At 40.9% G+C, this 269,706-nt stretch overlaps 4 protein-coding genes and 1 long non-coding RNA gene across 11 annotated transcripts; 2 read left to right on the top strand and 3 right to left on the bottom strand.

The window, feature by feature from the left end:
* Positions 1-5,967: 5,967 nt before the first annotated feature.
* LOC114547241 (uncharacterized) lies at positions 5,968-20,723 on the bottom strand. The gene is made up of 3 exons (XR_003691126.1): positions 20,652-20,723; positions 18,587-18,701; positions 5,968-6,226 (listed from the first exon to the last, which is right to left on the bottom strand). It is a non-coding gene; the product is annotated as an uncharacterized LOC114547241 (long non-coding RNA).
* Positions 20,724-54,534: 33,811 nt separating this feature from the next.
* mxi1 (max interactor 1, dimerization protein) lies at positions 54,535-82,471 on the bottom strand. 2 transcript variants are annotated; one of them, XM_028602152.1, is made up of 6 exons: positions 82,064-82,471; positions 79,474-79,576; positions 73,521-73,550; positions 57,115-57,229; positions 55,738-55,936; positions 54,535-54,822 (listed from the first exon to the last, which is right to left on the bottom strand). In XM_028602152.1, exons 1-6 carry the CDS (start codon positions 82,290-82,292, stop codon positions 54,659-54,661), a joined length of 840 nt encoding a protein of 279 aa, XP_028457953.1. In that variant the 5' UTR covers positions 82,293-82,471; the 3' UTR covers positions 54,535-54,658. The 2 variants fall into 2 exon arrangements, with proteins under 2 accessions (XP_028457953.1, XP_028457962.1); XM_028602161.1 differs by lacking the exon at positions 82,064-82,471 and adding an exon at positions 79,816-80,325 and having other exon boundaries at positions 54,536-54,822.
* Positions 82,472-114,228: 31,757 nt separating this feature from the next.
* On the bottom strand, positions 114,229-229,009 carry add3a (adducin 3 (gamma) a). 6 transcript variants are annotated; one of them, XM_028594476.1, is made up of 17 exons: positions 228,787-229,009; positions 202,446-202,483; positions 149,401-149,645; positions 138,890-139,028; positions 137,345-137,496; positions 136,958-137,038; positions 132,347-132,496; positions 131,411-131,554; positions 130,368-130,466; positions 129,091-129,267; positions 126,803-127,054; positions 125,244-125,348; positions 124,964-125,050; positions 123,578-123,601; positions 122,670-122,778; positions 119,775-119,867; positions 114,229-117,178 (listed from the first exon to the last, which is right to left on the bottom strand). In XM_028594476.1, the coding sequence occupies exons 3-17, from the start codon at positions 149,593-149,595 to the stop codon at positions 116,928-116,930; spliced, it is 2,058 nt and encodes a 685-aa protein (XP_028450277.1). In that variant the 5' UTR covers positions 149,596-149,645; positions 202,446-202,483; positions 228,787-229,009; the 3' UTR covers positions 114,229-116,927. The 6 variants fall into 6 exon arrangements, with proteins under 6 accessions (XP_028450277.1, XP_028450287.1, XP_028450262.1 ...); XM_028594486.1 differs by lacking the exon at positions 202,446-202,483; XM_028594461.1 differs by lacking the exons at positions 202,446-202,483; positions 228,787-229,009 and adding an exon at positions 189,680-190,004.
* Positions 229,010-235,666: 6,657 nt separating this feature from the next.
* Positions 235,667-252,801, top strand: cusr (Copper-only SOD repeat protein). Its single transcript, XM_028603852.1, has 10 exons — positions 235,667-235,951; positions 238,321-240,391; positions 244,046-244,145; positions 247,700-247,777; positions 248,304-248,405; positions 249,110-249,242; positions 249,337-249,451; positions 250,320-250,444; positions 251,868-251,951; positions 252,314-252,801. The coding sequence occupies exons 1-10, from the start codon at positions 235,912-235,914 to the stop codon at positions 252,403-252,405; spliced, it is 2,940 nt and encodes a 979-aa protein (XP_028459653.1). The 5' UTR covers positions 235,667-235,911; the 3' UTR covers positions 252,406-252,801.
* A 390-nt stretch (positions 252,802-253,191) lies between these two features.
* xpnpep1 (X-prolyl aminopeptidase (aminopeptidase P) 1, soluble) lies at positions 253,192-265,925 on the top strand. The gene is made up of 20 exons (XM_028605536.1): positions 253,192-253,352; positions 256,413-256,537; positions 257,225-257,288; positions 257,933-258,037; positions 258,945-259,037; positions 259,617-259,760; positions 259,976-260,071; positions 261,469-261,550; positions 261,813-262,023; positions 262,139-262,228; positions 262,321-262,371; positions 262,455-262,513; positions 262,781-262,858; positions 262,961-263,032; positions 263,216-263,276; positions 263,457-263,526; positions 264,318-264,491; positions 264,694-264,770; positions 264,930-265,028; positions 265,649-265,925. Exons 2-20 carry the CDS (start codon positions 256,421-256,423, stop codon positions 265,766-265,768), a joined length of 1,863 nt encoding a protein of 620 aa, XP_028461337.1. The 5' UTR covers positions 253,192-253,352; positions 256,413-256,420; the 3' UTR covers positions 265,769-265,925.
* The last annotated feature ends 3,781 nt before the right edge of the window (positions 265,926-269,706 follow it).

Below are 269,706 nucleotides of genomic sequence, written 5' to 3'. Positions count from 1 at the left end.
TGGCAACAGTGACCTTTGTTTTTATTATTAATTCATCTGCTGATTCTCAGTTACAGTAACTGATGATTATTCATTTGGACTGCAAATGTCAGGAAATGAAAAATGCTTCAAATTTATTGTTTTGTCCAACCCCAAAACCCAAAGGTAACCAATTTTCAATTATATAAAAACAGAGAAAAGCTGCAAATCGTCCCAGTTAATAAGCTGGAAAGTAAGAAATGTTCAGCATTTAACAATTAATTAATTATTATGAATAGTTGCTGATGAATGTTCAGACAGTCAATCAATCGATTGTTTTAGCCCTGATGCAAAAAAAAAAAGGGGGGATAGTCACATACACATATAGTCATTATCATCCACAAAAGCACAATTTACACAAACACATAAACAAACACGTATGCTTGTATATGCACCTATGAGGGAACGTTAAAGAATAATATTAATGTTATATGACAGGAAATTACTGTAATAACACATAGAGCCTTCATGATACGCTGCAGGTCTTCAAAAAAATAACCGTTTTATTACTGTTATAGAATAAAAAAAAAAAAAAAATGCCATATCATATCACATAGCTCACATACTCTAAACTCAATAGTCAGTAAAACACACTGTACGGTAAATCCCCAAATTTCTTTTGTTTAGGCTACTTATAAATAATCTTCCATGTACTTGGTAATGTGGGGACTTTTAAGGAGAAGGAGGAGCTCAGTAGCTGGACAACAAGTAGCCGACAAAAGCAACTTCCGCTCAGTTCCGTGTTCAGCCCAGTGAACCTGCTTTATATCCCTCAGCATGTAAGCCTAATCCCCCAAAATGAATTAACACGTTTAAATGTCACACTGCATGCACTTACATGAGGTCATTACGCAATAACACACGGCTCTGGACTGTGTTTGGGTTCTGTTTGATGTTTGGATTTAAATATGTAACGTTAGCCCTTACAATCCAACTGAAACCATTTAGAATTTACTGTATGTCATACTGGGGGTATATTCTACCCAAAAGAGCAAGGAGAGTGGTATTAATCCATCAATCTTTTCATCTATTCATCTTTCAGCATAAAAGCGAATAAGTATATTTTCCTAAAATGTCAATACACTGTATATCGACAGTAATTGAACTCACTGAAGCAGCCAATAAAGTTGCTCCTGGAATTAGATAATAAATGTGAATCTCTGAGCTATTACATACTGTTTATATTTAAATCATTTTTGTTTTATGGGTAGAGTTTTCCAACCAGAGTGCGACAGAAGCTCAAGGTGCAAGGGCCAAGCCACGCTTAAAATGTAGCCTATACATAGCACAAACAAGAGGCCCTGAAAGCCTCTTTGGTGAAATTAATCCAACAAATGTGTTACATCATGTTGTGTCTGCTGCAGGAATGCGTGGGAACAATAAGTGCAAAACACACACAGAGAGAGAGAGAGAGAGAGAGAGAGAGAGAGAGAGAGAGAGAGAGAGAGAGAGAGAGAGAGAGAGAGACCATTCAATACTGTAATGGTGAAAAGACTCTACATGTGGTGCTGTGCCTGGCGAGCTCACTGTCTGTGATTGGCTGAAAAAAAGAGGCTGTTGAATAGACAGATAGATAGACAGATAGATAGATAGATAGATAGATAGATAGATAGATAGATAGATAGATAGATAGATAGATAGATAGATAGATAGATGTTGGATGAAGAGATGCCTGGATGGACGCTGAGGATAAGAGGGACAACAGGCAGTGTGCCATATGGTCCAGTCTAATCTGGGCTTGTGACATCATGGCTGATGAGTGGGGAGGCCCACCATCCGTTTTCGAGCCCTCATTTCATTACGGGGTTTGTTAGTGTCAGCTGTAGATAACAACCCTTGACCCAGACGAGCCAGATAAACAAGATGTGTATTCAACTGGCTTTTCACTCAAGTCTTTTATATTATATATATATATATATCCTTCTCTCTTGTTTGTCTCTCCTCTGGTTTCTTTCTTTCCGTCCTTCTACTCCCTCACTCTCACATCAGTTGTTTGAGCCCATACACATCTCTCTAACAGGATTGCCTCAGTATATCAGTGGCTCTGTAGTATCACTAATATATTTAGGAAGAAGGCAGGCCACTTTTCAGCCAGACACAATCCTGGTTGCACAGAGCCCTGTAGTCAGCTGGTCGGCTATTAGGACTGTTTTGTCGGCCGTGTCTAACGCAGTATTATAAAGTGTGTCGTCTGTGTGAGGATGTCATCGAGTCACAAGTGCAACAGGTAATTTGACTTTTTTTGTTTGGAGTTCGAGGTTCAATTGATCTGTAAAAGCATGGGAATTGCAGTGTCATGTGCCTGTTCTATTGTTTGTCAACCAATGCTGAACAAAAGACATTTAAATATGAATAAACACAACATGAAAGAGGAAAAACACACAAGACTAACCACAACAAATTAAAAAAATATCCTGTGGGAAGTCATGACCGAAAGAACGAGATCCAGGGTACAAGCGGCCGAAATGGGTTTCCTCAGGAGGGTGGCTGGTGTCTCCCTTAGAGATAGGGTGAGAAGCTCAGTCATCCGTGAGGAACTCGGAGTATGCCCCCTTGGCGCCTCCCTAGGGAGGTGTTCCAGGCACGTCCAACTGGGAGGAGGCCTCGGGGAAGACCCAGGACTAGGTGGAGGGATTAGATCTCCAACCTGGCCTGGGAACGCCTCGGGATCCCCCAGTCGGAGCTGGTTAATGTGGCTCGGGGAAGGGAAGTTTGGGGTCACCTGCTGGAGCTTCTGCCCCCGCGACCTGACCCCGGATATGCGGACGAAGGTGGATGGATGAATGGATGGATGGATGGATCCTGTGGGATGAAGCAGAGCCAGAGTAGAGCTGAACATAATGACTTCAACTAAATCACAACATCACTGCCAGTTGTTTTCACCTGCTATACTGTTCTCATCAACATACCATGAGATTAGTGCTATTACTCCCCAAGGGAAAAACATTAACAGCAGGTTGGATGGAGGCTTTGAGAATGTCCACAAAGGAGGATGAATGCATTGACATATATAAAATGGACCAATAGACCTTGTCGCTCTGGACGGAGACCAGTGAAGGCTATTAGAAGCACTTTTCCGGTGATCTCTTGCTTTACTGCGCAGCCTCCAACTGAGAGAGACAACGTAAATGTGACGTGAGCAACGTGTCTGAAAGTTGTAAGTCTTCTGGTAGCTGTGCCAAGAGAAATCTCAATTTTTTCCAATCTTACAGAGACGGAGAGTGTAGGTATATGTAAGGAGATAACATAAGCACAGGCTAATTATTGCTAACTAACATGCTAGTTAACTTTAGTAATTAAACCTAAACAGCTAACGTAAGTTGAAACTGCCTGTGAGCTTCTCCTGTACTATACCGTAATTCCTCTACTGTGCGACAGTAAGTCACTTGGTTATGACACAATCGTTAGCTTATTTTTACAAAAACGTCGGAGCTATAACGTGAGGTACAAGGTAATGGAGCGTTTTATACATTGTCGTGTTTCTTTAGAAATAAACAATGGACAAATAGAGTCTTTAAACACTTCAGATGTAAAGTTATTCGCAGTCAAGTGACGTAAAAAAAAAAATGGCGGTCAGTGTAATGCTAACAAGAGATGATCGCTTTGTAGCAACAAAATGGCACCATCGGAGGTTCGCGTTCTGAAGCGAAGCTTACCCCCTTGGATGAATGCAAGAAAATGTAACACTTTTAGATGTCAACGATATGTGTCAACAGTACGTTTATTCTTTCTAAGCGTTTTAATATGGTGAAATGTTGGGTTTAGTACATGCCATTAACCTGATTTGTCCACTTCCAAATAGCAAGTTGATCAATTTCCTCTTTTCTACTTTGTCAGAGATTTACAGAAACAGCACCTCAAGTCTTATGGCTTATAGTCTGGTCTACTGAGCCTCCTGCCAGCCTCTGCTTCATATATTTCATATGTTTCATTGTTGGACACATCCAAAATGGTGGATCTAGAGAGAACCACTCTTTTGTTTATTCTTAAGGGTAACTCCAACCATTAACTGTTGTAGTGCACTATTTACAAAATAGTTCCTGCTATTGAACTTCACTGGAATCTTCTTGTATTTTGATATCAAGTCACCGAGTATACATTTGCCCAGTTGTTTGCAAAAAAAGAAAAAGAAACAAGTGTTTGTTGAAGGTTTACCTTTATGTAAAAGATTTCTTCTGCATGTTTCTTGTTTACATTATTTGCTGACAGAGTAGTTTATGCTGCAGCCATCTTTATGTGTTGGTGTTTGTGCTGCATGTAACTCCTGTCACAAGGCTTTTTATTCAAACCAGACAATTACTGTTGGCCAAACTGCATTAGTACGGTATGCAAGTGCGTCAAGTCACTTCCTGTCCAGAATGTCCCTTTTTCCACATAACTTATAAAAAGCACCAAAACACAATAGGTCGCCTTCGCTGGGACATGTACCCCCCTTCCCTCCCTCCCCCTCAGCTGCACAGGTGCTTCCTGATTTGCTGACTGAGACGCCAGATGATGATACGGTTTCCTAATAAAGCCCACATTACTCATCTTGCCTCAGCTGACCACTGAGTAAAGCAGGTTGGAATTCCACTCGGGTACCAAAAATGACTCAAAGAAAGAGTTTCAGTGCAGAGCTATAATTCACAACTCCTAGTACATTTACTGTAATAACAGAAGTAATTTCTGGTAACGTCCCCCACAGACTTAAACAGAAAATCATCACAAGAAACTAATACACCAAGTATAGCATGGGAAATGTGTTAACACAGTGTCAGTGAAGGTTAAAGAATATAAAGTACAATGTGAATTTACGGTCAAGCCCATTTCATTTATACCGTCCAAAATCACTAATCAATCAAATCACTGTTTAGTTTCAGACGGTGCAATCTCTCATTTCCTCAATTTGGATAAGAATACACTTTCCAAAAAAATCTTTTAATAGAAATAAAAATGGAGAAACCTCAGATATAGCAATAGGTGACACACACAGTGTTGCCAGATTCTACTGAGAAAAAACAGCCCAAACAGATAATGTATCAACCTTATTTTTACCATCTATTTACAGTCTATGATATATGATATGATATACTTGAGTGTGTGTGTGTGTGTGTGTGTGTGTGTGTGTGTGTGTGTGGCTAAACACATCGCCTCAGTCTTTTGTTTTATTGTATAAATAGCCAAACTAATCATAATGATAAATAATAGTCATAAAATAAAATAAGTCTTTCAGATAATATAACATGAAACATCAAAAAATGTCGCTCATATGAACAGATGAGCTTTAAGTGTTTTAATGCAGAACTATGAATATTTGGGATAAGAAAAAGATGTTTTAACTTAGTACTAATAGAGTAAAACGAGATGAGCCTACTGGATTCAGTGCATTGTCAATCTGAGTCATACTGTTCGGATGAGAGGAGGGGCCGATTTATTGGAATCCACTTTTTGTTTGTGGAAACCACACAAAAATTACAAGTACAAAAGTAGTCCAAATTATCACAACATGCCCCAAACACTTTTTTTACTGGAAAACAACCCAGTCTGGCAACAGGGTAGATAAAAATAGCAGTCAAAGAATTACAATATGGAGAAAAACAAGTATTGTTAAGTAAATGAAGCACATAACATAAGTATAAGTAAGTATAAGTACATAAGTATATCAGGGAATTCTGATAGCAAGTAGTCACATGCTGTTTTTTTTATGAGCAGAGACAGCAATAACAAATGTTAGCATTGTGAGTAACAACACAATCACATCCAATGCAGCCGTCAACCTGTGGCTGCCAAATTCAATGTGAAACAGGAATGTTTGGTATTCCTGAGTTCAAGCCATGATAGGATGGCCCAGATGACACATGCAGAACACACACACACACACACACACAACGATTTCCACCCACTGCTCATCGTCATGTCAAGACTCTTTGAGGCAAGTCAATCTCTTAGGTAAGACAAGGAGAGCAAGAGAGAGACAGAGAGAGAGACAGAGAGAGAGACAGAGAGAGAAAGAGTGTGTTTGGTGTTTGGTAAATCACCCATTAACTGACCCTTTGTTGGAAAGAAAAGTCACTCTGGGTCTCCGGGTGAAATTTCCATTGCATAAAAATAGATGAGGCCTCAGGTGATGATAAATGTGGCTTGCCCTGTTTATGTCGCGGAAGTGAGAGCGTCGTGGGAATTCACCGTAGAGCTCAAGGCGTTGCCGTGCTGCTCCGTGACGTGTAAACTATGAAGAAAAATGTACACACCTGGTTATTTCTTTGACCCATGCTGTTAATGTGTGTCCAGATGTTCCACAACACAGACAGCATTTCCAGTTGACAAGATGCTGTAACTCTATGGAAAACCAAATTACATTGTGTACTGTATTGTGCTGTGCTGTGAATCACAGCATGGCTTGGTTACTGTAGAAGTGTTTTAAGAGCCCATGTGTATTACATCTCTTAAAATAACATAAGTATGCATGTAGAGCTGTGAAAGCTATCGTGACAGATGACAATCCAATGGAAAGCCAACTACATGCTCTTCACATTTACACTTTTACACATCCATATCTGGAAGCTGCTCAGTGTACTGTTTCCCACCAGAGCTGCTCATAAACCCAATATATCACTGCATTTAGTACTCTGTGTTCCTTATGCTCCTTACCCAGAAATTAGACAGTTATTTACAGCAAAGATTTAACAGAAATGTGGTGATAAAGTAATACATCACCACACAAAATAGATCAGTAGTAAAGTAATTTCCTCTTTTGGCTTATCAACAAGGCTATTGGCTTTTTGCCACTAAAATGTGTTGCAATACTGATACTTTGTTGGCAGCACTGAGCTCTTTTCCCGTTGAGAGCAGAGTTACAGAATGTGTCTTGAAATGCCAGTCGATGGGTAGTTTTTGTTCCAAGACAATACAAGCAGTCAAGGGGGTTAAAGGATAAGACTGTTGATATGCTCTATTTTTTTTTTTTATTGTTATGAAATAGAATGAAAAGACCAAAACCAACAATTAATTGATTATTCTAACAAGTATTGTCTGTTTATCCAAAGCCTGATATCATGCATTCGTCTGTGCCATAGACTTCACTGACACATTCCTTCATTACTATGAACATGGGAACTGTGGTTTAATTCAAGTCAGTCCTATTCCCGATGCCATAAATATTCACCAGAGCACAAAATATCTATTATTCCTCTGCTGAAAATAATCCCTAACAAATGCACCATTTACTCTTATTGGGGCAAGATTTACTGAAAACTACAGTGCCCAGCTATTTTAGGAATCCAACTGGAATCTTTAAAACTATATATTTGTGACCTGTTTATAACATTCACAAAATGCTGGTGCAAATGGGCTTGTCTCTGAGGATGAAGTCAGAAAGTAGTGAGAGCTGGATTAACACATTTTTGGTTTTACAGTAGCTTTTTTTATAGGATTTGCTGACAGTAAGAAAAGTACATTATGGCGCTACAGTCTTTTTTTGTGCTACATTGGTTCACATGACCTCTTTCAGCAGGAAGTGGAAGAAGTGGAAGATCTGGGCAGAAATGTAACTTGAAAACAGTCTCTGTAATTTATTAGTTGAAAAAGTTGAGAGTATAAACATGTTTAGAGCGTTCACATTCGGTCACCCTTCTGTCTGCCTACCCTGCATTATTTTACTACATCGTAGAGCCTTGCCTCCCTCTTTGCTCTCTAACAAATTTCAGTGTCTATAAATATACTGTACATATATGTCACTATATTGTAATCTGTCTTTACTTCTGCTTGAGTACAGTGGGTCACAGAGGAGAACGAGGAAGGAAGCCAGAAGACAAATAAACGTTGGGCCGGCACTGAAAATGTAGTTGGTTTTTGCCTTTCTGAGGGTGTTAATGTTACTTTGAGGAGGCAATAAATATCACTTTAAACCTTTGGCGGGGAGTCAGACAATGGATCATCAACTTCAGAGCCCCTGCAGAATAAATCCCAACATGCACTTAGCATGATTGTGTACATCAAGCTTTTCTGCATAAAGAACAAAATAATCTGGGTTGTATGAGTGCAGGAGGGCGGGGGGAGACTAAAGGCTTTTAATATCGTGTGCATTTCAGAGGACTCCAGCCACAATGGCTGTGAATTTGTCTCAGTTCCCCTTTGTTTGTGGATATGATTATGAGATACACAGTTGTTAAAATTCAATATGGAATACAGGAAACAATGTAAAAAACTAAAAGGTGGAACAGGTTACAAGTGCAAAAGTCCCAGGAGTTTTACTAAGACACAGGGTTAGAGATATATGGTTTCAAGAAGCTTTGTAAAGCTTCCAGAAAGAGTGCCAGTTTCCTTATTCCATACCTTTGCTTTGTCACTTGACAAAAAAAATCTAACTGATTTATAGGCAAAACAGCCTTCAGCTTCTATTGAGCATTTGCCGATGCCTGGGAAACCGGCTTTTGTTGTTCAAGGAAGTACGCTCTCTCACAAGCTCAAAAACATTCCTGTAGACAATTGAATACTTGTAACTGCAGCTGTGTATGTTTTTCAAAGGTGAAAGTTTGCAAGCAGTGATATGATTGTAGCCTTCAGATGAAACAACATCATACATTTAGTTGTACAGTTTAAATGATAAATTATTTGGCACGGGATCACCTGAGATTACACAGCATGTTGCATTTTTTACAATGAAACACTTGACTGAGCAAGTACAGTACAATTCAAGCCATATCAGCGCCACAAGTTCCTGACAGTTTACAGTAAACAAGACTGATGAGTTTGTATTTCAGACATTAATGTGGCCCACCACCCAAACAGTCCAGTACAGGATGAATATTACCGAGGGGGATAGTAGTGCAGAATTGCACAGTGAATAAAAAAATAAAAAAAATATATAATACAGCAAATACAACACTTTGAATATAAATGAAATAGAAAAAATATGTAATATCTTGAAAACAAAAAAGTGTCTGCAGACATGTCATAATGTATTGATCATATTTACACTAATAATCCTGATATGTGCTCAACACCTATTTCTGTGACAGTTGGCTTTAGTGATCACAACTGTATTGCTGTCTCCAGGAGAACTAAGCTACCTAGAGCCTGTCCTAAAATTATTATGAAAAGATCTTATAGGGTATTTAATGAGGAGTGTTTTTTAAATGAATTGGATAATATTAAATGGAATTTGATAAGTGATATTGATGATGTGGATATATCATATTGTTTTATGAGAGTTGTTAACAATCATGCCCCATTAAAGAAATTTAAAGTTAAAGCCAAAAGTGCTCCTTGGGTTGATACTGAGTTAAAGAGCATAATGGCTCAAAGGGAAGAGGCTAAAAAGGTTGCGGTTCTTTCTAACTCTCTGGAGGACAGAAAATGTTATTGTATTTTAAGGAATCAGGTGACTAAGGAGAACAGAGTGAAAAAGAAAAAATATTTTCAGAAGAGAATTGAAGACAGTGGTACAGATAGTAAGAGAATGTGGAATGTACTTAATGAAATCATGGGGAAAAAATCTACTTGTACTTCTTTTGTTGAATTGAATGGACACTACTACTACTACTGGACTTTAGTGCTGCCTTCGATGTGATTGACCATGACATTTTGATTTCTAAACTTATTAGTTATGGTTTTACTTCCTCAGCAATCAAGTGGTTTAAGAGCTATTTGTCGGAGAGGTCGCAAAGAGTTTATTTTAATGGTGCATTATCTTGTAGCAAGTCCCTGGATTGTGGTGTTCCTCAAGGAAGTTGCCTCGGACCTTTGTTATTTTCAATTTTCACAAATGGTATGCCGTATATACTCAGTAAGGCTACATTGACTATGTTTGCTGATGATTCTACTCTTTATTATGCAGCCCCTACATGTTCAGAGCTTAATCAGGTTCTGTCTTGTGAGATTGTATTGTATAATTGGATCAAAACAAATAAGCTTGTACTAAATATTTCAAAAACTATGAGTATAATATTTGGTTCTAAGTATAGATTATCAATCCTAAAATGTATATACAAGTTAATGGTCAAAATGTACAGCAAGTAAAAAAGGTGAAGCTTCTTGGACTTTGGCTCGATTCTACATTGTCATGGTCTGATCACATCAACAACGTTGTTGCTAAAATGGGCAGAGCTGTTGCAGTAATGCGTAAATGTGCACAATTTTTAAATTCACGGTTGTTTAGTCGTGTTGTTTGTACATTGGTTTTGTGTCATTTGGATTACTGTTCTGTTGTATGGTCTGCTGCATCATGCAGTCATTTAAAACAATTACAAGTGGCTCAAAATAAGGCTGCAAGACAAGCTTGTTCTTCGAGAACTAGTGTTGCAGAGATGCATGAACGTCTTGCTTGGCTGGTGGTCAAGCATAGACTATCTGCTAATATGATAGGATATTTTCATAGAATTATTAACACTCAGATTCCAAAATTTCTTTATGACAATATAATTTACTATTCAGATATGCATTCACATTACACAAGAGGGGCGAATAGTCGACAGATTTCTTTACCCCTACCTAAATCTGACTCTATGAAGAGGACCGTGTTTTATAGGTCAATTGTGTTTTGGAACGATCTTCCAGTTGGGGTTCGTGAAATCAAGGGAAAAACTGGTTTTAAAAAAAGACTAAGACTATTTGTTTTCAACATCATAATATCGTCTGGATTGGCTGAGAGAGGTTGTATCATGTGCTATGTTGTTTTGTATTATTTTACTATTATTCTAATCAGTACTTTTTGTATTGTTATTTTTTCTGGTTCTTTTATGTGTATTAATATATGATATTTTTGTGAGTAATTGTGATTGTAATTACTCACATACACGTTTTGTATGTATTGTTTGGACCCCAGGAAAACTAGCTGTCGTCTCGGCGGCAGCTAATGGGGATCCTTTTAAATAAACAAATAAACAAATGTGATTAAAATTTTTATTTTGTTTGTGGCTGCAGACCAGCCGGGGTTTTTACCTTACAATGGGGTTTTCCTCCACAATCTATACACAATAGATTTGGCAATATGACTGTGGCTTATCATTAAAACAAATAGTATGTGACCTTCATGAGAAGGCATGCCAGAAATCCTCCCCTGTGTAGATGCAGTGATATATGGGATTTTCTTTTTTGTTTTTTATGTAAGACCGGCTGTCTGTCGGTCCCCCACTCACCCTCTGTCTCTCTTTCTCTGTTTTACTTCCACCCTCTTCTCTCATCCCATTTTGTCCAGCTGCATCCCCCCCCCCCCCCCCCCACACACACACACACACACTTCCCCATCCTCCCCTCTCATCACCTGTGTGGGAGGTACAAAGCCAAATCCACTCAGCTGGAATTAAACACACTGGGACCTTGCAGATTGCACTGCTCCACTTTAGTCATGCACGCACTCACGCACGCACTCACGCACGCACGCACGCACGCGTTAGGGTGGATTTTCCCTTTAAGGTGAATGTTTCTATAAGGTTAAAGCCGTTTTTTTATTTGGCTATACACAGCAAGACCTACTGTACACAATGAACATGCATGCATATACATGACCAAAGTAACACCATGACAACAGTTACAATCTGCAAGAAAATGCTACCTATTGGACTTTATGTAATTACAATAAAATTGTCAACCGTATTAATACACCATCAGCGATTTTTAATCCGACAAAAAATATTAGTGTCTGCCTTAAAAAAAAGTGTATGAGTTGTTTACATCTCATGCAACCTATTCCGGTTTAAAATTTCATTGAGTAAAACCATTCACAGAGTGTTTTTGTGAACAGAATGTATATATTTATTACGCAGACAATTGTTGTAGTGTTTGTTGTCATGTGGTTTAAGCTGATGTGATGCAGTACACTGAAGCTGGTGGGGGGTTTAGCAGGCACGCTGACATTCAGCTGGGCTTTGACATTTCCTCTTTCTGTACCATTCTTTACAAATCACCCAGAGGAGCGGAGGTAGGGGCTGGGCCGGTGACTCATATTGTCTGTCTTCATCTAACCTCCTACAATCAGTGAAAGAGGGAGAGAAGGATGTGGAGGTTTGACTTTCAATTTCTTGTTTTTCTTCTTCCTCATATTGACTGTAAGTCCCCAAGCTGCCACCTCAACCAACTGACTCAGGGAAGAGTGTGGTTGTTTGAGAGACGCAAAGGTTACGCATCCCTTATTGCTGGCGCCATATCCCCCCCCCCCCCCCCACACACACTTCTCCCTTCCTTCCCACACAGCTATCAGTTAGAATGAGGGACTCATTTTATCTTGATAACACACTGCCTTGATTACGAGGAACCACTGTTTCTTGATAAGGCTGCTCTGTGGGAGGGATGAAGTGGTGTATAGAGAAGCGGAGGAGGAAAGACATGAGAACAGAAAATAAACAACACTAGAATCCCAGCTGTGATTAAGTGGCCGCATCCAGCTCGTCAGTTCTGGATAGGTCTGATGACAAAGTGAGAAACACGACATGTTAAGACTTCACTGACAAAACCAAAATTAAAAGGAGGGTTTGACATTCTGATCGGTGTTCTTCTGCAAATTCATTTTAGAGTTTAGAATGTCCATTTGGCAATAAATATCCAGCCATCACAGCAAGGTGGCATATAGTACTGATGCTTTACTGGAAATAAATTACACTGATGTAGGATACACAAAATCATCATCAACATTTGGTGAAAATTAGATGAAAAGAAAGATGGTTCATTTCAGTTTCATTGCCAATAACCAGCATTTATCAGCACTTTGATATCAGATACACTCTCAATCTGAGTATTAAAAGGAGGTCCAAACTGCCGGTCCTCATTTTCAGGAGCATCGAATAAAAAAAACAGCAACACAAATGTTGTACTTAAGTATATGAAGGGAAATGGTCTGGAAAACCATGACAGCATATGTCAAACACAGACAAACTGCATGGAGAAAGCCAAGATTATGGATGATGGATGCAAGGGGTTAACAGCTTTCCTACTGTAGATAGACGTAGGTTTTGATTTATAATACAGCGTCAAATTTCACCCCGAACGGATGTATCATAGATGATAAGGCGGTGTCATCTGTGTCTAATTATTGATTGGACTCCACTGCTGTTCATTCGACATATTTATGTCGTTTCTTTCACTGGGATACAGAACATTGATTGTGGTAAGCAGAAGCTTTGCAGCAGAGATGTGTGTTACTGAAAAAGAGACTTTCTTCAGCTTCCTTAATGTTGTCTTTACCATCAACTATCGCTACTGGTCAAATAGAAACACGAGCAGACCATTTACAGTTCTTGTGGCCTCCATGTTGTATCTCCATAGCCCCCCCACCCATCACACACCAGCCACTGTGTAGCCTTTGCCATAGGTACAGTGGCTCCTGCATAGGCTCCGTAGCTACAGCGGAAATCCAGCTTTAAGAGGAAAGGTGGTAACATGATCGATGCACAGTACAATCTGTAATCAGGTGGTAACCCAAATTCGGTAATGTATTCTAGTTGCTGATATAAAGGACAAAGCAAAGAGCAGGACAGCTCTGCAGCATTTCAGTTTGGAATACAAATGGAAACTTTATTTAACAGCAGGCTAGTTCAATAATGAGTAAGTCAATGAACACCTGCCACAGTTTGAACAGCCGTCTACTCTCACAGACATTTTCTCACACATATTGTATGTTTCCACAAGCATTTTCTGAGATAACCCCCAAACAATTACCAGCTATCTTTAAACTCTAAAAAATACTTATTAATAATTACTTTTTGTGTTTAAAAATACTAATATGCAACCTTATACTGTATAATCCTTACGGAAAATGTATCATCCACAGTGTACAAACTATAGCCTCTTTCATTAAACAGTGTTTACAAGTCTGCTAATAGGGGTAATTTGGCCATTCACATGGGAGTCTTACAGTAATTTCTCGTTTAGATTTCACAAAGGGACAAGAGCTAACATGGCATAGTCTGAAATGATGCATTCTTCAGTAATTCTCATTAACTGAGTCACAGCCGGTGATGGAGCGGACTATGTGGGCAGTGGACAAACCTGGGCCGATCTCTCTCGCAACCTTGATACTAAGCCAATACTGTGTGCCCCAACAGATTGTGCTCAAGTGTTGGCCTAATATGATGGAACTTTGGTGAGAGGTTTGTGCTTGCTTATCTCAATGACACACTATGTCACTATGTTCAGTGAAAACATCAGTTTTGGGAGTGTCTTGAAAAGTCAGTGGGAGGTGAGTTTTATTGTTCCAGGATGTTCCTGAAAGTAAGTTTTGAAACAAGGAGATCTTGGCTCGTGGCAAAAGAAAATGTTGAGTGTGTGTGTGTGTGTATGTGTGTGTGAGAGAGAAACATTAATCCTCCAGAATCCTGCAGGAGCAGAAGAGTGTGGGTCAGAGATGCTGGAGCTGAAGACAGATGTTGGTCAATCTATTGTTTAAAAAAAGTTTTCAGTGCAGCTCATCATATATATCCTATTATGTATATAACCTATTACTGTATTAGAGACTATATACAATATGGGCACTACTTTACTTTTTTAAAGTGTACCGTATACAAATAATGACAATTTTCTATAATTAGTTTACAAGCAGAGTCACGCTCATATTAGCTTATTGGCATTAATTGCTTCACAATAACTGGCTTGTCCATCAGCTGCTTGGCCACCAGCTGACTAATAACATCCAATAAATGCATGCAGGTGTACGAGATGACAAATATAACGTGACACTTCTTGCTATTATGGAGTTTTTCCATTACGTGGTACTTGCTCGACTCTCCTCGCCTTTTTTGGTTTTCCATTGTGAAAAAAAGTCCCTGGTACCTGCTAACAGGTACTTTTTTAGTATCACCTCAGTTGAGGTTCCAAGCGAGCTGAGGCGATACCAAAAGGTGACGTGAAAACCTGCAGACTACTGATTGGTCAGAGAGAATCGTCACTAATCACTGCGTCATCATTGCTAGCGACAGACGGGGGTATCCTGAACAAACCCGTGTACTTTATATCTATTTTCTATAAATGGTTAATTTGTTGATGCAAATGTATCTGACTGAACATTACTGTTATTCTGACAGCAAATACAAACAAACAAAGATTTTAAAACACAAATTTCAACTTTGAAAACCCAAACACTAGAAAAAACGCTTTTCTTGTTCTTGTGCACAATATTTTCACTTTGGCTCTGCTCTGAGCAGCTCTTCAATTTGTTTTTTGTGTTGCATTGTGAGAAATAGTGTCTAATGTAGCTCAGTTTTCCTTAACCCTTTTGAAATATATTAACATTTTATACGATGGAGTTTAATCTCCAAAGACTTACATATTTTGCTTATGTAACTTACAAATACTGCATATCTGCAACAAAGTCTCTCCTGATTGAATTAACAACACACTCAAAAATGGGTGATATTAGTGCATGCTAACAGTCTTACGGATGCTTGGTTCTGTCATTTTTTCCAGGGTGACCGCACTTAATAATTTAAAAGGCAATTTGAAATAGTAACAGACAGGAGTTCTCCATCAACATCAAATAAACAATTGATCAATCCATCGATGTACCACAATGGATCTGTTCACACTTATCAATAGGTTGGTTATCTTCTTTGTCTACTACAAGATTATCTCCTCGGACTAACCATTACTGACGAAGCAGTGTCATTCGACAAATCACTACAGATTGGAATATGCGGGTGTGAGTTACATTATGATGTACAGACTGTTGAGCCCTTAGAGGCACATTTTTGATTCTGGGATGTATAAATCAAATACAATTAAAAAAAAATTGACAAGACGTCTATGATAATATAAAATGTCACAATAAATACTGACTTTTCAATCCCTTGTGTGCAATAATGTTGCTTCCAAACTCACAATTCTTCATCGTCTCGTTAATGAGAAGATTATTGTCAAATTTTAATGGGAGGCTGTTAAAATGATCAATAAGAGATAATACAAGAGAGAAAAGGCAAAAACATAAAAAGTGTGAATCTCAGGATGAACAACCTTTTGTTTCAACCAATAGTTGAATGTATATTGAATATGAATGTTATTAAGATGGTGATTTAACGCGCTGGGTGAGTCAGGTGAAAAAATAAATCTCATTCCTGAGTCACAGACAGAGAGACAGAAATGATGAGCAACAAAAGGAAAGATAGGACACAGACATACATAAAACATATACAAAGCAGTAGAGAATCAAACAGAAATATCTACAGGGAATATCCTCACACAGTCATTTCTGTTTCCAAAGAAGGACAGCAGGCAAACTATGGAGCAAACAGCTTATTTTGGTATTGAAGCAGACAGAAAGCACTGGCAGCACAATGAGTTCTGACATGAAAGTAAAAGTCCATCTTAATGCACAAAGACACTATTAAAGAGCTGCTCTTGGTAATCAGGGTTGGGGGTTCCGATTTTCATGAAACTGTGAAAGGTTGTAACATGGGCCAAGGAAGAAGCCATTGCATTTCGGAGCGGACCCAAATCACAGGGGGGTTGCTTTTGTTAACATTTAGGCTGGGACGATCGGTTACGTAAATGAATCGACACAAATAATTTGCGTCGACGCGTCACTAAATAAAATAAATAAATAAAACTTGCGTGCAAATTAACGAATGTAATATGGAAATAATGTAATGCGGAACTACTGTTAGATACGCAGGTTCTAGGGACACTTAATCTGTAGCCCCGCCTTAGCTCTGAAGCTAGCCGAGCTCCGGGGTAAGCTTCTCCTCGGAACGCGTACCTCCTATGGCAACATTTTGATGCTAACTCCCGTTAGCATCCCATTAACTGCCATTCATTTTGGCACCACTTTGACAGCGAATAACTTTACATCTGAAGCGTTTAAAGAATTGATTTGTCTATTGTTTATTTCTAAAGAAACATGACAATGTATAAAAGGCTCCATTACCTTGTACCAGACATTTTCGTAAAAGTAGACTAACGATTGTGTCATAACCACGCGACTCACAGTAGAGAAATTACCGTATAGTACAGGATAAGCTTGCAGACAGTTTCAATTCACGTGAGCTGTTTAAGTTTAATTACTAATGTTAACTAGCATTTTAGTTAGCAATAATTAGCCTGTGCCTATGTTATCTCTTTACATATACCTACGCTCTCAGTCTGCAAGATTGGAATGATTGAGATTTCTCTTGGCACAGCTACCAGAAGACTTACAACTTTCAGACAGCTTGCTCATGTCACATCTACGTCTTCAAGCTCAGTTAGAGGCTGCACAGTAACGCTCAGCTATCACAGTAAAAGTGCTTCTAATATCCTTCACTGGTCTCCGTCCAGAGCAACGGGATCTGTTGGTCCAGTTTATATATGTCAATGGTTTTTTGTCAGGTCAACGGTCCAGTGAGCGAAAAAAGCAAATACAGGTTAATCTCTCATACACTACTCTTTTTACACTTACTCTGTTTACGTTAAGTTTTTATTTTTGTATTCCTCCTGAAAGTGACTTTATTTTGTGGTTGGATTGATAGCCTACATCTGGCTTCAGGTTGCACTACAAATTCATTTTACTTGAACAGTGCAGCGTTAAACATAATTTAATAAATAGAGAGTTGAACCTTATTGAAATTTGTTTTGTGTAAATTGTTAATAATTGAGCAATGGGAACATAATCGCTAATTGAAAATGAAACATTAGATTAATCGAAAAATTAATCGTTAAATTAATCGAAAAATGTATCGTTAGATTAGTCAACTAATTGAAAAAATTATCGCTAGATTAATCGTTTAAAAAATAATCGTTTGGGACAACTCTAGTTAACATTGCGAGAAAGGGCATGGTCTTGTAGGATGTCTGCTCTTCTAGTTTGTTTTAGTTTTACTTGCTCTAAAATTCATATGAGGCATGCATTTCCAATGAAAAACGGATTTTGTTTTGTTTGGCATCGGGGCTGCAAAATAAAAAATAACGCTTTGCCAAAGATGATGATGACTAATCACAACAGGCATTTTCCCTTTAATTATTACTAGGAACATTGCTTCCTTTTCCAAGTAACATCCAATTGTGTTAGTTCACCTCCTTTTCTCTTATTCCATTTCCCTCTGACATACATTATTAGGACATCATATAAAAGGTCTAAATGAGAAATGCACATAAGTGTCTCATTCTGTGTCACGTATTGTCACGAGCATTTAAATGGCAACTGCAGCACCAACAGAGTAGTGACAGGGTCAGCTATGATCCATAAATTGCTGGTAAATTGTTGCTTGGGATAATTTGTTATTCTGCTCTAGCAACTCAGGCTGCCAGCAAATCATCCTCATCTTGTGTTTGTTTTCATGTTGTAAAAAATCAATTTGCCTGGGAAAAAAAATGTCAAAGGAAAGATCAAAAGGTAATTTCCCGTCTCCTGAAAGTCAAGCCACTGACGCACGCTAATGGCCATTTAATCTACCGCTGCAACTGATGGAGCGCTTTGCTACGATTCCTTTCTTGATATAAGTGAAGGCAGACATATGATAAACCAGGTTATCTCTGTTCTTTGTTTGTCTGAGTTTTAAATGTAAAGCTAGGAGTCTTGATAGGAAAGGCTCCGGAGTGTCTGTTCATAAGGAAGCAATCAATGCTGGAAATGAGCCCTTCTACCTGAATTCAATCAGTGACGAAGCTAAAGCCCGTTATCATGAAGTACCTCTGGCACTGATGAAAGGGGACGAGGCAGGCAGACGTCTCCCAGCAGACAGGAGCCGGGCGGGGCTGGATGCTAGCGAGGCATTTCCCCTCTGAGTAGAATTTCTACAGAGGATCTGGGAGCAGGAAGCAAAAAGATGGTCAACGGTGTCCCACAATTCTGTGGTTATGTTTAAGGTTTTCTGAACCTAAGACCAGTGATGCAGAAAGTCACGCAAAGTCAAATCCGACTCCATTGTATACATTTTTCCTCAAAAATGTAATCTGTAATCAGGTGGTAACCCAAATTCGGTAATGTATTGCTGATATAGAGGACAAAGCAAAGAGCAGGACAGCTCTGCAGCATTTCAGTTTGGAATACAAATGGAAACTTTATTTAACAGCAGGCTGTAAGTCAATGAACACCTGCCACAGTTTGAACAGCCGTCTACTCTCACAGACATTTTCTCACACATATTGTATGTTTCCACAAGTATTTTCTGAGATAACCCCCAAACAATTACCAGCTATCTTTAAACTCTAAAAAATACTTATTAATAATTACTTTTTGTGTTTAAATTACATAATACTACTACAACATATCACTGGCTGCATGTAATACTGTAATGTAAGCAAGTTCACTCAAAATGAATCCCCAGTATTCAGCCGGTGTTCGTATAACGACGTGACAAAAAAACAAAAATCAACAGCCACTTTGACATTCTATTTGCTAGCTACAGATCTAAATTCCCTGTGGTGGTCTGGTAATCTCCCTCACTTCCCAGTGATCATGCTTCAGCCCTTGATTGTACTGCTCCTGGGGGAGGTGAGCTTTAAATTGGGTCTTCCTGAGAACTATAAAGCAGGACCATAGTCATAAAGTATAAAGATAGTGGGAGACATGGGATGGGAATCATGTGAGGCTCGCTGGAAGATATGTATGGCCCAGTTATGGAATCGTCTATTAGATATGGACGCAAATAGGTTGACAAGGAAAATATTTCTCTGGGATAAACACATTCTTGGTCTTTGATCTAACGACATATGCAAATTGTTTTGTAATTATGGTTTTGGGGATTTGTTTCTTAATAATGAAAAGCTGAATATCGGTTTGTTTAAAGAATCTGTGTTTGCTAAAGACAAAAAGCAGTGGGCTGATGATATATGGGCTTAGCCAAAATTGCGTATTTTTGTAATGATAAAACCAGAATATGGCACTGAGAATTATGTTGTATATAATTTGTCAAAAAGGCAACGATCCTTATGTGCTCAAGTGAGATCTGGTGTTTTGCCTTTGACTATTGAAACAGGACGATATGTTAATGTAGAAGCGGAAAAACGTATTTGTCCTATGTGCTGTTTGAATGATGTAGAAAATGAGTTCCATTTTGTTTTCTATTGTCCTTTTTATCGTGAGCAGCGTGATTTTTTGTTTTGTAGGATAAAAGCAGAGATTGATTTGGTAAATATGGATGATGCTCAAAGATTGAGATGGCTGTTCACATATGAAACATATAAATTGGTTAATTATTTAGATAAAGCCTGGGAGAAGAGGAAAAAAGCTCTTTATCGAGTGTAGATGAGAACTAGTTGTTTGTGTGTGGTATGTGTGTATGTGTATATACACATGTATGTATGTGTATGTCTATATATTTGTATTCATGTATTTGTTCGAAGGATTTGTATATGCAACGGGAAGATGTTTGTTGAATAAGTGAATTTGTGGTGTCTTGTAATCCCATGTGGGATGGGCCAAGATGTTTGGCATGACACAGAAATAAAATATAACTAACTAACTAACATAAACATGCCAACTCGACGCACACACCAATGCACAAGTATAAACCTCAGGCCACTTGCATAGGATACGGCGAAAGCTCTGCATGGAGCCTCTGCAGAACCATAAATCAAACTTAATAAGTGAAGGAGGTGATTAGAAGAAAGACATATACACACTACAGTAGCATGGATAATAAAGGACCTTTATCAACAAAATGAATGAGTCAGAGGAGGGACCACCCCCACTCTCTCGCTCAGTGACAGCTGATGCCTTGAAAGCTTATTTTATCCCATTTGAGGGCAATTACCTTGCCTCTTGACTCATCCTCCCAACTTGCACTTTGTTTCACCCATCGCTACTGCTGCACACCTGATAAATGTCAACTCAAATAGCCTTCACTCTTCTCGCTACCCCCTCTTATCTTCCAAAGTCAACTTCACCTGCTGTGCGCTCGTTTTCAGATTGCCAATTCCACCTGACGTCAAAATTCTCAAGTTAATTGGATATCTCTCTCAGCTGTGATTGCACCCAAGCAATCCTGCACACACACACACAGCTTTCCTTCTTTTGCCTGTGGGGCCCGGGCATCACCCGATGAGTCACCGCCTGCATTCACACTCTTATTAGCAGCTGCCATCGTCAGCGTGGTAACGATGCTGCTGACCTCAGTAGCGATGACTGAGGTCACATTGAAACTCCACTGAGCTGATTGCTTTTTTAGTGTGATTTCCTCGATGTCGAGGAGCGGCTGTGTGAGAATGTGGTGTCAGCGTGCAAATATATGAGATAAAGTGGTTCATCTTTGATATGACGCTTTAAACATCTGTAACCAAGACCACGGTTACGATCACCAACTAAAATTAAACCTGAAATGAGAAATTTGCTGTGACGCAAAATGTCTTCCCCACATCCCTTCCCTTCCTAAGTCGAACAACTTTGGTTGTGGCTCTGTTGACAATTTGCATGGCCTTGCAATGTGTGAAAGGTTTGAGTATCTGGGTTTTCTTGTAGTGACCCTATTTATGTTCTCTTTTTCATTTATCATGCTTACATTTTCTAAATGTTCTGTCATTTTACTAAATATACACATCCAGTTTTCTTGTTAGGTTTTGTAAAAATTGTATGAACATTATGACTTAGCTTTGATCATTACATTACATGTCATTTAGCTGACACTTTTATCCAAAGCAACTTACAATTGCTATATATAAGAGGTTGCACGCCTCTGGAGCAACTAGGGGTTAAGTGTCTTACTCAGGGACACATTGGTTGATATATGGTAAGTGGGAATTGAACCCAGATCTGCCACACCAAAGGCATGTGTCATATCCACTGCGCCACGAGCTTTAGGTCATGTGACTGTTGGGTTATTAAACACATTTTAAAGGGGTACTTCATCAATTTAGTATTGCACTTCCAGACTCAAGTCTTCTTAACTCCACACCCCCAGTTTGTAACGCAAGCCTTTTGTTTGAATTTTGAAGTCTCTGAGCCCAAACTGAGATAACCCCTGATGACATCACTGTGATATAATCAGGGTTAACATAGTAGTACCCCATTTGATGAATAAACTTACCTTAATGTGTAAAATAAGCAAGGTTTGCCTTTGATTTAGTTCAGGATGTATTGGAAAATCTACGTCATTCAAATTTAAAAGGAATTTTACGATTTGTTGTTCAGATTACATAACATTGTTACAATATTCAACAATGAAACATTGTTTGAAATGTCCTCTCTTTCAAAAAGCTTGACTTGAAATGGACTAAAACCCAAAACTACATGTCTGTGATATGAGATACATGAATTAATTGATAACATTAAAAAATACACAGATAGATGAAAAAAAAGAAAACTTTAATGATTTAACTGGCTTAAATTCTCCACGGACATGAATTGTGATTGAATCATTTTTACTGAACAAATATGTAATTAACTATGATTTAATTCAATTTCAATTCAATTCAATTTTATTTATAGTTTCAAATCATAACGAGTTATCTCGAGACACTTTACAGATAGAGTAGGTCTAGACCACACTCTATAATTTACAAAGCCCCAACAATTCCAACAATTACAGTAATTCCCTCAAGAGCAAGCAGTGGGACAGTGGCGAGGAAAAACTCCCTCTTGGGAAGAAACCTCGGACAGACCCAGGCTCTTGGTAGGCGGTGTCTGACGGGCTGGCTGGGGATATGATGAACAGTGGTGATAAAAGTCAAATTAATAATGGAACAGTGACTTCAAATGGTAATGTGATACATTGTTTTACTTGGTTATGGAATGCACCGTGACAGAAAAATAAAAAACTTCTCAGTTTCTGTGCGTGAACTATGCGGTTTACTGTACTTCCCTTGTAAAACAAGGTGCTAGTTTTTGTTTTAAAGGTGACTTCCCCTGAAGAGAAAACAGATGCAACATGTGCCATCTTTTAAAGAAGGAACCAAATGAATGGTGATGAGGTTTATTAGGTCAAGAGAAGCTCTGAACTCATCACAATATATTATTAACAAGAAACTTTTGAATAGAGACTATATAGCTACAAGTAGCATGTTAAGGCCTTTTCGGGTCAGGTCAACCCGGGCTTATGTGGCGGTGACCCAGCCACGGATAAGCGGTTGAAGATGGATGGATGGATGGATGCTTTGCTTTAGCCTGACTATTTGATCTGTTTGTACAATATCGAGGCAACAGAAAGTCCTGCTGTAAATTATGAACTAAAACTATTACACCCAAGAATTCATTCTTATGGAATTTCTAACCAGTAAATTACTATAATTGACCTCCTGTGTTGCTCTTCTTTCATAAATGATACTTCACAAAACAACCACAGAAGCAATACAGCCTCATGCTTTGTTGTGGAATGAGCATGAACTCTGAAAAAAAGTGGATTACAAGATATGGACACAAACTACACCACGAGACCATGAGAGGCCGGTGTAACAAAAGCACATGTGACAAGAATAGATTGGGCACAGCGTTATGTGATAGAGGTAGAGAAAGCTTTTTGCCATGCTTTCTTACCAATCAATTTAAAAGTATAAGGAAGATAAATTAGACCTCTTTTAGAATTTTCTTTCTAAATAAACATGATTAACATACTTTCAAGCAATCACTGGGGGCTAAACTTTCCTGAAAGCGTATTCTGCTTTAGCATGAAGAAAAACATATTTTATGGAAACTTGGTGTGTGTCTTCTTACACATGTTAAGATATGTCTTCTTCATAATGATAAGTGTTTCTTCCAAAAACATTTACACAAAAAGACCCATTAAGACAGTAAGTGGAGCGACTACATGTGTACCACCCCTGTCTTGCATAAGCAACAGGATTGACAATTTCAGGAATTACCATGTGTAAAACAAAACTGTGGATTCAGCACTTACATCTCTGATTAGAAAGGTTGTCCAAACATTGCTATGCACATTGTTTGGAAAGCCGAGAGGAACAGTTTCCTGTTAGCCAGTGTACTTCCTGTCCCCACTTTGGCAAGTGACACAGAACCAGCCATGTTCATCCTCTATAACAGGAAATGGACCAGCTCTTATCAGGAGGACTGAGGCTGGCTAGTAAACCTTGCAGCCAGATGCATGGATGATTGAAGTATTATAGAAATCTTTATTTATCTAGACATTTCGCTGTTTTAACTTCATACTGACACAAATTGTTACTTTGGAGACACCAAGATCATGGCTGTACGGTAAATATATAACATCCTTCTGCTTTCAGTCTGATCGGCTTCTCTGTAGTAACTGGAGGCTAAAAGTCTGGCTCAGTGGCAAATGTTGATGTTGAAGGTGCAATGCTACATAGTCATCCTTCCCATTTACGTTTCCCAAGCCTATCTTGGAAGTCCAACCTTGATCATTCACTTTCTTACTTTCCAGCCTCTCCTACATTTCAGCTCTACTGCTCATTAAGGCTAAAATTGTTTTATTTTTCAAGGCTAACAATTTCACAAATAATCAGATGCACTTTGAACACTAACACCTAAATTAACAGGAAATCAAGTCAAAAGTCATGAAGTCAAAGTGCAGGAGATACAGAAGATGCAGTAGCCTACTTTGAGTGGATGTAGTCAGTGGCAACTGAACTGCAATCAGCAGATGAATCTCGCCACCACAGAAATCGTGTCAAGTTCTCAGGGCCTGTCAGCATGAATGGTGTTAAAGTGGACGGCTTCGTTCATAACAAAACTGAAACTGTAAAACTGAAAACTCCGTCCTATCAATGAGTTTTGCATGCATCTGAGTGTGTATGTGTGTGTGTGTGTGTGTGTGTGTGTGTGTGTGTGTGCACAATGTGATTAGGAAATGAGTAAGATAGCCTTTGCACATTTATGTATGCATTTTTGCCAGTACGTGTTAGTCTGTGTTTGTGGAATTTCACCCATATTTAGTTCTCTTGCGGTGAAAGACAAACATGTAATTGTTTATCTATGATCAGAAAGGACTGCAGTTTCCTGAGGCAGATCCTGTTTCTTTGGAAAAAGTGTCACTTCCTATTGTACACTTGCTTAGTCAAAGTAGTCTGTTGAAATTCTAGTATGCAAATTCTAACAGTGTGGATAAAGAAAGTCAAAGAGTGGTCACATGAGTCTGTGTGAAAGTTTCTGAATGCTTTGAACAAACATTACACATCATATGATCTGCGCTTGGTAACAGTTGTTATTTTGTGTCAACAACTAAGCATGTTATTTTTTTCATCTCATTTTATGGCAAATAGTCTTACATAATGTACATTTAGCTCAATTAAAGTTAATCACTGTGTTAAATTCACTCAGGCCACAGTGTGTATTTAACCTGTGCAACCATGGCAATGTGCTAAAACAGTACAAGCACAGCTAACTTTAACTTCATAATTGTTAAATTCTGATTCCAAACTTGTGTTTGAATTAAATAATAATTGCAAAAATAAGAGATACACTCTTGTACCTCACAAAAGTTGTAAGGAAGTGAGCGGTCTGGGTGGATGGTGGGCGTACAGAGCGCAAGACACTAGAGACCGTGGTTTGAAGCCTCCGTGGGAAATACACTGATTCACTTTTTTACAGAACGTTAGCATATTTCCCAAAAGGTCAAACTATTCCTTTGGGAAGTTTGGGAAAAATCATGGTTAAATATAGAGAAAGTAAACACATCCATCTTCTCTTGCCGTCTTTTTCAATATTTGACTAAGGCTACAATCTTTCTCTAGCTTTAATACTGTGAGTGCCTAAACATCAAAATGCTAATCATGCTTTAGTTTCTATGAGTGGGTATTGGAGAGAAAATAAATGAATTGCATTGTAAGTGAAACATTTTTTTAACAATGTTTTTATTAATTTTTCGTTGCAATTACAATTTTTATAAGTGAACATTTTGCCGATACATTCAATATGAACCTTTTACAACTTTACAGATAGTGTATGTCCATTAAAATTTTTAGGAGAGAGTTTGTTTTGAACTTTTATGTCTTTAAGTGCCTAAATATATTTTTTATCTAGATTGAAAAAAGAAGAAATGTTTTACAACAAAACAATATTGATAATTAAGGCAAAACGTTTATAATAAATCTATTTTAAAGTCCTTTGGTTGCTTTTAGGCATGAACAAAGATCCATAGATTTTCAGATTGATAGCATCAGTCCACTCCCTGTCAAACTGTCTGTGTCCTGGGGGGTAGAAACAGACTGTCTGTAGGGGGGTATCTGGGCCCAACACTCTACGACCCTTATTCTCCCTGTTTACCCACCAACATCCTGCACAAACAGGCCTGCCTCTGAGACATCAGTGAGTAATCTTGCTCAATCTGCTCCTCCACCTTTCTGGCTTGTGCTTCCTCCCAGCAGGCCACAGCCCAGAGCCAAGAGCTCAACCCTCGTCACGCTGCTGACCTGGCTTATAGGTGTGATCTGAGAGGATGATGATAACGGGGACTAGTGTCAAGATGTTGATGATGACGAGGCTGATATACTGTAGGCTACAGTAGCAAATGGGATCCCATCTGGTAGAGAAGTGCTGATTAGAGTTAGAGCTGGCCGCCTGGCTGATGCTCCAGGGGAGATCCAGTTTATCAGGAAACAGGTTTTTATGTATCACATAAGCTGTTTGTGATTACAGTTGGAACGTGTGTACTGAACATGTGGTTATACTGTGGCAGCTAACAGGTGTGATCAGAGTGTAATTTTCTCTGGAAAAAAGCTTGGTATTAAAATGTAGAACATGAACTTGCTGAGGAAAGTGAGAGACACGCATGAAGGAAACAGAAGTTTAAAAGTGAAACACCCAGTGGAAAGCACCTATTCCTCCATTTATTTTCTCCCACTTTTCCGGGTGTGGTTTGCTGTCGCAGAAGAAACTTTCCAACCCAACCTTCAAGTTCGGCAAGTTCAAATGATGCAAAGAAACTTTATTCTTTAACTGAGGTTTCCATGTGGAATGTTTTTCTTTTTCAAGCACGGGCATAAACTCTCACTCAAACTATAAAGGAACTGAAACATTTTGTGTAATATGCTTATTTGATTTCGTGGTATGGGTTAGACAAGAAGATCGATACCACTCTCATGTCTACCCATTAAATATAAAGCTACAGCCAGCAGCCGGTTAGCTAAGCTTAGCATTTCTACCCAAGTAATAGTCCCACACATGACCTTCCGTAAAACAGCAAACTGTAGTTTTTACACTTTGGTTTTTGCACAGATTAAACAACCAAGATACAACATATTAATAGTAAGCTTAAGGTTCTGGTAGGCACATTTTGTAACCATAGGACAGAGTCAAGTTAGCTGTTTCTCTCTGTTTCCAGACTTTATACTAAGCTAAGCTAACTGGCTGCTGGCTCCAGCTTCATATTTAGCGTACAGACATGAGAATGGTATCAATCCTCTCATCTAGCTCTCTGTAAAAAAGTGAATGAATGTATTTCCCAAAATATCAAACTATTCCTTTAACTCTTCTTTTTTTATATATATTGCTCATTTTGTTATTGTATTTTAGTCCACATTTTACCTGCTCATTTCACAAAACTTTGTGAGACTTAGTTCAGTTGGTTAGTGCCGGGAGAGAGAGGGTGTGCTCAGCCAACATCCACAGTTAAATAAAGATTAAGTATGTGCTTAGTTTAGTTACACATCAGGCATCGGTAAATTAGGGAAGGTATGTAAAGTAAAGTAAAGTTCAGCGAAAAGAGGAGGCGTGTTCAGGTGCAAACGTTCCCTGATGCTATTTTGCAGTTTCAGAAAACAATTCTGCCACTGACCAGGAAAAACCTGGTCTAAAGTCAGTGGCGCGTTATTCAGATGCAATTTTAGGGGCTTGGCCATAATGGCGCATACACTTTGCTTCCCTCATCTACACGGACGCAGCAGTTCCCATTTTTGCAAACCATACATAATTACAAGGAAAAATATTACTGAAAATGCGCTTCAGGTGTTTGGATAGATCAGGAGGCACTTTACAGTACAATCCTCAAAAAGTTGCAGCATTCTTTGTGGCTTTTTGTGTTTTACACAACATTTCCATGAATCATGGATGTGTTTATGACATAAATGAGGAAATATTAGAGGACTTAAGGAGACGTGATGTTGAACTACGGCAGGATTGAACACCTGAGGATCGATGGAGTGGGGGGGAAGAGGAAGGGGCACAACAGGAGCAGGTGGTGCGTTTGGAGGCCCACGCTCCATGGCTGCAGCAATCCTCTCCAGACTTGAGGAGATGCGCCCGAGAGGCCGCAGCAACATCGCCACCCGGACAAGACGGGCATTTATTACTTTGCCGCATCCCGGACAGCTCCCCCAGGCAAATCCGCCGTCATAATAGCAATCCGCAATGGAACAAGCACGCCTGCTCTTAAAGGGAATGTGAGATGACGCTCTGATTGGTTTATTGCACGTTACGCCCAAACCACACCTAGCTACTTCAGATTTGCGTCGGGCGCAAGACTCGTTTATCCCGCAATATAATAGCAACAGCTACTGACTTTAGACTAGCGCCCCTGACTTTAGACCAGGTTTTTCCTGGTCTGTGGCGGAATTGTTTTCTGAAACTGCAAAATAGCACCAGGAAACGTTTGCGCCTGAACATTCCTCCTCTTTTCGCTGAACCGCCCCCGGGGGCGCAAATACATTCCCTAATTTACCGACGTGCGTCTGTGGAGGGAAAAGTCCGCTGTGCGTCGGTTGCAAATTAGGAACGATACGTGCGTCGGTGTACAAAGGCAATTGCGCTGGGTGCAAGATAGAGCCCTTAGAGTATCTTTAGAGTGTTACTGTACATAGCAGAAACCAAAAGACAATGATTAAAAAAAAAAAAAAAATTAATCATATATCCTGTTAATGGCACAGAACTGTCACCCCATGAGTCACAGATCTAAGCCTTGCCTCTCAGCAGCACTCCCTGAGTTGTTAATGAAGGTGTCATCGCTCCTGCCTGCAGGGTATGAAAGTAAATGCTCTATGTGTAACTAAACTAAGCACATACTTAATCTTTATTTAACTGTGGATGTTGGCTGAGCACACCCTCTCTCTCCCGGCACTATCCAACTGAACTAAGTCTCACAAAGTTTTGTGAAATGAGCAGGTAAAATGTGTTATATTTATATATATATAAAAGTCTTATAACGTTGTTGTTATGTTATAACATGTATTATTGTTAGATGTACATTAAAAGATGTTTTGTGTATCAATCATGTGGCATTCCTTAGATCAGTCTGAGTAAACATCTCTTTTACGTGGATTTGGGATTTATGGTATTTATTTGTTGGGCAACATGCAAAAAGGTAATTTGTTACCCAAACAACCTTAGCAAAAGCATCTGGGGACGTCATGGTGGTCTATGGGTCTAAGACACATACCTTGTAACCACAACATCCATGCTTGCATTTATGTGTGAGTGTGAGTAAGTGCATGTGTGTACATGAGCATAAGAGAGAGGGAGCATCTGCACGTGTGTGCATACGCATCAAAATATGTGTGAAAGAGATAATGAGGAATGACAGCGGGAGGGTGTGTCTCCTTGTGTGTGTCTGTGACATGAGTGATGTGATTCCTGCCTCCCTGTCAATACATGAAATACTAAGTCTTTAAAAGGTTCTTGAATGACGCACATCACAACAGGCGCCGCTTCATTTATGAGGTGCCTCGATGGCCTTTCCAGATATGATAATTCACAAACTGTGAAACCAATGTAGTGTGTTCTTTTGCTTGTGATGCTGAAGAAATGTGAGTGGACGCAAATACTGAAACTAATGTTGTGCATGAAATTGCCAAAAGCAAGTTTTAAAAGTGTCTTCTTTTTCTCAGCGATTTTCTGCCAAAGCATGGGGTAATTATTGTCTTATTCTTCTTTGCTTAAAGCTATAGTTTCTGTCACCCCCATGAGCAATTTTTAAGAAATGACAGCAACACTGTCGGCACATCCACATGACGCAAGCCTTTGGTGATCGCGCCCCCATCCCTCCTCCACACTTGCTAACACGAAGGATTAAAAAGACATGATGGACTCTTCAGAAGAGCTAATTATCTCGTCATTTTTGTGTCCTCTTTGTCTCCATAGCTGAACGCTGCTGTTGTCCTTTCTCACCAGTGATGTAAAACACATCACTCGAGCTTCTGCGCGTCAGTCTCTGGACTACAACATTTTGTAAACACAGCCATACTGAGAAAACAGAGAGAGTTTTGTGGAGTTGATAGGCTTAATTAGCCTTGTATCAACTCATTTGGCAATGGCTTGAATGTAACAGATGATTATTAATATAAAATAGATGTGCACTATAGCTTCAAACAATGTAAGTGTTTGGCTGCATTGTAACAGATACACCAGTAGCTCCTCCGTTGCTTTTCTGACAAAGAAGCTCAAGGAGTGTTTGCTATAGTATTAAACTGCGGAGTTGCCAGGTTGAGAATGCTAAACCCAACGTCACACAATGTCAATGTTAGCTTGATGCTTGTCTCGCAATTCCAGACATTATTCCACAGTGCAGTTGCTAGATGCTGCTATGTTGATGGTTATAAAAGCCTGTGCTCTCGCTGAGCTCTGTACCCGGCTGACAGTCACCTTTTATCGACTAACCGTAACAACGACTGGTAAAAAGACCGCGACCTTGCAGAGCTTTGTGAGCGGCTGACAGCCACCTTTTACTTAACTGTACAGTCAGTGTATTGTATACTGTAGAGAACACTGTGTCCCAATCCAACAATTCAGGCTACAGGCTGTTTTGCCGAAATTAAATTGCATGTTTCCATTATGAGGAAGTAAATCTTGCGGTTTCTGTCATATGTCATGGATCCTACATTAGCAGTTAGCATCTATTAGCATGTATTAGCATTACAAGCACTAGTCAGGATCACTTCCCCAGCTGTGTCTAAAAATTGTTTCAAACAAAATTGTTGTTGACCAAAATCAGCTTCATCCTTTGTCCCATAGATTTTGAAATAGCGTTAACTCAATGTTTAAATCACGGAACGGAAATTACAAAAGGAGTAAATACTGGCTTTAGCATTGTTGTCAGAAAACATAGTATTTCAACTTAGCATGTTTCTTTGCTATCTGATGACACATTGTGGTCATTTTTTAATTAAATATAGTAAATATATTACATATGGCACATTTAAGTACTTCTGTTATGTAACATGCATGGCATTTATTCATTGCACAATATATGTCACACACACAAACAATAACACACTAGTTGTGCAATGTCATACCATAGTAAATGGCTTGTAAAGTAATGTGCCCCAAACAAACAGAAACGATACTGTGTTGAAACATCAGGGAGGCTGAAAACATCTCAGCACATGGCACACTTACCAGATACCTTAAAGCTTTAGTGCTTAACTTTTTGACATTAATGAACATCTGTTACATTCAAGCTATTGCCAAATGAGTTGCTACAAAACTAGCTAGCTAAAGACTATCAGCTCCACACAACTCTCTCTGTATTTCTCAGTCTGGCTATGTTTAGAAGATTGTGGCGTCAGGTGACTTTCCCGCGCAGAAGCTCAAGTGAAGATAATTACCTCTTCTGAAGAATCCAACATGTTTTTTAATCCTCTGTGTCCTCCTTGGCTACTAGCAACTGTGTGGAGGGGGCGAGTGCGCGATCACGTAAGGCTTGTATCATGTGGACACGCCAACAGTTTTGTTGTCATTACTTAGGATTCTTCATGGGGGTGGCAGAAACTACTCACTACAGCTTTAAACCCAGTGACAAAAGTCAAAAGCAATTTCTGTCCCACAAACGTCATCTTCAGCTGGCACAGAAACTGCGGTGGCAATTGCTAGGAGAAGTTTTTTCACAATGATTGAAGAAGTTGAGCTACAAACACCTGCGTCAATCTCATACATACTTTGTCTCTATTGTTGAGGCCATTTCCCTATTACCATTTTTCAAGGAGCTTGGTAGCTACTGTAGCTAGTTGAGTAGGAAGATGGTGTCCCCATTATTAATCCTAGAAAAATGTTATTGGTTGTTTTTGCGACCTGGAAAACCACCATTAGACAGCACAACCTCCTCTTTTGGTTCCTTTACTTTGCTTGACACAAAGTCATCAGTGACATAATCATACGACCACTGCCCGCTGGTGTCAAGGTTTATATTAAAAAGTGTAATGACAAGTCCAGTAAGGCATCAAAACCCTGCCTCATAATTTCATTCCAGAAGCATTTTGTCTGCAACTGGTTGACTGGTTGCCTCAAAACACTTGACTTGACTTGGCTGAATATCAACGTCAGGCAGCATAACTATTATACATTTAAGTACATTTAATATATATATATACAATTCTGGAGTATAATACTTGGTATTTTAACAGAATATAACAGACCTTGTTTAAAGTTCTGTCTGGTGACATGAAATACAGTATCATATGGGTTGTGCTGCATTGAAAAATAAACTGTATACACTATCACACATTAAAAGAGAGAGAGAAGAGAGAGAGAGAGAGAGAGAGAGAGAGAGAGAGAGAGAGAAAGAGAGAGAAGTCTTCAGGCAAAAGCACAGAGCCAAGGAAGAAAAAAGAAAGAAAGAAGCATCACACACCAAGAAGATGCTTTAATATATGATCAGTGGTGACTCACATTCTTTTGTCAAAACCCTCGTGCATGTACACACGCTCTCAGCTCACCCTCCAAAATCACAACCTGCTTCTGAGCATCACCCCACCTCACTCCAGCACGTCTTCCATTCCCCTCACAAAAACCGCATATTGAGTCAGGCTTGACTCTGCTTAGTGTGCCAGGTATTATGTTGTTGTTTTTGGGGGGCAGCGCACCATCTGATCAGCTTCCTGGGTAGGAACAGATAGTCACTGACTATCTAATCTGAATTCTTTCTGTACTTAGCATGCAATTACTTGTTTTAACCAAAGCAAAAGGTGTTTGTAAAACCCTCATGGAAATTGTAAGTTGTGCAATGAATATGGTGATTCTGGTATGCACACTGTATTTATTTTCAGTCTGAAACATGATTAAAAAAAATATGTGACTAGAGCGACATGTTTTGGTTTCAATCAGGTTTCATCGTGGATGTAGTACAGTAAACAATGAAAGTGACTAAACAAGTGAGCCCATTCATTCCAGTGAAACACATCACTCACTATCTATGCAAAAATGTTTCACACACTAATACATTTGCCTCAGTGTTTGTATCTTTGCTCATGAATTATATGACAATTTGATCTAGAAATAACCCTTGGTGGTTTTCATTTTGATAATTGAAAGAGGTTTTTTGAATGTGTGTTATCAGACACAACATAAATGGGAAAAGGCTAAGCTCCGCACAAGCATCTCCTGAAATGTTTCTTTGTAAATTTAAATAATTGTGTTTTCTGGCAATAAAGGTTGTTGTGTTCAAACAGAGCAGAGTAATACCAGGAGGAAGCCTATGTGTTTTGCTAATGTTAGCATACAAGCTAGTTCAATTCAGCCGAAGAACCTAATGCATCTTTCTATGTTGTGTGCGTAGTGTGCGGTCTGTGATGAAATTTGTGAAATTAAGAGAATCATAACATAATACTGGTAGATGTGATTCTTTATGAGACTAATTAACCTTCAATGTATGGTAAGCATTTACTGTAATTATAATACAACTAACAGATGCATTGTCAGACTCTTATCTTCTCGTCTTGACAACCCATGAAAGTGCTCCAGCAGGCAAAGTTATAGAAGAACACAAGACACAAAGAAGACTGATGAGAATTCACTTCTTCATTCATAGCGATTAATATGAAGTAGTGGAGACTTCTTAAAAAACGCATCAAGTCTTGTCACAAAGGCTTCATTAAGATATGTGGTGAGGACACTGCAGTGTTCCCAGTGTGATTCACCCCTCCTCATTTCCTGTTGACCATAGTCAAGGAGCCACAAAGCACCAGGCGGACGAAAAGCAGACTGCTGCAGATCTGAGACAGATAGAGCAGGCAAAAACGTAACGCCCTCATCATCATGCATACGTCACCCCGGCGCGTTGTCATTAATGGCCGTGTGTGATATGATGAAGGTGTAAGTCTCATGTCTGATTGGACTGTAGGCTTGTTGTTGTTGTTGATGAGTGAGGCCCGACTGGTTGAAGGATGCTTGGCTAGAAGGAAGCATGAAATAACAAAGGAATGTCTGTGATACTCTTTCACACAAATGCAAACCCACACAGCCTCAAACACACACACACACACACACACACACTTTACAAGCTCACTCGCACACATGTACACACTTTAATTACACAAGCGTAGGCACAAAAAGCTCTAATTTCACAAAACAGCTACACACTAGCTAATATACAGACATGGACACACACACAAGTATTGTACATATTAGTCTTGCATTGCCAGACCTCCAGATCTCCACAGTGCCGTGTAGGAAGGTCTGGCGAGTCCACACAGCATTCCTGGATAGGAGGCTAGGCGCAGGTACGGGGGCCTCTGCAAAATAGCTTCGAGAAGGAAGTTGTTTTGGTGGAACATGTGCTTGTAGGGAGGCGAGCTCTGGAATTAAGCTGGCCGTCGAGTGTGTGATGAGAATTTTACTCAAAAAAAGATAAATATAATTTGATTTGTCAGTTCTAGCTCTGAAGATGTTTCCCGAATTGACCAGAGTTTAGAATGGCAACACATGAGAGGGGAAGCTATGGAAATTTTCCAGCCGAAAATGAGGGACATCCAGCGGAACCCTCCGGCGGCACCGGAACAATCCCGTAAATGAAACGTCGTAGATATAGACTATGTACATAACAAACACAACTCATGCACACAGCCACACACTCTTACTCAAGCTCTGTACCTGCCGAACACACAGCAGACACACTAAATTTGAATTCCACTCACACTGTCCTCTACTGTAAGAGGGGGAGATGTGCTGCTGGTGGTGCGTAGCAATTATCATTCTCACGCTCCAGTATTATAGCCAATACTAGAGGATTAAAGGCGCAGAGGAAGAAGAGTTAGTCATTATCCTCGTATGAGCGTCATCTCTATCATCATACCAGTCATCTGCTGTGCAGATATGTTAATTGAGGGGTTGGAGCTGCGATAAAGCTGAGAAAGGCAGACACCTTCACTAACAGGGACTGTGGGAGACGAAAGTGGATGAAAACTAAAGTGCCTTCACAGCGGATTAATTCCTTCCTCTGTCCTCTGTGAAGCAAGCTGACAAGGTGGTTAGGCTCAGAATAAGACCTGCAACAACAGCAGCTCGATCTAATGATGTATGAGGATCCATGTAGGCCAGAATTAAAGTCCTATTTCCCCCAAATTACAAAAACATTATTCAAATCTCCTCATAAGTCATGTCTCATACCTCACTTCAGTTCAAAAGCAAGACATAGCTCAAAAACAAATAATAGCTCATAGTTCCAACACACAATAGATGATTGTATATAATATATAATAATTTTTCAGTTGTGTCAAAAAAGTGAGATAATGCTTATTAGTGGCCCATAAAGTTAAAACAAACCGGTCCACTTGTTTAAAATAGTAGTTGTTTACTTACTTAATGTGGCCCTGGCTGAAAATATTTGTGATTTTATTGCACATTGTATTTTATTGCAAGTCTGAGACTTACTTCTCTGGTTTCTGGCTTTGAGAGAGAGAGAGAGAGAGAGAGAGAGAGTAGCTTATGTATTCTCAATATCACAAATACTGATTGAACTTTCCTAGGCCATGGAAATAATAACATATTGTAATTCTTAATGTAGGTGGTGTTTCTCTTTAATGAGGCATACATTGTGGATTTCGAATTAATTGAATTTCAGTCAGGAACACTCTCGTCATAGATTTAACCATTTATTGCAACAAATAGAAATATAGTTATATTTGGCGGTGAAGGCTCTGTTCTGATGATGTTCCCTGGATCAGCCAAGTTGCATGCTAAGATGACACAGGGAGCATGCTGCTGTGACGGCCCCATACACAAGAGTAGGCCCAATTCAAGACATCAAAGCAATTTCAGATGTAGTTACGATGACACCCAAAACGGGGAGGTGGAGGCTGGGGTGGTGGAGGCAAGCTTTGCCAGCAGTAGCGGTGTGAGCCAGCATTGGAGTAGCAGGAAGCAGAGAGGAATAGGGAGACATTTAAATGGACCGCCTGATGTGAAAATGGCTGTGATTGGTTGTGACTGGTTGAAATGATAATTCAATTAGTGGGCCTTTGACTTCTGTGTCCTGCATGAACTAACGCAATGCTTAAAGGAATACGCCACTGTTTGTTGAAATAGGGCTTATCACGGTCTACCCTGGCTGTAAGTAGGTGGGCCAATGCATTTTTTGTCTCAGTGCAAGTAATTAGGTTGTTTTTTGTCTTTTGTTGGCTCACGTTTACTTATCTACAGCTAGGGGAGACCGTGATAAGCCCTATTTCAAAAAACAGTGGCGTATTCCTTTAATGAAGACATCCAATCACTTGAAAACTCTCACATGAATTACCGTTTAAAGGACAGACCTTGGTTGGGAAAAAAGCACAATTTTAACAAAATTGTGCAAAAAAAAAGCTTTTTTAGTAATAAAAAATGCAACTCACAACAATACACAATTCAACAACAATTCAGAACAATAAATATATAAATAACATACATGCAAAAACATAAATAATAATGTATTTATTTATAATGCATACTACATTATGGACACTGCGTAGGATTTGTTCGTGACTACTTGGTTCTGCTATGGAAACGACGCAGACAAATAGATCCTACCTTACTCCCTCACATGGCCTGGGGCTCGGCGCTCCACCCGGTCATGTGGTGGTCATGGTAGCCCAGATCATGCCTGGGAGAAAGAAATACTGAGAGAGAGAGAGAGAGAGAGAGAGAGAGAGAGAGAGAGAGAGAGAGAGAGGCTTGTGGGCATGGCTGTGTCTTGTCATACATACCAACAACATGGTGACTCATCAGCCCCGTCTTTCTCTTTTATTAATCAGACAGTACCAAATTTTCTCAGCTGTATGCTTTATTCCCCTCTATTTTATCCGTGTAATATGGCTCTTTCTATTTATTGCTCTTTCACCCCCTCTCACACACACACACACACACACACACACACACACACACAGAGTCAGATGCCTATAGATGATGTGCCGCTGACGTTCGCCATGATGCGTTCCTGTCTCAGCGCTGACATATTTGCTGTTGTAATGAGACTCCCTGTACCACGAACACAGAGCTACATTCATTAATCTGCTTTCATAAAAAACAAACCAGGTGCAGTACCGGTGAATCAGCCTCAGCGTAACCAGGTGAGAGGCGGCAGGGCTGTTGCTGGCCTAGAAAAAAATATTTGCATGTTCAATAAACTTTTTGGCATTTGAATGAACATCAGGTCATTCAAAAAACTCTCCTCGGTTGAGAATGAACAGGAACAATCAGGTAATGAGCATTAGCAGAAATTAGCCATCGTGTCTGACCCACCGCAGTTAGATTTGTACTTCTATATACTCACTATGTTCTTTCATCAGGGAATAGAAACTATGTGAGATGATGTATATGACAGAGTGCTGTTCACTCTCCAAACAGGCTTGTGGTTGCACACATCACCTGCCAAGCCCCGAAAGTCTGAGTCAACAACATGAGTGGGGATGATTATCATCTGAGACATCTCCGGGCAGCTGCTGCAACTGGCTCAGTCCCACTCTGTCTGAAATGCCCTTTCAAACTACAGCACTTTCCTCCGCCTCAGCAGTCCCACTTCTACACGCTAAAAGTACGCACACACATACAGAGAAAGACACAAAGATAGGAAGTCAGATTTCTGTCATCGTAAAAACCATGAACTGTGTGTTCTAGGATATCCCTACACCAAGGAGATGGACAGACACACACATTTTGGCAAGGTCTCTCGTGTTAAAGCGAGAATGACTAGTAAAATCTACTTAAATAAAGTAAACAATAAAATAAAGAAAACGATAGACAAAAAAAATAAATAAGCAGAGCTGTATAGTAACTAAGTAGAACTACTTCACTACTGTACTTAAGTACTAAAAGGCTGTATCTGTACTCTACTGGAGTATTATTTTTTTCTCCTACTTCTACTTTTACTTGAGTACATATTTTCGATGAGTTTAATACTTTTACTCAGATACATTTTTTATGTGCTGCATAGTTACTATTGTGAATTCCTCACGCTACGGAGACTGTGTAGGTTACGTTACAGTGTGTTTAGTTATGGCTACGTTAGTTACGTACGATAATTTTACGGTCGCCCGTTCAGAAGTCAGTGACTATTTAGCCATTGTTGCAGCAGATGAAGTTATTCCTGAGTTGTTTCAGTCTGCAGTGAGTACTGAATGTTAACCGTTTGACCCTGTGATGTGAAGCTGCTAGTTTATCGGTATTTTGCTAGCTTGCTAACTTTCCACTACACACATTTTATTTCAGTATTTGTTAATAAGTGATTAATAACCCATTGTTATATCAGATAGTAGTTATAACAGTGACATTATTGTACCTTTTTGGGTTCACAAAAATACTTAGGGTTAGTAAAACATCAAGGATTGGCTTAAAATGAGTCATGTAAAACTACTAAAATGAGGATGTAACGGGACGTCACGGATGTCATTGTGTCAAGGACTAATGTCCGGTTAATTTCAAAATGAGTCTTGTGTTTGTTTTGACCCATCCACTTTTTCACCCAGGAACTGAAATGCCTGAATGGAATACATCCATAACTAATTAATTAGTTACAACGATTACCAGTGTTTTGGTCCGTACATGCATTTGCCAGTCTGTTAATAATGTCTTCACTTGATTTTCATTAAATATGTTCAAGGTACATTCAATATATTCAGACTTTCATTCAATATATTCAAACTTTATATAATATGTGTGTGTCTGTGTGTGTTCCCTCTCCCCAAATTCAAAATAAGCCCACTATCATGCTTGATGAAGAGTGATGGAGCAATGAGAAGCGAGGAGACACATTCAAGGATAAGTGAAGCAAGGAGAGTGGATCCCTGCGGCCGTCTTCTAAAAGCTGTGCAGTCGTGACCTCTCCAGAGGCTACCAACAGTGACAAGTCACACTGCGTGACGCAGAGATGGAGACAGAGAGACATGGGAAAGAGACATGGAGTAAGGAGAAACAGAGGAGGGGAGGATATCGTGCCAAAGAGAGATGGCGGGGGAAAAGAGGGGAGAAAAAAGAGAGGAGAGTCAAAGAGAATAGATACTGAAAAATGACAATAAAGTTGACGGTCCTATGTAACAACAGCTTGAAAAAAATACTCACAGCTAACCTTGAGAGTTCAACAAGAGGAGTCTGTCAGCGCAATGGAAGTGTGTGTGTCACCTACATGTGTCAGTGGCTGTAATCTATTTAGATGTGTGTGTGTGTGTGTGTGTGTGTGTGTGTGTGTGTGTGTGTGTGTGTGTGTGTGTGTGTGTGTGTGTGTAGAGCAGGACAGCGGAAATAACACATCACCCCATCAGCAAAGTGCTACTTCCCATTTTTGCAACAATCACATCTAAAGAGACGGTGCTCAGCAAAACCAGCAGACAAAGACCTTCCTACTTAACCACGCAGGGATGAGATTCGTCATGGCCGCCCAACTGTCACGCTTCGAGGACAGACAGGAAGGTAGTCAGCGCTGCTTATTAGTCATGTATGGACCTCTTGGTTGTGTCTGACTGTAACCTGAATGACCCTGGCACACTGCAGTTTTTTTTTAGCATTTTTTTGCTTTATAAGTCACACACACAGGTGGAAATCTCACCAGAAGAAGAAGCTGGTCAAAGATGGGCTTTGACATATAATAAACAAAATATATACTGTGCAGTATATAAGAGATACACACCAAGATACTTTTAAAGCTGCAATGTGCACCTTTTCACCTCGAGTCAGGGGTGTCGGACTGGGGGGAACCCAGGGCCCTCATGTGAGGATGGCCCAAAAAGATGCTAGAATGAATAGCTGTGGATGTGGGGAGGGGCCCATAGATGATGCCTTCCTACAGGGCCCAGAAGGTTGTGCTACGCCCCTGCCTCGAATCGCTTTCCTCACACTGTCAATCACTCGATGTGTCACGTAAGCCGCCACTATACCTCATCAGAAGTGCTTGTTGTACGGTTTGAATAGCTCCTGAAACCCCCTCCGTCCACACCTTTCTCACTTTGGAATAGGGCGGTCTCTCTCTCCGACCATTTCTGTAACTTTCCGAAACCGTCAATCCCACTTTCCCACCGACCGCACGTTGTAAGGGAGCCAGGGATTAAACTGATCTCTCTGTCTTTTTTTTTTATTTGTTACACAACTATTTGGGGCACTTTTTGTCTGTACAACCGAGTGCAACGCTAGATATGTCTTCCAGAAGAGGTGGTTGGAAAATGTGCACCGTTTCTTTTATATTTAAATTATTTCATTTATGAAGGCCAGCTTTGCACTCTGCCTTGGATTGTGGCCATTCGAAACTAAACACTTTTGATTTGTGATGTGGTCGGACAACAAACTTATTCTGATCGAGTATAAATTTACTCTTACCTTGATAAGGTTTGTTCCCTAACCTTTAGTTTATATCTTTGACGTTCCACTTCCGTGATTGCTCCAGTGCCGCAGGAAATTCCGCCGGATGTATATTTTCTGTTTCCTTCCGCTTTTTCCGAATTTTAAACTCCGGTGGATATATGAGGACTATTGTTGACTGCTCCTCATATCTCTGCATGGTAATTTGAGACAGCTAGCTGGACTATGTGTCCAATCTTAATTTTCTCTCGCGCGACTACTTTACTGCGGCTCCGTGCGGAGTTTAGCACCTAATTGTGATTGGTTTAAAGAAATACCAATTAACCAGAGCACGTTTTTCTCCCATTCCGGAATGCTGGGGACTAGCCAGGCCATCCTCCGCTCCGCAGCGTGTGGATGGTCTGGCAAACAAGACTACCTAACCTTAACCACATGTGAGATCAGAAAACACTATGTGTCGTTCTGGTGGACACGGACAAGCTATCGTACATTTTGTTGTTTAATTGGGAGAACTTCGGGTCCCTTAAGGACAGTTGCCCAGTTTGCCCAGTTGGCAATCCAGCTCTGCCTCCAACAGCATCACTTCTTCTACAGCAAATTGAGAAACATCTCTAAAACACAATGTAGCTACAGATACAGGCCCAGTTACAGACATAGGGTCAACGTACTCCTGACTCATTATTGTTATTTAATGTCGAATAGCTTCCTACTGTAGCTTGAATTTTCTTGTTGAAATTCAACATCACAAAAAGGGTGAACCCAGATAACATCAAACAGACAACTTCTAACATGAAAGGCTACAAATTGTACAAAGATAATTATTTGATTTTCTTTATGTTTTTCACTTAGCATAAACATCCATCCTTTCCTTTCCATTCCTCCTCTCAGAATCAGAACATATACTGTAAAAACTTTAAACAGAGAGAGTGTTGGGTTGTCCCTGTGATGCACAGTGCAGTAATCTATTATGCCATATCATGTCTTATAGATGTCGTGAGACCTTGTTGCATGTCATCCCCCTGCTCTCCACCCATGTTTCCTGTCACCCTACACTGTAATTCGTCAAACGCAGGCGTAAAAAAAAAATATTTCCCGGTGCTTTAGCAGAGCTAACGTAATTAAAGTATCTTCACAATGTTTGTAGGTGAAAACCTTCTGAGTGGAAATTCAGTGAAGGCCAATCTCTATTAAAATGTCAAAATAAGAAGGATACAAGCATTCACTTGGAGCTGATAAAGACAGACTCAATGTCAGAAAGTGATGTATGATAATTTCTGCTGGGATATTAAATTGGTGACTGATTGAATTATCTCCACCAGCCACAAACCCCGGTTAAATAAGGTTCAGATGGGTTTCCACTGATAACATGGAAGCAGCTGTCACTTCTAGTTTTCCATGTATGTTTGCAAGGCTTGCCTGCCAGTGTTTTGAATCACCGAAAAAAAGGGGCATCAAAATACCACGATTGTGATGTTTGACACAAAGCAACACAGAAGATGAAGTGAAAAACAATGCAGAAATGTTCATTTTTGTCCCCTCAATTGAATTTGTCTCGATTTAGCAGGCATGAAAATAATGAAGCACTTGCAGAACTAACATTCCTGGGACTGGTGATTCTGTGGTCATAATAAAGAAGAATACTCATCTACTGTTTCTTTATTGAAAGTGCAAATATACTTGATATTCTAGCTTCCTGAATGAGACAGGAAACACAATTTGCATGTGTTTGATTTATGTGCTCCAGCATATTCTACATCCTTCCTTCAAAATGTAACAACGGTCCCACCTGTCTCCTCAGGCTTGCCCACATGCTGCTAAACAGGTAATGTATTTATGGGAGTGTAAATGGGATACAGAGACCAGTTGTTGTGTTATTATGCTGCTCCACACTTCCTCAAACACTTCCTCAAACACTTCAATGGACGCTCAAATTACTGTAATCACATTTATTTAAAGTTACTATATGTAACTTTTAAATCTGAAACTGTGTAATTTTTCATCTGATGATCATAAATGACCGGTAACAGGAAACGAGACTAACAACGAATAGAACACTATTTTTATATAATTTTTATTAGTGCCTTTGCCAGGGTCCGATTTTTTTCCACAACATGATTTACGGCAGGTTATCTGTTGTAGTTATGGCTGATACTGGGGCAGGGCCATCACAGAAAAGAAGGAAATTAAACAAAGAACAACTAAAAGCTAAAAGGGAAAGTGCCCATTTTTTATTTATTTTCAGTCCGTGTTTGTGTTGGCCTACTATTTTCTTTTCTCTTGTCCCCCTGTAGGCTACTTGTGTAAAGCGGCCTTGGGTTTCATGAAATGCGCCATATAAGTTGTTACTACGTTCGTTGCTACATCAATCTCTTAATGCTTTGGCTCGTGACACAGGGACAGTGATAACGTTACCCGGTTTAGCATACGTACCGTATGCAACACTTAAAAATGCAACGATGAATCTGTAACTTATTCTCTTATTTTAAAGGAATGATTTTCTGTCTGAGCAAAATACTCATCGCAACTACATGACCTCCGGGTAATGCTAACTTAGTGATACACAGTGTGAAATAAAGCACTGTAAAAAAAAAAAGACCTTTACGACAGCAAGTATGGTAAAAACACTACCACTTCTGTCCAAAGTGACCGCTAGAAACAACACAACCTGAAAGTTACATATAGCGACTTTAAGAAATACATTGAACACATTTCTGTACAAGATGTTTGTCCAAGGAACACAAAACAGAAAAACAGAATCTCAAAATGGATTTCTGGGATACCAAATGACCCCAAAGCCTACAGCAACTACACATTCATACAATTTTAGTCCCTGGCGGAAAATGGCATAATTGACCTTATTGACTTCTGAGCCACTGTGGAGAAACCTATTCAAAGACCCTTCTTCGTGTCAAAGCTTTTTCTCATCCTGCAGGATGTGCTACTTGAATGCAACTGGCAAAGAAGCTGCTAACGAGAAACCTCGCCGGAAACCTTTGTCTGGGTGACTCACAAGTCACAACGAGTCCAATTTCCATCCAGGCTTTTGATTTTGTGTTCAAGGACTGAACCGGCTGGACTACGTGAGGCGAGGGGAGGGACCTAAGTGCCTGCTGGGTCTCCAAATCCTGACAGCATGACTAACCCCACAGCAGAGAGACAGAGAGAGAGAGAGAGAGAGAGAGAGAGAGAGAGAGAGAGAGAGAGAGAGAGAGAGTTGTTATGATTGTATGCCCTGGTCAGGTTATGACGTCAACCGGCCTCCAAACCAGCCCTTCTCTCAGCAACTAAAATTACTTTCAGTGTCGGTCACACTGATAAACACAGACACACTGCTGCACACACACCTGCCTCCTCATTTCAGAATTACAACACAGCTCAGGTCTTGACTACGTGCCGCCTGTCACCTCAGAGATGTGAAATGTGTTGTGCCCCCCCATCCCTCCATCTCCCTTGTCCATCAGCAGTCAAGGACAATTGTGGGGAATTGCTTTCCTCCTCTGATAAGGGCACTGTGATGTCAGAAGCCCAGTCGCCGTGGGGACGATGACTCATGCGCATCACTGGAGGAAAGCCCCACTGGCTCGGCTTCATTTTACCCCTTCATATTCCCTCATGGACTCCCACTGTTGCACAGTAATTGGATGCATGGGGTGGCTTCTCTTAACAGTGAAATGGAGGGGGTTGAAAAACAACAACAACAACTAAAATGTGGAGATGAATTCCTGAGTATGAGTCATATCCAAGGAGTGAATGTCTGTGACATTCCTCACAAGAGCCAGCCAACAGTCACTCTGTCTCATTACAATCCAGGAAACCAAAAGCATGCCAGAAACATTTTAATTAGGCAGCATGGCAATTCAGTTGTTAATGAAGAGCAGCGACTAAGGATCTTCATGCGCCAGTGGATTTGGGTGCTCTAATTCAAGCGCAGCCAATCCAAAGGACTTTGTGCGAAAAAAAAAAAAAAGCTACCTCAGTATTTTTCCATCCAAAGTGGCCAAAAAACAAATTTTCAGGCCATCCAAAGGACGAGGACTACGGGTGTTGATGGAGCAAGAGGTGACCTTGATTGAAGTGCAACCCACTGGGAAATATAAGCTTTCCAAAAAACACCCTTCTATTTTATCTTACAAACTAATGCATGGTGCAAAAATAATGTTCATTCATGTTCACATGGACGGTTTAACCATAACTCCCAGCCCAGTTTCTGACTGGTTCTCAGGGCCTATCTGACCTATCGTCAACAGCAGCTTATTGCTTTCACCTGGTGTCTTGGGTGTAATACGTCTCTGATTGGCTAGCTAGGTTCCACTACAAAGTGTCACTGAAACACCCCTATGGAGTCGGTAATATCTGACTGAAGTGCAGAACGAACTGACTGAATTGTAACGGTGTTTTTGTCCTGGCTGAGAGCCCTATGTGTGAAAAACAAGACCATTCATACAACAAAGCCATACTGCACATGAAAACATTTAAAACAAAACTTGAGTCGCTAATGCAGTGCTCAGATCAGTGAAAAGACAGCAGGGAAACAGCAATTAGAAATGACATTTCTAGGAGCTGATGGCAAGATAAGCAAACCAATTAAAGCATAATTAGTTATTGATTGTCAGCCTGGAAGGGGTGTTTAGAAAAAAGTTGCCTTCTTTTTCACATTTCTCCAATTTACTGACAACCCCTGGACACAAAAAAGTTGCGTTATGACGTAGCTGCTTTTTTTTCTTACAGTTTGTAATTAGGAGTGGGCTCTTTTGCCATAAAAAAGGTGTTACTTAACTTTCTGAGGAAACAAGCATCAAGCGTGACAGTAGTGATCAGTGTTTCCTTAGAATGGTTTGTGTGGGTTTTCTTCCTCTGATGAATGATAAAATTCAGTAGGGGCTCACTGGTATTCCATTCAGAGCAGTTGCATAACACAAAACTATTCTCTTTTGGCAATGAAGAAACCAATGCTATTGTGTACATTTAACTCAAATAGATGAAAAGACGTATGGAATGAATGGATTAAAGTCTCAGATTATGGTTTTTCTGTTCAAGCAGACAAAGAAGATTCGGTAACACTTTACTTGAAGGTATCTACATAAGAGTGACATGACACTGTCATGAACACATGACAGTGTCATGACACAGTCATGACACATGAACCCTAACCCTAACCATCACTTGTCATGACAAAAACCGAATGACACTTACTAAAAGAAGCGTTATGTCATAAACGTTTATGACTTGTTTATAATATTTTATTTTATTTATAGCTCACCTGGTAGAGCAGGCGCGCACACATAGAGGTTTACTCCTCGACGCAGCGCTGCAGCCCTTTGCTGCATGTCATTCCCCCTCTTTCTCCACTTTCATGTCTTTAGCTGTCCTACGTAAACAAAGGCCTAAAAAATGCCCAACAAATAATCTTTAACAATCCTCTGATGTCTGATTTTCTTTGCATCTCTGATTGGAAAACACGAAAGGACATTGTTTCTCATCAAAGTATTTGCACCTTGCTGTTTTATCATACTGCGATATCTCTCAAACACGCTCTTTGACGTGGGAGTCACAGTTCACTCAGGATGTTCAGCCACGAGATTCACAGTGCTTTTGTGCAGCCTAGTGGTGCAATAACATGTAGCCAACTCTTCATAATGTTCAGATAGTCAGAATCAGTCCTGCAGAGGCTGCATGCATCTTATTTTGATTCATTTATTGCAGAGCAGTGTTAAGCATCAAGTGGGTAAAACTTGCAGTTACATTAACACTTTTTTTTAGAATCTACATTTTTAATGCCACAAATGTAAAACTCTGGATGCAAATATAGCATCCACAGTGTTCAAATGTCACTGTAATGTACATTTTGCTTTTTGCTCATGTTTTTTTTTTTTTTTAATTATTTGTGAAATGTTTCTAATTTGTAATTTATACTTCTTTTTGATCCCCAGTGAAATTACAATTTTTAGACTCTGTTGTTATGACACACTACACACAGGCCTGAAATTACTTGCTGAAGAGCACCTTGGCAGCGCCCTGGAGGTGAACTGGCACCTCTCCAGCTATCAGTCCACACTCTGTACTTTGGTCCGTACGGGGACTTGAATCAGCGACCCTTCGGTTCCCAACCCAACGCTTTACCCCTTTTATTTAAAAAGAAAAAAAAAAAAAAAAATATATATATATATATATATATATATATATATATATATATATATATATATATATATATATATTTTAGTAGTATGTTTATTCATGTTCTGCAGCATTGGGTGCAATGCAAGGCAAGTTCCTAACTTCAGGTAACTCAGCTCAACCTAATTCAAATATACAGTAAATCACATCTGAGATGCATGAGACCATTATGAATGAAATCTAATGCCAGGTTCAAAGTGATTTGTTTCTGTTCAACACTGCCATTGGAAACATTATTTTAGTGCCATATGAGAAGAAAATCTGCAGTGTGAACAGCGTGTTAGGTTCCTTCCTTTCAGCTTGTGCTAAAAGATAGCAAACACTCAGTGAACTCCTAGTTGCAATGAAACAACACAGATGGTGGTCTTTCTAAAACATTGATGTGACCGAGGGTTGATTGAAATCTTTGGGACCACCTGCTAGGCTTGGTAGAATTACTGTGACAGGAAACATCATTGACGAGGTGGCTCAATGCAGCACTGCCAGAGTGTACACACAAGCCTAGATGATTTCTGTCAGTGTGCTGATATGAAACAAACACAGTCAGGTAGTGGAGAAATAACAAGCCAGTGTGGTATTGATCATTTCCAGGCCTCTTGTGCCCCCTAGTGGCTCGTACTGTATTGTGTTCTAGTAATGTGGTTTGGAATAGTGATGTCATCCTAAAAAGCAGGGGTGTCAAACTCATTTTCACTAAGGGCCACACTGGAAAAAGAGAATCACACCAAGGGCCAGACATGTACAGTTTATTTGTTTTTGTTCAGACTTTGTTGTGGCTTTCTCAGACATTTGCCACCTTTTTGCTTATTTCCGACATTTTTTTACGCATTTTTGTCGCATTTTTGTTGACCTGAAGCCCTACAAAAGTCATCAAAAGAGTTCCTTAGCCATGATAGAATTTAGCAAATCAAGCAAAACAATGATAGTTTTTAACAACAACCTGTTTCACAGCCTGAATATGAAAACTCTCTGCTGCTTCTGGGGAAATTTCTGAGTCTCAGAGTCGGCAAATCTGCCAAATTCTGCTTTGAATGACACGGAATTGCATTTTAAAAAACACTTTCCTGTGTTTTTGGTTTGGCGCACAACTAGGCGGGCCGAAATGTATTGTGAACCCAAATGGATATACGGGCCGGATCTAAATCTGCAAGGGGCCGGATTTCGGCCCGCGGGCCTTGAGTTTGACACGTGCTAAAGAGAGAGAAATATATTTTGCAATAGCATTGGAAATTATTAGAAATTGCTGCAGCTGACGAGTTATATATTCTGGGTTTATTCATTACATTATTTCATTATTAGATATGGCTTTATTCCTATCTCTAACTGTGTGTTCTGATCAACCTTCTTTTTTTTTGTTCTAATTTTTTTGTAATAAAAGTTGAATAGTTCAGCTGTCAGTTGATGGCAGGCTAAGCCTCTGGGTGGCAGCATCTCCCACAACGTGACACTGAGGTAACCCAGCCAGGATGTAGCCTGTTGTCACTGCCCCCCACAGTCACTGCTCTGTCCACAAAATGGCTTTATCATAATGGTCTCTCTGAAAATAAGAGTGCAACAGCTTTGGAGAGGGCAGAAAAGACACGCTGTCTGTCCAAAAACTCCCGCATGAACATTACATTTCATACTCTACAACTCCTCACTCGGGGGGAGGAGGAAATAGGGTAAAGAGGACAGAACAGAACACTGTGCAATAAATTATTAATAATCTACTCACACACATACCTGGACACTCTAACTGCTCTTAACTGCTAATTTATGCTAAATGTCATTTATTTATTAACTGTATAATAACACAATACCATACACAGTCCTATATATCTATATATCTATCTTTATTTATCTGTAGTTTATTGTTGTTTACTGTTTGTTTATTTTTTGTAAAAATATTTAGCTAAAAGTTTATTGTTATTCTTATACTGTATTTTTGTCTATCTTTTTTCTATTTAAAGAGTGTTTTGTAAGATGCTAAAATCTGCTGCTGGAAATCTAATTTCCTTGCGGGAGTCATCCCAAAAGGATCAATAAAGAGAAGTCTAAGTCTAAGTCTATAGTTTGATGCAAAATATTTCCCTTTATATTTAAACCCATGGAGTCTGTGTGCAATGTGAAATCCCCGAACTAAACACACACATAAATATGACATAATAACTGCTATAAAATAACATTTATCTTGATAATGATACTCTAATGTATTTCAGCATTCAATTTATAAAACCATACAACATTTTAGTGGGACCTTGCGCAAAAAGAGACTGTATTTTTCTGCTTTTTATAATGAGACATGCACTTCTACTTTCATGTTTCTCACACACACACACACACACACACACACACACACACACACACACACACACACACACACACACACACACACACACACACACACACACACACACACACACACAGGTTTGTGGCACTATCTTTGTGGGGACCAGTCATTGACATAATGCATTCCCTAGCCCCTTACCCTAACCTTAACCATCACAACTAAATGCCTAACCTTAACCCTTACCCTCACCCTGACCTGATAACCGAATTCTATCCCTAATCCTAAAACCAAGTCTTAATCCTCAAACAGCCCTTTAAAGTTGCATTTTGGCCCCACAAAGCTGTTGGAACCCCACAAGTATACTGGACTCCTGGTTTTTGGACCCAACAAATATAGTTAAACAAGAACACACACACACACACACACACACAGGAGACAGAAATGAACAGAAACTGAACACACAAACACCCTGAAACAATGTGTCAACATATCCTTGTTTCCAGTTTGTGACATTTTTTTCTCTCCCATTATAGTCAACACAGACAGACGCAGCCAGTGTTCGTCAGTGTTGATTTATCGGTGACAGTTGATGTGGAACTGTAATCTACCCCAGATTATTTGTAGTTACAGTGAGTTCATAATGACACTGAGGGAGCAACATCTTCATTATCACTGCGTCTCTCACCGCAGTGTAACACAGTGGTTTGGTACAACTTGGGAGGTCGAACCTCTTAACCATTTTTCACAAGCTGTGATCACTTGAGAGGAATACTACATGTGGTGGATGCTCATGTGGTCAGTTAAAGAGAGAAAAAAAAAAAAAAAAAAAACTGTAAGTCTCCCCACAAGACCGATCACACACACACACGTGATCTTCGACGGATTTATGGCATGTGCGAACTGCTGGAGGTAGTCAACACTATTTCAACTCACGTGATACCTGAAAACAGAAGTGTAAAATCCTTTAAAGCAGGATTGAGATCTTTGACAAACTCAATGTCCACTAACTAGCTTTTTTCATCTCACTGTCTACATTAACGGGTGGAATTTGGTCAGGAAAAAAGCAAGTAAGTGGAACTTGATTTAGGAGTCTTTTTTTTTCCGTCAAACTACTAATTTCAAGGCCAAGAGTGAGCTTTAATGCTAAGAGTTTGGATCATTATAAAACAAACATTTTCCAGTTAAACTAAATGCTTTCAGGGTTGGCAATAGTTCATGTTCTGGGACTGTGGTTTCTAACTTTTTTTCCTTCGGTTCATGACCCCTTGAAATGCAGCAGTATCTAGTTGTGACCCTTCCTCACAGATTGTAGTTGTCCATAAGCTGTGAGCAGTTTAACCAAAGACATTATTGCTTCTCATGTTGTTTGATTTGAATATTTACAGCACAACGAAGGGAAAACTATGTCGAATTTAATGAGAAAAATGCAATTATCAGAAAAAAAACTGAGTAGAAAACATTTGTTTCTTCCCCATAATCATCTTGTGACCCATTGAAGGGGTCCTAACCTCAATGTTGGGTATGGTAAGTTTTTGACGGATAGATTCTTGCACATTATAGGGAATAAAAAAAAGTGACAACATGACAGCTGATTGATGAAGTGCTTTTTGAATAAAGGATGTTTTGCAGTGTGAGGCATAATTTCCCCCCTGGGGATAAATAAAGTATCTCTTCTTCTTCTTTCGTCATTGCTTTACAGTATATTCAACATTGACACATTGCATGGTTTAAAGAGGCCAGTTCAGTCATTCAGGTTTGAAAATCTTGGTGTTTTTATTGTAAGTATTGCATCTTCAACGTACACGGCTAGAATCATCATCAGACTGCATGTTTTACAAAGGATGGCCACAGGTTCAGAACAACAGGACGACCCCCTACGTGGGACTGCTCGTTTGGGTGAGCTAACCTGCCCTCAAGGGCCTGCTTGCTCAAAGCTCAAATACCAGCTTATGAAGATATGCTATTGTTTTGAATCTGCAGCATAGCCAGAAACTCTTTGTCAGACCTCCCAACTAATCTGGGTTGATCCAGGTCCAGTCTGCACTGAACTGACAGTTGAGCTCAGTAAACTTTCCGTGCACAATTATAACTGCAAATTATGTGACAGAGCCTTCACTAGTTATTATATCTGACACTGGATATATATATATATATATATATATATATATATATACACACATATATACATACACATATATATATACATACATACATATATATATATATATATATATATATACATATATATATATATATACATATACACATATACATATATAAATATATATAAAAAAAGATTTATAAATATAAACAAATATATATATATATCTTTTTTTTTACGACAAATATTTTCCAAAAGTCTGATATTTACTGAGTAGCAGGTGGCAATCAGCCCAACTGAGATCAGTGCAGACTAGTCATGGACCAGCTGCCTCTCTAAAGCTTAGCCTTAGTAAGAACATGGAGCACACACACTCACACTCTCTCCCTCTCTCTAACACACACACAAACACACACGCATGCACACACATATGAGAGGACAGACCTGTCTTCAGTAAAATCTGTTCTTATAGTTTGTTTTATCCCATCTGGGAATACAAGATCAGAGTAGTTTGCCACATGAGACAATACAATGAGTGTCAGACAGTTTTCACACATTTCAGCGATATACAACAAAACCCAACACTATCAGAATCGTCCCAATGTAGTAAAAATATATTGTACTCCGAGCAGGTTAAAACACCACTAGGATGCGATCCAGATCTGCAGACATAGTGGAATTCATTTGTCATCAAACATGGAACCTTTTTTTCTGTCAGCAGTGTAGGTTCATAAAACCAACATATGAAGACGAAAACAAAACGAAAAAACAAAGAGTTGAAGTTAATAACTTAAACAGGGGAAGAATAAATGTAAACTGTCCCTCAGAGAGAGAGACATTAAGAGAGAGGACACTGAGGTGTTCTGAGGTGGTTTTGGCATTTTTTTTTTTATTATAATCAAGCACCAGAAGTGGTGACTTTCTGATTCAGTGCCAAGTCCAACAACCTCAACATAGCTCCACAAAAAGCTTACATGTCAAACTCTACACCTTAAAGATGTCCTTCAGAGAAACCAAAGGATTTTGTTCCTTTTTTTTGTTGAAATCCTCAGTCAGAGGCATTGAATTGTAAATGTAAGACACATTTTGTCAACTAAAACACATGTCTAATAGAGACTACAATCCTCCTAATAAGAGGAAAGTGGAGTTTTAGACCCCTTTTATTGTGTAGTAGCCGGCACAATATTTGCCAGTAAAGTCTTGGCTATCGATACAAGCCTTGAGCAGAGATGACCCCCCCCCTCCCTCAGCACAGACCCAAAAACAACAAGACAGTAGAATGTATAAACAGCATGGCGAATGTCTCCCCTTGTATCAGAGGGCTGGGTATGGAGAGAAGCCATTTTGTCTGATGTATCAGGTTGTTTTAGGTCTGCATTTCTGGTCACAGGCATAGCGCTGTGTTGTTGGGGGGGGGGGCAGTCAGCTCTGGACAAGGCTGGTGACTCTAAACAGGCGAGGCTCAGCACTAGGAGCAGCTTAGGGGCCAATTACATTTCAAGTGTCCATTTAATAAAACATCAGAAAAAAAGAAAACAAAATAGCTACATTTCGTATACCCTCCCACCCCCCCACTCCCAAAAAAAGATTAACAATAAACCATAAAATACACAGTTCTTAAAATAAGGAATGAGAAATAAGCATCAAAAAGAGGAGTAAAATAAGACAGAACCAAAATAAGTTAACTTTTTTTCCCCCCATTGCTTGTGTTCTTTCAGGGATAAAGAAATAAATATTTAAAAAAGGGAGGTGCTTTTTTTTTTTTCTTCTTCTTTCACATACAAAATGATTCATGTCAGCTCCATGAAAGAGAAAGACAGTGGGGGTGGGGGTGGGGGGGGATACAGAGAACTGTGGTTGAAGTGCAATTCTTAATGCCAGTGGAGTTGGGATGGTGAACATTGACATCATACAACCCGTTTTTCGTCTCCCTACACTTGAGGCTTTCCCTCCACAGATCACCCGCCCACCAGTGGAATGCCATATACAGGTTTTCACCCCTCCAATTCATGAACATTAAAAACAAGAGAAAAAAGAAAAATATAATAAATACAAAAAAAAGAGTGCCACACAAACTCAGCATTCTCCAAAAGAAGTCATGCTGGGTCACTTTTCCGCAACTGGATGGGAAGTTGTTCTGTCGTCGTCGTCTTTTTTTTTTTTTTTTTTATCACTTCGAAGAGTAACTTTTCTTTCCCTTCTCATGGCAGCAACAGAATGAGTAACTTTTAAAAGTTTCCATCAGCAAATTGAACACAGTAATAGTGTCCGTGCCACATCCACTGCCACTCTGAAGAGAATAAAATCTTTCAAAAATATGGAATTTAAAATGCACAATAAACAGGTCAAACAGCAACAGATGCAATAGTTCTATCCATGAGCTCTAACTTATTTATTTTTTTAGCTCCTTTTTTAAGGTTTAATTTATTAAGCCATTTGTATGTACAAACAAATAAAAATAAATTTGCTTTTTGGACGGTCACACAGTCTTTAGGGGAGATGAGAAAAGAAAACGGGAAGGAGTTCAAACTGACGAGACAAAAAGGACTACAAGAGTTATTGCTTGTTACTGCTGGAAAGAGGATGCACATCTATTCCAAAGTTTGTCGTTGTCTGGACTTTTTTTTTTTTTTCTTCTACTTCTTGGTTTGTGCCGTTTCTATGGACAGCTCTAAAGTAGGCAAGTGCAGGATAGCTTGTCGTAGCTGCTTGTTGAGGGGACAGAAATCAAATCAAAACACACACACACACACACACACACACACACACACACACACACACACACACACACACACACACACACACACACACACACACACACACACACACACACACACACACACACACACACACACACACACACACACAAGTTGCAATTGTCACTCTTTGAAAATGCACTGAGCTCCCACATTCGACAGGAATGTTGTTGTTTTTCCTCCATTTTTTTTGGTTGTTTTTCCTCCGTGCTTGGTTGGAAACAATTACTGCAGACACACTTTTTGTTTTGCTTTAAAAGCTTAGTGGTGGTGGATCTGATCTGCTTCCCCGTTTGTTTGTTTCACAATAGCACCAGTTTGAGCGTCCGAGCTTCTGCGGTGTTGAGCAGAGGTAACGAAAAAAAAATAAAACATAAGACAAGGATTAAATTCAGAGCTGAAGGGACATCATTTATCAGGGCCAAGAGGTGTTGATATGGCAAAGTTCATCCACAGTTAAGGATGCACAGGACCAACTCAACACACACACACACACACACACACACACACACACACACACACACACACACACACACACACACACACACACACACACACACACACACACACACACACACACGCACAGGAGACAGAAATGAACAGAAACTGAATCATTTCAATATCATACAAATCGGAGTGCATTTGGGATCAAGTTAGGGGGTTACGTTTCTCATTCATTTCAATTGCGTGGGTTTAAAAATCAAGCTGATGTGTATTTTTAATATCATCCAATTCTCTGATCTCCCTTTAAAAGAAGATAAAAATCACATCACTGTGTTCGGGTCCCTGGGGTCCGTGTGGCTCAAAGTTCAGAAGTGAGGGGGGGGAAAAAAAAAAAAAAAAGGCTCTCGGTGGATTTCCTCCAACAGCGGCTTCAGCAGCGCAGGATGAGGACGGGCAACTAAAGGCTAAGAGCCTGCGGCGGCGCTGCTGAGAGGCATGAGGAACGGGAACGCCGTTCGCTGGGGGGGGGGGGCGTGGCCGTCGTCGGAGGCGACTGGGTGTACGTACGTAGGCATGGCTGGTTGGATAGACGCATGGGAGGGCAGGCGGGTTTGGCTGGGAGGTGGTGGTGGCGGTAGTGGTGTGGGGCTCTAGGAGGAGAAGGCAAGTTTGACACTGCAGGAGGAGTAGCCCTCGTCGCTGGCCATGCTCTGCAAGCTGCTGTGGTCGTCCAGGTCGCTGGTGCTGGCTGTGCTCACACTGTCCAGCTCTCCATGGGAGAACTCCGTGCTTTCCACGTCCACCTCGATCTCCTCTGCAGCCGAGGATGGAGAGAAACGGAAAAAAAAAAAAAAGTACATTAGCGGCAGGATAACGGGGTTGCTTTAAGGATAAAGGCTGGCCGTATTTTGTATTTTTCGAGAGTCAACAAATACAATAAGACCAAAACCAACAATGAATGGAACGTGCTTACACAATGTGTTATCTTATCATCAAACGCTTTATATCACTATATGGCAGTGGTCCATGTGAGTAAATATGGATCCAATGAAAAGTGGTTTCACTTGGCTGAACCAGGATGGAACGACAAAAACTAATGAAGGATTTCCTTTGGATGTCGGTTACTTCAACTAATCAAGGTTTACTTTTAAACATACCTGCAAACTCAGAAGGGCTGAAAAAGGGGACACATTTTATATATATATATATATATATATATATATATATATATATATAAAATGTATGTAAAATGTGTCCCCTATATATATATATATATTTCTGACTGGTAGGTAACGGTAGGCTAACGTTACCTGCTGCCAACTGTAGTGTTTACTAGCGTGACATGCGGCGATGTTTAGGTTGAGCATCAGAGGGAAGCGCAGGCATTATTAGATTATAACGGTCGTTAAGGCACCGGTGCCATATTAGCACTGGGTCTCGGACCCCCCCCATTTTCCCATTAAAAACGGCGATTTTCAGCCGAAAGAGCGACTAGTTTGCAGGTATGTTTAAACCTTTCAGGAAGTGTTTGCATTTTAAACCACTACCCAGGAAATTTGTGTTGATTCTTTTCAGCAACGCCTCACTTCACATACAGTCCCAGAGGGACTCAAAAGGGTACAACCTCAGTGTGGTAACATTAGGCCGAGAGCAGCTTGGTGGCTTTGTAGTCGCTGAATTAAAATCCTGGGTTTTTTTTTCTTTTTAAAAAGAGTGCGGCCTCACTAACCTTGGTCAGAGTCAGAACGGTTGGAGCAGAGGGTGGAGCCCACGCTGTCCATGCGTATCCTCTCCCCCTCCCCTGGACTGCTCTGGGCTGCAGCGCCGCTGCCTCCCCTCAGCAGCTCCAGCTGACGCTGGAGGTGCCTCTGCTCTCGCTCCAGAGACTCCAGCTGGTACTGGCTCTTCCTGTCTGCCTCTTCAAGTTTCTGGTCAGGAGAAAGAGAAGGGGGGGACACAGAGAAGGTTAACTATGTGTACCAGGGACCAGGGCGAGACGAGAATGTATAGATAAAAGCGTGCGTGTTGAAGAGGAGATGATAGCCGGATAAAAATGACGTTGAGGAAAAAAAGGTGAGACACAATAGTAAGGCGGGCTGCAGGGATTGATTGAGAGACTGAGAGCAACACGGCGAAGAAATACAGAGGAGAAAAGAGTGAGAGATGGAAAGCTGGAAGATCAACTTAAGCTGCAGCAGTGCTGAGACACTGAAGAGATACGTCGATGTTGTTAGTCGGTAAGGAAACTCCTTTCATGCTAAAAGTCTGTCAGAATCAAACGCAGCACAAAGCAAACAAACAGCACCTGTTTTAGCATTCAGCCACTAAACTTGTCGCGTTTCCTCCCGCCTGCTCTCAACCTCCTACATGATTTCCCTCACCTGCCTTGTTTACACCGCGTCACCTCTTTTACTCTCTGCCTCCGTTTACGCCCTGTGCCATTACAATATAAGCGAGGGCCGTGGCAGGGACTGATACAGCCGTGTTTGCGCTTCTAACCATGTAGCCTTGTGTCACGGTCGCCAACGGTGACGAGCGCGACTCCCGGCGACGGACCAAAACAATAGGCCATCAATAAGCGATGGAGAGACTCAAGTTGACAGCAGCAGAAGTGCAGAGTGGTGACGGCAGTGTAGTGTGTGTGTGTGTGTGTGTGTGTGTGTGTGTGTGTGTGGGAGGGAGCCCACAGCAACAATACGGGCTTTATGTTTCGCCTCTCTGTTACGTGAATGCACGCAATGCCAGGCTTTTTCCCATGCAGACTGCTCAATCTCAGGCAGTCACATGCCTCTTTTTTTAAGTGGATGGAAAAGCGTGAAGCAGGATGTCTTAACGTGTTATATGCTCAGGCAGGGAAATTATCACTAGTGACCAGCTGAATACTGGTTACATTTCGGCTGAAGTTTGTATGCATGAGTCAATTTTTTTTATCTGGTTTTCTCTTAGCTCAGTTTTGTAGCAGCATACTTCCATGTGTGCGTCATCATCATATTTTTATTGCCACCTCTGATCTTTCTATTTTGCTGACTTAAAATTCTACTTTTTCTTTTTATATATATATATATATATACATATGTAGGTTTCTTTAGCTCTGGTTATCCTATACCTTTATGTGTGCTTTGGCTTTGTTGAGCAGGCCCAGGGTGGTGTGGCGGTTGCAGTCGGGTCCCAGGGGTATGAGGGCCTTCAACCTCTCGAGACACAGCCGCAGGTGAGCTCGTCTGCAAAGGAGAGACAGAAACAGAGAGAGGAACAGAATGATTAGATACATGCTGGTAGTTAAAGGTCTTGCTCAATAGAACCTGGGAATTGCAACCTTGTATCAAAAGTCAGAAGGGAAAGTTCACACAAAACACTGTTTGGACCAGCTGTCCTGTATGTTATTCTGGGGTATTTTCTATTTTCTCATGTACAGACAACTTGTTAAACACAGATGTCAAGCTATTCACATTACTTTACACCCACGCCTTATAAACGCATCTCATTGTTAGCTGGTACTGAGCATCTGAGGGTGGATTTTTCCCTTTTAAAAGATCAGCACTTCAGCACCAAAATGCAAGCAGTATTCTGTCGTCTTGGGATACAGGCAGGCTCATTAAGACACAATGTATTCTTATTTTGTGAGAATCCACCAGCTGCAGACCTGGCGCACGCATTGTAAATCCCCAGCTTATAGTTCAACAACACAGCAGGTTTCATAGGATTCACGTCTCCTGTAAGCCTCGAGACAATATATTATCCTCTTGCAGGTACTTCTTGCACCCAGCTTTAGTTACCCCTTCTCGCTTACATTACAAACAAGAAGTTTTAGCTGAGAGGAAGGAGGGAGGGGGGGTGTAATGGCATTTCCTGGACACTGCTCGGCCCGTACGCTCCATCATCCGGACAGTCCCTTATTCCGTGACTGCAGACAGGCCAGGGTTACTATCTATCCTGCTAATGGGTCCGGGTTGAGAGGTAAAGGAGTGATAATTGTGGCTGTAACACAATCAGCGCTCCATTAGCAGGAGCTACCCTTTTACCTAGCCTGAAGGAGAAAAGTGGAGAGACATTAAGGAGTCAGTGGACTCAGTGGAGCTACCCAGGACCTCAGGAACAATCTCTGGGGGAGCCCAAAAGAAGAAAAGCCCAGGGAACCAGAGCAGAAATTCACTGCACTGATGACACTGGGCTAGACTACTCTCTGCTGTGCTCTACTGCTTTAGGACTGGTGGAAAAATGTGTGCTGGCTGACAGTATATCTGTCTGTGTGCATATTGGGGTGTGTGTGTGTGTGTGTGTGTGTGTGTGTGTGTGTGTGTGTGTGTGTGAGAGAAAATGGGAGGTTCAGCTATGCATGGATGGTGCTGATAAAAACACGAGAGGAGAGCTAGCCATTGCACCAGTACAGTATGCGTGAGCGTGTGCTTAAACTATGTGAACAAGTGCTGCATGTCTGGGGAGTGAAAGAGGAGGTGCCCTGATTCCGTCTGTAGCGCTGAAAGTTTGGAAGTCACAAGACATGTACACACAAGTTTTCAGCCTGGGAGGCTCAGGTCATCTGTCGGTGTAATCAGTTCTATACATAGGAGAGAGCAGAGACAACCTTTGCTCCTTATCTGTAGATGTCTATCTGTGTTTACACACACACGCGCGCACACACACACACACACACACACACACACACACACACACACACACACACACACACACACACACACACACACACACACACACACACACACACACACACACACACACACACACACACACACACACAAGCTGGCAATTAATCACTTTCTACTCTTTCACGGTAGCCTGGGGGGGATACACACAGCTCCGGACAACACAGCAGAATACCTGTCTCACTAATTCCAATTCTGACCATTTTGTTTAACACTGTAATCACGATTTTTACGTGATCGTTTGAAAACAAGGCATTTCACTGCAATTTGCTGTTTGCTATATAACCATTTCTAAATTAAGTAGGCCATGTACATGGAATGTTTCAACACTGCTGATAGGCCAATAAATCATTTATTGTGCAGCTGTAGCTGAAGAGCTGTCACAAATATAATTTCACGTTACATGGGAAAACAAACACGTTTGCTCGTGAACGTCCCATTTGTAACCCTAAAAAGTACACTGTGTCCACTGTTGGGACATCGATTACGTTCTTACTTTTTCCTTAGTCACAAATACAAACATCTGCCCACGCACAAGGGCTCGATAAAGAAAGGTTTTGAGGGCAACGCGGGACACACTGGTCATGTGTGGGCCTGTCTGTCTGACCTGTCGGGTGTCGAGTTAGCAAACTCCAGACACCAGAGACCACAATCTTCTCCTCCACTACCATCGAGATTAAAACAACAATCTTAGCAGACAACCTCAGATAACCCCCACTTACAACCACTCCTGTCCTTCCACCCTCCCCTCTCCCTGACCCAACTGACATGATAAATGTACAGAGGAAGCAGGAGGTAAGCCGACCGCACAGGCACCGCAGAGGATCACCACACATCTAGCCCTGGCTATGACCGAAATATCACATCATGGTTTTTAGTGCTAAGACTTCTATTAGTGAGTGTGGTGTGAGGCATCACTTCTTGGGCTGCTGAATCACCACTTTTTGCTGAGTCTTAAACTACAAACACCCATTCGCACCCATACGAGGAGGAGGAGGAGGAGGAGGAGGAGGAGGAGGAGGAGGAGGAGGAGTCTGCCACGCTGTCCTCTCTTTCAGCACTTTTGAGTCTTGGTTCTGTCCTTTTCACAGCTACCTCATGTGCCGTGTGATCGCCTCTCACAGCGATGCATGCTACTGGTTGGCAGCATTCAAACACCCTCCCTGTGCCTCATATTGAAAGACAGACATGTGAGACGTCTGCGTGACATTTGTCCTAATCTCTGGGCGCATGATGTGCTCTGCTGTGAAGGTCTCTGATAACGACAGGAGGCAAAGAAGCCCCAAAAAGCATAAGAGGGAGTGACGGAGGAACAGTGTGTGACTGTGTACTAATGTGTGTAATGCATTGCCATCACACTGCGCCGCTTGGTAATGGGAAGTCAAACTACTGGAACTTTTAGATATCATTCTGGGAGAAAAATGGCTATGTCCTCAGAGTGACAGGCAACTAAAGATAATGGCAGAGACCGGTTTATCACGGTAGTCTGCACCACCAGCACTATCTCTAACTGTCTCACTAAGGGGTTAAAGGTCATAAGCTACTAGCTATTGGTGGTGCCCCCAAGACAGCTCCCTAATCCCTGAAAAGGGTTGTTTTTATCGTGTAGACCCACAGCCAAAGAGTTTAAGCCATTTGTGGCTTACGATATGAGTGGCGGCTTGTGACCATAAATACCTGCGTGCTGCAGCCAGAATCTCTCCTTCCTCTGCCCTCTTGTAGCCACGTAACACGGGCAACCAGCAACATGGCCTACTGTTTCCCGGAGTTCTTAGAAAAGACTGGTGCTAGTTACATAAACAGTGATGGGTTTACTGTGCAGCCCCATAACTTCATGTCCTCAGCTGGGGATTGGGGAAACTAAATTAAAGGATGTGACATCACAGGATGACAGTGTCAGTAGGTTGCTGTTAATGTGGCATGGCTTTTATTAGGGTTTAAACTGCTCTCCTGACAGCATTGCTCCCTGGCAATAGCATGTTAAGGAGAGTAAAAAGCATGCCTGATGGCAATTGTGCTGTGCTATTAGTTAGCTATGTTACGCTCCATTATAAAATTATTTGGATAACAAAAATCATAGATGCAATTATTATGAAGTGTCAAGTTGACATACAAAGATACTGAATGGGAAATATCCCACCTTCAACGACTCAAAATAAGCAACCAACGCAAAACAACAAAAAATCAAAAGCCATAACTACTGCACAATAAATGACAGGATCTGTATGGCAACAGACATGGTGGAAAAGATCAACAAAGTGACAAAGGAGAACATAAATAGAACATAAACTAAAATATATGTAATGCAGAGTAGTAGTGAAGACTAATGCTCTGCTGTTGTATTTCCAGTGTCTAATGAATGGCACAGTGAGCTGTAAGTTGCCTGAATGGGGAACTCTTCATCTGTGGCAGATTATATAACACGTGGCCAGTTGCTACCAGGACCTGTGTTCCAAACTGTCACGCACAGCAGGGATATCAAATCCCTCGCTGACAATAAGACAACACAGGCAGAAAGACCTCCTTTTTCCTTGTATTCAGCCGTGTGTGATTCCTGGGAATCTAAGCGAATAAAATAGCATGTTACATTTTTTATTTTGTTTAGTTTTTTGCTGCCTTGCAGGTATACCTTAGCAAACAGCTGCTTCTGAAATCCCACGCTCTCTCTGGTAGTGAGGTGAGCTTCTGTGGACTCGAGTCGAGTTCACGAGAGTTACCTGGAACTCACAGCAGCTTGTAAGAGCGTTTATAAAAGAGCTGTATCGATGGGAGCGTTTAGTTTTCACTTGCTATTTTCATACTTCTCCTACGCAATGAATTCTCAATTAATAGTGGCTTGGTTCAGAAACATTAAATTATTTCGCAATAAGGGCTAAACATGCATTTTAACAGGTACACTGCAAGTATTTTTAAAGCATTCAATACAATTGGAGCAAGAAGAGATCAAGTCAAAAGATGTCTTTTAAAAAATAAAAAATAAATAAAAAAATACCCTACTACACACCCATCAAAATTGGGAGAATTAAAATGTGCAAAATCCTACAGGCACGACCTGCGGGCTCACCACAGACACAGCCGGCCTTCCCTACCAGTATCGTGTGTGTGTGTGTGTGTGTGTGTGTGTGTGTGTGTGTGTCTCTTTTATGCTTGTGTGTGTGTTCCTGTGGCTAGTGTTCCTGATGGGCCCCAGATGGGTACGCAGGCAGGCAGCTCTGCCTTCTGGCTTTGACATGTGAGCGAGCAGCCAGCCGGCCCCGGGTCATTGCACCACACCTTTCCTCCTCATCCCAGCTCGCCATGAATCACGTGCAGGACCTGCCCTTTTCGTCCAAATGCAACTACGTTCAGTCTTCGTCCCTTGCTTCAGCTCAGTCGCCAAGGTAAAGTAACACTGGGAAACATTTACATTTAAATCTACTGTACAGTCATTTCTGTACCGCTCTCCCTCTTGCTGTAGCTGTTTCACTTGAAATGCGTCCAAACTGCCTCTAATGTGATTTTTAAAGAAGCACTTTGAAGCTCTCCCTGTTGGTATGGGAGAGCTGCCCACCACAGCTTTTACACAGCCTACGCACATCATATGTACATCACTCGTCAGTACAGCGAACAACAGCTCCACACTCAACCTCACTCGCCCTTGTATCATCTCGTGCACACAGAGTGCATGTGCGCACACACACACACACACACACACACACACACACACACACACACACACACACACACACACACACACACACACACACACACACACACACACACACCTCTGTTTAAACGAATACACACACATTCTGATATCTGATATCTCTGTAGTCAAAAACTAGTACCAGACAAATGGCCCTTTATATGTGTGTCAGTGTGACGTGAAACACGTGTAATGGCAGCAACAAGGCGTAATTCCATCAAGATGACAAGAGCAATCAGCGCAGTAGTGTCTTGAACATATTCCAATAACTCTGGAGGGATAATGCAAGAGAGAAGTGTGAGGGTATTGTAAACAGTTGCAAATGTCTTGTTAAAATACCAAAGCATAGACGGTCTTGTCTTTTGCAGAGTTAAACCATGTATTAGGGCTTTATGAAACTCAGGATCTTCACCTGTATTTCGACTGCAGGAGCCTCATTCCAAAAGTTTGGTCTGCTGACTGTTCAAACACAAGCCTCCAGACTGTAACACCTTGTGTATAGAATTCATTCAGTATGTAAGCAAGCACTGCTAGTCTCTGATATAAATATTAGGGACACAGGATGGGAATTGTTTTTAGCTTTATTAAAGTAACTATATGTAACTGACCTGTAACAGCAAATAAGACTAACAGTGAAAAGAACGCTATTTTTATATAGTTTTTTTGTAAAGCCTTAGCCCGGGTCTGATTTTCCCCCGCAAAGTCACAAAATGATTTACGGCAGGTTGACGGCACTACAAAGCACACGTTCTGAAGGATCACAGATTTCTTTGTAACACCGGAATCTTCTAAGTATTTTCCATTTTCATACCTTTTATACATCATCTAACTTTCCCTTTTGTTGTGCAGTGGGGTTATTTTCAAGGACTACATTATCAGATACATAATTGTACTTGTTCAGGTGCATCCTGTTGCTTTGAAGACATTTGAAGGCTATGTATACAATTAGCAAGCCATCCAGTATTTTTTCCATTACTTATACAAACTCAAAGTCTTACCTGATTTTTATTTTTCTTTAACTTGTCCGCTAAACAGACAGATATTTCTGCAAATCTGATGCCTGGTGTTTCCTGTGGGCAGAGTACTGAGAGGGGAAGGGGCTGAGCAGAAAACGGAAAATGCATATTCATGTGAGTGTTCTTTGTCTGTGAATAAAATAAATGGCAATAACAGAAGACTTGGGCCTGAAGAGTGGCACGGAGAGAATTGCATTTTTTCTTCTTTTCAGTAACCAAAAACAGCTCAAAACGGCACTGACAAAGCAACCAGACTTTCTGCTTATTTTTCGTTCAAAGTCCTCCTGGAACCAACGCTGTAGGCGAAGTGCAGACGACGAAGAGAAAGAAAATACGGCTGTCCTAGATTCCAAACTTGTGAATACATAAATAATGGATAACTTTTCAGGCCATCCAAGATGTCTGACATAATTACTGGACGCGCTCTTAAAAGGGGAGGGTCAGATATCCAGCCGATATACCAGTCAATACACTTCTCTTTGGCAAATCCAGCACTAGCTCAAACCAATTTAACACACACACGCAAACGCACGCACGCACGCACGCACGCACACACACACACACACACACACACACACACACACACACACACACACACACACACACACACACACACACACACACACACACACACACACACACACACACACACACACACACACACACACACACACACACACACACACACACACACACACACACACAAACGATTTGACCTACTTCTAATACGTGCAGAGGGGGAGGATATTTAACCCTTCACCCAGTTATTACACTAATTACACATCACCAATGACCGTCTAGTCATCTACAGTAGAGTAAATCTCTTGAATTAACATGCAAAATGAAATTAAGACATCATTATACCCTTCGGGAGAAAAATAGAAAAAAAAATGGACTTTGTAAGGGAGTTCTATCGTTCCTCTCCTGCCTTACTCCTTCGAGTGTCGAGGCTCATTTAAAGCCGCCACAAGTCATGATTCACAGCAATGTCAAAGATGATTGGAGTGATTAGAGTATTTTGTAATGCAAAGCCTCATTTAAAGTAGACTAAGCCATGTCCGTTGAGCACTACATCAAATCAACGGCAAATGATCTCTCTATGTGGTGGAAGGCAATTAAATCAAACAGAAAATGTGGGCACAAATGTTTTTCTTTGTACGCATTTGAGCATTATTTCCCGAAACATTCCAAATCCATTATTTCACGGTTAAAAATAGCAAGCGTGAGAGGCCTGTGGCTTAAATGGTCTGGACCAGTTGCTAAGGCGAATCACATGTAAGCCTCCCTGTCCCAAATCATGTATACAGTGAAACAACATGTGGCACAGGGATCCATACTCTGCAGATGGTGACATACAATATACATGGAGAGGAGCAGGACTCAACCCACAAAGCAACCCGTACGTTTCTTCCCCATGGTGCTTTGCTGTGACTGTAGGAAACACAAAACACATTCAAACTGTTTAGGACAGATCATCACAGCTATAAAAAATAAATTACAAAAAAAATAAAAAATAAAAAAATAATCACACTCCTGATGGTGTAGCGGATTAATGCACCAAATTCTTTCATTGCACATTTGGCATCTTGTATCAACACCTGGACCATTTTTCAGCTAATTTGGTTTTCCTGGCAGTGAAATACAATGAAATAAAGTCCTTGCATTTGGCTTAATCTATAGTGAAATAGAGAGCAATTATTAGATCAGGATGCTACGCACTGTAGCCCATACACATGAGCATTTATAATGCAACAAAAAGCACACACACAACACAACAGGAAACAACGGTTCTCTGTGTTTGCTCACCACCTTTGTGTTCTGGATTGCTGAGTTAACACAAAGGATGTTTTTTTTTCTGCTAAAGATGCCTCTTCTAGGATTGTCTGTTTTTTATTCCCCCTATGTTTTTTACTCATTCTCTCTTTCATTGGGGGGGGCGAGGTCATTCTCCCTCTCTCACATGACAGCTGTCAGGTTGTAGCCAAGGTCACATGTTTACCCATACAGACAGTGGCACCTGACTGAATGTTTTTTTTTTTTTTTTTTTTAAATAGAGGAAACTACCACTCACTAGCTCGACTGCTGGAACAGTCATCAAAGAGCCAACAGCCTGGCTGCAAAACTGGCGCCCGCCGTATGTGCTTTAGCCAATTACAGCTTTATTATCTGAACTATAAATGAGAGGTTCAGGAAATGACAAATGCAGATGGAGACCAGCTTTTGTGTTGAATAGGTCTGGATTAGGATGGTGAAATCGTTATTCTAGGGTTCCCTTCATGCTGAAAATTTTGTGTTGATGATTTATGAGTTGACAGATGGTTCTAGCATTAGCCCATGTACAGCATGCTGCGTGTAACTCGTGTTGCAGTGTCACTAATACCCACTGGACAATGCATCGGGCTGCGCCACTAACTGTTGACCTGGGACCTAAAGACTGACCTTTGGGACTTTAAACCACATGCTTGCTACTGAGGCAAAGATGTGCAAAGACGAAAGCTGCACATCAAAGCTGGTGTGGTGAAAGTTCCGTCCACTGCCGATGTGTCAGTCAGTCCATTGCATTTCTACATGCACGCACAAGATTAGAGCCATCTTAGCCCTACAGCAACTGTAGGCTCTCTTCTTTTCTTTTTTTTGATCTCATCCCCTTTATGAAACGCAGACAGATGGGATGGATGCAGAGGGTCAGAGCGAGATAGGGTGAGATATATACAGAGTGGGGGAGGAAGGGGAGTGTTCTGTCTGTGTAATCTGCCCAGAAACTAGCCATGGGCACAAACGGGAGCCAGTCTGTTAGGAGTTCCACTGGGTTTACCAATGGCAAAACAACATTTACATCAATGCCCAATATTATGTGCTACTAGAAAACACATGAAAGACATGCATGCTTTGTGCTGAGCACATTCATCAAAAGTGCCACGAGTGCATATATATTTTATGCATGTGTGACACCAGTGGAAATTAAACCCTTGACCCTAAAAAGACAAAGAGCTATGCTCTACTCATCGAGCTACAAGGGACACAGGACTAAAAAGAGAACTAAGCCACTAATAGTATGTCCTTTGTTTTGACAGTGACACCAGCTAAGTGCCTATGAGGCTACTTCAACTGTAAGTGTTAGAAAAGTTCTGTTTATCTCCACTTCCTTATCTTTCACCTGACAGCGAACATGAAATGAGCAAGAAACAAGAACTTTGCATCTATTGGTAGAGACATACTTTGACACCAGCATCTCAACTCTTCAGGATGCTCCTCAGAAAAAGAAAATGCTTTCAACCGGGTGCCGCCTTCCTGGCGGTTTATGATAGCGTGTGGCCCACGTCCTAACGATTCAATCATCCACTGAGGGCTTTACTACACGGTCCAAACTGACAGACATTTGTCAAGTTTGACAAACAGGGCTGAGGAATGAAGGGAATGCTCATCTCTCTCCCACACACACACACACACACACACACACAGCAACCGCTTTCTTGTCAGTGGAATTAAACCATTTTTGGTCTTGGTGCTCCATTGGAACTATGCTGGATGATGACCCATATTCTGGTTAGATGGCAGGGAAAGAAAGAAATGCAGAGGGGGTGAAAATGCATTGCTGCATGTGGGTGGGTGGGAAAGGGACTTTGATATTTCTGAGCATTCAGGCAGTTGTGACCTCAATCCCAAAAAAGAGATTCAGTGTGTGTGGAGGAGAGAGAGAGTCTTTCCAATTGGCAGTAAAGCTTACTGTAAAAACGCATATGGATTCAGGGCTGAAACCACACTGGAAACTGGGGGCAATAAAATGCAAACGGGACTTCCAAAATCAATTTGGACATGCAGGAACCCACCCCACTCCTGCTCAACCAATCCCAAGTGGTAAATAAAGCACAACGCAGTTGATTACTAGGCAGACCAATGCTGTTGTCACGCTAAACCTGCTGAAGCCACAAACAGGATCCGCCATGCATAGCAACAGTGCAGAGGAGGGATGGCGGACGGATTGGGATAAAGTGGAAACAGAGAGAGAGAGAGAGAGAGAGAGAGAGAGAGAGAGAGAGAGAGAGAGAGAGAGAGAGAGATAAAACAAAAAAGTTTGAAAGGAAAGAGGAAAAGCATGAAAGAATAGAGTAGAAATTTGCCCTCTTTAAGCAACAGCCACAGACATAAACACGTGCTCAAACACACGTACACACACACACACGTGCAGCGTTCACTGGAGTTGAGAGGGAGTAAGAGCGCTAGCTGTGCGCCGGGGCAAAGAGACTCTGGGGCTGAAGCCCATCACTAACACACGGATTAGTTCACACGTGCACACTGCCTTTTAATCTGCTCCACTGACAAAGGTCGGAAGACAGGGAGAGAAAAGAAAGAAGGCGAGAGACAAAGAGATGGAGTTAACAAAAGGAGACGGCCATAGAAACAGAGTCAGAGAGAGGGAGGAGTGAGTAGGATGGAGTTAGTGGGACAGAGGGGGAAAGAGATGGAGGAAAGGGCATGCCTTTAGGTGCACTGCACAAGAACCACACCGCCTAAAAGTCAAATAACCAATGTCATCAATACATACGTCTTCGGGATGTACGGATGATGTGACTGAACTCTTACTGCTCTCTTCCTGAATCCCACTTTGCACAACGCTGGCCAACGTCACTGACCCACCCACAACCCTCACTTTGCCCTTTAGCCCTGTGTGATTCGAAGGGTAAGGGCCGAGGCTTCGGATTAAAACTCCAATATGGCCTGGCACCGAAAACGGGCCTGGTGTAAAGCCAGGGAGATCCAGCCAGATGTTGGCTGCTCTGGGGGCAGGGAGGGGAGAGGGTGGGGGGGGGATGTGTGTATGGGAGGGGGTTGCCCTGTTACACCATATCCTCTTTACAGCTGTGGGTGTGTTTTAATGCATCCAGTAGAGGGCAGGGCTAGGAATGTAATCCAAACATTCTATATTAACCTTTAATGCACAAATACACATTCATGTGTCCAAACACAAGGAGGCACACACTCACTTTCTCACTCACCTAGGTCGAACTCACTAACTTTCCTTGTCACTTAAGTCACTTAACCCCGTTGGCACCTAGGCCGCTCCACTGGAGTTAGTTCTCAACACAGAAATAGCAAATAATGGGTATGCACTGATGATGAGAAAGGATGCGAGGCTGTTACGAGAGTCAGGGGTGGGGACTTCTCTCACTGCTTCTTCCTCTCATTGGTGACAAGCTAACCTCTATGATTGGTCAGAAGGCAGTGGTGTTTCCCCTTTTTCCCCAGTTGTATGGCTAAAAATAGAAGCCGTAGTCAGATTTAGCATAACTGAGTCTCTCTTGTGTTTTCAGAAAGCATCCTATTTTCCCCTTTTTCTATCTTCGTCTCTCTCTCTCTCTCTCTCTCGCTCTTGCTCTCAATCTTTAAGTTACAGATCAAATTAGCTTGGCTGCTAACGTGACAAGCTGCTCCAAGAAGGAAGAAGGAAAACAGGAGCATTTCTTTCAGGAACAGTATGTAACATACTTATCCATTTGGCCTAAAGTGGGCTTATCAACAAGCCCGACACAATGCTGTTAATGGAACAGGTTGAACAGCACATTATGTGGGAGGAACTGCACACTTTGCAGCACAGCCCAAACATACAGTCCTCATTTCAACTTGATTAATTTGAACTACTACAAACAAATGTTTCCATTTCAGTCATTAAAATACAAACAAGCCCGGAGAGCCTGCTGACTAAACCTGCATGCCCATCCAGCCTTGTTCCGTTTGGTTACACTTATCTTCCACAGAAATGCTGTGCAGATGCACTTTTGCGAATAAGGGCACAACAAGAAGGTGCCAAGATAACACGAGTCAAAAGGTCAGAAGAGCGAGACAAGACTGGAGTGATGGGTGAGCTTTCAAGTGCCAACATCCAATCCCCTGTGTGGGGCCTTCTTTACACCTGTCTACTGAACATCTGTGAGGGGAATGGCTTTTTAAGATGTTAGGCTAAACAATGGTGACCTCATACACTCTACACTGTCTGACAGCAAGCCATTGGGAATGCCGGGATATGTCCACAAAACTGCTCTTGGCTGAAGTAGGTTCTTTAGTGGTATGCAAAGTACACAGTTTAAACAAGGTACTTTCACCATCTTATGAGCCAACTTCACTTCAAGGACAGAATATGACCTCCTCAGTACAACTGGGCACCTGCCACACTGGTTCTCAGGGAGGCAGACTTAGAGCCACAGCCACAAGTTGTCACCATCTGACTGTTTGTGACGATTAGTCCCACACTAACTAGTCATATTGGCTTATGTGTCACTGTGTTAATTACGGGTCAGAAATGCCCACTGTGTGCATACTGACACAGTGAGACTGTGGATCAGGCTTGCGTGCTGCTCAAGGCATCCCTTAGTAAGGTGTGTTTGACCTATCCCTCTGCTCATCCCATCAGCCTGTCAATTACTTCTTCGTTCTCTGACCTGGTCGTTAGCTAAAGCCAAGCCAAAGCCAAGCTTGGCTGTTAAGGACTAGCAACGGGTGGCCTGTTAGAGGAGGGGGGGGGCGTGCCCGAGCACGTGTGCATACTCTAGCTGGGCTCACCAGACCAAAGATCAAGTCCCTTAAGCTGCTTTTCTGAGCCAAGAAAAGCTTACAAGTCATCACGTTGGTCAGAACAAATGGTCCCAGTTTTAGGCCCTGCAGCCGAGCCTGAGAATAGACTGCACTCACTGGGAAGACAACAGAAAGACTAGTGAAGCAGTTTGGCTTTCTTCATGGAGCATCAGCACAGCCAGAGAAAATGTAGCCCAGGTTTATTCATGTTTGACTGCTCATCCAAGCCCAAGGCTGGAACAACAGTACTGAGTTTATAGCCCACTGGTAAAAAGGAATGGAAATACATGAATTGGGCTTCAATCCTAATGGAGGTATGTGCCAATTGAAAAATGTGATACCTATTGAATGATTTTCAGTAGTGCATTAACTACTAAAACTACTGTATCACAAGGCCTGTAGTTGTAATGGTAACATTTAATAGGATATTTTAAGTTAAGTTAAAAGAGGAGTAAGCTTAAAAATCTGACCATAGATCCAGATATCTCACACACACACACACACACACACACACACACACACACACACACACACACACACACACACACACACACACACACACACACACACACACACACACACACACACACACACACACACACACACACACACACACACACACACACACACACACACACACACACACACAAATGAGGCGTGACTGTCTTCATTTACCATTTCACATATCACTGAGCCAAAACCAGTCTGGAGAGGACAGGCCTCACAGATGCTCCTTACATACCACCCAAGGACAACCGAATCCCATCTCTAATGGGCAAGACTGAGACTTTTTAATATTCCACAGGCACACACTGAAAGGTGTTTAACCCGCACTGTTTGCCCAACTCCTCTCATAAAGAATCAAGTAGAAGAGCTAATATTGCTTCCACTGCCAGGTTACTGGGGGAAATATAATTTGCTGTGTGTATTATAAGCCTGGCCTTGATAAACAATATTAAAATGAATAAGTCGCTGTGGAGGAGGAGGGTAAATGATAACCGACGGTTCTTGTGGATTTATTGTAGCCAGTAAAAGCCTGTGTATTGATTATCCATAAACAGAGTCATCATACAAAAGGGAAGAAAAAGCAACAGGTTGAATGACAACAGATTAAACCCTGGGTCACAGAATACTTTGGTGTTTTTCTGTAAAACACTTTAACAAACAAGGCTCGTTCAACAACTAAACTGAGCTGGAGAATATGTTATCAACATTAAAAAAAATTTTTAAAAAAGGAAAAAGGACTAATAGGAGAAAAACTGTGAGATCAAAGCGGTGGACTGCAACCTTGCAAGCATGCAAGCCTTTAACTGTTAAACCTTACTGAGGCAGTGTAATTTAGTAGTGACATGAGGAAGTGAAATAGGGCTGTTAGGAGGTACATGATCAAAGCAGCAGAGCCACAACGTTATCTGGTGCCGCCGCACAGTGTGAGCATCTGGAATGTGGCTTTCCCCTCCCTCTTTTGGTCCCCTTTATCCGCGTCCTGTGGTCTCTGCTGTCACGAAAACTCTAGTTGTCACAGAGGTTATCAGGACCCGTGGTAGCCATGCAAGGCAAATCATCTCGCTGGCGGCAGATATGCAGGGTTGATAAGTGTTGAGAAAAAAAGGGCCCCATCAAGGAGCTGCCTCCAATTTACACGACTTGGAAGTCTGCTGAGATGGAACGAAAGCTGCTGCTGTTGTAGAATGATGTTATAAGCCTGACACACTTGGGTTAACAACTATGCCTGATACATATAGCTTACAGTGAGGCATGTGCTTAAAAGGGAATTGGATTAACTGCTGGAAAAAGGGCAAGGGGGATTATAAACGATTCTGACTTTAAGTGTGCTTCTAAAAAGATGGATTACCATTTCAATTTTTACCCTCTTTCTTTGCTAATGGAAATCTGAATTGTCTTGTTCTGTTCCAACTACTAAGCAACAACCCCCCACCTACGGTGTTATAAACAATGTGTCGGTATCTGGATTTGGTAGCGTGGTACAGGATGGCCTGTTCCCAGCTCACTCTGTTCTGCTGCAGCTCTCTGCACGGCTGCACAGTCCTGCAAGGTGGAGCCAGGAAAAGCAGGAGGGAGAGAATGCAAGTTTCAATGGACGTTATACTCATGAGGGGAATTAAAACACTTATGCTGTCAAATACACAAACGCGTGGGCAAATCACCTTTGTAGTCTCTTTACATTATGCTACATCAATTTTAGTATGCAGAGAATTTCATTTCACTCAATTAAATTATCTCTCCAATGGTTCATAACTCTGCATTAACCATAATTCAGTGCTGAACCAAGCCAACAGTGATCCTTTCTGTTCTGCCATCTAGATGCTTTACACTGGTCTGCTCAGATTGGCAGAGATGACTGTTGCCCATAAATGGCCATAGGAACAGGCCATACTACAAAGTGCCTGGCTGCGTGAATGTGCAAGGAGTGACAAAAACAGACCTTCACACTGTGTTGTAGGAACAAACATCTAAGCCGGCAATTTTTTTTTTTTTTTTATGTATTTGTGTGGGTGGAACACTGGAAAAATGCAACCCCACATGGGTGCTGCAATCTGCCGAGGCCAGTCAGCCGACCGGCTGGCCTTGTGTGGCATTGCGTATGAGCACCAAGATGACACATCAACTCTTGTCTATATTTAACTCACTGGACGCCTCTCCTTCCAATGTTCCCATCCATTTAGAAGAGGCTGCCAGGGAGGAGAATGGCGAGAAAAACAGGCCGAGGTGATATGTAATTACACTGAATGGATCCAGCCTCCCACATCCTTTCATTCTACCAACACCGTCAGAGATAATGAAATGGAAGGCAAGCTTTTATTTTTTCCCACATACCATAAATCCTGCAAGTTTAGCCTCTCTTATTTATGGTGTCGAAGAAAACCCGTAACGGCTTGACTCTTGAAGCCTGCAAAGTCACAGAGCATAAACACCAGCAAGCACCTAATGTTGGTGGTGAACTCAATCTGATAAGGGCCTCTAAGAAACCAGTGTTTGCTCTCTTCAGACTGTGTGGTAAACCATCACAAACCGAGGTCTTCCTGAATACCCCACATTTCTTTCACTGTAGATACTATCTTAAATGCAGAGATAAACTGATCAGGCTGGAAAGCTACTGATATGACATTTTGTTCGGCTATTACGCTGACACGGTTGCCGATACTACATACAAATCAAAAACCATCTTTGCATCAAAACAAGCGCTGAACTTTTGACTTAAGCTCCAGCTCTGCCTGCATGCACCCTTGCCTGCCCCTGTAATTTGAAGCCCTTAGCTTGGCAACCAAACTGTTGCATAACTTTAAAAAGGTGCAAAGAGTGTGTGCACGAGAGGGGGAAAACAGGGAGGAGGGAATGTTGTAAGTGAACACAACTGGGTCACCCCTTACCTTTGGTTTTAAGGACCTGTTGAGGAGAAAGTGCTTTCTGGAAAAAGGGCAAAACCCGTTGTGGGACAAAATGAAAGTAGGACATAATGGACTTGTTAACATGTCAGGGCAGGGTGTGCATGTGCCTGCAGGCTGTGCTCTATGATTTAAAGGTGAAATGTTTTGAAATTGTAATGCCAACTCACCTATTCTTCTCCAGCTCATTATGTGTGGACCTGCAAAGACAGAAAACATAAGTTGTCAAATAAAGCCTTTAAACCAACAAACGTCAATGTGAACCAGGCATTCACTGTGGCATTATACAGCCTCTTCCTCAATAATGCACAGCACGACTCTGTGTGTGTGTGTGTGTGTGTGTGCGTGTGAGACACTGCAGCGACTAGAGTTCACACGAAGGACGAGCGCACACACACACACACACACACACACACACACACACACACACACACACACACACACACACACACACACACACACACACACACACACACACACACACACACACACACACACACACACACACACACACACACACACACAGCAGTCAGGGTTCAGTGCTCTGTTAATAATGTAAAGTGAATCAGCTGGTTCCTAAGAGTCTCTTTGTGTGGCAACATACTGAAGGGAGACAAGCTCTCCTCCTGATGCTTAAATGGCCAAGTTCCCATCCCCACAAACTGCACTCCACCGCGTCTCAAGGGGGGCAGGTTTTAGAGGGGGGAGATGATGAACTCAACCTCTCCTGAGTCATGTACACAGCACTTCTTCTCTATATGTGGGTTATCAATACTGCATTATGCTTTCCTCATCTATTTTTCTTTTAACACTGAGCTGACGAAACTGCTGCCGTGTTAATATGGAAGCAGGAAATACAGAGAAAACAGGAGATAAAGGAAGGAGGTAGAGAGGGATATACAGAGGGACCAGTTCCAGGCTGTGGTTCAGTCTGTAAAAACTGGCCCTGCCTCAGAGGAAATTATTTTTTCAAGTTAAATTATTTACACCAATAAAAAAACACTGTATGTCTCTCTTTTTAATACATTACATTTCATGTAGTTGGGTATGCAAGACTGGATGTTAGGTCAACTGTAGCAGTATGTGATGTAACATGACAAGGTGTATGGCCAGGTTGAGTGGCTGCTATCACAGCAAAACATAGGGCTCACATATAAGCTGGCCCGAGCCACTTCTTAAGCCTTAAAGGTCCCATGGCATGAAAATTTCACTTTATGAATTTCTTTAACATTAATATGAGTTCCTCCAGCCTGTCTATGGTCCCCCAGTGTCTAGAAATGGTGATAGGTGTAAACTGAGCCCTGGGTATCCTGCTCTGCCTTTGAGAAAATGAAAGCTCAGATGGGCCAATCTGGAATCTTTCTCCTTATGAGGTCATAAGGAGCAAGGTTACCTCCCCTTTCTCTGCTTTGCCCGCCCAGAGAATTTGGCCCACCCATGAGAGAGAGAAATGATGGCTTTCATACGAGTAAAGCGGCAGTTGGTCAAGGCCACACCACCACCCTCCACCTTGCCACCCCTCTCTCCACCTCAATAGCTACAGACACAGAAATGGCACATACTAAGGAAAGCTCATTGTGGGACTGGCTCTAGTGGCTATAATTCTGAACCAAGGCTGAATTTTGGGAAAGAGACTTCAGATACAGTATTAGGGGACCACTAAGACCTATATAAAAGCATCCAAAGAGCACCATGTCATGGGACCTTTAAGTGCTCACATGCGTGCTCTTGACAGGTTTCATATTCTACAACCCTATAGTAGCAATGCATGACTGTGCTCTGCATCAGCCAACCACTTACACATAAAAAAACACAAAACTGATAAAACCAGCTTAATCTGTTTGGCTACTACTACCCTCATAAATATCATCTCAAAAAAAATGGACTCACAGTTCCAAAATGTTTTTTTTTGTAGGTAAAATAAATATTCACAGTCTTGTGTTCAATTCAGGCTTTAACGTGATTTATAATCGCTTTATAATGGTCCACTGATTCCTGCAACAGTGAGTCAGAGCAAAAGTTTTGCTGCCAGAAAATGAATACTTTAGACTGCATAATTTGCGTCATCATACTGTCAACGTACTTGCACTGTCTCAGTTGCTTGGAAACCCTCATCACGATTTGTAATATTTTTCAACCTCTGAGCATTTCACCACAATTTGATTTGGTGTAGTGTGTAATTATGTCAGTTTTTTCTGGCTGATTATCACACTTTAAGAATGATGAAAATGGTATAATTATCAAAGTGCCATTAGAGATACAAATGATGGTAAAAAATAAGTTTGAAAATATTGTTATGATACAGACAGTGATAAAGAAACTTATGGGAAAACCCCAAGTATTTTCCCATAGATAAATAACTTTAGAAATGGAAGTTTATTTTAGGGCAACACTGATGTCACAAACATCATCTGCTTCTCTGAAAATAAGAGAGGCCTTAGGTCAGCCCTGGATAGGGCTGGGCATCGTTCAAAATCTTTTGATCCGGTGCCAATTTTGATACCTCAGTTTCGATGCCGGTTCCTTAACGATACTTTTTTCGATACTATATGTTTTAAAATCCATTTCAACATCCACAAAAATGCATTAAACACAAAACCATTATTTTCCACCTTAATTGTGAATCAAAACAGTTATCAAAATTAAAAAAATTACCTTGGCCTTGACCAACTGCCACTTTGCTTGTTTGAAACATAGACAGTATATAATGGACCAACAGACCCCGTTGCTCTGGACGGAGACCAGTGAAGACTATTAGAAGCACTTTTCCGGTGATGGCCAGCTTTACTGCGCAGCCTCCAACTGAGAGAGACAACGTAGATGTGACGTGAGCAACGTGTCTGAAAGTTGTAAGTCTTCTGGTAGCTGTGCCAAGAGAAATCTCAATCATTCCCAATCTTACAGAGACGGAGAGTGTAGGTATATGTAAGGAGATAACGTAGGCACAGGCTAATTATTGCTAACTAAAATGCTAGTTAACATTCGTAATTAAACTAAACAGCTCATGTAAGTAGAAACTGCCTGCAAGCTTATCCTGTACTATACGGTAATTCCTCTACTATGTGACACAATCGTTAGCCTATTTTTACAAAAACGTCTGCTACAGAGCCATAAAGTGAGATACAAGGTAATGGAGCCTTTTATACATTGTCGTGTTTCTTTAGAAATAAACAATGGACAAATGTAAGTCTTTAAACGCTTCAGATGTAAAGTTATTCACTGTCAAGTGACGTCAAAATGAATGCTAGTCAGTGGAATGCTAACGGGAGGTGATGGCTTTGTAGCATCAAAATGGCGCCATAAGAGGTTCGAGTTCTGAAGCGAAGCTTACCCCCTTGGTTTGAAAGCCCTGGTGTCTCTCTCTCATTGGTGGGCCAAATTTTCTGGGCGGGCAAAGCAGAGAAAGGGGAGGTAACCTTGCTCCTTATGACCTCATAAGGAGGAGATTCCAGATCGGTCCATCTGAGCTTTCATTTTCTCAAAGGCAGAGCAGGATACCCAGGGCTCGGTTTACACCTATCGCCATTTCTAGACACTGGGGGACCATAGGCAGGCTGGGGGAACGCATATTAATATTAAAAAAACCTCAAAGTCAAATTGTCATGCCATGGGACCTTTAACAATAAACTTGGTGAATGCCCGGTTGTCAACATTGAACTAATGGAGAACTAACTTAAGTGCAAAGGAATGTAATTGAACTGCCTTGTTGCTGAAAGGTGATGTAGAAATAAAGTTGCCTTGCCTTACAACCTCAGCCTGTCAGTCAGTCACCAGGGCACAGAAACCACTGTTGTGCCTGCTTGTCTCAGAGGAAGTGTAACGTCACAGCACCGCCACCACTTTCGCTACGCCATTAATATCATATCGCAGTTCAATGCCCAGCCCTGGCCCTGGAACCAAGCCACCCACAATCAAGCGACACAAAAACTGAATCTTAGTATGGCCTCTCATTCAGAGAGATCATTATAAGTCAGATTGCTTTCCCATTGGCTTATATCATCACAAACTGCTTTCCCTGTTGCCTGAATCAGATATATCTGTAACTGGAGCTCAACAACAATACAATACAATACAACAGGCTCAAGGCCACACACAACTGCAGCATACTTGTGCGTAATGTATATTGCACACACACAGAGTGGGTCAATGAGATAAAGCAACCTTGCTATAAACGGTAGGCAAGAGAGGACAGAGTCAGATAAGCCCATCGCTTTAAGCCTCAACACGCTACTGACAAGGTAGCTACTGTATAGCTGGAGCCAGACAGCAAACTGTGTTTAGAATTAACTATTACAGTCATTCTAATCATTAATATATTATCATATGTCAAAGAAGTCAATTTAACATTAATTTTGGAATGTCCCCAAAGTGATTTCAAAAGGAGGGGAATGAATAGGATCATTTATATAACGTAGTGTAGGATCTCATTTAGACCCCATCATTGGTCATCTCTTTTTGTCATTCAGAATGCACACTTAGAAGATGATGCAGATGTAAGTTGAAGATGTTTTGTTTGAACCTCTCTGGCTTCTGTGGACAATGTAATCTGACCTTGTGAAGTGGTGGTTCACAACTAACAACTGACTAATTAAGATTTCTCCTATTTCTATAGCAAGCCATAAAGAGGACTGTTGGATAAAGTAGAGCACTAATGACCAGACATCAGTGACCCTTACAGCACTAGGGGTATACAAATAACGCAGTTTTGTTGGTTTGCAAGGTGTGCGATTCCAGTGGGAATGAAATAAACTGCATCACAACAGGAAGCTGAGACATGGTGTTAAATGCTACCTCACTGAGTGATTTGTGAAGAAGAAGTCCCCTATTAGGAGCAACTCTTTGGAAGCTTTATGAAAACGTCCTCAGACCTATATCTGATCGTGACTGTTGCCATGCAGAACTACGCAGCGCTCTGGGCTCATAATGAGTAATGCGCAGTTCCTGTTTGTGGCCCGCTCTTACATTAATATTAAAAGGCTCAGAGAAAGAGAGAGAGAGAGAGAGAGAGAAAGAGAGAGAGAGAGAGAGAGAGGGGGGCTGCGTTTGATGTATGACTGTCAATGGACAGATTAATGTAAGCAGCCTAGTAGCACCAACAAAAAAAACACGATACCAATGGGTCTTAACTTAGGGAGATTCTCTGCTCCTTCTAGTACTAAATGCAAGTTTCTGTCATGAGTGAGTGAGAGCACTGTGCGTGACAAGGGCCTTCATCTTTGTAGCAGCTGATGATGGGATTATCAAACACTGTTACATCCAGCTGCACAATAGAGAAGACTATTAAACATATGCTCCACAACACATCCAGCTTGATGTTGTGAATGCTTGATGGTGCATACAAAAGGAGGAAAAAAATGAATAGTGCAAACATGCTTTGCTTTATAGGATATATAGTTGTATATAAAAGGTGGAACAGTAATGTACAGATTTCCTAAATATCAATTAGTCCTAAAAAATGCTCCACGCATTCACCTTTGGAAGACTGCAAGCAACACCAGCCATAAATAGCTGTTCTTCCCCTTCAGGGCAGAAGGCAAAACTACCCCTCTCTCCCACAGTGTAGAATTCATCATGCATAAGAGAAAATGAGCAAGACTACCACCAAAACCTAAAAACAATAACTCAATATGAAATAAAGCAAAAGCCTGTGGGTTTATTTAACCAGGGGTGAGAGGAGTGCACAATATTACAAATGACTTTTTTTTCGTTTTAAGCAGTCACTTTTACAACGGTCCCTACACCTGCAGCCCGTTTTGACAATCAGCTGCTGAAAAGCTGGTAGAGCCGTTGGTGCTACCTCCTCCCCCAAGCAAGCTAATCAGCGGTCATATGTGTGCACCACCTATACATATACGTTTCTACAAGTTTGAGAAACATCCATGCAAACTTTTTTTTTTTGGGACCGTGGACATGTTGTACTATTCACCCTGTGGTGACAGCTCGCTTGTTGGCCAAACGTAGCGATAACGCATTAGCAGCAGACCACAAGCGGTCTGCAACACTTCCCAGTGAATCGCATGTACAAATTACGAACATGTATCAGTAAAAGCAAATATATGCAGCGTTAAAAGTGCTGCCAATGTATTGTGTATGTTTACACCATGAAAGAGAGCAGTTTCTTACCTATTGTGGTTACTACTGAACTTCTTATTTCGAAATTTCCTTTGCCTCTGGTAGTTTGTGTTCTGACTTGATGGAAATGTCGAAGCATATCCGTGTTCACACTCTGTTGAGAAGAAAATGTGTGGTTAACAGTTAGCTATGGACGATTTGTGACACTTTTTCATCGAACCTATGTACAGTCCTTTAGGCTGACGTGAACACCAGTTGTGATTACATTTGCTGACACACTTCCTATGTTGGTGTTCATTGTTACCGTTAGGCTACCTATTTCAAAAGCAGTCAACAGAGCAGATGTTGACACCGTTTATTGATACGTTTCTCAGCTTCCAGGCTTGAAATTACCTCTGTCTCTCCTTTCTAGGTATTCCGCAGCTTCCAATAACCGTTGGATATTTAGCTGAACAGACGTCATTTTTTCCTGAGGCTGGCTGCCGTTAACGTAAGCTAGGCTCTCTTCAGGTAACGTTAGCTTCGCGAACAGCAGCAGCGACAGGTCTCTTTTAAATACAGTACATCTATTGTTATTACACTGAGTGATACTTCAAACACGTCGTGTTATTATCTTGTACAGTGTCTTCGCTGGCTCATCAGCAGCCTTTGTCGAAAGGAGAGGGGGAAACAGTTTTTCCAAGCAGGCAAGCTACAGCCAATCCTTGCCAGGTTTCCTTGTTAGAAAATGTCAAAACCAGTGTACCAAAGTATTAAAAAGTGTCTAGGAAACACGATATTAAATTTGTACAAAATCGGATAAAAACAATATAAAATTTCCCCCGATGTAGCCCAGAGCCAGCAAAGTGCCTGCTGCTGCTCGTTTCCTCTCCTCCTCTCTCCTGTTTGTTTACCTATGCTGCACAGTTGAGAGGCGGGGAACTAGCGGAGGATAGGACGGTCTAACGCGATGCATTCTGGGAAACGGAGTATTTCGGTGCATTTATAAAATACTTTCAAACACGCACACTATTCATTATTTTCACAACTGAGCATGCCTTTACTGCGATTTACCAAGTCAAACAACGTCCGTTATTAACTTATGATTTAAGTCAGATTGATGTCAGTTCCTGAGTATATGTCTGTGGGACAGTGCTACAGTCTACAGGTCAACAGAAATTATTTGAAGTCAGTGTGGGGATTATTATTGTGGTAAGGCACAATCTAGGTTATTGTTCCTATTGATGACAATGAAGAAAAAAGAATGTTAAAATAAATTATAATGAGCAAATTAAATATTCACCTCAGACCTGTAACCGGTTTGACAATTGTATTCTAAAAAAATCATATTAACTAATTTAGGCCATAAATTATTAATTGATCGACTGAAGTGGTTGTCTGATGTGTTAGTGGCTAAACACGAATACTCATTTTGTGTAAATTATTCCTCTCACACGCATTTTTCACAATTGTCTCTTCTCCTCTGCAAAAAAAAAAAAAAAAACCCAACAACCACAAATCCCATGATTCACCAGGACCATGGGGGTGTACTTTTCGGCTGAAGCCAGGCCCAGCAACACATGACGTCGCTACCGACCGGACGTCTGATTGGCGGATGGATTTGACAGGCGTCGAGGGTTGAGCTCGCCGCTGGCCAACCGCAGAGCAGCTTTGCGCCATGTGGAAACCAGTGCGGCACGCCCTCAAATAGCAGGAAGCAAACAATCAAGAAGAGCAGTGGAGCTGTGCCGCTGCAAAATTCCCACGTTACATTATAGGTTATATTACAAGGTCTCTTACAACGCATTAGCCCGTATGCTCGGCTTTTCTTCACAAAACAGACTTCAACGGACAGACGCACGAGAAAGCGACAGAAAACCAGCTTATTTTCCAATGTCTTTGAATCATGACTCGTTAAAAAGGAAACGAGGACATCATTAATAATTAATTCATAAAAATTCGTTTTTAATATTGCATTTTTTACAAATGATCTGCCATTAAATTATACATAGGCCAGGATGTCTTAGCAATTTGAGAGGCCAATTAAAATCAACCCATCGAGTTCGTTCCTTAAGTTATAAACAAGAAAGTCGAGACAATTATATATATATATATATATATATATATATATATATATATATATATATATATATATATATATATATATATTCACCATTAAGTTGTATCCTTTGCGTTTTATCTATAAAGTTGGAGCTTTTTTCGATCGAGTCTGCGGGGGCACAATGACATCATCCTAAACTGAGTTGGAAGGCGCTGCAATGTGGTCAGATTTATCATATCGGAGTGGTAGTCTACATGCACACCCACATAAAACCAATCATATCCTATTGCTTTATCTATGCTTTAGGGAAAAAATTACAGATTCCTGGGTTGAGAGTTGTGCAGGCGCAAAAGTGATGCACGGTAGTGCCCCATAATGCAGATAAACAGTCCAAAAAACAATAAAAGCATATCTGTTTAAACTCTCCTATTATTGCAATGGTATCTCTCATATTAGTCTGGTGCAGGCTGTGCTTATAGCAGGCAGTGGTGCTTAGTTGAATGAACTCAGCCCTTTTGTCTGAGTCTATTGCCAATGAAGTCTTGTTTTCCTGAAATTCAGAGGAATGACAAGGATCAAACGCAGCACATATAAACTCACTTCCGTCCTTCCTCTCGGTGCTCTCAAGAAACCGAGCAGCCTCCAGCAAAACTTGTACGTTTTTCAGAAAAGTGTTGATCTGCTCCATGTGGGAGTCTTTGGAGTTGAAGACGTCATTGAAAGGGCAACTAGCCATCTCCAGATCTTGTTGATCCAAGAGGGACGCCTCGGAATCGAAAAAGAACTCCTCGCTCTTCAAACTTCCTCTTTGCATCTCACTTTGGGCCATTTTTATCTCTTAAGTTTCTGTGGCTTCTGTTCTGACGACGTGCTGAGCGCAAATAACAGTGCGGCAGCTACCAGTGGATGCTGCTCTTGTTGTCAGATGGTTCCTCTTTTCTTTTCTTTTTTTTTTTTACGAATGCGGGGTCTTTAATGTGGAGCAGTGGCCAATGTCAGTAGATGGTGATGCATGGGAACACGAGAGCCCGGCCCCTCTCTGTCTGTGGAGTCCGCATGGTCCTTCTGCCCGTTAGTGTAACACTTTCTGTTTTATCTATTCAGAATAAAAGAAAACAAACACATCTGAACGTGACATTGTAATTACACAGTTTAATATGCAATTGTATACAGAATCTGAGTTTGATATCTTCCTATTTATCTTCTTTCTATTTTCTCTTAGTATGTACAATGTAATGATAGTGTTAGCAGCAAAAGTAATAGTGACAGAAGAAGCAATGGTAATAGTTATAGCAGCATTATATATATATATATATATATATATATACATATATATATATATATTATTAGTACTGTTACTGTAGCTACTATTTTACTTAAAGAGTAGGCAACTGATGTAAAAGTAATTATCAGTGGTGCTATCAAAGGTTGGTTTAAAATGTAAAATAAAAAGGGCATTAAATGCATTAAAATGTGAATGACGTAAATTAAAATATCTTGTTGGACGTTTTATTGATATGGCACATTATGATTATATAAGAATCACCACAAGTTTTCCTCACAGAAAGTGGTGCGGCAACACAGTAATAGCTCCGAGTTGTTTGCATTTCTTTAAACAATCGTCTGTGGTGGAGCTCCGGACGCAGCTCTGCAAAATGGTCTCGGGAAGAAACTTGTTTTGGCGGAACATTTGCAGATAAAAGAAAAGCCACATAAAATCTTAAATGAAGTAAACTGTTCACACAATACAGTAACATGAGGTATTTAAGTTCGCTGGATACATGGTTAAACACAATTTGCTCTTACCAGCGTATCACCGTGTGTAGGCCTACTTTGTACGTAGCAATCCCCACCAATCGGTCCCAAAACCTCCAGTTACATAGTAAATGCCGTGAACATATTCTTTGTAAATATTCACAAGCATTCTTTTATGAACCAAGCAGGCCTGCCTTGTTTGTTTTTTTACAAAACTTGCCATTTTCAGCGTGTAGCTTGCTAGCTCAAAGTTTGTTGTTTCCCGAAGCGAACAGAGTTTGAGAACGGCAACACACAGCGAGCGGAAGGTGAGGGACATCTGGCGTGTCAGGCAGTTATCCTACAAATGTACAGTTTGTAATTCAGAAGTACTACTTCTGTTAATGCAGACTGTGAAGCCACCAACACCCTTTATTGCTGATTGGGCGTTTACTGGACATAGACCAGCAGTATTCAGATCCTTTACTTAAGTAAAAGTACTAATACCACACTGTAAAAAATACTCTGTTAGAAGTAAAAGTCCTGCATTGAAAATGTTACTTACATTAAAGTACGTAAGTATCATCAGGAAAATGTACTTAAAGTTTTAAAAGTAAAAGTACTCAATGCATTTTAGAAACTGGAAACGATCCAAACAGTTCTGTCAATCAATAGGCTAAGTGTTTAATCGGCTAATCATTTCAGCTGTACTTGTAGGCCTGTATATTGTTGGGAAGTTTAATTGATAATAAAACATCATATGTAATAAACTACATGTGTTTTGTGTGCAAAAATCTTAATTTGTAAATTATCTAGTAACTAAAGATATCAGATTAATGTAGTGAAGTAAAAAGAACAATATGTCACTCTGAAATGTAGTGGAGTAGAAGTAGAAAGTGGCATGAAAAGAAAAGACTCAAGTAAAGTGCGAGTACCTCACATTTGTACTTGAGTACAGTATTTGATTACATGTACTTAGTTACATTCCACCACTGGTAACAGCACTAGTAGTAATGCTAGTATTATAGCAGCAGTACCTAGTCTGGGAACAAGGCGAATCTGCAGCTCATGTATTATTTGCTCTGGCAGATATGTCTGGTCCCCCTACCGTTCTGACAGATTTCCATCCGACCAGATATGGGGTGGGTTTTTAGACGATGACTGAGAACTTGCGGAGCCTTTGCGCCAAATGAGGATGTCATTTTTGGCTTGTGGGGACACTACGGCAAGCATAAACCTAGCGTAGTAAAGAGGGTTAGGGTTAGATGGGTAGGTTAGGTTAGAGGCATTTTCGAAAACAACCAAGATAGCTGTAGCTGAAGAACTTTGAAGTACTATTTTTCAATTCTGATGGCAAAAACAGCAACCTTTACAGACACGTTGATGCTACACCATCACAGCGTATCTCTGCATGCTGTAGTTGGTTTACATTTCTCCGTGGCTCTATGCCAATGGTCCCACAGCTCTATGTTCCCACATTTCTAAGATTTTTCTTAAAATTAGGCCCTATGTTAGGGTTACATTCCATTCATTGCTACTGGATAATAGTTTGCGTGTAATTGTCTACCAAATTGGGAGAAGGGGGGATAAAATCAGATACAAATTTATGAAAACGGAAATGTGGGAACATAGGGCCTAATTTTGGAAAAAAATCTTAGAAATGTGGGAACTGTGGGAACATAAGGCCTAATTTTGAAAAGAATCTTAGAAATGTGGGAACACAGGGCTGTGGGAACATAGGGCTGAGGGAACATAGGGCTGTGGGAACATAGGGCTGTGGGAACATAGGGCCTAATTTTTAGTGAAAAAAAAATTCTTAGAAATGTGGGAACATAGGGCTGTGGGAGCATAGGCACGCTCCCGTAGTAATGTTAGTAGCAGCAGTAGCTAAGAGAAGAGGCAGTAAAGTTACTGAAGTAGCAGCAGTAGTTGTCATAGTTGAGTGTTTTCTTTTTTGACATCAAACGCAGGATGGTTTTTTGGTTAAAAAAAAAACATACATTTTGAAGAGGGGTGAGAGAGAGGAACCTCAATAACTATGTGTAGAATAACAATATAGTGATTATATAGATTCTACATTATGTGACAGGAATGGTAAATGAGAGATAAGTCCTTAGCCTTCATCTTGGGCTATTCTCAGTAGACCTTTAGCTGAGCCATTTTTACAGTGCTGCAGAGTCCGTTTTGAACCGGAACATGTCGAGGCAGAGACCTGTATTCGACTCAGATACCCCCTCCCCCCCTCCACCCCCCACTTCAAAGAGCCAGCAGCAGCCCATGACCGTTTGATGTAAAGTTCACAGACACAGAAACTTTCAAGTCCAACGCACAAGGGAATCTCTGAAGGTCCCTCCCAACCCTGCCCCACCTCTCCACCCTCAGTGAGGGGTAGCTGTAGAGGAAGGAAACCCATTTGAGAGCAGTCCCGTTTGGAGTTTGAAAGGTGCCACCGCAAGCACATTGACAAAATCAGTGGATTTTAAAAAAGCGCTCTACCACATCCTCTTTAGGATTTTGGGCCAGCTTCCCTATTTGAGTTTACTGAGTGCAGTTTTGTAGGCTGTGTTTTTTTGGTTGCAATTTCCCCCTGAAGTGCATAGCTTCAGGGCTTTCCCTCAACGCACAGACATGTAATGCAACAGCATAGATTAAATGTATCATGAGAAGTTGTTAAGGCTTGATCTAATATATTATAAAGATTGTTTTTTGGGCTTTTTAATGCATTTTTATTAGATAGTTAGACAGAAAAGGAGGGAGACAGAGGGGATGACACGCTGCAAAGGTTCATGGGTCGGATTCAAACCCATTCTCAGTAAGGAGCCAACAGGTCACTGTTGGACCATTCAGGTCACGTGCTGCAGGGATGGCGAGAAGAGGAATGCTGAAAAGCAAAAGGTTCCCAGTAGGCAACAATGGTCACAGTATGAAGGTAAAGACTTCAGAGAGACGATAGCACAGGGGTATAGATGTCCTACAGACACATTGTTTGTAGCCTGCCCTTACACTGATAGGTCAAACCATTCCTCTCCACGCTATCTTTCCAATTAAATAAATCAAAAGGCAACATCCATGTCAAAACAAGGAGACAAAATGACAACCAGCTCAGGCATCCAGACAAGAGACAGGGACAGAGGTCAGACATTTTTAATAAGACAAGCTCATTGTCAGCCTGATGGGGCAAACCATGACAACCACCCGCTCATCTGTATGTTAAAAGGTGGAAAGCAGCAAAATGATAAAACAAATGCTAATGTCTCCCAAATGAAAATGAAATGATGTGCTGCAACAAGGATTGGTAAATTTAGGGCTGCAACTAATATGAAGGGGCTTTACACGACGTTCAGAACATTAATATAGCAGCAAACAAATACATTTATGTAACAATATGGAGTAAAGTGTGCTGAGCAGAGAATTAAATCACACTGCCCCTGTGTGTGTGTGCTGTAATCCGAGCATCTCTGTTCTTTCTTTTGATGTCCTGGCCAGCCACGATTTTTCAGTATTTTGAGTACAGCCCCTTTAATTATTGTTTAATCTGTTGATCTTCTTTTTTTTATTTTTTATTTTTTAAGTAACAGTGTAAAAAAGGCCATGCCCTGAGCATGCATTCCCATTATGTATCCACTGATCACACGCTCTGCATGTGCACTCTCTGTTCCCACCCTGACAACGGCCTCTGAACGCAGCAGCGAGTGAGAAGCACGGAGGAGCAGACATCAGCTGGACTTGAGTTTAGACTGCGGCGATTTTTGACAGTCAGTTTCTTTTCCGTGTGTGCTTTGTTGTTACAGAACCACACACACGCCTGCTCTGCATCTCTTTCTCCCCAAATTTTTTTTTTTTTGGCCCCCCCCCCAAAGCACACACACACACACACACACACACACTCCATGGAAATGTAAGTTTAATTGTTGTGTTAGGTAAAACATTCAAATAAGTGTTTATTAGCCGTGAATGTATTTAGGTTTCTGTTAGCAACAGGATTCAGAGCTAGCCGCTAGGTTGTAATAGTCTGTTTAACTGTTCTACATTTTAATAGCTATTTGTATTCTAGAGATTGCTCTTTTGTTGTTGATCAACTTATTATTTCAGCACTAGTAAAAAATGATTCTATTGAGTGACATCTGGAGAGTTTAAATGGAGAGCAGTAGTGACATGAGAATGGTAAAGCTGATGTTGCAGCTGAAAAAGATAAAGATCACAATATTTGATGATGACAACAAATGCAAGCCCGTAATTCATCATAAGCAACTATGTTCTCAGAGGATATAACACCATTTTGAGGCATAGTGAACATTGATCTCGTTACATTTCGCCTGGGAGAAATGACAGAGTTTGTTTTGCTGGAGCCATTTTGCATCATCCCTGAGTCAACATCATCTATTCAGTCTCTGTGGATTGAGGACATGTTAGAGTACCCGGCAAAATAAAACTCTCAAATCTTCTGAAGGCGGTGACTTAGGGATGGGAGACACATTGACACAATAAAAACGCTGTTTGGCTATAATGGGTCTTCCCCCCCCCCCCCCGTTATTGCTTCCTCTGAAAACCTCACTGACATTTTTGTAAATGTCACAGATTTACATCATTCTCGGAGGACCACTTCAGCTGGTGGTGTTCACGGGTAATTAGGCAACGTCCACAACGTGCACCTCGGGAGGTAGAGCAGGAGGAAACTGCGTGACTGAGTGATATAAAGAAAAGAAAGAGGGTAAAAGGGTTGAAAGAAATTGAGTGAAAGTTGAGAGAACATTATTGAATCTCTTTATAACAAACATGCACAGCCCTCCAGAGTGAAACCTTTGTCCTGGCAGCGTGGGTGTGCAGATTTGAAGAGTGGCCATTCATACTGCTGACCTTTTTACAGCCTTGTATTCCTGTAGTCTGTTTAGCTTTCCAAAACACCAGAAGCATCCGTCTGCTTATCATTCACCCAGTGGGCCTTTTGACCTAAGCCTGTACTGTTTTCACAAGGTGAATGAGTAAAAGTTTAAACTTGAATTAAAACTAAAGGGGGGAAAACACATGTTTTGCCTAAAATGTTGCAGATTTGCATGTGAGAAAGATGCATGTGAGCATGCGAGTGTCAGCTGCAGGGTAGCACCACCCTAAATCAACCTCTCTCTTTTGTTTTGGCCTCTGTCCGCTGGTGTGCTTAACAAGCCCTCTGAAAGAGACCCTCATCCTTAACCTTTATGTCCTCTCCTCATCAGTCACAATAGCTATTTGTTCTCCATGGGAGGTCAAGCCTGACACACAAACACTTAATACATGTCCTGTCTGCTGTTTTTTCCCCCCTCCACAGATCAGTTACTGTAATTGTTGGCTTGTCATGTGAACCAACTGGGGTGGCTCTTTACATTTACATCTACACACACACACACACACACACACACACACACACACACACACACACACACACACACACACCAACAACAAATACTGTAGCTACCATTGTGTTTCAGTTACATCTTATTTACAAAGCTTTCTGTGCAAACTGACAGCAAGCTAGCACAGGTGCCTAAGCGTACATCCATCAATGCTCATTCAAGGAAAATGAACTGAGAGTGACAACATTTTTTTCCGTGGGAGCCTCTTCAACTGACCTCATGTTGACACCACGGGCTTTGCTACTGTCAGTGTGCTTATTTTCTCAAGGGCCCTCGAGCTGTGTGGTTCTCTGCTTTGTCAGGGCTTTCTGGCCAAGATACTAATCTGTCTTGCATCAAGATTGCAGTCGGGCTGTTCTTTTGTTTGGCTTGAACCGTGCGGCCGCTTGGGAAAGGCTTCCTGGGTATTATCTCCATTCCAGGATATTCTCAGCCCTTCCTTGTGATACAGTATCAAAACAACACATTATACAGCTGCACTCCGCCCTGTTCCTTAAATCAGCGCTACCTCTGCACCTCTCAATCTCAATTCTCACTTCCTGTCTCAATACTCTCCCCGGTGTATATTTTCACTATATAAAAAAAAAAGAAATTCACTTCAGTCTCCAACGGTGAGAGAAGACACCCAAAACACCACAGCACCAAGTCACTCACAAACTTGCTGATGAGATGACAGGGTGGGTGAAACATAAAACTGTTAGACGACAGTCTGGCATTGCCCCTCCCTAAGCGATTGCCCTTTGGCTCTTGGTGACCATTGTTTGCCTCTGTTCCCATGCACTGACATCTGGTGACAATGGCCACGGGGGGAGAGAGGAAAGAGTGCCTGTGAGTGCACACTTAGACAAATACATACAAACACACACACACACACACAAAAGAAAAGACGTATATTTGCAGACATCAAAGACAACAAACTTGGGTGCATGCATAACTGAAACAAAAAGCTAAACTGAGTGAACACACACACATGCGTACAAATTCATGAACACACAAAAAGGGAAGCAAACTAAATCTTGTTGCCTTCAAGTTCATTTTTGTGCAGAGATTGAGCTGAGCCAAAACAAGGATGATAACTACGGTGGCCGACAGGGGCAAACGCCCTGCAACTTCAGAAAACACATGCAAATAGACAAAACACAAGCAAATTAAGAAAACAACTTCATTAATTTGACAACACATGTGCAGCATTCAGCAAACGCGCTGCATATACACACAACACAACCAAATATACAAACGCGCTGCAATTAAAAAACAATGCAAAAAGAAAAGCAAACCCTGAAAAAAGAAGCGATGCAAAAAGAAAAACAACTTCATTAATTTGACAACACATGCGCAGCATTCAGCAAACGCGATGCAAATACACACAACACAACCAAATACATAAACGCGATGCGAATAAAAAACGATGCAAAAAGAGAAGCACACAAACCCCGAAAACAAATGCAACAAAAAAACGCTGCATCCGGATTCCACAACGGAAGTTCTCCAGACCTCTAGAGGGAACAGCTAATCAGCTGGATTTTCGACCCCTTTTCTGCCTTTTTATTAGAGTCGGGTATGGCTGCATAGTAAAAAGAGTACTCCTGTCTCATGCCCTTATTAATAACATAATATAATATATTAGTAATATACAGCCTATGCTCCCGTCTCAGCCGGGAGGCTGGTGCCGTGCTCGAGCTTCGACTTTTCAAAATAAAAGCTCGCGTTTGGTCGGCTCGTCTTCCTTTGGTGTTTTGGATGTTTTTGAACTAAACAGTACGGCAATCATGCTGATGAATAAAATAACTTTTTCAGCAGATGTCTTACTTACAACACGATGGAGCAAGCAAAGCAGTTTTGTCTTTATGTGCAGGCGGAATTTATTCAGTTTGATAAATCCCACGGTAAATTGGTTGGTTCACAACATCACAAGACACCCGCCTCTACCTTGTGTCTGATGTGGAATGCTGCCAAATTAGCCAGGAGGGCCTTGGGGCAGTGTGCGTCCTCTGCAAATTAGAGAGGAGAGAGAGCAGTGGAAGACCAGAGAGAGAGAGGACATACGCAGGGCAGAGAGAGAGAGAGAGAGAGAGAGAGAGAGAGAGAGAGACAGAGAGAGATATATTGCAGGTTCAAAGAGCTAATGACCTGCATAGTAGAGGAGCAGTAATGGGAGTTGTGCAAAGGGAGTCGGTGGAGAAAAAGAATGAGAAAGAGACATGACCTCATCCCTGTTGCTTGTTTAGACTGATCAGACCAGGAAGTGGAACAATGACATCCAATGCCAATCCTCATAAAATAGTATAAAGGCCTACTGGAAACTTGTTGACGTAGTGACGACTAGCTCTAGCTCTAGAAATTAACGCATATATGCAGTTTTTTTAAACGCAGGAAAACCCGCTCAAAATAGGCGATAAGACTCCTTTCCCATTACCAGTAGACTTGTATACCTCTGTGTTTGTTGTGTGTCACGTTCAACGTCACAAACCGGACGTTGGTGTTAACTACCTTCCAGACTCGGTTAACATATTGCTCAATTTAACAGATCTGGGTCCCCCGTTACACAAATCATACTACTAAATCAAAACAACATTGTTTCATTTCGGCTGATATTTAACTTTATAAGAGCTCTTCTGTGAACTAAGTTAAATAAACTAAGGAAAGATGTGCAACAGTAATGTTGCAATTTTTATAACGTGATTTTATTAAATGAGAGTTCTGCTTTGTGAATCATTTATCAGAAGAACTGAATGAATTGGGAAGTCTGTTTGATAAGTTAATTTACATTTTTAATTCTGGTGATATTTAATATTTGGCATATTGTCAACAAATCCTGCGAAATGTATCTAAGTACTTTCTGATCTGTGGCTCCCAGCCCCAAGTCAGCCATTAGCTCCTACTGAAGACAGAACCGAAATATGGAATCTCATCAGAGCAGTCCTTTAAGTATTTAGATCAAAACCCCAATTTGAAGCAGATTTTCTTCTTGCTGATGAAGACATAATGCCGTAAATAGCATGGGAGTTGCATTTGGCCAGGAAATAATCATTGCATGGTCATTAGTTTGTACATTAAAATGCCGCCAAGTTCATTTCTTTGTTTTGCATCTTCAGATAAAAGTATTAAACATGGCCAACATTATCCTATACTCAACACCTAACAAACACACAATGGCTGTTGTCCCCAGCAAACACACACACGCATGCACGCACGCACGCACACACGCATGCACGCACGCACACACGCACGCGCGCACACACGCACGCACACACACACACACACACACACACACACACACACACTCTTGCTCTCATCTTTCTTGTAGCTGTAGACGAGTAGCCTCAGACCCCTGGAGACGCCACGGTGTGATGATTGTGTTCACTTGGAGGAGCTGAAGGGGAGGTGAGAAGAGGAGCCAGAGGAGAAGAAAGCACGAAGGAGACAGAGGAGATGCTGTGAGAATCCTCCCTCTGTCGTTTTTTAAACTGGGCTTCCTGTTGTCACTGCTCCCATTTCCTGTCCCAGAGGAACTCTGCTCGCACATGCCACAATTTTCCATTTTGTTTGTGTTTATTTCCCCTCCTGGTCTGCTAAATACATTTTTATTTTTTGGGGGGGCTGAATACCTGTGTCATTTCTGTCTGAATTCATGATTCTTACTTTCTGTGTCAGGAAACTAAGTCTTGAAGGAGCCACGTTGATCACATATGTTAAGTCATGTTTACCAATCTAATGACAGCCATGTAGAAACAAATGACTGATCTGCTCTGATCAACCCACGGAACCACACACATCACCCTCTGTCTTGTCTTCCCTTCATCTATGTACCTCTATCTTCCCTCCCTTTTCTGTTGTTTTTTGTTTTCCCAGTTAATTCTTCATTTCGCAGGCCTTCACCTTCCTCCCCCCAGGGTCTGTCTGCGAATCTCCTCCTCTCCTTCCCCTCCTTCCCCTCCTTCCCCTCCTTCTCCCCTCTGTGGTTTTCTGTCTGTCTGTTTTCTAAGGCGGGAGGGGGGGGGCGTGCAGTCTGGCTGGGGATGCTGCCTGCAAGAAGACCAGTAACATTTCTCTGGGTCCTTGCTGATTTCATTATTTTCATTATTGGAAGACTTCCACCGTAGCAATCCCATTAGGATAAGAGGGGGCCCAGCAGGAGAGGGCGCGCTGCCTGGGGATGTCGGGTGTGTATGTGTGTGTGTGTGTGTGTGTGTGTGTGTGTGTGTGTGTGTGTGTGTGTGTGTGTGAGTTTATAGCTTGGGTGTCCCGCAGGATAAGATACTAAACTTAAGCACGGCTACATTTACCCAGATTGTCAGGGGGTCTGAATGGCAATGTCTCAGTTGTGATATTTGCCTGTTCAGCTTTAATAGCTGTTATTATAATTTATCAAAACTAGTGCAGTGCCGTTTAAAACATGACTGTTTGGAACGGGCTGATTGCTTGGTCCCCGGTATTTCTGCTTGGAGCTTTCATTCAGTTATAAAGTTAGTATATCCAGTATATTTAATTTTTGACATATTATATATATATATATACTGTATTTGTTTTTGTTTTTTTAGTTCCCCTCTGAGAAGAAAGCAAGACAAAGTTTCATTTTACACTTGTATAATGACAATAAAGGTTCTATCTATCTTATTGTCAGCAATCCACCAACAATTGGCAAAGTGACAGTCAATAGTTGGAGGCCACTATAAACAGTATAAAGGTGACAGGTGATTAATTCTGCATGTGCAATCATTCAATATATCCCCTTAGATGCAATAATCCATAAAAAGAAACCTACCGGTATATTAAACACACACCTTAAACATGTAGCCATTTTATTATATACATTATAAGTGAAACTCCAACCAGTTCTTCCCCGATATTTTAATACTTATCTTTCTGCTCCTTCTGTGTCTGGTTAGGTCCAGTGAGCTGCTACTATGACATGATGCTTCTCTAATCAGTTATTAGTGGTGTAAATCACCTCAACTGCAGTAATGAGGAAGTCCTACAGAGATACAAAATAAAAAGTGTTTATGCTGCTCTTATTATTTGATTTAGAAAACACATGTAGCTATATAGAAATCAAGTGTTATTCATTTAAGGTGGAAAATAATCATAATAAATTGATCACATTGCCTAAGAGGTTACCAACAGCCCTTAACCAATTTGTGAGCTCACAAATATCTATTCTTTACTCCATGATTCGGTTACAAGTGTTGCCTACACAAATCTTAGGAAAAGGCTTTTTAATCTTTTTTTGTCAGAAACAGGTTGCCTATTCAAATATATTTTCATGAACAGATGTCTGCTTTCTGCCCGGGAATATGGTGATACCAATAGACCTCCTAACAAAGTATTTATCCCTATCCTAGTGTCCCTGAGCCAACCCCCAAAACTTGGACAAGGATCAACATTTTTGGACTGGTGGACAAAATGATTCTGATATATGCTCTGTTTAATATAATAACTGCAGGTCTAAAATGAGTCATGTGGTAATGTCATAAATAATGGTGATAATCATACTTTAATAGCCGCTACTCACCTGTAGTCCACCCGCTCATTTGTTTTTATGTTGCCTGATTAGACCTCTGCTCAGGACTGTATGCATGAGCACAAAAGTCATCTTCCTCATTCTCCCTCTCACGTGTTTGGGTAGAGACAACTTATGAGTAATTGGCCAGAGCAATTCAGTAAAACACCTGTGTGGGTGTGCTGGACCTTTAATGGAAATACCACCACAGAATGCAAGTCCATACCTCCTGCCCCCTCTCAGCTACCCCGTGCCTCTGACGAAGCCCTTTATGAGCTGCTGGGGATCAAGTATGCTTGCCTATAGTGGCTGTCCATGAATCAATCACTAAAGGCTGGCTCAGTGGCTGAAGAACAACATGATGTTTACAGAGGCTTTAATAACTGCACAGACACTGGTATAATCTCTATTACAGTAAAGCCAATGTGTCCATTACCTGTATGACACAAAAGAGGAGCAGAAAAGGAGGCTCAAACACTTCATCTATAGTATAGTCAAAGGCATTTAGGTGACCAGGTGTAAGTCTTATTCAATTAATACGAATGGACGTTCACCTAGAGCTGTACAATGAAGTGCTTGTGCCTGTTTGTCTGTCTGTCTGTCATCTGATGAAGGCCCACGGTCAAGAAGTCTTCTCATTTGATTATTCTTCCTGCTGGCCCATATTTTCTTTTAGTCCCTTGTCTAATCGAACACAGACAGAGCTAAATGTCTTGGCATTGTGTTTTATAAGACAACTGTAGCGCTTTTAATGAATCTGGGAGTTATGTTTATTAACATATTTTTGACAAAGAATGCTAATCCCTCACTTAGCCATCATTTACGGCCACGTCTTTCAGCTCTCTCGCGTATTTGATGATGAGGCTCACAGGGAGCAGAGGAGCGTAATAGCCAATGCATCATCTTGAAAGTGAGGGGGTGTGAACCTCGGTGGCCTCCTTACAACATCATCATCTGGAGCCGAACTCACGCCCTGCACTCATGACCCTGACAGCTTAAACGCCCCATTTAGTGACCTTTTTTTGTGTGTGCGTGTGTGTGTGTGCGCGTGTGTGTGTGTGTGTGTGTGCGCACGCGCGTAGGAGGGGAGCAGGAGGAGGGGAGCATGAGGGGTGAAGGGCTGAGGGGCTTTATTTAAACTTATGGGAATGTGGACACATATGCATATTCACATACCAGACACATTGACATAGCCACATTTCCACATTTCCACAGACACACACACACACACACACACACACACACACACCACAAACAGACCCCTGCTGCCACATAAACTCTATGACTGCAGCAGCTAAATCCTTATCAGTCTAATACTTTAGTGTTGCTGTCAGCAAAATAAATGCCACGGATTTGGTATTACAGGGTGCCTGGGTCACGCAAGTGATGATCAGAGGAAATGTATGTACGGTCTTGGGGTGTTCAATCTCCAATCTGATATTTGGAGTCCAAGCAAACTAGGATGGGAAAGATCAGAAAACTTGCACACAAATAAAAGCTCAATAATTTAATTAGGGTTGAGACTGCAACATGTGGTTTGTTATCCTCTTGGTAACCATGGAGATTGAGATCAAGTGTCACCACTATGCACACACACAGACACACACATCCACGAATGTCTATCCTTATGAGGACCCTTTAATCTCAACCTTAACCATCATGTGGAACCTGAACCTTTAATCAAACTAACTTAATCCTAATTTTAAACTAAACTAAACCATAAATCCGTAATTGCTTTGTGTTAAACAGTTTGTTCTGCTGCCCCAAAGTGACCAAAAAAGCTCTCTAGGTCTGGCAATGCGAGACTAGTTCACTGGTTTTGATATGCAAAGATGTCCAGGGTAAGACTGGTTGTTTAATCTGTGATGACTATTGAGGTCAAATTGCCAAGTAGAGACCACCTTAATCCTAACCATCACACTATAAAATCAAAATACTGTAGGCTACTTCAATGCTAGCATTCGTGGATTCAAATACGTTCTTCTACTTACTAGTCTAGCAAATCATTTGATACAATAAAAGCACCAGAGACAATGGAATTTTGAGCCTAATTGTACTGTCATCATATCATATATTGTCTGGTGTACCCTGTTTACATAGGCTGTTGACTCTGCTGCTATTAATCTCAGCACTGTCACTTCATCAGCACCACTTACTTTACCATGTTATTTGTCTCTCTGTTGTTTTTGTTGTACTGCTGCAACAACCAAATTTCCCCTCTGGGGAATAATAAAGGTGCATCTTATCTTATTGCATTGTTATAAGCTCTGTAGGACAAGTTCAAGCAATGGTGTTAACTCAACTCACTTTAATCAGTCATCAAGAGCTATTTACAAAATTATATGAAATGTACTTTTGGATTAAGACACCCTCTGTTCTCCCATTGACAAACAGTTGAAATAGGGTGACCTTAACATTTAGCTGTTTCTGGGTAAGTAGGTCCAGGATGGGCCTCCAGCGAGGAGGAGGGCCAGCCAAACAATAGGAGCCAAAGGGAAAGAGTGTAGGAGAGGGTCCTCCAACCTCTACAACCAAAACTAGGCCTTCCATTCACTGAGCTGTTCTCCACAGACAATGGGGTTGGATGGGGGTGAGTGAGTGAGTGAGTGAGTGAGTGAGTGAGTGAGTGAGTGAGTGAGTGAGTGAGTGAGTAAGGGAGTGAGGAAGCAAGTGAGTGAGGACTTTATTGGTATGTTGAGATTGCCAGTTCCAGGAAAGCACATGTATAATTGTTCAGGGCGTGTGTGCACGTGTGCACTCTGCTTTCTTTGAGAGGAATAAACTACACACACAAACACACACTCTCAAGCACACAAACACAGACAGAAGGAGCGCCTATAGCTGAGCCTTGCACCCCGGTTATGGGTCTTCTCTCTGCAGTCTAAATATGTCTCCCTGCTGAACATCTGTGCTTTATCAAAAGCAAACAGCTCTCCTCTATTCATCTCCAACTCTCATAGCCCCTGAATGGTGATTTGTTTTGTATTGTTCTGCCCTGTGGTCATGAACCCTGCTCTGTGATATTTTACTCCCAGGGAGGTTTAAAAAAAAAAAAGAAAAGTGTAATGGGCCTTTAGTATCCCATTTCCATGGCTGATTACATGTCAGATGTCACTTTTCCCCCATATTTCATCCATTCTGCTTCTCAACATTAAAATGAGTTATGAGTAAAGCTGCGGCTGTCACCGGTGAGGCGTTTCTTTCTTCTTTTTCTTTTTTTTTTTGCCTTTGAATCATGTTTGATATTCAAATGTACAAATCTTAATTTACTGTTGATTGAAAACGACTCTGGTGAAACGTTATTGCTTCGTTGAATAATTCAAACATTATCTTTTATGGGGGGGAGTCTGGTCTTTTTTTCCCCAAAAAAGTCTGGGCAGATACAATGAGCTATGAGAACAATTTCGGCAAGTCAATCGGCAACTCCCATGGAAACACAGCCTCTCATTGTGTGCCAGTGTGATGGGAGAGACTGAAGAGAAAGAAAGAAGAGGGAAAAGTTGATATTTCATACTGAGTGAGTGAGAGGAGGGGCAGAGCTGAACAGAGCCAGCTGCAGAGGAAAAGAAATGGCTGCCTTAATATGAATCCTTTCTTTCTTTTTTTCTTTCTTTCTTTCTTTCTTTCTTTCTTTCTTTCTTTCTTTCTTTCTTTCTTTCTTTCGTTCTTTCTTTCTTTGGAGAGAGGTGGGTAAAAGATATAGGGGTGGGAGCTCCTCCACCTTGAAGAAAATCTTTAATTCTGCCCCACTCTTGCAAGCTGTCCTTAGTAGTGTTTGTGTGTCTGAAGGGGTGTGTAGAAAAGAAATGGGGAAGCTATCCCCCTCCTTAGACAAAGGGCGCAGATGGCTGGCCCTACTCAGCTTTGGGGTGGGGTGGTGCAAGCAGACTCCTGCGACGGAGCGCCGTGCCCTCCCATGGAGTTCATTTCAGTTCCCCACTGAAAGAGACGGCAGAGAGGGGGGCCCTGCTTATAACAAGAAGGGCTTAGAGACCCTGATTTGCCCCCCACCCCTTCTCAAGGGCCTGATGCTCCCTCACCACTGGCCCATGACCCTTGCTCCTCACCAAGTCACATGCACAGTTATGAAGGTGGGAGGAATGCCAAAGCAGAGGAGGGAGAGAGGCAGCGAGACAGAGGCAAACAGAGAGCACACAACCTGGCCATAAAAACAGGATGGTTTAAGAACTTGTCTAATCTTACAACAAAAGCAGATTGTGCTCAGTTTCTTATCTGGTTTTAACAGACACTAATCATCTTATTTTGACTATACTGTAACAGAGATACTGTAAGAGATTCACAAAAGGAGTAAAACATACTGTAAGTTTCCCAACTTCCCATGTGTTCAAGAAGTTCCTTATAAGTGAGTTTATGGGCAATGTTAGCTGTAAAATTGCAGATGTATGGTTGGAATAATAACTCCATCACGACACGCGAAACTCAACATGTGACGCAACACCAGTGTTGTGTCACATGTTGAGTTTCGCGTTCGACATTTCAGTAAATGTGCTGATTCATTTACATGACAGTCAAAAGGACTACTACCCTCATGTTCATACATTAAATATGAAGCTAGAGCCAGTTACCTTAGCTAAATTGCCTGGGCCCAGAAATAGTTCCAGCAAATTGTCTTTTCTACATGTTTTTAGGATTAAAGCTCCAATATGTCATATATTTACTGTAATAAATCCCAAAAAAAAGTCTGCTCTGTATTTTCTACTGCACAAGATCTGTGATCTGCCGGCGATTTGATTTCGCCCTGCAGGTCAGGCTGGGTTTATCCAGTCTAAATGCCAGTATTTTCTCCTTTTGAAATTTACGTTCTGTGACGGAATTTCAGTTTTTTTCTGTGTTTTGGCCTGTGTGTTGTTACTAACTGCCCAGTTTGACAGCCAGGCTGGGTTGCCAGATATACCTGTAAAAACCCAACGCGCTACAGCTGTAACGTCAGTCCTGCCGTGAAAGCAGCAAACAAACGAACAGGATCAATGAAAACAGATTCTACCCCACTTAAAAAAAACGGCTTATTTCTAACAGCGTGACCAGAAACATAACAAACCCCGGGTAAATATTGGAGATGTATTTGAAAGATGGAGACAGCTTAGAGACCAACAGGTAACAGAGTTGGCTAATTTCCTCCTGTACAGCTAAGCATTAGCTTCAGCTGCTAACGTTACTGGAGGAACAGGCAAGCGGGCCACGGCTGTTTACAACGTGAAGCCTGTTCAGCAGCCGTAGCCGACACTCTCCAGTATTTTGAATTTGTACTGCAGTAACTATTTTAAATACTAGCTGTCATTATTACATATTGCACCTTTAAATAGGTCTAAACAAGATGTAGCATGTTAATTGATGAGCTTCTGAGCTTTTTTTTTTTACTTTGAACAGAGCCAGGCTAGATGCTTCCTGTCATTATGCTCAGCTAAGCTAACAGCCTGCTGGCTACAGTTTCATATTTACCATATGGACACGAAAATGGTATCCAGCTTCTTATCCAACTTTCAGCAAGAAAGTAAATCAGCACATGTACAAAATGTTGAACTATTCCATTAAAAATGCCAATAGAAATCAATATCAATGGAAAAATCTTGAACATAAAATAATATGCTAATAGCATTAATAGAGACAAAGGTGAGAAAGGAAAGATTGTGGATAAGGGAAAATGATAAAAGAAGGTGGTTTGTTCATATCAGAATCATCCCTCCCTAATTTGACCCAGAGTACTCGGGTGCCTTGTTTTGTTGAGTTAACCAACTGTTCTTGTTCCGGGAGATCTCCCAGGTCGGCCCAGGATAACAAAGTCAAACCATTTCAATGTGGCTGATTAGCAGTGATCCAATCCCACACCAAAACATGTCAACATACATTGTCTACTTTCCCTAAGCAGAGTTTGATTAAGGGCAGCATTCGAAGACGGATAATCTGCAGGTGATTATCTGTGGTAGATAGGGAAGCAGAGAAGGGAGGCACATTAATAATTCCTATGTAATACACAACACTTAGTCGCTTTGACCCAATAACCCATATCCTGTCTTGTAGAAGGGGGAGCCTATATTTTGATATTGAAAGGCTTACAATGGCTTATCTGGAGGGACCTCAGGCACAGTGAGGCGCTTGTCAGCCCACTCCTGATCCAGGGGGATTTGACCACAATGTGTGCATTATAATGGGTAGTGGGATGTATGTAGGCACTCTGGCAGCTGTCCCACACACTGTACAGAAAGTATAGTAGTTGTGTGTGTGTGTGCTTATGGAGGAAGAAAGGGAGTGAGGGAGGGATGGAAGACTGTTTGCAAGTCTAAGTGTGTGTGCGTAATAACGACTGAAAAGGTGGTAGAATATATTGTTTGCCAATCAAAGGGGTATGTGTTTTGTGGCGTATTTTGTGTTAATGTGTGCCTATGGGCATCTGTGTGTGTGTGTATGTGAAATGTAAAGAAAAGGGAGAAACTACTAAGTATTGTATTACGTGTGCATCGTGTGTTTTCTGAGAACATGTCTAAAAGATTCGGTATGCGTGTGTGTGTGTGTGTGTGTGTGTGTGTGTGTGTGTATTGTGATGCTTGTTTGAATCAGTTCCTGCTGAGGCAAAAGGAGAATATGCACATACATAGATACATTTATGCATTTATACACCCAGATTGTTTGCATATGTATTATACAGTATGTATGCATTTGTGTGTGTGTGTGTGTGTGTGTGTGTGTGTGTGTGTGTGTGTGTGTGTGTGTGTGTGTGTGTGTGTGTGTGTGTGTGTTGTAGAGTGAGAGGGGGATAAAGGACATATTGTGGTCAAGGCTGTCTGCATGAAAACATTGTGTGTAATTGAAATGAGGGAGCAGAAGTGCATAAGAAAAGGTTTTGTGTTGCAGTTGTACATTGTGTGTGTGTGTGTGTGTGTGTGTGTGTGTGTGTGTGTGTGTGTGTGTTTGTTTGTTTGAGTCCCAGAGTGTAGCATTACAGTGAGTAGGGGTGGAGCTCTCGTTAGTAGCCTGTGAATGAAGGTCAGTGTGACTCCTGAATAGGGAAGAGAGAGGAAAACATTACAGATAAAGGATGAATCAAGAACTCCTCGCTTTCCCTCCCTCCCTCCCCCTTTCCACTCCTCTCCTCACTTTTGACTCTCTACTCCCTCCATCTCCAGCAACAGCCATGTTTGAATGCAGTGTAGACTGGAATTGCCCTGTAAACGATAGTGGAGGACAGTTAATTTACTGTGTAGCTGTTACACATGAATGTGAATCACTTTATGAATGTAAAGCAAGAGAATAAGTCTAATGAAAAAGATGTAACTTTACCCTAATTGTCTACAATAATAGCAAGCAGGACACTTCCACAAGCAACTTAAAGTGTACAGAAATGCGACTTGGAAGAGTAATCTTTTAATGGGAATAGAAACTCAAAATTAGCCAGGATCAATATGTCAGCTTTCCTGTAATATTCTAACTCTAAGCTATCCAACAGAACTTGACTAAATATTTAAATGAAATCAGCATAGGCTACATAATCAAAATCCAACTCCAATACCACTTTCAGGCCCCAGCAGTGACTGTGCCACACACCTGTGTATAATCTGGATCACATACTTCTCAGCTCTGGTGTGAAAGGTTGAACAGACGTGGGGATCGGTCAAATGTGGGTTGAAAGCTCGCGCATGATCCCACACAGTGTTAGTTTGTGAAAGTGGTGTCGGTCTCATCCGCAAATGAAGATGATTTCCCCTGTGGGAAGCATGAAATTGGGCGAAATTCTGGCAGCAAATGTGATTACAAAAAAATCCATATAAAATCCTCAATACATGTGACTTTAATTATTCCTACAATATACATTTTTTACAGCAATATTTAAACTTTGACCTTCTGCCTACATTTTTGTATGTATTGCCATGATGATGTCAGCCTGGATAGTTCTTGATTCAGCTCCATGACGGGTAATATACATGCAAATGTGCTGGGGAGGTAAATTGAATGTGATGCATTAATATTTCTTTTTGAGTGGTTAGCTGAGAAATGATTATCTATTCCAACAATCGGGGAAAAAAAATATTTAGGATTAACTGCTCATTTCTTGGAGGGAAATATGAAGATCTTTTGAGTGATGCAGGTTTTCCATGTTGCGACCTTTCCCCTGCCCTGTCTGTTTTATTGCTATACCACACACTCTGTCATGCTGCCTCTCACATTGCAAGCAGGAGCTCAAATTCCTCGATAGCATGAAGATATGACCGAGCTGGAAGTTTATCCCGATCTATACTCTACTCTCCCTACAGTCCTCCAGCTCTTCTCAACGTCTCACATCTCTCCTCTGTCTGCTACACCTCTCCTCCCCTGTGCCCTTCATCGCCTCCATCCACCTCTCCCTCCTTCCTTTTCCCCTTTCTCGCCTCAGCAGAGAGATGGTCACCGGGGACTCACATTTCTGTCTCTCCTCCCTCCTCCCTTCAAAAATCCCACACTATTGTTGTTGCCCTCCAAATCTCTGCTGGCAGACTATGGAGAAGGCAAGAAAGGCAGACAGAAAGAAATAGACTTCTGCTTCCCCCCCAAAACCATCCTCGCTGCACAACGTTGTTGCCCTTTCAAATCTCTGCTAGCCGTCTATAGAGAGAGAGAGAGAGAGAGAGAGAGAGAGAGAGAGAGAGAGAGAGAGAGAGGTTTGGGAGTCTTCTCAACAGGGGGATAGTTCTCAGGGCGGCAGGAAATTACCCATGTTATTTGTTGGTAATCCTTTTTTAATATCAGGTTTTGGGACAAGGGGGGGGATAAGCAGGCAGCAGTGGGGAGAGAGAGAGAAAGAGAGAGACAAAAGAGAGATCCAGGCCAGACAAAACGATTGGCGGCTCCCAGGGGGACGATATGGTGTCTGTGTGTACATAACAGACATCTCAAGTGCTGGAAATGAATAGTATTATGAGACTCCCACAGTACGTCTTTGCTGCTCAGTAATACCATTGGTATCCACTGAAATAAATAACATGAATGAGCTGGTTTTTCTCTTTGGGAAGACTCCTCTCCCCCCAAAATAATTAAATTAATTGTTTTTGGCTAATAACATTTGAGACGTACTGCTAGCTCCCCTTAAATTTTTCATGATTTGCTAGCATTGTTAGCATTCTACATTTTAACCAAGGTATAAAGGTTTAAACTCGCACCATTACATTTTTTATATTAACAATGGATCAAATCACTATGTAAAATGTAAAAGCTGTTGTCAGAGTAATGAACCCACAGAATTTTTTTTTGACAAACCCACCAAATGCAAGACAAACGAAGTTAGCAACTTGCTGGTAAAGAAAGTCAAACATCAGGTAGTCTCGCTTTGCCAGACCCTCCTCCAAAGCGCGTTGAAGGATGGTCTGGCTACTCCACATAGCATTCGGGGATAACGAAAAAGTGCTCTTGTTTAATGGCATTTCTTTAAACCAATCAGAATTGTCATGAGCTAAACTCTGCACATGACGGGGCAAAAATAGTCGTGTGAGAGAAAACTTAGATTGGATAGATAGTCTAGATAGCTGTCTCAATTTACCATGCAGCGATTGGGCAGCACGGTGGCCCAGTGGTTAGTGCTGTGGCCTCACAGCAAAAAGGTTCTGGGTTCAAATCCAGGCCTTTCTGGAGTTTGCATGTTCTCCCCATGTCTGCATGGGTTTTCTCCAGGTTCTCTGGTTTCCCCCACCACTAAAAATATGTTGTATGGCTGTTGTGCATCACCCAGGTGCTACACATTAGTGGTGTTAGAGAGCAGTCCCCACCCCCCCTCCCCCCAAATGCGCTTTGAGTGTCTATGATAAAGTGCTATATAAATGTAATAAAATAATAAATAAAAGTAGCAGTTAACCATAATCCTCATAAATCAACCGAATTTAAAATTCCAACACAAAGAAAACGGAAGGAAATGGGAAATACATGCAATCTGGCAGAATTTCCTGCACCACCGGAGCAATCCCTGAAGTGGAACGCAAAGGATATAGACTAAACATCAGGTTATGTCAAAGATATTGGTGAGATAGTGAATGTTGAACATAAATTAATTTGGTGGCCAGAAACATGACTCATTGAATGCAAAATATTGGTCTCTGTTAGATGTTTAAATAAGCAATTGTTTGCTAATTGCCATTAACAACTTTTTTATGTGTCTTCAGCCAATGGAGTTCTCCTGCCCCCAAGTCCATTAATGCAGATTAAAAAGAAGCAAAACATCAATCAACATTGCTGATTATTTCTTGGGGGCTTTTTCCCTTTATTGGATAGTGACAGTGGATAGACATGGAAGGGGGAGAGAGATGGGGGATGACACGCTTCAAAGGGCAGCAGGTTGGATTCGAACCCACACCCCTGCAGGACTCAGCCAACATGGGGCGAACTCTCTCACTGGGTGAGCTAGAGGCCGCCCCATCAATCAGCATTTTTAAAGCCGCACAAATCGATATTTTCACCCATGATTGTAGACCAAATACTGTGGACACACAGCTATGTGTAACGTGAAAGGTGTCACTTGAAGTCACGAACCCACAGAGATTAATCACGTAACTCTACAGTTTCCCCCAGCTGCATGAAGCGTTCAAAATCCTTCAGCTCAATGTTTTGGTTCAGTCTCACAGCTCTCATCAACCTATTAACAGCAGCAGGCAGCTGTTTCAAGCTAAAAAAAATTCTAAAACCACACTGTACACTACTTGCTCAGCACTACAGACACAGTTAGTGACTAGCTGGTGAACATAGTGGAACATTTAGCAGCTACAGAGCTAAATATTACATTACATTACATTACATGTCATTTAGCTGAGGCTGTTATCCAAAGCGACATCCAATTAGGTGCTTGTAACCTTGAAGGTACAAACTCCAGACAGCAAGAATTAAGTTCAAGTACATAAGCTACAAGGAGCCATATGAAAGAGCAGCTTTAATTTTCTTTTTCTTTTTTTTACTCTCTTTTGTCATCATCCAAGGTGCAGTTGGAAGAGATGTGTTTTTAGCCTGTGGAGGAAGATGTGTTGGTTTTTGGCCGTCCTGATGTCAACAGGGAGCTCATTCCACCATTTAGGAGCCAGAACAGCAAACATTCGGGATTTCATTAAGTGATTAGTTGTCCCTCGTCGTGAGGGGGCAGCAAGCAAATATGTCCCTCAGGTGCTGGTGGAGACCAAACTAAAAGGAAAGTGAATATCGGAGTTACACTTCGTCCACACATCGGGTCGCCAGAGAAATGACTCCAAATTAGTGCTAACGTTGCTTTGTATCTGCTGGATGTGTAAACAGGCAGCGTGTATATAGCTTTTTGTGCTGCACCAAAGTGGCAATAAAACAACAACTATAGCATCCTTAACTTGTAAAGACATTTGTTCTGCACTTTAGAAGAAATAGAGTTCAACTTTTAAAAAGACAAAACGTTCCTTCAAAGGCACACTTCACTTCATACTTCAAGGCTAGATAAGTATGGGCTTGGACTGATAAGGAGGAGAAGGATCTGCCTGCATTCTCAGCCATTAATCAGTGTCACTTAGGGAAATCCAAGCCTCCCATCAGGGTTCCATTGAAGATAGTGGCTGACACAAAAGAGGAGGATCAGCCCACAAGATACAACTCACTGTAGCCTGGTTGTACCTTATTGACCCCCTTTATGGCAGATGCACCCCTGTCGTAAGGGAGTTAGGCATTTGTCTAATTGTTTTCCACTCCTCCCCAATCCCCCTGTCTTCAATGGGGTGTGGCAGATAGAGAACAAAAGAAAGAACAGGAGAATAGAGAGAAAAAAGAAAACAATACAATACAGTGTCTCTATAAAGACAATGTCAGCAAACACGTACACCCTTAGCGCAGTATTTTAGCGGTATTTAGCACAGGAATGATGTAAACCCTATGTAGTATATACACACACGCACACACACACACACACACACACACACACACACACACACACACACACACACACACACACACACGTATACCTAATTTATCTAGTAGGAGTCGGACAATTGCTGCAGGTTGGGGTAGACAGGGAGAAAACAGGTGTTTCATACAAGTACATAAGGTATTTTGAATCTTAATGGTCTAGTTTACTGTCACAATGGGCAACACACTGACCATAAAGTAAATGCATCGAATTTCACTTTCTATGCTCTCTTCTGATTTTATGGGAAAGAAAACTAAATGGCATTAAAAAAGAAAGAACCCACATTTTTCTGAGACATGCAGCTAAAAAACATTTTTGATCATATTTGGTGTCTTGATTTATGTGACTGGATTGAGCTTGATCTAACCAATCTCAATACGTCCTCAGTGGGTGCATTGCAAGGCACCAGGGTTTTAAATAGTCAGAAAATAAATAATTCTGTGGACATTCTGTGAAGTTATAATCCTTTCAGTCTTGGTTGATTTGGAAACATATTACTTCTGGTTACCGCTGCAGGTTCATTTCAATACTACAGGTCCCAGAATTCTGGGGGCAGCAAACACTCCTTGATCAGACCATTTGAATCCAGGACAGAAATGGCAGACTCCGCCACTGAAGACGAAAACTACTATATAGAAAGGTAATTTTAGAACGTAAATACATTGAATGGCTACTGCTGAAAAAATGCCAACCATTAGTAGTATCAAAACCGGGGATTATAACTTTAATGTATTGATATCTAATAGTGTCTGAGGATGGATTTTCCCTTTTAAATCTAGCTAACCCTAAAAGAATCCAACTGAAAAATTTTTATAAAGTACATTTGTGTCTACTCTCCAGTCTGGTCCAGTCAAATCCAGTTCAGCTGTTCTCAGTCTACTAGTCCAGTTCAGCCCTCTTTAATTCAATTTCATTGAGTGGAGTCATGCCCAGGGCAAACCAAGCACAATTTAGCCTACTTTAGGTCAGTCTAGTCCAACCCAGCACTCTGGCCCAGTTTACCCTAGACTTTTCTTGCCAGTTCATGCCGTCATCTTAACCTACGTGACAAATCAAGCAACACCCTTTCAAACCCAGCTTAGATCAGCACACTTCAAGAGCTTCTCTGTCTCTTCCTTCCTGGATCCCTGGTTTCTGGTGATAAGGAGGTTAAAGTGCAGTGTTTGTGGTTGACAAGGGACTATAGATCACAGGGAGTAGCCATACCTTTTCCTTTTTCTGTTGAGGATGCACAAAGATGTCCCTCCATCATCTCCTTTGTGAAACAACATTGATCCTTAAAATAGTTTATGGTGATATAAACAAATGATCAGGTCAGGTTGTTAAAGGTGATGTGGTGCATGAGACACTAACACACAAACACTATACTAATGTAAGAATGCTCGGTTTAACGAATAAATCATAATATATATGGTTTGGTATCAAATAAATCCTGCTTTTAAAAAAAAATATTAAGCCAGAAGCCCAGTCCACGCTAGTAATCTATTGAATTGTTGACAAGCAAAAAGGAAATAGGATGCTATTGATCTCCAATGGAGGGTTAGATTTCCTATAGCAAAAGGATACAGGTCTCATACAATGGGAGGAGCATGTGGCAGAGTGGCCAATACTGTATATAACCCATAGCAGGGAGTCAATATCCAGGAGAACAAATGACACTGTGGCTGAAGGCAATCTAATTGCTCTCAGCAGTTGCTGCATTTGTCACATGGATCTGTTAATAAAGCGGCTTTTCATATGATAGAGGGTGTTATATGCTAGACTATTGTAATAGGCGAGTAGGGATTTGCAGCACAACTTCACCTACTACTAAGGTGCATGAAGAAGGGAAAACGTCTTGAAGAGGTAAAACTCCAGCAACACTTGTATGCAGAAATGCAAATAATGTCGAGCAAGCAGGTCATTATTGCCCCGACAGGGTGATGCATTTTTGTTGTTTTTACGGCCTGCAACTTTGCTGTTTTTGGTACACTCTCACCTCTCTAATCAGCTTCATTTTCAGTCGCAGCAGGCAGCTGTTTTCAGTAAAAAAGCTCTAAAAACTGACTGTACACTACCTTCTCAGCGCCAAACAGCAGACAGACATAGTTAGCTGGTAAACATAGTGGAGCATTTAGCAGCTAAAAAGCCAGATATGTAGGAGTTAGTGGAGACCAAAAACAGCGCTGCAGAGAGAGTGAATATTGGATTTGTTTGGTGGCCAGAAACACAACTCCAAGTTAATGCTAATGTTGCTCTGTGTCTGCTGGATGTGTAAAAAGGCATATACAGTTTGCTAACACATTCACAATATTACCTTCATAAGATGATTATATGTTAATGTTTTGTTAACAGCTTGTTCTGCTGCCCTCAAGTGGCCAAAAACACAAACATTTATTACCGGTTTACAGAATTAACATGATTTTATGGCAACCACTACTCAACCCTGAAACTAAAGACTATTGTAGACTGAAGAGGGCATACAGGCAACATCCATGCATTTTACTCCCGTGCTGAACATAAAAACCGACTGAATAGACTCAAAGCTGATAGATTTGAGTGTGCAATTTCTATTTGGACTTGCTGAAACACTACATACTATGAAGCAAAATCATATCAGTAAATCAGAAATCTACTGATCTTTGTGAAATGTTCAGTTCAACTTGTCACTCAGTCCAACTTTAGGCATTCAGACCACTGACATATCAATCACAAGCTTGTTTCTCTAACCATCCGGCCATTGTTGAAGACTCCATTGTGTCCCCTGCCCTTGAATGTCGATGCTAAGAAATGGCACAGGGTTACTTGTTGGAGGAGGAATGATAAAACACCAAGATAATGCTGCTCAGATTTCCTTGTTTTGGTTTCCCAAACAACATCTATAATGTCGGCCTTCAATGAATTAAAGATTAAGGGGCCATAAGTGAGATCCTTACTGCCCCATAGAACAAAATGAACATAATACATCTTCAAGGATTTGATATAGCAGTTGATCAATAACAGTGACTCTACAAAATAATCACCCCCGACAAATACACTGACTTGCACTTTCTTACCCGCTCAGTGATTCAGGTCAGTGCTATGAGGGCACCATTATGTACTCAAGCCAGCAAAGCCAATAACACAGCAGTATTATAATACCAGTATACTGCATCGTGATTATCTTATCACAAGACACTTTTGTTGGAGCTCTGCAGGCAACGTGACTTAGTTCATGATTAGTTCTGTTGATTACAGGCCACTGGGACCCTAAACATTGCAACCAAACTGTGCTTGCAGAATGAGCTCAATAAAGGTGGTAGATTACTTATTACTTTACTAAACCTGTATTACCAGATTAATTTGGCTTTATGTGCGCAGTGGAAACAAACAAAAATACGTCAATGTATTCTTTGGAGTTGATGTGGCAAACTTTAAGGAGCCAAATTATCATTTATTTGAAGTAGTGTTCCTAGCCACCTGGCAAATGTAAGTCCAATAGACACTCTTTTAGCTCTGTTTTTGGTCTCCACCGACTTTCTTATTTTTTTATCTCTTACTTATTCAGTCTCAGTTTCCAACTCGGTGCCGACTAATTTGATGTTCCAGCGCTGCTTGTGCGGAGATGGTCGGAATTTGTGGCCGAGATGACAGAAGTAACCAACGGAGGCAACACACATCACGCCGAAAAAGGGTCAAAAATTAGAGTGTCCACCCTGGGTGTTCTATTTTCATCACTGCCAATCAGATCTGGAGCCGATAAATACCCGTGCCTACTGCGGAGTCATTTGTCCCGGGAGTGAATGCCGCTTGTAACCTTTTGCACTGCAGACAAAAGCCAGATGTTAGTGGGTGTAAGTGGATTTTGGCCAGTGGGAAAGGGGTAAAACAGGCCTTTGCGGCTAAAGGCATATAGTAGTGTAGAGCATGGATAGGCTTTGATTCACACTGAAACCACCCTGCTAAAGACACATGCTCTCATGGCAAGGCATGTTGGATAAAAGCATCCACATCAAACTTCTGCTATGTGAAACATCATGAAACAATGAACGATAAAGAATCAAAGTCTTTTTTAATGACGACAATCTGAGGACACTCAATTCATGACCTGTCAGCAAGTCAAGATCCAGCCTTTAATCTCTTTTTTCACTCATCATGTTCTCTCTCACACAGAAGCCATCTTGGACGAACAAAATTACCACCAGCCTGTATGACTGTGTGGGTGGTCCCATGGGGTGTGCATTTGGGCTCACACCTAACTGACCCCTTACGTTGTTTATCAGTCCCTAATTCATCCCAGTGGCATCTGGGCATCACTGCAGTCTCTGGTAGCTGTGAAGCTGGGAGTGGTGGGCTGTCTAGTCGGGTATGTGGGGTGAGGCGGTGCTTCTGTGTGGGTGTGTGTGTGTGTGTGTGTGTGTGTGTGTGTGTGTGTGTGGAAGGGTGTGGGGGTTGCCCCGAAAAAAAAAGGCCTATCATGGTTTCCACACTCCCAATGCAGAGCATCCATCTGGACGCAAGTAGGTACATTGTTTTGACACTCACAGCGTGGTACTGTCTGGAGAGGAGAGGAGAAACCCCTATTCACCTCCTTAATTGTGCTGAACATGATGCAATAGGATGGACGTGTGTATAATGCATGAGTGTGTGTATCTGTGTTGTGTTGAAGAGCTTCAGTCTAAAATGGGACACTCACAAGCAGATAGACAAAACACGAACAAATGAAGAAAACCAACTTGACAACACATGTACGGCATTTAGAAAAAAATGCTGCAAAGTGAGAAAATATAACAAAATATAGTTAACATCGTAAAAGTTATAAAACTACAGGAGACTCTATTGGGACACTAAATATAGCGTGTTCATCACTTCTTATTGTCCCCTAAAAACATTTTTGTAACTCATTTACATTGTGACTTTCAGCATTTTTTTCTCTACTTGGTTGTGTTTTCTCACTTTAAAGTTTTTTTTTTTTGTCGTCAAGTCGGGTGAATATGTTTTCTCTATTTGAATGTGTTTTCTTGAGCTTTCAGAGCCACCGTAGTAATCAGACATATTCCTACAAAATAACAAACTTCAAATTTGTAATCAATCTCTGTTTTTTGACTAAAGACTGGATGAATAACTTTTCCGGAATTGGTAGAATTGACAATATACTATAACATTTTGGAAATAAACTGCACAGACTAATGGATATACATTTTCCACTTATCTCACGTATCCTTTTTTTCTGCTATATGGGAAGACAAACAGATGGAGTTTCATTGAGCCAAACCCAATTTCCCAAGAGATCAATAGTTTCATCTTTTATATTCTTTCCATACCCCAGAGTTAAAGTCTGAACAACAAACCAATCAAATGACTTCATAATCAGCACTTTACTCAGCTATAAGTGAATGTACATCACAGCACGGATCACACTGCCAGCAACAGATTTCATCTTTCCATAATCATGAGACACAGGAGTCACAGTACTGCTCATACGCTTTTATTGTTCATATCAGGAACGTTGCCAAATAAAGTGCTGTATACTGAGATCACATTCACTGGCGCCAGGACAGGATTACAGTGTTGTAAATATATTGAAGCTACACCTAGCAATATGTGAAACAAAAATGATCCTAGATAAAGACTTTCTCAAGACATTCTCTCCTTTCACTAACACACTCCCTGATGTGTCTCTTAGGGCCTCAGTGGATTTGAAGATTTTTAGCATTTGTGTTAACCAGGTTGTAATACCACATAGATGCCAGAAAAGTTTATTCTAATAACCTTTTCACCAACTATTCAGGCATTTCTTAAATTGTCTGGTTTAAGTATCCTAAGTATGCTAAAAAAATATGATCTTTGACAGTGGTGGACGCAGAGTTGTATTGTTTCCCCCAGAAGAGTTTAATTAAGCCAAGGTTAGAAAAGGCACCAATACTTTGTTTACATTTCCAACCCTTTCCAAAAAGAGACATTGTAAGAAATGATGGGCAGTCCACAGAGAACATCTCCACCAATAATATTTGCAGCAGCTTAGCATCATTAAGATAAACATTGTTTGGGGAATGTTTTTTGGCAATTGGCCACGGACCCATTTGGAGGTGTGCAAAACTAAAGGCTCTGCTAGTTCTAGTTCAACATGTAAATATTCAGTCAATTGGCAGGTACTGAAAGACCAGAGAGACATCTCCTGGGGAATTTAGCACACATTACAGTATCATGACATTTCTTTTTGCATATTTTGTTTTGCATCTGAGGATATGAATGGCAAGGCACATTGGCTGCTCATATGCACACAAAGTCCCCTAGTTGCCTGGACAGTCTACTGGATAGTCCATGCTTGCTAAGCAGCACAGACGCCATGTTGTGTCAGGCTGTGACAGGTTTGCACCAAGTGCTGTTTATTTTAATGAGTGTGGTGGACTCTTTGGCAGTAAAGTGAGCATCTGTGGACACATCACAAGGCATGCCAATCAAAAAGTCACACCTACTCATACAAAAAAAACTAGAACAACATAAACATGGTTTAAAACAGTGGTTCCTGAGCTTTTTGGACTTTTAAAGGGGAACTCAATTGATTTTACACATCTACGTCTAGTTACAGGTCTTGGGGAGTACTACTTCATATGTGAAAATAAGTTATATACAGCTTTTTGTGGCTCAAGAGGGAGCTGCATGAAATTTGATAAATTTCCTCAAGTGATGTCACTTTAGTCGGCGTCAGTTGGGTCTGAAGCCTACAGAGACTGCCCTCCCCAGAAAAATGACCCTATAAGTCATAAGTCAGACTGCCCCCTCTAGTGGCCATAGTAATTATGATAGGAACAAAGCAGGAAGTAAGGTGACAAAGTATGAAAGCCCCAAACAAACACAGGACTTTCCCCCAGGAGGCCGGGGTTTGTGTGCCGTTTGAAAATAAAATGTTTTTTTTTAACCAGAAAGAGAAGTACTGTAACAAATGTATTGATCTTAACCCAAACCATGATCTTTTTCTAAACTAAGTAGTTTTGTTGCCTAAACCTAAACAAACTGCGACTGTTAATGTTAACGACGTGTTTAAAACTGTGGCCGTTATGTTTAGAGACGAGGACAGAAAAAGCTCCTGCTGGTTGTAGCTATTTCCTGCCACCGCTAGGGGCGCTAATTTATGAAACGCTCTTATGGGTCGTATTAGAGGGTATTTAGGAATAAACAACCTATATGATCATATGGTTTGGAAGACTTGTTGAAGCTACAAATTTGAAAATGAGAAGAATCTGGGGGTGCGGTTAAAAAAGAAGTAAGCTTACTAGACATCTGTTGCCTGCTCCCCATCTCTGCTAGAGGCTACATTAGCGTTCTGCTAGCATAGCATACCAGACTGCTCTGTCTGTGGTAGAGTAGCTTTGTGAATAATGTAAGCGCCGGATTTAGTTTGAATTGAATATTTTCTATAGAGGTAAAAACTACACAGTATTTCACAAGAAACACCCAACAATGAGAGAAAAGTCTGAAAAATTAAAACCTATTTGGTGTCACAGAATTTTGATTTCTTTATATCCTACACCTGTAATTATTGTCCCAGCCCCCAGGTTGAAAACCACTGCTTTAAAGAATACAACAGGATACATGTGTTTACAGGTAAATAAAATGACTTGATAAAATGTATTTATAGTAGGTCAATAACAAAATATATATCATATTGATGGTGAAGCAAATCTATGGTAATGTGTACTTTCTGAATATACAGCATTTTGGAGAAATACCTCATATACTGCTCTCTCTATATTCACAGAACAATGCACATCTCAATGTGTGATGTGTAATTCTTCTGCATTTCACAACAAGTCTGCTTAAGTGCTTTCGCATGTCCTGTGCCTCTGTTATGTTCATTGTCACGTTTTCACTTGCATTTAGTCAATCATTGCTATAAATGTGCCATGACTTCCTGATTGAACTATTCTCGCTCTCTCTCTCTCTCACACACACACACACACACACACACACACACACACACTTCATTCTCATTTAACATCATGAATAAAGATGATAAAAGGCACCGGTTACTGTTTTTTCCTGCTTACTTAACACTAAAGTACTGTATTTCAGCATTGTTCCTTCTTTGAAGCTTTTCTACAATACTGTAAAATTATCATGAAAAATGCAGCGTTAAGCTTGTTAAACTGAATGTGTCCACTTCATCTTCAACTGCTCAAGTCATGATCATGGCGTAAAGGAAAATGAGTGTGTATGGATTATGTTAAACTTAAAAATTGTTTTGAGGAATGATGCGGATTGTGATGAACAAACATGAAAAATGAGCTTCTGTTTCTTAAAATACAGTTTTATTTGTGAATGTACACTGATTAGCAATACATCTAAAAGCAACTCCATTAGATAACCATTCATATAGGCTTTTCACAGGTCACAAAGTAGCTTGGCTCATTCTGGCATGCCAAAGCAAAACTCGTTCTTTTTTTAAAAACAGAAAAAGGTGGATAGAGAGGCATTAGTAAAGCAAGGTGCAAACAGTCGGAAACAGAAGAGGGGAAAATAAAAAAGATGCAATGCACATTCAGTTCATCTGGAAGCAATGTATGCTCATAAAATGGTTAATTAAAAAAGCCTAGTGCTCTCTGCAAACTATGAGAAAAAAAAAGAAAGCGTACTGCGATACAAATGGAGGATGAAAAAACCTTCCGAGAGACGAGATGGTATGAAGGAAGTGATAAAAACATGGTGCGTTAGTGTCAGGTTGTTCTTACCCCCTGCCCCTCTCTACTACACACATATGCACTTCCATTTCCAAACTCACACCTCCCTTCTCCATCTCTTAGTTGTGTGACCTCAGCTCTTTGCCCAGAGCCAAAAGCTATCGTTTAACACAGCTAAAGATGTGTCTGTAAACCCTCCCTCCCCCAAATCCAATACTTCACATTGCTAGCTGGGATATTGGTACATCTGGTTAAACTGCAGGGGGAGGAGATGTGGCAACCCATCACACTTTGGCTTTGCAGAGTTCAACTGTGGGTCATCTGACAGTTACAACACAATCGTGTTTACTAGAGAAATTACATGTGGGGAGGCTTAAGAAGCTGAAATGACGACCGGGCTCGCAGAGCGATCAAATAGAAATAAAATGTCCGTACGACCTCCTTAAAATGTTCCAGTTCCAGGAGGAAAGAAACGGCCAATTAAGCAAGGAAGCGTAGGCTTTGGGAGCCTCAGGGGTGTCGATGCAGTCACTGGGGTGATTTATCAGAGGTCTTGTTAGGGTCCTTGACGCCCGAGCAGGCAGACGAGAATCGCAACCCTTGTCTCATTAAAAACGATGGAGAAAAAAAAAGAAAATTACAATATGGCTTTAAAAACAAAACACACCAAACAAAAGATGTCACCACTCCACACTCCACCATCCAGGATTCTCATTTCAGCTGGCGACTGCAGATTAGTTGGACGTTGTATTTCCGCACTACACTTCCTGTTCTGTTTGAGTTGAGCAGTAGAGATCATTTCTCACGTGTGACACCAATGAAAGACTATTCTTTCTTTCTTCATTCGACTCACTTTCTGGGTCCTGACCTTTCTCCGACGCGATGCCTCGCTTGCTACTTGCACAACTTTTACCAATAACTTCACAATCTCCTTAACTGGTGAAACCACCTGCAACTAAAATGTGTTATGTACCAAAAGAAAAGTGCAGCACAATAAAATAAAAAATATATAGTTAAAAATCTATAGCCAACATATCCAGTTTTCATATATCTGTATTATATAGTAAATTTGTGTACTCTGCAGATTAGAATATAATTTGAGCAATCAGGCATCACTACAGAACATAGTCAGCCATATAAATTCAGTTCTTGCAAAAAAAAAAGAGAAAACATGCGTAACATCTGTAATTCTCTGTAAAAGCTTACAAATGAATACAAAACAGAGTTGACTAATACCAATTTTGTGTTCAATAAAAAAAGATAAAATTTCACGAGATGACAAACTAGACACAAACAGTGAAGCTTTACTGAAATGAGATTGTTTCTTCTTTTCTTCCGTTTAGTTTGACAAAGAAACCATTGAGATTAAGAGGAGAAGATATGAAAATGCTACATAAATATTCGGAGCGAGTCAGCGGCTCTTTGAGATCACGTCAACTTAGTTGTGATAAACTGCCAGCCTTCATCCTCACTATCTTAACCAGTCCAGTCTTGAACTTATCTTCTAGTTCAACCACAATCACCTGAAGAGAAGGTATGTATCAGAAGAGTGGGCGAGAGCAGAGAGAAAACTTTTCTCACAGTAAATACATCAACACAAACCCTGCGGCTGTTCTTTTTCTTTCTTTCCGAGACTGTGTTTTCCAGTGTGACTTTAAATTTCATGTGGCCTCTCAGTTCCCTATGTAGAGTCAGGTGACCAGAATGTAAAAACAAAACCTTAAAAGACTGTTGGAGTCTTAAAAAAAAGTTTAGTTTTAACTTGTGCAGTTTTACAGCACTCATGTTCCAACCCAATCATTTAATAAAATTGGATTTTGAAGCAAGAAATATGCGAGGTGGTTTCAAGTTTTATGTTCAGCCTGGGAAACAACACAGGAGGAGCCAGTTATTCAGGAACTAAACGGCCTTAAATTACACTTTAAGGCTTCCAAGGAGCCCTGTTAGAGTACTGCATAGGTGATCAGGTGTGCAGACACCCAACACCCTCCCAAGTCACCCGTCACCCCACATCTGCTGCAACTCTAATTTGTGGACCCACATACCCATCCCAAAATTTCACAAGCATTCTTGTCTTTTAGCAGAAGGAGACCTTGCTTTTTTGTTGCAAACCAATCATTTTTTATGCAATCCGTTCTTCTTCTTCTTCCTTTTGCACATTATACCTTTTGTTAAAAAATGTCAAACAAAATCAAAAACATAAAAAGGACATTTAAAACGGAGACAAAATAAAAACACAGACATTAAACAGAAACGGTGGCTGCCGCCCCTCTTTCTTCTTCTGCGCAGGCGGCCTTCCCTTCAGCTCTCAGGCCTCCGTCTTCTCTTTCTTTTTGTTCTTCTTCAGGAAGGACGGGGTGCGGAACTTCTTCTTCTTCTTGGTGTTGGGCGACTTGGAGGGCGAGCTCTCGGGGGACAGTGCCTCCTCAATCTTCTCGCCGGCGCGCACTGTGATCTCCACGCTCTCCACGCTGGTGGTCAGCTGGCTGACGCGCTTGCACAGCTCCTCGTCCGCGTCGCCGTGCTCGTCTTTGCCGTTCATCAGGCCTGTGTGGTTGTCTGAGGGAGGAGAAGTGAGACACACAGGTTAGGCGAGGACAAGGAATGAGAAACATCACTCACATCACTCAATTCTGCTTTACAGGCAACACCTAATAAATAACAATATCACCTGTGCTTCATATGACTAAAATTAGTGCAAAGGCGAGTCCTAATGTGGAAGAGTAAACAATGTGGGCCATTTTTGTAAATCACGTTGGGAAACACTGATCTCCTATTATATTCACTGCAAGTCAAACAATAACAAGCACAAACAATGCAAAATAAAGTCAAGTCACAAAGACCCTTAGTTCTACATGTAAAGTATAATTTGCGCTTTCCTCCATATATTGCCATTTCATATTATTTACATTTGATAGATAACATTTTTAATAATGTATGCCGTCAATATACTTAAAAAAAGGTGGGTAAAGGCATGCAAAAATAAAATAAAAAAAAAGTCACCAAAGCCAGAAAATAAAAAGCTGAATTTTGTCTTTTTATTTGATCACTGGCTGGAACCAGTCGTAGGTGTAATATGTTAAAAAAATAGACATAAACTTAATTACCCGATAAATCATTTCTCTGCTCATTTGTTACGTTTTATCCGACGTATCTTTTGAAATTGTAACATGTATTTTTTTTAATCAGTATTTACACATATATACAATTGTTAATCCATAGAAAATATTAGGCTTTTTGCCCATCATAGAAGACGTGAGCTCGCCAACATGAACAGTTGCAAAATGTAACAGAATCTATGTTTTTTGACATAAACAGTTTGTAAAATACTACTGGCAGGAAAACTGTTTTGGACTGCAAAATATTTTACAGGTGTTCATGTTAATATGTCTACCCCCTGAATGCCTCACAGTGCTCAGGTAGTTAATGTGAGGCTTTGCCATTCCTACTATACCAAACACACTAATACCATTTGAAATGTGTTGAACTTCCGCTTCACATAAAGAGACACAGTGTCCCAGTGCTCCACATATTTCATAATATCCCAGTGTAAAACTCCAGTGACCTGATAGCCCAGAGAGTCTGTCCTCCTTAAAACTTGAAACAAGTGATGACTTCTTGTGTTATTTTCATCTTGAGCACAAAAGAAACACACGGGGTGACATTAAAAGCATTGCACACAACAATTGGCCTGGTTTCAGCACAACTACGCCGGGCTGACCTCATAGAGGTGGTGTCAGACAATATGAGTCCCCTGAGCCAATGTGCCGTTGTGGCTTAATTGTTACTCATTGTGTGGTTTTGCATGTTTGTGCTGGAGGGAAGCTGACAGGAAGTCAATCCCATAGTGTCATTATTTATAACTTGTAAGGAGGCCGCTGTGATCTTTGTCTCTCTTGGAGGTACACCAACTGGCTTCAAATGTCAGACACAAGGATTTCTCGGTTAATAGATACAAGACTGTGGATCCAAATGGCAGTGAGGGGCAATCATTTAATACCCACAATCATGTGATGTGACATCATAGCATGCTCAGGTTACCAACCCAGCAGGTCTGCAATGTATTACGCCGAAGACAAGAGAGAGGCAAAAGATCTTGTGTTGTTGTGAACTGGTTTTAACAATTCTAGTTAGTGGCACCTTTAAGGATGCTCCAACACTCAAGATTGACAGTTAGCTAGCAAAAAAACTGTGTGATCATAGTTTGACATTTTGGGGAAAAGACGAGGAGATTGATAGCATTCAGATCAGAGCGTTAAGTATGGAGCTACAGCTGGGAGGGTATTAGCTTAGCTTAGCATAAAAACAGAAGTGCGAAGACAAAAAAACTGTTCATCATTAAATAGTTACAATAAGTGACTATGTAAAACCCCAAATTGTCCATTTACACATGTTTTGAATGGATTAAACAATAAGATGTAACACTTTTAATCATTAAGTCTTAGATGTGCTAGTAGGCATATTTTTGTATTTACACCTGGCTCTAGCTCCAAACGTTAAGACAGGAGAGTGGTATCAATCTTCTCGTCTAACTCTCTGCAAGAAGGCAATGTTTTTCCAAGTTGTCAAACTATTCTGAAATCTTAGATGTCCCTGAATGCACCAAGGTAAGCGGTTCAAGTTGGACAATTGCTGCTGGGATGGATTACCTACAGTATATTAAAGAAGTCCTTGATTATCATACTGAAATGAGCAGACACCAGAGCCTCTGAATCTATTTTTGTATCCCTAACATGTTGAAAATATAAATGTATGCTGTAAAAAACTGTCAGCAGTAATGCAGAATAAGTAAGTGCTTTAAAGGTTTGCTTCAACACTCCTGGTGGGTTACAATCAGTATTCCTAACCAACAGCAGAAATGTATTTGTCAAAAAAGCACAAATTAGGTGTTAAATGGAGGGATGGGATGATTATTGTTATTATTGCGGTTTCATTGTAGACGGGTATTACAAGAAAAATCATTAGTGCGGTTCAAACTTATAGCACAGATCAGTTAGAGCTCTTAGACCATTTCATTTTTAATTTGCACTCTCATGCACACACACTCAAACACTCCTCTTAACGCTTAAAGACACACAGCAAGGTAGGGAAGATCATTCTGACAAAGTGTGTCTCTCTCTCTCTCTCTCTCTCTCTCTCTCTGAGTGAGTGATACCTTCTTTAGCTGGAGTGCTTTGCGGGGACTGGGTGAGAGACAGAGACTGAGAGAGAGTGGAGCCGTCGTCGGAGGTTAGCTCGTGCTCTGCATCTGCAGGAGGGGCGGGGTGCGGGTCGAGGGGGGGTGAGGGATGGATGAGAGGATTGCAGGGTGGTGTAGAGGATTGAAGTAGTGGGACGACAGCAGGGGTGAGTGGGATGAGAGGTTGTGGAGGGGGATTTGGGATGAAGGGTCAGAGGGAGGGTGAGGGAGTGGGAAGGGGAGAAGAGGGGGGGGGGTGTTCAAGAGATTAGTGTAACACACACGTTAGAATCAGGCCATGCACAGCTGCTTTTCCACAAAAATTTTGTTGATCGTCACTTGTTATCTGGTTTTTTTCCCTGGAGGCTGAGCATGCACTGTAACATTTTCTTACCCTCAACACTAACTTGGGTTGAGCTGCAGTCTAGATGCCCAGAGCTGGAGATGAATTATATTAAAAACTAGGGCTGGGTATTATTAGTGTATTTAGACTTCTAGTGGAATTGTATCATAATGATTTTGTTAACCAAATTATGTTGTCCAAATTTTGGGCTAAAAATTAAGAAAATAAGCAATAATGACTTGTATCATCAGTTTTTTCACCAGGAGCACCTTATGGTCCTTCATGGCTCGTAATGCATGAAAACTAATTGAGGACTTTTTTTGTATCTGGTTTTTGTATCTATTACATAAAAAAACAGCTTTTCGAACAACTTTTATGTACAGTAAATGTTACAGTCCAGTTCTGCATTAGTAATTTCATTAGTGTTAAATGCTGATTAGTGTGAATGAATTGCAGTCCCATATCACTTTAACACATTCATTAGCACATTCAGGGTTACACATTGAGTTGGCTAAGGCGCCACAGTCATTCACAACAGAATATAGAACCTGGTTGCATGACAGGTCTGTGCAGTGAAAGTGCTGTTCTCTATGCAATATGCACATTTTATACTCTACACCACACATGCTTTAATTGGATCAGTTTTGACATTTCATTTTTTAAATTATCACACTTCAATTTACAAAATTAATATACGGAGTGGACTGGATACCACTAATCACAAGCTAAACCTACAAGTGAGTGCGTGAGTGTGTGTGTGTGTGCGCGCGTGCGTATGTGTGTGTGTATGTGTGTGTAGCCCGGGCATATATCAGGCCATTACAGACGGTCTCCAGCTTGCATCCAGATTGGCCACCGGGGATTCGTGGGGCTGTGGGGGCAACAGTGTCATAGCAACGGGCTCTGCTCATGTGGCGGGTGTGAAGACCTGCTGTCTGTTTGGTCTGCCATCTTAGTCACACTGGACTCTCATACAGTACATGTGCACACGCACGCACGCACGCACGCACGCATTCGCACATGTGCCTTGTTTCATATGCACATAAGGATGATCCCTTTGGATGATCCTATAAACATGCATGAACACATGTTCATGCTGATGCACACACACACGGACACAGACACACACAGACACACACACACACACACACACACACACACATTAATCTGGACCAACGTGGCAGGAGCCTGTTCAGAATTGGGACTAGTGGACAACCCCCCTTCACTATTGATTTCCCCCCTGCCTGTCTGAATGGCATGGGACAGAGAGCTAATATGATTAGCTTTGACAATCCTGTGTGTGAGTGTGTGTGCACACACAAAGTTAACACAGATGAATGCAGCAGTGGAGCCTGTGGGGACAGGCCCTTATGTCATAAGGTATATAGGTGAGTGTTTGTATGTGAAACCCCAGGCAGTGTGTTAGAAAACGGGAGTGTCCACTGGGATCGCTGTTAAGGTGACAGCGCTACAGACCCTAAGATTATATGGATGTTTATTAACAACAAAATTGCTGACAGAGCACAGAACTAAATCAAGATGTGCAGTAATCAATCTGCAAGTCAAGACTAGAGGAAGAGGAGGAGGAGGAGGAGGAGGAGGAGGAGAAGATGCGGAGGGACAGATTTAAGAAATCCTGATTTGGTTCGAGCTCAGTTTGAAATCTGCTCCTGCTGTTTTAGCAGATTCTAAGCACTTGAAAATGTCAGATGGTGCAGGTTAACAACTTTTACAGCCTTCAGCAGGACGTGCTCACATCTGTCTCTTAGGGTCTTGTCTTTTCTACAGTTGAAATTCTTTTAAACAAATGAAAAAGCTCAGAGAGCACACTACAGTAGGTAGCAACCAGTTAGATAGATTGATCTGCTAGATTGAGACTTCACTGTCAGGTCAAATCCAATAGATTTTACTCTCAGTGCATGTCAGAGATACAAACTAGAGTTGAACTCATATCACTTTTTGAGGCTGATACCAATATCTGAAGGAATAATAGAAAGATAGTAGATTTTTGCATGGACAGCTCAGATGTTGTTATTAAAGAGTTGCAATAGAGATAATGTGTGTCCAGAGGATGATATTTTACAGTTGAACAATACATTTTACTTTAAAAGACAGCAGTAAGAGCAAATTCTAAACAGTAAACCAAAAATGTAACTATTAGAGACCTGCTGCTTCCCTTAAAATCTAGTGACAAATATTGCTGCCTCTAACTGATTTCTACCTGCATGCTTTCAAAATTTGGCTTACAGATTGATTATTGATTGTTTCAAACCTGCTCAATAATCTGATAATTTGATGTTAAATTAACCTTTTCATGTGTCTGTCTGTGTGCGTGCATGTGTGCGTGCCAGTGTGTGCAGTCCATATGTCTCTCAGTGTGACTGGGCTCTTGTGGTGTTTGCAATTTGAGTGTAAAAGCTTTCAGGATCAAATCCACACACACCTAGGGACATTCATTAATGTATTGACTGGCCTGTATGAGTTTGCATGTTTGTCCAAGTGTGTGTGTTTATGCATGTGTGTCGTACCATTGAGTAGTTGCTTGCTCCCCACGTTCTTGCGGTACTCCTCTGACAGCTCACTGAAGGGGTTGGGAGGCAGCGGAGCCATCTGCTCCTCCTCTGTGGGCACGTATGGCTGGGGAGGAGACAGGGAGAGGGGTGAGCATGGGAGCACACACACAGAAACAGTCAGGAGGCACATGCACATACACGCTCTGTGAAATGCAGAAAAACAAAAGCACACACACACAAACAAACTGATGTACGCATCAGAGCATAAATGCATACACACACAAAATAACAGATCCCTCTTTTTTCTCACACACACACACACACAAACAAAGAAACAAGAAAGGAAAAAAAAACAATCATATACACACTCCCAATGGCACACACACTGTGTCTGAGAGGGACAATCATTCATTATGACATAACTAAGGCTGTTCATTTAAAGATAAAAGTGACGACCACATCACACAGAGCTCATGTAATCACACACTCTACACAGAAATTCTCAACCAATTAGTTTGCAAACCAACATCTTTTTAACAGACTGTGGAAAATAAACGCAAGAGACGTGTACTAATGCAGTTTAGACTGGGGCCACCATCATACTCACAAAACAAGTCACACACATGCACACAAAAAACACATTTTATAACATGTCTTCTTAGATTTTTGTGTAAAAAAAACCAACATGCTCCAACACAACTTCTCATCTCAAGAACTCACACACGGAAAAACGAGTGCAACTTTGTGTGAAGCAGAAATAAAACTGCTGAAAATTCATTTAACATTGGTGTCAATCTAAAAAATACAACATTTAAAAACGTGCAATGTTTTCTGTTCTGATCTGGCAAAAAGGTGTAAAAGTAATCCACAAAAAAAAAACACATTGCAATGGCAACAATTGGGAAATGCTTGTGGATATTTACCAGAACTTTTCTCTGCACCAGATCCTTCAAGACAAGACACCAATGACAAAACCATCAGCATCGAAATGTCAAAATTTGATATTTGTACCGTAATCTGTCCTAAATGTTTATTTATCACAGTCTATTTAATAATTTCTCTTGATAACTAAGTGCAACTCTCAGCTTACTCGAGGTTCCCTTTGTCTGTGCAAAATGTTCTCACTTACTTCCACCTAGTGGTCAATAGGCATCATTAAACTGGCTCAAAATGATAAGATTTTTTTTTCTTCTGCTAAATTCTATATATTCTACCTTCACCTCATTTATAACAATCCATGTTCTGTTACAAGTCTACTTATGCCCTGTCTTTTGTTGTCTGTTGTCTGTCCTGTCCCTTGTCTGTCTTGCACGTTATGTATAGTCTATAATGTGTGTGCACTAAATGTAGCCTGTCTCAAATTTCGTTTTTATATAATGTCGTTTTTTTAATATATTTTAAATGTGTAACACCACTTGATCCACGGTAAAACGTTGTTTCGTTTCACTATATACAGTGTATATGGTTGAAATGACAATAAAACCCACTTGACTTGATTTTGTGTTTTCTTCAAATATCTGTCATTACTTTGTATTTACAAAGATTAATTAAGAATATTCTGAACTCCCCCTGGTTTCAGAGAACTCTGTTTCCAGTAAACGGGTGCCTCTTTCAGCAGGAAACAAAACCATTTTCTGGTTGGCAGTAACATCAAACTGCGACAGTCTAAACAATATGGCGGCATCCACGGATGAGATGAGCGTAGCTATCGCGCAAGTTTTATCCGAATTAGAAAGTATTCCTTCATTGAAAGAAGAGCAAAAAAACGGCACTGGAGGCTTTTCTCGGAGGAAAAGATGTTTTTGCTCTTCTCCCGTCTATCACCAACATAGGTGGTGATAGACAGATGGTTTATCCAGTCAGCTAACCAGTATTTTCTCCCCTTCCCAAAAGTTCTACAAACAGAAAGTTTCCAGATGGATATGCCGAGCAAATGCGAAGCAATCCATCTGGCGGAGTCAGGTTACTGTTTGCCACCAGTGTTTCTGTATGTCTGTAATGCCAGCAAACCATGTGAATTTAAAGATGATTTTTTGGGCATTTTAGTCCTTTATTATATAGGACAGCTGAAGATGTGAAAGGGGAGAGAGGAGAGAGAGAGAGAGAGAGAGAGAGAGAGAGAGAGAGAGAGAGAGAGAGGGAGGGGGAATGACATGCAGCAAAGGGCCGCAGGTCGGAGTCCAACCTGCGGCCGCAGAGCCTTTGTACATGGGGCGCACGCTCTACCAGGTGAGTTATCCCGGCTCCCCAACCATGTGAATTCAGATTATTTTCCCAATGTCTGAACATCAAAGAGTGGATGTTCTTACCCGTCGTGGTTCATCAACAGGGATGCCTGCAAGGTGCTGAGAGCGTGGCCCCGATGACATCAAATCAAACTGGTTCTGCTCTCTGATCTATGATAGGTCAAAACACACATTAATGTCATCAGGAAGCATGAAGCGTGGACAGCGACTCTGACCGATTTAAAACTACGGTCAAAACAATCCAGAACTCAAAAGTAAATGACTGACACGTTAAGCGTTGTACAACTTTGTACAACTTTACATTTAACAAGATCTGCCTGAGAGGAAAGAGTTAAAGACTCACTTTATTCCTCTTCTGCAGCACCTCACTGGGGTCTGTGTTGAGAGGGACAAACTGATTGGGGTCCTCGATCCGGATCGGGGTTCCTGTCTCCTCTGCCTTCATCCACTGTGGAAGGAAGGCAGGTGAAAACAGGTGAGATCAAAACTGTCTGCTCCAAATAACAACAACCTAGCACTGTATAAATACGTAAAAACTCTATTGTTACTATTGTATGTAACCCTATTTCTTTTCTTTTTTGGGTATTTTAGGTCTTTATTTATATAGGACAGCTGAAGACATGAAAGGAGAGAGAGAGAGGGGGAATGACATGCAGCAAAGGGCCGCAGGGCGGAGTCGAACCTGCGGCCGCTGCGTCGAGGAGTAAACCTCTATATATGTGCGCCTGCTCTACCAGGTGAGCTCCCCAGGCGCCCATGTAACCTTATTTCATAGCATTTCAAAACACATCTATTCTACATCTATTCTTTAATCACAATTTTTTCTCAAAAAGTTTGTATTACAAACTGGGGGAGTTTGAGAGATATGGGCATCCATCAGTCAGGGAGGGTCTAGTCTCGCTTTGGCAGACCATCCTCCCAAGCGCTGTGGAAGAGGGTCTGGCTAGTCCACATAGCATTCCGGGATGGGAGAAAAACGTGCTCTGGTTTATTGGCATTTCTTTAAACCAATCACAATCGTCATGGGCAGCACTAAGCTCCGCACAGAGCCAAAATAGCCTTGGGAAGGAACTTGTTTTGGTTCAAAAGTTGTTTAAGTCGTGCAACAGAAAACTCAGATTGGACAGCTAGTCTAGCTAGCTGTCTCAATTCACCATGCAGAGATTTGAGGAGCAGTTAACCATACATCCTCATAAATCGACTGGAGTTTAAAATGCCAACACAAAGAAAGCGGAAAGGTAACGGACATGGGCGAAAAGACATGCATCCGGCGGAATTTCCTGCGTCACCGAAGCAATCCCGGAAGTGGAACGTCGTGGATATAGACTAGGGAGGGTCTGATGAATAACTCTATTAAATTGCATTAAGGGAACTGTAAGATCCACCATTATGAGGGACTTACAGTCAGTATATTTCACAGTCTGCTGCTTTGATTTTCATTCTCTTTAAATGTGTCCCCCATGACACATCTAACTTTGTGGAAATGCAATACTAAATCACTGGAGGGATCTTTTATAGAGTCACTAAGTTAAACACCTCAGAGGTAACTAAGTAACACCAACTAGTGCAACAGAACCAACATAAATGTAGTTCTCTGTTCAGCCTGTAGATGGCGACCTAGTATTAGGTTTTAAACACTGAGGACCAACTCCAGTGAAAACAAAGCGGTCAACACATTAAACTGGATGACAAGTCAAGCTATGATGTTCACTTTGTCACTTCATGTTTAGGATTATTATTTAAATCCATATTCACGTGTAGACACACAAACGATACATGTGATTTGGTGAAACCTAAGGAAAGACTTTTCACTCACCTCGGCTTCATGCATTTAGAAATCAGAATAAAACCGAAACCATTATTCTTCAGGTTTTTTCACATCAACATGAACACTATGCTCACCGTGGTTGTCCGGCTGTTGTAGCGCTCCTCTCTGCCCTCCACGCTGACCTTGGTGTAGCTGTTGGGCGAGTTGAGCCAGCGCGTCTTCTCCCTCTGCTGCCGCTGCTGCAGGAACTTGAAGGGCAGCCGTGTGGCGTCCCCGTCCTCCTCAAACATAAAGGCTGTGACTGTGGCGGGGATCTCCACGTCGCTCTTGTGCCTCGGCTTCTCTCTTATGATAGGGTGCCTGTAGGCGTGACCTGTCCTGTAGCCCTGCAGCAGGAAACCAGAACACACAAAACAGTTTGTTTTCTTAGATCTGAGTTGATTTGGTTCGTTTAGTTTTGCAATGAGCAATGACCAGGAAACAAAATCTCATGGCCACACAGGAGGTTTATTCAGTCGGTTGTATTTACGTAGTCCCTATTTGACTTGTACTCCTCCATCCACTCCTTCTACTGTTGTAACATCTTGTTTAGCCAATGAGGATCATCAATAGTTTTAGATGACATCATTTTTTTTTCCCGCCAGGAGGAGCAGAATTTTGCATTTACTCTGTGACTTTCCCTTCCCGTAAACGCTGGTTGAGCTGCCAGTTTCACAGTTAGTCAAATGGAAAAGAAAGAGAGAAACAGTGTTGTGACCACGGGGGTTTCTTGCAGCACAGAGGACAGAGTCAGAGAGCCATTTCCTGACTGACCTATTCTGTCTCGTCCCTCTCCCTCATTCCCCGTCTTCCACTCACGTGTCTCCTCTTTAACCTCATCAATTCTTTTCTCTCACACTCCCATTTCTCCACACTCTCGCGGTCGCTGAACTCTTACTTGGTCCTGCTGTTTTTCAGACATTTTTCCACACTCGGCTCGACCGTGACGTTCCGTTCTTTTCCATTTTGTCCTTTTCTATGCATCTAAGTTCAAAGGACAAAGTTGACCTTTCAACTTGACTCGATTCAGCTGGGATGGCATGCTCTTCGCCCATATTTTACACATTTAAATCAGGAAGGTCTTTTGTATACTGGTTGTTAAAGGGGGATGGAGAGAGTGACTAGTTTCTTTTCCATCCACACATTCTCATCACCGTGCCTGGGTCTTGTACTGAATCCAACAGCTTATCTGATATGAATGCAGTGTTTATGAGGTGTTAAATAAAAGGGGGATTCCTTGAAAGAGCAGAAGAAGAAATAAGGAAGCGAGGGAAAGAAAGCTTAAACAGTGTGGGGTGCGAGAGAGGGAGACTCAAATAGGGATGCAAGAGAGACAGAGACAGACACCAAGACACTCGGACAGAAAGAGAGCAAAGACATTTACATGCAGCACGGTGGCCCAGTGGTTAGTGCTGTGGCCTCACAGCAAGAAGGTTCTGGGTTCAAATCCAGGCCTTTCTGTGTGGAGTTTGCATGTTCTCCCCGTGTCTGCGTGGGTTTTCTCCGGGTTCTCCGGTTTCCCCCACCACTAAAATATGTTCCCCTCCCCCTCCCTAACTAGCTGATGTGTGGTGAGCGTTCTGGCGTCTGGCGTTGTATGGCTGCCATGCATCACCCAGGTGGGTGCTACACATTAGTGGTGTTAGAGAGCAGTCCCCCTCCCCCCAAATGCACTTTGAGTGTCTATGATAAAGCGCTATATAAATGTAATAAATAATAATAATAATTTACCAAAGATGCAGCACTCTTTGTGGTGATGCAACATTATCATCACTCCTTCTCTCTTCAAAGCACATTTCGCCTACACCCTCTTTCCCCCAAATTTCTAATTGTGTCATTTAAAAAGAATCTCTCCTTCCTCCAACTTTGTCTTTTAACAACACCCAGTACTCTTGTACTTTCTGATAATACAGTTTAGGTTTATGTATGGGGCGCTCTCTTCAAAATCTGTTCTTCCTCAGGGGCGACCTCTCGGAAACAGAAATGTACTATAAAACCAACCACAGAGGATTTTTCCCAGGGAGGACATTTAAAACAAATGTAATGCATCTATCAAATGCTTTTAGGTTGTGTCACTATTGTGTTTTTTTTCAATGAATGACAAAGAAAAGTCAAACAGACATTTAGTTGACATATTATCACTTTAGGATTGGTTTTGTAGAAAAACGATCTCGAACAAGGCGATAATATGCTGAATCCTTCATGTCATTTTTTATATTTGCGTCTGAGCTTATTTGTACACAGAAGTGAAGCGAAAAGTGTTAATCGTATCTAGTCATATGACGAGCCTGAGGCTTAATAATGAACAGATGAGCGTTTGTTTCCTATCAGTGTGTTTGAGTCGAATATACAAATCTTCTCACTTTGACGTATGTGGACTCACCATGTTATCCAGCATCCTCATCAGAGACTCAAACTCCAGCTCGCCAATCTTCCACTTGTACTGTCCACCCATGTTGACAGCACTCGCTGCGGCCACGTCAAACACTCGTGATGTGTACTTCTCCTTGTCCAGCACTATCAGGTTGTCCACGCCGCCAGCACACGAGATGGCATTCACCTGAAATCACAAAATAAGGACAGAGGGAGAAGCGTGTGAGTATCTACAGCCGACTGATGGCTCGTAGAACACTTATTCTATCGCCAAATTCTATCTGTGGCATTATATAATTGACCTAAAATGAGAATACGCAGGAAAATACTTCCTGGCCATTTTCCACCCAGAAGAAAGACGTAATTTACCAAAATCAAAATGAGATACCCCTCAATCTAAAGCATCAAGGGATATACAGTACATGGCATACAACAAACATGGTGGGGGGATTTATTTATAGAAATTAAGCTGGGCTTTGCAGGATAGATTAACGTTTTCTTTTGCTTGACTGGGAAGAGTCAATCAGGAGATTTGGTACGCCTGTTACAGCGAGGGACACAACAACAACATCTCTTAAATCCTCCGTACAAGTGAACACAAAGACACGCAAGGGTCCAACAGCTAAACAGCAAGGAAATCCCACACATAACAATAACTTTGATACAAGCATTAAAATAATCATGAGATCTATTATAGCTCTCACCCGTTACGTTCGAAATGTGTTCCTCTGAATAGATTTTATTTAACCATTAATGATATCCAAGTGGATAATAATGAGATAGTAACTCATAATTACCAGATAAGGTGCCTAACTTTTTGTTTTTGTGAATGTAATGCGCTTCCATAGAGCTGCTCCACAATCTGCTAAAGATACGCGCCAGGTCTATTTTCCGCATGGCTTTAGAACAGCCGTTGCAGGAAGGGAAACAGCGAGAGCATCCAGTCAATTTACCAAAACCCCCCCCAACATCGTATTATGTCTCCTATACAACAACATAGACGAAGAGAGATTCATCTTGGAGATTTATATAAGGACAACGCCAGAGAAGAGAAGGCAAGGATTTTAATTGCAGGACTGATTGGAGTGGAAGGTAGATACTACTAGCTTAATAAACACGTCATTGTTCTTTAAAGTACTTATAGAGACAATGAAATCTGAGAGTCAGGCAGGCAAGAAGCTCTGCTTCTGAGACGCTCCTGGTGTGGTATAGCGCGTGGCGGAGGACGGAACAAAACCGCGGTGCAGCTGGAACGCAGAGTCTGTGCGTTGGTGTGTGTGTGTGTACCTGGATTTCGCAGACATAATGGGCATTGTAGATGTAGTGAAAGGCCTCTTCGATGGTCTCCCCAAGAGCAACCACACCATGATTTCTCAGCACCAAAACCTGTGACACACACACACACACACACACACACACACACACACACACACACACACACACACACACACACACACACACACACACACACACACACACACACACACACACACACACACACACACACACACACACACACGTGATTAGGAACAGCAGAACAGTCAGATCAAACAGAGTCTTTAGAGGTCCTAGCTTGCTTAATTTTCTACAGGTCCATTCATTTACAAGTTACCACCAAAACATTTCTGATTCCATGTATCAAGGGTTGGGCCACTGGAGGACAACAGCAGGACTTGGCAACACACCGCCAGTGGAAATTACCTTCACTTCCCTGAATGTTCGCCAATTTAAATTCTGTTGAAGCCTGATCTTTTCAAAAGAAACCAAGTGCAATAATATGCTCAAATAGAAAAGCACATGTAGGAACACAAATAAGGAGGCGCAGAAGGTAAGTGACATAATCAACAGAATGCGCTGTTTGACGGTCTTGATACTTTCCTCTTCAAAATCAGCCACACCCTGATAATCAGTTAATTTCTCTTTCTTGACTGCAAGGACAAGGAACAAAAACACTCCTTCCCTGAGCATGTTAAAACACCTTTCAAGATATCAGGTCTACACATCACAGGCTTGGTCTGCGTTTTCCTGAAATGTTCAGTTTCTTTTTCATATTTTTTCTTCTGTCCGTGTGAGTGTTTTCTTTTTATTAAAGAGGGTGCATGGTTAAAGGAATAGTTTGACATTGCATCTGCAATAGATGAGAAGATCAATACCTCCCTCTATGTCTGCGCAGTTAATATGAAGCTACAGCCGACAATCAATCAATCAATCTCATCTAACTGCTGGCAAGAAAGCTAATTAGGCATATTTCTAATAAGTGAGCTAATTCTTTACGAACGGTGAGGGCGGCCCAGCTGGGAGACCTCGCTCTGTTTTCTTGGTTTTCCTACCTTGGCTGTCGGCCCCAGAGCCTTCTGCAGCTCTCTGCGCTCCTCCTGCTCATCCAGGCTGCCCTGGTAGTTGTAGTAGGCGATATCACCCAGGATCAATGACTCCTGGCTGATGGGCAGGATGCCACACTTCATAGATGACACCTAAAGCAGGAGGAAGGTCAAACGAAGGCAGCAGAGACATATGAGAGATAAGAAGCTTTGAAGTGTGTGTGTTACAGCTGTTTTTTTCATCTAAAGCCCTATTCGCACGAGATAGATTTTACTTGACAAATTACAGACATGGCAGATTTGCACGGGAATAAGATCACAGAAGACCTCTGCAATTATTTTAAATTACTGGAGGTTCCCAGGTAATACTAGTCCTGTGCGAGGGCTTAAGATGCCTCTGTGAAGAATACTTTAAAAATCTGTACTTCTCTGATGCCGGCAGAGACGAGGCACCTTTGTTGCATATCACAAACACTTCCCATAACAGGGTCCATTTACAGACCATTATTCCTCTCCAGTTACTTTGCATATTCACATTATTAATACTATGAGTATTAAAGTGGATAAAGATGAGACTTTATTGATCCCGGGATGAAAATCACAAGCTACCTGCCAAGTCAAACTCCCGCTGTTATTTTGTTAAAAGTAACTGAAAAGTAACGCAAAAGTAATGTAAAGCATTACAATTCAGAGACAGTAATATTGTAATATAACTAATTACTCTCAAATGACAGTAACTAGTAATCTATAATGTATTACATTTTGGAATAAACTTGCCCAACACTGGATATAATGCACCATTCAAATTTCTAACCCCCCTCCCCTAACCCCCCGAAACAACTCAACTCAAAGTCCAACATTTGATTATCATGTTCCCTGTCAAAAAGAGCGTCAGGTGTTCTGCAGGTTAATCGGGAGCTTTGACAATCATCTGGGTCAACTCACAGCAGCCGTGGCTGGAGTGTGCACATGTATGATGCAGCGGATGTCTGGACGCATGGAGTAGATGGCAGCGTGGGGGCTGAAACCTTGGGGGTCGACCCTCAGGTTGGTGGAGCCCTGCTCGATCACTTCCCCGATGATGTTGACCTTCACCTGGGGAAACAAAGTTGGAGGAGACAAAGTCAGTGAACGTTTGATGTAAAGCTGTTAATACCCCAAACCTTTTCCCTTTTTTAACTGGTGCAAAAGGCACTCAAACACAAGCTGAACACGCTTTTTGAAAACTTCACAGCAGCATCATCTAAACGGCTCTCCTAAGAAAGGGGGAGAGGGAATATGATGAGGCTGAAGGGAGACATACTGGATAACTAACCGTGAACTGATCACTGTAATCGAATATGCCCAGGCACTAAAGCACATCTAGAGACGGACATAACCAGATCCATCCCCTCACACATAAACACAGAGCTGATGCATTAACTAAGAAGACATAAACACAAGTCAAAATCAATCAGTATTAATGACAGAAATCACATTATCAACGATATATCCTCTCTGTCTGCTCTTCTCCAAGAAATGAATTGGAGCATTACCAGGAAACATAATATAGTCAAGGGCTGACATGATGTCCTTTACTATGACAACTTCATTACCAGCCAGTTAGCAGTTATTAGATTACAGGATGGGAAAGAAGAGTGATGGAGGGAAAGATAGAGGCAGAGACCTGGAGGGAAAACTTAGATAACCAAAGAAAATGAAGACAGATAACTGGACAAAGAGACTGAGGTATAAAACCTGAAGAAAGAGCAACTGACTGCAGATGTCAGTCTTCGCTGTGAAAGCTAATAACAAACAGCAAACACAGCTTTGCCTGCAGACCTTGTACAAAGTGTTCTGTGATACAAACCAGCATCTACAAGCTCACATTTCTCTTTCACAATACAAAGTTGTAAGCGTGTGTTATGACAACAGTAAAGGGCATCCATTATCCATTCTGAAGCTAATGAAAGACACCCAGTTTAGCTAAATATGTACAGAGTCTCATTTTTTAAGCATGTGCTTCACGTGGGCTGCACTTTGCTCCTTCCTTCAGAAGAATTGGGTTCCCTGGAGAAACTTATTAAGCAAGGGAACCAGGGAAGGGTTGCTGCAGTGAAATTCGGGAAAGCAGTGTCTGCACAATGCCCTTACCAGCCTCCTTAGCATAAAACTAGTGCAACAGGAAACCAGAAGCCTGAATTACAAATGGTGGTGCATCAAAAAAATAATTCACTGATAAAATAAAAGGTAAAAAGGCATTTCTGTGAAGGTCTTTAAAGACACACAGGCTCCTTCCTCTGAATCACCTGTAAAAAAAACTAATTTTCCACAGGAGCAGCCTCATACCAACATTATTTAAATTGCATAAAAAATTTAAAATAAACAATACTTAAATGGTAATTCATCACCAATTTTCACAATTTTAGCGCTTGCATAATTATATTATCAACATCAGAAACTAATGCATTAGTGAGTTTGGCTTTACATACAAAAAAGTGTAGAACATATCTATGTCTTCAAAGTAACATATGTTTTGGTATTAGAACAAAAACACAATGTTATAAAAAATTAAATAAAATATTGATTAATTAAAACAGCAGGGTGGAGTCCACAGCTTGCTGGTATCTCTTGGTCAACTCGGGCTAAAAAAAAAAAAAAAAAAAAAAAAGTGCTGCTGAGTGCTGCTCTGCCTTTTTAACAGCCACATGGATGTTTGGATGGATGACCGTCTATTGATCTTTCATCCAGCAGAGGAAAGTGAATGGCACCAGCCGAGCGTAACTAACTACCGCCATCTTTGTCTCCACACACAGCCACAGCCAGCTGTCAGGCATTCAAACATCGATTGGTTTAAATCACATGACCAGTACAGTTTCAGTTCACCCTGTCACGATCTTCATAATGCACCTCCCTCACACCGTTGGTAACACCCTTGCCCTACTGCTGAGAGGCCCTTCGACAAACATAGCACTTCTAATTATAAAAAGATGCCAAAGGACGTGTCAGAAAGAATCTGAAATGTGATTCGGCTGAATAGAAGGTACATGATAAGTGCCATGAGCAAGAAGTGTGGGCAACTGAAAATTACATATTCAAGATGTTTACCTGACCCTGTGAGGAAAGGTCCATCTCTATCATTGTACTGACACCAAACGGTTTAGTTTAAAAGATGAATGTAATGGACGAACCGAAAACTCAAATATACCCACCTTCACCTCAGAGCTCCAGCAGACAGATTGAGAGGGAGAGACAGATGGAAACTAAACCTCAGCCTTTCTCTGACGCTACAGCCTCCACCCAGCTCACCCCAGCATGACCTCCCAAACTCTTTATTTTGGATAACTTCCACTTAAGCAACCTGTTTGCTCTCTAAACACTTGAACTCAACCATGTAACTATAGAGATCCCTGGATCAAAACAGGCTGAAAGAGTAGAAGAAGAAGAAGAAGAAGAAGAAGAAGAAGAAGAAGAAGAAGAAGAAGAAGAAGAGGTTAGAGAGAAGAGAGAAACCCAGCAGTGACAGACTGCCATCAAAACACAAACAGACTAAATCAGTTAGGTCAATCTGATGGTGCCAGACAACATCATTTCGTTCGATTTTGCTTTATTTGATATACAATCAAATATACGATAGGAAACAAAGCAAGACCAACCTCCCGATTAGTTAAAAAAAAAAAAAAAAAAAAAAAACAGACTTGGAGAGGAATAAAGAATAAAACAAATCTGTCTCAATGATCATAAAAATGCTGGGGAATTCAGTCTTCTTCAATTGTTCTTATACTGAAGTTACATTGTTGAAAATTGAAAGAAAAGAAATAAAAAGTAAGACCAGTGGGACCGGGCCATTTTGGGAACGGCAAGGATTGCGGGTGGATTACGCATATAGAGCGAGGGCTTACACGTTGTTGCGTACTAGCGTCCGAAAATTGTGTATTTAATCAGCTTTTATATTTTTTATTGTTTTTAACTTAACTAATGTTTTATGTAAAGCACTTCAAATTGCCCTGTTGCTGAAATGTGCTATACAAAAAAAAATTGCCTTGGCTTGCCTTGCCTTCACTCTCTTTGGATCAGCTGGAACTAAACTTCAGCTGAGATTCTCTGCCTGCCAACCGCTCATGCAGGTCAAACAGTGAAATCTGTCTGTCGGCAATATTGCTACTAGATCCAGCTGTCGACCCATACCTGCAGTCACATTACACAGGTGTATATGTGTGTATGTATGTTTGCACAGGTGTTGAAGATAAAGTAGGAGAGAGGTACACAAAGCAGAGAGAACAGAGGAGAGAAAAAGACAGAAGATATTATTCAAGTGCTGAGTAACTTTTATGCAAACTTTGGTAAAGTCACAAAACATAAAAATGTAATTGTGGGGAAGTTATGTGGCTTTGTTTGCTATACGCACATACATATTCCTGTCTGAATATCAAACAAACCACATCCACAAGAAACATGAAAGGCATTTCATGAATGTACTACTATGGGGCAAGTTTGCCATATTTTATTTAAAAGACAAAATATATACTTTAAAGCACAATTAGTGTTTTAAATATTGAAACACCTAAAGTTTCACAAATCTTATAAGTTGGAGTTGACAAATCCAGTATTTTCCAGAGAAGAATGAATGTTGAAGTGCTTTTTGTGCATCAAATCTAAACAATCCTCTGGCTGGCTGGTCATGCCCAGTACACTGTACGTCATTAATTTATTCAGGTTATTAAGTAAATAAAACTATTCATGGCATACCTTCTGTCATTAATACCACAAATCAGGGTGCCATATCTTGTTTTTAACAAAACTTATTTGTGTCTGATACATTGGAATGAGCCAAAAAAAACAAGTAGAGCAAGAGCAAGAGGAGACAGACAAACAGATGGAAATAGAAACTGAATTAGAGGGAGCTAAAATGTAAGGCAGGCACACATTATTGCACATCTATTGACACAGCATGCACACGCTGTGCTGTGTGCAGACAAACAACCTAAACCACAATATTAGCTGACTTGTTGTGAAAGCGAGAGAGAGAGAGAGAGAGAGCGAGAGAGAGAGAGAGAGAGATGTGAAGACCACACTGAACACTGAAATTAGGTTTATCCAATATTTTCCCCTTCATACAATTCCAGGAAGCAAATTAAAGGAAGTAAATGTCTGATTAAGTGGAAAAGCATTAGCCCTGTCCAATGAAGGCTGAAACCTTAATAATCAGAGCACTGTTGACAAACATACATAGACAAGGTCACAATGTTATTTGTTTCACTCTAACCAAGGTATTGCTAAAGTCAAAGTTAAGCTTTAAAATCAATTCCTAAATAGTCTCTTTGCTGTGGGTTTCTTATTTCTTTGTGTTTCAATTGCAAAGTTACACAAACACTAAAATAAAAATGTCTGTTTTTGTTTAACTGACAATCATCTGAAAATAAAATTAAAAGATTATATTTTTTTTATATTATGTGAAATTACCTCACCTCTTTTTGCAATATATATATATATATATATATATATATATATATATATATATATATATATATAACTAAATAACATTGGGAAAGGTCCACGGCTTCTCATGTCTCTTACCAGGTTTGACGCAGACGCCTCAGAGAAGGACAGTCCTCTGGGGATGATGAGGATGTGGTCTTGCTCTTTACTGACTCGAGCCTAAGACAAGAAAAAGTGAAATCACTTTTTTACTGGGGTATCAATTTGATTGAAATTTGGCAGCAACCAAGTTGAACTTTGGGTAAAAAAAACAAACAAAAAAAACAGCCCTTAGTAAGGATAGACTATTCTTATTCTTTCTGGTCAAAAGTTAAGTGAGTGACAAGTCAAAAGGAAATCTGTCTTTTATTTGTTTTAGCATGCTGCTATTTGTCAAAGTAAAACGGGAATCCGGACAATTCATTGATTAGTTAGTTAATCTATTCAATTTTTGAATGCAGTCGTGCTCTTGGTGTGGCGTCTTACTGTGATGTAGGAGCTGGGGAAGTGGGCCCAGCTGAACAGGTCCACCACTCTGTGAAGGCTGGCCAGTTTACAGCGGGTCAGCTTCTCGCCTTTCACCATCGTGCTGGATTCCATTCCATACAGGTCATTGATGGGAGTGACCATCCCCAGACCTAAACAATGGAATTATCAGGGTTAAAGGGAAAAAATATAACATGCATTAAAGAAAATAGTACTATTCGTATTAAAATTACACTTTTATCCTCTCTTCCTAACGACGACAACAACAGCCAAACAGGGCCACTGTCAACATCTGTCTTTTTTTTTTTAAAATGATGTATCTGACACATCTGGCTCCACATAAAACAACTGAGGTTATGTAAACTCCAACCTTTATACTTTGTTTACTGCCAAGGCCTCTTACACTTCCTAACTATAGGCAAGGAATCTTATAGAAAAAGAAGCGCCATTACTCATCACATACGTCATTGGTGCCAAGCCTGTAGCATTCTACATGTATTTGATTGTAATAGAGCATTATCAATAACTAACCAACCATCATACTGTTAACAAATATTTTATACAATTCAAGAGGGGTAACATGCCAGCTCTATTGATAATGTTTCCTATGTTTGTCAGGAGGTGACGCTAATCGCCAACTTTGTTTAGCTAACGTCGGCCAGCAATATCTCTGTTGAGAGGTCCTACATTAATTTGGGGATGAATTCCATTAGTAAGAAATAATCCTTGTGAAAGGTGTAAAAGAAACAGACTGCCATGTTGGTGAGTGATAGCAAATGTTAGCTACAGCCTCTCTAGCTTAATCAATGTCATTAGTGATGTGTTGGACCTGGCCCGTTTGGTCATGTATCATGATGTAGCAACTATTTTAGACCAACCAGGGGCTTTAGTGGAGCTATATGCAGCTGCTGAAAAGAGCCATGATCTGTTTGGAGACCAATAACAAGAAAAACAAACGTGCACAGTTAGACAAAAAAAATCAATCACCATAACGTAAAGTGTTTTATGTTGTGGAATCATTTTTCACTCAAAGGTGAAACAACACAGATATGATGGGTTATAGTGGGCCTTGTCATGCCTGCCCCATTAACTTCAATAGAACGAACCAAAGTCTGGCACCCATGCAAAATTCTAATGACGTATGGCTCTTCCTTCTTTCTAAGATTCCTTGATTATGGGTTAATGCTGAACTGAACCACTATATTGCCTGTGACATGTAACTCTGCATTAGTTGTGCATTCCAGCACTGTGATTGAAAGCAGACTTCACATATGGGCTCCTGGACAGAACTCCAAGATCAAAAAACACTAGAGAAGTATGCGTAGCTCTTCCGGAGTCTGGGGTTGGGTTGTCTTGGGGTATTTATGCCCTTAAGCACACAAAGCTCATGTTTGGATATGGATCTCCTCTCTTCAAATATTGATGCTGTGTTTTGTTTTTCAGTGCAGTGCAAAGAAGTTGCACTTTGGGCAAGGATGGCATGTTCTGCTAAATGTTAGTGTCTGGTTGCCCAGGGTAAAGTGCCACAGCAGTGTGAGCACTTACTGAGGGGGGAGGTGTTGAAGCCAGCCACGGAGCTGGCCATGAAGAAGTCCGCGATCTGTCTGAGGGCCAGCAGGCCAGTGGGGTTGTTCCCCTTCCGCTGCTGCTCCTGGATCAGACTCTCCAACTCCTCCTTGAAGGCCTGGAAGAGAAGAGAAAGACAGAAAGAGTTGAGAAGAAATTATGTGATGTGTCAAAAACTATAGAAACTGAACCCTCAGATTTCTCTAAATGCAGAAAGGAAAGCAATTTTTCCAACATCAAAAAGGCTATTTGGATTAATATTCATTTGATAATTTTTTATAAAGCATCACACCTGAAAATGAACAATATCCAATATGTGTATGCTATACATGAAATCCATGCCTTTGAGAACTTTGAGTTACAAGATTGGACAGGTATTCTGCAGCTTTAACTGGAAATAAGAAAAATATCATTTATTTCATTTTGAAGATGGCGCTTTAACTTTCTTGAACTGTAATGATATCTAAAACAAATGAAAAGACAGGGAGAGATGATGGTGAGACAGATTAGAGGCGGAGGGAGAAGAGAGAGCAGGGGATTAGTGGAGATAGGGATGAAAGTAAAAAAAATATGGGAACATTAAGAGAGACAGGAAGAGAGGGAATAAAGAGGGAGACGTGTTAATCACAGATTAGACATGCTCCTCTGGTGAAACGTCCTCAAAGTGCTCTACGAAGCTGGATCAGGATAGGTTGGCTTTCCCAACAAGCTGAGTCAGGATTGGCCGTCCGGCTAGCTCGTAGCCTGCATTACTATTGGCTGGTTGACTTAGAGAGAGAGAGAGTGTGTGTGTGACTAATCCTCAGGTCCAGACTACAGTCATCTGTTGAATCCACAGACACAATACAGTATATGGTAACATGCTCCTATGCAAGACCAGATACACACACAGTTGGCTGCGTTGCATCACATAAAGCACTGTAAGACTACATGCTTTAACTCTCCTTCAAAGCAAATCATCACAAAACAGCTCATAACTCAAACGTTCGAACAGAAATCACAAGACTTCTCAGTATCAGTTTGAATGTGATGATGCTAACGGCGATGCAGCTATTGCAGACATGTTATATAAATGTTAATAATATTAATATAATGTTTTCTCCATCTGGTCAACCATCCTTATACCTGTTTAAATTAATAGTATTTAAATCTTTATGAACTAATTCATCGAAATCCCAGTGTGTAGTGTGTATCTCCTGCAGTTACAGTTTGTGTCTGCCACGCCTTAAGAGTTATATTTGTCACCATGACTCTGAGTCCACTTTAACTTCCTGGTGGAAAATCAAAACCAGTGATGGGAATCTGTGGCAAAATCAGCACAGCCTGAGAGTGAAAATAGGTCATAAAACTATTTCCATGCAATGACTCCTATTGCAGGGCAACATCCAATATTTATGCTTTTATTTCATCTCATAGCTCATGCAACAGTCAACACGTTGCCCATTCGAGCTGTGCACATAACATCTTAGACACGTAACTTCCCCTTGTCTCTGTTATGCGAATGCAGTTGAGGCCTTTGGTTTTAATGCCCATGTGGGGGTGTTTTGTTCAAAGTGGAGCAACCCCCTGCGTCAGGACACATACAGTCCCGGAGCACCGCTGATTCTGAACCCTAGCCAGACATTCCTCAGTCCCTAGTGGCAAGGTTGCTGTGGAAACCGGCTTGTTGCGGATGTCTGACAGTGGTGGGTCAGGTTTTTTTTTTTTTTTTTTTTTCAGTTGTTGTTGTTCTGGGCATTTCAGTTTCAAAGAGTGTTGTGCCATCACTTTGACATTGAAGCCACAGTGCTCCAAAGACTTTTTATTGGAGCCAGAGCAGAGACTCTTGATCCTCAGGCAGTTTCTGTGTTCCTGACTCGACTAGAAAGGTTTTCGTTTATTGCTAGCTTGAGACTGGTTGCTCTTACAAAATGGCAACTAACATGAATGAAAATCCCATCAGCAGACACAATCAAACTTGTCCAGCAGATCAAAAACAATATTCACATTTGGAGTTGTGTTTCTGGCCACCTGATGAATGTCCAATATTGTCTCTCCTTGCTCTGTTTTGGTTTCCACCAATTCCTGAGGTTAATATCTGTCTATATAGCTGATAAATTTGAAATAAATCGTATTAGCTAAAAAAAAAAAAAAAATATTTGTTATTTCACACAATAGATTTGTAGTGTTTTGGAATGAAAGGTATCAAAAGCACATGAGCATAACCACACACACACACACACACACACACACACACACACACACACACACACACACACACACACACACACACACACACACACACACACACACACACACACACACACACACACACACACACACACACACACACACACACACACACACACACACACACACACACACACGCAGTCATCTGCTCTACAGTTTGTGTTCCCAAGAAGATTATGACAGCAGGGATTTGACCTCCACCATCTGAACAGATTAATCCTGGGGACTAAAGTGGATCGTATCATTAATATTTCGGCAAATATCTGCAGCAGAAAAACAACATCACACGTCAAGTCTGTTTTTTAGCAGCTGTGGCGTGACTGAACACTCCCACTTCAACCCAAAGACAGGAAATCTGATGGACCTTCAAAATTACATTACATCATTGCAGTTACAGCACATTTGCCTCCGTGGTGAAAAATAGCACATCATCTACCTGACTAAAATCACTGACAGGCTAGATGGCGGAAAAAAATGTGATCCAATCAGAGAAATAAGGAAAGGTTTCTGTGCCTGCTTCAAAATCTAAAAAAGGGAACTGCAGTGGTGTTGAGAGAATAAAGTTGACATTCAGACTGGGCTTGGCCAGCACTTTGACGACCGAGTCAAAGCGAGAGTGGTGAAAGTAGTAAAACATGGCCACTTACGTAAAGTAAAAAAAATGTTTGACATGGAAATGTTTCAACCTTCTCTGTTGTAAAGGTTAGAGTTTAATGGTTTTTGCTAAGAAATAGTCTCTTAGTTGCTTCCACAGGACTGGATAAGTCTGGATGACATGCCGTGCAGAAGGACATTACATCAAGGGCAGATGCTTCCTGGAAAGAGTAGCCTACTTTCTTAAACTTTACTATTTGGTGGATGGTGAACAAAAAGACATTTTCCCACGCATATTTTCAATCATCTGAGTCACCTTCTCCAGGGGACAAAATCTTCGAATTCTTACTACAGGAAGAGCTTGTGTCATGTGACTTACAGAGACCTTTCCTATTGTCTGGCTCAGTTATTGTTGTAGATACAGGTGACACTTAAACAGTTGTACGTCACCCTGTGGGAAAGGAAGACAGGAGTGTTTATGACTTTGTTGGAGCAAGGCCGATCCTGCATGTCTGTGCTTGTGCACTGATAAAAAAAGTGATGGTTTCAGCATTACCTCACACACCTGTGTCCTTATGTTAAATGAAACTATAATGGTTTGACTCAGTACATCAGATAAACTTAAAAGATTTTTTTTTTTTTTTAAAGTATGTGAATACTGTGTTTTGAGGTCATTTCCCATAGCAGATTAGGATTATGTTCTCACTCCTACAAACCTGCATCACAGTTCACCTGGAAGAACATAGTGACCTGCATTTTTCAGGTCTCTCAGTTACGGCATCCAAGCTCAGATTGCATTATTGTCAACTGGGCGAATAAACCAAAGTAAAGTAGTAACCACAACAGAGTAAAAATAAAACCATTCGGACATACTTGCCATGAAAAAAGACTCTACATACACACATAGAGAAACATACATGCACAGATAGATAAAAGGCAAACACACATACTTAAAGCTTTTAGGCACAAACGCACACAAGGTGAGGCCTGTAATTTTAGCCACAACCTCCCCAGTTATGTCAGCACAATGCTGTTCTTTTAAACCACCAGCGTGACAGTGTTACAAAATAAGAGAGAGTGCCTGCCTGCGAGCTTGCCAATGCTATTGATTTCTCCCCATCTAACCTCAGAGTGTGTGTCAGTAAAATTGGTCCCAAACTTCAGCTGCAATGGCTCCCTACTCTGCATAAACTCTCTGCCCTTTTACTTGAAGGAAATACTTGTTCACCCCGAGAGAAATTAAGGGAAATGGGGATCAACGGGGATCATTTACACAACTCACATTCTTAAAAGTGTCAATAAAGTTTATCAATGAATGAAGATGACACTGTAGTACGTGTATGGGATTCATCTACATAAAGTGTGTCAATACATGAGTTGCAGATAGAGATGTGTCGATCCAACTGTTTCTCTCCCAAAACAAATTCTGAATACCTCAAATCAAGATTTTAGTCAATAGAGTACCATTTCCATACCAGTGCTACCCAACAAAAACCCAAATTTAGAAGTTGTCTAACACTTCCTCACTGCATGGAACTTATTGAAATCCTTTTTATGTATGGCAACATGAGGCCAGGAATTGCTGTGGCACTAAAAACTGAGTCAGAGGCTGGTCGTATTGAATGAATGTAACTGACAGCGGAAACAAGGAAACTGTATTTAATGTGGATTGGTCATGTCATGGCCGATAGCTGATCCACTTAATCAGGTCAGTATCAGCACGATTACCCATCCGGCATATTGAATCGGTGCATTCCTAGTGTCAAATAGATTCATGCACCAGTTTTAGATACAGCAACAACAACAAAAATCATTTGTGACTAAAACATATCTGTCACGGATTTTGAATAAAAGATGTTGATTTCAGTTGCCAGATGGGGAAGCTAGTGGAAAGCTTACACAATAACCACCAAAGAGATTCTTCTGATTTTGGGTCTATCCTTTTGAGTTTGCACATGAGCTAACGTGGACTTAGTAACATTTCAGTGTGTTGCCCTGTAATCCTGAGGGCACTGCCCCACTGCTGGAGGTTTTGCTAAGTTCAGCACCCATGATGTCGTGAAATGCCAAAAGTGAAACAGTCGCTGAGCCATAGCTCTGAGGGGAAAAGGTGTATTTTTTTTTTTTAAAGAAGTCTCTGGTGTGAGTTCAACCACTAATGTTCCATCAAATGAGACCTTCAGGACTTTAAAAAGAGAAGGGAAAACAGAATAGAGTACAGCCGTGATATTTAACTCAAATGAGGGGACCTGCCAAAAGCACCATAAATTATCCACTTGTGTTTTCTGGCAAGTGGGGGGGGGGGAGGGAGAGAAAATGTGCACTTCCTCTAAAAACCACAGGACTAGTGCAAATGAGGCTGAGTAAATTTACCACTTGGCATCAGTAAGTAATTTCTATGGATGATGTACAAACTGTGCCACAAGACGAGAGGAAAACCTAATAGCAGGGGGGAGGGAAGATGCAGAAAATAGAAGCAGCATGTGGAAGTACAACTCAAATTCAATTTTATCTGATTTTATTTCAAGCCCCTGAGGGTTTTTGACCTTTTGACATTTTGGGTCGCAAATATTTACAGCAACTTAGTTCCCAACACAGGCCGAGGCTTAACCGCAGAATTGAACATAAACAAATTCATATCATGATTCACCAACTAGGACATCATGAGAGTTGTATTTGCAGCCAACATTTTTATCCATAAATGCAACAAAATAACCACCTCAATGTGCCTCACAAACCACCTCAAGGCAAATTTCAATCCTTGCATGTCATACAAAACTCTTTATGTTAACCAACATTACCACCAAAAGCCTGAAAAAAGCCTTTGCTTCCCCTTCTCTCTTCCTTCCTCATGTGACTTTAAATAACCAAATAAATCAAGTAATATTACCTAAAGATTGACACACACATTAACCAGAAAATAACGTTCCTCTGTTTATCTTAAGGCCACTACATTATAAATGTATTCTTACAAATTTAGAAATGTCCGTCTTTAAGTGTTTTACGTGTCATTAACTGCATCCAAAATATTAAGGATTGTGTTGCTCTAAAGTCTATAGAAGAGATGAAAACACTATCAGCTCTCAGGTTGAAAATGTAATCAATATTCATGTGTTACTTCCATAAATGTATCAAGGGGACTATGCAGAATATGTATACGTTTCATGGGTTTTCAATTTACACGTGCGTGTTTCACCTTCCCTCCATCCCTTTCATCCTTGGAGCCTGGTGGGACAAACAGGGACCGAAAGGGTTCAAGGTTTAGCTGTAGCCTTTGACTTTTAAAGGTAAACACTGCTGCATGAATGAGGCGGGTGGATGAAGTGAGCTGAGTTGATTCAGTCACGCCTGGTCTATTATTGGCCCGACTTTAAATACAACCTGCCATCTGAGCGCTACAAACATGTAATCTGGAGCCGCCACTAGGCCCCATAACACTGGAATCAAAACAAAGAGAGAGAGAGAGAGAGAGAGAGAGAGAGAGAGAGAGAGAGAGAGAGAGAGAGAGAGAGAGAGAGAGAGGCGCCATGTGTGGACTCCCAGCTGTTGACATTCTTGTTGTTGTTGTAGTTGAACATGAGAGAGAGCAACAGACTGAGGAAGATGGAGAAAGAAATGGAGACGATAGGAGAGAGAGAGCACACACACACACACACACACACACACACACACACACACACACACACACACACACACACACACACACACACACACACACACACACACACACACACACACACACACACACACACACACACACACACACACGTGTCCATGTCAAGCTGGTGACACACACTTGTTATTGTTGTTGTTTTAATACGAGTAAACCAGCGCTGAGAAGCCAGCTGTCCTGATGTAAGGGCTGAAAAACCCTGTGCGGCCAACAGTTACTGCTGACTGAGAGCTGGTTGGCTCACGTTCAACTCCACATTAAGCGGAAATAATATACATAACACTGCATGACCGCAAGTGTAACACAATAGCAGACCTACGCACAGTGTGATGTAGTGGTAGATAATGGCAATGGGGACCCATATGACGTCCAAACCGATCAAATAACAGTTATCACTGGTGATAACAAATAGCTTGTAAAGAAACAAAAGGTATTCAACATAAAATGGTACAAAACCGAACAGCATTAAAAAAATATATACTTATAGGAGTATAACAATTTTTTTTGTGTAAAAACAGTTGCCTACTTACACATCCAGCAGATACTGAACATCATACGTCCAATATTCACCAGCCCCTGGGGGAAATATCTGGCTCTTTAGCTGCTAAATGCTCCACTGTGTTCACTGTGTCTGTCTGCCGTTTGGTGCTGAGCAGTCAGTGTATAACAGAAAACCGGTGCCTGCTGCGACTGGAACCGAGGTTGATGAACCAAAACAGTAAAATTTCAGACCGTAACACCTAAACAATGAGCTGATACACACTAACACGCTCCGTAGAGCTCAAGCAATAATTATCTGTGGGTTGATTACCAACTTAATATCTTTCACATTACACGTCGTCATGTGATTTAAGCAGCTAAAATACATTTTTATAGTTTTGTCTTCATTTAAACGTCACTTCAATGAGCACATGAGTGAGTACATTAAAGTGCCCTGCTCTAAGCAGACAGTCGGCCGGGCAGGTCACTGTTGGGTCCTCACTGAGCTTGTCTGTGGCCGACCATCACTGGTGTTTTTTGCCATGTGTCTGGCACAGCTGACGTTTCTTTCATATACACCCTGAGTTTACACCATGAAGATTAACCAAGAACTAGAGCATGGCTTAAAAGGGGCATCTGAACACACCACAAAGACTAGAGCCCATGGTCAGCTGATGTGTTTTCAGCTCCTGCCTTGGAGGAAATAACAAGCCTGTGTCCTCAAACAAAAACCTCCCATACTGACAAACAAAACACACAAGCCAGTAATCTAATTAAAAGTTCCACAGAGGCGTAAAATACATGGGTTCCTATTGTAAATGGAGAAGATGTTTGATAGATCACTGCAGCTGCATGGCACTGGTTTGCTTGGTGTCGTCAGGCTGTGGTCAGACAGCTCTCTCCGACTGACCGTCTCTACCATTAACTCAACATGCTGAATCGCTGCTGATAAGGGTGGACTGGAGCCAGCTGTGCCAGACACACGGCAAAAAACACCAGTGATGGTCGGCCACAAACAAGCTCAATGACGACCCAACAGTGCCCTGCCCGGCCGACTGTCTGCTTGGAGAAGGGCACTTTAATGTACTCGCTCATTTGCTCACCCCTAACTGCACTTGTGGTACTCAATCACGTACACAGACAATGTGACACATACATATATACATAGAGTATCAAGTGGAAAACTGCATCAGCAGCACCATGCTGCTGCCCTCCCAGACATCTGGCACAAAACACAACGTGCCAAGAAAACCACACTGGGCATGTGCAGAATGCGGATCATATTTAAAGCTTTAAAGGAAACGGGCCAAACCACGGCAGCCACTACCCAATATCCACCAAACACTTCCAAGCTTGTGTTACTGTACTTGTGAGGGCATTAATTCATGACATCCACTGCCTACTGTATGTGACATCTAACCTGATCCTTTACCTATTTAACTTTACCATAAATATGCCCCCGCTGACTCTAAAACCCTCAAAGTGTACGTGTCACTTCAAAGTACAAATGCATAGAGACATGCACACCTCGTCTCTCCAAATGTAAGATCCCATTGTTAACAGTGAGGAGCCCTTCGGTCAGAGACCAGCCTTGAGTAAATATTCCTAATACTCTGTAGGCTAAACTGAAAGGCAGGGGCTTGTTGTAAAATCTTCACACAAGATGACGCAACTGGTCAAAGAGCACAATACAAACCGCAAGATAGGACAACACTGAGCTTGGCTATATTAGATGTTGAGTTCCTGACTTAATTAGCTTTGTAGCAACTCATTTAGCAATGGTTTGAATGTAACGGACGTTCATTATTATCAAAAAGTTACGCACTAAAGCTTTAAGATTTGAAAAGGAAACAAACTGATTCACGATGCATGGCAAATATTTAATTAATGTGTGTTCAAGTGTTACTGTAGGTTTTGTTAACTAAGCCTGTTCAGATCACAATATTTGCTACGACGGAGTATTAGGGCCACATCCTTTTCGTACTGTGCACTGCATTCTGATCTTTGCAGACATTACAGCTAACTGAAAACCTATAGCAAAGATGCTCCAATACTTTGCCTTTACAGCAGTGCCTAATTAATATAGTATGTGTGGTCCAAAAGGGGCTGAAATCTACCTCCAGCACTTCATTTTGGCTACTACAGCAACAGTAATTTTCAAGAATCCAGACATCCAGAGAAAGAAAATCAAACCACAACATGATGCGTGTCGGCTAAAATATGCCCTGTGCCCAGAATTGTTTACCTCAGCAAAACCTGATCCAACATGAGAGCTGCTGAACTGGAGGGCACTTGGAGAGCGCCGAAAGTAAGCCTGAGTGAGGGTGTGGTAGCTGGTGGTTATATTAGGGTTTTAGCAGGCCGCTGACTGCTGTGATTGTGTGGCCAGTGTCACAACATCAACACAAGCACATGTGATACTGTAACTTCTTTAGAAATCACTTGATTGGGGAATAATAACTGACGGAAAGAGAAAATGGGAACTGACTACTCAAAGTAGGGTGAGGTGAAAAGTTATTTGCTTGAAGTTCTCCATTGGGTCTTCAGTGATAACTCAACCGCCCTATTCTTTGGCAAAAGATAAGACAACATACAGGTAGTTTTCCCTCCTTTCATCCCATATCAAAAGTGTTTTTTGTTCGGGTTAGGGTTCCCCATACATTGAGAAACAGGTGGGGGCCACCCTGGACAGGTCAGCAGTCTATCGCAGGGTCAACAACTTTAGAGTTGACAGTTAACTTAAGGAATCTAGAACCCATCTACCTTTCAGGACTCTCTGCACTCTATGTACCGAACAAATAAGAAAGCACCTTTCCCACCGGTTTAAGTTATGTAGCACCGTTCTGTATCTGTGTAGTAAAAATGCATCTGAAGCAGCACACAAGACTCACTCACATCTCTTTTCCCCCTTTTGGTTTGTGTGGCATCAAATGTAAACGGTGACTTTAGCAGACACTAATATAAATATCCTCTTCACCAACCTTTTTAGCAGGTTACAGGTTACCATTAGAGATGTTCCACCAGTATCGGTATCGGCTCCGATACTGCCTAAAACGCTGGTATCGGTATCGGGAAGTAGTGGAGTTTATGCACCGATCCAATACCACGTAATAAAGCCCTAAAGAAAATCTACGTTAAAAGTAGTTTATTTAGGTTCTTTTTCCATTATAACCGACTGTAAAACTGGAGAATAAAAGAAAGTTCTGGGGCATTCATTGTTTGTGTTTGTTCATGTTTTACAAAGAGTTTAACCTGAGCCAGACAGACAACAAAGATAGAAATCATATCACATCCATAAAGGGATAGTAGTATACAGTTGTTAAAACATAATAAAATATATGACCAACTGGTATCGGATCGGTACTCGGTATCGGAATCGGTATCGGGAAGCAAAAAATGGTATCGGACCATCTCTAGTTACCATCTGTCAATTGTTTTTCTCCTCTAGACAATGTCACCGCAGTAAGCAATTGCATGCATTACCCTCATATTGAAACTTAGTTAACTGACTTACGGGGCTCTGTAAGATCTGTGTGACACGTTTCTTCTGCTCCAGAACATTGAAGTCCTGCCGGAGGTCAGGGGACATGTTCCTGGTCCTGATGTACTCCGGATCATTGACGTTGACCCGGTCGAAGTAGCGCTCCTTAGTCCCTCCACTGGGCGGGGGAGGGGTGGTCACCACCCCCTGATGGCTGTCCGCGCTCATGCCTGCTTCACCCGACTTGCTTGCTCTACAGCCGCCGCTCTGACTCTCACCTAAGAAGAAGAGAAGAGAGAGGTGGAAACGTTAGAACACAAATCACGCCATTTGAAAGGCAAGTGGGAATAGCATGTAGTATTTCACAGCACATGAAAAGGGAGTTTAGTAAAAACAGAACAGAATGTACCAGGATTCAAACTAAAGCACTTATGACAATGTGGTATGCAAAGTCATTAGGATGGAATACAGATTTGCTGGTAGAAGGCAAAAATGTTTCATGTCTCTTTTTATCAATTTAAGTTGTATGCGGCATTATTCCCACCTGAACAACTACCACACAAACAGCTTTTCACTTTCACACAGCTCATGTTTATAATACCCATTGCTTGAGTTAAATGATTGTTGTCACTTTTAACAAGAGTAACTTTCTGTCATAAGTAGTTCCTCAATTGCAAAAAGTAATCTATTACTTTCAAAACTAATGGAAAACACCTGGCACATGCCAATCCAATTTGCTGACAAACAACATATCATCAGCAGATGACAGAGTTGTTGCGTGTGTTCGTCAAACAGGAAAAGAACGGGCCTGTTATTGGTGGACCTAAGAGAGGTGATGCTCTTTGATGCAAATAACAAGCTCCCGCACCGTCCTGACAGCAGAGTTTTGTTCCATACAGAACTAGGCAGAATGCACTAGGCATTAGTGAGGTCACTCTGACACACTACCCAACATTGCACATGAGGAGGACAGGAGCAGTTTTGTTTGAACTTCCAGGCCTTGACTGGTGAGGTGGTTTGCTCCCACCGTTCATTCTCAGGTCAGCTGGCATGACAACAAGCATTTACGCAGGATACAGGAATTTGTTACAACAAGTGTGACCATCAATGCTTTGTTGTCATGCCAAGGGACAATACAGGCAAAACGAAATACATTTAAAAATAAAGTATTGCAACATTTTAGTTGGATATTGGATGTGAAAAGAAGGAAATGGTCCTAACATTGCACTTTAGATGTGTGTGTGAATTTCCCACACCAGGAGTAATTTATACAGTTCTATTTTATAGTGATCCATTATCTGTTAAAATTTGTTTCTATGTTCTATTAAAGAAAAGATAGAAAATAAATATTTTCTCCTATTCAGGAATGTTGTGTGGACTAGCCAGACCTTCCTCCGCAGCGCTGTGGCAGTGGCCTGACTTTCCACCAATCTATAATCTATAATATCCTGTAAACTAACACTTGAGATAATAAAGCATAACCTCCATGGTGAAATACAAAGATGAATTCACAAAAGTAGACAAAAAAAACATATTTTCCAGGATCCCCCTGCTGTTGCCGTAGTTAATGATAAACTGGTGGCGTATTAGGGAAAGGCGGGGCTTATGAGAGCTCTAACAGATGGTATCTTGGTTTGAAGAGCAAAAATGAGAGAGAGAGCGAGAGATAGAGAGAGAGAGAGAGAGAGAGAGAGAGAGAGAGAGCAACAAAGAGTAGAGAGGAACCCCGCTGCTTTGTGGTCATCTGACAGCAGGAGGATCAAAATGTAGGGGTCACTCTGCCAGAAGTGACTCGTTCCCCCCTTTTAGCCTTTCTCTTAACTCTGCATGATGGGAAACAGGGGAGTTGGAGAGGTGATTTGGTCTGCACATGCCGCTAAGCTACTTAGTCAAGCCAAATGCCACTTAAAAAGATGGTTGAGATTAGTGGAGTGACACACAACTCGGTGTATAGAAGAGTTTTACTCAAACCAAACAAACAATGAGTTTAAGAAAATCCTTCAAAGTAAACGAACATGTAATGGGGATGGTAATTTTTATTTTATTTTTTTTCCGGCCGTTAATTGATCATTGAAAGTTACGACAAGCAGGCAACGAGTCCCTGTGTACCTGTACACTGTTCGCCAAAACAACCAGACACAAGAACAGTTTCTTCCCACAGACTGTCACTGTGATGAACACTTAACACAAGTCCATAGTGTCAGGATCAATCCCCAAGGATTGCCACTTTTACTAGCAGTTAAGAAATAGATCGTATAGCCTCTTTTACCAAGCAACAAACTTGTTTAAATTACTTTTTACATTCTTTTTCTTTTTAACTGTTTGAGTGAAAGTATTTATCGGTCAATATTCTTAATGTCGGTTAACGGTTAAACAGTTAATTATTACCATCCACAGGCTATAGTGTAATGTGTCTTTAGTGGGGTTTTCTCTCATGACCACAAGTCTTCACTCATTCCTATGGAAAAAAACAACATTATGTTAAGACTTGACATTTACAGTGTTGCTACCGTACCAGTTTAAATATGCAAGAAAGCCAGCAACAACACTTCCTTTCCATTATGAGAAAGCAGTTATTGCAATTATCCATTACACTGGGCAGTCAAGTGTTCAATGTCTTGCTCAAGGGCAAGCACCCCACCACCCCTCCCCCATACAGATGATCTCTGACAGTTAAAAGTTTGACAAAATAGCAGAAAAAAGAAAGAAGCCTATGCCTTTAATGTGTCTTGCATTAATATCTGTTATCGTTAAACCAGAGAATCCATAGGAATACAGGAAGCCTCTCGCTCACTACCTGATCTTACTACTAAAGCTGTGATTTATACTATGAAAGTGAATAAAAGCCGCCCAAAAAAATCTAATTTAATTGAAGGCAGCTGGGCACTGCAGAGTTATGTAACCTGATATTGAATTCATCCTCCTGCTCGCCGGCACAGTTCTGCTTACTGAGTGCACAGGACAGGCAAGGATAAAACGGCAAACTGATGGCTTGGTGATGGTAGTAGGCATAATGGGTAATATAATGTTATGACATTTATTAATAATTTTTGTTTTTTTCATCCTGTTTTATCCTGTTTTATATAGCAGATGTTAATAGTGTTTATCTTATGTCTTGTTATTGTAATTTATATCTGCCAATTGGGACTACAGATGGAAATTAGCCTTTGGGCTATAATCTGGCACTTTTACGTGTACTGCTGTACATGTACATTAAATGTGCATTGTCCTTAAATAAATAAATAAATAAATAAATAAATAAAATAAAATAAGAAGACCTGAGGAATTTTTTGCTGTTGTGCAATGTTTGTACGTCATGAATTCGTCACTCTACTGTTTTTACAGTCTCAGCTTTGAATTGCTTTACTTCTTGTACTTATTCTAGAACTTCTACAACTTCTCAGAAACACATCTGAGAAGTTGTGATTGACAGGAAAAGCTCATGCCTGAAATTTGCTGAATATGTGGAATTCTGCGCGGCCAAATGCAACAGCTGTAGCCTCACCAAAATAAAGTTAACACCCCCACACTCCAAGCTCTCTAAACCCTGACTCTCGCCTCCTTTTACTCACACACATACACCAGTACACTATCCCATCCCCGCTCTGTCACAAGACACACAACTCCAGCAGTCCCCAGCATGAGCTTCCACCCTCCCTCCCTCTGCCTCTCTCAATAGATCATTGTCCCCGTCCCGAACCCTCTCGGTCTGGTCACATCCAGAGAGATCGACTGTTGGGAGGTTTGGGAGGGTGGAGGGGGTGAGCGGCGGTGGCGGTTGTGTGAATATGCACAATTAATCTGAGTGAGAATGAAATCGGATTCTCGCATTACAGCATCAATGTTTATAATTTAAATGTCATGCTTCACGGCAGATGCTCTTTTATCATTGGTTTAAAGACTTCTTGAATGAGACACATCGAAGTTTCACAACAATGCCAGAAGTTTAGATTGAGTTCAGTGACCGACTGGAAATTTGAAACACAATTGCCCTTTAAAGATATGGCATTGGAGGACAGCGCTGTATTGTAATTGATTTAGGCTCCATTAATCTGTGGTAGATATACAAGGCAGGCTGTATTACTGAAGGGCGCTAGACTGCGATCGCTGCCTGAGGCAAGGTGACTGCAACCTCTCACCCCGTGACCATCAGTGACCCCCGCCTTCCCTCCCTCTCACAGCTCTGCAGACATAAGCCGTCTTTATCAGTGGATAGGTTCTTGTAAACTTTCTGCTCTACATGTTTATGATTACTGGGAGTTATTTTTAATGAATGGTGTGGACACGTAACCTCCATGTAACCTTAACAATAGGCTTTATCACTCTGCAGTTTTCCTCTATGTTTTAAACAGAACTGGAATGCAAAATCAATCAGTAATAACGAATTTAGATGAAAACTACATTCTACTAGGGCTGCAATATACAATTGTTTTCATTATCCATCATTCTGGTGATTATTTTGTCAATGAATCAATTGATAATTTGGTTAAATAAATAGCAAAAAAAGGCTGATCCAAAATTCTAAAGCCTAAACTAATGTCTTTAGATTACTTCTTTTGTCCAAAACCCAAATAGATTCAGTTTCCTACTGTGTATTACAAAGAAAAGCAAAATCTTCCCATTTGAGTAGCTGAAATCAACAACGTTTTTATAAAGAATTTACTAAAATGATAATTGTATTATTAAAACAGTTGCCACTTTCATTTTCTGCCAATCTACTAATCAGCTAATGGTTGCAGCTCGTATCTGTCTTGTCGTGAAACCTCAGAAAAGTCACATTGATGCATGACTGCACTCAAATCCAAAAAACACTTTTTTTTTTATTTGCTGTAATTGGTTCCTTCCTTCATCTCAATCATGGGAACTCACTGTGTATCTCTTAGACAGTTTATCTCACCCATAATGCCTCAGTAGACCTCTGACATTTGGAACTGGAGCTGAGCCAGCGGCTCAGACCACGAACAATTCTCCATCTTCATCTGATGACAGCCAGCTAATCTGGAAACCTACGTCTAACCCATGTATCTGTGGCTCCATCTCTCCGTCTGGTCCTCTCTCTTTCTCTCTCTCCAGCTTTATCGCTCTCTTCACCTTTTTTTTTCTATCCATAAAAACTCTGCACAAGATGCCTGTCAAAGGCAAGCTTAGTAGAAAAGATACAGCATAGTTACAATAATAATGATTAATATTACAGGCAGCAGACACAAACACACTGGATAAGACAGTCACCAACAACACCACACACCCATCCACTCACACTCACACTCACACACACACACACACACACACACACACACACACACACACACACACACACACACACACACACACCTCATCTTTATCTTGCCTGGTAGGAAGCTTCAAAGCATGGCTGCTTGAGTCTCTACGAGCTGCCGCCACTAAAAATAGACAAACAGCCTTTTGGGTTGTGTTACGACCCCAACAATACCAGGAAAGAAAAATCTGTACGTTGGCTATTTATATCCACACACAGTGTAAATGGCACAATGAGCACACACACGCATGAGGCAACACACACAAACACACACACTTAGGAGTAGGTGTGTCTAAACATGCCTGCATGACAGATCCAGCAGTGAAACTGGAGGTTGCTGTACGTGTAGGCCAAATGCACAGCAGCTCACAGATCCTCCAGCGGCTTTACTATGAGACGGAGAAAACTCTTCTTCTGAGCCCAACAACAGGCCGGCAGTCACTGCTTTGGTCTGGCTGCGGCTGGTGATAGTTTGGGGTGTTGGTTTCTTGTGCAACCTTATTGTGCCGATTACAACACACAACAAAAACTTTTTTTTTTTTTTTTTTTTTTTTTTTTTTTTTTTACAGGCATTACCTCTAAATTATTAATTTATATTTTCAAGAAAAGTGTGCTAAAGGCTGACTCTTGTTGCTGCTGAGACCACCAAGTGTGTCTTGCTTTACATACAGCCTCTGCTATTCTACACATTAGAGATAATTGCCACAGCTAATCTTCTCTGGTGCTCACACTCACTGCACTGTTACTGCCAAGTGTGTTTATAGTGCAGCAGTGCATGCCTGTGTGTGTGTGTGTGTGTGTGTGTTTGTGTGTGTGTGTGTGTGTGTGTGTGTGCCCAAGCAACCATACTAACATGGAATTCCCCTAAAACTACAAATCAGTTTTAGGGATGGGAGTTGGAGTCATGCTTTGGCAGCTTGTGGGAACGCAAAAACAGAAGATACACTCGATTTCTTATTAGAAATGAATGGGATTGGGTCTTCAAAAGAGACAAATAACCAAAATCAACCAGGTGTAATGACACAAGAAACAAGGCCATAAACAAATAAGCCAAGCCCAACCAACCTTGTATTTCCTCCTTGGTCAGTGAATGGCAGAGAACAGGTAGTAGTAGTAGGCGGCTAGGGCAAAACACATGTCTCTATTTCTCTGTGTTGCTCGCTGTCTGCGCTTAAATTCCAGCACTGAGTCCCAGAGAGAAGCCAGGGAAAGCAGAGGAGAGAGAGAGAGAGAGAGAGAGAGAGAGAGAGAGAGAGAGAGAGAGAGAGAGACAAAAAAAACGGGATATGAACCACAGAAAGTGAGAGCCAGGCTGAAATCAGAAAACCAGTTTGTCCACTTGTCCTTCTAGATTGTCCATATAGATGATTTATGGTCGCGCTGCTAGCAGACAGCAGATTCTCCCAGATTTCGGCGGGCTCTGCTCCTCGGCTGCCCCGGCATTCATCAGAGAGAGAAGTATCAACAGCTGTGAGTGTGTCTGTGAGCGGATATGTGTGTGTGTGTGTGTGTGAGTGTGTGTGTCTGTGTGCCCTCTGCGAATGAGAATATGTGTTTATGTGAAAAGAAGCTAAAGGGGCCACGTGACGCAGGCATAATCCTCCGCCCACTGGCTAGAAGCACACACGCACACACACACACACACACACACACACACACACACACACACACACATTCAGGCAAACACACATACAGGCTGCTAGACCAATCAGAGCTCAGACTCACACACACTAATCACACCTCCTCCTCCTCCCTCGCCTGCTCTCTCTCTCTCTCTCTGTCTAGTCATCTTTTTTTTTCTTGCCTCTCTTTTTCTTCTTTGATCCATTCACTTTCTGGTCTATCTCCCACATTCCACAATCCTCTCTCTCTCTCTCACTCTGTCCCTCATTCACAGACTCTGCCACCCCTCAGGCGACTGTACTGAAGGTCAGTGTTTATGAGTCCAGCTGGCAACAGTGTAACTACAGCCACACAACCTGCTGCAGCCCAAACTGCATGGCATTTACAGCCGATTTCACCCCTCAGAATCAATGTTATCTGGCTCCGTGGTGACCTGAAACACCAAAATCAGTCAGAAGTCAGGCTGAGCCACATCACAGCTGTGTGTGATTCAGTGTCTCGCCCAGAGCAAAAAACTCCATTACAAGCTTGGCGCCCATTTTTCTGTGATATTTGTTACTGTTGATTGATTCTCACAAACAATATAAGTATACAAGTACAAAAACAGTGTACATTGAGTAAACCTCATGATGGTGAAGTTTTTCTACCTGTTGATCCACCAAAAGCAGGAAATTAAGTAAAGCTCTACAACCGCAAAACAGAGACCACAATCTGACTCGTCGCTTGTCGCTGGCAAACGGCCACTCCCATTGAAAATGAATGGCAGCCTGTCGCTTTGTCGCTGTCTCTTGTAGCTAATGTGACTGTAGGGTTAGTGTTAGGTATGTGTAGTATGTCTCTCAGTCGCTCTGAGCCATCAGTTAAAATGAGAAGGACTCTATGATTGACAGCTTGGCAAAAGATGCAGTTGAACCTGTAACACACTGCAATCATGTGAACTAAATATAGTTTAAAACCACAGCTGGCAACCATAATACTAAAAACTGACAATAGTTTTGATGTTTTTCAAACTTAGTAATTCAAACAAGTAATTTTTCTAAAAAAATATATATACAGGCATGGGCTGGGTGCTCCTGGCTCTGTAAAACAGGCTGATTCCTCTAAATGGCATCAGATGAATGTGGAGGAGATAAGCCGAGCGTTTGCTCAGGGGGCTGCAGCGGGTTTGTACCAACAAGATATCATCCTGCAGTCCCCACATGACTAACTTTTCTTTTCCCAAATACTGTGTCCTCCTCATAAAGAACAATAATGTGCTCTTGGGTATTACTTGCGCTGCTAGAAATAACATTATGCTTATAAAAATTAAGCCCATTTGTCTTAAGATGCGTGGGGGGGGACTGTTTATTTTAGATTGAGAGCCCACTGCAGCGTCGTCTACAAGAAAATCTTCTTTTAGTGCCATAAATGTGTTATGGTAACAAGCTGCAGGGAAGACTTCTATTTGAGTTTGATTTATATTATTTTGTATGCTTGCAAAGTGCTGCGCAATACTTTACTGTTGTTCCTTTTTTTCCAATACAGTCGTTGTGGGTTGTGGAACTGTGTTACTATAAGCTGAAAATGGTCTGCATAAAACATAAAATAGTTTGCAAAATAGCCTAAATGACAGGATGTAAATAGCTTTAAGAATTTCTCATGTTTGACAGAAAAAGGTGTGTTTTTTTTATCATGGACTTTAATGAAATGACCATAAATGCCCTTGTTTAATATGTGATGTTGCATTTTTGCTGGCAGGCTCAGTTTAATATTGATACTGCTGTTTTTTCATGGCGATTGGTACAATATTAGTTTCTTCTGTATTGACCTGCCCTGTGTCTGCATACAGGATTCTCATCCGCAGTGCAGTGAGTATGCCAAGTACAGACTGGCACAGAAAAGAGAACACCCCCCTTGGATGTTGGTGCATCACTCAGCACTTTATGACCAACTTCACTCCATACATACACACACACCATCCACAGCTGTCACTGCCAGGCCTGACTCAGGGAAACCACACACACACACACACACACACACACACACACACACACACACACACACACACACACACACACACACACACACACACACACACACACACACACACACACACACACACACACACACACACACACACACACACACACACACACACACACCTGAATGCTGCCACTACTAGACAGAATCTAAACAGAGGCCATTGTATGAAGACATTACACTGTATATACTTATAACAATCTATTTGACTGTACTATGGATTGTGTAACACTAGCCTCTGGTTAGACACTTTACTATGTTTTGAACAACTCTGAAATACAACATCTGGACTGTAATGCTTGTGTACCATCTGAAATTACAAAAAGGTATGAAGGATCCCAACCTAGGAATTTACACAACTATCAAAGATGAAACACAAAACTGTTATACAAACTTAACTGCATCTTTGCTTTGCCTATACAATGAGTGCAAAGAGGGCTAAAGCAAAAGAAACACATCAAACTGGGACAGTCCTAGGATAGTGTCTCACTGGTTGATAACAGCAGGCCTGTCTCTTAACGATAGCTAATCGTGACCCTGTGGGAACCCAAATTACTGTTATTGCTTTAGGTTGACTCATTTCACACATTACAGACAAGGTTAGACCAAAAGCAGGCGGTCAAAAAGTGCTTGCTACTCTGCCGTCCCCACGCAGCTGGTATCAAGTCTGATGAGTAACGAGTCCGTTGCACACCACAGTGCTCTTAAGTTTTCCCATATTTCTGTTCAAGTCATCCCCTCCTTGACATCAGTGTTAAGCTTTGGACAAAAAGAAAACACAACAGAGAGGAAGCCCTAAGAGTCTGCTGGGCTAAATGCATGCTGGTATCCATTTACTGCCAAAGCCCTGCTATCAGCGTTCTGTCGGTGTTTCCCAGCAAACGCCAAGCACTAACAGGAGAGGAGCCCTGATGCTAACTGTTCAGGAATGTACAAAAACTTGAGCTCATTATTGGGACCTCTGAGATTTTTCCCCAAGAACAGAAAAGATGGTGGTGAGACCCCACTGTGGGAAATTGACAGATGTGGTAATCCTTAAGAAAATAAAACTCATTAAGTTAACGGGAGTGAGGCAACGCTAGTGACATGAGAAGTATTTTTTTCACAAAGCTTATTTTGACTTCCTTTACTTCAAACGCCATTTTCCCACACAACAGGAAGGTCAAGTTGATTCCAAGAGAACAGTTTAAAGCCACACAACGGCCTCCAAAATAACTTGGTCACAGCGTGTCAGCTCATATATAACATTGCGTTTGCATTATGAGTTGACATGCAGGAAAGATTCATAGCAAGCCTACGGTACAGATTGAGAGGTTTACATCTGCCAAAGAACATCTTAACTTCACCTGGAGGTTTTTTATCCATGTTACAGGACATTCAGAAAAACAAAAAACAGCACTGGGTTGAAAAAAAAGAAAGAACTTGGTTTGGTGGGGACGTCCTGCTTCGGGTACTGGTGATGCAGTAAAAAAGGATTCAGGAAGTCCAGTTTGAGTAATACTGTAAATCATTGCTATCAAAACAATAAAGACATGCTTGCAAAAACTTAAAAGGTATAGTGGAGGATTTTCTTTTTCCGGGTGGATCATCAAGACTATTGGTCCTCCTAGTTGTCAATCATTCTGGTGATATGTTTACATAAGGCCGTCGTACGTGCACGTCCCTAGCTTTCAGGTGTATATGTGTGGTGAGCTTGAGCTACGGTTTCAGCCATTCATTGAAGCATTGAAGCTTTTGGGAGAATATTTCACACGCTGGCGTGCGTTAAAAGCACAGGTTGGGCTTCCCACTGATGCCTCAGTCGTGAAGTTTCTACTCCACACGTAAAGTTTGGCATGCTATTTGGAGAAATCCATTTAAAATCACTGCTAGTAAAAGTTGATGTAAGCTATGATTAGCGATGCTAGCCCTGGCACAAGTCACGCACCACAAGACACACGGTAAACATCTCAATTTGTGAAAAAGTGCAAATCTTCTTTTGGAAAGTAGGCTTGTATGAGCCATGCCGACAGCAACTTGTAAACAGTGCACTCTCGTGCACACGTTTAATAGGCGTTCCCTCTCGGGAGCAGGCAGAGTGTTGCGCATGTGCATTTTTTCAAAAAGTACAGAGGGTGGTTCTTTTCTAAAATTCGGGAAAATCCTCCACTATACCTTTAAGGCATGCATGCAAGGTAAAGAAACTAAATAACAAAACTAAACTTGGAGGCACGCTGGAGAATTGTTCAGTGGTGAAGGAGGTTTGAAATCTCCTGGTACCTCGTATATACTGGCAATCAGCAGCTTACACAGGTTCGACAGCAGACTACAGTGAATTCCAGTCTTAAGTGGGCTACAACAGCAGCAGGTGGAACTAAAACCTGTGTTCCTGTTATGTTCATGAAGAAGGTAAAGAAAACAACCGTGTTTATTTGGTTCTTTGTGCTCTTGTCATTGGCTTTCGCGATTGTCGGGTAGTGGGTGCTGCAGTGAAGCGAGCTTTGGCTTCTCGTTATCATTTTTAACCCTGCAGGGTTGAAAAAAAAGCATGTATTGCATAACCTGTTTTACACACACACACACACACAGAAAACCTGTAAAGCTGTCACTCCTCTGTTTATCCGGCTCTTAACAGCCTGTCTAGTTTAACGCTTGTATAGGAGTGATCCTAAGTAGCCTCTAATCCATGTTAGAGAGGTTGAAGAGGCATTTAGAGAGTAGTTAATGTTTAACGCACTGAGACACGCTCAGATTCACTTCCTGGATTGCTCACCGGGAACAATGTTGTCACTGTCCGAGCAGCTGTGTTACTTAGCAAGAAGAAAGTGTGTGTGTGCGCACACACACACACACACACACACACACACACACACACACACACACACACACACACACACACACACACACACACACACACACACACACACACACACACACACACACACACACACTTGCAGGGATGTACTCAAGTGTGACCAGGGAAGTCTGCCTCTGCCTTAAGGTTCAGGTAAAGAATAAACTGTAGAGACAGAAGAGAGCAGGCAAGTAAGTAAGAAGAGTGTGTGTGTGTGTGTGTGTGTGTGTGTGTGTGTGTGTGTGTGTGTGTGTGTTTTTTAAGAGGTCGCTGTTACTCCTTCATTTCCTCCGTTGATGGAGATGAAACGAGGCTTGGAAATGACAATGGGAAGTCACCGCCCAGTCGTTGCCTCGGTCAAATGTGCCATTCCAGGTCAAGTTGAACGAAAAGCACTTCAGTGACAGATCGCTTAGGAAATACAGTGTTTGTCTCGAGGAAATTGATTGAATTGAAACTGATTTAGGACCCAAAATGAACTATGACTCACCCGTCAAGGCTCACAACTAAAACTAAGTAATAATAATAATTTGTCACTTGGTGCAATTGTATTTTGAGCCCGACACGGATATATTGTCTTATCTTGTGAAAAAGCGGGTCACTACATGTATTGCGATAAGATTCTGTTTAAATTCTCATGAAGGAATGATTCTTTTTGTTATGTCAAACATGTACAGTGGAAGAATTCAGTGAATGCTTTAACAAAAGTAAGCTTCCAGTAAACAATGTTGCACATTTCAATGCCTCTAAACATTAAATGTCTCTTGCAATATTTTAAGAGTTTAAATATACAAGTGATTTATGGTGTGAAGGTTTGTTGACAAAGCTGGCTGTTATACAATACAGAGGTTAGGTTTCCGGCTGGTGTTCAACGTCTTTATCTGTGCTACATATCGCATTCTAAACTGAGCCTACAAAACCTCTGAATTGCCGTGACTCCCAGATAACATCGTACACACACATGCACCTTTTCCACTCCCTGTTGGCAAGAGAATGCAATACACACCTAGAGTCAACAGAAACAGAGGACACATGTATACAATATTACCTCTGGTTGTAAATACAGGTTTTTCATATTTTATGTTCAGTAGGTTTTCATGTTGACATTTGATCCATTAATACGTTTATTTTACTTTATAAAATGTAGAATGATTGTCAAAAAGGACTGGAGATAAAGGGAAAGAGGTAGGGCATTTTCTGTAGTGCTGGTTGACCTGCAGTAGTTACATTTTGAAGGAGCCAGAGGGATGACGTTCAACATGACAAAATGTCAAAATAAATTTCCTGTCAAGTTTTAGTCCAAAATGACCGGATACACTTTGAACTAAAGGAGTGTGCGACAGCTTAGATGTTCAAAGTAGACGTTACATGTTTGAAGCTAACAAGAACTAAGTCTATCAAAGTCCAAACTCGGCAGTTAGTTGCATGAGTCTTCAATGAGACTGTGACAGGAAAGCTAAAGCACTGCGACTCACACAAACTTTCAGGAGACAGAAAGGTGCTTTGTAGCTTCACATCCCACAGGCCAGTTCCTCTCAATCAAAGCCATAAAAGTAGGGGGTCTCCCACTTTTATCTCCGGCACAAGACGATGCTGTGCGTGGATCATGAAAGAATGATCAATGGCAATCACTTTTAAAACTGGAGAATGTGTGTGCATGTTTCTGTGTGTATGCATGTCCAAAGCAGCTGTGGGTGCCAACACAGTAATCAGCATTCGATCAATACCGTTAAGCAGTGACACTCTTAATTAGCCATTTGTCAACCTCTATTCTTAATTAGTCATTCATCAATGGTTTGTAAAAGTCATATATAAAGCACGGAATTCTTGTAAAAAGCTCAACCAAGCAAGTAAGTGTGAAATGAGATTTACATTTGTAGGTATTAAAAGTTGGATTAATCTCCACCTAAGGTGCAGCAAGGCTGAAATATACAAATACAACACATTTGGCACAGAGGTATGTTTATATTAGGGGTGAAACGGTACATGTATTCGTATTGAACCGAAGCAGTACGGGCGTCACGGTTCGGTGCATAAATTTACACGGAGAATACATGGTACAAAAATAAATAAAACTTAAATTAATTAATGTAATGCGAAACTAATGTAATGCGGAACTACTAGATGCGCAGGTTATTTAGGGACACCTAATCTAAACCCTGTATTAGCTTCTCTGCATTGGCTTCCTGTAAAATCCAGGATCAAAATTAAAATCCTCCTCCTGACCTACAAAGTGGTCAAGCACCATCATATCTAGAAGAGCTCTTAGAACCTTATTGTCCCACTAGAGCACTACGCTCCCAGAACTCAGAGCTACTTGTGGTTCCTAGAGTCTCTAAAAGTAGAATGGGAGCCAGAGCCTTCAGCTATCAGGCTCCTCTCCTGTGGAACCAGCTCCCAGTCTGGGTTCGGGGGGCAGACACCGTCACCACATTTAAGAATAAATTGAAAACCCTCCTCTTTGATAAAGCTTATAGTTAGGGAGTGAGGAGTTGCAGCGTACGCCTAGACCGGTGGGGCAGGGTGTATAGCTACAGACACAGCTCCCCTTCTCTTCTGCTTCTCTTCATAGTCGTCAGATTCATCTACCATATAATCAATAATATAATAAAAGTAGAGGGAGGCAGGCCAGTACAGCCCGATCCGGTTGGGGAGAGTTCTGGCCCGACCAGGCTCCTCTCCTTAACCCGTCTCTCTTAGTTATGCTGTTATAGTTCTAGACTGCCAGGGAAGTTACTTCCTTCCTGTGACACACTGAGCTTCTCCCTTCTCTCTCTTTCTATTTGTTTCCATTTGTGTGCATCCTTGTCCCAGAAATGCCTGTTACTAACCTAGCTCTGGGGAGTTTACTACCCGGAGTCCTTATGTTTCTTTTTTCGCCCCCAGAATATTTCCTTGGATTAGGGTGGCACCAAGATCTTGGTTGCAGCTGTACATGTGGTCCTGCTTCACCCCGCTACGCTCTGCGATGCCCTGCAGTGTCTGTCTGCGTCCTGCTGAGTCCACCCATGCTGTGCTGTGCCACGCTATGACATGAACTACTACGACTACCATTGTAGTCACTGTTCCATTATCTCTATTGTGACTATTACACCACTGTTCATCATAACCCCAACCGGCACCGTCCGACACCGCCTACCAAGATCCTGGGTCTGTCCGAGGTTTCTTCCTAAAAAGGGAGTTTTTCCTCGCCACTGTCGCAATTGCCACTGCTAATGCTTGGGGGAATCACTGGAATTGTTGGGGCTTTGTAAATTATAGAGTGTGGTCTAGACCTACTCTATCTGTAAAGTGTCTCGAGATAACTCTTGTTAGGGCCCGAGCGCCGACAGCGGCAAAGGCCCTATTGAAACTGAAGGAATTATTGTTTCTTTCTATTATTATTTTCCCGTCAAATGAATTGGCTTTTTGAGGGGCTAAATATATTCAAAAACTCACCAAATTTGGCGGTCGCATCAAGTCTGGTGAAAATTTACGTATTTTAAGGGTTTTCGGGAATAGGTGCACAAAAATGGTTCGCTAGCGCCCCCTAGAAAGTTAAGAAAATTGAGCCCCTGCAGTGCGTTTAACATAGACTCACGAAACTTGGTACACATATGTAACATGTCAAGATGTACAAAAAACTTCATTAGAGCCATACCCTAAACCCAACAGGAAGTCCGCCATTTTGAATTAAATGTTCGAAATTAGTGCAATTTTGGCCATTTCCACATAAAAAAAAGGTAAAGGTAAAGGTACTTTATTTGTCACATACACGTACATGTAGCGAAATTCATTCTCTGCATTTAACCCATCCCTCAAGGGAGCAGTGGGCTGCCAATGACAGCGCCCGGGGACCAACTCAAGATCTGAGCCAGGGCACTGCCTGGAGAACCTAGTACATGTTTTTGATGGTGGGGGAAACCGGAGCACCCGGAGGAAATCCACGCAAAACATGGGGAGAACATGCAAACTCCACACAGAAAGGCCCCGGAACGACCTGGATTTGAACACAGAACCTTCTTGCTGTGAGGCCACAGTGCTAACCATTGGGCCACCATGCTGCAAATGTCGTACATGTTGTACTTTAACGAACTCCTCCTAGAGATTTCATCCGATCAACTTCAAACTCGGTCTGTACCATCTTAAGAAGTTAAAGATGAAAAGTTGTTAAAAGAAAAACTTCTCGTCATAGGGCGTGGCCGTGGCGGGGCGGGCATTTTGTGCGTTTCGCCGCCTAAACAGGAAGTGGGTGTAACTCGAGTGTACGTTGTCCAACTGGCTCGAAACTTTTCAGGATTTATAAGAGTCCAACCCTGAGGACAAATAAAGGCCGATATTTACTTAAAGTCATAGCGCCCTATGGTGGCAACAGGAAGTAGGCCTAAAAGTCAAGGTGCTATACTTTAACGAACTCCTCCTAGAGATTTCATCCGATGGACCTCAAACTTGGTCTGTACCATCCCAACACCTTAACGATGAAAAGTTATAAAAAAAAAAAACTTTTTGTCAGACGGTGTGGGCGTGGCGTGGCGGCCATTTTGAGTGTTTAGCGATGAACAAAGAAGTTGTTGTAACTTGAGTGTACTTTGTCGTATCTCACCGAAATTTCTCACGATTGACAAGGGTCCAGGCCTAGGACACCTACAGGCTAAAATTCAATTTTGGTCATAGCGCCCCCTGCTGGCAACATGAAATGCGCCTTATATGACAAACATCATCCGATTTACATGAAACTCAGAATGTGTGGTCTACATGTGATACTGAGCCGCTCCCTATAATATGACCACGCCCACTTACTCAAGCCACGCCCCCTTTCACAACATTTGAACCGTTTAATGATACCTCACCCTTGTGTGAGGTATCATTGAACTCAGCAGAGAGTTCCTTTTTAATTGGTGATGGTTTGGCCCGCCCACTGTGCCTAAGCCACGCCCCCTTTTATAACTAATGACCCGATTGATGTAAACCCTTGTGTGAGGTATCATTGAACTCAGCAGACTTCCTTCTTCATTGGTGATGGTTTGGCCCGCCCCTTGTGCTTAAGCCACGCCCCCTTTCATAAATGCTGACCCATCTAAGGTAGAGTCTTGTGTGAGGTATCATTGAACTCAGCAGAGACTTCTTTTTTATTGGTGATGGTTTGACCCGCCCCCTATGCTTTGGCCACGTCCCCTTTCACAGCTGATGAACCGCATGACGTAGAATCTTGTGTGAGGTATCGTTGTACTCGGCGGGAAGTTCCCTTTTCATTGTTGACAATTCGCGGTGTCTGAGTGCCACGCAAATGCGCAGTTGCAAGGAGCGGTGTCCGCCGGTAACCCCGACGCGCGCAGAGGCGCGAGGGCCCGTCCATCGCTGCTCGCAGCTTTAATTTAGTTCGTCTTTGCAGAGAACAGAGATGCTGTATTTTCTGTTTTATAGCTGATTGTCTTATTTTGTTTACAAGTTACAGATGGAGTCTGGAGATGATGTGGGGTACTTATTGTTTACCGTTTACATCTTACTTTACACACTTCAGACTGTTGTAGCTAGCTCAGGGGAGAGACTGTATGACACTAAGTGGTAAAACCTGAGACATGCACAATAAAAAATGTTTTGCTTTTCGCTCCATTGTACCGAACTCGTACCGAACGGTGATGTCTGAACCGAGGTATGAACCGAACCGTGACTTCTGTGTACCGTTCCACCCCCAGTTTATAGGTTATAAAAACAGCCGGGAGACATTTAGCTTAGCACAGAATAGCATAAAGAGGGAAACAGCTAACTTGACTCTGCCCGAAAGGTAACGCATCCTGCCTAACAGTACTTCTAAAGCACACAAAATAACATGGTATAGCTTGTTTAATAAATATAGGCTACAAAAGTGGAAAAGCATCAATATGTGGTTTTATGCTAAGCTTAGCTAACTGGCTTGAATGTACGTGGATAGGGGAGAATTATGCAGCCACTGCTGCACTTGTACAGCATACTGTAATACTCAATTGTTACACAGGTCATTTATTATGGTTACATTTAAGTTAATTGGGCTCTTGCTCAGTAAAGTGAATCTGACATTGATGTTAGAGCAATTTAGGACAATTTAAAAAGGATTACACAAACAAACCCAACTGAAATGTTAGAATACATTCTGATGCACACACACACACACACATACATACATACATACATACACACACACACACACACACACTCTCACTGCTGGCTGCTAATCACCCTGTAATTATAGCTAGTAATGACAGAGCCATAGACACAGTTTAACAGGACCCTGTTGCTTTAACCACACAAATAAAAACAATCCATCGCCGGGTGTCACAGCTGCTAACTGCTACCGTATGTCCTCCTAGTCAGGCAGGGGCTGAACAGGAGAGCATCCGGGGTGCTCCATGGCTACACAACACAATATACCTTTACAGAAGAGCTATGTGCTGAATTAGCGTCGGTGTGAATTACTTGACATTTTCTCAAAGCTCTTACTGACATCAATACCTGACTGAGAGACTGAGAAAACCATGCAGATTCTCCAATGTACTCCACCAAGTTGACTCTTAACCAGGTTTCCGTGGTACCTGGTTAAGATTGAATTCACAAGCTAGGGCTTTGTCATTCTATCCATCACTCATACACACAGCCTTAGCTACACCAGCACTACTGACCACTGATAACATTTACTGCTCAGTTAGTTTAAATCATTGAACATGACACCAGTTAGCAGGCCTGCAAGCCACTCTGCTATGCCTATACCCCTACATACACACAAGTATTGTAAAGGTACCACACACACACACACACACACACACACACACACACAAACACACACACACACACACACACACACAGTTACTTACACTGTGGTCATTTCTTTGCCTATATTTACATTTTGGCAAATCTGCACCATATAAGGTAGGCCAAATTAGCTGTTAGCAGTTCCTGTTTGAATGGATACAGAAACAACTATCACTGTATTACTTTTATACTTAAGAAACCTTAAAAACATGATTAATGATTAATAAAGAGTTACTTTTTCTAACATTTCTAAGCAGGCTTAGAAATGTTTATTCCCAATGGACATCAGAGATATGATACGGTAACATATATTATATCATTGGAAAGGGTAAGTTACACTGAATATAGAAATATGTGTATCATGCCTGCATGTTCAGATTTGACTGATTTGAGTTATGACTTAGAGAAGGAGTATGATTTTTGACGGAAATGGCTGTATCTTTGCCTAACGTCTCCTTCTCCACGGCCTCCCTTCAACTCCACAGGGACTTTCTGATTAAAAAATGGGTTACTTTAGTCATGTCTTAATTTATCAGAAATGTTGAGCCATACAATCCAGATCTAGTTTTCAAGAATCATAACTGCAGTTTATCTTTGACCGTAAGAGAGAGGAACCTTTTATATATATATATATATATATATATATATATATATATATATATATATATATATATATATATATATATATAACCCATGAAGAGTTCCCACTCTATGCTGCAGTAGCTTATACAGATTCCCTGCAGTAAAGGACAAGAATACACTTCTGTCCTGGATTTCCAACAGATAATCAAGTTATTTTTTGGCATTCTCAGGGGCAAGAGCTGCAGAGTGAAGCACTATGGTGGACTATGTGTCACTGTTGCAGTAATAGTAGACAATTCATATTGGAATTTAAAGTTTTATTCTGTATGTTGGGCAATAAATTAACATGTGGGATGCACTAAATAATAAATGGCAATTTGTCTTTGATGCATCAGAACAGACAACTGAAAAACAACTGCAGCTTCAAGTAAGCAAGGTTGTGGCGCCTTAAAGCTTAGTGCTTCATTTCCAAGGCAAATGGTTTCTGTGCCAATCCCTCCACATCAATCCGAGTCCGTCTCGGCACCAGGTGAGCACACATTTTGCCTGAACTGACATGTGGGAACAGATATGCAAATTATCCATGCAGCAAAAGAGTAGCTTTGGGGGATTTCTGTGCTTGAGTTGATGCATGCTAGTTGTAATCCCTGACTCCCTGCAACAACCTTTCACAATGAACTGATTGAAGTCTGTCAAATCAGTTATTTATTCTTTCCAATATGAAATGTCTGCTATTTGAAATCAGACTCATAAAGTTGCATATAATAGGATCAGTAGTCATGTATATCCAAATGTAACCGATTTATTTTTCTCTGTCTTATTGAGCACAGTTATTTAGCAAGAGTGGTTAAATCGAGCCAAACTATCTGTGCAGCAGCAATGAATATGAATATTGCCCTTTTGTGGAAGACCACCGTCACATGGCGGATCAATAACTAGGCCTTTAATAACTGTATACGGTTATACTTTGGGGGGAAAATAGATCTTCCAGAAATCTTTGTGCAATGAAGCAAAACTTTTCCCCTCAGAAAACGCAGCATTCTTTTCCACACATTTCTTACCACTGACTTGACTCTCAGCTATAATAAATGCACATCAACACCTGGGCTGCGTTCCAAATTTTGACACTATCCGAGATTAGCAGCTGAAGATCGTCAAGGGATTGACCCCACGTAGTAAGGTGGGAGTAGGAGCAGTTTTGTAACAACGTGACGCACTGATAAACAGCACATACACTTGATGAAGAGAACTAAAGTTGGAGAGTTCATTGTCAGTTCATGAACTTTCTTTCCCCTTTTCTAAAGAGACTTCTGATTCAAATAAATCTAATTCCACGCTTACGCACGATATAAAATCAAATTATCAAGAAATCATGCATTGTTCTTTTTGTCAAATGGAGTTGTACTGATGTTGCTAAGGGACCCATAACTTGCCTGTGGTCAAGCAACAAGGCACAACACTGAGGGGGTGTCGGCCAGAGAGCTGGTGTGTGTGTGTGTGTGTGTGTGTGTGTGTGTGTGTGTGTGTGTTGTGTCTGTGTTTGGGGACTATCCATTACACAATCCGAGGAAACAGACGGATTCGATATGTCAGGGTCTATGTCTGGATGATGTCATTACACGAGAAGCAGAACTGCAGCCCCATCACACACACACACACACACACACACACACACACACACACACAAGCACACAAACAGTCACACGCTCACATGAGTTTCTATAGCAACTCCAAACAAACAGTCTGTGCATGTGGTGAACCCACCCCAGCAGAAAAGAGGGAGAAACTGAGTTGGCGAGGCAAAAACAGACATAAGGGACATCACAAGGGATTGTGCAGCTCCAGATGCTTCACTTCATGCTAACCTACAAGCGTTTCCCACTGCCCATAAAGCTCCTAAACTGTGTTGAACCTTTAGCCTAAACTAGCATTTGTATTCCTAAAAACATCCTCAAATGTTGTAACTTCAATTCAATTCAAAAAAAAACTTGTTTAGTCACTTGGAAAGACTTGATTTCACAAGAAGACACACAAATTGTGAAATAACCTCATCCCATCAGTATGCTATGAGCCTCTTATGTTGTTCCACCACACAGCTCGCAGCCTGAACACACAGTGCCCACACAGGCAACTTAGAGCTCTAGAAACAGCAAGGGGAACCAACCAACAACAGGCAAGCAGCTTTGTATCAAAGTGAAGGCCAGTTATTGAGGCTTAGCAGATTCAAAGCTCAATCAAGGTTGAAAACGCCCACATCCGCACATTAAAAGGACACTGGCAGTTAGATGTTTTGTTGGTCGTACAAACCTCTGACCACTTGGACTTTTGGCATTTTCCTCTGTGTTCCATCCTGCCAAGATAAAAGCTTTGATCCTGCTGTTGCTGCTGAAAGGTTATGGGTTAGATTCCACTGAAGCAGTAGGAAAGGCTACTAAGGGTACTGGAGGTCTTCACGGGTCCAAAAATGTACTATCCGGAATCAAACCTGTCTTTTTTTTTTTTTTTTTAAAGCTGTGACCAAGTCGGACCTGTGCAGATCTGAGAAATGTCCGTCTCAAAGCCAACAGGACTTGGGAGACACAGACCTCATCATCACCGATTTGACAGCTGAGTGCTATTACAAATTGTCAAAACAAAACTTTGTGTCGTACCTAATGTACCGTTCGCCCCTGTGCCTGGCTGTGTTGATATAATCCATCCTCCTTGTCAAGAAAGTTGGTAAAATATAAAATGTTTTCAGTTATTCCTCTCTTGCTGATGGAAACATATTATTCAATTCAATTCAATTTTATTTATAGTATCAAATCATAACAGAGTTATCTCGAGATACTTTACAGATAGAGTAGGTCTAGACCACACTCTATAATTTACAATTATGACACACATATGAAACACATTGAAGTGTGACTTGGATGTGTTGCGTGGCCTACTTCTTTATGGTTGTATGAATAAAGCAGAAATGAGACACTGGAATTACAATTGAATCACTGTTTCTCCAGTAGAAATTCTCCAACAGCTTTTTCATTGTCAAAAAATATATAATTAACATATCAAGTCGACCACAACCCAAACAGACTTTTAGCTGATTAATCTACAAAGTTGCGGCAGGTCTACAACCGTAAACATTTAGGGGAATCATTTTCTATTCAAAAGAAAATCCCTGACAGAAGTGTTTAAGTCCCAAAAGCTGTTCTGTGGGCAAGACTTTCTGGACTACATCGTGGACCCATGTGGACTGTGCAGGAAATGGGTGCTCTCCACGGACTGAAATTCGGCCAGGGGGCTTTGATTAGTTCCTGCTATATTTGAAAGGAAATCTCAGCATGTATCTACCACAACAGGAAAGGAAACACGCAGAGTTCTTCTCAGTGAGTCACGGTCACTGTGTTGTGACCCCTTCTGTTACATCTGACCACTCAATGACACGCTGTCAGAACGGAGGGAAAAGAGCCTCCAGTGTGTGTGTTGTGTGTGTTGTGTGCCAGCCAGCCCCTCCATGTTTCCGGGCCTGTCAGGCTCACGCCTTGGGGGTTGCGACACAAATCCATACAAATAATCCATCATGGAAAGGAAAGTGGCCGCAACTGATGCCGATGACATCCAGGAGGTCAGGCATCTTACTGCGCAGGCCACCGGGGTCCTTCCTGGCCTCGTCAACAACTCATTCACTGAGCTTCGCTATCATGAACAGTCCAGCAAACATGGCCAAAGACAATAGCATTTCAGCATTGAGGAGGAAAGAAGTCCATTCAGCTGGTGCTTGTAGTAGCAGTCAAAAGTGCGAGTGTGGGTATCTATGTTGAGAGGAATGATGCATTAAACATCCAATATTTACTTAATATAACTACTGGTCAAAATATGTCTCTGTCTTCTTTGGACAGTAAGTTTCCAATCTGCTGCACATGCTCTATGGAACCTGAAACCACATCCAGCAGTGCATGTCAGGGTGTACTGACTACACCCTGAGTTCGCCTCTACAACGATGTAGCAAAGAGAGAACACCAGATGAACATGAATGAGGTCAATTATCAGCATCTCTCCTGCACCATGATCATAGTGGAAGGCTTGCCTGGTCTATACAGACTTTAGATAATTAGACTACCAAGGAGGATACAATACTCCAGAGCCTGGGCCTCAGTTCTCCTCCTGCCTCTCTACTCTTTCACATACTTTCTACTCTCTCCATTCATCTCCTTTGCCTTCTCCATCTGCATTTTCTCTTCATTCGACCACAATGTATAGAGGCTGAAATGTATATAAATCATTTGGATCTACTACACCAAGAGAACAAAATAGTGCACAATGCTCTGAGAATGAAGCTTTAACCATGAGATGTAATGGTAAGGGAAGTGCTAAAGGAGGAAGAAAAAGGTAAAAAACTATTAACATCAGAACACATGAGAGACTTTAGTCACCATTTTTCAACCAGGATATTTACTAAGTGCCTGTGGCTGCCGAGTGAGTGGGCAAATTGCAATCATCCCACTATCACATGATATTTCAGGCAGATTCATATGATCTTTTCATTTGCCTAACTTTTATGCCTTAAAAACACAGACAAAGTGGCAGGAAGACAAATGGGAACAATCAACAAGTAGCATTTTTACAACTATGAACAAAGTTTGTCTGTGTTTGTCTGAAGTGCTCTTCCCCCCCCTTCAGATTTCAAGGCACAAAACACATTTTTGCACATACGTATAAATGACAAATTGCACATTCATGACCAACTGTATGGATGTGGATGAGTGTTTCTGTGTATGTTTGTATGAGAAGGTCCAGCTGTTTCCTCACACATACTTAATATCCCCACTTACACACCAGTGCACAGCACACACAAACTACCATCCTTCCCGTTCAGGAAGAGCTTAAAGGATTTCCAAAGAGAAGCAGCGTATCATCGTGGCAACGTATTGTTCCTGACGACCAGTGTGCTATATGACTCACAGTCACCATGGAAACCTAAAACCTAGTGATGCAATCAGGAAAGGAAACTTTGAAGCAAGTGGCACTTGCCACAGCTGAGTGCTAAAGTCAATTATTCCTAAGAGCTGCTAAATGCTGCCACTGAAAATTTCTGAATGAATTTAAGTGACTTGGAAAAGCTTGGGTTATCACAGCCAATTTGCACTTCTCCTAAAGAATTTCTAGTTGTAGTTAAAAAAAAAAAAATCAAGAAGGAATTAAGCATAGTCTTTTTGTAATTTTTTGCATTTAATTACAAAAAATTGTCTTTGGTGTAGCAGCTAAGAGCGTAGCATCATATTATTCACAGCAAAGCAAAATACCAAAAAAAAGGTGATGGGATGCAGTACAGCCCTGAACTTGCAGAAAGCTAAAACACATCAATAGTAGGGGTGGGAGAAAAAAATCGATACAGCATAGTATCGCAATATTTTCCATGGCAATAATGTATCGATACACAGACGCAAGTATGGATCTTTTACTATATATGTGTTGGTCAGTTTGTCTGCTTGACAATCCCATTTTGCAGCAAGAAAATTAAAGTGAAATGAACAAACAGAGAAATGTATCTTTTGAGATAAAACAGATGTTGACAAAATTTCCTTTTGGGGAGATCATTTGAAATTGGGAAAAATGTCAAGTTGGAAAAAAAGGTAATAAATTGCAATATATCGCAGAAGATTGCAATATGTTTAAAATGGCAATAATATCGTATTGTGACATAAGTATCGGGATCATATCGTTTCGTGAGGCCTCTGGTGATTCCCACCTTTACCTGGTTTGTTTTGTCTCACATGCTGCCTCTTTTATCTGTTTGGCATCTTGGCAGGAGGATCTTTAGATTCTCTTTATCCCTGTCAAATAAATGAATACCAAAGGATCTAATGACAGATATCTTAAAGCCACTGCAGACGAGGAGACCTTTAAAAAGGCAGAATGAGAGCAAAGTAGGCAAAGGAAGGATTACACAACTGATGGCAGCCCATAAAGCATAAGGGATTATCTTTTTTTAAACCTTCAAACTTACATGTCGGACCTTTTTATCGTCGGGATAATGATCACTCAGATGTTAAATCAAGAAAAACTCCTGCAGCCCAGTGGTTACAAGAAACTACAGCATGTCACTGTGCATTAGCATCAACTCCAATTGGCTCGGCTCACTTGTTTGAGAAGTTTACATTTTCTAACATTTCAAGATCAATCAGGAGTAATTTTTGTGTGACAAAAGACGTAAAGGCTACATCTTCAATTTTAAACCATGAACACCTGTTACGCTCCCCAATCCTTTCCACTGTGGATTACAATGAATGCAACAACAGAATGAGCTTAAGTTGTAGATCAACAATGGTACAAGTAGAAGGCAGGGTAAAAGCTTGATCGTCATAACTTTTTTCCACCACCTCCCCTGTCAATTTTCAAGAACTGTGTGTGTTTCAGCTCTTTGTAGTCTTGATGTGATAAATCGTACAAACGCGGTATAGGACGCACACTTTTAAGACTGTCGCTAGTTAAAGTCATTCATGGTGTTAAATGACTAAAGTAGTTGTGTAAGTAAAGTTCAAAGCCTGTCTACTTCACACCGGTCTACGCACACCTGGCCAATCTCTGCGTAAAGTGGGCATGATGGTCGGATTTACCGTTTCAGACAATTCCACCATTGGACAAGATGTTTCGGACACTGTTAGATGATCCTTCAAGGGAAGCATGGCGTGGCCTTTAGGATTCAAACTGGGCACCTCTTCTTCTTTGACTTCATAAACATTGGAGTGGAAATGTGTTCATATTTGTCCAAAGCTGCTCATGAAACCAGAACCTCAGCAAAGGCTTGCCATTTGTCTTTGTAATAACCTTAATTTCAATATCCTGCTGTCATATCTACTTCACGTCTTTGGTATAAAGGAATGCATCTGACCCAAGGAACTGATATCATTTCAGCTTTCAGAAATGCCTCATAATGATTTAAATTGGCATCGCAGACATGTGATCCCACAGTTGGATCTATGTCAAAGGCCACAGCCTTCTGGGAAGGAACATTCAGGCGGGAGGGAGATGCAGGTTCTCACGTTACGTCTCGATTAGCCTCCGATTTGTCGGCGAGGCAGGTAAATGCTAGGACCAGCCCCAGGGCCCACATTGCAGTGTCAGTAACAATTAGCATGATCAAACACAGGGAAATAGAGAGAGATGGAGAAAGGAAGAGAAAAAAAGAGGGATAGAGATGGAGTGACCTCACTGAAGGCCTGATGCTGAAATCTTTGGCTCCTGGCTCACGATCAGGGGAGTATCGGCAGCGAGCAATATCGCTTTGATACTTTTTTCAGCTGCGAGATCGCAGCTATGCACAGAGAAATTCCACAACTCCCTTCTCTCTCTTTCTCTCTCTTCTTCATCCTAACAGGCTGACAGCACCATCCTCATCCCTCATTCCCTCCCCGCTGTGGTGTCCTTACAAACTCCTCATCCATTATCTTTGGTTAAAAATTGGATAAGAAATGGCTAAAAGATGAATGGACAACATAGCAGTTGGCCTCACTGTAGGTTTAACCTAGGATCAAGCTACTGTCAGATCAGAGAGTTAACAGAATATCGTCAGTGGACATAAAAAGGAGAGTATTGAAGTGCTTTGACTTGCCTCAATTTACTAATGGAACAGACAGACCGGCCATTTCTGTTATTGTCTCCCACACACACTCGCACATGCGCAGTGGTATATTACGGAATCAGACCCGGTGTTACACCAGTACCCCTTTCAAGTTCCCTCTGTTTAACCAATCAAAAAAACGCCCACCATCACAGCAGGATCACAGTTCATGGATCTGGTGTTTAAAGAAGAGCATGAAGGGATCTTTCCACATTTAAATTTTAGGCAAGGAAGATTTATGGCTAGTTGGTGGGGGACGTAAAACATGACCATGTATCGCATATGGAGGAACAAACCCATCACATAAAATGAGGCACTATCTAAGGTCTCATTAAGAGCCGACAATGTTGAACGGCTTTAACAGAGGACAGTGGTGTGCAAGAGGAAATTATCTGATGGTCCGATTAGCTGCTTGTGATAGACCATGCTTGAAACGAGCAAACAACACCTAAAACTGTCATCAGATTACAATTCAAACGTTGCTAAACTGGTTGGTGCACAGAAATACGTGACATCACCTTTTTCCACCGGAGCCTCGCCCACCTCAGACCAGTGAGAGAATCACCGACAGGAAAGAAAAAAACTTTTCAGGGCCTTTAAGATGCTCTGTAGAAGACAGACTCATTTTGTTAAAAGCTCTTGATGAATAATTTCCCCTCCCTGTTAAGTGCAAAAGCAACAAGCGCAAAGTAATTTAGAGTAGGTTGCTTCCCCTTTAAAAGGTGCGACAGGCTGTGTTCGCACATCATTTTTTCCCCAAAAAAATAGAAAGACACCGTCTGCATATAAACTTTCACAGACACCAGTTCAATGAAAGGTTTAACCGGAAGTCGAAATTCACAAGTATCCAAGGATAAGGTGGATACACTTCAGTCTTAAACAGTCTCTTTCTCAAGACTGACTTTCTTTGCCCTTTGGCAATCAGTTGAGTTTCCATCAGTTTTCCTCATTTAAAAATAAAATCCTTCCTTAATTCAACAAAATGTTTCTTTTTACTGCTGAATTTATTTTTAAGACCATGTAACTTGCTTTAACCAAACCAATAAAAAATAGTAAACTTGTATTAGATTTTTGTGACATTTTAAAAGTTTGTCTAAATTTCACTTGACAGTTGGACAAAATGTAGCCATTTATCTCTGTCCTTCCCTCTCTCCCCTCCAGCCTGTGTCAATCCATCCATTTCTAATCTTCTTCGTATACGGCTCACTGAAACCTCAACGTTCATTTGTCCGACTCTTTGTTTGGCATCCAGTAAAGGATGTCTGCCTCTCCCCCTCTTCTGTCTCCATTCATTCATCCCTCCATCCTCCATTTCCCTCTTTCAACCCCTTCCACTCTGCCTCCATCCTTCGGTCCCTCCGCCCGTCTGTCCTCTGCTTCGCTCATTCCTCCCCTCATCTGTCTTTCATCTCCTTCGTCCTCCATCAGGTCCTCCTTCTCTCTAACACTGTGTCCACTCTCCGGCTTGCTGAGAGAAGGACAGTGCAGCGTCTTGGCAGCTCTCCACACTCCTTGCGTGGGCGGAAAAATAAACAAGGGTCCACATGTTCCCGAGGAATTTTAATGACTTCCATAACTCTGACTTCTTTACCTGCCAAACTCCAGGCAGCACGAGAGAAACAGTGGACTCTGGACGAGCCAGTGTCAGCGGCACTGATGACGAGCTTTATGAGCCTGAGCCAAGTAGTATCCTTTGAAGACCTGAGCAGCTTTTAAAGAGGCCGGAGGTTTCTCAAGCGAAAAGACATAGAAAATAGACAAATCTCTGAGCTAAAAATGCTAAATCAAACTTAAAACTACAAATCAGTGTCTCTCTTGCATTTTAATAAAGTAGAATGATTAGGGGTGTCCCTGAATTTACGTAGTCAAATCAGAATTGTCAAGTCTTGCCTATTATCGAGTCATGTGTGTGTGGGGGTGTGTGTGTGAGGGGGGTCGGTCACGGATCATGGAAAGTAAAACTTAAAGCTTTAGCGCGTAACTTTTTGATATTAATAAACATCCGTTACATTCAAGCCAAAAATTGCCAAATTGGTGCCAATTGTTGCTACAAAGCTAATTAAGACTATCAGCTCCACACAACTCTCTCTATTTCTCAGTCTGGCTTTGTTCAGAAGATTGTGTCGTCCGGTGACTTTCCCGCGCAGAAACTTGAGTGAAGATAATGACCTCTTCTGAAGAGTCCATCATGTTTTTTTTAATTCCGTGTCCTCCTTGGCTACTAGCAACTGCATCGAGGAGGGGTGGGGGCGCGTAAGGCTTGTTTCTTGTGGACGCGCCAACAGTGTTGTTGTCATTACTTAGAATTCCTCATGGGGGTGACAGAAACTACGCACTACAGGTTTAAATCTGTCATGGGACAGGTGGATTTATTCACGCAATTTAAAAAATAATAATTAATAATAATAAAAAATAATTTTCACATTTTTATTTATAGCAATATGTTAATATTTATACAACAATAAGCTGTATATTAACTTATTAAACAGGTAATTCTATTCCTATAGAAAATCTGACATTGAGCACCCCCATAAAGCCAAAATGGCATGATCCTTGTTTCATAACTATAGAAATAAAATTATACATAATACATTTTATTTCTATGTTACAAACTGTCAGCTGGTCGAAATGGCAGAGTTTGGGACGAGGCTCAACGAGTGCCCGCGAGCACGGTAATGTGGTCGAGCGAGGTATAGAGTGACTCAAGAGAGCGAGCGGTGTAAGAACAAAGCCGCGAGTCAGAGAAATAAAACATTTTTGCCGTTGTAGCAAGCCATCCACATTCATCTTAAATGATATATCCAGCTGTAAAGAAGCCTGAAACTCGGAAGTTAGAATGGAAGTACAAAGAGTGGTTCCTATGAAGATGATACACCGTCTCATCTCTTCGCATTGGTGTAAACTAGCAGGTTTCAGAACGTGGCAGACCGCCGCATTGCAAGTAGTTGCAAGTTTTATCTCGTCGCGAATCTTTGGTCTGAACTAGACTTAACGTCTCTGCGAAACTTCGTCTGCGAGATTGGCACTCAAATCACTCAAAACTGTCCTCAGCTGGGCTGTGACGTTGCACTAAAGTGCGTGGGTCAACATTTGTGGTCAGGCAGGAAACTACAAAATATTCCTATGCTCAACTTTTAGTACATCTGTAGGTCCTCTTTCATTCATTCAAACCTTTATTTAACCAGGAAAAAACTTCTTGAGATTACAAATCTCTTTTACAAGAGGGTCCTGGCAACCTCTGTAAGGTAGTCTCGCCTCAATCCCATGATGTTGTCAATTTGAACAATTTTCCGATCCGTGTTTCCTTGCAGAGGCTACCATCAGACGTAACTGCTTACGGCGGCCTCTGTATAAACCAAACATTGTGTGGTTCTTTTTCTGAGTGTGACATGCAGCGGGTATCCCAACCATATGACTCTTACCCAGTGCTGGATAGTCTCTGGTGTTTATGTGCATACATGATTGTCAAATGAGCATATGTTTGTATGCAGGGGTGGAGGTCCAGAAGAAGCTCGCTGTCAGGTAGGAAAAAAAACTTGTTGGGAGTGTGTTTTAATGGGGCTGTGACCCACAGACTCCAGTGACCTGACCTGAGAGGGGTTGATGGCGGATCTCTGTTGAGGGCCAAGGCAGGGCAATAAATCTTTGGAATTACTCGTCACACTAAATATTGAGGACTAAAAAAACATGATAAACTCTTCAGAAGAGGTAATTATCTTGTAATTTGTACATCTCCTTTGTCTCCAAAGCTGAACACAGCTGTTTCTCAGCAGTGACGTAAAACGCGTCATTCAAGCTTCTGCGCGCAAAAGTTACCGAACGACATTTTGTAAACATAGCCATACTGAGAAATACAAAGAGAGTTTAGTGGCGCTGATAGGCTTAATTAGCTTTGTATCAACACATTTGCCAATGGCTTGAATGACGGACGTTCATTAATATAAAATAGTTGCGCACTATAGCTTTAAGAAACGGAGAAACAAAGTCTGTTGTAGACCACGGGGATCATATTCCTAAGCAAACTTTTAACACAATTTCTAATAAATTTGCATCAGGATATCAGTTTTTAACTTTGTGAATCCTTGGTTTCACTACACTGATTTATTCAACATAAGGGCTGCACTACATCTGTGTATATTCCACCTCCCTGGCCTTCTCTTCACCTTGATTAGCAGCACATTACGAAATCAGACTATGTGTTTTATTACAGATGTGTCAGCGGTGGGGAACACCCAGCCCACTGGCAGGACCACTGTTTAGATTTCTGATCTCCTCAGTTGTGTTTTTCTTTACCTCTCAACCCAGGACCAGCTGCAGAGGAAATGACAATACGAGGGGAAAACAACAGAGATTTATAACATCTCCTCCCACCTACTCACGCTCCCAACTCCTTTCTCCCTTCATGTAAGTAGTCTTTTTTTTGTACATGTGGCTTCCCACCCCACTTCTCAATCTGCACTTCTGCTTGTTTCATCTACACGGTTATGACCCTTGACCCATGAAATTGATACATCAATCGGTCTTGCACAAACTCAGGAGGCTCACACATTGCACATTTAGTTTCTCCCCCTCCTTTTCCCTCGTCCTCTCTCATGCGCGAGGAATCTGGGCTGTGTTCTCCAACTTTAAGCCCACAATGATTAGCAGGCCTTGGAGTGTGGACCCACAGAACTCCCTCAAAGTTGCAATGTTAATGCTTTATGGCTAAAACACAATCAGTTGGTATTGTCTGTTCCTCTTTGTTTTAAATGAGTCAATCTACTGTTGTGTGTATCTGAACAACACGTCACAGTGTGAGAGTATGCTGACTTTAAACCTCTCCCTCACAGACGAAGCACAAAAGGTACAGACAACCACAAAGAGTACAGACGAATCAAATCAGCATATTTTCCGGTAAACCTGATTAGGCAGATCAGGATGAGAAACATACAATGAGAGCACAGACTAGTCCATCTCGGAGCTCTAATCCAGTTTGTGTGACAATTGTAAGAGACGAGAGGAAGCACTTACAGCTGAGGCACAAGATCAAGATTAACAGAATTCAAAGAGAGAAGAGAGAAAGAGGATAAAGTAAAACATGGATGTTCTCTGGGAAATTCTCTTTTCTTCCCCTTTGGAGAGGACCTTAAATGACGGATGACATTGAAATAGCCTACGTCTAAACATAGCACAAATAAATTGCTTAAACTTATTCTTCTTACCACCACCAAACACCCCAAGCTTACACTTCCCCCTTCTGGATTCACTTGACAAAGTGAAAACAATGAAGATCTGACTTGTAAATGGAGCGCATTCAACTCGGGTGTGACGTCATTCCCAGCTTCGGCTTCTGAGTTCCGAGGTAAATGAAACGCACTAGTTGAACCCATAATACAATGTGTTACAGCCTGCTGAATAAAGCACAGTGGCGAACTATGCCAGTATATTCCCGATTTCCCCTCACATTCCTCACAGTATCTTGTAGAATGTCTCTACACCAATGCTACGGACGCATATTCCAGCACTTGTTTGCACTTTAATTGTTTAAAAGACTGTGACTGTACAATCTTTGCTTTAGTAACTTGGTGTGGTTATAACATCAAGCCACAGCTGGTTCCAGCACTGAGATATTCAGCTCCACTCTGATGCAATTCCCTTGACGGGAGATGAGGGACGTCAAACAGCAGTCCCTTCTCACTGAGCCCGACTCACCAGTGTTGGGGAGTAACGGAATACATGTGACGGCGTTACGTATTCAGAATACAAATTATGAGTAACTGTATTCCGTTACAGTTACATTACAATTTAAATAGTTGGTATTTAGAATACAGTTACATTGTTGAAATCAATGGATTACCTGACGATACTTCTCTGTTTCACGAGTTTATTCACTCTGAATAAAAGGCAACTCGATCGCCAGATCGCGTTTCCAGAAGCCCCGATATGAAATTGAAAAAATTAGCTCCGTGATCAGTCACAATGGAGTCAGAACCGGCACGACAGAGCCAGGGCAGGAATAAGTTTCTATCTTGGAAATTCAAACAGCATTTCACATTAAAGAAAGAACAGGGAGAACGAAATATAAATGTGCAGTGCAGCCTCTGTTGCCAGCAACCAACCTCCTTTCAGCGTCCAAATTACTCCACCTCCAACCTGAAGAAGCATCTTAAAGTAAGTTATTTTTTTAATTAGCCAGGGGTAGTTGTCTGCTGTAGTTTTACTGGTCACCTTGCTATTTTAACATTGACGTGGGACTTTACATTCTCCTATACGTATACGTGCCAATTTACTAGCTCCAGATCCGTTTAAAGACTGACTAGCCCTGTTTGACATGCTAGCTAACGTTAGCTAAAATTAGCTCGTGGTAGCTTAGACCGTGGTTAGATTTTTGTAGTATGCAGTTCGGGACTACCAATACAATAATCTATCTACTTGTTCAGGTACACATTCAGCCATTTGGAATGAAAAGAACACACCATGATATGCCTGTTTAGTCAGCTGCATGTGATGGTCGCATTCCTACACTTATAAAACGTAATTCAATGTAGAAGTAATCCTGAAGTAATCCAAGTATTCAGAATACGTTATTCAGATTGAGTAACGTAACGGAATACGTTACAAATTACATTTGTGGGCATGTATTCTGTATTCTGTAACGAAATACGTTTTGAAAGTATCCTTCCCAACACTGCTACTCACATATCCCATCCTGACTTTGTAAATGACTTCCAGGTTTTGGTTAGGAAGGAAGGAGGAAAGGAGGAAAGAAATGATAGGAAGAAGAAAAAAGAAAGAGATTTAAATGGAAATTAGGAGGTTGTGTGCTCAGCGCCCTCACCACCAGAGTCAATATTTGCCAGGACAGAAAAGCTTCCCACTGAATGATGAAGTCATTGTTTTTGAGACTTTTAGAAAAAAAACAAGGTTCTGTATTGTTTTGCAGTGTATCCCAGGGACAGTGTTGGGAGCAAAACGGAATACATGCATTACGTATTCAGAACACAAATTATGAGTATCTGTATTCCGTTACAGTTACAATTTAAATAGTTGGTATTTAGAAGTTACATTGTTGAAATCAATGGATTACATGACCATACTTCTCTGTTTCACAAGTTTATTCACTCTCTAAATAAATTAAGGCAACTCCATTCATTTCCCAGAAGCCCCAATATGAAAATGAAAAAATTAGCTATTTGCGTGATCAGAATTGAGTCAGAAGAGGAGCAGCAGGAGCTAGAGGTAGAGATATGGAGCCAGAACAGTCAAAAGAGAGCCAGGGCAGGAATGTGTTTCTATCTTGGATATTCAAACAGCATTTCACATTAAAGCAAGAGAAAGGAGAACGAAATATAACTGTGCAATGCAACCTCTGCTTGCCAGCAACCAACCTCCTTTCAGCATCCACTAGATTCCACCTCCAACCTGGAGAAGCATCTTAAAGTAAGTTTTTTTTTTTTTTTTATTAGCCGGGGGTAGTCGTCTGCTGTAGTTTTACTGGTTAGTTTATTTGTTTATTTGAGCAGTTATCATTCTGCTCAAAGGGAGAGGGCAGAAGCAAAAGAGCTTATAAGCGCCCCCATAAAATAATACAATAAAATTAATCTGGTCACCTTGCTATTTTATAGTTGCATCAGGTAGCTACCTGCTTAGTTGACATGCGACTTTACATTCTCCTATGTGCTGATTTACTAGCCCCAGAGCCGCTGAAAGACTGACTAACCCTGTTTGACATGCTAGCTAATGTTAGCTAACATTAGCTCGTGGTAGCTTAGACTGCGGTTAGATTTTTGTAGTATGCAGTTCGGGACAACTTTCAGGGAGACTTGGGCCTAACACATTCAGCCAGTTGGAACAGATGAACATACCAGAATAGGCCTGTTTAGTAAGCAAGATTTGATGGCCTTCCTACACTTGCATTCCTACACTCAATGTTCCAAGTAATCCAAGTATTCAGAATACGTTACTCAGATTTAGTAATGTAACGGAATATGTTACAAATTACATTTTTGGGCATGTATTCTGTATTCTGTAAATCCCTATAGACACATGTCACATCTGGAACAAACAGACAACAAGAAGTTCTCCTTTTCTTTTAAGATTCTCACTTTCCTCTCAGAGCTCATAGTCCAGGCTTTCCCTCTTTTTTTCCATACAAAGCAGACTTTAGGATTTCAGAAGTCTCTACTTTCAAATATATTATTCCAGGGAATTGAGTAATTAGCACTTATTACCTTGCATTTAAGTAAGTCAACAGGGCATTATACACTACAATAAAAAACGTATAAAACACGTTTCAAACTGTTTTTCGCCACTTACCACAGTTACCGAAAAACCAAGAATGGCTTCAGGAAAAGAGTGCACAGTAACAGAGTATTATTTAGGGATAAACCAAAGTAAATTACATGAGCCTAAAAGAAACCTAAGCATAATGGAAAGTAAAGGTTGGTTATAAATGTGGGGGAGATATATCCTGTTGCATCTTGTCCCCTAGGCCTGAGTCATCTGGTGGTTTTGGTGAATATAGCCCAATATTTCATCTGGAGGAAACTTTTACTCATGGTGTCTTCCAGCATTCAGTAACTGATCTAATCTTGAGCATCCTTTAGACGACTATGACAACTTTTATACTTTTGTATAGAACATTTGCAAAAATGTCCCTTAAGCAGGCAGATTGTGAGAGTAGAGTACAACAGTTTTCTAGTAGTGCAGATAATACACAGTAGTTTGTGTAGGCAATGATGGTTTGCATTTTGCCAGTTCCTTATCAGCACAAACTAACAGCCCAAGGATAACTGAGTACGATTGAGTGTAACAATCACGAGGTCAAAAGCTACATTAAAAGTTTATCAAGCACCTAAAGTAAATCAAACAGGTGCATATAGATTCTCTCTACTACTTCTTCTTCTTCCACAAATAACTGAGATCCCATTTTAGTGACAGGTCATGAGAGAAACATGTCAGCAGGTCCTGCCGCTCGGTGAAGACAGGTTCAGCAAAGCTTTCCCATGAACTCTGACCTGGCCAGAGCAGCCTATAAAAAGTGTTGGGAGAAGTTCAAAACGTTATTGGTTTCACCCAACAAGCCTCTACGCATTGGGATCAAGGCCGACTGGAAGCCTGGGGGTCAGAAGGGTCTAACCACTGCTGGGCAAAGAGAAGGGCGAGACAGTGCCAGACATTTCTGTTGGCATTTAGCTATTTAACTGATATTATCATCAAGAGGAACATACAATGGACATAGTGAGTACAGTTTCTCTATCATTGCCCTCTCAGACATGAACATTAACTGCAGCAAAAGGATCCTCAGTAAATCAAACAATTCAACCCCACAGCATCAATCCTCTTTTCTGGAGTCGGTTCCAACAATTTGAATAAATAACATGATTGTAAAACATCCATGGGAGAGGACAACAATGTCAACAAAACACTAGATATAAGATAAGTCTGAAGGAAATTGAGGATCAGTTGTCAAAAGACTTCAGAGTTTACTAAATAAAATAGCCTTCACTGTATACAAAAAAAAATCTGCCATTTTGGCAGGTTTAAAGATGTTGGTGCCTTGCTTTTCTGCAAAGAAACGTGATCACAGTGAATTTGGGCCCCTGCGTGTGCACCTGCATTAAAGCTGAAATGTGTGCAGTCCTTTGTCAAAGCTCACATCTTAGCTCATCAGTAAGACCCAGCCCAAATACATTTGGTTTAACTTAAGAGCTGGACCGCAGTGTTCAATCAGACCCAAAAATCACAATCAACAAGGTTCAGAGCTTTCAGCCAGAATCTCACAGCAATTATTTGTTCGCTTGAAGGGCCGACAGGTGACGCTCCAGAGTTAATTGACTGTGCACTTTTATACACAGAATTAAGCACTTATTTCAAAAAGGTACAGATATATACATATATACGGGATGACTTTCTTGAAAGCAAAATTAAATGCAGCTGACTCGGACAGCTGGAACCCATGCTGTATGACATAATCGTAGGCAGGCTAGCCAAGCTATTTAACACACACACACACAGACACACAGACACACAGACACACACACACACACACACACACACACACACACACACACACACACACACACACACACACACACACACACACACACACACACACACACACACACACACACACACACACACACACACACACACACACACACACACAGGGTCTATCATTCCTCCTAAAGTGGAAACATAAGGAGAGGAACTGAAAAGGTGATCGGGTCACTGAGGTTGATTGAGACACCGGGACAATACATGCCTCAGCATGGGGGAAAGGTAACCTCTTTTGGCTACTTTAAAAATGTCATCGAACTACATGTCCAAGGTTGAAGTACAATAACTCACATGTAACACTGAGAAATCGGTCTTAATTTAACAAAAAGATATATCTTAAAAAACCTTGACCCGAGAGCAGGCATGCGGTGTTGAATTCAGATGAATGCACATTTGCCTCTGGAGAGGAAATCAAGGCCAGCAGGACTGCAAATCATTCGGCCTGAAGCAGCAATATTTTCTTCAAGGGCCCCGGCACATTAGAGCCATTCCTGAAACAATGACAAAACCTCAAAGAATGGCCAAAAGATGAAGACCAAACAAAGCCTGCTGCAAAGGTCCTATTTTATTACTTCTCTGCAAAAGAACTCTGGACAAATATTTGATTAGAAGATTCAGGAATCGTCAGAGGACTGAGGCCATCGCCGTGGCAGTGAGTGCCATGGAAGCAGGATGTGTGCGCAGTAGGGCTGAACGATTTTTGAAAATAATCTAATTGCGATTTTTTTCAAAAATATTGCGATTTAAAATGAGATTATTTTTTAAGCTCTTTGTCTTATGTCTGTATTATTCAACAAAGACAAGCAATCAATCATTGTACAGTATGAACAACACACTATTAGACAGATTAAACAAACTGTTCTTTCCTGGAGGCAAGGTCTGTATGTGATGCATGAATTTATATGAATGACATCTTTTATTTATCTACTTCAGTCACAGTAGTATATTGAGCACTGACCAAGCCTGGTGTAAACATTCATATGAAAGTCAGAAAATCACACAAACTAAAGTGCAGACTGCAGAAATATAAAAACAAATATGTGACTTTACCACACTAAGTAGTATTTAGATTATGTAATTATTATTTACTGTAATAAACATATGTAAACATGCGGATTGCACTTTTTAAACACTGTCTTTGAACTTTACTAGACAGTTAAATAAGAAAAAATATAGTATATACAGTATATACAACGGTGTATACAGAGAAGCTGCCTCTCAGTTGCAGGCTGCGCAGTAACTCTTAGCGATCACCGGAAAAGTGCTTCTAATAGCCTTCACTGGTCTCCGTCCAGAGCAACGGGATCTGTTGGTCCATTTTATATATGTCAATGGTAGTTACCCCTCTCCGCAGCAGTCTCCTCCACTCCATATCTTTATAACGGAACTAGCTAACTGGAGCTAACCGCTAATCGTTGCTAACCGAGCCTTCAGTTCTGCGTGCCTGTATCCATTAACTGCATGTATGGACTCAAGCACGAATAAAACCCTTAATTTTATTAAAATGGCTGTAAAAGTTTTAAAACTACAACTTGAATGACAGAAATCTGCTCAAGGTACGGCGTAGCATTAGCGTGCTAAATATACAACACCTCGGTATAACGTCTGCAAAACAAGTCTGTGAGCAACTTGAACTGCACTTGAAAGGACCATGTACATTTTGAGGCATTGTGAGCATTATGAAAAGTGGGACTGTAATCCAATTTCAGCAAAAACATCCAACATCCTCATCCATTCAACGAAAGTAAAACAAATTTAAAAAATATGTTTTAATCACAATCTTCCACATCCTTTTAGCAATAAGCTATCCTATTATTAGCGTGGTGTAATCCATTACATTCTCTTGGTGAAAGAATATAGGAGGAGAGCTTGTTAGGAGGTCTCTGCCCCTCAGGAGGCAGCACCATGGATGCAGGTGTCTGTGTCACTGATATGAATCTGTAAGACTTCATCACGTCAGCGCTGAGAAGACAAACTTGACAGCAAGACAGACTGTATTCGCCAGCAGCTGGGAAATTATTTCAGCTGTGCTTGTCAGGAGGAATGGTGAGATGACGGGGAGTAAGACATGAGCAAATGTACACACACTTTAAGTGGTAATTCTATATGGACATGACAGTGACAGCCCAAGCTTTGTTACAGTACACAATTCAAGTGAATTAGGTGTGAAGTACGATTCAGTGCACAGGTTTATTTTGTTGCAATGCAGCAAGATTAGGCTGAAATTTTACCCCACTTCAAAAGCAATCGCAGCACTAACAAGATTCAACTTGGCCCTCAATATTCTTACTTCATTCCCTAGTCCAACAGACGATTACAGTTCTCGGTCGGAGAAAATGCTCAGCAGAGGGGAAAGTTTTGTGGCAAAACGCTGAATGTTAAAATATCAAGAGAAAATTGAGCTGGAATGGTATACAGATTTGTGTGCTACTTCTTCTGTAGAGGTTTAAAAAGAAAACAAAGATCAGTGCTCCAAAACCTTGAGGCCTGGAATGCAAATCCTCGATCACGTTAAAACACCTCAAGCGATATATAAAATGAAACAAAGTGAAGCAACTGTTAGCAACAGATTCAGGGCTGGAAAACCGATACAGTAACAACACGAGCAAAGAGCATCCTAACCGCAGACTTTCCCATCACTTAGTCATAGATATCCAACCATGAAAGGGGGCCTTTCATTCATAGCAACACCCAGAAAACAACAGCCAGAAATAGAAACGAACGGCTCCTTATCACTGCTCAGTCAATGGTAAACAGACACCTATGAATAGACGATGAAAAGATCGGCTAAAGCACTTGACTCTCACTCCGTCTTTCCCTCGGAGGGTAAAGAGCAGGATGGGAGCCACAAGAAACATAAGAAATAAACAACTTTTAAGACTCTTAAAAGTTATAACAACAAGTGGAAGACTAAATACAGGACACAGGTCGTCTCTTATCTATGTGGCCCAGATGCAAAAAACCAGGCCACCTCTACAAATCACAAGCCCATGAACCCCCTGCCATCAACCAACTAAGCATGCTGACACTTGAGAGGGCGGCACCTCTCTTCTGCACACAGAAAGCCATCTCGGGCCCATTCACAGCTCCCGGCTCTATTCTTCTCCAAAGTAAAAGCAATCTGAAAGGAGGGAAAAGAGGCCCTCTGCTATTTCATTTAGCATGAAGCAACCAAAGCAGAAAGTCTTCTATTTCCTTCCCGGCTTAGAAGTTTTCCATGTTGCCTGAACTTGTCATGCATGAGATACCAAGAGAAATAAAATTCATGCCTCAAGCTTTGAAAGCATGCATGAGTTTATCACAGATTTGTGTTATTTTCCTTGGTACTGTCAGCTCTGGGAAATCATCACAACTGCACAGAGGCAACAAGAGTAGACAGCAGTGAGATAGCAGCCTTGATGGTGGAGAACACAGCATCCATTATATCAGTCACAGAACACACACACACACACACACACACACACACACACACACACACACACACACACACACACACACACACACACACACACACACACACACACACACACACAGCAACAATCAGCTAGCATTGTAAAGAAACTGCACTACAAACCTGCTGGACAGCCAATTAGAGTTTAACTGCTGCCTCCGAACCTTCCTCTTCAGTTGTGATCCACCTGCACTGCAGCGAGTCCTCTGCCTGTAGTGCTCTCTCGCTCTCTCTCTCTATCTCTCTCTCGCTCTCTCTCTCTCTAACACGCCTCTCCCATTGTAGTTGAATGCAGTGTAAAATTGTTGCGCCGGCTGCCCTCTTTTCTTCACGCTCCTCCTACAGTATCTCCGCCTTTTTTCCCCTTTGGTACTCTTCCTTCCACACCAAAGCAGGAGCCGCTCTGCTGTATGTGATTCTGTGCAGAGAGCTGATAGAAACCACAACTTCTCTGCTGCATGAGCTGCAAAGGACTAGAATGCAGAGAGAGGGGGGAGACTGTGAAATCAGTGGGTGATGATGGTGGTGGGGGTTAAAAAGGGGAGAAGCAGGGGGAGGGTCAAACCTGATTTAAACTCAAACACACAGGAGTGAAATGACAGGGTCCTTTTCCTCACAGGATGCTTCCGTGATCATTTGTAAAGACTTTCTGAAATAAAATCACTTACTGGATTTATTCCTTCTGTCTCTATTCTTCCTCCCATTCCCTCTTACAGTACCTTCCCAAAAACCTACTCATCCACCACCTTCTGCTTTTAAGATCAAACTTTCAATTTGAATTCCTCCTCTCCTCTCCATCATTGTTGCTATATTTGCCAAAGTCCTTGGCAAGACAAAAAGAAAAATGCCAGCTTCTTTCAGCAAAGGTTTGACAAGAGAGCCTTCTCCTACTTTCCCTCCACTAAAAGGGTCCCTCCCTCCCCATTATTCCTTCAAAGGACGTCCAGCACTTTCCCTGATAGCAGCTTAACAACCTCCTCATGTGAGGAATCTCACCTCCGCACAAAAGAGTTTGGAGGAGAATTTTGACCAAAACAAAGAAAGGAGTGAGGTGCTGGTATTTAGAAATTGGGGAATATACGTAAAACTCCAAAGGACTTTAAAGGACTTCGTCTCACTCTCGGCAGGGCACTGAATAAGCATATTTCCCAAAAATGTCAAACCGTTCATTTATAGGCAAGCTCAAAAACACATATGAATGCTATAATGTTAAAGACTACTTCTTGGTGAATATTGTGGGGACTATATTTCCTATATTGATCAGATTTAAGAGGGACACTAGGGCTGTTTGGTTTCTTCTTCTTCTACTGTCTGTTTGTATACGCAAGCTTTATGTGCATGCTCCGCCTCGTCTTCTCCATTTTTGGTGAATTTCTGTAGCAGAAACAGCGCCACCTATAGGCCTGGAATATGAAGTAGCGTGTTGAGCCATTTACAAATGGATCCGTTTGGACGCAAACATTCTTAAAATGATGCCAGGGAAGAAGGGGGGAAAAAGATCGTTTTGGTACGTGTGGACGTGGCCTAAATGGGCATCGGCTGACATTGAACTTCCCTCATGTAAAGAAATGGCCGGTGTGTGTAATTTATGGTCAGTCAGAGCAACAAACAAATCTCAAATGAAATTTTAATTGCTGCTTCCTTGAAAACGCTTCCATTTGGAGGGTGAAAGCTCGGCTTTACTGCTGACTAGCACAGAAACAAAGCAGACACTAATTATAGGAAGCAAAAAATACATATATGGCAGAAGAAACAAGTGAGCCAGCTGAGCCTAAATCAATTCAGAATCAATTATTCAAGCTGAGAGAGGGGGATTATGGGGAGACACACTCTGGCCAAGCTACTGTATACCCAGCTGTCAATCACTAAGTGGCAGGGATTCCCTGCTTACTCTGCTTGTCTGTGTGGTGAGTGTGGTTTTCTGTTTGTCAAACTGCGTCTAGGACGGGAGGATCAATCCCATCGTCAGGGCTGAAGGCAGTGGATCTCCCACACTGGAAACTATTTAGTCGTGGTGTGTTGAAGCTGCACTGGAATAAACGGCATCCTCAGTGTGGTCGGGAATAATTTGTAGCTGACAGCTAATGGTTGCATAGCCCTGTATTGTCTTACAACCTCATACACTTTACTTATTAATTGAAAGATGCTTTATATAAAAAGCATCTTACAATCAAAGCATATGAAAACAGCATTTTAAACAATAAGAATCCACTCTCACGGTGTCCATCTGGCTCTTTCCGAATCTGCATACCTGTCCCAGAATAAACCTCGCCCTCTGGCCTCCTGCTGGATGCCGGGTCTAACATTAGCACATATTTGAGTGAAATATGCAGGGGCCCGACAGTCTCCATGGGTTAAAAAGGGATGCACATCTAGATTATTTATGAGCAGGATTGCTGGTTGTAACTTTCTACAATACCTCCTTTGACGAGAAAACGGAGGAAAATGGAGTGGAGCAGTGCACTTTGCAAGCTCGATGGGGTTTTAAGCCCCCACTGTCAACTTCAAGGCATTGCTGCGACTGTCGATTTCAAGGCACCTAACCTTAACCCTAAGGATTTTAACCCAAACCTAACCCTTGCCTAACTCTATAGTGCCTTCCATGCAGCGCTGCCTGGAAGACAACGTTGGGGGCTTAAAACACCAAACACCACTTTGCAAGTGGCAGAGGTTGTATGCACACTGTACCTTAATAAGCACTCATAGGGAGGTCATTATAAATAAACATAGCTCAAGCAGAGCAGGATGAGCTCTAAAGTCAGTATAAAGTTGTAAATCTATGCTGGTTGGTTATTTTTAATGTGTGTACATACAGTGGTGGAATGTAACTAAATACATTTTCTCAAGTACTGTACTTAAGTACACATTTGAGGTACTTGTACTTACTACTCAAGTCTTTTCAGGCCACTTTCGACTTCTACTCCACTACATTTCAGAGGGAAATATTGTACTTTTTACTCCACTACATTCTTTTGACAGCTTAAGCTACTAGTTACTTTACAAATTAAGATTTTTGCACACAAAACACATGCAGTTTATAAAATACTTTGTTTTATTATAAATTAAACTGCCCAACAATATATAAACCTACAAGTACAGCTGAAATGATTAGCCGAATAAACACTAAATTGATTGATCGCTTCCAGTTTCTAAAATGTGAGGATTTTTCCTGCATTGAGTACTTTTACTTTTAACACTTTAAAAAGGTACAATATGTAACATTTCTGCTTTAAAATGTGTAAAAATGACCATACCTATGCTATATATTTTTATGAGTTGTATTCTTACACTATCCTAAATGTTTCCACCAAATGTCAAACCCAGAGAAACCCGTCAGTGGCGTCGTATAACCTTTCACCCTCCAGTTACTCGCACCAAGATGATACGTTCAGGAGTAATTGTAAATCATACAATGTCACAGAAAAAAAATACTTGTAACCGTAATACTGCTTTTGTTTTGCCATACAGCATCATTTTGTGATTAATTACATCCCACTTTTTATCACAGTAATACAACAGAGACCTTATCTATTTTGAAAGTTCAATATCGATACCAGCTTGACGTTACTACAATGTGCTAACGTTGATGCTAAAGCTTTGTGGGTAAAATTGAGGTTACAACATCGTTCAACACGCTAATAGTTATTTTTAGTATGACTGTTTCGACCACAGCTAACAGGACTGAGCTAACCCACGAATAACTTCACTAGTAAAGATTAGGGCTGTTCACTAGTAACGAATAACTTCACTAGTAACGTTAGCTGTATAGATAAACGATTAATCTAATGCTAATTTAGCCAAAGCAGCACACCCCGGTCTGTCTGCCTCACTTCCCCGGCGCAGAGAGACTCAGTCGGGATGACAGCTGACAACAGCCCCGGGACATATAGCTAGCTAGTTACCGTTAGCCCCCAGTCAGCTATCAGCCAGCTACTTCCATTACAGCAACCCCGGCCGGAACTTCTCCAGTGCCTGGTGTTTACGACGCTAATGGCAGTTTAATTAAACGTCGGGAAACAGACTATATCAGACCCAGCACCGAGTCACAACAGCGGCCATCCATAGCGGTAGCTAGCTACATGTCCGTAGCACTACCGGTGTATGTGCTGAAAATCTCCTCCCCCCTTCGCCTTTAGCTGTCTTTACGGTTAGCTAAATTAACCCGACAAAAGGTGGGTTAAGCACCAAAACGAAAAGTTAAGATTATTGAAAAGTGAAGGGGAGATAATTCCGGGCAGCTGGGAGATGTTCTGCTGCTGCACAACAGGCATCGAACGTCCTGGCTCGCTATCGCGGAGATTTCCCCGACAATCCCCACCCACACCCGTCTCTCAGCCTCGTTTAGTAGCTAGCGTTACAACAAACCCCGTCCGCCCCAGTGTTGAAACCATCCAAAAGGTGACATTGATATGTGAAATATTTTGTGTTTTAGCTACTGGCTACTGTTAGCTTGCTGGCTCACTAGCTAACTGGTCAGCTACAAATAAAAATCTAATCAAGAAAAACGTAATTATGTTGGGGAAACTGCAGCTATTTTATTAGAATAACATGAATAAACGTAACGTGAATAAACTTGAATGGTAAACTCGTCCGTGAACTGATGCATTCTAACCGGCAGCGAAGGTGTTTAACACTAAAAACTCCCATAATTCCACGCAACTTCACAACGTCATCAAAAGTCCAGTTTTACCGTCCATTGTTTTGGTTGAGAGACCCCTAGCGGCAGAAAGTTACATATTGTACATTTAAGTACATATTCCTGATGACACTTACATACTTTTACTTAAGTAATATTTTCAATGCAGGACTTTTACTTGTAACAGAGTATAGTGTGGTATTAGTACTTTTACTTCAGTAAAGGATCTGAATACTTCTTTCACCACTGTGTACATATGACCTGTGCATACCATAAGATTCACATTATAAATTGTCGAATTGTTAAGCGCTTGTCTGTCGGTATCCTTCCAAAAATAGATCCTGACATAAAAATGCTCAACTCAGCACTGCAGACTTACCAACTGGACAGCCAAGTGTGTTCACATGTATGTCTATGATGCTGCCGCAATGTCGCTGACACAATATTCTATCAATTCTAATTTGCCATTTGTCCAATCTAGAGCCACCATACATTCTTGGCAGTTTTTGCCACGGTTGTGTGATGTGACAAATATCTAGCTTTTCCTGATCACAAACAACTAACTACAGTCAGCAGCTGTATAAACCAATAACCACAGAACTGCAGCATCAACCAGAATAAAACAATATAATATATACAACAGAACGAAAATAAAGTGCCTAAAAATCAGTTCAAGTGACTTAAAAATAACTGCCAAGAATGCAGAGTGAATAAAGCCATTCTACTCCCTGCAAACCCAAGAGGATAGCAAAGCAACGTGGCTGCTGACGCAAGCTCTAATCCCCCGAAACCCTCCAGAGGAAGTGCTAGGATTCACCTGCAGTGGCCTATTGGCCTGCGTCCAGCATTGGGAAAAAAAGTATATTTAGTAAAGTTAATGCAGGAGGGCCTACATCACAGTGACCCTTTTGTTTAGAAATATGGGCCATATGTTGTCAAACTGTACAGATAATGCAGAAATGATTTGTGGCAGCCACAGTGGAGGGAGGGAGAGAGAGAGAGAGAGAGAGAGAGAGAGAGAGAGAGAGAGAGAGAGAGAGAGAGAGAGAGAGAGAGAGAGAGAGTGTGTGTGTGTGTGTGTGTGTTAGAAAATAGTAAAACTATGTATTCATTTTTTATTTTATTTACCAAACACTTTCAGGAGTAGGGTTTCTTATTTCTTATCTCAAGATGTTGACAAAATACTGTATGACAATCAATAAATACTTCATGGGTATATATATATATATATATATATATATATAATACTTTACAATAACCAAACCTGACAAAATGGCCCAAAGCATAATCCTTAGGATTTATTTCCCCTTGTTTATTCACAGAATTCGGTCGACTCGAATCCTGAGGCGACCTCCCCTCACAATGTCGGGTGTTGAGACTCGTGGCCTATTTGCAGGGGGGGTCTCTTTAATTCCCCATGTTGACTGTAACACCATGTGACAGAGGTAAACATGGTGTTTCAGCTAATGAGTCCATATCTGACACAAGGTCAGGAGGTGCTCATTATGGTAAAAATGCACACAGTGACAGGGACTTAAACTTCACCTTGTGATAGTTAGAACATGTTTGCAACGTGTCTTCATGTTAAATTTAATAATCCAATTTTTATAATAGTGATGAAGGCGTCTAAATGTACGACTGCCCTTACATCAGTTGAACACCTACTACTCCTTTGCAAAGAAAGAAACGCTCATGCTGTTAGCTTCACGATATAAATGTCAGATTTAACAAAAGCATAAAAGTCATCTACCTAAAACAGAAAAAAACATGTGAAAACTCGACCTAATCACCCAGTGTGGTCCAGAGAGGGCAGTTAAGACATAAAATCTTCCACAAATCCGAGTGGGGGTTTGGGCTGTGGGAACCCCTCGTCAACAGGAGGCCCGGGCTCTAAGTCTGCCCGACTCCAGTGGAGACAGCGAGGGAAAGATCCAGACAAACACAGCTCCCTGCCAAGCATCGTTATATACAACACCCACTCCACTCCACAGCACATTTCCACTGGCAGTTGCCAGATTCAGCAATGATGACATTAAATACAAAAAACAACCTCCTTTGTTAAATCATAAAAAGGAAAATCTCTCCTGCAGCGCAAATGAAATTAATTTGGGATGAGCTATTGGAAAGAAAAGGGTTTGGACATTTCCAAAATGTTTTATGCATTAGGACACAATGACTGAAGAGTGTAAATATGTTTGAATCATTCTGAATAATTATGTGTAATGGTGGCTGTCAGTACCCTCTAAATCTTTTTTATTTTTTGCAATGTGCAGCTAATAAAATAAAGCTTTTTTGATGGTGCGGTTTTTATGACAGCTATAATGATGCTAGTAATGCAATTCTCTATAATATAGGCCTATATCTGGATCCTCGAAGCAGAGCTGGTGCCACAGTGAAGATTAGGGCTGTCCTCGACTAAAGAAATTCTTAGTCGACTAACACTTATACGATTTTGTCGACTAATCGATTAGTTGATTTAATTGACAGAGCTGTGCGCTTTGAGAGGTGCTTAAGACTAGAAAAGCACAATATAAATGTAGTTAATTAACCATCTGTAAAACTGAGTTTCTCCACAATTAATCCTGCAAAAGTGAAACAAATGCAGCATGTTTTTATGTAAGAGATCCTAAGGCAGTGCTTGACCCATTACATGTCAAAGTGTTACCAAAAATCTAGTTAGGTCGACTAAACTAGCCACACATCGTACCCAAAAAACTAATGCTTCTGCCGCAAAGGCCTTGAATGACGCTCATCTAACGGATAAAGAAAAGAAACCTGGGAATGTAAGGCTCAACACACAAAAAAGGGTGGGTTTTTCCTTTAAGACTGACCTGAACACTGTCAGGTCATGTCAAACTTCAGCCTCCTTGTCCTCCCTTCCCTGCAAGTCCATTTCTCCTCTAGTGTCATGAGGAGACTCTAATGAATCAGCCTATTGAGCTCAGCAGAACTGTGCACAGGCTTTGACACTGCCAAAGTGTGTGTGTGTGTGTGTGTGTGTGTGTGTGTGTGGATCCAACTTTCCCAGCCTCACAGAAAACACAAAGCTGTCGTTTGTGGCCCACTCACCACTACAAAAGCCCCACAGGCCACCAGAGCTGAAAATGAATATGTGTGCATGTGTGTGAGTAAGCGTGTCTTGGTTTGTATGTCTATATGCTTGTGACGTTTTGTTTGACTAGATATGTGCATATACATTTTTATCAGCACAAGAATCAGCTGCTTTTTTTGTTTTAGGTGTGAATGTTTGTTTGTGGTCAAGATGTGGCCAAATACACCCTATCTGCATTTCACTGGGGTGCAACTAATGATTACAAGACACATCATGTGGCCCCGTACCAGTCAAGCACAAACTCGACCACCAAACCATGGCACTCAGACAGACGGCCATAAAGCCAAAGATATATGGTCGCTGCAACAACACCCTTTTCTTAAATATTGAAACAACTACAAACAGAGGCCAACCAAATACATACGTAACAGACACAAACACACACAAACCAAACTCCTCCTCGGGCTGCTGTCATGAGTCACAGAGGAGACAGCTGTTATTTATCAGGGAAACACCCATTCTGGTTATAATTAAAACAGTTTGTCACTACAAATCAGTGGGTGTCAGCCTTAGTAAGACCCCTTTTTGATTTATACCAATGCACATGGTCACCACAGATCTCCTACAGAGAGGACTCGGTGTGTGAACTTGATCTTTTACAGATTCATCTGTCTAACCATGCTGTCTTTCTTACAGTGACTGAACTATATAAAAACTATATAAAAAAGGATAAATTACTGGTGCACTGACTGTTCTGTTCTGTTGTGTTGTGTCCATACAATGACAAAAAAGTATCTTGAAATCTAAATCTACTTGTTTCATTTTGAATGCACGCCTTTTATTGTTTGTAACCTCTATAAAACCCATTACTTTGACTGGATGCCTACAGTCTTTTTAGGTTTCTGTATCACGGCCTGTACCCTGCAAGAGCTGCCCTTCCCTGTAGTCATTTTTTAATGCAATTCAACCCCCCGCTGTTTTCCCCAGTAGTCTCTAAACTGACACCAGGGTGATGTGTGTTGACTTGTCTGACTGAGTACGTGAGCCAAAGACATGTCCGACTTACACTGCACTGTAACTTTGTGTATTTCATACCCGTCTTATTCTATGTTAGCATGTTTTTGGTTTTTATATTCTCTTTTGTGACTTTTTAATCTTTAGTTTTTAATGCAAAGTGCACTGTTGCTCAAATGTGCTATATAAATGACTTGCCTTTTGAAAAAAGAAAGATTGAGATCAGTATCCGCTGATGTGTGGAAAAATATAATCTTCACACAAACCACGCACCCCAAACTGAAAATCAAGGTAATTTTAACTGGCAAAGAAATTTCAATCATCACCGATACCTGATGAATTTACCCAAACTCTGCTGCGTGTGTGTGTTTACACAGGCACGCTTATGTGGGCGGCCAGGCGGTGTGGTTTGGACCAGCCGGGAGATAAGAGCAGCTGTGATGCCATCCAGATGACTGGAGAAGAGACAGCAGGCAGACAGCAGGCAGCCAGCATCAGCGCCAAGTCAAACCAGCATCTCAGGTCAAAGAGCGGCTTAACTTGACCAAGTATTCAACATGAGAAAGTTATCTGTGGGGATGGAAGCCTGTTTAAGACAATTTACTATGAGAGCAGGCAGATACCAACAAGCCACTGAACTCCTATTTCGTCTGTGAAAACTCTATAAATGACATTACAACCAGGTGGCTGGCATCATCAGAGCGAGGCAGCCATCCCCGGCTGCGCGTTGAAGCATTTAACAATGTAAAAAGATGAGGAGACGCGGTTACACTTTACTTGAAGGTATCTACATAAGAGTGACATGACACTGTCATGAACGTGTCATAAACATTATAAACAAGTCATAAACGTTTATGACATAACGCTGCTTTTAGTAAGTGTCATTCGGTTTTTGTCAAGACAAGTTAGGGTTAGGGTTCATGTGTCATGACAGTGTCATGACAGTGTCATGTGTTCATGACAGTGTCATGTCACTCTTATGTAGATACCTTCAAGTAAAGTGTTTTCGGAGACTCTAATTGAGGGCGAAGACACAGACGTCTCTTCACTGCCCTGCTGAGGAGAGGACAGCTCGTCTTACTGAAGTAAAGAGAAGAGACAGGGAGGAGGAGCATATACTGAAAGTAGGACAGAAAAACAGGAGTAGAAAGAAAATGACCAGTGGAAAGTTTTGACCTTAGTTTCTCCACTCAAGTAAGTGGTTTAGCAGTCATGTGGTTTACAGTATATCTCTATTCTCTCCTGCCTTTTTTTTTTTTTTTTTTTTTTTTTTTTGGCCCTCAACTTGTCTTTTCAGCCTTTCTTGTAGTGCAGACACCCTCTAAACCCTCAATAATGCCAGCTCCTTTCTTTTTTTCCTACCCCTCGTTGTGTCTTGTTAACTGGTTACATGGACACCTCGACTACTTCATGCGATGCCGATTGTTTCGCTCTTTGACTAAACCACAGATAATTAACAGCTACCCTCAGTTACATGGAGCATTTCAGCGTCTTTCAGCACTGTTTTGGTTTTATGGCCCACAACTTTACGTGTTTCACTGCTCATATTGTGGTCATTTTAAGTAAAAAAGAAATAAATTAAAAACTGATAAAACGACTGTAGGCTACCTGGCAAACACCCAACAGCAGGCATACAAAGTTAGCTGCTGGTGAACATAGTGAAGCATTTAGCAGCTAAAGAGCCAGATATTTCCCTCAGGAGTTAGCAGAGATAAAAAAAAGAATTAATAATGGACTGGCATTTCCCAGTTGGACACAAACTTGACTTCAAATGACTGATAATGTTGCTCTGTGTCTGCTCGCTGTGTAAATAAGCATTTGATTGCTAGGACGTTCACAACATCAAGTTATAAGGCAACAATGTGTCAACGTGTTTAAAGCGGCCAGTAGAATCAACACAAACTGAAAGTTACAAATAGCCACTTTTATTCAGTTGAACAGTGGGTATTACTTCTGAATTCTTATATCAGTGCAGGATAAACCAAATCACAGAAATCACTATGAAATGCATTAAGGGATTACTTCAACAGCTGTTAATCCACTTTCTATTGTGGTGTAATTTATAAATGGAGCATTAGGAGCTCAACCAGATAGCTTAGCTGTCCTTTGCACTGTAAATGGCAAACATATCCGAATCACAAAGCCGTTGGTCTCTGTGGCAGACTCCTTGTTAATAATTACACTGAAAAAAACAATATTAGATTTAGTTGTTAAGTGCATGCTTGTATAATCTAAAGTAAATCTTAAAAACTGTCTTAATGGAGCCAATGAAAATGTTTAGAAAAATTCATACTACATAAACAATCCTCTAAGATTCCTGCAGAGAACAGTTTGTCTTTTGTATTTGATGATGTTATAACGTGAGGTTTTTAACCTTTGTTTAGATTGTATTTCATTTTAAATGCACAGAAGCAAATGTTTTTGGAAAAGTAGACCTTTCCCAATGACGCTGTGTGCAATACCATTTAACATACCGATCTAAATATAAGCACAGTATTATCAGCTAGCAGGAGCCACTGCAGTATTCAGAGATAGAATAGAGTCTTGAAAACAAAACTAAAGCTCTCAACAGCTAAACATGGTGAGGGTTCAAAAGGTACACAGATATGAGGACAACTGTCGCCTAGCTCAGTCTGCGAAGGTACTCTGAGAGGACACAATATGAGACACGTCAGCAAGCAGTGCCGCATTGTTCCCCCCACCCCCTGACCTCGCAAGCCCTGGACCTGACAAATCTGCCAAACTGGGACTGTGTGGACGAGGGAGACGCTCTAAAAGTCTTTGACAGGGAAAGAAGGGAGGTGGGAGGGTGCGATAAGACTGAGACAGCAAGACAAGACAGGTAAAGAGAGAGACAGAAAGAGGAGGGGCAGAGAAAGACAACCCTTCTTAACATGGTTGTTTGACAGTTTGAAGTGAACAAACCGACACTAGAGAGACCGAGAGAATGAGCATTAGAGAGGAAAAAATGGAAGAAATCAAAATCACAGAAAGAGAATAACAACCAACAGTCTGAAGAAAGCAGGTACTGCTGCAACAAATACGAGTATCTCACAGTCTGAGGAAGTGGTGAATTTGTCTAAAGAGGGAAAGGCAACATTTCTCAAAAAGTGGAAATGATGCATGGCAGCTGTGACCTGTGCAGCCATGTGCGGCAAAACCTACTCAAATCCTGAAAGGTTGAAATAAACAGGTTTTCTACTATAGAGTTGGTATGGTTGACTAAAAACAAGGATGAATAGGCTCGGCTTTTAAGCTGCTGGAATGAAAGACTGACAAATAAAAGTGAATGTGAAAATTAGAAGCTTTACTTCAGCCACCAGGAATGGCAGTGAAGTGTGTGTACAGCCCAACCTTTGTAATATTACAATAGCTACAGCTGCCATCAGGAAGTGTTGTAGTGTAGTGGCACTTGACATGATTTGCTTTAAATATGTGAAGCATCTGTAGCAGTATTACAAGCTACCACATTTTGCTGTGCTTAAAAACTGTCTAAACATAGACTAAAGAAATAAAGTGGTTCACAATCTCATTCTTGCTCTTTTCATGAGCTACTGACAAAGCAAATGAGAGCAAGAATGTTGTAGACAATCTCAGAAAAAAAATATGTGTACCAGGAACTGTGGGAAACAAAATATTATTTGGCTCAATGACCAAACCAAAATATTAAAAATGGATTAATGATTGTTGAAGTTGCCATGCAACAAACAACATCCTGGTTGGCACAAGTGGGCAAAAGAGCAATACCGACAGAGAGAGAGAGAGAGAGAGAGAGAGAGACAGAGAGAGACAGAAAGACCCGTCACTATTTCCTTTACAGCATAACTTCCAACATAGTAAACTGTATGGCCAGAAGCAGTTTGTAGGCTTACCAGTGACCAAAGCCGTGTGATTTATCCAAGGCTCTCCAAAAAAAAAAAAAAAAAAAAAAGCGCCCACTATAATTCTCCATTTACCTTCTGTGTCCTTGGGAAAGCCAAAGAGGAGGGCCGAGGCGCTTGGACGTCAGACAAAAACTTCAGTCAACACTACATTTCAGACATTTACTCATTTTATTTCCCATCAACTGTGAGTGTTATGGCGAAAGATAATACTCAATACAGTGCTGTGCTGTTGATTCAATCAACAGGTGTCTTAAAGGCTTGAGCAGGAGCTGAAATGCTGCGTGTTGATGTAAAAATTCTTACCTGTCAGGGGACTGCTCGAGTTCACAACGTCTCGCCAACTAGGACAAAAACAAACACAATCACATTCTTACTTTCTGGAGCCAAGTCTTCTGGGGGCTGTTACAACTAGACAATATGGCTCAGAGTTTTAGTGGATCAAAAGCTCTGAGCCATATTGTGCGTCTGAGGTGAAGAGATATGTCACAATTAGAAGGCAAGGCAGCTTTATTTGTATAGCACATTTCAGCAACAGGGCAATTCAAAGTGCTTTACATAAAACATTAAAGAGCAGTCAAAAAAACGATTAAAACATTAAAAACCGATAATACGAGAATAGAAGTTACAGTGCAGTATAAGAAATTAAACATTTAAGAGCACTTAAAAACAATTAGAAACTCTATAGCTCTATACACGTAATCCACCCGCAATCCTTGCCGTTCCCAGAACGGGCCGGTCCCACCGGTCTTACTTTTTAATTCTCTTTATTTGCTTATACAGACTGTCATACAGTTTCAACAATGCAACTTCAGTATAAGAAATGAATAATTATTTAAAAAGCAGACACATTCGTTAGCTTTAAATATTATTTACTCATTGTGTGTTTTTTGAAGTCTGTAATGCCATGAGGATACAAAAACACAAATTAACCAGGAATGAGTGAAATAAATACCTGAAATTAGAAGGAGCTTCCACAAGAAAGCAACCTTGAAAAGTCTGTATGCTATGTAATATGTAGCCTATATGACATAATCAAAATAAATCTAATCAAAAAGAAGATATTCAATGTTAGCAAACACCTGTAATCTTTTTCAATTAGGTGACAACTGTGGATTTGTGTTACTTATTCATCCCGTCTTCTTATGTATACAGGCCAAATTACAAACCTGCTACCCTATTTTCAGATACAGCAGACCTGGTAACTAACCAAATTCTTTACAAAGGAAATATCAAATGCCTTTTGTTCCCTCTCTTATGAATCATTTCCAAGAGGGAAGACTCTGTAAAGACATGTGGACAAAGTGTTGGATTTATTTTCATTATGCTCTACAGCATCCTCTACCATCTCTGGATGTGGCTTTTACTGCCCGTGTACATGTGTTTGCATTGGTGAATTCTCATGTCAGTGTATAGGCCTCAATGTGTGTGTTCTCAGTCACAGTGGTCAGCAGTTTCCACTACGAAGACTGTACTGGCGGCTACACGGAGCGGCAGGCGGCCTGAGGGACTCGATCTGTGCCCTTGATAGTTATCTACGTCATCTGCACAAACACCAACTGTGTCAACACCAGGGAGCACGGCTCACCGTAGAACACGAGAGCTATTGATAGCATGTGAGATGTGTTATTGCTGAGGGTGCTGCGACTGCATTCCATTATAATGATATTTGGGTGGGAATTTTGGGATTGGTCCAAAATAACATCAAAATAACACAAAAATGTTTCCAAATCTGGTGTATCAAAGAACTATGGAACAATGTGTTAGGAGAACAATCTGCACAACCATACGTGATAAAAGGGATGATGTGAATCAACAGGACGCACATTAGGTTGTATTTAGCAGAACAGCCAAAATGATGTAACCCGTGGGCACGATGACTGAAAGTGTTGGTTGCTTCTGGGAGTTGTGCGAGATGCTGGAGAGCACCTGGAAAGTGAAAAGCCCCAGATGGCCCAGCAGTTGTGGAAACACACTTTCTGTCCAGGTTGGCCGAATGAACAGTAATTGAAACCACCTGCTGATCTGGCGGTGATGTTTTTCATGTTAGTGGAGGTGGAAAAATGAATGCTCCTTCAGGTGTGGAATGACAACCAGAAGTGTGAGAAGCATGAAGCTCGCTGACAGCAAGTGTGCATGCTTCCATAGCTCAGATTTATCTAGCCATACAAAAAAAATTAAGAAGCCAGTAGATCACTTAGCATATTGGTGAATGCAACAGACAAATCCAGAGATGAATTTCAGTGTAAACACAAAATTGGACTACAGACTCTACTCAGCTTGGTTACCCATCCACCCACAGCCTATTTAGACAGTGTTTCCAATACATAGGTTGTAGGCTACTTGGGCGCACCGCAAAAGGTAGATTGAGACCCGCCCAGGTAGATAACACCCAAATTAAATTTTTTCCCAATCAACAACGTATTTTTTTACAGCACACAAAGACCAGTGGCCTCCAGCCCCTCTCCCTTGTGAAGTCGCGCTCCGCGTGCCTGACAGCATCACCACTTCACTTCAGGCTCAGAGGCTATAGTTAGCAGTAACTTGCTGCTGGTGGTCTTGTCGCGGGATTAATTGTATTATCAAACCGTGGAAATGCCGCGGCCACACCGCTGTGAAAGCTCCCTGAACGTCATTTATCAGAGTCTGGTTGTTACCCCTGTCCGCGGCAATCTCCTCCACTCCATATCTTTATAACGGAGATATCCGCTAACCGAGTTAATCGTTCTCCGTGCCTGAATCCATTAACTGTATTTATGGACTTGAGCCCAGATAAAACCCAAGATTTTAATAAGTTGGCTGTTAAAAGTTTTAAATTACAACTTGAGTTGCTTGAATGACAGAAATCATCAGATTAGATCCAATTAGATCAACAAGGACATGTATATTAGCCTACAAAACAGTGTGTTTACGATCCCCAAAACACAGATTAAAACAATGATCTAACAAAAAAAACAAAAAAACATTAGATATATATTTATGATTTAACAGGAATTAGGAGGAGACCGTGTTTTTAAAAACATGTAACTGTCTGTATGGATCATAGTATTAAGGTTAAGTTACATATAATAGCCTATTTGGGCTCTGGGTGATCAGATATTTAATCTGTTGAACCAACATTTGACAAACCAACCAGATTTAATTGACAAAGCACATCATGGCTACACTTCATCTGTATCTGTATCATCTTGTAGTCTGATAAGTTTAATATGTAAATTGTTATTTATTTCGAAATTATCTGTTAATGTTATAAACCTATTGTATTACTTTGACTTTGATTGTTATCATGTTAGTTGTTTTGTATTACGTTTTGTATTATTGCTTGTTATGCCCATTCTATTTTAGTAATTTTGTCCTGTATTGAGGACTGGAAAGCGCTTTGGTTCAACAGCTGTTGTTTTTAAAAGCAATATATAAATAAAATGACTTGACTAATCATTAAACCATGGAGAACCATGGAGAACACACAGTGGTGTCACAGCCCGGACATCAGCCTCATGACCGGGTTCAATCATCAACAACCTGTAGCAGAGCATGTGGAATGACCAGAATGAATCCTGCCTGACGCCATGAACTAAGCCCGGCACTGCACTCGACATACTAATTATTTTTTCTTCGGGCGAGATGCAGTCAGACAAGGAAAAGCAGCACAGTTACATAACAGCCTTTTCTGCTGACCATAATTATTTGGTGGATGTGACTGTCCAGCCACACAGCATCAGCCTCATTATATAAAATCCCGACAAAGTTTAAGTGTTTTTTAACAAGTTATTGTTTTAGCCATAATAGGGGAGGTGAGGTCACTTATGAAAGACAGAAGGCCGTCAACAACTAGCTTGAGGTGTGACCTAAACTCTAATAGACACGACTTTACTAAAATAAAAATAAAAAGCCCATGGATGAGACAAGAGTCAACTTTGCTTTCTGTCTTGTTAGTTTTGCCACAGTTGCACAACAATCCCAACGTCTCACTAATCTGATTCTGTCAGATATGTTTAGAGCTAGAGAGTAGACGTGAAAGCTGCAGTGTCCATTCTGTTCGGCCCCATCACTCTCTGATGGCGTGGTGGGTGGAGCCTCAGTTAATTCAGAGCTATGAGGTGATCCTTTCACTATTGAGTTTATTTGTGTAACTTGGGACTTTGAAATTGAATGAGGATAAGTGAGTTAGATGAGAAGCGCTAACACCAGAGCAAAGGTCAAATTCTGAACCGCCGGGTAAAACAATTTAGGCTAGTTGATCCTAAAGCAAAAGCAGGCACGTGTGAGGATTTGTTTATCTTCACACCATTGGCAGAATAGATGGCAGATAAGGACTGTGTTCATTCAGAGGGAACATCAGCAGATGATATTTTGTAAAACTTTGTCCGGGTGTGGAAAATCAACCCATTTATCAAAGTAATCACACATGGACATGACAACATCCTGCCACAATAGCTTAATACGGCAATAGCTGCACACAGATGACGGCAAGCCTGCCAACCATTCTCAGAGTAAATCAGTTGAACAGATACTACATTTAACATGCTTAGCATTCACTCAAAATGATATCTTCCATAGTTGAGACTTAGTGCCTGATCTTGCCCTTTATGATAAATCGGATGTAACCTTGCTGACTGGCTGATGAGCTGATGGCAACAGAAAGCAGAATTTCTACCTGGTAGCAGCAGTTTTTTAGATGGTGTGATTCTGTCTGTGCTGCTGTCCACTCTAAAAGCCCCCTAATCTGACAACTGTTGACTCTGCTTTATAAAAACGTGTGTGTGTGTGTGTCTAACACACTAAATAGTCACTTGTTACACTTATTACAACTAATAAGTAATTAACAAAAAAGACAAAAAAAAGGAAAATAGCTTAATAAATAATAAAATGCAGATATATTACAAATGTAACATGCAACAGTAAAAGGGTAGCAAACAAGAAGCACAACAGAAAACAATTGTTTTCTTTTAAACTCCTGCCAAAATGGCGTCTCATCTCATTGAAAAAAGATGCATGTAGACTTAAAGTTGAGTTAAGTGGTCAAACAAATTAATATATAGTAACCTGGCTGTATGGCTGGAGATGCTTTTCAAGTCAGTTAACCCTAACCCTATTGCCTGCCAAATGTGCAAATTGACTGCACAGCTGATGGAAGCCCCAGGTGTGAGGTGAATATGTGGGATCTCATCTTGTAGTTATTTTCACTGGAGAGAACAGCAGCACGAAAAAAGTAAGGTCGCTAATAATAAAGTTCAAAAAACAAGTTCACTGCTATTTTAATGTGCACTGTGACTACGCCTCTGTCCTGATTAATGGGCGTGTGGCCACGCCCTAAAGCATTGCATGCTTTATCGTCTATTTTAAAATGAATGGGGCCATCCATTACAAAATGAACATCATGCTGTATTGAAGAAGACTTTGAAGAATTGAGACCATAAACTGGTTTGAAAAAGTTGTTACTAGGTAACAAAATCAAGGGAGAACTAGAACTGCAAGCAGTTATGAACGGGGCCCAAGCCTCCGACGCCGCCCGCCTCCGACGCCGCCAGCCTCCGACGCCGCCAGCCTCCTAAAGCCGCTCGCCTCCGACGCCGCTCGCCTCCGACGCCGTTCGCCTCCGATGCCGGTCGTCAGCGACGCCCCCGGGAGCCGCGCCAGTTGCACCCGAAGAAGCGCGAAGCTGCGCCGATGCGGGACCCGAAGCATTAAGTAGGGGGGGGCACACGTCGGTGAATATCGAGAGGTTTGATGCACGAGGTCTACTCTGCTTTTCACGTCGTTTAAAAAAACGTAAAGTAGTCAAAAGTTGTTCGCATTTCAGAACCTTAGGAAATGGACAGCGGCCGACACGAGCACACGCGCCTATTAAGTCGATAATAAAGCCTTAAAGTAGGCTTTCAACTCAGTAGGCTTTCAACTCACGGTGTATCAATCTTGGATATAACAGTATGGATCAATTTAAAAATAACCGAAAAACTCTGGACTTCAAGGCTGGACGCAAAACCTTCTGTAAGGGCTAGGAAGACAAAGAAAACACCAGCAGAAAGGGGCAACTGTTAGCTTTTAGCTCCAAAAGACCCTACGCTTCGACTATTTATGATTATGAAGTTAGTATTAAGAAGTGCCGTTTGGCGTTGCATACGACATGCTCGACCTCTGAAGGGATTAAAAGGCCCAAAGTGGTATACGCAAACATATGTTGACTATAGCGCCCCCTAATGGCCGAACTTCGCCAAATTTGGTACAGCGCCTCACAACGCTATCCCGAAAGAGCACCACAAATATTGTGTTGATTGCTTTTACTGTAGCAGAGATATTGCAATAGCAAATTTCCCATTGAAATGTATTGAGAAAATTGGCGGGAAAACAAATAAACGTTGCTTATAGCCCCCCTAAAGGCCGATCTTCGCCAAATTTGGTACACAGTATCGTAGTGGAATGTTGAACAAGGATCTCAAGTCATTTGGTGATAACTTTAAATTTAACCAAGATATGATATGATACGTGTTTCGTAGCTAACTAGGACAATTTGTTTGGTTGTCAAATTGGCATACTTCAATGTAGCAAAACGATTTCCATAACTTTTTGTCAGGTCCATCTGGAAATGCTAACTACCAGGTTTCGTGCAGATCGGTCGCACGGCCTAGGACTAGTTCGCAAAAGTTGGTTTTGCACGTTGCGCGATACTGCGAAAAAACGTTTGCACAGAAATGGGCGGGGCCTATATCAGGCAATTCAGCATGATTCAAGGAACACGTGGATGTAAGAATTTCTAATGTGTGATGTGTATTGTGGGAGTTAATGACAAAAAACCATTACAGCGCCACCTAGTGGTCCACGTGTAATTTTTGGTAGGTGTGATCCACGGCCCATTGTCCATCTACCCTGTAAATTTAAAGTTGTTCACATTAGTGTAAGTGGTGAATCTAGAGTTGGGTCACATTGGGTCCCATAGGCCACGCCCACTTTGACCCCTCGGTACTCCATTCTAGGGATGGCCTCAGGATTGGCCACAGATGGTACGCATCAAATTTCGTATAAATCGGATGAGCCGTTCATGAGATATAAACTTTTTGTAGTTGTAGCGCCCCCCTAGTGACCAATTTTCGTAAAACGCATGGGGTCCCTCCAGAGGGTCATGGCAAAGAATAATCTAAAGTTTTGGGTTGATAGCAGTTATTTTGGCTGAGATATGGCAAAGTTGGTGTTTTCATAGTTAGCTACGCAAATTTGTTTGTGCGTTATATGCGCAATTTTTATCGTATAAAATTTCTTTCCATAACTTTTAGTCAGGTCAGTCTGGAGATGCTACGGTCCAAGTTTCGTGCAGATCGGTCGCACGGTCTAGGAGGAGTTCGAAAAAGTAGGTTTTTGATAAATCGCGATTTTTAAGGCATAAAAGTCCAGGCGGAAATGGGAGTGGCCTATATCACGTGATTCAGTTGGATCCAGGGAACGCGTAGATGTATTGTTTTTGAATGTCAGGTGTACGGTGGCCAGAAGTTGCCGCTTGGGGGAAACACTGCATCAATACACCCTCACCAACACTGACCCCCAGACCAGCAGGAACCTCTCTATCCCAGACTAACAACATGATAATCCAATTTGGATAATTACCAGAGAAACAACTTGTTGTTGGAGGAAAACCACACTACACACGCTGCACAGAAACAGTGGGTTGGTGCAGAATTATGGTTTAAAGGTCCAGTGTGTAACGTTTTTAGTTGTTGTTGTTTTTTTTCATGAATATTTACCACCACCATCAATTAAAATTAAAAGTATTCCTATTGGCTTGAAATTTTACATTTGCATTTGCATGAACTGGGGTAGATGCTCCATATTCATGTGCCATCTTGAAATACGTTAGTTGGTGAGGGACATACAGGACATATAGCTCTACCTTTCGCGTTTTCGCTGTCACATGATAAACTCACAGGTGCTGCTAATAGGTATTGTTGATTGCGATTCATGATCTCAATGCTAGATGGGAGAAATGCCCACACACTGGACCTTTAAAAGATGATACGTTAACCAAGGATTCACAAGTAAGGCCCCTGCTACAAGTTATGTTGAACTTAACCTTCTGGTCTGGACAACAGCATTAAATACTGAAAATGTAACTGTAAATGCACACTGATTATATCCAGCCCATTTTTTTACATTTATAATACCAGACCAGCATTTAGCAGTTGTTTGTAGGATGGGAAATTGTATCTATTGTTCTGGTGAGATGACACAATCTTTTGCTTTCCCCCTCAGGTCGATCTGTGTTCAATGCTGGCAGATCGCCACTCTCTACAAAGCTGTTCTGAACAGATCACCCAGACAGCTGTATTAACAGGAAGAGAGCCTCGCTAAAGGATGAGTTCAGGCAGAGTACATTACATGACTAGCCTGGAAACAGCCCCATTAAACACCCACTTTTGTTTTCATTTGTTTTATTAATAATAACAACTTGAAAATGTGATACATTATTAATCCAAGCAGGACAAACACTCCTCTTCAGTAAAGTCAGATGTTGTGTTCAGCCGTGGAGCTGATCCAGATTCAGTGCTTTGCTCAAAGACACTTCAGCTGGGTCAGTGTTTAATGATCTGACATGGGCCATCTATTTGAAGGATGTAACAGCCCACAATGCAGCAAAAAATTGTTGGAAAGAACGATTATGACTACAACTCAGACACAAGTTTTGTAACGGTTGTAAAAACCCTTTAAGGCCCTGACACACCAAGCCGATTGCCAGGTACTAGTGGCGACAAAGGCCTTTGTCTTGGCCAACAATTATCACTGGAACTGCTGAAGAAACTGCTCAGAGGAAAGCTGCTGCCATTCCCAGGAATCATGACATTTTAAATGATCATATAACGGGCTCAATATGACTGAAAACCACACAAGCAATAAACACGACTGGATTGAAGCAATGGCAAATCGCTCTCTGTGGCTGTAACAATCATATTTAACATGTTGGTTTAAGTTAAAAGTTTATTTTTCTAACCTTGACATCCTCTCTAAAAGTTTACCTAAACATAAACCATGTTTGAACATAACAATCACCATCACAATTACAATTCTAGCAATAAACCAAACCTCTAGCCTAGAAATAAGTTAACCTAGAATTAACCTTGTCAAAAAAAGGATCAAATATGGCTCTTCCCATTTAATGTTCTCTCAAAGGAATAGTTGGACAATTTGGAAAGGTTTTGTTTTGTTGCATAAAGTTAGATTATAAGACTTATCTTCTTACCTAAAGAAAGCAAAGCATATTTTCCAAATCCCAATCCTTACAAACAGAAGTTCCCATATCTCTTTGCGTCTCTAGTTAGACATTTTTGTTGCCGTCTTCATGTAAATAACCCGCCTTCTTCACCCTTGAATTTTTGTTTCCTTCCGGTTTTGCATGAGCCGCATTAGACATAATCAACACGCCCACTCGCTTGCTGGAAATTTTCACACTTTTGGCTCAATCGGAGATTATACAGATTTTGTACTAGGGAGCTGGCAGGGTGAACACCGTTTGATGTCCGATCCAACTTATTCTGGCATTTGCGTTCTCACATACAGATTCGCCACGTAATGTGTAGATAATTTCAGGTTTGCAGTGCATGTGTGAAAGGGGCTTCACATCCATCAGTCTATACCAGCTTGAGCTCCAACTGCAGTTATGCTATATTTCTAGCTCTGCCAATAGGGCAGTAGCCTCGTGAGACCATCCTGATCTCGCGAGCTCCAGTTTTCCACTCACAAATCAGTCTGGCATCTTGAGGCAGAGAAAATTTGGAGCCGTTAGCCAAACGACCGGGCCAATCAGCGTTGGTTTTGAGGTGGGTTAGGTGGTGATAGACAGATGGTTTATCCAATCAGCTAACCAGTATTATCAGACAGCGGTAGCCCTAATTCTGTTAGCCACTCGCTAATGCTTTTTTTCTCTTGGATCCTTCTTTTGGAATATGGTCCGTGAACCTGAAACGGTGCCTTTTATTCCTAAATTCTCGTTACACAAACGGCAAATCTCCTTTACCGACATGTTGCTTGTATGCTGAGCTAACGAGCTATGCTTTGCCTGCAGCAGCAGGGGCGGGCTTGTGGTTGTATTTTCATACGCTTCGTGGATCTGATTGGTTGATTTGGCCCGTCTATCACCAACATAGGTGATAGACAGATGGTTCATCCAATGTTCCCAAAAGTTCTCCAATGGAAAGTTCCCAGATGGATATGCCGAGCAAACGCGAAGCAATCCATCTGGCGGAGTCAGGTTAATAGGGCTGCGCAATTAATCAAATTTTAAATCACGATCACGATTTTGGCTTCCCACGATCAAATTCGCGCGATCGAGTGATATTTAAAATGCGTCATTCTGTTCATAGAACGCTCCGTATCAAAGTTTTTTTTTTTTTTTTTTTGCAAAGCCAATCTAGCGCTCCGTAAACCAATGTCTGATCACGTGCCTCCATGAGCCAATCAGAGTTGTTCCCTGCACTGCGAAGCTTAGTTTCTAGATGTAGACAGTCACAGAGGACAGACTAACGTGAGGAAAATTTCAGATAGAACAGATAGCAGTTGGTCATAAGTCGGTCACAAGGTTTACCAGTTTACCAGTAAATGCAACATTTTGTCCCATCGGTGTTGTTTTTCAGACAACAGCAGTGACCATTGCTAGTTTGTCTTTTAGCTCATAGCTTTAGCGGCAGACTGGTGTACGTCCCGCTGTTGGAATCCTCTACATTGAAATACAGTCACACTACACCGTTTAGCTGTCAGCATTTTAGCTGTGTTTAATCCAGTTACTACTGTAGCTAATGGTAGGCTAACGTTACCTGCTGTGTAACATGTTCTTAGTGTTTAGTTAGTAGATGTTTCTGTTGCCTCTAACGTGGGTTTCGGAGCATCAGAGCGCAATGCAGACATTTAAGTGGCAGCGCAATAAGGCACCAAAATCAGCATTGCGATTTCATCCGGTAGATACCGGGCACCGGCGCCATATTGGCACCGGATTTTAACAAGCGCCGTTAACATGAACAGATAATTGTGTTGCCTGTATCTTTTCACGGCAAACGTGTGGAAAGCGGCTGAAATGGCATACTCCTTCATAGAAGAATATAGCAAAATATGGATGCACAATATGGATGTATTAGCAGGAATGTAGCACAATATGGATGTGAAAACAGTTATAATTAGCCTTTGTGAAAATAAAATTTGTTTTGGTTAAAACCAACAATTAATCGTAATAATTAATTGTGATCTCAATATTGATCAAAATAATCATGATTATGATTTTGGCCATAATCGTGCAGCCCTATCTGCCAATAAAAATAATACCAATATATTTCAGACTTTACATTATAGGAGCACTCTCGATGATATGGCAGTTAAAAACAGAAAGCTATGTTCCAAATTCTGTGTGATTACCGTATTTTTCGGACTATAAGTCGCTCCGGAGTATAAGTTGCATCAGTCAAAAAATGCGTCATGAAGAGAAAAAAAACATATATAAGTCGCACCGGACTATAAGTCGCATTTATTTAGATTATAAATACAAGAGTTATTCAACTACACAATAGCACACAGAACAATACGCTGAATACGGTAGGTGTCCGGTATGTTAACGTAACACATTAACAGTTATTGAACTATACAATAGCACACAGAACAACTAGCTAGCAGGGCGTGGAGCATGGATGGATTAAAAGGCGTGGAGACGTAACTGCACCGTGAACGAGCCCCTCCCGACTCGTTCCTCCAGCTCTGGCCGTCTTGCTTTCAGCCCACGATTAGCCGATTAGCTTTCTTTGTTTTCTTCATTGCAGTAAGAGTCACCTTTTCGCCAGTCTCTCTCATAAGTTTCTCCCTCATTTCAAACTCTCTTTCTGCTGCTCGATTACCGTTTTTGGCTGTTTACTACCTGCAGTTTTTAAAGCGCCCATATTATGCTCATTTTCAGGTTCATAACTGTATTTTAAGGTTGTACCAGAATAGGTTTACATGGTTTAATTTTCAAAAAACACCATATTTTTGTTGTACTGCACAGCTCTCTCTCACTGCTGCAGATCCTCTTTTCACCTGGTTTCTGTTTTAGCTACAGAGTGAGACCTCTTTTCTTCTTCTTCTTCTGTACTATCTTTGATTGCACTCGCACATGCTCAGTAGCTCAGATGTAGAACATGTCAGCTAGCTTACTCTAGAGACAGTAAAAGAAAGCCTGTTTCTCCAACTTTGGTCAGTTACAAGGCAGGATTAGCTGGGAGACTTCTAAATGAGGGCGCACATGCAAGTAGTTCTTTTGTAGATTATGGTGAACTTGTGTGTGTTGTAGCAGTGCTTTGCTATTGAGAACGACGTAGCATGCTAGCGTTAGCATTAGCATTAGCATGCTAACGCTAACGCTACGAGCTAACGGTTGCGGTTAGCCAGCTCATTTCGGACTGTGACGTCACAGTCCGAGCCGATTTTGAACAGCTCACTAGGAGACTGAAGGCAGGACACATTCAGAAACCGTATCTCACTCAAAACAGCATGGATGGATTTTTTTCAAAGTTTGTATGTGTGTGGAAGCACCAGAGACACAAAAGAACACCCCAAATCCCAGAAAAAGTGTTTTTTTCATAATATGGGCACTTTAATCTCTTTTCTTTCTCAGTTGTCTTTACGAGGAGCGTTCTAGTTGTCACAAGCCTAGAGCGCCCTCTCGCGGCTGTAGACGGTAATGTTTTCATGTAAAAACGTTATATTTTGATATATAAGTCGCACCTGACTATAAGTCGCAGGACCAGCCAAAGTAGGAAAAAAAGTGCGACTTATAGTCCGGAATATACGGTAATAGGGAGTGTCATCACAATTACTAACCCAACTTCTTATGAAAGATACTTTTCCTTAGTTCACGCTGGGAACATTTTGGACTTAACAAACCTGTAAAACACAGACACAAACCACAAGCATATTTGTCTTTTCCCCTTATTGTCACATCCCAGAGGCCATGAAACACATTTTCCAGAACACCAAAATCAGGCTGAAACTGATGTGTTGTCTTTAGGACACACCACCACAGTTCCTTTGACAACAAAATGGATGATATCACTCGTCCAAGTTATAAACTCTTGTTAGCCCACAAAGGGCACAGAAACATCATATGGCCTTGTACCTCATGTTGCATTTGTGCAACTTCCCATCCGAAGCGTATCAGTGACCGTCCTGGAAGGACAAACCAAAAGATGGGTCCTATCCAGTGATTTCCTCTGCTGAGGTAAAGGAAATACAGCCTTCCCAGACTTCCCATCCTGCGAGTCCGAGACATGTGACACTACGCCACACATATCTGACAGGGTATCTCTTTTCAACGTCCAGATACATCCTCAGTGGAAAGTGTGTGAGTTTGTTTGTGTGTGGGGGCAGCGATCCGTCAGGACAGGAAGGGGAACTGATAAGGCAGAAAGTGTATTTGTCATGAGAATCTGTTTTTAAATACTTAAAAAGGAAAACAGATCTAAAATAAATTTTATGAAATATAAAAGCAGCTGCTGGCAGCTTACTATAGGGGGCTTCCTTTTAAAATAAAACACTTCGAAATAAAAGATGAAAACAATATCTGTCTCTGTCCCATTACATATTTGTACTGTACAAGAAATGGGCAATTTCTTTTATGATTTACTTCTTTTTTTCTACAGTTTACAGTGGGATAGTTAATGGTTTTAATGCATTGATCCATGTCTGACAAATTAACCTGCTATGCTTTTTGGGTATGTTTGATAAACAGGTGTTGTTGATTAATCATTCAGTTGATCGCAGAATATTAATGGTGGCATTAGTTGACACTTACAGTTGATGTTACAGATACCTAAACCTTTTTAGCCCATGTTAATGGTCTGACAAAAGTACTGTTTTTTTTTTCTTCTTACAGGAATTAATTATGTTAGGGTGGATCTTTCTTTTTAAGGAAGGGTTGCATCTAAATGCACAGGATGTAATGCAACGTCGCTCCTTGAGTAACTGAAACTGCTAACAGGGAACGCCTTGTGCGCAATCTGCTATTAAATGATCAGCTTCTTCATTTCTGCTCAGCCTCAGCAGTTTCTCCTCGGTAAACACTGAGAAAATAACATAAAGACTGAGCTGAAGAGGAAGAGTGACAGCCGGTGGGAGCAGAGACAGATGGAGAGGCTTGGTGCTGTCTGTGTATGCTGTATTTCGCTTTAGAGTTGTTTTTCATCCTTTTGACAATAGATTTTGCAAGAATAACAATTAAAAGTGTAATATTAGAGCATAAAAACTATAAACCTTAGTTTTACTATGCATAAAAAAAAACTAATTATCCATTTACAGTGCAAAAAAATGGACAGTGAATTCAAACAAATCCGAAGGAGCATGATTGGTTGCACATCAAAATGTTAACACTCAGAAATGTGTCAGATGGTGTACTATGCACACACAGACTGCTTCTGATGCCCCAAGTGGGCTACTGAACAGAATGCAACATGCATCACTAATGACATGCAATGGCCCTCCAGCAGAAGAGAAGCACAGCAACATCAACAACAGCACAGTGAAGACATACTGATCCTGTATGTACAGGGGACTCCCTCATGTAGTTTTTCTTGCAGAAACATTGACCTAAATACAAGATGAGAACACAGGCTGAAGTGACTGAGGTGGTCACAGCTTTATAAATCACCTCAGAGCACAGTGCACAGTAGACACAGTAAATGGCTCTGACGTTGAATACAGTAGAGAGTTTTTACCTCGCTCATAATAAGGATAAAAATAATTACGAGTGCTTCTTATGGTGTAGTACTATCTGCTCATGAGAGCTGTGGGCAGGGGAAAAATAATGATGATTCAGGGCAGCCCGGGCCATGAGGGAGTCCCCTGTTTGTTACTTTAGCGTCTTAATGGTCTTCCATTTCGTTAATGGTTTTAATAATATCTTCAGGTGCCTGAGCCTAACACTCAGAAAACCTGCAGCTACTTGTTAGAGTTCATGAGTTTATGATGTCCTGTACTTGTAATTATGCTTACATGAAGGCATGCCAGATGCATGAACTGGCCCGCACACACACAAATTGGTCTTTAATTATGCTGCGTCAGTTTATTGATAGGTACAGCTGTAATAATCAGACCTATATACATTGTTTGGATGCAATCCAGCCACACAGTAGAGTACTGTGAAAGCATATGTGTCACTTTAGAACAGAGGCACAAATGCAGAAATACCACAGTATTGAGTGTGGTGTTGTCTCTACAACTGTAACTACCTTGATTGCCTTGTGAGCGTCAACACCTTTTTTGTAAGCCGACATTTGGCTTCATGTCACGTCTTGTCATGCCCTACCACACCACACATCCAAAGAAAGCCCACTAAATCAATTAAAACCATGACTAAGGACAACAGATAACTGCCAAAACACAACATTAAGATCACACTGGGCAGTGCTGACACAGCGTTTTAGTTCAGTGACAGCAAGGATGAGAATCATCATTTAGTACACAAGCTGACCCAGTTAGAGATGAGACAACAGAGGAGGACAGCACATTACATACCCACATCAACACTAGGATTCAGCCGCCAGCTAAACTCAGTGCTGCCAACAATGATTTGTCACTGTGTGATGTGACAATACAGTGTGTGTGTGCGCACAAACAGGAACCGAGGCATGGGTGTGCCTTCTACAACAGTGGCAGATGATGTAAATGTTTGGTCAGAGAGGCAATAAAGCATGTTTCCTGGAAACATGAGACCAACAAGAGTTCACACACACACACACACACACACACACACACACACACACACACACACACACACACACACACACACACACACACACACACACACACACACACACACACACACACACACACACACACACACACACACACACACACACACACACACACACACACACACACACACACACACACACACACACACAGCAGTTTAATTGATGATAAAAAAGTTTTTAGTTGCAGTTATTTTTGAGTTTCTAATGTCAAAAGTTGTGGATGGTACCAATGGAAATACTCTATTCAGTCCTGTTTTTTTATTACCCCTCTGTTGAGGTTCCTAGCACACTGATAAAAAGTCCACCATTGGTGCAGACATTCCTCTGCATTATCGGTGAAGAGGAAATACAGTGAGAGCTGGATGGAGCAGTGAGGAATAAAAAGGTTTTTCAGCTTGTTTCTCAGCGTGTGGCTGTTACAACCTTGCCTACATTTAAATACAGTCTGTGGTGGAAACACAGAATAGATGATTTGGTACCTGTTGCATACGGTTGTAAGGAAAAAAACTAAAAAGTGGCTATAAGCCACTTCTCTTCCCCGCATTAATCACACCTTAAAAACCTAATTCAAACAAGGACAGCCAATAACATCATTCTCATTCAAATACAGTTAAACGTGACATAACTAGACATTGTGTTAAAAAATTTCAAAATGAACCAGCGGGTGGTCAATCAACTGAGAAGGTAATAGGTGCGACTGCATTTTTTTATTTTTTGTTCATCACCCAGAATGCTTTTCACCAGCACAGTACTACTGACAGCAACATGTTGGGCTGGTTGAAATCAAAATCCGTTGAGTGTCCCTTTAGAAATACACATTCCAAACCAGCATGATCATTACACAGGTCAGTTACAGAGCAATATATCTTTCTACACAATGATGACAAAATAAAGGTTGCACTCAGAATGAACAAAGCACACCGAGAGCTGAATGTCACTGCCGGATTCAGAGCTGAAACTGTTTTTATGTGTGTGTACACATATAGGAGTTATGTTTCTAAGTAGGACTTTTATAGCAGTGTAATAAAAACAGCAGAAAATATGGCTTAATGGAGAGAAGAAAGAAGAAGAAAATACCAGGCAGTATCATGGATATCATTTAGATATGGTGTGGACACACACACACACACACACACACACACACACACACACACACACACACACACACACACACACACACACACACACACACACACACACACACACACACACACACACACACACACACACACACACAGCTATGAATGACCCTCACATGAACACACTGTGATGAATGGATTCACAATAGCAAATTAATACAAACCCTAATGGCTGTACTTCACTGTACATTCTAGTATTTTTTTTTCTTTGCCAGTAAATATGCAAAATGACAGTCAGTTAATTGAATAAATTAAATGACCTGGAAGATTTCTAATCTAATCTCCATATTAATGCTGACCCTCGGGGCACAGTAATGGGGGAGGCGTCCACCCCTTCCTTCACAAACAGTGGCTGCACACTCACTCTCATGACTGGCAAGCAGCCCAGGCAAGTTGGTGCCATTATCTGCTCACAATGGCAGCATTTCATTGGTCATCAACAGGAAAATCAACGATTAGGACTTCATGGATCCAACATTACAAGGACAGAATGAATCCATTGTTCTCGTTGATTATAATATAATCATAATAACCATTGTTGGTATTTCTGCATTTTCAGCTCATTAGTTATTAATTTTCCTCTTGTCATTCATTAACTTAATGACATAATGACAGTGGTATATCATATACATTACAACATATTAGGTCTCATCGTTCACGAAGACTCCAGATGATTAAGAGTCCAATCATTTTGTGGAGTCAGCTTCAAACTTTCATGATCTCAAATGTTTGACCCTTAAGAGAGACACTTTAATAAGGTGACGACCACGGGGATCAAAAGAGCCGCTGTCTGCTCCAAAAGCTCATTTGGCCCAAAACTTGGCACCTCTGCTTCTCCCATGCTCGGAGGCTGACCCCATCGCTATGGTTACTCCACTTCAATATCTATGCAAACGCTGTCTCGCTTCTTGCGCTGGGAAGACTGCTGACCGGAGCCGGCACTCTGCCAGGACTGCCCCCTCACACACAAACAGAGAAAGGCCTGTGTAAACACAAAAATATTATAACTCCCAGTGCAAACTAAACACACATGTACATATCAACACACATGCACATCCAAAGTGAGGGCATACGGATCATGCACATATGGACGTAGAGTACACACTTCCACAAACTGGACAGAAGTCAGCTGTACTGCACGTCAGGCCGGATGCTTTCAGTAATTCATCCGCCCACAAGTGTATAATAAGGTTTTTTTAACCCCACCCCGCTGGGACCTCTGGCAACCAAACAACTGTGGAATCTAAACACTCACAGCCCACACATGTATCACATCAAACAGCACCCTGACTGTTGATGCACAATAGTATGAAACAAGAGACTCTTCAGCTTCGACGGACTCCTTCAGAGCATTAAAAATAAAACATTGAAGTTGCAGATCACCAGTGCCGCTCAACGCAACTTTATCATGATCGCCCACATCGTGTAAGCATCAGTCCCCCGACCAAAACGGATTATTTCCATCTAAACAAACAAGCATGTAACAGTTAAACTTCAACTGTGCGTGTCCACATATAGCAACAAAATAATCTTGATGTGGTGCATTTTTTACTCCTAGCCCTCTGACTAAAGGCCTCACATCAGTTTTTAAAATGGCAAAATTATGCAGTGAAATTAATTCATTCCCATGGAATCACTCACGGGGGCGAAGGAAATCTGCACTCACTTGAACTTTGTTTAAACTCTGACACGCAAATTGGCGCCGTTGACCATAAGCAAGCCATTTTGACAGTGTTGACCTTTGATGGAACAGAGAGTCAAAATGAAGGAAGCTAACTAAACTAACTAATTAAACTAAAATCTAGCGTGTTGGCGTGCCAGCCTCATCCTTTAAGCCATGAATTTTAAGTTTACTGAAAAAGAAAGGACATTTGGGAAATAAATGTATTCACTTTTTTGAAAGAGCGTTAGATGAGAGGATCGGTACCACTTAGGGCTGTGCAATTAATCAAAATTTAATTGCGATTATGATTTCGGCTCCCAATGATTACAAAAACAGAATAATCGAGAAAAACAATTATTTAGCTCATTACGTTTTGCACATACTCTTATTTTCTCTTGTGTTCTGAATGAAAAAATAAAGTTTCAATAGAAAAAGTATTAAGGCAAAGTTCAAAGATATGTGTTTTTTTTTTTTACTGTTGATTTATTTAACTTTTTCCACTGTTTTTTAAGTTCAATAATGGCAACATCTTTCCAGAAGTCAACGAGTAATCGAGTTAAATTATCGGGATTTCAATATTGACCGAAATAATATCTCATTTAAAAATATATCGATATATTTTTAAATGACATATGGAATTAGACCATATCGCATATATCGATATAGTTCAAATGTGATCCTTGCTCCCCATAGATATATACACAGATGTCGCCTTGAGGTTCTAAACATACGTCAAAACCGCCGCCATCTTGGAACAGGGGTCCGAAGCATTCAGATCAACGCTAAAGATGCCGGACTTTTGTACTGCTTAATTATGTTCGATAGAGGAAATGAAAAGAACAAACAGCAATGAATAACATTTAACAGGTGACAATGTGTTTTATGATTATGTATGCCGCCTTCGACCAGCAATCTGAGCTCAAACGGCAGCGGGAGGCTGAGAGCTCCGTGGCCGGCCGCAACGTCTCTTCCCCCGGGAAAAACACAGCTTTGCCTCGCTGCTGCGCCGGTCCCCGCTGATCCAGATCGGACCAGCCAAAGACAGAGTGGTGATCGGTAGGATCTTACACGTAGTCCAGGACGACCTGTATGTCGATATCGGCGGAAAGTTCCACTAAGTTTGCCGGCGGCAGGCGGACGGAGAGAAGCTACAGCGAGGCAGCAGAGACCGTCTGCGGCTGCAGGATCTGGAGCTCAGTGCCCGTTAAAATTACATGTAACGCATAAATACATACAGAAATAAATAGTGGAGGAATGAGCCTGGACATTTCAGTCCGTTTTAAACTTCACCTTGAAGCAGAAACTCTTAGTCCAGAAGGGTGAAGTTTCCGTTTGGACTCAGATCTGTGAACCGATCATAATAAATATTCTTTGTATTAACACATTGATTAGTTTCTTTTAGTTTCCTTCTTTGTAGTCGATAGTTCATCTTTTAGTTTACTTAAGTGGAAGCAGTATCAAGTGGAAGAATGGGACTATAAACCTAGGCTTACAGGCATGAGGCATTACATTTTGAACAAAGTAAATTATATTAATATCAAAAGCTTAATTGACCTTTGGAACGAATCACAAATATGGAGCTTTGATTTCAAAAAAGGTACTCCTGTTATACAGTATTTAGGTTTACATTTTATTGTTATTTGAACAGCTGAGCATTTAATCATGAACCAGGTGAAGAAACCGGTTTATTATTCATTTGATTTTGCAACTGTTTCTATGAAACTACTTGTGACAAGTCATATTTGATTTTGGCTTTGACTGAACATTGGCTCTCACTTTGCGGAAAAAAATATCGGGATATATATCGAATATCGATATTCAGCCAAAATATATCGGGATATGACTTTTGGTCCATATCGCCCAGCCCTACCTAGTACCACTCTCATGTCTGTACAGTAAATATGAAGCTACTGCAGCAGCCAGTTAGCTTAGCACATCAACTGGAAACAGGGGGAAACAGCTGGCCTGGCTCCGTCCAAAAGTAACAAAATCCAAAATGTCCAACTAGTCCTTTAAAGTACTGTATTGTATGGTTAATTATATGGTCAATAAAATGTTATCCCCGTTATGTATTTCATCTGGTTTCAATGGGCGTAACAGACACGTACATACAGGCTCAAATGCTCAGTATAACGTATAATTATGTCCAACTCAGTGGCCGTGGCCCTGTCTGACCAAACCCAGAGCTATACGCTGAAACAAGCCAAATGAATGACAGATGAAGTCAAAACCCAGAGAGAGACAAGAAATCCAAAGAAATAAAAATGAAGCCTGCTTGCGCGCAAACACACACGTCCTCTAACAAAGGAAAAACATTGGAGTCCAAGACTCAATCAATTTGCAGTGTAGAAGGAGAGTGGAGCCACATGTTTTTGATAAGTTCTCTAGCAGAGCAGGGTGAGGTAATGATGAAGTCATCTCTATCCTCTGGACAGGTTCAAATTCACTGTGCCGTGTGCGTTTTAAATGGCTTCAGGCTCACCAGCACACACATGATTTCCCTTTTTCTGTGGGGTGCTACGCAGAAAAATAAATAAATACAAAAGAATTGTAGTTTGCAGTATAGGTATCGAGACCAGAAAATCACTGAAGGGGTTGCAACATGCGTGCACCTCCTCTTCTTCTACACACCTGTCACTCAAAGAGCACAAAAAACATTCATCAAATATTCTCTCCCTCCTTGTTCTTCAGTTCCTGTTTTCACCAAAACATTCCCAAGCAATCAAGTCTTCCTATGGACATGCCTCATTAGTCCCTGCAGCCACTCAACCGGTCACTGCCACTCTAATCTATGAGGCTGTCTGTCCATCCCCCACCACAGTGGACACTGTACTTCCTGTGTCTCGGCATGGATTTTAAGATTAGCTGCGTTGCCTCGGGTTATTATAAAGCCATTCATTAGGGCAGAGAAAATAAACAAAAGAGAGCAGCTCAGACAGAGAGACTGCTGCAGATGTGTTGATCAGTGGGACAGTTTTGTAGATTAGATTAGATAGTGTGTTGGAAACCCATGTCGGCAGAGCAACTAAGCTGCTGCATGACATTCAAGTATTCAGGTATCTGTATGGATTGGTTTTAATGGAAGCCAGGTGTATTGAAATGGCTACCAATAGTTGGACTTATCTTCACAAGCTGTTTATATTAGGGGAATCTGATGGACCTGTAATTTGGACCTATGTAAAGACTACATTATCATCAATCATTTGGAAAAAATGGGGATCAGATTACAGAGACTGGTGTAGATTTCGTAGAAATTACGCTCAATAAGTCTTCCAGGGTACAAGCGGACGAAATGGGTTTCCTCAGGAGGGTGGCTGGTGTCTCCCTTAGAGATAGGGTGAGAAGCTCAGTCATCCGTGAGGCACTCGGAGGATGCCCCCTGGGCGCCTCCCTAGGGAGGTGTTCCAGGCACGTCCAACTGGGAGGAGGACTCGGGGAAGACCCAGGACTAGGTGGAGGGATTATATCTCCAACCTGGCCTGGGAACGCCTCGGGATCCCCCAGTCCCCCAGACCCGACCCCGGATAAGTGGACGAAGATGGATGGAAGTTTTCACATTGAAAACTTTAATTTCAAGCTTCAGAAGTAGGTTATATGCTTCCTCCTCTTTTGTCAACTTTGTCAAGACCAGTTAGAAACCTCACTGTCTCACCTCCTGGGAGTCTCAAGCAACTGCAATATTCATGAGGACCTTATGAAACACTGGAAAATTGAGTTTACATCAAAAAGGATGTGCGGAGGTGCAGGAAAAATAAATATGGAGTGTGTTTGCATTTTCTATCTATTCCAGCCTGAAGGATTTTGAACGGGGGCCCCCTCTATCCGAGTGAATCAGAGAAGGAGGGGAATACCGTTTTAGATTTCAGGTCCATATGGTGAACATTCACAGCTTTTCAGAGGGCTCTGTGGAGCAAAATAAGAGAAGGGGGAAAAAAGAAACCAAAATGAAAAATCAAGTATGTCAGTGCAGGCCTCTTGCAGACAATTATCATATTTGTCTGGGTCCTTTTTAAGTTCAGACGGCCAGGCTTTGATGTGGAAATGGATATCTTCAGAGAGTCATTACAGGTTGAGAAATATCTACGCGCCAGAGGTGCTGAGGAGGTGCTCTTGGGTAACGTGCAATTTTGAGAGGGGATGGTCGGGTTGTGGGGGGGGTGTCTGCCTGACTTTTAATCTGCAGAACCTGGGGGCATGACAAGAGGAAAAGAATTGGAGAAGAAAAACAAGAAACAAATGGTGAAAAGGCAGGAAACAGAGGCGAGAAGATAGAAGGTGCTGTAACATGTACAAGGTAACCCAGCTGGTGGCCATTTAACAGTTAATGTTTAATTCATAATATAGCGGTGTACACCCCGTTGCATGCAAACCTACGGTGAGTGAGAGTCACTGTTACTATACATCAGAGATGTGCACTCGAGTCACATGACTTGGACTCGAGTCAGACTTGAGTCACAAATTTGATCACTTTAGACTCTACTGGAGAATTTCAGAAAAGACTTGCAACTCGACTTGGACTTAACCAATGACCAGTGTCTTTACTTGGACTTCAGCCTTTTGACTTGAAAAGACTTAATACCTTTCCCCAAAATCAAAGATTAAAAAGTATGTTAGGTAAAATGCGCTTTACAAATAAGGTAAATGCATTTCCATTCATTTCCCAGATCCACTTTAACCAATCTGACAGATGAAGAAAGTGAAGTCATGTCGCTGAGTGCCAGTTGAAAATGACACCAAAGATAATTTTGTTTGCGTATGAAGACTATGTAGTGGTCAACAAAAAACAGATTGCAATATGCAAAACATGCAGGTCGAAAATCACAGATGGAGATTCAACAACTTCCAACTTTGTTCAACAATTGAAGTTGCACAAAGAACAGTAACGTTAAGTCGAAGCTAAATCATGTCATCAACAGAGGCGTTGTGGGTTCAATCCCTAACTCCTAAGTAACAGAAAATGGGCAACCTTGTGGGTGAATAAAATGGTTTATGCCTTTGTTTATGTTGTTTTATGCACACTGTTATGTTCTCTCTTAAACACATACAGTGAGGAAAATAAGTATTTGAACACCCTGCTATTTTGCAAGTTCTCCCACTTAGAAATCATGGAGGGGTCTGAAATTGTCATCGTAGGTGCATGTCCACTGTGAGAGACATAATCAAAAAAAACAAAAACAGAAATCACAATGTATGATTTTTTTTTAACCATTTATTTGTATGATACAGCTGCAAATAAGTATTTGAACACCTGAGAAAATCAATGTTAATATTTGGTACAGTAGCCTTTGTTTGCAAGTACAGAGGTCAAACGTTTCCTGTAGTTTTTCACCAGGTTTGCACACACTGCAGGAGGGATTTTGGCCCACTCCTCCACACAGATCTTCTCTAGATCAGTCAGGTTTCTGGGCTGTCGCTGAGAAACACGGAGTTTGAGCTCCCCAAAATCTCGCAATCCCCCAAAGCATGATGCTACCACCCCCATGCTTCACAGTAGGGATGGTGTTCTTGGGATGGTACTCATCATTCTTCTTCCTCAAAACACAGTTAGTGGAATTATGACCAAAACGTTCTATTTTGGTCTCATCTGACCACATGATTTTCTCCCAGGACTCCTCTGGATCATCCAAATGGTCATTGGCAAACTTAAGACGGGCCTTGACATGTGCTGGTTTAAGCAGGGGAACCTTCCGTGCCATGCATGATTTCAAACCATGACGTCTTAGTGTATTACCAACAGTAACCTTGGAAACGGTGGTCCCAGCTCTTTTCAGGTCATTGACCAGCTCCTCCTGTGTAGTTCTGGGCTGATTTCTCACCTTTCTTAGGATCATTGAGACCCCACGAGGTGAGATCTTGCATGGAGCCCCAGTCCGAGGGAGATTGACAGTCATGTTTATCTTCTTTCATTTTATAATGATTGCTCCAACAGAGGACCTTTTTTCACCAAGCTGCTTGGCAATTTCCCCGTAGCCCTTTCCAGCCTTGTGGAGGTGTACAATTTTGTCTCTAGTGTCTTTGGACAGCTCTTTGGTCTTGGCCATGTTTGTAGTTGGATTCTTACTGATTGTATAGGGTGGACAAGTGTCTTTATGCAGCTAACGAGCTCAAACAGGTGCATCTAATTTAGGATAATAAATGGAGCGGAGGTGGACATTTTAAAGGCAGACTAACAGGTCTTTGAGGGTCACAATTCTAGCTGATAGACAGGTGTTCAAATACTTATTTGCAGCTGTATCATACAAATAAATAGTTACAAAATCATATATTGTGATTTCTGTTGTTTTTTTTTTAGATTATGTCTCTCACAGTGGACATGCACCTACGATGACAATTTCAGAGCCCTCCATGATTTCCAAGTGGGAGAACTTGCAAAATAGCAGGGTGTTCAAATACTTATTTTCCTCACTGTATGTGCACACAGATAATTCAACCATAAAGTGAGTTTTTATCTTTTACATTTATCCCTTAAATTTATTTTTGACATAAAACATTATGAAAGTGCAGTGTCAGTGCTATTAAATTCAGTAGCACTTGATAAAACTTAATTAATAAAATTAATACACATTTGAAAAGGCATTCATGATTTGTGTAAATGTAATCTGTTGTGTGTTAGTTGTTTAAATTTGGTGAATATTGCATTATGACTTGTTTAGGACTCAAAATACCTGGCCTTTGGACTTGACTTGGGACTTATTAGACTTGACTTGCGACTTCAGTGCAAAGACTTGAGACTTACTTGAGACTTGCAAAACAGTGCCTTGGTCCCACCTCTGCTATGAATAAACCGGTTTAGCTGCAAAACTTTTAGCTGCAGGTGAAAGAGTCATCCAGCAGAAAGGATGAAAAGACATTACCACCAGATAGCCTCCTTAACTCAACAACAGCTTTAATGCAGAAGGAAGATATTATAATCCCAATAATAATAATATTCATGACCACCTGCTGCACTGTTTTTTGTTAACATCAGTGTGTAACCAGGAACAACTTGCACTAATGACATAAACTACAAGTGAAAGGTTTCCATGACACTTTAACATTTTTGCTGTGGGAGAATACAAAAACTCCTACATTACTGAGCTTAGTAATTGATTTATGAATAACTGCCAATAACTTATGGAAAGTTTGTCTTGTGTATAGTTTTGCCCATCAAAAAAACAACTCTGCATCCTGATATGCAACTGCAAATTGAAGTGAAGATAAAGAAATTGAACCTAAACTTCCACCTCCAATAATTTACAGTGCTATTTTCCTTTGAGTCCAAAAAAAATACCAGCTCAACATGGTGCTTGTCTTTGTGTAAGACTTGAAGATCTCAGACTTTGGCGACTCATAGTGGTAGTAGCAAAGAATACAGCAACCACGCTATAAGAATCCGATACAGGGACACAGAAAATGGTACAACAGTAATGGTCACAAAAACGTACAGTATACCATCCTAATGAAGATGCTATACACACATTGTGGGGGCTTTAAAGAGGCTTTCTTCATCCCTACATCTCATTGAAATATGTGAGTTATTATAAGATAATGTGCTTGCTTGTCACTTGAACACCACAAATTGGCAAATTTTGGTATTAATACTTAGTCTAGGAAATGTGGCACTGTGTGAATCCCTTACCAGCAGGAGGTTGTTACCTTGACTGACCCTGACCTTTGACCTCCTATCATAAAAAGAGCACAGCAAACCTGGGCATTTTTTGACAGAGGTTTGTTTTCCCTCCAATATTTACACCATTGAATAAATAATATGACAGCTACATTAAATACGCCTACAGAACTGATGGAAGAATTAAGCCAGTGCGTTCTGGAGAGTGTGCCTAAAATGTCAAATACAACAACTCACACAGTATCTAGGCTATTTATGATTAAAGTTAATAATATTGCAGCGGTTTGGATAACTAACTGTGGAAAATGTTGCATATTTTCACAAGCTGCTGGACAAAATGCTACGAAGCATGTATGACGCATAAACTTGTTTTACCGCAATATTTTTCATTTACACACTGGTAAACATCAAGGCAAAGGATAATGCAACCACAAAGCAACGCCTACCGTTATGATCAGTGATGAATCAATGAATGAAATCATCCACATACCTTCTTTGAGGCTCCGGTTAGCTGACAGACGACCCAACACAAGTGTCCCCCGGACCTTTTCTAAATCAGTTTCACTGTTTGAATTCAATGGTTCCGATCAAGCACGACGAGTCCGAACGCTTTCACTGACTTTTAGTCAACGCGATGGTTAAACCCGCTCCCTGCGGGCTGCGCAGGCACCAAACACATGCTGTGTACATCTAGTACGCCGGCGAAAGCGGAAACGCTGGCTCACAATATGGCAGGAAGTGGAATGTAATTCATTAAAACCGGGAACATATTTTTTCGCGAATCCCTTGCTTGAGACGGAGCGCACGTGACTCAGGCGGGCTGTTGTTGATGTGTATTATTTATGTATACCCCAGTTCAGACAGAAAGGCTATCTTTAGCAGTAGCATCGGACGTGTTACAAAGAACAGACTATAAACGCAAGGTAACAATATCTTAACGTATATTTCGGACAATGTACAGGCTACACTTGGCATTCTGTATAGTATGAATGTGCTGCATGCAAATATATTCAGTGTGTACTCTCTAGGCCAGGGGTCGTCAACGTTTTTTTAAGCCAAGGACCCCTTAACTGAAAGAGAGACTGATCAGGGACCCCCCTATCCATCCACCTATTGCAACTTCATGTTATACAATATGTATTGTATAACATGAAGTTGCATATTAAAATGGGCCTACAATAACAAAAATGTTGGTATGATTTTATAAATCATGTTTTAATGTTAAACATACATGAATACGTGAATCCTTAGGATATAGGCTACTGTATCTGTGGATGGCTACCTTAGTGTCTACCGGTCCGTAGTTAGCAGTGGGGGTTTATATTTGCTCATAATATATTGGATTCATGTTAAGACTTTTCAATTTAAAAATAAAAAAAAATGAAAAAATAACTTTGAGGCCCCCTTGCATTGACTCTGAGGACCCTCTAATGCTACCGGACCCCCTTTTGAAGATCCCTGCTCTGGGCTATGTAGGTCATTTTCATGAGCTTTTATCTAGCATTCATTTTAATTTTAGCTACTGTCATCTAAAGGGTAATTATGTATATTTGGTGGAAAGAATGAATTAGTTGAGGCTCGGGCAACATAGCATCCAAATTAAAATAAATATGACTCATGCAAATATGCTGCACTGCTTCCATCTAGTGGCCATAAGGGTGAGTATCCAACCTGTAGGCTGAGATGAGTGCAGATCCAGGAACAGCACTCCTTGGATAAGGAGGCATAAATAATGATTTGTCTCTTTTTTCTGTGTTGAATGTTTTTATCATGGTAGTGTCATGGTTCTTGTATCTAAAGTGGATTAGTCTAAAGTGTGTTTGAGTTTGATTGTGGGGGGGGATGTAATACAACACTGCAACACTGAAATGTAATACATATATGTCCTGAGGACACCAGCATCACTTTTATTCATATAGTTTTAAGATAGTAACATTTACAATGTGCATTATTGGCTTTTATGAGCAAATATGATGTAGGCTTTTATATCAAACGCCTATATTTTACTATTCAAGAGGCAGCTGGCACCTCCTGGTAGTCTTATTCCCAAAAAGAAGAAATCAACATGCCACATGGCTTACCATACAAATTTGGGGACCAGTGAATTTTTGGATGTTTGCTCTGCCAATTCTAGTTATCTCAGACCAATAAAAATTATTGTTTAATGTGAAGGACTTGTAGGATTTGTAGCAACAATATAAACCCTTATTTGTACCAAATTCAGACTGTCCTCACCCAGAAAACAGCCGTATAGGTTGATTGTGCAAGCAGCTCATAACAACCTTTTGTTTCTTGTTAGGCAGCGACCTCACGTGGCTGTAGTTATTATGGCGAGATAAATAAACACAAATCCTTATTCTTGGACAACTGCTTTGTCCATGGATTTTTCCTGGATAGATAGATAGATAGATAGATAGATAGATAGATAGATAGATAGATAGATATACTTTATTAATCCCAAATTGGGAAATTACTTTGTTACAAGCAGCAACTTACAAGTTACCAAGGACATACACACATACTACCTCACACACATACAGAAAATACAACAAATATACTAGAAATAATGAATAAGATGAAATAAAACAAAAATAAAAATGCCAGTCCAACTGCTGAAAAATATACTTAGAGGGATGAAAAAAATGAACATGTATATACAAGTGTAGAATAAAATGTATAACCTACATACATAGTGTAACAAAATGATATATAACAAAATGAAATATGTATAATATTAAATGTGAAGTGACCAGTGTGCAAGTAGCATAATGGTGCAATATTGTAATGTGTGTGGTAATGAGATAGTTATTTCACAGACAGCTGTGAATACAGTTAACCGCTCCTCAGTTCTAGTGGTGCGTTGATGTCATACTCCGAACTCTGAACTTCTGAACAAGTATGGTATTCCTACCACCAAAGGAATATGCTTTAGTTTTTGATGCAATAGAATTCCTCTATTGTCATTGTATCATTAAAAACATACAACGAAAATTGAAATCCCTCCTGGTGTGTTAATGCTTCTCAGTAACTCAGTGTTATCTGAATTTACTTCCATTGGATCCTGTTGGATACTGGTATTATTAGACCGGTTTCTACTCTAAAAAGATCATTAATAACCGTCATATTTGTGTATTATCTAGTATCTGTTCCAAAGTCTGTATCTTCTAGAATAACTTTAATTCAGACCTGGACATGAAGAAAATCTGGTGCTACGTTCTAAAAATCCGATTTTAAATAAGGTGAAGGACATTATTTTAAAAGGATTCATCTTTTTTTTATCACCTGAAAGGACATCGATGTGGTCTGCTTATTTTGTCGAAGATGTCGTTACATTTATTTCCCAATATATTGACAACATTTTCCCATCCGTGTCTCAAATCTGGTTTAAGACACGGGTACTAGCCTCCAGAACATGGTCAAACCATACACCCCATCCTGTCCACTACGCTCTGTTATACTGCCAAACAGCTTGCTACACCCCAAGCCTGAGACTTCCCAAGCCGATAATCGACGTTGGACATTCTGGCGAGGTCGGTGACTCGAGTCTGTTCCGTGTGTTCCGTGCTGTTGTCCATCCGAGGGGCCGTCGGCCTTTTTGGCCGATTTGACATGTATAATTGGCGGAGCGGGCACTGCCGGCAGTCGGACTCAAATGACCCATCTAATTGGTGGAGTGCTAATCCGGAAATGGCGAGCGGAATGAACGTGACTAGAGTCTCTCAAAATCTTACGAAAATCTTTTAAACTGACCTTTGTCGATCTGAAATGAAGACAGATTCAGCAACTGCATGGCATATTTCTTGCTTAAAATGTTTTCAGAAACACATTTTGGTGAACTATTTTAGTACAATATGTATACATACGTATTCTGAACAAGCCGCCATGACAGTCTGTCTTTGAATTTCCAGGGAAACCAGTCCCACATGACGCGTTCGTCCAATCAGCTGTCGGTTTTCATTTTTGGGCGACTTTTTTGACCAACTTGGGGAGACTGATCAGTTCGACTGCCTTTTCTGCCGAGGGTCGACCGTCTGGTTGGTGTGTCTAGGCCTTAACTACAAGGGGGGGCCCAGTTACCAGTAGGGGCATTGATATAGTCATTGCATCGCGATGCAGACCTGGACGATTCTGCATCGATGCAGTGACAGACAGTTATCGATTATTGCCTACTTGTTGATTTTCCGCTCGCTGCTTTTTTTGTATCTGTCTTTTGTCTGTTGTGTTCAGACTCCGCTACATTCATGAAGTGTCTTCTTCAAGAGCAGATATAAGAAAGGAGTTCATATATATATATATATATATATATATATATATATATATATATATATATATATATATATATATATATATATATATATATATATATATATATATGTATATATATATATATATATATATATATATATATATATATATATATATATATATATATATATATATATATATATGTATGTATATATATATATATATATATATATATATATATATATATATATATATATATATATATATATATATATATATATACATATATATATATATATATATATCTGACTGCTTGAATTTGACGATGAAAACCATGTGTAGCAATATATACGGTAATAGTATTGACGATGTGACGCATCATGATGCATCGTGATATCAAATCTATTCGAATCGTTGACAGGATAATCGTAATCGAATCGAATTGTGAGACCAGTGAAGATTCACACCCCTAGATACCGGTCAACAAAATCGCAACTGTGTGCTGTCCTGACTCCACAATGTTGGCACAAACTCCCCACTGACATCAGAAACCCTACACATTGTCCGCTGCATCTGCAACTGACTGCAACTACCTTTCTCTGTCTCTTTTTTCTAAAATGTAGCACTTGAAGCAGTTTTTTTTTGCTTATTTGATGAATTTTATGTACTTGCCTGACTCTTGCTATGTGTTGGGTGGTATCTTCATGGTTGAATCCACTTATTGTAATTTGCTTTGGATAAAAGCCTCACCTAAGTACATGTAATTATAATAATTATACTCTCAAAGTCACTTAGTTAAAGAAATATTTTTTCCCAAACATTTTGAAACATTAAAGCTTTCCTAGATCACCATTTACAAAACTTTCTGCTCTGTGTCAATATGCCGCAGTCTTTTGCTGTCTCTGTCTATTGTCTGCATGCGTGTGTGAACATGGTAAACCTGTGCATACATGATCACATCACAATTCCAGTTCCTGCTGCAATCAGTGATTTAAACAAGCCAAGTGCAAGCAAGGACCTGACCCACTACACAGGTCCTCCAGTATGTGTAAATAGCTGCGTGGCCTACCCAAAATAGCCCACAATGATAGGCCATTGGGTTGCTATTCTTAGAACAAGTTACTATTTTCTCTCATCTTTTTTCCCCTCAACCCTGTCACAAGGTCTGAGGCATATTCTGTTAGCGGAAAGAAGAAGAAGCAGAAACAAGGTCGTAAAAGGGGAAAGAAAAGAATGGATCGACTCAGCAACCAGCGGAAAAACTCTGAGGCTACAAGTTTGATTTTGGGCACCTTATTTGTTTGTATTGCCATCAAGCCCAACCATATGTCTTATATGTTGTAAATTTAGCAAGATGATTTAATTTCATGGTTTTGCTCAAATAGCTCAAATGTTCATGTTACAGTTGCATACATGCACTGAAATTGATTTAGCTCTATAGTTTCATTTTGGCTGGCTGCTGTTCTTATTGTTAATCAGTATATTTTTTTACATTTTATTTGTATCTATTCATGTGTGCAGATGTGCTGCAATAGCAGCAATCGGCACAATGACTATTATCCCCCATACTTATTAATCTTCTTATTCTCCTTCTTCCGCCTTTTTATTACCTGCTCTGTGTCGCATATATTTCACACCACAAACCATATCAATGCGTTCGCCAGACTTTTATCTCTCTGGTGATGATACTATTTTGCCCTTTGGATTCCCGGTTTTTGAATAAAAGAACAAACTTCAGAGGTATAATCATCATTAAATGGACATTTTTGAACTGTCAAACATACAGTCTCCCCCTCCCTCCACCACTCCTTCTGTGCGCAGATCACTTTAGCAACACGTCCTGCCACAGGAGGAGCAGAAAAGTAGAAGCCGAGAAGAGAAGAGGAAGAAAGGAGGAGAGGAGTTAAGAAAGGAAGAGAGGTGTTATTTGTCAGTTAACATTATGTCATGATGGACCAACTGACTGACTCCTAACTGACTTCAGGCCTCAACACCAACAGCTGTTTTCAAAGAGACAAGGCTCTATCACACCTTAGATAGTCCTGCTTCTAGCTCAAAAACCCTTCCTCCTATTGCTCAATGTTTAATTCTGTGTCAGATATCATGACACCCTGCTGATCATCCTGTGCAAGAATGGTGTGTGTTGTAAGAAATGTGAGGACAATAGCAAAGGATACAGCATTCCCTACATTTTCATTTAAAATAAATCTATGAGAGTTAAAACTGTGGATGGTATAGCAAAGTAAAAATAAATTTGCATCTGTTGCTCCTCACTCAGTCAGTTGGATCCCCCACTCTGAGTCTGTACATTCTATCCAAAACACACTAATGTAAAAATGTCAGAAGTGCTTTTTTTTAAAGTTGAAAGTTGAATACTACCCTAACATTTTTAAGTTTGAAGAGAGTTCTCAAAAATTCTGAACAATCAAACACAAACTCCTCCTCCGAGACTCTTTACTGTAGGCCGTGTCGTCCTCTATTTTCAGGACATGTCAAACAGCAGATTTCCTGTTATTTCCAGTGTTATGTGGATGTGCACCAAGTAGTAGGCACACTGTCAAAATGTTATTTAATATTGTGTCCATGTCTTTGACTATAGATCGCTCCTTATCAATGTCATCATTGTGTGCCTGTTTTTGAAACATTTGGGTGCAGGTAGATAATTTAAACCAGCTATTACAGTATACTGTAGGCTACAGTACAGTACAAGTATTTAAGTAAAATTGTATCTTAAAAAGCACAAAACCAACTAACAAATGTAGAGGATCAGGTCACTTTCAATTCAAACAACTGAGAAAGTAGACTTTTCTCCAAGTCCCCCAAAACACTAATTAAACATCTGTAAATATATCATCTAAATATGTCTATATTGCTTTATTAAATGGGTTATACTGTGTGCTCTGTGTACAACCACTAAATGTTTCCTTTGCGTTTTGAAATTATTCAGCCAAACAGAACACTATGAATCAACAAGTGTTGTTTTCTCTAGTTTTTTCTATAGTTTGCCTTCAGCTGAGCTGAGCGGGAATGGGCCACCTCCACTGGGGCTGCCAAATATTGTTCCTCCCTCCCCTGCCTTCTTACATGAGACTCTGTCGCCCTGTTGACCAATCACAGGATGACACAGAAAGAGAGCAGCTATATAACAGAAGCACAACACAGGCTGCATGCATATGACACACTATTGGAGAACACACACACTTCATCCTTGTTTTGCTGCCATTGAACTTCTTATGTTGTAACCAAGCAGTTTTTTCATATTACTAACATCTTCAAGGCTCTGCAGGACTTCAGTGACGTTTTTTGTAAATCATTTCCCTTCTAAATAGACCTTTTCTTTTTGCTGTGTGTCTTTTACACATTAGCCATCATGTGCCTTCTGACAGCTGCCCGGCTGCTTTTTTTATTTGGTGAGTATTTTTACAATCTTTGACCTTTAAATAAAGTGTCCCATGGACTTCATGAATGATTTGTAGTAGTCTAATGTTTATGCCAAAGGTTTCCAACCATGTGCCATGGATGACAGAGAATCTGTGGGTTTTCTCCCAACAGATTAGTTTCTTTTGCTCTGGTTGATGTTGTTAACTACTCATTATCTCAGTTGGAAGGAAACACCTGCAGGCTCTCTTTTATTCAGTGGCACGTTGCCAAAGATTTATCTTTCTTTCTAATGCTTCACTTGTTTTGAGACCAATCGTCAGATCAGCAGCTCAGTTTTATTGATGAAACCTTAGTAGGTTGCAACTCCCTTCGTGAATCCCACCATGATGTTGAAAGGCTTGACCCAATCTAATTGATCAAATTAGAAACATGTGATGTAAGTACTCAACAACTATAAGTACAGTAAATCCTAAGTATGCATAATTTGCTGATTTGCACATTTTGGACAACCTGCACTAATATTTCTACTGATCATTTGTAGTCCACAGGAATAAATACTATACAAGGTTTTGTCTTGCACAGAGAATCTGAGGTTTATCACAGGATAGTATTCAAGACATGAAGATTGACCAGATTGGCCAGCCTGGTTATCTAGCTGTCAAACATTCTAAAATTACACCAAACCCGTGTCCATGACTTGGGATTGTACAGTTATAGTACAATGTCTCCTCAGGCTCTACTTTCAGAATGGGGTTTGAACCATTTGATAGACTGACTATCAAAACAGTGTCATGGTTGTTTTGAAGTTGATATAGTCTGCTATAAACAAGGTTTCTAACGTTTACAACGTAAAGCTTACACATCACATCAATTAGAAGTCAAATTGTGCTTTTAAAAACACTGCAAACTTATAAAAACATGCATTGCATCGTCCTGACAATCTATTTAAAATATAATTCAAATGGCAATCCAAACAGAGCTAATGACAATGATATCAGACCAAGACTGTATCAAATTATGAAAGTTTTTCCACTTTTAACTTTCACTTCAAATGCCATACAGGCAGAATAACATTAAAGAAGTGAAAGTGGCCGTTATATATAATATCTAGCTGAGAATAGAAACTAAATGGTGCATTCAACCACATTTCCACTCTATGGTGCCTATTGTGTCACCTACCAAGCAGCATAATCTAACATGTTTTGTGATTTTACATTTTTCTGTTACTATTAGTTTTTTTTAACCAGGCAATGTTTAAGTTAAGTTTAATATTTTTTTTATTGAGTTTTGGTTTTATCAAGTTTCAGTTTACAAAAAATATTTTTCACTGCTCCTTTCTAATTGAATCTTTCACTTTGAAACCTACTTTATTATTATAATTTATTATTATTTAATACTATTAAATTAATTAATGTAACTTCTTCATACCTTTCATAGTTGTTCAGTAAATACTAGTAATTAATAGTAATAACTAGTATAACTAATAATAACTAATTACTAGTATTAACTAGTCCGAAAACTAGGCCGAAAGTTATGTGTGTGCCTGACTTCAACTGGCACTTCAACTACTTTCATTATGTCAACAATATGTCAAATGTCTCAAAAGCAAATTTTCAGCAGCAAGCATGCATATTTTCTTGCTGTCAGTCAGGTTTGCCAGTAGTTTTGACCAAAATGTCATGTAATGACATTGAGGTTGACGGATGGTGATGATGCGCATGTGTGTATTACATAACATCCATTTAATGGTGTGTGTGCAGAGTTTGACACATGAAGGCTGTTTCACCATCACCTGCTTAATGGAGAAATCTCATGTTTAACACGTGTGACCATAGTTTGGTGACCTCAGAACTATTGGAAGCCAATAATGGTGCGATATATGCAGTTTATACAAGTGTGATCGGGAAACTTGAAGCCTCCAGGTCACGTACAAGGAGAATGGACTTTTTAGCAAAGTAGGAGACATCTTGTGTCCATCAGTTAAACTTTTGAAATTAACAGTATTTTTTTTATTCTGGAGTTTTTGTAATCAGGAAGAAGGATTGCATTCGATTTTAAGAATGTTTAACCATATTAGACACAAATTATTATTCCAAGCAGAGTATAATTTTATGCCTTGCAACATGTCTGGAGGGCATTTTTAATTTTGCCTTTATTGATCCATGATGAGAATCCATGATGAGAATCTTTTTTTTTTTTAAACTATAACCATATTGTAATGTGCACAGTTACTATTGGGTCATTGTTTATACATTGTCAATTGAACATTCAAAAATGTGGGTCAGGGTTTTTGCAGGGTCATCCAAAATCAGCATTCTCTTTGTTGAGTAGGGTTGTGCATTAACAAGTGTAGGAAACCAGATTACCACCATCAACTTCTTCTTGTCATCCTTTTCAGATTCCATTTCCTGTGTTCAGTATCTGGCACCTCTAAACATGGGAGGTGTCACAGGACAGGTGCACTTTAACTCCACCTCCCAGGTGGCCACTGTCAACGTGTCTGGCGCTGGATCCTGTGGTTCACTTAACTTCTCCATTAGCGAGTTCCCTGTTATGTATGGCCATTACGCTCAGCCCTGTTCTGAAGCAAATATCGGCCCCAGCATGTTCACCTTCACAGCTGGTCCTTCGTCAAACTTCACCATCAACTTGCCAAACAGCTTAAACCTGGATGACGTCTCGCTGACTTTGCAGACATGTAACGGCACTGAAGTGTGCACGGTTGTAAGTCAAGGTCAAACACTCATGACTTTTCAGGCCAGGTTCTTTGGACCCATCGCGGGTAATGTGTACATGCGCTTAAACAGAGGACAGACCAATCCCAGGCTGCTTGCAGACCTAGAAACAATCGGTCAGGTCATTGCCTCACAAACCAATGTCACTCTCTTTGGATCAACCAGCACTGCTGCAAGCTGTAGTGTTCTTCTTGGAAGCTTAGATCCCTCAGCTTTGACCAATCTGGGTGTCGTAAAAGTCGGAACCCCTTTACAGCCTGAGAAATCCCGTCTGGACCTGACAAGCTTCAACGTCAACAATCGCTTTCTTCTCCTCCGCATGGGGTCAAGTTACCATTGTGCGCAGATTTATAATGTGCCAGAGAAACAGGTGAGCGCTGTTGTCAATATGAGAGGGATCAAGGGATACTTTATCTTCCGCCAGGCTTCCCCATTTGATTTGACAGAATTGACGGTGAACCTGACTAACTTAAAGAGCAAGGTTGGTCCTTACCATGTTCACAATTTTCCCGTCCCCTCAGTCAGGTCGCCTGCATCAAGCCGGTGTTCAAATGATAATGTGGGTGGCCACTGGAATCCATTTGGTGTCAACACGAGCGACTCAACATACCCGAAAGTGCCAGGTTCAACCCACGACATGTATGAAATCGGTGACCTTAGCAGCAAGCATATGTCCCTTGCAGGTAAAAACGAGGTGGAAATGATGTTCACCGACTTCAGCCTCCCTCTGTTTGGACAGAACAGCATCGTAGGTCGCTCAGTTGTGATTCACCAAACAGATGGTGCCAGGTATGTTTGTGCCAGCATCAGCTATCCCGGTGAAGTGATCGTAGCCAGAGCAAGATTTCAGGGTCTTGTTGTTGGTGAGACCTGGTTCACCCAGCTAACGAACAACCCTGTGTCTGACGTATCCATCTTCACGGATCTGTCCTATGGAAATCCCTCAACAACACCTACCATAAACCATAACTGGCATGTTCACATCTTCCCCATCAGCTCAGAGAGGGATGATGATGAAACGCGCTGCAGCACAACAGGAGGACACTGGAACCCCTTTAACATTAACACAGAAGACAGCAGCTATGCCCGCCTCTGTAGCCCCACCAGTCCCTTATCCTGCGAGGTGGGAGACCTCTCCAGCAAACACAGCACCATCAACCTTGGCACCAGAGTGGGCGGAGTGGAAGCAAAAACCTTTTTCACTGATGTCACTTCCTGGTTGTCAGACTCAAGCATTATCGGTCGTTCTGTGGTTATCCATCAAGCAAATGGAGGAGGGCCAAGGATTGCTTGTGCCAACATCACAATGGTGCGAATCCCCAAAGCTAGCTTAGGTACCTGGTTTGGCTTTCAGACGCCTGGCGGACAGGTCCGGTTCTCCCAGTCTGTCCCACAAGGCCCCACAACTATAAACGTATCCCTGATTAACCTGAAGTCCTTAGCTGGCGGTTACCATATTCACGCACTGCCCATCAAACCTGGCAGTGCAGATCCCTGCTCCAATGCAAACATCCAGGGCCACTTTAACCCATTTGCCTGGAACATATCAAACAGCCCAGCACCTGGAGTTGGCACAGTGGATCAATATGAGATTGGGGACATCAGCGGGAAGTTTGGGAACTTGAATGGCCTCAACCAGATTCAAGCTGCATACATGGACCCTGATATGCCATTAACTGGACCCTACAGCATAGTTGGAAGGTCGCTGGTGATTCACTACTCTAACGGATCAAGGTGAGACACTGTGTGAATGTATGTTTGTTCCAACCTGATCTCACAGAATTCCATGAAATGAACACGGCCCCTTAACTCAAAATCTGTGGCAGTGTCATGGAATCGCCGAAAAATTAACACGGCTCCTTAAAAGTCTGTGATGGGCCCACGGAATAATTCCATGAAATGAACAAGGCCCCTTCAGTTAAGGTAAAAGGTCATGGGTGGGCAGGACAACAAGGGTTTGCGTTTAGGAAAAGAAGAACGTGACGGCAGTAAGGTGGGGGGTGGGGTATGGCCTTGACCAACTGCCACTTTGCTCGTTTGAAAGCCATGATGTCTCTCTCTCATGGGTGGGCCAAATTCTCTGGGCGGGCAAAGCAGAGAAAGGGGAGGTAATCTTGCTCCTTATGATGTCATAAGGAGCAAGATTACCTCCCCTTTCTCTGCTTCCAGATCGGCCCATCTGAGCTTTCATTTTCTCAAAGGCAAAGCAGGATACCCAGGGCTCGGTTTACACCTATCGCCATTTCTAGCCACTGGGCAGGCTGGGGAAACACATATTAATGTTAAAAAACCTCAAAGTGAAATTTTCATGCCATGGGACCTTTAACAGTTTGTGATCATTTCACGGAATTCTGTGAGACCAGGGGCCTCATTTATAAAACTCTGCGTAGATTCTATTCTGAAAGATTTTGTACGCAAAAAACAATATTCTGAGTTATAAATACGGACGTGCGTTACCTTATGCGGTCCTGCACGAGCCTCACGCTCCTCCCATATGGAGGTAATATTTATTCATAATTCAAATTGAAAGTCCAAAGAGAAAATGAAGTAAGATCAAATTAAAAATTGTATTATTTTAATTAAAAAGAGTATTATTTTAATTAAAAATAGTATTATTTTACTACACTACTAGGAAAAATCATGCCATAATTAAATGGGAAATGTAAAAGCTTGAATGGAAATACTTAAATTAAAATCTCAAATAGAAAAAAAATTCATTATTTTAGCCTTTCCCCTTTATAATTTTCAATTTGACATTTTATCTTTTGAATTTTATTAGTTTTTAATAGTTTTACATTTGACATTGACATTTTAAGATTCACCTTTTAGATTTAGATTTAACATTAAGCTTTTCATTTAGAAGTGACATGTGTCAATTTAAATGAGGAGGCGTGGCCCAACTGCTGGTGGGAGGGTCCGAAACGACTTCCAGCTGACAGCAGTTGCTGTGAGTATTATTTGCCGCCGGTCTGGCTGTCACCTAAGACTGGAGCTTCCAAGTCCAACAACATATCGGAGAAAATGTGCAATTAGCCATGAATTTTTGTAAAACTGCCCATATTCAAACTGTACACAGTTAATTTCTTGCATAAAACAGTCTCAGAAATGAATTTAGTGGTACCGGGTTGAAATAGCAGACGAAAAAAGCAATCAATTCTAGAATCTCGTGGCTCGGCTGCGGCTCATAGAGATTCGGCGTGTCCCCTTTTTTTTTGTCTAGCCGTCACACATCAAGGTAGCCATGTGAGTGGTGAAGGGAGGGAGGGAGCCCGGTTTAGCCTGCTGGAGAAACCTGTCTCCTTCCCTTGCCCGGGGCCGGGGTACATCGCTACGGTCTGTAGCGGCGATGATGCCGAATCTCTAAATGTGGGGAAATGAGTGGTGAAATAGCAGACGAAAATTGTAAAAGGTTTCCAGTTGTTGCCTGCTGCTACTACGGCGAACTTCCGATCAAGATTCTAGAATTGATTGCTTTTTTCGTCAGATATTTCACCACTAAATTAATTTCTGAGACTGTTTTATGCAATAAATTAACTGTGTACAGTTTGAATATGGGCAGTTTGACAAAAATGTATGGCCAATTGCACATTTTCTCCGATATGTTGTCGGACTTGGAAGCTCCAGTCTTAGGTGACAGCCAGCTGGCGGTGGCTGGGGTCACTTGCTTACGGCCAGTAAAAGGGTTTTTACACTAGACGCATCCAAGGTGGCGCGCGCCATCGTGATGTCAAAATGACGTAATATCCGGCCGACGCGCCCGATTTATGGCGCGCGAGCCGAGGTTGCGCACGGCTCTATTTTTTCAGCGACGTGCGACAAAGCGGAAACAGGAGGCCTGAACAAGTTCACCGACAACCGGATGTCAGGATTCTCACGGTGACTGAAAGTCTCTCTTGTAAACTTTCTGGGTTAAGATAAGCTCTTTTATGGTGAATGAAAGGCTTGATCTGACGAAGTAGGTCATTGAATCAAATCGAAGCATTGACGGCAATGCTGCTGCCAGTTCTGCCTTTGTTTACCTTTTTCTTCTTCTTCTAGTCCATAGAAAGAGCAACGTCGGTAGCCTTTCGTCATTAGCGCCACCGCTGTTCAGGAGAACACTGCAACTAGTGTCGCGACCACCATCACGGTTATAAATACTCACGGCGATCCCATGACGATAGCGACGTTGCTCTTTCTACGGAAACAACTGTTGGGCCACGCCTCCTCATTTAAATTGACGCCTGTCACTTCTAAATGAAAAGCTTAATTTTAAATCGAAATCTAAAAGGTGAATCTTAAAATGGCAATGACAAATGTAAAACATAAAATTCCAAAGATTGATTGACTCCCTGACGAAGGCTTGTATGCCGAAATGCGTCGGAGTACTTAGTAATAAATCCATAAATAAAGGCTTTATATTTTTCTAAAAGAGATTGCCTTGGAGTTTCCTTATTGGTTTCTACGATAAAATGTCAAATTGAAAATTGAAAATTATAAAGGGGAAGGCTAAAATACTTTTTTTTTTTCTATTTGAGATTTTAATTTAAGTATTTCCATTTAAGCTTTTACATCTCACAATTAATTATGGCATGAGTTTTCCTAGTAGTGTAGTAAAATAAAATAATACTATTTTTAATTTGATTCAGACACGACCACATAAAGACGCACACACACACACACACACACACACACACACACACACACATCAAACAAACACAGCGGGAACGGGATTGTTGGGTTAAGGAAAATAAAAACTGGGTTAGGTTCGGAAAACGGGGATACCATCGGAGTTCACTAAAACGCAGTCTACAAAACCTTGGGAGCATTACGCACAATCACACGCATGGTCAAAAGGTTGCGGAAAACTGGGAACATTTTAACGCATCTTTATAAATCCAGACTATTGTGAGGAATATTGCAACAACAAGGCTGGTTTGTTCTTTTTAGCGAGAAAGAAAAGAGAGTTAAAGTGAAAAGAGAAGTAGATATGACGAAATAGGCTATTTCACTTGTAATATGACCACGTTCCAATATCTAAACAAGAAGTGGTGAGCACTGTAAATACTCTTTTCCTTTCATAAACATTATATATAATACAGATACAGCGTACAGAAAATGGCATCAATTCTAGCAGCTGTAAAGTTTGAATAGTCACCCTGAGTTGCCCTCTGGTAGGCTACAGTGACAGACTGCCATTCTATTGAGGGTAAATACAGGATGTCATAGACATCTTCCTCATGCTTTGTATCGTAACAAACAGAATATCTTCCTCCTTCATTGAGAATGACTCAGCAAAATATTGTGAATAACATTCTAAAGGTTAACTGCAGGATTCTGTTTTGCTCACCTTGTGTTTTTGTGTCTTGTGCATGTGTGTATATGCATGTGTGTGTGTTTTCTGTACAGAATGCAGTGTGCAGACATATTAGCTGGCAGAGATACAGATGGACAATGGATCCTTGCCAAGGCTGTTTTCAACGGCACAGTGACTGGGACAGTCAAACTGGTAAGAGCCAACAACAGTCTTTTCCACTAAATGCCATTTTATTATACTTAGCCTGTATGCAGTTTCTACATCAGTATTTCAATCAGGAGAGACTTCGTTGCAGATATGCAAACATTTATTTGTAAGTTAGCCTACAAGTGCAAAGTAAGAAAACACATAAACTTTGGAGCTTAGACTCCATCGTAGGAGGGGTACATATACAGTACAGGCCAAAAGTTTGGACACACCTTCTCGTTCAATGCGTTTCCTTTTTATTTTCATGACTATTTACATTGTAGATTCTCACTGAAGGCATCAAAACTATGAATGAAAACGTATGGAATTATATACTTAACAAAAAAGTGTGAAATAACTGAAAACAAAGCTTTTTTATTAATAAGGGAAAAAAATCCACTAATTAACCCTGACAAAGCACACCTGTGAAGTGAAAACCATTTCAGGTGACTACCTCATGAAGCTCATTGAGAGAACACCAAGGGTTTGCAGAGTTATCAAAAAAAGCAAAGGGTCGCTACTTTGAGGAATCTAAAATATAAGACATGTTTTCAGTTATTTCACACTTTTTTGTTAAGTACATAATTTCATATGTGTTCATTCATAGTTTTGATGCCTTCAGTGAGAATCTACAATGTAAATAGTCATGAAAATAAAGAAACACATTGAATGAGAAGGTGTCCAAACTTTTGGCCTGTACTGTATATTTTAGAGGTTTAGAGAAAACCAAACATATCCCCCAATGGAGTCTAGACACTGGTGGTGGAGGGAGCCGTCAGCTGGGAGAAGACCGAGAACACCGTGGTTGAAGATGCCTGGAGGTAGAAGGGGTCACACTCTCGTCTGAAAAGACAACTGACAGAAGCAGGAGAGAGAACAGATTTAAAACATGGTAGTCATGCTGTGATTGGCTTGAACATACGTGCCCGATTCTGATTGGTTTACACAAATGTAACACCCACCAACCAGCTGATCAGTTTAAAAGAAGAGAGTTAACGTAAATGAAGTCTCCCTGACAGAATTTACGCTGAGCTACATTTGTGCTAATAGGTCTATTTTGTTCAACACATACAATTTTCAGGGTGGGTCAAAGGGTACGGGTGGGGATGAGGGGCCTGTTTTGGAAAATGATGTCCTCCTCTCCATAATTCATGAAGGCAGGCCTGTGCAGTAGTACTCCCCAAGCCCGTAAACAGACTTTGATGTGTAAAATTGGTGGAGTTCCCCTAAAAAAAGGTAGATTGCATTGCATCTGTGGGTGGCGCAAACCAGTAATTGCAGTAATCTTAACTCAGCTTCCCACTATCTTTTGCCAAATTCCAGGGTGCTAAATTAAGCCATAGTGGAAATGTCAAAACATATTTGATAAGCGTGAGAAAAAAACAATGTGGTCATTTCGAAACATAAATGTATGAAAAATAATAAAGCTGCATTTCTGTCTCTGCTTACAAGGCTTGACTTCCCTTGCTTCTTCAGTGGGTTTGTGATTCACAAATTGTGAAAAGGTGGTTCACATTGTGTAGGCCTATTTGTGCATGAAATAGAATACACTGCCTATTTAGAGACAGAGTAACATTGTCATTTGCATTGAAAATGGGTTAGACATGTAAAGCATAATCCTCCATAATGAGAATAAGATACTCAGCCTTTGTCTGTAAGTTGACTACAGTACGTTTCAACATTGACATTGTAAAATTGATTTTGAAAAGCGTTTCCCTAATTAATAAGGTCAGATATCACAAACGTGAAAATCACCCAGCACAGCTCATCACCAGAAACTAAGTTTTGAGATTTCCACATGACAGCAGCAAATTGTACAAATCAGAATCCAACGGTTGTCTCTGACAGCCACAGAACAGAACAAGGTTTTCTCTCCTGCTAACTTATTAGGATCCAAGCTGCCACAAAAACATGACAAGTATTTCTGCTACACTGGAAAGACAGTGCATTAATTATGCCCATGGCGGGTTGCATCAAGAGCCATGGGAAGCAGAGGCGGGATCTTTAGCTTAGCTTAGCATTTGTTTGCTGGCTAGCCCTCTGAACTAGGAAGCTCCCCAAGGGAACAGCTGTCTCTGTCAGCCTCCCTCCAGAGGCCCCATACTGAGCTCTGCACAACATCTTTGGATAAGAGCTTGGAATACTGTATCTCTTAAGAGGCTATCATCAAGCATAGTGTGGGGAATAAACATTGTCACTCAATTTGGTAAGGCAGATTTAACTGATAGTCACAGATTGAGTGTAACAAGGACTTAATTACGGTGGCCGACAGGGGCAAACGCCCTGCAACTTCAGAAAACACATGCAAATAGACAAAACACAAGCAAATTAAGAAAACAACTTCATTAATTTGACAACACATGTGCAGCATTCAGCAAACGCGATGCAAATACACACAACACAACCAAATACATAAACGCGATGCGAATAAAAAACCATGCAAAAAGAAAAGCACACAAACCCCGAAAACAAATAAGTGACCAATCTGTATTCATATTGTGGAGCAATTCGCTCTTGAAATACAAAAAACAGACTATAATCCCTCCCTGTTTAGTAAACCAGCCAATTTACCGTGGGATTTATCAAACTGAATAAATCCCGCCTGCACATAAAGACAAAACTGCTTTGCTTGCTCCATCGTGTTGTAAGTAAGACATCTGCTGAAAAATGTATTGTATTCATTAGCATGATTGCCGTACTGTTTAGTTCAAAAACATCCAAAACACCAAAGGAAGACGAGCCGACCAAACGCGAACTTTTATTTTGAAAAGTCGAAGCTCGAGTACGGCACCAGCCTCCCGGCTGAGACGGGAGCATAGGCTGTATATTACTAATATATTATATTATGTTATTAATAAGGGCATGAGACAGGAGTTCTCTTTTTACTATGCAGCCATACCCGACTCTAATAAAAAGGCAGAAAAGGGGTCGAAAATCCAGCTGATTAGCTGTTCCCTCTAGAGGTCTGGAGAACTTCCGTTGTGGAATCCGGATGCAGCGTTTTTTTGTTGCATTTGTTTTTGGGGTTTGTGTGCTTTTCTTTTTGCATCGTTTTTTATTTGCATCGCGTTTATGTATTTGGTTGTGTTGTGTGTATTTGCATCGCGTTTGCTGAATGCAGCGCATTTGTTGTCAAATTAATTAAGTTGTTTTTCTTTTTGCATCGCTTCTTTTTTCGGGGTTTGCTTTTCTTTTTGCATAATTTTTTAATTGCAGCGCGTTTGTATATTTGGTTGTGTTGTGTGTATTTGCAGCGCGTTTGCTGAATTCTGCACGTGTTGTCAAATTAATGAAGTTGTTTTCTTAATTTGCTTGTGTTTTGTCTATTTGCATGTGTTTTCTGAAGTTGCAGGGCGTTTGCCCCTGTCGGCCACCGTACTTAACAGGTTACAATGCTAAATCCCCACTGTTAACAATGTCCCCATTTTAACTGCCTTTATATTTTAGCAAAACAAGCACCCAGTTCTGGTGGAACTATTTACTATGGGAGTTTGACAGCCCACGTTCATTCCGTCTCTCTGTTTACTTATATTGGACATGTTGAATGTTCTTTCTCCCAGCGCCAGCAGATATTTCCTGATGGGAGTAGCAGTGATGTCACACTGGAGGTGACCCTTCAATCATCGACAGGACAACATGTAAGTACAGTCATGTAAAAGGCCAATTATATATATATATAAATATATATATAAACACACTTTAGTTTTTGTCACTTTATTTCACCAATAAAAAAGAAATAAATAAAAGAACATTCACATCCAGTGTCAGGTAGAAACACTGCGTTAGAAATGGGATAAATTTAACACCCACAGCAGTGCCACGTTGAAGCACATTTCTAGGCTTGTGCCTGAAAGGGAGGAAACACTTGCAACACACACACACACACACACACACACACACACACACACACACACACAGATCCAAGTTGATAGTGCCAGAGTTGATTTGATGAAAGCAACTAAAGAGAAGTGTTAAGTTTCACTTTTACTCGGAATTTGAATCCAGAGAAATTGCATTTGAATGCAGCAGGATCAAGAAGAGATTGTAAATGTGCATGATTCTCTGTGGATTTACGAGACACACTAAAAACACATCAGGTTTATGTGGTTTCAATGTGTCTCGTAAATATGTGCACACACTCACACTTGTATTACACACCCCCAGACAAGTGTGGCATCCATGTTCATCACAAGCAACTGGGTCACCGACACCCGCCAGTGCAGCGGTGTGGGAAGCACATTCAATCCCTTCAACATGACATCAATGGTGAGACCAGCCTGTCTCTTATTGTCCTGATTCTCAAAGTGTACTGCTCTGGAAGGCTGATACTGTACAAGTACTTATAGTATTGAAGATGCTAAGTGCTTTAGTATTCTGGACTGTTTAGGGCATTTTTAATTCTATGGTTTCACTTCAGATTTTATGCAGCGCTTTATTGCAGACCTGTTTGCTTATATTAGGTAATTCAAGTATTTAATTTGTATGTAGATTTTTACGTGGCATAGAAGGAAATAGAAGGACATTTCTGTCTTGTTTTAGGTTACTTTTATCTGGCCAATCACTTTGTTCAATCTCTGGAAAGTAATGTAGTTCCTCCCAGTTTTATCAAATTGTTCTATTTGTACTTGTATGACATCATAATCAAAATGTTTTTACTCTTAATTATAGAATATATAGTAATTTGTGAAATTAGTTGGACTTTTGCAAGAAGGGCTTTCTTAATTGAATTTATGGTTTAGATATTGAATTGAACATTTCCAATGCAAATGTTTTTTGTTAATAATCAATGCCTGGAGATGTTACAAGGACATTTGTATTCACCCCAATCAAGCACTCGTTGTAAGTCAAAACTTTTAAGCAGTGAAGAGAAGGAATCCTTAATATATCATCAAATAACATGCAATGGTTCCAACAATTGCACTTTTGTGGTTAATGTGTAATCCATTTCCTTCTTTCTATTCCCCCTTCAGAGCTCCAGCTGTACACTATCAAACCAGCTGAGCTGTGTGGTGGGAGAGGTGTCCGCAAGACAAGGCCCAGTCAGCCTGACTCAGGGACAGCTCTTCACTGACAACAACATCCAGCTCTCTGGAGACAACACAGGTACCACACTGACATAGTTTTTTCCCCCCAAGTGTATTTAGCAGTGATGAGAATTAAAGCTTTCAATAAAACCTAATGTTATCTGTGTTTGTAGTGGTCCACAGATCTGTACAGCTGAAGAATGGAGACAGCATCATCGCATGTGCCAACATCCTTCCAGAATCCCCTTCAGCAGGGCAGACCTTTCCCACTGTGACTAACTTCAGCAGGTGAGTGTTGTAAAATATAATCATGTTAATATGAAATGAATAATACACTTTCAGCAGAATCTTTTGGCAAATATTCAATAATTAGAAAATAAGAAGCTAAAGTCATTGGTCATCTGCGGTGGGAACAAACTCTACAGAAGTGAGGTGTGTTTTTGTAGACATGTGCGGTAGTTTTCAACGTCACTGGTGGAGCTGAATGTCTGCAAACTCAGCTATGTTTTGGGCTGAGTATGCAGCACTTAAATACGTAATAGGGATGGTCTAACTTTGATCACATTCAAACCATTGTTTGTTGCACCATCCCTTTATTTTAAGATAAATAACTCTTCATAAAATGTTTGAACCATGGGGGAAACGATACTAACAAAACGTATCTATTGTCTCGTGGATAATGACACATTCCTGGCTCCAAAACGAAGTCCTTTTCTACAGAAGTCTTCGGGAAAATGACCCTACTTCTCATTTGAATTATTACCTCAGTAAACATTTTCCTAACGAGTTTCTGGTCTCAATGGTTAAATTATGGTCCGATTTATTTTAAATAGACGATAAAGCGGGATTATTTAGGCGCTTGGCTAGCAACGTCCATTATTTTTACAATATATGGTCTTGCATCTCAGTCTGTTTAGTTGTAAGATGTAGATTTTGATAATGAGTGTAGTAACATCAAAAACATTTTTTCTGTTGACTGGAGGGTCATTCAATCTGACTAACAAATTAGATTAAAACTGAGAGGCTGATCAAATGCCCTTTAACTGGATTCCAGCTAATTTGGCACGAGTTAACATTCATAAATGGATGATCTATTAAGCGTTTACTATCCACATAAACTCAAAGTGACTTGATCATTTCTTAATTTTGAGCCCAGATATGACTTCCGTAAGAGGGTTGCAGATGTCCTGCAGTTGGAGACAGCGAGAGTCACCATCCTGCCCACCTCTCCCAGGTCCGCAGTTGCTGGAGTATGTCAGCAAGTCGACTTCATGGTATCTGGTAAGAAGACCTCTAAAAAACAATGTTCCCCTATAAGACTTAGACTTAAACTTCTCTTTATTGATCCTTTTGGGACAACTCCTGCAAAGGAAATTGGATTTCCAGCAGCTTACAAAACACTTGTATAGAAAATAAAAAGGTATAAAAAATACAGTATAACAATAACAATAAACTTATAGCTAAATAAAGGAAGTAAATAAACAGTAAAAAACAATAAACTACAGATAAATAAAGATAAATATATAGGACTGTGTATGGCATTGTGTTATTATACAGTGAATAAATGACATTTAGCATAAACTAGCAGTTAAGAGCAGTTAGAGTTTCCAGGTATGTGAGTAGATTATTAATTAATTGCACAGTGAATCATTAGTTTGAAGTTTTCCCCCAATTAGGAAATGATCGACAATAATCATCAATTCAATCTTATGATCAGGTTAACAAGTAAACATGTGGCTGAGAGGGCGCCCTAGGATTATCATGTTTAATAACCATGTTTTATTTTGCTTGTCATTATAATTCTATTATTAATGGGACATAACCTAAGGGTGACACGGTGCCCCCAACACATTAAGCGACTTTGAGTCTATGAAAAGCGCTATATAAATTCAATTTATTATTATTATTATTTGACGCCCTAGGCAATCGCTTCGTTCGCCTATAGCAATCAACAGCCCTGTGTGTGAGATATAATCTGAATCTATGGGGCTGCATGGACAGCATCTATAAGTCTATAAATCTTCAGCTACTTCAGGCTTCTAGGACCTATCTGGGAAAGCTGTGTGCCCAGTGCTGTGTTCATCAGGCTGACAATGAACAATTACGGGCATTGAAAAATCTTTAGAAAACCTGAAAAATTGCTTAGTAACCTGATGCTGGAATTGAGTGTCTGTGTGTCTCATGTTCTGTCCCTTACACTATCCCACGGCGGAACAGAGAAGTATCTGTACAGAGGTTTCACACAGTATAGCACAGGACAGTCATTTATGCCCTCACAATTCTCCCACAAGGTGGAGAGTTTACTATTGCCATTACTGAGAGAAGGCTTACTGTACCATGATATTAAGTATATTAGTACAGCAGGAGGCAGCACACTTGAGAATATGAAACATGTGTGGTGATAACATTTTCTGTGCTTGAGAGTGATCTTTGTCTGAAGCAAAAGTACGTGCGAAGCAATCACACACACTTGACAACCAACTGAAAGGAAAACTTGCTATGTAATAGTAGTAGGCTATACGGTATTTGTTATTTCTGAAACATTTAAAGTACACTGCGGCATTTGGTATATCATCATTTGACCTAGTCATGCAAAATTCGTAAGTCCATAACTACATTTAGACTCAGCTCATTAATGATAACAAATCAGTAATCGGTCAGTCTGTGTGTAATTAATCATTGCCACATTGTCTGTACCTTAAAGGGGATGTCAGCACTGAACTTCTGCAGTCTGTCAAAACCAGCAAGAAGATGGGCATGTTCAGAGAGTCTGACAAATGTACTAAAAGTAAGTGTGCTCCATAATCATAGCAGCAACATAACGATAATAACATAGAAAAGATATGTGCATACCCAATGCCATGTTTTCAAAGATCATTCTTATTACATTGATGCATTACTTCTAAGCAAACCTCTTGTCTGATTTGGTTTATGATTTTTGATGAGCACTTGAAGGCAGCATTTTGTTTTTCAATTGGATAACTACAGGAGTGTATTTGCTTCATTTTAATAAGATGATCTTGGAGTACAAACGTAGCATACACTTAGTCATAGTTCTCTTTTAACTGATTTCCATTCCTTATCTAATAATAACAAGGATAAACAAATAAAGAATAACCTGTGGTGACCTTTCTGATGTGATGCCTTCAGGAAATGCAGGTCTGCTGCTGATGCCAGGAACCTTCCTTCTTTGCTTGATGTTTGCTGCCACCTACCTGCTGCCATCCACAGTTTATGTATAGCTCAGCCACATCACCAGGGATAGATGGATCCTTATATTGTAAAACTGTGAATATGATTATGAAATGTATCCCACCAAAGGATAATCTGATTTATTATCAAGCAAATAACTTTTTCTTTGTGCAAGTTACATTTTGTAGTAATCATTTTAGGCAACAATATATTCATTATAACTTTTCAGTGTAGCTCATATTTTTTTTAATTTTTACTTTTCTTTATGTATCAATCAATCAATCAATCAATCAATTAATCAATTATTTATCATGTAAAAGTATCTGTCAGTTCCTTCAATATATGCATTAAAACAGTAATATTAATATGTTTATGTATAAAGACATATTCATGGCAAAAAATCTGTGTAAATATCTGGAAAACTGTGATTAAAATATAAAAATGTTTGTATGCCTTGTGCCAATAATCTGTGATTCTTTTCCTTAAACATCTCAGAAAGTGTGTGAGCACAGAGTAGCCTATGTGGTCCTTCAGCAGTACAATAAACTGCGATGCATTTTAAAAGAAGCATTTTAAGTTTCAGTTAGCCTAGCTACTTTTAAAAAGTGACTTGGTATTTCTTTTACACAGCGATTCAATAATATCAGCTACTATATCATGTAACATTAACCTTATATACTAGCTATAGTTTTGAGGTCCACGCAGTGAAGTGCATTAGTGTCATTCTAGACTCCCATTTTTAGTGCCAGTAGGCTACATGGATTATAATGGTAGCAGCATTTAGATTAGGCTATGTGTTATTGTACTGTACATTGTATTAGAGAAAAGGAGGCGAGTCTGGATCCCTCTGCGTCTACTGGAAGAAGCTGCAGTCACGTGACCACACACGTCAACAACGAAATGGCAGCCTCCTGTTTTATAAATTAACACAAGGTCCAGGCTGGTGAAGGAGCGCTTTTTTAACCCAAGAATCAAATTTCCAAGACGAAACCACTGGGTGTGTATTCAGCATTTCAATGGCTACATTACCGGGGACTTTAACGTTAGCTAGCAGCGCTGTGGGGAGCTAACGTCTCCGTGTGCAGAGCAGGGGGGGATGTTGTTGTTTTCAAATGAGAGAACAGTTGGCCACAATACGCCTGTGTCTGTAGCGTATTGTGCGTTATCAAAGCGGAGAGAAAAGCGTTTACTTAGAGCTGTAAAATTGGGAAAATTATCCAGCAACTTAACAAATATCCTGCGGCGTTCTACCACACCCACTACTAAAATCAACATCGACTCAGTGAATGAATTCATTGTATGTGTGCATTGAAAAAGAATCGCCCGTCCACTTAAAACCAAGCTCTGTGGCATTGTAGTCTTATTAGAAAATCACAGTTTGTTTCATTGTTTGGGTGACAGGGGCGTTTCTAGGATTTGAGGACATTGGGGGCTAGCCCGGACCTCTGTATAAGGTACCCCCCTCCTCTTTCCTCCTCCTCAAGCCCCCAGGAACAGCGCCAGGCTTTGAAGCAACCCTGCGCTTTTCGGCCAATGGTGGAATTGCAACGTCTGGCAACCCCAAGCCCAGAAAGACTTTCTCATAGCTTAGTCAATATCAGCAAATCATTTCTTTGACAACTTACCAGTCCAAACGCTTTAAATTGTCCTTATTTAAATCATTATGTTTACAAATGTGTAACATGCACTAATTGCCAAATCCAGAGTTATTTTACTATGCATGATGAATGTGCATTATGAACGCAAGCAGACCCACGGGACTACGCCCGGCTGAGCTGCCCTGCACTGCAGGCTCATATGATGGTTCTCCTGAGTTCCTGTAATAATGGATATATTGGCCGTAATTCATCATTTGTATTATCTTACAATTAGGGCTGTCAAACGATAAAAAAATTTTTAATGCGATTAATCGCCAAATTTCTATAGTTAATCGCGATTAATCGCATGTGTTATCACATGAATACAATTTTATTATTTTGCATTTCAGAACTGTTTTTAACATTTCTTTACATATTAACAATGGAAAGCAATTCTTACTAGTTGTTGCAACAGGATGTGAAAAAAAACTACAAAGTTTGCTAGGCCAAAAAGAACATTAATCTTGCGATAAAAAAATGTACGGCGTTAAAATGGGTTTGCGTTAACGCCATTAATAACACGTTTAACTGACAGCACTACTTAAAATACATCCTCGGGCTGTACGCTGGAAAGCCTGTATAGTAGATGTAACGTTATTCACTTCTCTGTTCCCAAACGGCTAGCTATCAGCTAACAGTAGTAGCTAGCGGTAGCTAGATTCCATCTCCTTGGTTCTCTTAATACATCCATGGGTTTATTTTGATAAGCATTGAAACGATGAGGAGCGACAAAAACTAAGAAATGTTTGACGTTAGTGAAAATTTTAGACAATGAACGGCGAGTTCTCCACGTATAATTGTTTCTTGTTTCTATCCACAAGAGACAAGCTCATGAATGTGCGGTGTTGCTACGACAACTCAAACAAACTGTTGTTTGCGAGCGCGGCTAGGATGTGGGGGTTAAAGGAATTTCTAGTGCACATGCTCATCATGATGTCATGTGTCGCTCAATGTGGAAGCAGAGCAGAAGATCCGGGTATTTTTTTAGCTCCATGAGTGCTTCGTGCACCACTGAGTAACTCCCCTTGGAATGAACAGGGCTTCACGCCAACGCTGTATCCAGTTCTCTTAATACATCCTTGCGGGCAGCAGGCAGTCAGCCGACACAGCCACTCAGGTTTATGCAAATGTTATATGATGATATCACAAAATTGTAAATGCATTTGAACCCATCTAATGACTTTTTTGCAACTTTTTGAGCCTAGTGCTAGCTACTTTCATTGGAAAGTAGTTGGCAACACTGAGCACAAACACATGCTCTTAATCCAACCCATCTGATGCTCTGTGTTCACTGTCTCTGTAAAAATAGAGATGAGCAGCATGGCTTCTGTAGTAGCAGAACTGTAGCAACTTGAGTTGACTATAATGGACGTGTTCTGCTAAGGGGGAAGCTGCGGCAGACTTGTCGCGCTGCATCCATGCGCTATGTCTATTTGCCTACACAAATACTTCATCCCTGCAACATTCAGTTGAGTTGAAACAGAATACTTGACAACTGCTATCATTAAACAATTATTGACTGTTAAACAGTTAAATGTATTTATGTTAACATTAGTTTAATGGAATATTAAAATATTTTCTTTCACTCACACACATTGGTGCAACACCATAACGTTAAGTAATATTATGCAATGTGAGGTTTGGAAAATAATGGGGGAAAGTTTTTTTGTTTTGTTTTTTTAATGGAAATTTGATTTATTTACGAGAAAAACCCTGGAAATAAAAGTATGCTGTAGGATCAGACGAGTATGTCCCGCTTGCTAAACAGTGGCAGAGGTTTTGTTCCAACATTTTAGGGGACACATTAAGCGGGGGGTTTGGGGTATGTCTAAGAAATTTTGAGCATCAAAATAAAACCAAGTTATACCCCCCTACAACAAATGTGAGTAGTGATAGTGAATTCACCACCGGACAGGATCTTCTGGCCTTTGTTTTAGGCCATGTCTGTGGAAATAGGTCACAGACCTGCCTACCCCAGCCAATTAGTATTTCCTTTTAATATTTAACTCCTGTGACAGTTGCTTAATCAGCATGTTACAGTAGGTTAAAGATCCAGGTGTGGACTGTGACTTTAAGCTCCACGTTTATAGTCAAGTAAAGTCCGTCACTGTCCTGCTCCAGTCACCTGAAGTCAACATGTCAGGTAATCTATGGATAATTAGGGTGGGTTTGAATAACAACAGATGAATGTTTGTTGTTTAAAGGGTAGTTGTGTTAAATTAGTGTTTTTCAGGATTGAATAGATTCTTTTTACATCATAAATGCCTAGGTGTGAAACTGTCCGCACTTGGAAATATCAGCAGCTTTAATTCACTTCATCATACATATTAAGGGCATTGTAGCTCTGTTTTGAAAAGATGTGCTATCAAGAAATATTACTTAAATTTTATATTAACATGTTGTTTTCTGTAATCATTCAGACACTGGCATGTCTCCAAAGATCACAGGAGAGCTGCTCAGGCAGCTTCGCCAGGCGATGAAAAATTGTAAATACTTCTCTGAGCCCATACAGGCTTACATCATCCCTTCTGGAGATGCACACCAGGTAAGGGACATCACACTAGGGCTGGGCAATATAGAGAAAATCAAATATCACGATACGTTTGACCAAATACCTCGATCTCGATGCCGCAATGAAATTGTAGTGTTGACTACTGGTGCTTTCACAAAATATTTACACAATGAGATTTTTGATAAATAATCATCAGTAATGTGGATATAATGACTAAGGGGGTAAAGGCAAATAATAGAACAGTTACAACAGTCTGGTAAGTTCAGAAAATGACATAACTTTACTGTAATACAGCCTTTAAATCCAGGAAAAGACAACACTTATGCCATATTAGGATATCCAAAATCTAAGACGATATCTGGTCTCATATCACAATATCGATAAAATATCGATATATTGCCCAGCTCTACATCACACACAACATATGTATATACTACATGTTTGCATTACTAAAGTCACCCCTAAATATAAACGCTCAAGCACACAGTCATGCAGATTCTTGACTTTGTTGTGTCCTGATTCACTTATTATCGTCTTGTCTGGCATTTGCAATTAATTGTTGCCCTTTGCCGACTGCTCCTCCCTTTACCCCTCTCCGTGCACAGGGCGTAATGTGAGGAGTACAGCAAATGTGGCATTTAAAATGTCTGACCGGTCGATGGCCACTTCTTACTGATTGTTAATGAAGCTGTTCTCTCTCTTTGCCCCCATGTCTATCAGAGTGAATACATTGCACCGTGTGACTGCAGACGTGAATTTATCTGTGGATTTAATGGCTCTGCAGGTACGTTTAGCTTGGGTGTGAATGGCAATGTACATGCAAGTTTAAAAGTAATCTAAAGTTCAAATCTTAGTTGGGCAGACCGGTAGCCAATATCTAATTTCCACTGTGGTTTTTCCACAGACAATGTGATAAATGAACTTGCAGGGGCATCCACCTATTATTCTGTTAAATATTTATAGTGCAGTAGATGTACAGTAGACATTTGTTTTTTGTGATTTTAGCGGAGGTATAGTTTTTGGCATGGTGGCCTACTTTGGTAAGAATCACTGTGGGAAATCAACAAACTTTGAAATAGAGAAAGAGAGCTCACTTACTCTCAGACTATTTGTTTGCTGTCTTCATTTCAGAGGCGTACTGTATATCTTGCTTCTCAGAACTGACCCAACAGCTTTGACCCAGCGTCTTCCTCTAAAAGCACAACTGACACATCAGACGAGTAACAATACAATCAACTCTATTCATAAAGCACATTTAAAAACCGCAGCGTTGAGCCAAAGTGCTGCATGAAGCAAAAATGTTCCTTAGTAGTAATAAGAAGACCGTAATAGACTCCCATTCCAGTATCAGTTTTCTTGCATACTTTTACTTTCATCCATTGTACAAACCAGATCTGTCAAATCTGCTGTGTGTGTTGTGATGTGTAGGTACAGCCATCGTCACAGAGCAGCACGCTGCACTGTGGACTGATGGGAGATATTTCCTCCAGGCCAGTCAGCAGATGGACAACAACTGGACCCTTATGAAAATGGGTAATGTTGATGTTTCTGTTCTACATAAAAACGAAAATGGAAACAAACTCATAGTAATGTTATGTAAGCTATAAACCAACCTGATCTCACAGAATTCCGTGAAATGAACACGGCCCCCTAACTCAAAATCTATAGCGGAATCGCAAAATATTCCGTGATGGGCCCACGGAAGAATTCCGTGAAATGTACACGGCCCCTTAAGTTAAGGAAAAGGTCGTGGGTGGGCTTACGTTTCCATGACACGTGGGACAACAACGGGACGGTTGGGTTTAGGAAAAGAAGAACGGGACGGTTACGGTTGGGTTTAGGAAACGTGACACGCGGGACACGATCCCCGGTCTCCGGGGTGAAAGTCCTGTGTTTGACCCTTCCACCACCCCAACCAACCTCCCTACGCAGATTTTCGGGCTTTCATACTACTCGCTACCTTAGTCGCTCCTAATGCTACACCATCTTCTCATTGACTTTACATTGGCATTGTTTTCCGTGGTGGCCACACAGAATTTTCACACATTCCGTGCCACCACCACGTAATGCGGTGTTAACAGTTTGTGATCATTTCACGGAATTCTCTGAGACCAGGCTGCTATAAACACAAACACTCCAGAGTTGTGGTTATTTTTGACTACTTACACACATTTGTAAAGTGTGTATGACTGGCTCTACAAACTCTGTTATGACCTTTGTCTTTATACACAACACAAATGCTAAGTACCCTTTATCAGCCTACGCATGCTCAGAGGTGATGACTGAATGAATAACTTATCAATATTGTCCTATTTATGTCTGGCTTTTAAGACAAAAATAAATCTTCTAAAAAGCTGTGTGTTAAACACTGGTCCGGTCATATTGTACTTCTCTGTCTTTGTTTGTGATCAGTAGTTTTTTTTTATATAATCATGTCTAGGGCTGAAGGAGACAATCTCTCAGGAGGACTGGCTGATCAGCATCCTGCCAGAGAACTCTAAAGTGGGAGTAGATCCTTGGATCATCGCCGCTGGTAGGTTGCAGTACCATTTTCCTCTCAGCGCAGTAGATCAACATTACTAGTAAGGCCTCAGCCCATAATGCAGCAGAAAATATCCTGTAGTAAATTAAAATCATACATGTTGGAGGTTTGATTTTAACAATATAGAAAAAATCTTCAAACACAACAGCTGTACAGAGAGCACCTAATTTCGCCTCTCCATTATCTGAACTTCAACCTCCTGTTTGACCAGCAGACATACACACTTAGGGCACACTGTGGATTCCAGTGGTTCTGCCTGGTGAGATTATAAAGGATGGGGGGGAATGTCTCATGAGATATTGTCTCAACAATATTGTGTATTATTCAACTTTTGTTTTTGTTAAAGAAGGAAAAGATAATCGCGATACTCATTACTATCGAATCCAAGCCCTAGAGATTATAGAGTGAATAAAATTCTCACATTGCACAATAACTTCATAAGCTTCTAGACCGCTACGCTTGTGCTGTGATAATATATCCTGTTTTCTCTTGTCATCATGTTGTCATAAAAAGATTGTGTTTTTTTTAAAACTATTTGCTCATCTTAACACTAGTGATGTTATGTTTCAGATCAGTGGAAGAACATGTCCAAGGCGCTGACCAGTGCAGGCCACTCTCTGGTGGCCGTACAGGACAACCTGATTGATGTGGTCTGGATGGACCGCCCTGAAAGACCCAGCACACAGCTCCGCACCTTGGGCTTAGAGTACACCGGTCAGTGCAAAACACCATTCAACCATTTAACACCATTTTAATTATAGGAGCTAACTAGGGTTTTGTGTCAGAGACACCACCCCTTTGCCTTTCTTATCTTTTGTTTCCAAGCCAGAAAAAGTAAAGGTTTCAGCCCACTGTAACTAGATATACATGTTTTTGAAGGAAAGGAATTCAGTTGCACTATGTTGATGAGCATTGCTGTCTTCTCATAGGTATGTCCTGGCAAGACAAGATCACAGCACTGCGAACCAAGATGACTGAGAGGAAAGTCACCTGGTTTGTTGCCACAGCGTTGGACGAGATTGCATGTATGGATAATTCTTTTTGTTTTACCTCTGCCAAGGAGGTACTGTACTTGAACACAGTAATGTAAAAAAGAAAAAGTGTTGGGATGATTTACTTGATTTGACAACTTCAGACGAAACACCTTTACGGTGGCCGTATAAAAGAAAGGAATCAGTGTGACAGACAGCAAATGCATCCCTCTGAAGATGTAGTAGATATTTAAGTAAAGTACTTTTACCAGGGATATCTTATTTGACTGGACATCAAACATTATGTTTGTCTGACCTTTTTGTTGTAGTAACCATACAATAAATATCAACCCTGTGTTTGTTAGGATAACTCTTGAAATAACAGCATAACATGTGCGGTTTAATAAGCCCTGGGCTATGGGTGGACATATCCTGCAAGTTCCAACACGTTAGGGCAAGTGGAAATATAATCCCAGGGGCCAAACACTATAGCCCAAAGGAACAAAGAATTAAAGGCCTATTTGAGATCCGTTTTGCTGACGCCACATTAGGTTTTTAGCAGTTTTTAGTTACTGTTGTGTAAAACAAGCAGCAGCCGTACCCAACATCCCTACTGTTACATAAGTCTGATACACGATCACGATCCAAGGACCCAGGGATGCACGGGTGTCCCTCTAGATGCCTGTCTGAGCACCTTGTTCACCGTGCCTAATGAGCTCTTGTTTCTGATTGTTTGGTCTGAGAGTGTCAATTAGAGAAAATGCTGAATTTGATTGTCATCAGGTAGCATTTAGGCAAGAGGGTTTCAATGGGCGATAAATTGAAGGGGATTTGCTCAGGCATCCACAAAGGATGAGTGGCAGTCCAATAATAACGTTGATATTTAACACCCAATAAATTGTAATGAGGTTTCAGTTGAGACACATACTGTAGTGTTTGAAATGGATGTTAAGGTAACTACTGTTTTGAGGGTTAGCATGGAATAGGAAAGATAGCTAAGTGGCTACTGACATTGTCGCTGTCATTATGGGATGAAGCAATTTCCCTTAAAGGTGCAATAGGTAAGCCTTACAAAACTAACCTTTTGTCATATTTGCTGAAACTGACACTATGTTCGAGTAGAACTACATGAAGCAGGTAATTAAAAAACAATGGCACTCTGGCACCACCTACAGCCTGTAGTGCGATTTGCAAAAATCCACCGCTTCCTGTTCAGATCCACCAATCAGGGCCAGGGTGGGTGCCTAACTGTTTGTCAATCACTGCTCATGCACACCCATTCATTCTCCCTTGTGGGGGGAGAGTCTTAGGAGAATGTTTTGGGCTTTAGCAGAAAGGGGGGAGGGACTATTGTCAATGTTCAAATTTTTTGGCTAAGTCCTGGATCTTCACAATCCTACCTACTGCACCTTTACATTTTACTAAATGTTATGTAAATGTCATTTTCCCAGGGCTTTTTAACCTCCGTGGTGCAGACATCGAGTACAACCCGGTGTTCTTTGCCTATGCCATTGTGGGGATGAACACGATAAGGTAATGGAATGTAACAATGCAGCAGAATATTGGCCCCATCGATATTCTGTTATCTGCCTTAATGCTACTGACTGATATGAAAGGACTAAATTGTGGTGATGAATTATGGGTCAGCATTTCTTTATCTCAGAATGTGAACTCTCTTTAAACTAACAATAGTAATTAACGTAATAACACACACTCATTTACATGCATTAAAACTAGCCACACAAGGTTGTTACCTGAATTCACATTCTCACTGAACTCAACTTCCCCTCTGCAGGCTTTTTGTGGACCTAAAGCGTCTTTCTGATCCTGCATTGAGAGACCACCTGCAGCTGGACTCCCCCAGCAAGCCCGAGCTGAGCATCCATACGTACCCGTACGAGTCGGTCTACACTGAGCTCCAGGCCATCTGCGCAGCACACAGCCCCAAGGATAAAGTGTGGATCTGTGACAAGGCCAGTTGTGCTCTCACACAAGTCATCCCCAAGGTATACAATACTTTGCTTGAAATATTTTGACTCAATTATTAATTATATATCATTATTTTTAGGTAACATCAGCAACTGTTTAGGGTGTTAACGTTAACCCCTTGAACTATTTCAGGCCAACAGAACTCCGATTCCATACACTCCACTCTGCCTCGCCAAGGCTGTGAAGAACGCGTCTGAGATTCAAGGCATGAAAATGGCTCATGTAAGAAAACTTTGGACCGCCTTAAAATCCATTGTGTACATCTCATAAGTATTGAGTTTATGATTTGATTTTACGGAAATCTTCTCCAACAGATCAAGGATGCAGTTGCCCTTTGTGAACTCTTTGCTTGGTTGGAGAAGGAGGTATTTTCATTATTTTTCTAGATCCATAGGATAAAAAACTGCTCCGGTCTGTATTCACAGGTGCTGCGATTATTGTTTTACAGATTCCAAAGGGCACCGTGACAGAGATGTCTACTGCCGATAAGGCGGAAGAATTACGCAGGTCGGTTTCTTTTTCATGGATGTTTTACAAACCACCACATTTTCCTCATTTGTTTGAAGAGCTCATCCAGTTTTACTGCGTGTGACCTGTCATGAATAAAGGCTGCGTCTGAGAGACGCTGTTTGAGACTGTGTTGTGATAGTGACTATCCTGGAGTTATACTGTATCCCCCTCTACCGGCACTGACGTGTAGCAAAATGTTATCACCTGTAATCAAGATGTGTGCTGTACTGAGTGAGTCTCTTAAGTGTACTCTGTCTTCTTCAGTCAACAGAAAGAGTTTGTTGGACTCAGTTTCCCCACAATTTCCAGCGTGGGTCCCAACGGAGCAATCATCCATTACACGTTAGTTGGCTTATGAAACAGGCCCAGTTGTATTAGCTTTGTGTAACTATCTGCAGTTTTATTTTGTATTTTTTTATGAATACGTTTTTATTTTTCCTTTAGACCACTGCCTGAAACTAACAGAACCCTCTCCATGAATGAAGTTTACCTGATCGACTCTGGAGCTCAATATGTGTAAGCAAGATAATTATTACATACATCAATTGCATTGACGCTAACCAAACTAAGCCACGACATAACTCAAGACAGTCATCACCTCAAAGCCTGTTAATGCCAAGAACACAGACAACATAGAAACAGTTCAGTGTTTTTGTGCATTACATGCATACATCTACATTTATTTTCTGTCTTTGGCAGTGATGGAACCACAGACGTCACACGCACCATGCACTTTGGGACACCATCAGCTTTTGAGAAGGTTAATTTGTTTGTTTCTTTATTTTCACTGTCAAAATAAGTCTAATTCCAGGTTAGTGTTTAGTGACTAAAGCTATTTGAATGACTCTTACTATAAAAAAAAAAAAAGCTAAAGCAGTGTCATTATACATTACTGATTTTATTTTTTTTGTGTTGTGTTCTCTCTCTCTGTTTCTTCTAGGAATGCTTTACCTATGTACTGAAGGGACACATAGCTGTCAGTGCTGCTATTTTCCCCAATGGAACAAAAGGTCCTCTGACACAATGCTTATCTTATACCGTAATACTGTATAGATTACCGAATGAATGTATGAATTTTTATTTTCGTGTCTGGTCATTGATCCATCCCTTCTCATAACATCATTCGGAGACGTTAACTAACAATAAACCAAACATTCCGGCATGTTGACCCACCAATATCTACAGTAACAGCATAATACATACAAATATCAACCAAACATTAATATACACATCATCCAAACATAAACCTCCCACAAATAACACTCCAAGACATATCCCACAATTGAAAAAACAAACAAAACAAACCAGAGTACACAAATCCAGATAAGACAACATCTACATCTACATCCTTTAATACCAGTTTTAAATGTGTTTAGCATTGACAAACAGGTTAAGGCTGAAATTATGCATTTACAGTATATTCTCTCCCCTTTTTGTTGAATGTATATATGCTATTGTTCGTCTCAGACCAAAAAACAAGTCAACAGTAAACATGTCACTCAAGAATAGTGCAGGCATCCTTTAGATCACTAACTAGTAAACAGTGTAAAGTCTTCATCACATGGGGAGAAAAAAGTTTATTCATTCATTTGTGAGCATTCATTTGCACTTTCCCAGCATGCATTGGATAGAGGACAGGGGAGCAGTGCTAACACATATAAAGTCACCAAATTTCACATTTGGGCAAAATGTTTAAATATTCTTTGTTGCATAAAAATGTGGGGGAAAAAACACTTGATGACTTTTTAGTGTGTTACTCTAAAGTGTGATCTCCAGCTCTAACCCTCCCTTTTCTCCCCAGGTCATCTGTTGGATTCGTTTGCCCGAGCAGCTCTGTGGGAGTCGGGGCTGGACTACCTTCACGGTACGGGCCACGGCGTGGGCTGCTTCCTCAACGTCCACGAGGGGCCCTGCGGGATCAGCTACAAGACCTTCGCTGATGAACCTCTGGAGGCCGGCATGATCGTCAGTGATGGTATGGCCGGTTACCAGGGGGCAGGGAGGGGGAGTTGATTTAGCCAGCGAATGATACGGTAGCTGGATTCTGTAATGTCTTGTAATATACAGTATACAGTCAAACACAAATACATTTTTAGGTCCTCCAGAATTAAAATATTTAGCATTTTATGTGTTTGTTTATGTAACATTTTTATCTTAATTCTCTTTCTCTTTTCTAGAACCTGGCTACTACGAAGATGGATCTTTTGGCATTCGTATTGAAAATGTGGTCCTGGTTGTACCAGCTAAGCCCAAAGTAGGTCCTTTAACTGAGAACAGGGACTCATGTTCATATAATCATGGAATCAATAGAGATGCTTGGATTTTTCACAATATTATTATTGTTCACCATACGCATGCACTGGTAATTAATGTTTGAATCAGTATGTTTGTGTTCTCCTGTCTGTGTGTTCAGTACAACTACAGAAACCGAGGCAGTCTGACGTTTGAGCCCCTCACTCTGGTTCCTATCCAAGTCAAGATGATGAACACAGAGATGCTTACTCAAAAGGAGGTAAGGAATATCTAGTGGGATTTATGTTTTACATTTATAATATTAAAAGACATCCTCACTTAGATCAGACTTTACTTAATTTATGATGATCTCATTTTTACGTCTCCTCCCCCTAATTTTTTGTTTAAGCTACTCAAATGTTTGGTCACTTAAATTGTTTTGAATTTTTCTTTTTCCTTTCACTCATTTATTTTCTCTGGATTTTCAATTATGTTTAAGTATATCACTCCATTCTTTTATACATACTGTATATATCATTTATTTAATTTTTTCTTTAAATAGAAAAATATGCATATTTGTTGTGCTGTATTATGTACACCAATGTGTTCCTAATAAAAATTTGAATACAAAAAAATAATAATAATAAAAGACAAATTCACCCATTAAAAATTTGTCTCAAAACGTTTTTATTGGTAAGGTTATAAACCCTTCAAATAAAACAAATCATCAAATGTAGCCTACTTAACACTCCGTAAGAGTTTAAGGAAGAAATGTGAGAAATAGGAACCATTTAATGTGCTAACTATGCTTTTGAATATTTTATAATATTCCTATAACATTATGCACTACTTGAACACAGTCTCTCCATGCTTTGACGGCCTTTCTTCTCTGTCCTGTAGCGGGACTGGGTGAACGAGTACCACAGGAAGTGCCGGGAGGTGATTGGTGCCGAGCTGGAGAGGCAAGGCAGAAAGGAGGCACTAGAGTGGCTGATGAGAGAGACCCAGCCAATCGTCTAACGACTGACTTTTGTGCAATCCACTCCTTTTGCTGCGTTCTGCAATTGCTCTGCAGTGATAATTGTTTGTATTTTTCTCATCTTTCTCTGTGTCTCACACTCGGCTTCTTTTGTAAAGCCATTGTATCAGCAGTTTTATTAAAGATCATTTAAAAAATAAAGAACTTTTCTGTCTTTACTACTCTGTGTCTCATATAATCAGCATTTCTTGAACTTTGACAGCCTATTGTTTAGCATGACCAACCTGCATTTTTGAGGTTATTTAAATGTGGAAGAACTTTCTTAAGATGAAGAAAAAATTAAAAAACTTTACAAAAATGTAAAGTGAAAAAAGTAAATATTTGACTTGTAAGAAATGAGCATTACAGCGTCGGTATGCACAGTATTTAAACAGTATTCTAATACACATTTTCAGAAGAATTCTACAATGACAACTTTAGACATATACATGAATATTAGGCCTCTATGTAACTAGTAGCATCATCCTGTACTTACATTTTGCACCTTTAAAATTAAAGGTACCTGTATTCTGTTTACACTGTGTTTCTCACCCAAATGCATTGTGTGTATCACTGAATCCTTACAAACATGATGCATGTATTTCAATTTTGTAAAACATTTGCAGTGCCTTTTAAAAACTCTGCATTGTTTACATTGATTGACATTTATTGTTTGCTAGCTTGCAGTCTTTTTCTGCCCTGCTTTTTGCTTGCACATTGCTATGCTTCTTAGCCACGGTACCCAGTCAACTGTCAATCAGTAAAACAGGTGTAAGAGTGGCAAAAATGTGCATCGCATTGCCATGTGCTCATGCAGGTGTTTCAATTATGTTTTAGGGATAGAAAACGAATGCAGTTGCATGGATCAATATCAGATACACATCCTCGTTTGCTTTTGCACCCATGTTATGCATTCGAAAAAGTGAATTAGGCAGCAACAGTCAGAAAAACTTACTCTGGGGTTATTTGTTATGAAAGATTAGATTAAGTAGCCTAGAAATCTCAACACCCTAGCGGCAGCAAATTTAATTTGCAGCCAGGGTCATCTAGCAACTCTCCGTTGGCTTGTGAGCTGGAAAAACCAAACTCTAGTCAGGCCAATCACATCTTGTATAATGTAAAATAATGACGGCAGAGTTGCGACGAAGAACAAAGAACTGAAGTCATTCTTACAAAAGGAAGATGTATTTGGAGTTTTGCCGACCGGATACAGCAAAAGTTTAATCTTCGTTGCTCTGGTTGGTTGTAGCACTATCCTATTGCGTACTGTTTATCCCGCCCCTCGGATTGAGCCCTGCCAATGGTGTGTTCCCAGACCCAATATCTTGATGTGGGTCTGGCTTGTCAGGCTATACTATAGATTAAGGTCTTAAAGCGTTAAACCAGTGATTCATAATTGTACTTTCAAAACAGAATGGTCAAAATTGAACTTGCAATGGATGAAATATGCTCAATTTTAGTCCATATGGGCCAAGCCCTCAAACACTTGATCCTATATTTCCCATATTGCAACTCACTAGCATCAGTTCCTTGCTTGGTAAACAGCCACATCTTTCAAATGTCATACTCTAATCTATAGCCTATATAAATATAAATTTGTATTTCCCAAGCCTATGCGGAGATAATGCTGATGACATCACTATGACTTCATCAAGGTTATTTTCTCACACTTGAGCTACAGAGGCCATATAACCAGCTGATTTACAGGCTGGGTAATGCTCCCCATGATAACTAAACTGAATTTAATTAGTAAAATCAGTGGAGTGCCCTTTAACAACATGTACATGGTGACATAGCTTTTGACAGATGCAGCTGAAGGGCTCAAAGGACCTCAGACCTTTCAGATTCTGGTGTCTCTGCCGCCTCGTAGCATTCAGACAACTTCTCCCTCCCACTCCCACAGCAGAACTCCACCTATTAAAGCTGCATGTAAAAAATCGGAGGGTCCAGAGTGACGCCACTGTTGGGATCATTGGCGTACTCTTGAAATGACAGCGGCAGCTTCAGTGCAGTTTGCTCTACTGGTCTCTGAGGGGCTTTAGTCCCACCCCCCTCCTCTTCCTCCTTCAGTCCTACAGGCAGAGGGTTACTGTAGATGTAGTAGATCCTGGAGTTGTCCTTGGCTGCCTCTGGTTTCCTGAAGAAGGCGAGAGGGTTGATGAAGCTGGTGGACCTCTTCACTGCTTTGACCGCCACAGGGTCCGCCGGCTCGCCTTGGGTCACTGCACTCTCATACACATGGGCTCTCTTTGACTGCCTGGGGGACAAGATGGCACTAATTGCACTAATGACCTTAATGTAATTTGACATTGCATTGTACTCTATTTAAAGACCAGCATTCAGCATAAGGATTACTAGTACACTCATTATTACAATGTCAAATTTTCTTTGAATCTTGTATTTATCAGTTCACAGAATATGATGCAACTATATGTTTTTAAACTAGGGGCTGCACCTATGTAGTAACTTCCATGCATCCCAGTTAAGGTTAAAAAGTAGGTCCTTCACAAGTGTTTACAGGGATCATATTAAAATATCAAAGCATATCTGATATCTGATCCTCACCTGGAGCGGTTGTAGCAGACAGTGATGCAGTACAGGCCGGTGATAGTGAGGATGCACAAGGCCAGGGCAATGATGACAATGTTAAACACTTTGAACTCTGGGGAGAAGAGAGAAGAAACAAGAGCTTCACTTAAAAGAAAAACAGTTAAACTCGATGGTGACAATGAATTGAACTGACATGAAAGACTACAACACACCAAACAGAGCTGTGTTCATGTCCTGGTCATGTAGTCCCAAAGCTGCCGTCCTGTTCAGATGGAGGCTGTCTGCTGTCATTGCTCCGTCCTGTTGGGCTTCACTCATTTTGCTGCCATCGGTTTCCAAAACATGGACTAAAGGCTGAGCTTCAAGCCTCTTCTAACTGGTTTCAATAGAAACCCAGGGCCATGTGACTCAAACAGCTCGACTCAGTCGCTGTGGAGACAGCCCCCTCTTTTGTCAACCCCTCAGTTCAAGTTGGACACCCCCATCTTCTCCCTCTCCTCTACTCCCCTTGTTTACTGCTCATTATTCTGCTCAGCGTTTTTGGTGGGACACCGAGGGGAGGGAGATGTTGGGCCTTTTATACTGTTTGTAATAAGGTCTGAGTGGTGACCCAAAACCAGAGAGTTTGCATGCGTTCAGCTTGCAAAGACCATCACTGCATATGTGTGAGAGGAAGCAAAGAGGAACTCAGTTACAGTTAACTTTGAATATGGTGTTCACAGGAGTTTTCAGCCTTTTGTACTTAAAAGCAATGTAAATCCTCAGATGTCAGATGAATCCATGAAACAAATGAATGAGGTCTTGCTGCCATCCGTACTCATGATTATGCGTCTTGTATTTTTAAAAACATCTGTATCAAATTTGGTTTTCAACTAGCGACTATTTCATTATCAATATATCTGGCAATAATTATTTTGATTAATTGTTTAGTCAATAAAATGTCAGAACATTGTAAAAAAAAAAAAAAAAAGTTTCCAAAGTCCAATTTTACATTTATAAATTGTTTATTTGGGTCCAACAGTTCAAATATGTTCAATTTACAATGGCAAAAAATATAAAAGCAGCATGTTCTCATGTTTGTGAAGCTGGAAATGAATGAATGAATTATTATTTTATTACTTTTTATTGATCCCCAGTAGGGAAATTGCAATTTTTCACTCTGGTGTTAGAACATAGAGTCTAAAATACACACACATGCTCAGGTTCTATACATGCACAAATGGAGAGATGTCGGGGGCTGCGACTGCTGGACAGCTACCTACCTGGACACAGCTACGTACATCGGTCCGTACGGGGACTTAAACCAACGACCCTCCGGTTCCCACCCAACCCGACTGAGCTACTGCCACCCCTAATATTATTATTATATTAACACCTTCAGCACTATATC

The sequence above is a fragment of the Perca flavescens genome, chromosome 2 (genome assembly GCF_004354835.1).
Source record: "Perca flavescens isolate YP-PL-M2 chromosome 2, PFLA_1.0, whole genome shotgun sequence".
NCBI lineage: Eukaryota > Metazoa > Chordata > Actinopteri > Perciformes > Percidae > Perca > Perca flavescens.
This window is presented reverse-complemented; position numbering and strand designations above follow the sequence as displayed.

Excerpts from the sequence above, each read along its gene's own strand:
- mxi1 (XM_028602152.1), bottom strand. The coding sequence starts at position 82,292 with ATGGCCCAAAGTGAGATGCAAAGAGGAAGTTTGAAGAGCGAGGAGTTC. Across the intron at positions 55,937-57,114 it reads AAGCCAAAGCACACATAAAG|AAACTTGAAGAGGCAGACAG; the intron begins GTATAGGATAAC and ends TCTCCTGACCAG. Across the intron at positions 54,823-55,737 it reads CCGTTCTGACTCTGACCAAG|AGGAGATCGAGGTGGACGTG; the intron begins GTTAGTGAGGCC and ends CCTCGGCTGCAG.
- xpnpep1 (XM_028605536.1), top strand. The coding sequence starts at position 256,421 with ATGTCTCCAAAGATCACAGGAGAGCTGCTCAGGCAGCTTCGCCAGGCG. Across the intron at positions 262,229-262,320 it reads AAGGCATGAAAATGGCTCAT|ATCAAGGATGCAGTTGCCCT; the intron begins GTAAGAAAACTT and ends CTTCTCCAACAG. Across the intron at positions 265,029-265,648 it reads AGATGCTTACTCAAAAGGAG|CGGGACTGGGTGAACGAGTA; the intron begins GTAAGGAATATC and ends TCTGTCCTGTAG.
- cusr (XM_028603852.1), top strand. The coding sequence starts at position 235,912 with ATGTGCCTTCTGACAGCTGCCCGGCTGCTTTTTTTATTTG. Across the intron at positions 244,146-247,699 it reads TGACTGGGACAGTCAAACTG|CGCCAGCAGATATTTCCTGA; the intron begins GTAAGAGCCAAC and ends TCTTTCTCCCAG. Across the intron at positions 249,452-250,319 it reads ACTGTGACTAACTTCAGCAG|ATATGACTTCCGTAAGAGGG; the intron begins GTGAGTGTTGTA and ends TTTTGAGCCCAG.
- add3a (XM_028594476.1), bottom strand. The coding sequence starts at position 149,595 with ATGAGCGCGGACAGCCATCAGGGGGTGGTGACCACCCCTCCCCCGCCC. Across the intron at positions 137,039-137,344 it reads TCCCCAGCTCCTACATCACA|GCTCGAGTCAGTAAAGAGCA; the intron begins GTAAGACGCCAC and ends TTCTTGTCTTAG. Across the intron at positions 130,467-131,410 it reads CTCTGGGGCCGACAGCCAAG|GTTTTGGTGCTGAGAAATCA; the intron begins GTAGGAAAACCA and ends TGTGTGTCACAG.